Source organism: Sphaeramia orbicularis, chromosome 20 (assembly GCF_902148855.1).
Source record: "Sphaeramia orbicularis chromosome 20, fSphaOr1.1, whole genome shotgun sequence".
NCBI classification, from domain to species: Eukaryota; Metazoa; Chordata; class Actinopteri; order Kurtiformes; family Apogonidae; genus Sphaeramia; species Sphaeramia orbicularis.
In genome coordinates this window covers 3,730,434-4,018,791 of record NC_043976.1, presented here as the reverse complement: position 1 = coordinate 4,018,791, position 288,358 = coordinate 3,730,434, and the positions used below count along the sequence as shown (strand labels likewise).

Genomic DNA, 288,358 nt, shown 5'->3' with positions numbered 1-288,358 from the left:
CAGTGACAAGGAGCTTTTTTACATCAAAAGGAAAACACAACTTATTTTGAAAGTAAAAGCCTAGTTTAAGCTTTAACTTCTTTACTAGGTTTTCCATGTGGGGTCTGAAAGTGAGGGAGTCATCAATCAAGACACCAAGATACTTATACACATGAACCACCTCTATGACATTCCCCTCAAAAGTAGACACTACTGGGATAGTTTCAGGCAACTTCTTAGAGTTTGAGAATAGCATCATCTTAGTCTTTTCAGTATTGAGGACAAGTTTCAACTGGAGTGCTGGACAGCATCAAAAGCTTTCTGCAAGTATTCTATGGCTTGAGTAAGAGTTGATCCACAGCAGTAAATAACTGTGTCATCAGCATAAAAATGCTTATCACCATTAGACACATTGTGCCCCAAGGAATTTATAAACATAATAAAAAGGAGGGGTCCTAATATAGAACCCTGTGGCGCCCCCTTGTGGACCATGACATATTCTGAACACAGTCCACCATATTTAATGCATTGAGTCCTGTCACTGCGGTAATTTGTGAACCAGGCAACTGCATGCCCTGACAATCCTAAACAGAGAAGTCTACTCTTTAAAACTGCATGATTGACAGTGACAGGATAATATGGGGGGTGTCCTGTACTGTGCGTTCCTCACAATGAATACATACAGATCATACGACCGCACAAAGTACTTTACTAATTCATTAGTCTCCCGCTGTTGTGCAACTCATTTTCTTTTTCCCTTCCTTCAGAAACTTTAATTTTAGGGGGCATTGCCATCAACTGGACCCGACTCTGAGTATGATACGCTGTGATGTCACAAGCATTACCATAAAGCAGAGAGGCTCTGTCGAAAAGGTGCTACTGCCAGATGTAAACAGACAGTAGGCTTCCACCTGTTTCCATGGCTGTGGTGTGGGGGGCATGGAGCAGTGTGAACACGAAGTAAAACAAGGTGATTTGCAACACTGTAACACATTGTAATACATTAATCCCTGAATCAGAACAAAATTCACTTTAACCGTTCAGACATTACTAAAGCATAAAGTGTGGTGCCAGTATGAGACGAAAGTTCATGTCAACCAAACTAAACCATAAAGAGTAAAATGTCCCCAGTAATAAAAGTGACTAAAAGAGCAATCAGCAGTGGGAAAGGAAAACTGTATCATGGACCATAACTGTGATAAATACCATATATTTATTTACTGGCATAAAGGCCAACCTTACAAAGTACAATGAGTGTAAGTATAGAGTTTTGTAATTGTTCTAACTCAAGTGCTCAGCAGAGTCCAAACGAACATGACACACAACACAAAATACATCTGAATTCATCCCTCTGAAGTATTGAGATTGAAAAGAAGACATTTCCACTTGTGTGAGAAAGTGTCAGAAGCATCTTGAATCCTTAAGCCATAGGTTGTGAGTTGTCTGTAGATGCAGAGAATGCCAGTGAGCTGTGACGATGTACAATCTTCAGTTTTGCAGTGACACCTTTAAACTTTGATGCAAATGCTCTCATGAGATGACAGAATATTTATTTTAAATGTAGAAAAACCTCTAAAAGGGTTGGATGGTTGCTGTTGGACTTGAACTTCTCTTACCTTACAAGTTTGTGTGCAAACCTTTCTGTACCTGTGCAGATGTATGTATTTGGCTCAGTCTTCTGCACCGATAGATGAGTTGACTGAAGATTGGTGATGGCTCAGTTACCACCTGCTCTAAAACTGCACCTGTCCTGAACTCCTCCCACCTGGATCATTATGTTTGTATTTGTGTGAATGTTTTCTAGTTAAACTTTGCCTGTAAAAAGGTATCATCAGTTCCTAAAGTCAACTGACTGTGATGTCATCCTTGTACCTTTCCTACAATTCTTTTAAATTTATCTGTGAAAATTTTCCAAAGAAAATTTATTCAAGATGAGATTGTGTTAGATTGTGTGCAAAGTACCAAACACATTGTTGTCCACTTTGCTTCTATCTATCTCTTCATCTTTCTTTTAATTTCCTTCTGCATATTACACACTCTCCACTCATTTTATTAATCTTTTTTAAAATCTGCACAGCCCAATCTAGTATAGACCATAGTCAAAGATTTTTATCGTTTACCTAATCTCTGTCACTGTCATTAAAAAAAAAAAAAAAATGGAATAATGCTTGCATCAGAAAGAGGATGCAGACTGTGCAGTCAGGAGACAAATTTGCAGCAGGTCAGACTGTTCTCATCATACCATTTTGTTAATTCTTAATTACATTCTTAAATTAAAATATTCATTCATTCATTCATTATCTGAACCCGCTTTATCCTCACTAGGGTCACGGGGGTCGCTTGGAGCCTATTCCAGCTACTTATGGGCGAAGACATATTAAAAAATAATTGGTTCTGCATTTGCTCATCCCTTATACCCATCAAGTATTGAGAAACAACTCAAACTTGCAAAATGTGTGCAAAAATTATTATTGTATTGAAAATAGTGATAATTTAAGTATCTGCAGTTACAGTTGTGGAGCGCATGCCAAATCCATTTTATCTCTATATTTTAGATATATACAGTATGATAACGTAACAGAACAAGCTGTACCGTCCGTTCCTGTAGAATGTTTCACAATGAAAGCCTTGTTAATAAATGGAGTTCTGTCCATTGACAAGCCGGAGATCCTTTACAATGAAAAGGTTAAACAAGTGGTTCCCAACCCTTTTTGTCTCCTGACCCCATTTTAACATCACAAATTTCTGGCAACCCCAGACATTCAAAACAGACACATTTTTATTGATAAAAATAATTTGTTTTTGATCATGTAATAGTTTGCTATACTATGTTGCAAATAAACATTAATTTTAGATGACATTTAGTCTATATAATGTATATTATTATGGACGGAGGCAGTAAAGCCAGGTGTAGATTACTACACAAAGTGAGAATTTTATTTTCCTTGGTCAGGATCTGTACAGTCATTCCATCTTGGATTTGCGAGGCTGACAATTAATACTGAACAAACATGAACTGAAACTATGAATTATGATATAGCTGCAGCGTCTGAAACCAGCCAAAATGAACATTTGAAAGATAAACAGTACCACAGTGCTTCAGTTTCAGCTTCACAGTTTGTCATGTCTTTCAGGGATTGTGATTGTCTCTCAATTCAACATATATTTTTTTTTATTAGTAAATTGGTTTTTTTTATCAATTACTAGAAACTTCAGGCGACCCCATTTGAATTCCAGGCGACCCCACGTGGGGTCCTGAACCTAAGGTAGAAAAGCACTGGGTTAGAGAATGTGTTTTTACACACAGGTGCAGGAAATCCTATGTGCCAAGTCTCATAAATATATATTTTCTCACATACACAAATTTAAGTGGCAATTAAATAAATGCTGTTTGTCTCACAGCATGATATAAACCAGGATCTAAACTTAAATATTATATTAACCTTTTATATGTTATTATGTTGAAAAGCAATATTGCAGTAAGTTAAATGAATATGACAGTCATTCTTGTTTGAGATGTGCATGCTATATTTCTGACATTTTTGGTCTGAATTAGATTTTAAGACTCGTCACAATCATTTTCCCTTGGCCTGTCGTCTGTGTGTCTGTCACTCTAAACCTTCCAGTGTCATTTAAAGTAGAAGTGACACTAATGGACACACTGATGTCAAGCTTGTATTTCTTTTTTAGTGTTCAATTAAACATGAATCCACTTTTGCATGCACATAGAGTGCACTGTACAAGCCAAAATTTAAAGTGGCCACTAAACGTCTGATTTTATTATATTTTAAACCATTTGGACTAAGTGGTTAAATGGCAAAATTCAGTGCACTGAACCTGACCCAGACCCATGTGTCAGATGCTGTCTAGGCAAATTCCATCGCATTCAGAGATGAATGTCAAGCTGCACCCAAGTTGATTTTAATCTTTGGGGGATGATGCTGCTGGTGCTCATGCTGGACTGGGAATTCCACTATGTGTGCTGACGACATAAGTAAACAACATTCTGCAGCTGAAATAACAAAAACGTATAATCTTGTTTGTGCGGGCGGTCAGCCCTGTTAACTGCCTCCACTCCTTTGCTGCAGGTCCTCTGTCCCCCAGTGCTGTCCTTAAACATGGCTCTGTCCAATCTACTCTTAAATGTGTCTTGACATCTGCACTTTTAACAGTCCTCATGGCCATATTTTTGTTGATGTTTCACACAGATGGATAAAAATAACCCGCAAGATACTCCAGGGGGGGGATACACAGCTGAGAGGGGCGCTTGACTGAACCAAAGGGGTGTGTGTGTTAATATGTGCACTCACAGACATATATTTGACTCTTTGTGTGAGTCCATACCTTGCCACTTAACACTAGCTTTCTATTTTTTTTTTACCTATATACGTGTGTGTGTGGTTGTGTGTGTGTGTGTGTGTGTGTGTGTATGTGTGTATTTATTTATTTTTATATTTATATATATCCCATCTACTTATACAAACACAGTTCCTATGCATGTAAATGCCGCGACTCTCTCCAAAATGTGAACATGCAGCAGAAAATAATAAAGCACAGAGTGTGGTGCCAGTATGAGCAGAAAGTTCACATTAACTTAACTAAAGCATATAAAGAGTAAAATGTCCCCAGTGATAAAAATGACTAAAAGAGCCACCAGCAGTGGGAAAAACTGTATCATTGGACCATAACTCTGATAAATACCATTTATTTATACACTGGCATAAAGGCCAACCATACAAAGAACAATAAATGTGAATATAAAGTTTTATAATTGTTCTAAGTGTTCAGCAGAGTCCAAACAAACATGACACACAACACAAAATACATCTGAATTCATATGGCATGGAGTTATACATGTACACAAGTTATAGTACATAAGACGTCATACTAACATTGGATGCCACTTAATTTACCTTGTGGTCGACTTACTCTTCTTAATTAAAAATATGGACAATTTGAAATGTCTTTTCCAACATGAAGGCTTGGAGAATTACTTCCCTTCATCGGGTTATTATCAGCATCACAGCACTCAACTTCTGAATATGTAATGTAATTTTGAGGGTGAGAAATGTATGAAATTTTTTGTTTTAATAACTGTGACTCGGATGACAGTGACATCGGATACAGCAGGTGCATTGTAACGCTGCTCACATATTTGATGAAGGTCAGACTGATAGAAACATTGTACTTGGATAAAGTTCTTTCTCACTGATTTCAGGTCTAGCCTTTCCCTTGAGGACCTGGTGCTCTGTCAAGTGTGCAAAGACTTTAAAGAATATGTTCAAAGACTGTTTTAACAATTCACCCTTGTGTGGAGCAGATACACCTCAGTATTCCTAAGTGCATCATACTGCAGTAACATGTCGGCAATATTAATTATGGGGCTCATTCTCAATTGCTTCCAAATGTTTCTGTTCATCAGCGTGGATACTGACATTGTTCAAATAGTTAGTTACCATTAGTGTAGATAGCCCTAACTTACTTACTTAGTCTTTGGAGTGCCTCAGACATCAGACGATATCTGTTGATCTAAAATGATTTGGACTAAACACAGCTGATGGGGAAACTCTAGTAGTTTTTCACAGCTGCTAACACCCCTTAGATATTTAGTTACAAAGACCTACTGATGTGCAGAGACCTTAAGAAACTCTTATGAACTACGTAAACACTGATTTAATACTAAATTCAAACAAATGTGGTCAACTCTATAAATATTTGACCTATCCACCAGTCAATTAATTGTAGCTTGACTAAATAATAATTAGGAACTAACAAAACCTCACAATAAATGTGACATATGTTTCTCTGCAGTGGAGTACAGAGTGCATCAAAACAGAACAAAAACAAATGTTGTCAGTTACTTTCTACTATAGAGCTGAAGGGTAGAGAACTAACTTTCCTCAAATTGAGGATTGCCAATTAGCAGATTATTTATATAATTGGCAGCACATATTGTATCTCTGTAAGTACTACAGTGAGTGTATGCACACAGGGACATAAATATTTGAAAATAAAGCTGATGAGGGAGCAGAATCCTGAACAGTTGGCTTAAATATGAAACAGCTGGCTCTGTTAAAGAGAGGGTAAACACTGAAATATTTCTCAGTCATTTTTAATAAATCAAGCAAATTATATCTTGCCAAGTGTCAGTATCTATAGGAACAACTCCCAGAGTTATTTAGGTATATCAGAGCTGTATTCCAGATGTTTTATCGATGGCTAGATATAAAGCTGAATAGCAGAATAGAGAGGGATAGTGAAAGAGGGAGTGAGAGGAGAAATAAGTAGCACAAAAAGGAGTAAGTGAAAGGAACATGAAGTGATGAAATGAGGGAAAAAAGAGGTTAGGGAGTGTAAAAGCATTTATTCAAGCAGGAGTGAGGATGAATGGTAATAAGTCACAGGATGAATGAGAGGTGACCAGGCTGAAAACAGGTGGAATGTCCCCACTGAGGACATAACCATGGAGAACAATATTATTTTAAACTTTTTAACTTATTTATTACAGGTCACTTATTTTATGTGTTTTTAGTAGCATGTGTTCCATTTAATGTCTTGCAGTCCAGCTTGTTTGTGGTCTTGTCTAAGTCAAATTTCTCCAATGGGAGACAATAAAGTGAACCTTGAACCATGAGAACAGACAAAACTGAGAAAATTAGGAGAAGAAGAAAGATTTAGTTGGTCAAGAGGAGGTCAAATAGCAACGGGAAGAAGAAAATTAAGTAGTAATGAAAGCTTAAAGGGGTGATCTAGTAATGACACAGGTGAGAAGAGCTGAAGGAAGAATTGTGGAACATGTGCTATCATTGCATACAGCCCTTAAACCACTCCCCAGTGGATTTGTGTCAGGACTCACTCGGACTGCTGTACTTGTCACTGCCTCCCAGGTTAAAAGCAGGTCCACTCCATCTGCATACTAATGTTTCTACTAGATAATGACCACTGGTACTGAATCTGTGCACCAGCCAAACAGCAAATGTTGGGAAAATTCCACTACAGTAATGCAGAATAAATGCAAGATGATTTGAACACACACACACACAGACCATAGCAGATTCAGATTTTAAATTAATGTGATGAGAAGAAGATGGTCATGTTGGTGCTTCGTCAATAGGACACTGAGATAATGTATTTCAGCAACACCTCGCTCTGGTTTAACAATTATTTCCAAACCTGTAGCAATGACAGTAGTCACCAGCATGCTTTTACAGACTTGTGGCTCTGTGGACCATGCTCATTTTGCATTAATTATGGAGATTTAGAGAAACTAGAGCTCATTTACATCATTTACATCTAATACATCTGGTCCAGTGTGTAAAATTCTTATGACACTTTGCCAAAGATGTCCTTATATTCTATTGCAGATATATCTAACATGTGCTTGCCCTGCTAGGAATAATACATCCATGGTTGATGCTACATTGGATCAGCAGGAGCCACGTTTTACTCTGCTATGATTAGCTATTTCACTATTCAACTGTAATTAGATCAATAGCTGGTAGTAGATCACTAGCTGGTATTACACAGAAATTATTTCACATGTCATTTTACCACAATTTAGACCATGAAAATACATGCAGGCATTTACTCTCTTATGGATTCAATATTGGAAACAACGAGGACACGTTAGTCCAAATCTAAATTCACAAATTACCTCTTTAATTTCATCATGTAGTTGAGACTCATAGTTTCAGGATACTACCAGACAATGATGACAATATATAGACAGTGCGACTAGACACTTTTTTGCCATCCAAGTTATCTAAGTAAACTAAACTTAATCTAGATGTGCTTAAGTTGAAACCAACAACAACTAGCAGGTGAAGTTGGCTTCAGTACCTTATATACCATGTAAGATGAAAAGTGACATGAGACAAAGTAAGAATATTCAAAGATCACTTTGCAAAACAAAATCAGATCTGTATCTGCCTCAGGAGTCAGCACGCTGCTTTAAAATCCAGGTGTTGAACTGAAGAGGCAACATGCATACTTACTGCATCATTATAGCCCTTCAAACTGCATATTGGTTTGTGTTACAATGTGATGATTCAGCTCAAAAGCTACATTTAAATGATATTGTCGTCATTGTTTTCGTCCTAGGAAAACAAGAGACAGCATGACAGCTACAGTATTTGTATGCATTCCCACATCCATTCCCTCTGCTATTTGTTGATGCGTACCTCCACAGGATGCCGTCTATATGGATATAGTAAACATACCTGAAAGTCACTCACAACTCACTTCTGGATTTGCCACTTGCATTCTAATGCTCAGTGTTTTTTCTGCTCTTGCTTTCTGCAGCGGTGCAGAAACTGTTCTGCAGTTCACTGTGTGATTCTATTAGGCAGAGACAGAAGCCGGCTGTGCTAATGCCTCTTTTATACTGATTCATTCCTGCTCTCATCCTGGCCGAGTGCAGTGGAGACACTGGAATACATTATTGCCAGTTAAGCTACTTAGAACTGCACCGTAATATCCAAGATTTCATTCCTGGTGTGTGTTCGTTTTTTAATGCATTTGATTGTGACAGAGGAGGCTGGTTGTGTTTGGAATATGCTTTCAGTACCTTGTTACTTGTCAGTTTTGATGTAAAACTCTTTTGTCAGATCTACTGGTACAAAAAAAAGTCACTGCAGTGACTGTGGTGGAGGAGTGTGTGTACTCAAGCCCACTGTATGAGTTAATCTGTGCATTGTTGTGCATGTACAGCATCTATAATGATTGAGTGAGAGAAAGTCAGTGCCTGGAAGGGTTACCTAAAGGGGGCTTGAGCCTTCAGAACAGCTCTCATCATCTTCAGCAGGCACTGACTATATCGCTGTAATTGCAAAACACTGTTGTTGTAGTTCCTGTGCAAGCACATGTATATTCCATGGAGGTGCAGAGGTACAGAGTAGAGATGAGAGGTTACAAAGTGCAGATTCATCCTTATAATACTTAAAGCTGCGGGAGACTTTTGTCACCAATTTTTCATCCAATCTGTAAAACCCCAGTCATATCCTCAGTATCATGAATTCGTAAGTCTTTCTGTGATGACTCACCTGAATCTCTTCCCTCACAGTGAATAATTTCAAAGTGCCCTCCACCATAAACAAACCATGTGTTTACAAACAGAGCTGGGAGGTAACTCGGGCATGTTCGGAATGTTGTCGCGATGTGCATTGTGGAGAGCGGAGGTTTGCACCGCCGCCTAGCAGTGGCAGTGGCAGCGGCAGCGCAACCGCATGATATTATATGGATGAAACAAGCACGACAAGGAAACAGCTGGAACGCGGAAACGGCTTGAGTGAAGCGGAACAAGCGGATCAAGCGGAGCTCTGCCTGGCAGCGGCAGCTGCAACAAACACAATGTGGAAACGGCTGGAACTCTGCTTCCCACAATGCACCTTACGACAAAATTCCGAAGATGCCCGAGTTACCTCCCAGCTCTGTTTGTAAACACATGGTTTGTTTATGGTGGATGGCACTTCAAAATTGTTCACAGTTAGGGCAGAGATTCAGGTGAGTAATCACAGAAAGACTCACAGATTCATGATACTGAGGACATGACTGGGGTTTCACAGATTCGATGAAAAATTGGTGACGAAAGTCTCCTGCACCTTTAAGGAGAGTTATCAAGTGTATGTACTTGATTATTTTCTGTTATATTTTCTTTTACTTTCTCCATTTTTAGGCCACACTTAGATGGAGCTTTTGTTTAGCATTAGTGTTGGGCTTAAGCATTTTACCTATAAAGACCCAAACATCCACCACTGACCAAAAGTACCTACCAATCTAAACTGTTTAATACCTGTTCATCCATTAATCCTATCAATACATGTAAATAATTGGTGTAAAATGCAGTTTTTCATCTTTTCATGGTCATCAGATATGACCCATTTGGACGTTCAGAGGCTCCATAATGAACTTGGTAACACCATGATCTACAGCATTGATTCACCAGTAAAACCCATGTGGTTTGATAAATGACGTTTGAATTTACTCTGAGTTTTCATGAACATCTACTTGATATATGAATTTTTAAAAAATACATGATTTACACTGAAAATTGGAAAATACAGAGGAGAATATTATAATAAATGGTTTAAATCACTTACGAAAAGTTAAAAGTAGAGAAAATGTCACTTGGATATCGCCATAAAATATCTCTGGGTCTTTATGGGTTAATAGAAGAAGTGTAAGACCAAAATGCATGGACTCAGCTTAATCTGAAAGGGGATGTGTTCTAGTTTCTTTACTTAACATATGGCTAAAACACATCTTGGAGTACACCCTAACCCTCAGACAGGTCACCAAGTATGTCCACAAAAACATCATAAAAGAATGTAAAAATTGTCATTGTCCATTAGTCGATGTACATAACACAATGATTTTATAGTTTTCTCATAATGTTCATATATGATGTGAGGTTCCATTTGGTTTGCCAAGGTAGAAGTGTATTTCTGCTTTTTACTTTGAGCCTGCACATTTTGTCCTGTCTTTTTATACAGCACTTCTAATTGAGTAAACACTGGGTGTACTTATGTGTCCTCAATGTGTGTGTGTGAGTCGCCAGTGTCTATCAGCTCATTTTCCATTGCAGCACTGCTTAATATACACAGTCCCTTCATGGTACACCCTCTTTCTCTCTACAACTCATATCATCACCATTTGCCACCTGTCCTTGTTTCCATCATGTTTAATGGCTCGTCTGTCCCTGTCTTTACCCAGGTGCTGTCTCTGGGTGCAGATGTGTTGCCGGAGTACAAGCTGCAGGCTCCTCGTATCCACAAGTGGACAGTGTTGCACTACAGCCCTTTCAAGGCAGTATGGGACTGGCTCATCCTGCTGCTGGTCATCTACACCGCCATCCTGACGCCCTACTCAGCCGCTTTCCTCCTCAATGACCAGGTGGGTCTTTGAATACTCCTAATGGCTTGTAACTAGAATTAGCTTATTCATCATAAATCCAGAGACATTCAGGTACCTTCCACTCCTTCATTTCTGGCAACTCCTTACATTTTAATTCTGTTAAAATATGGTACAGTTGTGCTAATGGTAGGAGGTAGTAAAGAAATAACCCTTCAAATGACTTTGTAAATACAAGTTGTAGCTGGGCAAAAGCTTGGTCAGCATCATCCTTTCAAAAACTCAGGAAAATTATTGGAAGTCAAAATTAGTTACTGCCAAAACTTTATGATGTTCCAAGCATTCAACAACATCCAAGTCTAACATCACCCAGATATTCTTATTGTTTCTACTTATTTACTATTACCTCTTTATAATCAAACTATTACATCACTATTTCGATGCTGTAGTCTAGAAAATCTCTTGAAAATGTAGTTATTTGTGATAGAAGAGCAATTTTGTGAAACTGGTTAAAGGGGGTTTAAATACAGTAGAGAGACCATGGTTAAATAAACAAGTAATTCCGTTCTGTTTATGGACTAAAATATGTAGTTTGAGTAGTCATAGACAATTATGTTAATTGTGTTAATATTAATGTAGTAGTTAACTTGGAAAAAAATGTAGTTCAACTACTGGTTTAATAACCAATGTCAGGATAGGAGAGTCTTGGGACGCATAAATTTCCGCCCTGAAGTACATGTGGATGGATAGCTCAGTAAGTTATGCCAGGGTCTATGATGTTTGAATCCCAGCAGGAACGCTCACATTTTTTTCAACATTATACATGTTAAAACAGGGGGCGCAGTGCCAAGGACACTGGTAGATAGGGCTGGGTAAAAAAATCGATTTAATCGATCTTAGATCGATCACATTTTAATTTTGCGTAATCGATTAATAGTGGATGAGATTGATTTTTCAGAGCAGGACCGGGAGTACGCAGAACCGTGGGCGGCTCCGTCTTGCAAGCCCCTGGGGGGTTGTCTTGGTCTTGCTCGCGACGGCTGTGTCATGGAAAAGACGCGGAGGAAGGGTGAGGAAAACCCCCTCCACTGGAGGTTCTCCGGCCTCAAACTCGAACCCACAGTGTGAAGGAAGTGGCCACCCAGCGAATCACAGAAGCCGGTCGTCCTTGGGATAATTACTTGGATCCATACTATCACCTATGGCTGAGTATGGAGTTAGAGGAATAGTAAAGAGACAATGTCCGACCGCTACACTACCCCCCCACCCCCACCCCAGCTCCCCAACCAACATTCACATAGCGCGCACCCCCCAGCTCCGCTCCGCTCCGTTCCAACCAACAATCACAGAGCCCCCCCCCCAGTGAGTAGAAGCCACCAGCCATAAAACACAATAAAGATGACGAAGAAGTCCGTTCAGATCCACTGGTGAAACATGGGAATATTTCTGTCCTAATCATTATTTAAGAGCACATTCAGCAATTTACTGCTGAAATGTCATATTTATCTCCTTTCTAATATCAATATTGATACCAGTATTGATGTGTTGCATGACTGCAGTACTCAAATAATCAGGTTACAACTCAAAATTGTACTTTGGTATCACTAAATTACTCTGAATCAATGAATTAATACTGAATCAAATCGATATTGAATCGAATTGAATCGTGATTAATCGATTCAGAACCTTATGAATCGAAATTGAATCGATTATGGAAATTGGCCATGATACCCAGCCCTACTGGTAGATAAATCTGCAATTGATAAAGAATTCTAACTCTAGAAATGTTAGCTTACCTTGTCATTGCTGATCACAGGGATCTTGCTAACTAGCTTCTTGAAAGCAGGGTTAGGGTTAGTAATGAGCATACGTACATGTTACCATTGTACTGTCTTCTGCCATCTTTACCCACTGACTGACCACTAACAGGAAATAGAACTTTCCTGCCACATTTTTGATTCCTTAAGGTCTCATGATCTTGCTGTTTTTTGTTGTTCTTTTTTTTTATCTGAGCAATTAAATTATGGATGAAAAGTGTGTTGTAACGCAAGAGCTACTGAACATTTTTATTTCATTACTGAAAATTGATTAGTAATGCCTTACACTACTGCGTTACAGCAAAAAGTAATCTGTTACTGTGATGCATTACTTTTGTAACACGTTACTTCCAGCCAAGGGAGTAGGTTTGATTTTGACATTGGTGGGGACACAGAAGTGCTCCAAGGCAGCACTCCTGAACATTGATGTGTTTTTGCATTTGCGATCATAATTTCATGTCGTGTAGAGCTGATCAAACAAGCGATGAATGAATTTGGTGAATTTGGTGCCCCCCCCCCCCAAAAAAAAAAAAAAACACACACATGCGCAAACACATACGCACATACATATGGGGGGGTACAAAGAGGAGATACATGAACCATGAGAGGAGATGTACAAAGCAGCCAGCAGTAAACCACATGGAAACATATATCAAACAGCCAACCAACAGTAAACCATATAGAAACATATAGAAACCAAATATAAACATATGTAAACCAGCCAACCAGCAGTGAACCAGATACAAACATACATAAACCACATAGAAACATGTATAACCCACTTCAGCAGCAGTAAACCATACACCTTAGCAGATATCTCATATCTTAATCATCTACCGTTCAATTATTAGCCAACTTTGCTTCATTTCAATTCAGCTAGCTGTTGCTAGTAACATAACACATTTTTTTTAACAGTATAAAAGGTTCCATATTTCTATAATTGGATTACTTTTCTGCCTCCTCTACTCTCCTCTTCTAAACTGTGCAGCTAAGGCCTTGGAAGACCTTTTCATGGTGATAAACTCTCCAACCTTTACCTGGATGCTAGTTCAACACCTGTCTGACTGTCATTCAGCTCCACTCTGTCTCACACACACAGTGAGCAGGGAGAGCTCACCTAAGAAATTACAGGGGGGGGTTGTTGTTTTGGTTTTTTTTTCCCTCTCATTTCTTTATTTTTAAGACAATTGATGAGAAATTATCATGTTATCGGTTACCAGCATATGCCACGAACCAGCCCTGCACGTACGGACATGCATACGCATGCAACATTTCTCTTACATTCAAGACTAAGAGGTTCAAAATCCCCAGAATTCCTGACCTGTTTTTTTTCTTATCTTTAAACTCATTGTATATGTTTGACATGCAATCATTAGGACTCATTAGGATCGTAAGGACTGGCTCACACATGACAAGTGGTCCTTCAGTGCGTACTGAAATGGGAAAGTCCAGTTTTTCTTACCATGCACCTGAAACCTGGAGCACTCGCCAAAACCATCTGAAACTCACTACACTTTTATCATTAGGTCAATTTAAATCCTTAATTACTTCTTATTTTACCTCCGGCTGCTCCTGTTTTTAAGTAGATGTCTTTGTTTTTAGTTCATCTTTATCACTTTTACTTTTTGTTACTTCTGATACAGCATTGTATGTTTCAAATGTTTTGTGTTTTAAATCCATAATTCCATCTTATTTTACCTCCAGCTGCTCCTGTTTTTAAGTAGAGTTCTCTGTTTGTAATTTGTCTTTGTCACTTTTACTTTTCGGTATTTCTGATATGTCCATTGGATGTTTCAAATGTCTTGTTCTGTCTTGGCTATTTTGTAAATGGGGTTGTGTCCTCAATATATCTCCGAGTTTAAATAAATGTTATGATGATGTGATGATGATTAGATTTCTCATAGTGTTTGCTTAGCATTCGAGCTTCTTCTAAGATTTCTTCTGCTTCCTTTTTTGACATTTTTTAATGTCTTATGTACATTTGTATGCAATTTCTTTTTTAATACTAATGTTAATTTCCTCTCCTCTCCTCTCCTCTCCTCTCCTCTCCTCTCCTCTCCTCTCCTCTCCTCTCCTCTCAGGAAGAGGTAGCCATGCAGAGTTGTGGTTACTCATGCTCTCCTCTCAATGTGGTGGACCTCATCGTGGACATAATGTTTATTATTGACATCCTCATCAACTTCAGGTCTGTACTGACACACATGCATAAGTTGAGGGTTTTGTTCTTTAGCAAAAATAGAGTTGGGTCAGTATCTGTGTTTCTGTCACCACTCTCAGGACTACATATGTGAACTCTAATGATGAGGTGGTGAGCCACCCAGTGCGTATCGCCGTCCACTACTTCAAAGGCTGGTTCCTCATCGACATGGTGGCTGCCATCCCCTTTGACCTGCTCATCTACCGCAACGGAGAGGAGGTATGTCCTGAAAAAGGGATGAAGGTAATGAAAGAGGAAAAATTGTACTGAGAGCACATGACAAGTGACCGGGATGTGGAGGTATAAAGACCACAAGAAAGGATTGTTGTTCCTGTGTTGACATTGTATTTAGATTAGATAGAACTTTATTGATCCCTTAGGAAATTAAGGTTCCAGTAACAGCACAACACCAAATGTATACATGCAAGAAATATTTTAAAACAATAGGAAAGAAAATTGTGGTAACAATAAATATGAAAGCAGTAGTGAAAAACAGGCAATCATTAGGAAGTAATTGTAGAAATACACAAGGGAGCAGGTTTGATTCTGACATTGGTGGGGACACAGAAGTGCTCCAAGGCAGCAGTCCTGAAAGTTGATTTTTTTTTTTGCATTTGCAATCATAATTTCACATCATGTAGAGCCGATCAAACAAGCAAACAATCATAGTCAGTTGGTTCAAGCCATTTTGGCACCCTAGGCCAGATATGAATTTGGTGCCCCCCCCACCCCCACCCTTTAAAAAACACACACATGCACACAAACACACACACACACATACATATGGGGGGGCACAAAGAGGAGATGCATGAAGCATGAGAGGAGATGCACAAAGCAGCCAGCAGTAAACCACATAGAAACATAAATAAATCAGATAGAAACATATATAAGCCACATAGAAACATATGTAAACCAGCCAACTCGCAGTAAACCATATAGAACCATAAATAAATCAAATAGAAGCATATATAAACTACAAAGAAACATATATACAACAGCCAACTAGTAGTAAACCATAGAGAAACATAAATAAATCAGATAGGAACATATATAAGCCACATAGAAACATATATCAAACAGCCAACTAGTAGTAAACCATAGAGAAACATAAATAAATCAGATAGAAACATACATAAGCCACATAGAAACATATATCAAACAGCCAACTAGTAGTAAACCATAGAGAAACATAAATAAATCAGATAGAAACATATACTGAGCCACATAGAAACATATATAAACCAGCCAACTAGCAATAAACCATATAGAAACATAAATAAATCAAATAGAAGCATATATAAACTACAAAGAAACATATATCAAACAGCCAAATAGCAGTAAACCAGATAGAAACATATATAAACCACATAGAAACATTTATAAACCACATAGAAACATATATCAAACAGCCAACTAGCAGTAAACCATAATGAAACATAAATAAATCAGATAGAAACATTTATAAACCACATAGAAACATATATAAACCAGCCAACTAGCAGTAAACCAGATAGAAACATATATAAACCACATAGAAATATGTATAACCTAGTTCAGCAGCAGTAAACCATACACCTTAGCAGATATCTCATATCTTAATCATCTACAGTTCCATTATTAGCCAACTTTGCTTCATTTCAGTTCAGCTAGCTGTTGCTAGTCACATCAAACTTTTTTTTAACACTATAAAAGGTTCCATACCTCTATAATTGGATTACTTTTCTGCCTCCTCTTCTCTCCACTTCTAAACTGTGCGGCTAAGGCCTTGGAAGGCCTTTTCATGTTGATAAACTCTCCAACCTTTACCTGGATGCTAGTTCAACACCTGTCTGACTCTGTCATTCAGCTCCACTCTGTCTCTGTCACTCACACACACAGTGAGCAGGGAGAGAAATTACAGGGGGGGGGGGGGGGGGTTGTTGTTTTGTTTTTTCCCCCTCATTTCTTTATTTTTAAGACAACTAATGAGAAATTATCATGCTATCAGTTACCAGCCTATGCCACGAACCAGCTCTGCATGCACGGACGTGCAGGCAAACAGACACATGTACAAATGTACATGTAAATGACACCTCTGATATTCAAATCTGTCTAGCTGACGTGACCCAGGCAGAACAAATGTATACATGTTGACAACTTATGCTAAACGGTTGGAGATACAAACTGCCTCCTGTCCAGTCCAACTTTTTTTTTTCCTGTCCTGTCCAATGAGCGGGTAACTGTAGCTTTTACAAGTAGATGGAGTAACAGCGGGGACAGCCAATCACATGTACGATAGCAAAACCACAGAGCCAATTGGAGACTGGTAATTAGGTGGGACTTCTAGCAGAGACCGACTATTAACCCTTTGTGTGCCATAATAATGGATTGGATTTTATATAGTGCATTTCTAGACACCCAATGAATAATGATCCATTATTCATTCACTTTCACATTCCCCCTCTGGTGGTGGTAAACTACATCTGTAGCCACAGTTGCCCTGGGGCAGACTACAGAAGCGTGGCTGCCAATTTGCGCCTACGGCCCCTCTGACCACCACCAAACATTCATACACCGGTGTGAGTGGCACTGGAGGCAAGGAGGGTGAAGTGTCTTGCCCAAGGACACAACAGCATATGGCCAGAGCGGGATTCAAACTGCCAACCCTTCGGTTATTGGACGACCCGCTCTACCACCTGAGCCATGGCCGCCCTAGCAGTACTAGGGCAGTAAAGTTATCCTGATATAACAATTTTGCAAAAAATATGACTTTGGTAATTATAACAGAACTAATAATAATTATTATAATAAATAGTATTTATTATATATGACAATAGTATTAGTAGTCATAACAACAATTTATAAGTAATGCATCATATGAATTTGTAAGTAATATACATATATAAGTAATCATAGTAATAATAACAATAATAGTAATAATATGACTATTGCTATTATTATTTTGCATCTCTATGAGAATCTTTGAGATAATGGAGGGGAGATCAGAAACATGGAGCTACAAAGAAGAGGAGGAAGGCAGGATGGTGGCAGCATAGGGAATAATGGGATGAAAGAGAGGCAGAGGTGGTTTAGTATTTGTTTCATGTTTTAATTGTCTCCATGGGGAAGCTGGTTTGCAGTCATCCATGGTGGCGCGTCAAAGAAAACATCTCTCCCTTGTATATCACACAACAAATGTGCATAATGACAGTGGTGAAGCCATGAAACTCTTGCGTGATTCACAAAACACTGATATCAGATTTGAAACATTTCTATATCATAATATGTATTGGGTGGTGACAATGCTTGAGTGATCCTCCAGGACAGGGGTCGGCAACCTGCAGCTCCAGAGCCGCATGGGGCTCTTCAGCCTCCTTGCATGGCCTCCTTTACTGTGGTCAAGCCAGCCGCAATTCTCCTCTGCATGGTCAAGCCAGCCGCTAGCATTTTTCTTGTGTGCTACTCATTCAACCATTACAGTAGATGAGCTGCATGGAGTGAATGTGCCTTCCGGACAACAAAAGTAAGGGCTCATTTATGCTCTACGTTAAAGATGCAGACGGATACGGACGGATGGTTCTGTCTGTCCTTTGTATATTACTCACGTAATTCTGTCCGTTTTCTGGGCACTTACAGATGTGAACCCAGACGGAGAATATGGAGCAGTACAAGTGGGAACTGCAGAGGCAGTGTTGAGTTTTGAAGAGAATCATTTCCATAAATAGTGGTACTTTTCATAGAGCAACTGTATGAGTATGAGTACTGTGTACTTTTGGGGTAATCCTACAACAGATTCCCTTCCAAGCTCCAAGTGTTTTTTCGTCTGAAATAGGCTTTAAGATTAAATTCAATGATGAATAAAATTATTTGTTCCAATAAGTACCTCATGAATTTTGTACATTTGGTATTAGTACTTCATATACTATTAGCACAAATACTATGAACTACTTTGACTCTGTACTTTTGGAGTAATCATACTCAAAAATCCCTTCCAAGCTCCAAAAGTTTGTTTTTTCATCTGAAATAGGCTTTAAGACTAAACTCAGTGATGAATAAAATAAATTTTTCCAATAAGTACCTTGTGAATTTGGTATTTTTGGTATTAATACTTCATATACTATTAGCACAAATACTATGAAATACTTTTACAATGTACTTTTAGAGTAATCATACTTCAGAATCCATTCCAAGCTACAAGAGTTTTCCATCTGAAATAGTGTAGGAGACTAAATTCAGTGACAAATAAAATTAATTTTTCCCCATAAGTACATCATGAATTTGGTATTTTTGGTATTAGTACTTAATATACTACTAGCACAAATACTATGAACTACTTTTACAATGTACTTTTGGAGTAATCATACTCAAAAATCCCTTTCAAGCTCCAAAACTTTGTTTTTTTTGTCTGAAATAGGTTTTAAGACTAAATTCAATGATGAATAAAATTATTTTTTCCAGTAAGTACCTCGTGAATTTGGTATTTTTGGTATTAGCCCTTCATATACAGGGTGGGGAAGCAAAATTTACAATGAACATTTAGTTGTTTTTTCTCAGCAGGCACTACGTCAATTGTTTTGAAACCAAACATATATTGATGTCATAATCATACCTAACACTATTATCCATACCTTTTCAGAAACTTTTGCCCATATGAGTAATCAGGAAAGCAAACGTTCAAAGAGTGTGTGATTGCTGAATGCACTCGTCACACAAAGGAGATTTCAAAATAGTTGGAGTGTCCATAAAGACTGTTTATAATGGAAAGAAGAGAATGACTATGAGCAAAACTATTACCAGAAAGTCTGGAAGATACTATTAAAGAAGAATGGGAGAAGTTGTCACCCCAATATTGAGGAACACTTGCGCAAGTTTCAGGAAGCGTGTGAAGGCAGTTATTGAGAAAGAAGGAGGACACATAGAATAAAAACATTTTCTATTATGGACATTTTCTTGTGGCAAATAAATTCTCATGACTTTCAATAAACTAATTGGTCATACACTGTCTTTCAATCCCTGCCTCAAAATATTGTACATTTTGCTTCCCCACCCTGTACTATTAGCACATATACTATAAACTACTTTACTATGTACTTTTGGAATAACCATACTTCAGAATCCCTTCCAAGCTTCCAAAAGTGTTTGTTTCTTCTGAAATGGGCTTTAAGACTAAATTCAATGATGAATAAAATTATGATTTCCTAAAAGTACCTCATGAATTTGGTATATTTGGTATTAGTACTTCATATACCATTAGCACAAATACTATGAAATGCTTTTACGGTGTACTTTTGGAGTAATCATACTCAAAAATCCCGTTCCAAGCTTCAAGAGTGTTTGTTTTTCAATGGCTTTTTCAGGCTTTAAGACTAAATCAATGATGAATAAAATTCTTTTTTCCCATAAATACCTTGTGAATTTGGTATTTTTGGGATTAGTACTTTAGACACTATTAGCTACGAACTACTTTTACAGAGTACTTTTAGAGTAATCATACTCCAGAACGCATTCCACACTGCACCTCTGTTTGTTGTGTTCAGTGGTTGTAACACATAATGTAAAAAAAAAAAAAAAAAAAAAAAAAAAGATTAAACTTTTAAAAGTTTATAAGCTCTGTTACCTTGTTTGCAGCTCCAGATTTTATTTTATTATTTATTTATTTATTTATTATTTATTTATGGCAGAAGAGGGGCAAAATGGCTCTTTTGATAATAAAGGTGGCAGACCCCTGCTCTGGAATATCAGCACAAGTACTGACCTAGACAAGATCAGAAAACCTGTGTAGAACCTCACATTCACAAATTTGAATAAATGAAGTACAGAAACACTATAGCTACATACACAAAAGTAGTTTTTGATTCATATGGAGGTTGAGGACGTGAAGGAGATGAGTTTTCACCACCCAATGAAGCACAGGGTGGATGAATGAAAGCAGAGGTTTAGAATGTGCAGTAATTGGGTTGGACAGAATGAGTCATGAACATTTGGACAAAAGGGGTTCATGACCTGTTTGGGACTTTGACATTTGCCTGAACTACCTCGAACAGTTCACTGATGTCTGGAAGAAATAGTCAAAATTCACTTGATAGAAGGTGGTTTCATTGTAAGTCAAAGATCTTTGGATTAAGCAAGCCATGCGAAGAGGTCAACTTAACAAAAATCACGTTTTCACAACTATCTAAAGGCATTGGTAAAAGCAAATTACTGCTGTTACACTCAATCAATCAATCAGTCAGTCAGTCAATCAATCAATCAGATTTTATTTATATTGCACCACATCACAACAAAATACTCAAACACTGTACATTTAGAGCTGCTCAGACCAGACTTTTAAGCCAATTTACAGACCCCAACAGAATCATCCAGTAGCAAACACTTGGTGACAGAGTTGAGGAAAAACTTCCTTTTAACAGGCATCTGCCTTGACCACTTGGGGTTAAAGAGAGATGGTTAGAGGAAGAGCAAGAGAGAGAGGGAGAGGGAGAGACTGGGGTTGGGGTGGGGTTGGGGGAGGATGGATGTACAGCAAACTGAACTACAAGGGAAGAAGTCAAGACAGGTACATGTATTTGCTGAAAACACACTAAAGATCGATGCTTTACTCCTCACTACAACAGCCACTGTCAAATCCTATTTTATCAGCTATAGTAGTGTCACTGCTGTTGTTTCATGCAATATTTGTGTATATAGCTCTCAAACTCATATTTTAGTTCTTTTTGTCTGTTTCTATCTAATACATCACATCTATTACTGCAGAAATTTGCCACATTTTAAAAAAAAATATCTCTCACTGATATTTTTGAAAATGTCATGCCAGTGGGAAAGTTTGACATTCACAGTAACTCATGAGTGAATCACAGTCATGTTAGCTCTCATGCTCAAAAGTAACACACCATTTCTCCTGTTTTCATCTCAGTCTCACACCACAATCTCACTGACACATTCTCTTAGTTGTCAGATACTGTATTAGGTGTGTCCCTTTACTTGTGATTCACACTACAAAATACCACACTATCATTTTCCAGCATTTTTAAGCAGCTTAAGTCCATTTGGTTAACATTTAATGGTGCAAATGGAAAATAAAAAACAACCTCGAGGTGTCAGTTTTGTTCTCCATCACACTGAAGTAAATGTAGGTGCTGAAGAGTAAAATGATGGAGGTGTTTGTTTTGGAGGGGGGGCGCAGGTGTCCGAGGCAAGAGGTAGATGTGAGAATAGGAGGAGCAGTAAGTGAGTGAGTGGCATTACAGGCTGCAGAGTCCCTCTGAGGATACTTCCCACCTAATGAGGATGAACACCACAAAGGCTGTGGTTGATAGAATCACTCCACACAGCAGCTCAGCACTGGGTAAATCTATTGACAGACTAAGTGAAATGTGTCCGTAAGTAATGGGAAGTATGTAAGCAATAAAGACTAATGTTATTTATTAGAAATTAAGCCACCCACCAAGCCAAAAATGATGAATGTGGAAACTCCCCAACATTCAAATGCTGCCCAGGGAAAAGCTTTTCCAAGATTCATTTCATTGATGCTGTCCGGAAGGGGCTCCTCAGCCAAGAAAATGGAGGTTTTCCTCAGCAGAAAACTATTATTTACAGTGAGGACACACACCCTCACAGAGCAGGACTAGGCTCTCTGCCAGTGCAGTAATCGGCCAGTTATTTATTCGTTGCATGGACATGGAGGGGCAGCTGAATACAAGCAGAAAGGAGAGTTAGTAGACAGCCCACAGTAATGAATGGGATTTACTGCCTCCACAACACTGAATCACATCAGGACAAGGCCCAGGTGTGTGTGTGTGTGTGTGTGTGTGTGTGTGTGTGTGTGTGTGTGTGTGTGTGTGTGTGTGTGTGTGCATGCGTGAGTCAGGATGACAGCAGGTGGGAATGGTGTGAGGAGATATCAGAGCCAGGAGACTTTGTTTCCTGCCATGCTTAACAACACCTTATCTCTACTGTTCTCTCTCTCCCCTGTCCCATTTCCGTCAGACCACCACTTTGATCGGCCTGCTGAAAACTGCTCGCCTCCTGCGACTGGTCCGCGTAGCCAGGAAGCTGGATCGGTATTCGGAGTATGGAGCAGCAGTCCTCTTCCTCCTCATGTGCACCTTCGCCCTCATCGCTCACTGGCTCGCTTGCATCTGGTACAGCGCAATGACACTATCTGATGAATCACATAAGATTTACAGAGCAATGGTGCAAGAATAATCATTTTCCTTCAGCAGATCTGTTTGATTTACTTATGCTGCTGTCTCAAAATGAATCACTTCACATGAGCTTTTGATGCTACTTACAGGACTATGTTTTATGTTGTGAGGAAAATATAATCTTGCTCACTCATATTTCTATGAAATGATATTATTATTTCTTCATACATTTAACACAGTTTGTTTTTTACCTTGTAAAATGAATTTACCAGTGATCTCTTGATGGTTCAATATGTAAGCTTGTATGCTCATAGCCTGTAGACTAATTTTTTGAAGGGGTCTTTGGTTATTTTTTCTGTGAAGAATTTTACGCTCAGAGTTCTTCAGCTCTTCTATTCTGTACGGCTGCAACTGTGTGTAGTACTTGCTACTGTCAAGTTGAAAATTGACTTAACTAATGTCAGCAAACAGCTGGCTTCCAATACAGTCCAGACTCAAGAACAAAGTTAATGTGAACACATAATAAACATCCACAAATCTTACATATTGAACCTTTAATAATGCACATACAAAACTTAGCTCTAATGAAGGATGTCCCTTAACTGGATAAATGTTTAGAGAGCAGGATTTTGCTGCAATGAAAAGAAGACAAGGTAAATGTTACCGGCTGAAGACTATATATTGGCTATACTTGATGCCATGTAAACCTTGCCTTTTCCAAACAAGATGTTATAGGTTACAGATACTGAGGTGCAGACCATTTACCAGTTAGTTTTCACAGTGTGTTATTTACTGTAGTCAAAGTGTACATTTTGAGCCTGTATGGTTATACATAGTGTACACACATTATGTATTAAGTATTTTTTATCAACTTTTTAAGAAATTTACTTCAGCTACTCATCATGTAGTATGCTGCCATGAAAGAGAGCAAATACTTCCTGTCCAGAAAAGCAAGGCTGTGGATAAAATTAGCCTACGTCCATTGATTTACTTTAGAACTAGAAGCACTCAGAGAGCGCAGTCCTCCGCCAAGGCAGATCGGTGGGCCCCCCACCCCCCGATCACCACCAAAATTTAATAATTTGTTCCTTGTGCCAGTATCAACATTTCCTGAAATTTTCATCCAAATCCGTCCATAACTTTTTGAGTTATCTTGCACACAGACAGACAAACAGACAGACAAACCAACGCCGACAAAAACATAACCTCTTTGGCGGAGGTAAAAAACATGAAAATGTGTTTGTTTTGTGTGTGACAACAGCAATGCTATAGGCTTCATTTAAAAATCAATTATTAGCTTTGTCAATCTGTTAGCATTACTAACTAGAAGCACTCGGAGAGCGCAGACGTCCGCCAAGGCAGATCAGTGCTCCGGATTTGGATGAAAATTTCAGGAAGCATTGATACTGGCACAAGGAACAAATGATTAAATTTTGGTGGTGATCGGGGGTTGGGGGGCCATGGGTTTTTCATGGATTTTTCATCCAAATCTGTCCATAACTTTTTGAGTTATCTTGCACACAGACAGACAAACAGACAAACCAACGCCGACAAAAACATAACCTCCTTGGCGGAGGTAATTAAGTACTTTGCAATTAACACAAAGTCTTTTAATTCCCCTAGGTATGCCATTGGAAGTGTGGAGAGGAATGGCTCCATTGGCTGGCTCCATACACTGGGGGACCAGTTAGGAAAACACTACAATGACTCCATCCCAGGTACTGAACAAAATACTGTGGTACTAAAGCTGTTTAGAATTACAGTAGTTAATCACTTGCTTTCACTATATAAAGGTCTATATTTGATGATTTCCTCTAAATTTCTACCCAGGTTCAGGCCCTTCCATCAAAGACAAGTATGTCACAGCTTTGTACTTCACCTTCAGCAGTCTCACCAGTGTGGGATTTGGAAATGTATCTCCAAACACCAACTCTGAGAAGATCTTCTCCATCTGTGTCATGCTCATAGGATGTAAGAAATTATATTTTGGTTACCTATGGACTAGAGCTGCAGGCATTGGTTATTTTTGTAATTAATTAATCTATTGATTTTTTTTCTTTGATTCAATTAAATGATTTTTTTTTTTTTTTTTGTGCAAAAAAATAGTGAAAATGACATGTCTGAAAATGGAAAAACAATTCGTCCTTTATTCCAGAACCAGCTGAAACAACAAACACAAAAACTATAAAAGTAAAAGGATATATAAAAAAAAATATCTATATAGAAATCACGATAACAACAGTATAAAAGTAAATAAATATCTATAGATATAAACAATAACAAAAAAGTCCAATGACATCTGCAAACATTATGTGCACTGCAATCTTCAACACATTTGTATCCAATTTACTAAGTTACAAGAACTTGAGATGGAACTAACATTCAACATAAAAAAATAAAGACAAATATTTTTAATGTTTGTGTTAAAACTTCAAAGTTTAAAGGAGTAAGTGATGGTTCCAATGATGAAAAGTTAACAAATAGACATTTCCTTTTTGTCCTCGTCTCTTCTGAGCTACACTCAGGGTTGTTTGTGTTGATCCTGGCATCATGTGCGTCACAATAAGCATCTGTGTGAAACACAACAGTGGAACCAATGTTTAGCGGCAGCAAAATGAAGGAAACAAAGCTTTGATTCAGGAAAACTGTAATTGATTTGGGTCAATTAATCTATTAATCATTTCAGGCCTACTATGGAAATGGGTGAAGGATATATAAACTAAAGAGAAGCAAAGTGTACCACCCATTTCTTCTTAAAGTATTTGTAAAAAAGATCCTATCAAACAGTTGTAATAACACTAAGATAAGCATGCTGTACCACTTCATAAATTATTACACATTTAAAGTGTAATGTGTTGAGAATTTGGTTGAAAAATGATCTGTCCAAATATACTGTATGTCCCATTGACCATTGTTGTTCTCTCTCGGCCCTAGTTGAAAGCTCACAGAGACTTCAGTCAGCACAGTAGGGATTAATGCACACCATATGATGTCAGTTAGACAATCACTTGTGTTTGTGTCAGTATTTTTCTCATATGCTACACTACCTACAACTGCACCAGCTTGAAGTACTTTAGATCACATTTTTCTGTGCTGAAAGTATATCACCAAGTGACAATTAAATAAAAGCAGGTCAGCAGGTATTATAATATCCCCTCTCTGCTTATCACCACAATTTCTTCTCTACAGAGTAATTACCTCTGCTGTCTGGCTAGGCGTCACTGATCACAATGAAGCATGTTAAAGTAGTCCACAGAAACCAGTCACAACCCTCTTATATTTTTGCATTGGCTACTGCCACAGTACTGTGGCATGAAATATCCATTTGTCTATTGCCACAGAGCCAATCAAATGTTAGCATTTTACTAGAGCCAGTCATGGATTCTGTTACATGAACTCATTAGCCTCTTGTTGCCACAGTACTGTAGTAGCAAAATGCACAAAAGAAAGCATTGAAGTATACACCATATATCACCACAGTACTGTGGCAATTGATGGAAGAAACGACAAATTAGTGATAGTATATAGTATAGAATAGGAATTATTGTTCTGAATACTCTGTTGTTTTTTGGTGTTCTTTGCTCAAAAAAAAAAAAAAAAGCTACATTGAGCAGGAATTAAACCCCAGTCTTCTGCGTTACAGTCTGATATGTTACCAAGTGAGCTAAATCTCCACTGGTTCCAAGCCTGACCTATTTGCTATCTAATTTCCTTGGTACTTTTCAGGATGCAACAAGTTACCAGTTTAGATATAATATAATGAGGGTGCTGATTGGCTCTGTGATAATAGACAAACTGATATTTCGTGCCACAGTATTGTGTCAGTAGCCACTTCGTTATATTTTAGCCCACAGCTATATGTGGAAAAGAAAGCGCAAGGGATGAAACATGGTTCACATAAAGCGTTAGCATGCTAGCTAACAGACCATGCAATGCAAATCCAAAAAATTAAGGATCAGTTGCCCATGTAGCTACAATCTACCCCAAAAAGCCAGATGTTGTTATACAGTACTACTAAACATCATGACATTCCTGTAGCATAATAGTTATTATTCAGAAAGTCAGGGAAAACTTTTTTTTCTGAGTCAGTAAATAAAAGGTCAGAAAGTCTGCCATGGGAGATGAGTGCAGGACCTGTCACTCAAAGCAACTACAGTCTTAATAATTAATAAATTTAAGCATTATTGTTCCCATTAGTGTCCCCATGAGAATTAAATTTAGTTTTTAAGTATTCGCTGTGTCTATGTTGATGTTAATATTTCTTGCCCTACACCTCATGTGTATGCTTTTACCTTGCCTGTATGTTATTTAACTATTTATTTTATTTAATTTTTGGGGGTATTTTAGAAGGTGTCATTTTCTGGAAAATGCTAAAAAAAAAAAAAAAAAAAAAAAAGACTCATTCTGCACTTGGCACATTTATTTATTCTGAATCTAATAAACTGATAATAAAAGCTAAATCATGTTGTTTGAACTATAAACTGAGTTATATAAACTTAGAAGTAATCATAGTAGTAGTAGTAGTAGTATATACAGTATATAACATTACTCTGTAGTAGTATTTAGATGGGCATTTCTCAGTTGGTGCATACATTCAAACTAACCCTTTCAGATCCTCATGGTTCTTCATAAGTGTCTTGTGATTTTCTGTTTCCAAATGTCTGTGAACTAGTCCTGTCTCATATCCAGACACTGTCAGCCTCTTACAATTTTATAGCAGTTTTCAGAATCATGCAGTTGATGGAGTTATACTCAGAATGGAGGTAGTTACAGTTGCAGAGGTCACTAGGTCATCAGGGGTCATTGCTTCACATATGAAGTTGATCAGAGTGGGACCAGTTAGCCTCCCTAGTTTCCTGTTTTACTGAAGACACATAGATATGCAAAAATAAACAGCACTGCTGACAGTTTCTTGAGGACTTAAAAATAGTTTGCTCCCTACATAGAGACTCAAACTGTTTTGTACCATTCTGTAAACATGTTTATTTCTGCTATGAATTTGCCATTTGGATCTAATAGATGGGTCTGTGGGGATGGACGCATTTTTGGATTTGGAGTTTTGGCAGATATACACCTGCTTTGTTTTTCAGCCACTTCCTTGTGACATTCTTTAACTCATTTAAAGATCACTAGAACACCACTATATTTGGTTATGACACTGGTTTTAACACACCGTCTTCAAATAGGTTTATATTTTATTACTTGTGCTGTAAAACAAGGAGGAAGTCAAGGGCATTTGTTTTGACTGCTCTGCTCACCCAGACAGATTCAGGAATTTGTTTGGGCAGAATGTAACCTGAGGCATGCAGAGTTTCTATTATGGATGTACAGTAGTCTGTTGTTTCGATATGTGTGCAAGGAATGACAGTGGCCATTTTAAAACTTGTTCAAATAGAGTCAGAGTTTCAGTGTGTCCTGGTGACACACACATGCACAGTAATACACAGAGACTTCAGTGGACGCTGCAGACAGTGATTGGAGCTGACAGAGGCTGAAAGGTTACCAGGATCCAACATGACAACAGGACGAAAAAACAGAGAGGCTCATGAAGGATACGACACAAAACGTCCTCCAGAGACAAAAATGCTTTCAGATCGGTCACACTCCTGATGGGTGTGACCTGATGTAAAAAGAAAAACAAACTAAATAAAACAACTGAAAAAAATATATTATTATTATTATTATTATTATTATTATTATTATTATTATTAATAATAATAATAATAATAATAATAATAATAATAATAATAATAATAATGAAAATGAGTTTGTTTTGGTCTGGGATCTGGTCATTTGTTGATGTTAACAGACTCCACATTTCTAAGCTAACTGTAGCTTGTGTTGTAAACTGTTTCAGCTTCAACAGGGCAGAAGATAAATCAGTGTTGTTCATAGAAAGCAAGGTACTGAGACTGTTATCCATCTAACCAACAGAATTCTTAGCTCACTAGTAAAGTAATCACTAAACAGCTTCTAGCATAAACTTTATGTAAGTACGCAGGTACACACGGATCTTTAGAAAACAATAGATTATTTTTTTTCAAATGGAAAAAGTAGTGAGCTACACATATCTGAAATCCTAACATCATCATTATTTTTGTGTTAATGTCTATATTATTTCCTTCCTCACTGCGTTTGTGCCTCTGTCTCCCCTCCATCTCCAGCCCTGATGTATGCCAGTATCTTTGGGAATGTATCAGCCATCATCCAGCGTCTGTACTCGGGTACAGCCCGCTACCACACCCAGATGCTGCGAGTCAGGGAGTTCATCCGGTTTCACCAGATCCCCAACCCTCTCAGACAGAGGCTGGAAGAGTATTTCCAACACGCCTGGTCCTACACTAACGGCATCGATATGAACGCTGTGAGTATCAGCCTGCAGCCAAAATCCTGTGTGTGTACACCTAGTCTGTGTGACTGCAATGTTAATGAATGAGTGTTAGGCTTGAATACACACATAAAGGATAAAGGAGTATTTTGAGCCTGCATTGTACGTTAATAGGAAGATTGGAAGTCTCAACATGCATGGTCCAACACCAACAGCGAAAATAGGACTAATGTGAGTATCGTAAGTGATGTGCACACACACACATGCAGACATGCTCAAGCAGACTAGTCAGAGCTTTTGCAACACGCACAGAAATGCATGATGTCCAGTACACTCTGTCTGTGCACACACACACGCTCACACAGTTGAAGCTAGGTGGCATGGAGGTGCAGTGTGGCCTTTCTGTGTGGATTGTGAATGTGTGGCTGTTGGGTTAATCTGTGATCCTATCATCTGTGTACGTCTGACTGAGTGTCAATGTGTAGGTTTTTATTGTCTTTAAAACTTTATGAGCGATATCATGTTTTCTTGTATAAAAACATTGAATCACTGCACATTCGAAAGTCTTACATGTTGATATAGGGAGATCACCTAAAACACACTTTGATCTGGAAAGTTAACTTTTGGCTTGAATGGTATGCAAAAAAGGTCTTAGTGTTTTTATCCTAAAGGATAGGAAGTCTTTGTGGTGATTAAGTACATTTCATAGTCATGAAACATCACAGAGAAGTAGAGATAAGTGACTAAAATATGCTTCTGACAGCCACATTCACAAAGTAGCATTAATTTGATCAATAAAACACCTCAACACCTCCATCTGTCCCAAGTAAGAGAATTTTTGACTACAGCTTGCTGTTCAACATGAAGATGTAGCTTTGATGGTACATACTGGTGTTACAGGATTTGTGAGTGTCTTGAAAAGCACTATACTGTATAAGTAGAAAGTAGAATTAGAATTATTCTCTTTCAATCATTCTCTCTCAATAGACACAGACACATATAGACAAAGAAATTAGAAGGCAGAGTGCTTTTTTAGGACAACTTTCAGTCCAAAATGACTGAAAAGTGGTTCTCTTGCATTTTTATTGCAATGAAGAGAGATTTTAGCCTTCAGTTTTTTACAATATGAATGATTTAGTAAGACACAAACAAATATTTGCTAGTGTAGCACAAAAATGTTTGTCTGTGTTAAAACCATGATTCAAATTTATGTGTTTTATATATAGCAGTGAGCAGACTAAGTAAACAAAAGATTATACACTGAACAAAAATATAAACGCACCACTTTTGTTTTTGCTCCCATTTGTCATGAGCTGAACTCAAAGATCTAAAACTTTTTCTATGTACACAAAAGGCCTATTTCTCTCAAATATTGTTCATAAATTTGTCTAAATCTGTGTTAGTGAGCACTTTTCCTTTGTCCTTTGCTGAGATAATCCATCCACTTCACAGGTGTGTCATATCAAGATGCTGATTAGACAGCAGGATTAGTGCACAGGTGTGACTTAGGCTGGCCACAATAAAAGGCCACTCTAAAATGTGCACTTTTACTGTATTGGGTGGTCCAGGGGGGTCAGAAAACCAGTCAGTATTTGGTGTGACCACCATTTTCCTCACACAGTCTTCTTCATGAATTCTCTGAAACAGCTTTGGAGATGGCTTATGGTAGAGAAATGAACATTCAATTCACAGGCAGAAGCTCTGGTGGAGAATCCTGAAGTCAGCATGCCGATTTCATATTCCCTCAAAACTTGTGACATCTGTGGTATTGTGCTGTGTGATAAAACTGCACATTTTGGAGTGGCCTTTTATTGTGGCCAGCCTAAGGCACACCTGTGCAAAAATCCTGCTGTCTAATCAGCATCTTGATATGCCACACCTGTGAGGTGGATGGATTATCTCAGCAAAGAAGAAGTGTTCACTAACACAAATTTAGACAGATTTGTGAACAATATTTGAGAGAAATAAACCTTGTGTGTACACAGAAAAAGTTTTAGATCTTTGAGTTCAGCTCATGAAAAATGGGAGCAAAAACAAAAGTGGTGCGTTTATATTTTTGTTCAGTGTAGATTATTAGTAGTGAAACGGATGATAGGATTCCCCAGCATTATTTCTCCTAGCACAGCTTAGACTAAACTGTGGGGTTAAGTCTGTTTTAACTAGCCTGACCATAAGCTTTTTTAAAGAGGAACATTTTAAGATAAGATAAGATAAGATAAGATAAGACTGATCCCACCATGGGGAAATTTCACATTTGACAGCAGCAACATATAGCACACCAGTGCAAGAGAAAGATAGGTAGAAAAAAAAAAAAAAAAACACAAGTGAGAGTGAAATATTCAGTCTGATCTTAAAGGTAGAGACTATGTTGGCCTCTTTAATATTAGCTGGAAGCTGATTCCATAAGACAGGAGCTTAGTAGCTAAAGGCTCTAGCTCCTATTGTACTTTTGGAGACCCTGGGAACTACCAGTAGACCTGCATTCTGAGAGTCAGGTGTTCTGTTAGGATGGTGCGGAACTAGAACATCTTTGAGATAAGAAGGGCCTGTACCATTAATGGTCTTGTATGTAAGAAGGAGGATTTTAAACTTGATTCTAAACTTGCCTGGAGAGAACTTTTAGGACACACTGTGAGTAGAATTACAGTAATCTAGTCTAGATGTGACAAACCCATGGATCAATTTTTCAGCATCATTTTTAGACAGAATATTCCTAATTTTGGCTATGTTGCACAGGTGGAAAAAGGCTGTTCTGCAGGCTTGATTAATATGCACTTTAAACGACAGATCTGGATCAAATGAAACTCCTAGATTTTGAAGTGTAGCTCTGGAGGCTACACTCACATTGTCCGGAGTGACCATCTGGTCAGTTAGGGAGCCTCTCACACTTTTAGGGCCTATTATAATGACTTCTGTTTTTCCAGGGTTAAGTAAAGGATAATTAGTGCTCATCCAGGTTTTTATGTCTTGGATGCAGGCACTTAGTTTATCCACTTCCTCAGTCTAATCAGATTTAATCGACAAATACAGTTGTGTGTCATCTGCGTAATAGTGAAAATGAATGCCATGTTTTCTAATTTTGTTACCTAAAGGCAGTATATACAGCATAAACAAAATAGGCCTGAGGACCAACCCTTGCAGTACGCCATGAATAAATCTTGGTAAATAAGATTTAAACTAGCAGAGGGCTGCTCCTCTAATATTTATTTATTTATTTATTGAATCTCAAATTGTACTCACCTGCCTCATCTAAAGTTCTAACACAGTAACTTATTACTAATATTTAGCCTTGGAACCAACAAATCAATTGATCAAATTTATGCAATATTGTGAATGTACCTCTCAAATGTTCTTTTGTGTACTGCTCAATCTCTCACTGATATAGTAGACAATGTTGAGTAGAGTGGCATATCTGAATATATTTGGGTTTTTTGCTTCAATTAATTAATGTAATATCGAAGAATGGCACTTTACAAATACAAATTACTACTTTCATGTTTTGCTGCCATTCTTATGCACTTTAAGTGACTTTATTAGTAAACCATCACTCCAGAGACACTACACTGTGGAATGTAGATGCTAGACTTCCTAGATAGCCATGGAACACGTGTGATTTAAGATCAGAGTTAAGTGTGCCTATCACAAATGGTAAATCCATCAGACACCCACAGGCACGGTGAGTCACACCTGTCAGTGGGCACAAGGTATCATGCATACTCACACACAGGCACAGGTTTCAAGAGCGTTGGTTGTAAACAGTCGCCCTAAGCCTGAACTTTGCAAATCACAGCAGCTTATAGGATGGTACTGCAGCTGGAGTTCCACATACATCTTCTCAGTTCTCTGCACTTGTGGCATGAAGGCTTTGACTCAGATGTGACGCTGGACACACAGATGCATGCACACATCACAAACATGTCAGTCTGTTGAAATCTGCTGATGCAAACGCTTCAGGCTGTAGAAGTCATTTTTTATTTTTATGCCTCTTCAGCAGCCATGGCCAATGTTATTATGTTTTCACATGTTTTCTCCATCTGCCCATGAACTTAATATCTTTGGAAGACCTTGGTGGGATTTTCTTAGAAATTTGTGTACTTGATGTTCACTTGGACTCAAGCAGACACTCATTAAAATCTGGACTCAAATGCCCAAATGTCAAAACATTCTCAAAAACCTGAGTAACTTTACAATTTAAAATGAATTATCATAAAATTTCATACAAATTTGTAATAGGAAAAAAGCATGTTGTGACAAAATTTTATATCCAGAGGGTACAGAAGGTTATGCATAATGTTCTGCACAAACATTTTCCTGGCTGTTATTCACTGAGTAAACTTGTGTGAGTTCAGCCTCATCATTTTCACTCCCAGGATGACAACCAGGACAGAATCCCCCCTGTTGTTGTACCATGACAAAGCTCTTTATCAGTCTAGTCTTCTATATGTTTCTGTAAAAAAAACATTAAGAGAGCATGTTTCTCAGTGGAAACATGATTCAATATAAAAAATAAATAAATAAATAAAAACTACACTTAAAGGTTCAATATCTAAAATTTGTGGGTTCATGTGTGTTTTACGTTTGTGTCAGTGTTGGAACACAAGCACAACACAAATTTCATTTGTTGACACTAACTAACTTCATTTCTCAGCCAACGACTGTTTGCCTACATCCACAATAAAAATCTATACCAGGAGTGGGCAATTAATTTTCTTATGGAGCCACATGAGAAACTTTGACAGTTGTTAAGGGCCAGACCAATCCACCTGCAGCTCTGCTAAATATGTCTGTATAAAAACAGTAAATGAAACACTACTATGACACAATGAAAATGTAGAGCACAGAATACAACTATTTAATGAATATTCACAAAAGCATTTTTCGAAAATGCTCAAAACTAGCTTCACATTAACTTTATATGAGAAACAATAAATGCATCCAGCTTTGTTTGTTTGCATATCTTAGTTCTTTTTCTTAACCTCTGAGTTCAATGAAGAAATACCACATCTTGTTAAAAACTCTGCAAACTGATTTTGGCGTTAGCTGACATCTTCATGGGCTAAAACTGACCAACAAACCAATCAGTGCCTAAACCTTATGCTAGGTATGGAAAGTACATTCATTTAGCAGATCCTTCAAAATAAAAGCAGTGCTCTTGTATTGGTTGCATCTATTACAATGATATATATTTGCATTGACTGGTAATTTGCCGATGACCTCTTGTAGGCCAGTCAGGATCAGCTATTGGCCCGCATGGGGCCCGTGGGCCTTACATTGCCCAGGTCTGGTCTATACACTGATTCCTGTGTAAAGGATTCGGTTTATTGTTTCCTCAAAAATCCTTGTCTTGAGTGTGTTGAGGTCTTCTATGTACTTCTTTGCTCCTCTACCCCTGGGAACAGTGGGCTACATGAGCTTATGTTAACTCAGAAATGGAGTCTACATCCCCAACAGCCTCAACCAGCCTCAACACAAACTTCACACAGATTTTACACATTGAAACTTAAATTCCTTTAAAGTCTGAGAGTAAACTGTAATTTGGTTAGTGGAGACAAACAACAACGACACACTAATTCTACTCATGTATCATGTGTAGAATTTAAGCAGTTTATCACTGCTTTACATGTGTTTTTCATATTCTCAATCCCAAAGTAATGTTTATTATTAACATTTACAGTTTCAATTTTATTTGAGATATTTATTTGAGAATAACAGTGTACATAAGCAACAAATAAATGCAGCCATTTCATTAAACATATATATGATAAAAACACCCAGACATGTCCCTTAAATAAAATTAAATATAGCATAGTCTTGTTGTTTTCAAGGTGAAAGCAGATCTTTGCTCATGAGTGAAGCCTTGCAGCGGCACAAAATAAACCTGTTTGGGGAAAAAATCCCAGCACAAATACAATACTCCATCAGTGAAATCCTTTCTCATTTATGTAATAAGTGAACCACTGAAGTGGAGAGGAGACAAATTTGATGAGCATCCATGGGAACATGTTTTCCAATGTCTGCCTCCTACTCTTCTCTTATCGTGTTGCTTTCTTAAAGGCACAATGAAGTGCAGTGCAGCAGTGAGCAGACTAGAGAATATTTACAGTAATTACCATAATGATAGTGTGGAGTAGACTATTTTGTAATGTCTGTCTCTGCAACTGATTCAATCAGCAGCTGATGATAAAGAGAGTAATGATGCTGCTCTGATGAGGAGCAGAAACATGAGAGGCTGTTGATGACAACAAGAGCAAAGAAAAAGATCATGAAAAAAAGAAATGGTTGATTTAATTTGTGAAACAGAAGCATCTTCACTCTTAGTTCTTTGTAGCTGACCTCTGACCTTTATGTCAGCTTAGTTACACTTTAACAGAAGTTCTGCTATTACAGTTTTCTGTTATTGGCTGTTGTTACATAGTAATAGTCCATACCTGGATTTAACTGACCAAGTAGTTCAGATTAATATGTTTCATCTGTACCATGTTCTGTAATCCTAACTGATATAGCGAGTACTTTGTCATTTTTTTTTAACCAGCCATCAGATTGATAGACATCATAAAGACTGGACAGTGTTTCAGTGGAAAAAGGTCATGTGGTCTGTGTGATCTCCAGAGTTACTATGTATTAACACATGAAGTAGAAAAACAGTCGTTATATGAAAGAATGCAAATAGTGCATGCTATATTTATAATTAGTGGAAACAGAACTCAATTCTGTACATCCTCAGCTCTGTGCTACAGAGCTCCATTGTTCTAGAAAACCCCTTAAGAGTTATCAGACATCCTTTATTTTCACTTGCAGGAAATACAGAACACCAAAAGTCTAATAAATGAACAAATATAGATCTTTGAGTTACTACAGTGTCCAACAGTTGTTGGAAACAAGTTCACCATTTGGAAAATGTATCTGTAAATCATGTTTAATATTTATGAAGTAGTACATTAGGGAATGAGGCACAAAGTGTGATGCAAATGCAAGAGATACAGATCTATTTCAAGTCACAATTTGGGACAGACAATAAACAATAGAAATCAAGTCTTGTGCAGTATTACTCAGGCCATTGGAGGCAGACCAGGTTTAATTCAGATCAGTGATTGAACACTTATAGGCTTGTGTGGGTTGCAGTAGATGTTATTGGATATTTGGGTCAAAGTATATGAAATTATTTAATATTAGAGTATGACATTATGTGGAGTGGACATGGTTAGGGTTTTGTGCATTTCATTTGGGCTTCAGAGTAAAGGAGTAACATAAACTATAGAATTATTAAAAGTCACATAGACTTTACCTTTCTGTAAAGTGCTCAAGCTCTGTTCACTAAACAAGACTATGACTATATATCATGACAGCAAAGACCTACAATAACCATTGTGCTTTGAAAGTCAGTGGTTCAGCATCTGGTAAATGCACTATTAAACTGGAGCCACAAGTGCACCTGATCCAGCTGGTCTATAAAATGTGACTTCAGCTCATGTGGGGTGTTTCCTGGCGGTAATGGGAGCTTATTTATCTTATACCGAGAAGAGAATTTGCTCTCACCTATTATGTAAGATTTCTTCATCATAGGTAATAAATACATAATGCATTATTTAAATTTATATGTTAAATATATGCATAAACAAACAATTTTACAACTATTTTTAAATCTATAAATAGACTAAATCTAAATATCATTGCTGGTATATTATTTTCTCAATGCTAATTGATAACAAAGCAGAGATTTTAATGGATTTATCAATAAATAGCTTCAGCTTCATAGATTAATATACAATGGGTTAAATGACACAAAGCAGAAGATAAGTAAAAACTCTGGAAATTAACTGTTATTGTAATTGAAAATTCAATTCTGAATTAATAATTTTAATCAGTTCTACAGGTGGACCAGATGTTTAAAGTATCTCTGTGTTCCTTTTCCATGCTCATGCTTTTTCTGATATTTACTCATTCACTTAAGATTCCTTTTCATAGAATTCGATTTGCACATAAGTTATTGCACCTTAAAATATATTAATTAATTAATGTTTCCATTCAGTGATTTAGTCTTTGGATGTATGAATGAAAACAATACATTGTAAAATTCTGGTGTCCTGATGGAGACCCTTTGTCTCTGTCCCTCACCATGTGTTTGGTTTAATGTCAAGTAGTTAGCCTCTCAACACTGAGATGAGAACTGAAAAGAGATGTATTCATAATCCTTTCAATTCAGCAACAAATGTCCTTGAAATTGTAGTGAATTGTATTTTCTTTAATTTGATTAATCCCATTTCAACAAAGTTTTGTGTCAGAGTTAACATTCAAATTTTCTTGTTGTTGTCTTGTTGATTTACGGATAACTGGCATGGGTGCAGATATATACAATATGTACATGTAACGATAATATACATGTTATATAGATTAGATTAGATTAGATTTGATTCGATTTGATTCGATTTGATTCGGTTCGATTCGATAGAACTTTGTTGATCCTTTGGGTTAGAACCCTTGGGAAAGTCGGGTTCCAGTAGCAGCACAACACCAAATGTATATGTGTAAAAAAAAAAATTTACAGGAGAAAAGGAAAGAAAATAATAACCATAAAAACAGTAGTGAAAAACAGGCAACTGCACATTAGAAAGTACTAGTAGAAATAATAAAAAATAAAGTAGTTGTAATAATAATGAATAATAATAAACAAGTAATTATGTTGTACTATTACAATATGCTATACAAACTATATAAGTAATAATAGTGATGGCAGTCATAATAATTATATATAAGTAATAAGTAATATAAGTACATAAGTAATAGTAGTAGTAATGATAATAATAATAATAATAATAATAATAATAATAATAATAATAATAATAATAATAATAATGATAATAAGAGGACATGCTGTTATGCTTATCTATGAATTATGTAAGTCAGTCCCTACATAGAATTGACACAAGTTAACTAAAAGTAAAAGAAGCTTTGTCTACTGTCATTTTCCTGACAGTAAGAATATGTGTGTGTGTGTGTGTGTGTGTGTGTGTGTGTGTGTGGTGTGTGTGTGTGTGTGTGGGTGGGTGTGTGTGTGTGTGTGTGTGTGTGTGTGTGTGTGTGTGTGTGTGTGTGTGTGTGTGTGTGTGTGGGTGGGTGGGGTGGGTGGGGGAGCGGTGCAACACAACACCGTGGTAACCAATATAAGAAGAAAAAAAATACAAGAAAAGAGACTAGAGACAACAGAAACAGACATGAGCTGATGGAGAGATGAAGAGGGAGCCCAGTGAAGGCTGAAATGTAAAAGGCTGCTTCAAATGGATGAAAGGGAGAGAAATGAGGAGGGAGAAACACAGTGTGGGTGTTTTCAGGCACAGTTTCTGTTCTGTGCACTCAGAGAGTTACAAGAGAAGCCCATACTGCTGCTGCTTAAAAGAGCTGTGGGTTTCTATGCTCACAGTCAACTCATTAAAATTGCACCGATTCTTCATATTAATTACACTCTATGGACCTGCTGACTGTGTTCCGCAAAGCCCTCTGAAATAGTTTGAAATTATTTTGCACCAAATTGCTAAAAGAAAAAATCAATACTTCCACCCTTTTAAAGCGTGGAGGATCTCAAACTGCTGATGCTTGTCTCCTACTTAGAGGTGAAACCCATAAAAAGTTAAATTGAAACCTTAACTGCTCCTCGTATTCTTATCCCTTGTGATGAATGTATAGGCAATTAGTTTGGTCATGTTCATTTGGGGAATGGTATACCAACAGTAAAAGACTAATGCCGCGTAAGTGTTCATCGATAGGGATGGAGCCAATAAAGACAGTAAAGGCTCCATTTTTTATGATTCCTTTGAAAGCTTCCATAATCTGTGACATTTACTTGACATTAGCTTTATGTTCTAGACTTTATGTGTCAGTCAACTACTGCTAATAGTCCTTATCAATACTGACGTAACCTATCTCTATCAATTCACCCACTCTACGCCTCCCATCTTTTAACTATGTGCCTCTTTATCCTGTCTTCTCTTCCTCACCTATTCTTCCATCTGTTTTCCCCACTCTTTTACCCCTCTGTCCCCCTCCCCTCACTTCGATCTCTGCAGGTGCTGAAAGGTTTCCCAGAGTGTCTGCAGGCAGATATCTGCCTCCATCTGAACCGGACTCTGCTGCAGAACTGTAAAGCTTTTAAAGGCTCGACCAAGGGCTGCCTCAGGGCATTGGCCATGAAGTTTAAGACCACCCACGCACCACCAGGGGACACACTGGTCCACGCCGGGGACGTCCTCACTGCCCTTTACTTCATATCTAGGGGTTCCATAGAGATACTGAGAGGAGATGTAGTGGTAGCAATCCTAGGTAAACAACAACTCATTACTTGTCTGAGCTCATAGTCACTCAGGATGACATCAGCAGGGCAGCAGTGGTGTCTTTTAAGTTTTTAGTCTCTTGTAAGTTTCGGCTTTGGATACTCTGGATGCTTTATGGACAAAACAAGCTGCCTCTCAACAAACATAACTTTCAGTATGATTAGCTAGTGGTGCCATCTACTGGTTATTAGAAACATAAATAGTAGTAAGGACCATCAGATCAACTCACTGACAATATAATATTTTGTGCACACTGACATGTGCACAAAATATTACAGTTGTTGCCCTTGTTCCCAAAGACTACAAATCAACTAATATTACTTTTCACATGAACCTGTACATACCCTCATCAAAAATGTGTTTTTCCAAACTTTTCCACTACTTCACACAACCTTTATTCCAGCACCTTCTTGAAAAAAAACGGTAATCTTCAAATCAGAATGTGCTTAATTTCAAACCTTCCTCATATACTCTTTCATAATGCTTAAACCTATGTGTTTCTGCCTCTGAGCAAACATGACGATTTTTCTACTGAGTATGCATCTTTACTGGAGTGGATCTTTGTCTCTTCTCCAGCTGAATGTAGACACAAGCTGTGTGTCACAACCTCCAACTGAGATCCATATTTGGAATGTACTGAATGTGGATGTCCAGAGAATCCTCGTTAAGGTGGAATAATATCAGCTGCAAGAGGATGCCCCATTCAGAAAAATGCACTAATTAGGAATATCCAAACAAAATATGCAGTTTTGACTCTTGTATAGATCAGAATATCACGTATTCAGTGAAAACTATTTTATTATTATTATTATTAGTAGTAGTAGTAGTAGTAGTAGTAGTAGTAGTAGTAATAATAATAATCCTACTTTTCAGTGTGCACTCTTCATTTTCTGAAATAGACCTGGGGTATGATCTAGATGATCTAGGAATATTTATAGTGGATACTCCTGTATATTATATAGATCGCATGTAAAGCAAAACTAAATGTACCAAAAGTTTGTGCCGTTTGTTAAATTTGAAGTCATTAATGTTTCTGATATAATTTTTAGGTTATAAAGCATAAGCCAACCCATATGTACTGTATGTTATCAAGTCTCATGTCTGATCTATGAAACTAATTGTTCTGTGGAGGATGCTTGTAAAAATCTGGAATATTTTCAGTTCCTGTATTGAACAGACCTTGTTTTTTGTTCATTTCTCACAGGAAAAAATGACATCTTTGGTGAGCCAATCAACCTCTACGCACGATCAGGTAAATCCAACGCTGATGTGAGGGCTCTAACCTACTGTGACCTTCACAAAATCTTAAGAGAAGATGTTTTGGAGGTGCTGGACATGTATCCAGAGTTTGCAGACAACTTCTGGAACAACCTGGAAATAACCTTCAACCTCCGAGATGTAGGTTTCCAACTTCAGCTTCAGTGGGTGTACACCCAGAATACTATGTCTGTACTATGACACAAAGTTAAGTATTCTGTCCAAGTTTTGAAGCATTTGTCCTTTCCTGTTTTAGACTAACATGATCCCAGGCTCTCCTAGTAGTGATGAGTCCAAGTGTGGGGGTTTCAACAAATTACGCAGACGCAAGTTATCGTTCCGAAGACGTACAGAAAAAGGTAACCCATTTCCAGCCCTCATCTTTTACTTCGGCCCAGTTCTTATGGTCTCATAAATACAGATACTGCCTGATTTTTATTCAAGTATAATCTAAGTGACTTTAATTTAGTAATAAAATGTCCATTCTTAAAACTATGCTTTTATGTGATACTCTTAATCCGGCTGGACTAACTCATTCCCCTTTGTAAATCTTCTCCTGTCCACATTTGTACAGATGATGCTGATGCTGGGGAGATTAAAAAATCCCATAAAACGGTCCGACGAAGACACAGGGAAGCAGCCAACAACCAAAAACAAGAGGAAACACCTAAGAGGCAGTGGGAGGCTCATCGCAGCTCAGTGTCTTCTCATTCCAGTGGCGATGAGGTATCATTTTTCATCATGACTACTCAATCTGTCCTTTTTTTCTTCACAATAAACATTAGCTTGGTGCTTTGACTGGCTGACTGTAGTCTATAAAAGAATTTGACATCACCCATTGTTTTGTGGAAACTGTTTTGAAGCCTTGTGATTCAGATGTTTCCATCTTGAGAGTGAGCAGGGGAAGAGCAATAATTGAAACTTGCCAAAGTAATATTACCACTGACTTACTCATTAATGCACAACATGACATTAGATAATCTTGCTTCTGCTATGCTAACAGATTGGGTATTCTAGTTTAGTAGGGATAAACTTCATGAAATATTTGCTTCCTAAAATCCTTTGACAGTCTCATTAGTGGAACTTCTTAACCATCTCTACAGGTGAGCTGTCTGTCAGGAAAAAAAATCTGTTAATATACATTATATTGCCAAAAGTATTGTCTCCCCCATCCAAATAATCAGATGCAGGTGTTCCAATCACTTCCATGGCCACAGGTGTAGAAAATCAAGCACCTAGGCATGCAGACTGCTTTTACAAACATTTGTGACAGAATGGGTCGCTCTCAGGAGCTCAGTGAATTCCTGCGTGGAACCACCTGTGCAACTAATCCAGTGATGAAATTTCCTGGCTCCTAAATATTCCACAGTCAGCTGTCAGCTGGATTATAAGAAAGTGGAAGTGTTTGGGAACGACGGCGACTCAGCCACAAAGTGGTAGGCCACGTAAACTGATGGAGCAGGGTCAGCGGATGCTGAGGCGCATAGTGTGAAGAGGTCGCCAACTTTCTGCAGAGTCAATCGCTACAGACCTCCAAACTTCATGTGGCCTTCAGATTAGCTCCAGAACAGTGTGCAGAGAGCTTCATGGAATGGGTTTCCGTGGCCGAGCAGCTGCATCCAAGCCATACATCACCAAGTGCAATGCAAAGTGCCGGATGCAGTGGTGTAAAGCACGCCGCCACTGGACTAGACTGCTCTAGAGCAGTGGAGGCGCCTTCTCTGGAGTGACCAATCGTGCTTCTCCATCTGGAAATCTGACGGACGGGTCTGGGTTTGGCGGTCGCCAGGAGAACGATACTTGCGGGACCACATTGTGCCAAGTGTAAAGTTTGGTGGAGGAGGGAATATGGTGTGGGGTTGTTTTTTAGGAGCTGGGCTTGGCCCCTTAGTTCCAGTGAAAGGAACTGGGAATGCTTCAGGAGACCAAGACATTTTGGACAATTCCACGCTCCCAACTTTGTGGGAACAGTTTGGAGCCGGCCCCTTCCTCTTCCAACATGACTGTGCACCAGTGCACAAAGCAAGGTCCATTTGGACATGGAGGACAGAGTCTGGTGTGGATGAACTGGACTGGCCTGCACACAGTCCTGACCTCAACCCCATAGAACACCTTTGGATGAATTAGAGCGCAGACTGAGAGCCAGGCCTTCTGTCCAACATCAGTGTGGGACCTCACAAATGCGCTTCTGGAAGAATGGTCCAAAATTCCCATGAACACACTCCTAAACCTTGTGGACAGCCTTCCCAGAAGAGTTGAAGCTGTTATAGCTGCAAAGGGTGGACTCATGTCAGATTGAACCCCATAGACTAGGGATGGGATGGACCTGAAATTCATGTGTGAGTCAAGGCAGGTGAGCAAATACTTTTGGCAATATAGTGTAAGTTTGAGCTGTCAGGTACACCTAGTGGCCACCTGTGACAGCACCCACCCACCTGTCTCTCCAAGCAGCCACAGTCACATAGGTTTATATCATATGTCATATTTACTCATGATTGTGTGCTCTTATATACTGTTGCGGTGGGAGGCAGTTGTTTGCTGATGTTAGCTAACTCCGGGTGTAAACCTTCATTCATGTTGAAATTTTCCATAACAATCTTCATTGGTACCTCTCCTCTGCTCCTCTAAAGCAACAAAAATGTGCAACCCTGCAGCTACACTTGACTTATTAGTCAAGTCCAGATATGAAACATCTAATTATTTGTATCTTTAAACTGTAAGACAATTTAAATAGAGGAGTCATATAAACATTTACCCTCAGTTTTTATTAGGTCACTGGCCAATAGGCCATGAGCTATTGTGATGGCGCTGTGTCCGTCACCATCTTCGTCTTTGCCTTTGTCTTTGTCAGTAGTTTCTTCAAACATCTTCTCTAGCAAAACTACCTGTTGTTTTCATTTAGAAAATTTTATGTAGCTTCCTTGGGACAATGTCTTGACTTTACTTATAACAGGCCATGGAAATGATTACAGATATCAATATAGTTACTCTTGAGCACTGCTAGGAAGTCATATATGGACTTTGATTTAATGAGTTGAGTTCTCCTCCAGTGAAAGTACCACCCACTTCTATTGGGAGATTGATCTCCTGCATCAAGACCACAGGACTCTAACATCGCTTAAGAACCTGACAACCTCGCAAATTCAACTTGTTACTGATTCTTGATAGAACATGAGCTACAGGGCAGTAGTCCTATTTGAATGAATTTGTTCTAGAGACCAAACCCATTTTTGTACCTGGCTGTAAATAGGTGGTGGTCTGTATGGATTTTTGGTATTCAGTGCTCTCCCAGAAGCCTCCATTTGAACTTCTGTCATTCTTGTTAACCAGTTTTCATGCTAACTTCCTTTCAACTGCAGAGTTGAAAATGGATTTTATTGACTCGAATCCGCTCCTCTCACAGGGAGAGGAGTCAGTTGTGACCAGCCTAGCTCCTCCACCTGCAATGCTGGAGAATCCACATGCTCAGGCCAAGCCCATGAATTTCAAAGAGAACACTGAGGGTGATGGAAACCCTAAGACAGGGAACACCTGCAATGCCCTATCAGGTAAACTAGATTCCAACACATCAGTAACCACTCGCCGTTGGACAAAGTAAAAACCCAGCCTCTCTTCCCAACCTGTACTGCCTTCACACAGGAGCGTTCTCAGGGGTGTCCAACATTTTTAGTTTCTGGGGGGAGAGTCGGGGAGGTGGTCAGTACCAGGAGGTTCCCAGTTGCAGCCTAGTGTCCCCTCCTCCTCTCAACACTCCACTGCACAGCCTGAGCCGTCAGCAACGTAACCAGCTGGACACACGCCTGGACCTGCTGCAGAAACAGCTCAACAGGTATGTCCCACTGGACCTCTGACCAGGTGTCTGCTGTGGCTGTTGCTGCTGTTTTAGGTACAACCTATGATGTATCCAGAGGCTGCTCATCTTCTAGTCAGAGGACACTGACTTGTGAATTTTTCCATGTGTCTAAAACATTGACAATATATTTTGTTTGGCAAGTATTTCTATTTTTCCTGTGTGTTCCTCACCTTGAATTTGATTATCATTGATGGATGACTCATGGACAAGAGTGACTCATCACCAATTCATTTTTTTAAAGATTCAGGCATGCATACAAATTATTGGAATCACTATCAAAGTGTGGCAGCACAAATCATGAGCTTTAATGGTATTATTTATAATATTTATATGATAAAATGCTGAAAAATTTGCTTAAAATAATCATCCACCTTGTAAGAAATAATGTCTCTGACATTATGTCAAAATGTCAGCATATTGTATTACAGCTTTTTGTATGCTAACCAACCAGTCCTGCTTTGTCCCCTCTTACTAAACTACTTGAAACGGTGCAGTGAGTATGTGTAACATCCAGTCAATCATCAGTCCAATATGATATCCATTATGGTGTTTTTGCAGGGCTGTAATGAGTTAGGGTTACGGTTAAGGTTAGGGTCAAACAAAAAATAGGTGCACAGTATTAAAAAGCTAACAGCTTTTGCTTGTAAATTCAGTATTTAGTGTGATCTCCGTTCACATATTTCTACATGTTTCCTGCATATTTTATGAAAAAAAGACGCATATCAATTACAACTCTGCAAAAACAACAAAGCTAAAGGCTGTCTGTGACTTTTGCACAGTACCTTATTTTCTGGTACTGCTAGCACTTTAATATTCTAATTTCAATTAGCACATCACTTTACACATTATATCTTGATGAAGCGTTACAAAAATACACATGGAGGCATTTACTTTTTTCAGGATACGACATGCCAGTTGTAACTTATAATATATATTTTTTAATCATAATCTTCCAAACTGCACCTTTATATCAGTGATCAGAAAAATCTGACTCTTGATACCAAATGTGATACAACAAAACAGTCAAAGATTAAACTCTTGAAAATGACAGCAGTACCTTCGTGTCACCTGTTTTCTTACTCTTGTTATTCACATTTTACTGCTCAGATTAATGATAAATAAAAGCTAGATTAAGTGATTATTAAGCATTGTTTCTGATCATCTTTTCAGAAATGGACATTAAAGGTCAGATATTGGCCAGAAATGGCAGATATAGAATTTATAAAGGATGTAATATGCCTTCTCGGTTTTGTAATACATAACACATTTTTCCTGTTGATATTTCCTATCAGAACTTTAGCAGCTACTTTTCATCTGTTTCTCTTTTAGTAAATAATTAAAGGGTGAATCATGTTCTTTTTAAATGCACTATCTGTCCTCACTAGCAACAAAAAAGTGTAAACCTGAACTCCCCTGAAAGCAAAGAGATCATTCACATACAGCGTCAGCTATTTAAGAAAAGACAGTGTAAAGGTCCAAGCGAACAAGTTGAATGTCTTTGAGTCTTGACAGCCTCAGATCATTTCTTTCACATGGCTGCGTCTCTCTTCACAGTAGTGGAACAAAGATGTTTTTCCATCCCTGTAGCCTTTTGCTGGACCAGGCTCCTTTGTCAGGTCTCGTTGAGATCACAGGCCGTGTATCTTCGTGCTGGTTGTAGCTATGAGGCCGGCTGTTCTCCCTGCTGAATGCTTGAATTTTAACGCATGATTGCCTGGGTACTTCTGCAGAACAGGATGTGTCAGCAGGCTGTAGGTGTGCATAGGGAAGTTGAACGGGGACTCACTGTGTATGTAAAGGAGTGAATGTTTCCCCAAAGTGCTCAAAATATCTGCACATATGGTGAATTCTCTGTTGTAAGTAAGTTTAACAGAGCATAAGACACAGTATCAGCAGAATGAGTCCTAATTAGCTGTATGTGAGAGTTGCAGATAGGACCCAGCAGGCCTCATGTGAAATTAAACTTGGTGTGTTTTGAAGTGTGCATGCAGCCTGATGCTCATAACAAACATTTATCTATTTCCATTGACTGAGACTCTGCTTTAGTAATAACATAAATAAACTTAAGTTGACTCCTGTGGGAAACATGAATTTTTATGGCAGTATAACAAAACAATAACAGAATGGGAATAGAAATGTAAGATAAGCAAAACTAAGTTTAACAAAAATAATTTAAATCTAAAGTTTATAGTAGAAATGGAGCAGCAGTATTTGTGCATTAAGTGTATTATGACTGCACAGACTGCCTCATAATCAGGACTTGCCGCTGACGTCACTGGTCATGTGATTGTTGTTTACGCCGCCATATTGGTAGGCACGCTAATCTGGATCCAGAAAATCAGAACTGTTGCTTTATATGGTGTTTTTCTTTGGACTCGTGTTTGCGTGTTTTGTTATTTGTGAGTACATCTGCTTGTGATAAAGGCACCATAGATGAGTTTCAGTGTTGACTAACAACAGTGATGCGCATGCAACTCGGAGGCAAAAACACAAGTACCAGCTACCAGCTGGCTCACATCAGCCACGTACACCTCCAGGCTCTCACCCGGAACTCATGAACAAGCCGATACGTTAGCTCTAAAATGATCCATTAACTGTCTCTGTCCAAAAGCCGATCCCATCTTCTCTTTCACGGCTGCATAATTTGCCTTGACCGCATCAGGAAGGCTGTCCCATAGTACAAAAGCAGACTGTCACAGACAGGTGGGGAGTACTCTCACCAGCTCCCCGCTGAACTCACCGGTGTCGCCCTCCGTAGCTCCGACTGCCACTTCCAGCTGCCTCACCCAGCTGAGGAAACTCTGGCTGCCATTGTCGGCAAAGGGAGCAGGCAGATCCACAATCACTCTCTCTCTATAGGGTGATAGTCCAGGGGAAGCCCTCCTGGTAGGTTTAAAGGGGTCTTCATCACCATACCACATGATGACAATTCTTTTTTTCCACGCCGCTAAGCACAACAGGCACGCAGGCTAACTATACTGAGGAACTATGCTAACCACGGTAATAACTATAAACAGCGGTCGGCAGAACAGAACCACCGCTGACACCAATAGAACCGAGCGGTCTTTCTGCCTAACTTATACTTGGTGAAAGCTAAGTTATAAATGGCACACAGGAGTTTTGCAGGTCCATCGTTTAACACGCTACGAACTCAGCGTGACTTCTGCCTCCAAGACTTAATGTATGCATACGTCATATGAAACTCATCTATTGCAACCAACCGCAACACATGTGGTTACCATGATCACACTGCTTAAAGCTTTATGTTATTGTAGATCTACACAGGAGAAAGATAAATATCACCAACAATAGGCAATTGTACGATCCAAGGAAAGCTTGCCTACCAATATGGCGTCGTAAACAGAAAACCACATGATCATGTAATGTATGTGCAAAAATAGAACAAAAATAGAACTTTGATCATGTTTTTGTAGATGTGTTGACATTTTGCAAAACAACCAACTTTAACAACTTTATTTTATACTCCTGCAGAGTAAAAGATCCAAGTTTTTATTTATTTTTTTGTTCACTTACAGGCAGATGTCACACTTACCACATGCATGTGATTACACATAATGAAGCACTCTGTGTGGGGAAAAAAGAAATAAGCACAGCTTGATATTTAGACTATGATGGAAATAATGTAATACCCATCATAGCATAGTTGTAATTGACCCACTATTCAACAACAACAATAAAAAAAAATGATGTATCAAACATTTCTCTGTAAATACTAAATCTTTTTTTTTTTTCTGTTTTTCCATAAATCACTCTGGTCACAGCCAGCTTATTTGGACTCTCTGTTAAGTGTACTGGTTGTTCTTTTGTAAATGATCACTCTGTTAATTTTACATTTTAGCTTGAATATCTTCCATGTGGCCGCTGTGACGGACAGTTTGTCTGCTGCTTAGACTTTTTAAGCCTCTGTAAAAATGTGATTCTCTTACTGTATGAGACAGGTCTACTGTAGTTGTCGTTGAAAACTAACTGTCAAACAATTTTGTGAATGGTTGTTAATTATTACTTAAAAATACATTGTACCAAGACACAGCTTGGTGTTAATATTTGCCAAGTAGCTAAAAGTATTTGGCAGTGTGAACATAACATTCAGTGTGATGGTCAGTGTTTTCCATAGCATTAATCTGAGTTTGAGGAGATTCGTCCTTCTCTCACCTCTGTTTCAAACAAAAAAGATTGTGACAACTAAAACGTCAAACTCAGAAATGACTGGCAATTATCAGTATATAATGAATAATTTTCTGACTGCTTGTATTCTGTATGCTGTTAAACTCAATTTTTCTGTGCTCTTAGATCTAAGTAAATTATACTATAAATCATCATATAGCTCATTATATAGATAGAACCCTGTCCTATGCAATATTAACAGACTCACTCAGATTACACTATATTGAGAACTACACATTGAAGATAACATGTACAGAAGAAAAGGAATGATCGAATGGATAAGCTCTAAATGTTTTTATTTAGTAATAAACAGATAATCATTCTCATTTACTACCTGTAGGTTGGAGACCCGCATGTCAACAGACATTGGAGCGATCATGCAGCTGCTTCAGAGACAGATGGCTCTGGTTCCTCCTGCCTACAGTGCAGTCTCATCACCACCTCAGGTAAGAACATGTCCACACACAAACTATATGTATGTATGACCTTTGCGGTCACAGGGTTTTGAAGTCTTTCACACATCAGCACATGTTTTCAGAGCAACACTGAGCAGTTCTCCTGTCTCCTGCAGGCTTCCCCTTACCCTGGTCCAGGTCCAGGACCAGGTCTAGGAGAGAGACTGGTTCAGCCTGTTACACCTCTGGAGACAGATACTTTGGCCTCACTATCACAGGTATCACTATTACCTTTTTTTCTAGCAATGGCAATGACCACAGTCAGTTTAACACACACATACACTGCATGGCTGAAATAGAAGTAGCCACCTGGATTTAACTATGCAAATAGGGATGAGCCTCCTGTTGGATAATGACTACATAGGCCATGATCTTTCAGCTGGCAACAGGTTATTTAACCCCAGCTGACGCAATGAGTAGCTTCTCATTTCTTAAACAACCATGTCAAAAGACACATCCTGTGGTCATGGAAAAGATGTTAGTCTGTTTGTGAAGAAGGGTCAAATCAAGAATAAAGGGGAATCATTGTCTTCAAGGAAGAAATGTGATCGAAAAAAAATCCTGATTTTCATCAGCGATCACTTAAACATTTGGTGAAATCAGATCAAAGACAAACAAAAGTGGAACTCAGGGCTATGTTTAATAGTGAAAGTAAGAGCATTTCCACAAGCACAATGCGAAGGGAACTCAAGGGATTGGGACTGAACAGCTGTGAAGCCTTAAGAAAACCACAAATCACTGAGGCTAACCAGAAAAAAAAGGCTTTAATTTGCTAAGGAGCTTAAAGATTGGACTGTGGAGCAATGGAAGAAGGTCATGTGGTCTGATGAGTCCAGATTGACCCTGTTCCAGAGTGATGGGTGCATCAGGGTAAGAAGAGAGGTAGATGACGTGATGCACCCATCATGCCTAGTGCCTACTGTACAAGCCTGTGGGGGCAGTGCTATGATCTGGGGTTGCTGCATGTGGTCAGGTCTAGGTTCAACAACATTATGTGCCCAAAGAATGAGGTCAGCTGACTACCTAAATATACTGAATGACCAGGTTATTCCATTAATGGATTTTCTTCTTCCCTGATGGCTCGGGCATATTCCAAGATGACAATGCCAGGATTCATCAGGCTCAAATTGTGAAAGAGTGGTTCAGGGAACATGAGACATCATTTTCACACATGGATTGGCCACCACAGAGTCCAGACCTTAACCCCATTGAGAATCTTTGGGATGTGCTGGAGAAAACTTTGTGCAGCAGTCAGACTCTCCCATCATCAATACAAGTTTTTGGTGAAAAATTAATTCAACACTGGAGGGAAATAAATCTTGTGACATTGCAGAAGCTTATTGAAGCAATGCCACCGTGAATGTGTGCCATAATCAAAGCTAAAGGCAGTCTAACAAAATATTAGAATGTATGACCTTTTTTTTTTGGTGGAGACTTTTGTTTTGGCAAGGCAGTGTATGTAGACACACCATATCAAGGTTCAAGGTTCAAGGTAACTTTTTATTGATACCCATAGGTAGATTTGTTCTGCAGTCTGGAGAGGGCATCTCAAATGTTATACACAAAAAACATTAAACCCAAGGACGCATACAGGGGACAGATTAAAAACAGCACAGACAAAAGACATGGACAGGTACTCCCAGGAGCTCCCTGATCATGGTTAAGACAGACTAAAAATTATACATACATATATACATATTTATGCTATAAAAGAGTATAAATAATATTTATGGCTATCATTTGATTAATCATTGATGCTGAATTTAATCACCTTGTTTTCTTTGTAAATGCCTAGTGTGTAAGATTCAAAGGGATTTAGAATGATCTGTTTGCAGAGATGAACTATAACATTCATAATTATGATTTCTTTAGTTGAGTGTGTATCATTAGAATGACATGGGGAGTGTGTGGCTTCCATGGAGTCCACTATGTTGCACTGTCATGTTTCTACAATGGTAGAGTTAAGACACATTTCCATTACCCACTATGTTTGACTGTGGACCAGTGGCGATTTCTCATAGACTGCAAGGGAAGCCCGGCTTCCCCTAAAATTATGAAAATTAAATGGTTAAATATGTACGGTTGTGTTGACATTTCATTGACTACAAATGTGTTAGAACACGTTCATCTCACAGACAAGTTCGTTCAGAATCAGCTTTATCACAAACCAAAAGACTCGATGTTGTTCACTTCTCCTCCATTCCCGTTGCGCTGTTTTCTCATTCGATCTCTGCTCAGTGCATTTGTCCGTAGACGCCGGGCGTCTCTGGGCTTCAATGGGACTGAGTGGAACAGTTTTTTTCATTGCCTCAAAACTGGACGGTAATTGGATAAATGCCACGATGTTGTCCCGCCCCCAGACGCCCGGCGTCTCTTGGGGTGAATGGAGCTGTGGGCGGAGCTCGGCCGGGCTGGACGCCAGAATCCCACGTGCTGATTGGATGATCAGTCAAAAAGCTGAATCCCGTTTGATTGACAGCTGTTTTCAGATCTACTCCTTCACTGACACAGTTCAGTTTAATACCACCGCGCATTCTGCTGTGAAATTGAGAGAGAAACCACTACAAAATTACTCGTTCATTTCTTGCACTGTAAATAAAACACACTCATTGGACTTCCTTGTTTCAATTTAACATAATTTCAGCGTTTTCTTGTTTCAGTTCCATAATTTAATCATTTCTTGTTCGAGTTTAATATCATTTTGTAGATAGTTAAATCAATCAAACTGTCGGCTAGGTCAGAGTGAAAGGAGCATCTCTTGTTTAAAAAGGCTGAAGTCTTACACCCACAACACAATGGGCCAAAGTCGTCTAAGCAGCTCAGCTCTGCTGGACATTGAGAGGACACTGGTCCAGTCCCTGGAAAAGACGCCTACTTGGTACGATAAGGTCACTGACCATTTTCTTAAAAAGGAACAGAGGACCGAATTTATATTTAAATAACTTGACAATTTTTTTTTATGTAAGCCGACAATGAGCTTCCCCTGTCTGAAAGACGAGCAGCTGCCACTGCTGTGGACCAGAGTTAATTTCCCCTTAACTGAAAAGCCCAAAACAAACAATACAAACCCTGACTCCAACAAGGACCTGACATGTTTTTTGCTGCCTGGAAGAGGACAGTGGGCTGCTGTGTTCAGTTGGTTACAATCTGCAACTTCACCCCTAGATATCACCAAATACACAATGTGCCCTAACACTAAAGTTGAAATAATGTTTATTTAAATGTAAAATTGAGGAATAAATGCTGTATCAGCATGTGTTTTAAATGCAGATATTATTTTAATAGCATCTTAGGAACACAGATTCTCATGTTTCATTTTGTTCTTCTCTCGTCTCGGTGTCTTTGCCTGCAGATCTTGAGCTCCCAGGACTTTGAAGAGTTTCCAGCCAAGCCTCTGGACTCCCTGCAGCCCCAGGACTGCCCACTGATCAGCACCAGCCAGGGCCACCTCACCCCCTCTGGACTGGACAGCCTGGGGCAGCATCTGGAGCTGGAGATGGGACTGGAAAGTGGTGCCGCCATTGGGGTCATTTCAGGGCCGACAGCTACAGGTTCAGGTTTAGGGCTAGAATTAGGGGGCGGGGTAGCTGTGGGGTCCAGCTTAGGGGCAGGGTTAGACTTCAGTTCGGGGGTGTGTATGGGAGCCGGGGCCGGAGGATCTCCTCTGGATCAGGAAACCCAAAGGAGGCTGTCCCTCCAGGAACCACAGTCACCTCTGGACTCACGGACACCACAGAAACACAGCTCTGACCCAGGGGGGAGCTAAGGCAGAGGGGAAGGGGGGAGGAGAGTGGAAGGGAGGGATAAAATGAAGAGAGGGAGATGTTTTATGCTGCAGCCCCCTCTGTTTCCGCGACTCCTTGTGGCCCTTTCGACATCAGGAGGCACCTACTGTATCTACACCTGCACCCTTTAGGGCACCCTGTTATCTTCACTGCTCAGATTTAACCTCAAGTAACAAACCCAATCCTCTGAAAGAGGAAAACCAGACGAGGTGGGGTAAAGGAAAAAGGTTCTCTCTCTTCCCCCATCTCCGTAGGAGCCGTTTGAACTCCACAATCTTTAACCAAAACCGCAAACCAAGCAGAGAGGAGCTCTGCAAATTACTGTATGAAGACAGTCCAGGTCAAGCCAGACCTATGTGGTCAGGAGTTCTCAGAAGGTGACACCCCTTCAAACACACACAGAATACAACTGCTGTCTTGTAGAAGAATCCCTTTACTGCTGTATCCAGTGTTTGGATGACTGATAAGATTAAGCAAAGACAACAACGGACAGAATAACGATGAAACAAGTAGCCATTTATGTCTTGCACTGAAATCCTATTGATATACTATTGATTATTCTATTCTCTATCTCCGTGGCGCTTCCGACAAACTCAAACTGGTTGGTGAAGTGTAGTGTTAGCTGGCCTAACAGGAAAACCTGCTGTCCCCTTCTATCATTGGTTCCTTCCCCATGAAGTCCTGCCCCAAGAGGTGGAGCTAATATACCACCACCCCCCTCTCTCTTCCCAAGAGCACACTGGATTGGCTGGTTTGCACCTCAGGGGTGGGAACTGGAGGGTTAAAAGCCATGAATTTTTGTCAACGAACATATCAGCTGCCCTATTATCATTAACATTGTACAGACTTTCTGGTGAGTGAAGACTACACGGCATGCTTAGGCAGTGTCACTGACAGGTAAACTGGCAAACTTCACCAAAAACACAGCAAAAGGAATATTTAAGCAAGCAGGAAATCCCAGCTTTTCAATTTTGGAGCTACACATATGACCTTTAAGAGATGAAGTGATGAAGTGATACTTGCCTGCTTTGTTTTTTCTAGAAAATAATCAAAGCACGTATTAAAGAAAAAAAGAAAAAAAGATTAAGTTCCTCTAGTTTATCTTAGTTAAATTTGCTACCTCAGATTTCATTGCTCCTTACTTTTTTCACCTGCGCAAGCAACCTGAATGCTTTCACCATGTACATATGACTTTGTCACGTATTGTGAAAATATACAAGTTTGCCAGTTTACAACGACCAGCCGAATGCACCATTATTCTATCCACAGTACAATATGCAAACACTGGCAAGAAGAAGTGAGTGTGCTTAGATCTTTATTATTAATTCTGTGTGTGATAGGTTCAGGTCCAAAGTTTTTCTCTGTGTGTTTATCCTCATCTCTGTCTTTGAGTCTGCAGAACATGTGTTGTATGTTTGCTTCCACACAATGTGGAGGGTCACTGGATTCACACGGTCACCACTAAACTGATCCAGATGGCTCTATAAGGAGGCAGGTGACAAAAGACACACACCCTTTAAAATGTAGGAGCTAAATGTTCCAGCTTTAATGAGAAAGAAAGATGTAGAATCACCACATTAGCTGAAACTGAATCTGTTACCTCCTGTCCTATGAACACAATAATAATGAAGTGTAAAATACTTGTCAATGTTGACCCAAAGGAAATCCTCATTACTATATTATAACTACAGAAATACATAAAGTATCTTTAGAAAGTTTGAAGTTGTACCAAACAATTAGTGTTCTGACTTTGCGGTTATTTTTTTAGTAATTGAATTTAGTGTGAATTTTTTTCTTCCTGGAATGTTCAAGTTTTATTCAGTTTGTCAAGTTCATAAAATATGACAGAAACAGCCATTAAATCTGAAAGCAAACATTCTGAGCAAACTGTTACCCAGACTTCAAGAAAGTAACAGATCACATGGTCAGTAAATCCTCTCACTAATGTGTAATGGTGTATTAGAACTGAAAAAAAAAAAATAAAAAAATAATAATAATAATAAGTCTAGACAGATGGGTAATATTTGAAGGAAAACTCAGAATTTACAAATTTCACATTGTGACTATTCAGATACATGGAGGCAGTGTGGTTCAGTTTAGGAAAAGATCACAGTTTAAGTTAAAACGGACCCTTGGGTCCATCAGGTTTATGACTTGCATGATTTGCATTTGTGAATTTTTTCTTGTAAATGCACATCTTTAACCTTCGGGAATATTCATTTCATTTCCGTAAATATATGACTTAGTAATCTCAGAAAATAGTTGAGTTTCTCACTTGTAAATTTGCTATATAATCTCAAATTATATTAGTTTTTGCTCAGATTTACAGTTTTGACCTCAAAAAATATTCAAGTTTCACTCTTGTAAATTTACAATGGTAATCTCAGAGTATGTCTACAATTTTTGTGTTAAATGTGTGACTTTATGATCTCAGATTCCAGTTTTTCTCTTGCATATTTCTTAATCTAATCTCTGAGAATATTTAAATCATTCTCCCAGAAGTTTACAATTTAAATCTCAGAGAATTTCTAAATATGTGATTGCAAATATATGACTTTTTAGGCCCAGAAAACATACAAGGTTTTCTCTTGTAAAGTTACAACTTTAATCTCACACTATATTTATGTTATTGTCTCATAATTGTATAACTTAATCCTCAGAGATTACTTAAATTTTCTGTCATTAATTTACTACGTTAATCTCAGAAATTATGTCTTTTTCAATTAAGTACACTGTAGTGTTTTTGTCTTTGAAATTTATGATTATATATTGTAAATTCTTTTTTTCTCAAAATATTACCCATATTACCCACTGTTGTATTTTTCCTGAACCTTACCTGGCCCTAATACACCGTCACACCATCATAAACTGTAGGAAAAGGAAAATGAATAATGTTACTTGAGCTTTTCCCAAGGATCGGTGAAAAGACACTGCTGCAGGTGAACATGAACACGAAATGGTTATGCTCAGACAGTCTGCAATTCCTTTGGACAGGTGAAGCTTTAAGACAATAATTCCCTGAGCTGGTGCAGTGATTCCTTTATTGAATGGTTAAAACATGGACCATTTCACCCAAACCAATTTTTTTAGATTTTGAGTTGTCAAGATGAAGGACAATTGAACCTATGACATCTTCAAATTGTCTTCCCTCATCCATAATTCTTGGTGTCTGTGAAAACAGACCGTTTCCTGCCACAGAGTGACGGAGTCGAAGCAAATGAAGGAGAGTCCAAATCCAAGTGCAATAGTCCTTCAAAGACTTGTAGCAGCTTAACCACATCTGTTCATTCTCAGCACTTTATTCTCTAATAGTCTCTAATAGTTTGATACGACTCAGGAATGTGTCACTGATGTCATAGAGTTCATTTTTCCCCGTCTCATAACTCAAAAACAACTACAGTAAAATAAAACCAGAAAGCTGACAATATTTGTAGAGTGAACCTTACTTTTGGTGAAATTCCCCTTTAATGCAGACTTGTGAAGATTGTATTTTGCTGCTTGCTGGTCTAAGCTATTTAATTTATTTATTTGGTTTGTAGCAATATAATATTTTTGTCTGTGAATATGATTTTTCTCTTTGTCTTGTGTTTTTGAACACTGAATGATTTGTTTCCCTCATGTTCTATATTTTTTATTTATGCTGATGCATTGATACACACTATGTATAGGTTTATTTTGATGAATAATAGACAGAAATCGGTCAGTTCCCAGATCCATGAATAGAGCACACACTGGTCTATTGTGGTCAGTTTTGGGGGTTGTGTCGCTGTGTGTCCCTATTCAGCTTTTGCACTTTAGTATCAAACCAAAGCAATGACCACTGTAACAAATATCACTGGTGACATTAGAAGCTCACACCTAATTCAACTCAATTAATACGTTGAGAAAGGAATGTTTAGTGTGACTTAATGAGAAGTTCAGCTGGAGTATCTGTGATTTTAGAGTTTAACCAGGGATATTTTTACAGCAACATGGAAAAAAGTGGTTTTTAAACCTGCAGGGTTTTTGCAAAAGTGGAGATGGTGTGCACACTGAAAAAAAGAATTCTAGCTACTTTCAGCTGAGTGGCATGACATATCTAATACCTAACAAAAACCTGAACCTGATTTCAGCTTTTGACCCCAAACTGAACCACTGATCTACATTAGAAAACCTTATTTCATAAAGCCTTTGCCTGACATTTGTATCTGCAGCTCTAAATATCAGGTGGTTGGTCTTTAATTACTGTTTTCACCTAATGTTTCATTTATTTAATGATTCTGTTGCTATTGTAATGATTTACAATTACTTTTAGTTAGAGAATTTTAGAGAATTTTTTACTTTTATTTAGAGAATTTATGTATTTTGCAATTTTCTGTTTTCAGCGTTTCCACTCAGGGGTTTTTATAAACAAATTAATAATGCAACTAAAACCAGGTGGATGGAAGCACACTTATTATGTCCAATTACAGATAGTGCCACAGCTGTTTCTGTTCTGTAGCTGGAATCCCTTTTTCAGTGTTGCATTAAGTGGTAAATGAGTGCATCGTGGATGTCCACAGCTGACCAAATCTACTGAGTCCTTCTTACTATTGATCCCTCCTGCTTAACCTTTTGTTTGGTTCATTTTGTGATCACATTCTTCGCTATCATCAGTTACCTTTTTCCTGAGCACCTGCAACTCCTCAAAGCAAGGAGTTTTCCATAACAGCTTACTGCTTGACAACAAGTGACTCCAAACATTCAACTATCCAGTGAACACAAAGTGAGTGTTGGCGGTGCAGTGCTGTCTGAAATGGTGACCTCTGGATTGGTGAATATCAGATGTGGGCTCTCGGCGCTGTCTTGTGTACTTGTAGCGAGTGTTTTGTTAGTGTCCAACAAGTCACCTAGTGGCCTGAACTGTATAGTTATATTCAGAACTATGACCTCAAATCTAGAATGTGGTTACTGTTGACTCTGATTTGACCATGTATGTGTCGGTAGACCTTAGTGGAATATTCACTGCTAGAGTACATTTATGTAATGCATACTGCATATTATACCAGTAAAGGGTACACTTTGACTATAAAAAACAAGTGGATTTGCATCCATGGGGGGTTCTGGGTAAGGAGTGGGTGTGTTTGTGGGCACAGGGGTTTGAGTGTTTTACCCCCTTTGCATTTGAACACACACAACGATAAACTCAGCTGCACGCTTACAGTCTCACACACACACAGACACACAGCTCCCATAATGGCTCTTCCATACTGCTGAGCTTTTTTCAGCTCTGTACAAGTTTCTATGAGTTCTGACAGACTCGGGTCCTGTATTTGTAGATATTTTGAGCACTTGGGGAGGGGGGGTTTGGTACCGTTTACACAACACTGGAACTGCTCTGTCACTCCTTGCCTGTACATACCAACTTCTACAACTTGTAAAGGAATCAAACTCTTTGGCACTCGTATAGCCAGCACTATGCAGAAACTGAAAATTTTCTTTCGCATGCTTTGAAATGCAGAATACTATAGAGGAAAATATACTAAATAAATAAAGTCTGCTCTAATTTCTTATGAAAATAATCACCTTATTGAAAAAAAAGTTGATGAAGCTGTCCATGGTGAAAATGGATATGCGGAGGTGGATGATTACAATGAGGATGATGAAACTAAAGACTTTTAAAATTGTGCACATTTTTACTTGCATGCTGCACCGAAAATCATCCAGCAATGAGACGGTTTCACGTGCAAAGCAGCTGATTTTTGCTGTATGCTTGCAAACTGTGTGTAGAGTGAAACACTGAATTCTTCCAGGTTATGGGAGAGTCCTATTTATATATACATTATATATATATATAATATATACATACTACTTCCAGCTCATGGAAGAGAGGGATACTGAATAGCTGCAAATATAGTGATTCTAGATGATACAATATTCTATTGTATATTTGTATCTTTGGTTGCTGTAACAACAGCTGTAACGAAATGGTGCATGTGTGGCAGTCCTTGGCAAAACTGTTAACTGTTTCCCAAAGGAAGTGTTTGATTTATTTCTCTGAGCTTTGGCATGGGAAGTTAAATCAAGTGCATCAGAAATGTTACAAATTCTGTGTCTCCCAGCTTGGACAAGCTACACTGATCATTACTGTTATCAACAACACATCTGAGTGTAGTTTTAGTTTTAGACCACATCTTACTTCTTTTTCAGGGTGAGCTGTTAATGTCTGCTGATAAGAGCATATATTTGATCAATTTTGTTGAAAATTGCTAAGTTGTGTAGAAAAAAAACTCAACAAAACTTTTGAAAATGGTTAATGATGTTTATTCTGTGGCCATCCCAACATGGAGGAACATCAGAATTTGTAATATTTACTCAGAATACTGGGCTTGCCAGTGGAGTGCTTCTGGAGACTCATTATACTATATTCATATCAGACACTGAGGACGGTCGTAGGAGGAAAAGGGGAAGTTCCTGGTTCTGATTGTGTGATAGCATTATCAATGGTTGGACTTTATAAAATTTCAAAATACTTCTTTCAATAAACCTCTTTGAAAGTAAAAGCATGACTGGACTGATTCTTGAGGAGCAAATATTTTGCTCAATGAACCTGCTGTTTCTGGTGTGGCCAGTGGTAGAGTGTAACTCTACATTTACTTTTCATTTCTACACTTTACTACAGTTTTCCTTAAATATTTTGATTTTCTATGCTTCTTCACCACATATCAGAGGAAAATACTACTCTATTCATCTGACACCATTAGCTTCTTTTAAAATCCAGTTTATCATCTTCAAAAGTTTGTGATAAACTGAAAGACTGAGTGTTTTGTTTTTGGGGTTTTTTTGACAAATGACCGACATGCATGGGAGAAACCAAACAGTGTGAACTGAGTGTCTCTCTATAAAACATGTGCAGTCTGTCCAGCTCTTGATGAAAGTGGTCCCACTAGTAAGTATCTGTTGTGAAACCTGGGACCAAACCTGAGCTGTAGTGTCATTTACAGGAATAAAACAAGAGGTCACTTCTATATTTGACATACTATTGTGTTTAATTTATTTGGAAATGGCTGTATTCAGGTGGTTCAAGCTCGATACTGAAAAGCTGACAAGCATATCTTACAGCTGTGTCAAACTGTGAGAACAGAGCCGTGGAGTGGCTTCTTCAGATTCAGTCAAATTATCAGACTGTATTTTGACCACAACATGTCAGTTCACAGGGCTGAACATATAGAGACAAACAATCACTCTCACATTCACACCTATGGGCAATTCAATTCAATTCAATTCAATTCAATTTAGATTAACCAATTAACCTATCAGTGCATGTCTGTGGATGGTGGGAGGAAGCCGGAGTACCCGGACAGAACCCACGCAGACACGGGGAGAACATGCAAACTCCACACAGAAGGGTCCCACCCCCGTCGACTGGTTTTGGAATCGAACCCAGGACCTTCTTGCTGTGAGGCACTACAGAACTGCGATGAACTGGCGACTTGTCCAGGATGTACCCCTCCTTCACCCCTATGTAGCTGGGATAGGCTCCAAGTGACCCCCATGACCCTAGTGAGGATAAAGCGGGTTCAGAAAATGAATGAATGAATGAATGAATGTCAGTTCACTGACCTTGAAGTGAAAGCACTGGGTGAAGGAGCAGCAGAAACAAAAGAAGGCAGAGGAATTCTTTTACATCTTATCTTTTGCATTTGAAGAGACATTATCTGATATGTACATACATTTTTATTTAAAGTGGAACTGTGTAGCATTTTTACTTTATTTAAACAGCTTCAAAGTAATTATGATGGTTAAATGGCTTGTTAGGGGGAGAATGAAAGCCCTCCCCCTTCCTACTTGGGTCTCTAGGCCCACTTGCAACTTCTCTGTACCATCCCGGTGGCTTAGATCTCCTCTCTCACAAGAAAAGTCACGGCTGATAGAGTGACAGGCAGAGCACAGCCAACTTCCAGAACAAGACCCAGTAGTCCCAGCAGACATCCAAACAAGAGTGCCCAAAATGAAAAGCTGGACAGCACCAGGGCCCGACATGATTCACGGCTACTGGCTTAAGAAGCTGGCTGCACTCCATGAACGCCTAGCAACACAGATGAACCAGCTGCTAATGTTGGGAAACCACCCAGAGTGGCTAAACCAAGACTGGACAGTCTTCATAATTAAGGACCCCCAGAGGGGAAAAATACCGGCCTATAACCTGCCTCAGCACAACATGGAAGCTCCTATCAGGCATCATAGCAGTTAAAGTGTGTAGGCACATGGAGCAATACATCAGCAGAACACAGAAAGGAATAGGTAACAACACCGGAGGACCCAAGCATCAGCTACTGGTTGACAGGGCAATTGCCTGAGACTGTAAGACCACAAACACCAACCTGTGCACTACCTGGTTTGGCAACAAGAAAGCTTATGACTCAATGCCACACACATGGATACTGTAGTGCCTAAAGCTGTATAACATCAACAGGACATTAAGAGAGTTCATCCAGAACTCAGTGAGGCTATGGTACATGAGTCTGGAGGCCAACTCAGAGCCAATTGCACAGGTGAGCATCAAATGCAGTATATACAAAGGGGATGCTCTGTCCCCCTTACTGTTCTGCATAAGCCTAAACTCCTTCAGCCAGATCATCACAAAGAGTTGCTTTGGGTACCGGTTCCGAAGTGGAACAACCATCAGCCACCTCCTCTACATGTTGACATCAAGCTGTATGCCAAGAATGAGCATGACATTGACTCCCTGATTCACCTCACTCGGATCTACAGCCGAGACATCAGGATATCATTCGGACGAGATAAATGTGGGCGGATGGTATCTAGAAGAGGAAAGGTGATCACAACTGAAGGGGTTGAACTACCTGGAGGAAACATTGTAGATGTGCAGGACACTCACAAATGCCTGGGAATCCTGCAGACAAATGGCAATCATGAGGAGGTAGCTCGGAGGTCAGCCACAGCCAAATACCTACAGAGGGTAAGGCAGGTCCTGAAAAGTCAGCTGAATGGCAGGAATAAAATCCAGGCCACTAACACCTATGCCCTGCTGGCATAATATTCTGGCCACTGGAAGATATACAAGCCTAAGTCACCCTAAGTCCAGCATCCTGATGCTACACACAAAGCGAAAGGAGGGAGGCAGAGGACTAGTAAGTGTCAGAGGTACTGTTCAGGAGGAAACAACATGCCTCCAGGAATAACCAACTGCTGAGTGAATGCCTCAGGCAACAAAAGCCCAGTAAGGAGGGGGAGCCAGAGGGGCTATCATGGAAGGACAAGCCTCTGCATGGCATGTACCACCGGCAAAACTGAGGGAGTGGCTGATATCGAGAAAAGATACCAGTGGCTGGAAAAGGCTGGACTGAAAGACAGCACAGAGGCACTCCTCATGGCTGCACAAGAACAGACCCTGAACACCAGAGCAATAGAGGCTGGGGTCTACCACACCAGACAAGACCCCAGGTGTAGGCTGTGTAGAGAAGCACCTGAGACAGTCCAGCACATCACAGCAGGGTGTAAGATGCTGGCAGGCAAGGCATACATGGAGCGGCATAACCAGGTAGCGGGCATAGTGTACAGGAACATCTGCACCGAGTATGGACAGGAGATCCCAGGGTCAAGATGGGAGACACCCCCAAAGGTGATGGAGAACAAACACACCAAGATCCTGTGGGACTTCCAGGTCCAGACCGACAAGATGGTGATGGCCAATCAGCCTGACATAGTGGTGGTCAATAAACATCAGAAGACAGAGGTAGTGATAGATGTAGCAATCCCAAGTGACAGCAATATCAAAGAGAAAGAACACAAGAAGCTCGAGAAATGCCAAGGGCTGAAAGAGGAGATGTGAAGGAGACGAGAAAATGTGGGGTGTGAAGGCAACAGTGGTGCCAGTAGTGATCAGGTCACAAAGAGCAGTAACCCCCCAAGCTGAGTGGATGGCTCCAGCAGATACCAGGGAGAGCATCAGAGCATAGTCCTAGGAACAGCTAAGATCCTGTGCAGAACCCTCAGGCTCCCAGGCCTCTGGTAGAGGACCTGAGCCTGAAGGAGACACTGCCCAGATGGATGAGAATGCAGTTTATACACACACACACACACACACACACACACACACACACACACACACACACACACACACACACACACACACACACAAATGCACAATAAGCACTCCCTCTTACTAACCTCTTTGCTGTTTTTGTTTGCATATCTTTCTGCCCTACTTGTAGTAATTATTAACATCTCAACAAGCCTTTATTTGTATTTGTTTCTTTTATCAATCAAATTTATTTATATGGCGTTACACCATAAGAAATGTTATCTCATGACACTTTACATTTAGAGCTGGTCTGAACCAGACTCTTAAGCCAATTTACAGAAACCCAACAGAATCCTCCAGGAGCAAAGACTTGGTGACAGTGGTGAGGAAAATGTCCTTTAAACAGGCAGAAACCTCGAGCAGACCCTAGCTGTTGGAGGGTGGTCATCTCCCTTGAGCAGTTTGAGTTAAAGAGAGAGGGTAAAAGGAAGAGAAAGAGAAAGCAAGAGAGAGAGAGAGAGAGAGGGTGAGAGACTGGGGGAGGGGGGGTGGGATAGGAGGAGACACATGGATGTACAGCAAACTGAATGTGATTTGTTTGTGTGTCAATGTGCGCAGAATAGTTTTTAAATCAACATCTGAATCATTAGTGTCAACATTTATTGTGCAAACTGTAAAAACTTTGAAAGCTTCAACAACAAAACAGACACAACTGAACATATGAAATACAGTATGAACGAATTAGAAACAGAAAAATACAAGCTTTGAATATGTGATAGATGTGCAGCAGATACATGGATTGACAGGGTGTGTGTTTTTCTTTCTTTGTTGGTGGTTGACCCCTAGGCGTCCTCTTGTCATCTTCTTCATTTGCTTTGATGTCTTTCAGTGTTTTGATTCTGTTCACTGTGGTTCCTTCTGGAACCAGATGATGATTTTATAGCAGTTTTTTGTGCATGTACATTTTTGTTCACGAGGGTGTCCAGAGCGTGCAAAATATATCATGGGAAAATAAAACACATCTATGAGTAAAAGTTGCTGGATTTAAAAAAAAAAAAAAGTAACTACAACATAAGGGAAGGATGGAGCGTGAGATTGACAGACGGATCGGTGCAGCGTCCGCAGTGATGCAGTCACTGTATTGGTCAGTTGTGGTAAAGAAGGAGCTGAACCGAGAGGCGAAGCTCTCAATTTACCGGTCAATCTACGTTCCTACCCTCACCTATAGTCATGAGCTTTAGGTCATGACTGAAAGGACAAGATCCCGGATACAAGCGGTCGAAATGAGTTTCCTCCATCGGGTGGCTGGGCGCACCCTTAGGAATAGGGTGAGGAGCTCAGTCACCAGGGAGGAGCTCGGAGTAGAGACACTGCTCCTCCACATCGAGAGGGGCCAGCTGTGGTGGCTCGGGCATCTGTTTTGGATGCCTCCTGGACGCCTCCCTGGGGAGGTGTTCCGGGCATGTTCCGCCGGGAGGAGGCCTCGGGGAAGACCCAGGACACGTTGGAGAGACTATGTCTCTCAGCTGGCCTGGGAACGCCTCGGGGTCCCCCCGGAAGAGCTGGAGGAGGAGTCTGGGGAGAGGGAAGTCTGGGCATCCCTGTTAAGGCTGTTGCCCCCACGACCCGGCCCCGGATAAGCGGTGGATAATGGATGGATGGAACTGCAACATTTCTGCCAAATTTCATGCCAAAAGCTGCAACACAGCCAAAATGATCAACAAATAAAAAAAAAAAAAAAAAAAAAAAGAGAACAATGTACAAAAATAACAAACTCTTCAAACTGAGATGGACTCAAATTGATTGAGTTGGGGAAAGAATCTGCTGTGTAATTCAGATGCGGGATTAAATTTAGCACTGTTGGGATTTTATCCTTAAATTTAGATACAGCATGATCTGATAAATGTCTGGTATAAACATTTTTGGCAGGAAGGGAATCATCAAATAACAAAAATTCAAAAGTTATTCGGCAGTGGTCAAGTAATGACATAAATGCATAAATGAATACATGAATATTGAAGTCACCTACAATAACTACTTTATCTGTTTTAAGGACTAGAGTGGATTAAAACTCAGCGAACTCTGAAAAAAAATTATGTGTATGACCAGGACAATACACTACAACAAACAGTATTGGCTGGAGTGTTTTATGGGTTGGGTAGGAAAGGCTAAGAGTTAGACTTTCAAATAAATTAAAATTTGGCTTAGTTTTAGGATTCAATTGTAGAAGTAAATTAATAAAAATAGCTGTGACTCTGGGGTCCTGAGTTTGGAGGAATATGCTAATTAAGGTGACTAGGAGGAGTAGCTTCATTTAACACACATTTAACACAAACTCCTCCTCCCCACAAAGACAGGTTTCTGTTAAACAGAATAAATCTATGTGATAATCTGATATAATATCATTAATTAAAACAGCTTTAGAAGATAGAGATCTAAAGTACAAGAGGTCACATCTTATTTTCTTGTGTTTTTGAACAGTTGGAGTAGTGGTGGTGATTTTTATTAGGGTTTAATGTACAGCTGTTTTTCTCTGTACTTCAAATATATTAACTTGAGATGGTCAGGGGACAGTCACAGTCTCTATAGGGTTCACAGTAGGTCTGGAAGCACAGAGAAGTTGGTAAGACTGCAAATCTGCATCCTGGTCTCAACTCTGGGTCATGGTTTTGGGTCACCTGTCTGGCTGTCAAAACTTACCATAACATAAAAATTGAGAACTGAAATTTACAGAATTGTATGTAACTTTAGATATGTATTTTATGGTCAAAAACATGTTTTTATTATTATAAAAAAAAATAAAAAAAAACACTACGTATTTCACTACCTAAGATCAACAAAGCAAGTCGTGTGACTAAATCCAGTTTTTTTTTATCAGCTGGAAATTTTTCTCATGATTTCACACAAAGCTTTCAGTTGAACTTACTGATATGACAATACTATGTCCATATATTTGGTTATCTTACATAGTTTTGACCAAGGAAAAAAATCTCCTAGTCAATTTTTTGTGCTCCCAAAGAGCACAGATTTGTCAACATACATCACCTGTATGTTGACAAGACATGGTATTCTGCTTTCAATTTTTCCATTTTTTCCACAAGATGTCGCTGTAACCCAATAGTAGGAGATGAAGGTATTGAAGTCTCTGCTTTTGACGTTTTCTGCTTGTCCAGCCCTTTCGTGGTAAAATAACTCTTTTCAGGAAAGTGGAAGAAAAACTGTGGGGATTTAGTTCACTCCAGTAGACCCACCATGGCGTACCTAGCATTAGCTGCTGGTTATACTCCTAGTTTCCGGCTCTCTTGCTGTAATAAACCGAATTCCTGTCATCCCAGTTACATTCCACTTGTCTGTCTGGGCGGTATGAGGGCGTCTTCCTGGGCCGCGGCCGTACCCGGAGTCCGTTCCCTCCGGCGATTGGATCGGTACCGTCCCGAAAAAGGAGTCAAACTTCTCCATTGAATGAACCAGATGTCTGTCAAAAGGGCATTCGATGACGACAAAGGGCGTCTAAAATTTAGAGGCTGTGATTGGCTAAGAACTTATTCATTCAGCTCTCATTGGTTTGTTTATTGGTTTAATTAACAGTCAGTCACCAATCACGGGCTGTGATTGGAGCAGAGCTTCTCCTGGGGATGGGCATGTTAGTCTGCGGCCAGCCGAGTGCACTGTTCGGGTGGGCGGATCGTAGCGGTGACGGCGACGTTTGGAGACTCCCGACAAACTGTCAAAAAACACACAACTAACGGTGAGTCGAGTTGAAATACGACTTTCTTGCTTTTGTCCAAGTTGTTTGCCAGTGCAGGGTGTTTGCAGTGAGCATGGAGTTAGTGGGCGGACAGGTCGGGTGTGTAGCAGTGAAATGACGGTGATTTTGGATGAGTGATCTCAACACGCATCACAGCGACGGTGTACTGTGGGATAATGCTGCGTTCAGGTGCTTCTCGTAAACTTTAGGGAAGAAGTGGGCTGAATGCGCAGCAATAATACTTTTAGCTTTTGTCTGACTTCCACTACAAGCTACTGTTTTCTTCTTGAACATGTAATTTCGATAGCTAACTCTTAGCTTTCACTTTTCATACTGTGATATTTTAACCCGAAAGCTCCCAACTGCTCCTGAAGCAGCATGGGTACACACGGAGTTGCACTGTCACAGGCAAAGTTATGCAAGCGTGTTTCTAAGGGACATGTCCATTCATTTCCACTCTGAGGAGTCAAAGACAAGCGTGTACTGTCTGCGCAGAAGTATCTTAACTAAACTATAAAGTCATTCCACAGCCCGTATTTTTCTTACTGGATGTGGAAGTTGTTTGTCAGTCCTGAAGGATTAAGGGACACACCTGAAAGCTACAGACCAGTGACAAATTAAAGGAAAAGATCTGATGGGAGTGGTCTCTTCCATGAGGACAAGGCCCTGTTCCATCGCACTGTTGGAAGCCTTAGTTTAAAATATATTTCACCACAGATTACAGGATAATAGCAGGTCCTTAAATGCAATCTCTTCCACAAGGTTACCCAGAGTAACATTTTGAGTACCTGACATGCCTTGCCTATTGTCTTGCATTGTTATCACATATAACAGACTGAACGGATGAGACATCCACACAGTACTATTGTTTAAAGTAAACTGAGCCCAGGTGTCACTCTAAGTGCATAGCTTTTGAATTGATCAGTGACAAAGTAATTAAAAGTCAATACTTGTCATAAATGTGACTGGTAGATTTTGAGCTTTTGAGCCCACATGCCGACCATCTCCATCATGAAAATGTCAAATAAGAGACTAGGCTACATTTTGTCCCATTAGAACTGTATTCTTCCTTCCAGTAGAGTTCAGGGAGCACTGAAGCTAGTCTAGAGGCAAGTGGTTAATCAACACCTTATAGACACTTTTTGTTGGGTTTTCCTTTATTTTTTTTACCTGTGTGTATCTCTGTTATAGCTCTTATCAGACCCTGACAATCACAGCTTGTAGTGATACAGACGCAGTGATATCAACCTCACCAGTGCATTTTTTTTTTCTTTCCTTCCTCTGCCTACACACACATTATTTTGACAAAAGATAGTTTGATTAATAAGTTTGGTTGAATTATCTTTGCAGACCTTGGGCCTCACCGTGACCGTTGTCTAATATATTAAATTGCTCCCATCTAGATGTTAGACATAATATGGAGTACTGTATTGATAGTTACCTTGAGTTTGATGTTCAGTGCAGATCTGTGTATTTAATTTTTTATTCAGGGGATGGGGATGGTATTGGTTGATTCTCTTGTCATCAGCTTTTTCCTGCTTTTCTCTTGCTCCTGCAAGAGTTACTACTAGTCAACTATAAAATTAGATCATATAATTAAGTAGTTGTCCATCATGAACTTAGTCAAAAACTACTCTACTATTCAAATCAGAGGTAATTTTTAGGAGTCTGGTTCCATATTTTATTCTCTTAAATAGGAATATTTTCCTGTTTTCTTTATTCCCCTTTGATAGTAGAATGTTTGGGGTTGTGGACCAAACAAGACACTATAAGACAGGGGTCACCAATCCTGGTCCTTGAGGGCTGGTATCCTGCATGTTTTAAATGTTACCTCTTCTAGCACACCTGATGGTCATTATCAGGCTTCTGCAGAGCTTGATGATAGGCTTATCATTTGAATCAAGTGTGTTGGAAGAAGGAAGGGGAGGAAGAGGCAATAGTTGTTTGTCTACTAAAAATTTGGAAGATTGTGGCCCCCTCACAGGTTTTTCCACAGGTTTGTACAAGAGATGCGACATGTGTTTACAGTTGGGATAGTTTAGACTGAACAGTATTGTTGTGCGGAACTTGAGACCAAAGTGTCCCCTCACTGCCACATTGTATTTTTTGCCTTGAAAAAGCATGACAGGAGATAACGAGAGGAGCGGCAGTAGAGAGGATTGTCTCTGTGCTCTGCCTCTTTCCTTCTATCCAGATTACTCTCACAATCCTCCACAGCCAGATTACTGAGCAGGAACCAAGAGGCGGGACTGATCTAAGGCCTGAATTCATTATGGACTTGATCCAATCACTTCCCTAAAATGTCCCGTTGCTAGGATCAGGTATTAGTACCGACAGTTTGACATTTTTCACACAGGTCAGGCTCACTATATGGACTTGTCGAACATAAGGAGAGGACCTCTCTTCGCTGTTTTGTGGGAATAGGAGGGACATTTTTCCGTTGATGAAAAATTTCTCAAATAGAGAAACATCTGTTTTCTTCTCTACTTTTAGAAATGCCATATAGAGGACCAGTTCTGGAGGTTCTGCTGCCACTGTGTCAGTGTGCTAAGCCTTCACCAGACCTGATTTATTGCTCAGCAGCTCCTTGCCAAAATGAAATACCACTCTGGGTAGTTTTAGACTCGTTCCAGGGTGAAGGTGAAACCAACCTTATCAATAAACTTAATTTATTCTAATGAGGGGAAATGTATGTAATGAAACAAAACAAAAAACAAGACCAGGAAAAAAAAAAAGAAAAAAAATTATATATATATATATATATATATATATATATATATATATATATATATATATATATATATATATATATATATATGGCTGCATAATAGTGCAAACACATTGTTAACTTTAATAGAATAGTTCATATCAGAGTTTAATAGTAAGAGAGATCTAATTTTTATCTAAACCTTGGAGTATGAAAACTTTAACTAAATATGAGACATGTTGAAATTGTAGAGCACATGAGGTGGATCCACAGTGTTTTTCCCATCAGTCTGAGAAATGTTCTGTTGTTCTCTTGACTGGAGGGGATGCACCATACTATACACACTAGCTGGGACCTGAGGGTTACTGTCTGAGTAGATACTATACATTGATCAATTCAGTGAAGGAATGTATTGAGCCACTTTGCAAAGTTTCAGTCTATAGCCCTAGGCCTAGGTCAGGGGTCACCAACCCTGGTCCTCGAGAGCTACTATCCTGCATGTTTTAGATGTGTCCCTCTTCCAGCATACCTGATGGTCGTTATCAGCCTTCTGCAGAGCTTGATGATAGGCTTATCATTTGAATCAAGTGTGTTGGAAGAGGGATACATCTAAAACATGCAGGGTAGTAGCTCTCAAGGAGCAGGGTAGGTGACCTCTAGCTGAGGTACTTGTTTAAGCCAACTTGTCTAAAAGTGTCACTATAACGCTGGGATCTAACTCTAAAGCAATACCGTGAATAATTCAAATGAGAGATCAACCGATATGGGTTTTTCAGGGCCGATACCGATTATTAGTAGTTAGAGGAGGCCGATAACCGATATTTGGAGCCGATATTCATTTGCAGTAAAAGTGTAAAAATTGGCGTGAAGATTTTTGAATAATGCAAACACTGAACTTCGTTTAAATGACTAAAGCATGTTTATTTAATCACACAAATAGAAAATAATAGCTCCAGAAGTGCATGGATTTCCTAGACTCAGAAGCATCTCTTATAAAGTTGAATAAAAGCTGAAATGAATAGGTCCTTTAAATTTTTCCACAGTAAATAAAGTAAAATTTAAATATAACTATAATGACTTCTCTTTGTTTTAAGTTCAAACACAACAAAAATACAGGGAGACTCTTGTAAACTCTTGGGCCACATGCTGACATCTGCTCAACTCATCATGCTTAATTTATTACAGCATTTGGGACGCCTTAAGTTGATTTCATTATTAAATTTTATATTTTACCATTCGATAGCAGGGACCCTGTCATTCACAACTATGTTGCTACATTATTAATGATTAATATGACAAAAGCTACATAAAAAAGTCTAATAGTGTCTATGAGTGCAGGTAAACTCCTGACAGAACACAAACAGCCTTTAGGGCTTTAATGAGCACACACAGGATTTAAAATGTTCCACCATGTTCAGATAAATCACTTCTGAATTTTACTCTCTCTCTCATCTTCACTTTAATTTTCAGATCATAGGACTAGAAAGCTCACAGCAACATTAGTAGTTGTGAGTTGTAGAGTTCTTCATGTGACTTTAACGCAAACACACACTATTATATTACATACCAACACAGTCTCATCCCAAATAGTCAGAAATTGACGCATGTGGTCAGAGCCCCACAGCGGCACTATTTGACGCAGGGGGGTACTCCTTCTGCGTCGAACGCGGAAGGGGTACACACCGCGAAGAGGCAAAGTTTTCTGGTGTGAGAAGCTCCGGAGAGAAAACACGTGTCAAAGGTAAACGCAGAAAACTCTTCTGAAACTGAAATAAACATCCCTGTGCTCTACATCTGATAACTACTACTAATGTTTCAGAAGAACCTCAGAGCAGAGTAAACATTAGCGGCAGCTCTGCTAACACATATTACCTCCTGACATGTCTGTGAATTAGTTAAAAGAAGACTGCTGATAATATGGAGGTGGAAACAGTCTGTGATAGAAAAGCATGTGTGTGGGATTAAGAGAGAGCGCGTAAAAAACTCAGTTCACTTGTTTTAGGGAAGCACGCTAAGGTGGAGTCTGATGAGCTTTTACCAGAAGATTAGTTCATCTATCCGGCTCTAAACGCTCTGCACACTATGTATTAGTAATGGAGAAAATGTATGTAGAACACAGTCTCATCCCAAGTCAGTCCCAGTCTGTGTGTGTGAGGACAGCTTCCACGTCAACCAATCAGAGGGAGAGAGAGAGAGAGAGAGAGAGAGAGAGAGGCAGGGGGGCGGCACGGCTGAATCTGAGCCGAAATAACCCAGTTTTAAATTGATTTCTTAATATCGGCCCGTTGGATTTAAAAAAAGGCTGATACCGATATACTTCAAATTTCCAAATATCAGCGCTGATAATCGATCGACCTCTAATTCAATTCAAATCAAATGAAATTTTATTTATACAGCGCCAAATCATAACAAAAGTTATCTCATGACACTTTACATATAGAGTTGGTCAGAGCCAGACTTTAACCAGTTTACAGAAACCCTTCCAGGAGCAAACACTTTTGACTGGTGACAGTGGCGAGGAAAAACTTCCCTTTAACAGGCAGAAACCTCGAGCAGACCCAGACTCCTGGAGGATGGCTCTCTGCCTTGACCAGTTGGGGTTAAAGAGAGAGAGTAAAGGAGGAGAAAAAGAGAGAGCGATAGAGAGAGATTGGGGGAGAAGGGGGGAAGTAGGGGGAAACACATGGATGCAGTAATTAGAAACGTCTACACAATAGAGAAACACTGAAACAACATTAAGAGGTTAGAATTTTAGATTTTTATGAATAACTACAAAATATGACAAAATGGCCAAAGTAGTGACTTTTTGAGTGTTGAGAACAGCAATGGTTGTCGGAAACATTAACAACAGTTAAGCTGTGTTAAATGAATTCATATTATTCTTGAGCTCTGCTTGATTTTCATCTTAGTTAATTGTGCAGTGTTGTGAAGAATGACAGTACTGACTGAGCCTGTGATGTATGAATCCTCAGGCCTGATAGCTCTGTGGGGGATTAATTTATAAGGTTTGACTGCTTGACAACAGGCTTACAAACAACTATTTACTGAAAGTCTTGTTTAATGCTAATTTCTTCACACTAGAGAGCAAGCCGCAAAGGGAAGTAACACTTTTTGTACTAACAGTAGGGGCTGTCCAAGGGAAGGTTAACTAATTTATCTAGATCAAAAAATAAATTTAAAATCACCTTTTGAAGACTTATATATTTTGGAAGTATATTATTTTTAGTGTCCAGCACAAGTTTTATTTTTTGGAAAAATGTTTTAGAAAAAATACTTGGATAGCTTTATATTTAGCATAAATTCATGTTTGCATTCTTTGTCCATCAGTGCAATTCAAAGCAAAACTTGGATTCTCTTCTATTGGACCTATATTATACCTATGATCTGTTGTAAGGTCAATTTAAAAACCTTTTGCTACTTATTTCACAGTGGTTATGAATATCAAATAAACTGAGACAAATATATGTCAAAATGTAGCTACTAAATTAGTTTATTAGGGTATTTGATTTTGTAGATATTATAAATGTAATGTTATAAATATGCTGAATAAACAGTTGATACTTGTAATTATTCTCCCTTGTCCATCCATAATGGCTGTGTCCATCCGTAACCAAAACACTTATCAAAACTCTAGCTATTTTATGCCCTTATATATAGAAAAAATACAAAGTGTTTACTCTTTTCAGGATTCTCACTAGGATTTTTTCACAGCGTAGGGGCACCATGTACACCGCACAAGTTTTGTAGGGGCGTCCGGGGGCATCCTCCCCTAGAAAATTTTGAAATTTAAAGCTCTCTGAAACACTATTTCCTGCATTTTGAGGGGCAAATTTTGAGGAATGAAGCCAAAAACAATGCGATATTACCCTTGTGTTTGGCGTTGCTCCCACACTTCGGTGCAGACATGATTGTAGAAAAATATTACTTGCACGAAATTAGAGATAATCAGAGTGGCACTCACACGCACAGGCTAAATTTTAAATATAATTTTCCATGGTTTAAATAAGATAAATTGATTAAAGTCTCATTGTCAGTCAGTGAGCATAAGGCAAGTGATGTTGCCGGGCAGGTGTCAGACAATACCAAGGCACACAAAGGGGTGTTGATTATATTGTTCTCATTTCCTGTCTGCAGTGCTTTGTGCCAAGACAAAGGAATATATTTTTTCAAATTCAAATCTCGTTATCATTACGCTGGATGATCTCTCACACACACACACACACACACTGTGATGTTCTGTTGTTCAAAGCAAGCAAAGGGGGCCCTCTGGTGGTCGGAATAAGTTGCACTGGTGTGTGTTTTGTACTTTCGGTGTTACCGTAGCCAGTTCAGACATGGGAAGGAAGTAGCAGACACGTTTCTCTCATTCTGTTTGTATGGCCAGAAAGAACGTTTGCCTGTGAGTACTTTATGTTCAGTTGTTGTGATAATGAATAGTAAAACCTGTCTCTGATGTAAACTTTTGTTGTTAGATTAAAAGACATTGTAAATCTTAAATCGATCTGAAGATGCTAATCGTTAGCATGTCTATGGATTTTCCCATTTATGTTAGCATTGAGCTAGCGGTCTTCTCTCATGCATTTGAATGTATAATGCTATGTTAATGTGCTGTAACGAAGAACATAACTGAGACATATTTTGTATGTATGTTGCAGTTTTACAGTGAAGTCTTGAGTAAAAGCTTTGGAGAGAAGTTTTCAGCATCCGGCTTTTCTTGAGAAACCTGGTATCTGCCGAGCTAGCCGCAATACACACAAGCAGGGGCAGAATACACAAAAAAACACCACCACGCTGGTTGAATGACAGCGTCGCTGGTCAAATCTCAGCGTCGGGGCTCCCTAGGGACAGTGTCGGGGGCCCCGACGTTCAATGACGCTAGCAAGAACCCTGCTTTTGCAAAATAGACACCCTAGAGGATCAGCTGTAAAGATTTTCCAGTTTTATGATAATTGGAACCGCACTTTAAGGCAGGTTTTATAAAGTTGTCGAAAACAGATGTTAATTTTTTTGTCCATCTGTTACTGAGGTTTTTTTTTTTTTTTTTTTTACTATTTTTCTACTATTTTTCTATTTCTTACACCAGTGTCAAAAGCCCAGATCAGATCAACGATTTGTGATTGTGATTTGAGAGAAAACTCTTGCTGCAGAGAACAGAACCATCTCAGCTCAGCTCAAGGCTGCTGATGGTGTCACTGGGTTTACTCTTGGCTCTCTATGTGTGTGTCATGGGCTGCAGCTCAACTGTTACTGTGAAGTGCAGGGTTGTGATCAGCTGTTTCCCTGGTAAATCGTGTCGCTGCTTATAAGAGGTGACACCGGCTCCTCTGAACAGCAGAACTGCTCCGGGAATAAATGGTTCATTTATACTAGATATGCAGCAGTATATTACTCACTTTCACTGTATTCATTCATACTTTAAGATGCCGTGAAGTGTATCTAGCTACAAAACACATGAAAAGCTGCAGTTAGAACAGAAGTACTAACTCCAAGTTTTGGATATTAAGGTGAAATTGAGACACTGCCTCATCACGGTGTGTCCCATTGATCTAAACTGGCAAGATTTCAGAATGCTGTGGACCGAAGCTTTGTAAGTAGTTGCAAGTTGCAACTCGACTGATTGTGAATCCAGGGTTAGGTAGTGGTCTGTGATTGTTGGAGTGGCACAAACTGAAGACACTTTACTATTCCTGTAACTAATTGGACCCACTCCACTGCTGTATGGGCCCCCTGGGAATGCTGTGTCCCATGAATTTAACCTCCTTCATGGCAGCCCAGGCTGCAGGCGCCACTGTTAATACTGATATTTTGGGACTGCATGAGTAAATATGATATTCCTGTTTTCCCATCATGCAGCATGGTACTGCCCTTCCATGATTGTAATTTCCCATCATTCGCTTATCTACAAAAGTATTGGTCCTATCAACATGCTGAGATCTTTAATATGGAAATGGGACTATTCCTCAACTGTACCAAATTGGCCAAGCAAAAACGTCTTAATTTGTCAGAATTGTAAATGTAGCGTTCTTGTTTTTAACTTCATTTCCCGTCATGTGCCTGTGAAGAAGGCAACATGTCGCTGACCATACCTTACTGACAGAGCAGTGACATAGTACTTGCGCATACTTGACTACCGGCTATGACGCAAGTTACCTGACAGAACTGCTAGTATTATACATGATCTTTTGAAATAGTTAGAGCCATGACAATTTACCACAGGTACCCTTTAAGTACCTCAAGGTGAAGGGGGCGCAGTGCAACAATGTCATTGCAAGAGCATCAATTAGCAGTCAAACAGTGGAAAGTGATGTGGAAATAATGATAAAATTATGTCATTTCTATTTCATGAAGCTGTTTTTATCCAGCTAAATGGAGACTATTTCCATTATCACGCAATGCAACTATATTAATTATGTAGTAATTTGTTTCATACTGCTTAATTTATGCAACATAGTGAACTGGTTGGTGTGGTGGTGTATGGGTTCGCACTTTTACCTCACAGCTAGAAGGTTCTGGGTTTGATTTTCCATTGTCCGTGTTGAGTTTACCTGCTCTTGCTGCTGTGAGTTTTTCCTCCAGGTTCTGCAGTTTCCCCACCATTAAAAACAGGTACATATAGATTCTCCTGCCAGTGCCCCTGACCACAATGCTAATGAAGATCTGGAGTTGGTTCCATTGGCAGCTCACTACTCCTAGCATGTGCTATGAGCAAATGCTAATGCTGGTGCTAATGCTAGGTACTGTGTATATATTATGTTGAGTAAAATGCAGAGACCAAATTTCCCTACAGGGATAATAAAGTGAATTAACCTTTAGCAACTGTGATAGGCCTTGTCTGTAATATAAAATACTACTTAGGTACCAGAAGCCATTCCTCAATCCTGAATTAATTTGAGGTACTCGTCTGAGTATGTGCAACTAAATTTCCAGACATCAACATTTTATTACTTATATAATCCCTTATATGGAGAAGGAATGATTGGTTTGTTATTATTACTGTACTGATCGCAGTCTCGTCTCCTGGTCTTTCATGGTTAGTTTTAGGACATAGCAGCTATTTATGTCCTGGTTTTAACCTCTTTAGATTTATGAAGCCGTTTTATATACATTATGTACATCTAGGAAGTTTGTGACATTCATCAAAAAGAAGTTAAACGCATATGAAGGAAGGAGGGAGCAATAAAGGAAGGAAGGGGAGAGCCAGGGATAATAATAGAAGTAGAGAGGAACCACAGAGGAAGGAAGGGAGGAAGTATTTGAGGGAACACACAGGTTCTCAGTTGTACAAATTCTGAATTCCTCCTAGTTTGTGGATTGTCAATTGACTGGAAGTCTTTGTCTCCCAGTTGTCCTCTTGCTTTCCACAGACTCTTCAGAGACACTGTCTCCCACACAGCTGTAATTTCCTTCTTGTCTCCTCAGATCCACAGACAGATTGTGTTGAGAACCAACCACAGAAAAGTCTCCTTATATACAGTGGATATAAAAAGTCTTCACACCCTTGTTCAAATGCCAGGTTTTTGTGTTGTAAAATAATGACACCAAGATAAATCATTTCAAAACTTTTTTCACTATTAATGAGACCTATAATTTGTACAAGTCAATTGAAAAACAAACTGAAATATTTTAAGGGGAAAAATAAAAAATAAAAAACTTACAACATCCTGGTTGTAGCCTAATGGTGTACAGTGTGATTCACCTGCTGTACTGCAGAGGACAGGAAGGGCCTGCAGTGGGTGGTAAGAGCAGCAGAATGGGTGACTGGACCAAACTACCCCCCTCAGTGACACCTACACTGGCAGACTCCAGCGGAAAGCCAGCAAAATGATCAGAGACCCTTCACACCCTGGACATTCCTTCTTCTCCCCTCTCTCCTCCCAGAACACTAAAAACAAAAACGAACAGACTCAAATAGAGTTTCTACCCACAACCAATTAAATGGCCCCCCCCCCCCCCACTGACTGAATAACATCACCCTCAATTTAATAATCATCGTAATACTCACCCAACCTCAGTACAATAATCATGAATCATGCATCTTGTTTTCAATTTCTATTCTATTCTATTCTATTCTTTTCTATTCTATTCTATTCTATTCTATTCTATTCTATTCTATTCTATTCTATTCTATTCTGTTATGTTCTCATTAATGTCTCCAAGGCTCAGTAGTATTAGAGCCTGATCAATATTGAACACAGAGGTAAATGGCTGCAGTGCTACCAGTAATTGAACCTGTAGTGGGTCTGTGAACTATTTCATGCTGTTGACTGTGAAATCAATGTGGCTATAAAACTGGTGATTCATGCATAATGGCCCTAGTTTTTCTTTGGCACTGTCTGACTGTGATTCAGCTGTTTTTAACCAAAGCTAATTTGTAGGACCTTTTGTCTCATTTCCATGTTGTCGTGTAGGAGTGTGGGAGCTCATTCATACAGACTTATTTATGTTCGCTGAGTCTCCGGCCAAGGCTGCTGGCAGACGAGCTTGTAATTCAGCAGATGGTCAGAACAGGGATATCCAAAACCCAAATTGTTCCTGTCAAGTTGGAGTTTGTGCTCACTCTATCAAATGACCTTATAATATTCCCTGGGCTATTTCAGTGAATTATTTATCTCTGGTATCTGATATATTGATTATATGGTAGCCATTACAGTACCCTAATTGCTCAGATGATGCAAAGAGGGTGTATGTATTGATTATTTTTCAATTAAATTAAATTAATGGTTTAGTTTGTGATTTCCCAGAGCCCAAGATGACATGTTAATACATAGATGTGTTCAGTGAGCAGTCCAGAACCAATTTACAGAGATAGAAAACAGCAAGTCATGATATTTAATAGAAACTGAAAATGCATTTTTGTTTTTTATTTCTATAGTTGTGCGATAAATTATTATTGTATGCTGTGCATACTTAGGTGTGTTAGGTGTTTTCAGGTTATTGTATTATATACAGTACTTGTATTGTACATATATATATAGATATATATAGATATATATATATCTTCTATTCTGTTTATTATTTATTTGTTCCATTGATGACTGTTTGTGGGATGTTCATGCGATGGGTCAGAGTGTTTTTCTTCTTGTACTGCTGCTGTTGTAACAAAGCAATTTCCTGCAAAGGATCAATAAAGTATCTATCTATCTATCTATCTATCTATCTATCTATCTATCTATCTATCTATCTATCTATCTATCTATCTATCTGTCTATCTGTCTATCTGTCTATCTGTCTATCCGTCTGTCTGTCTGTCTGTCTGTCTAGTTCATCATCATCATCAGGATTGTCACCATCAGATTATAGCAAAGTGTACCTGAACTCATGCCCATATGGTAGGACAGGAGCTGAAAATGTTGTTGTAAAGGTGAAATGTGGAACAATCTCTCATTTGAAATGAATCATTGTGGTGCTGTAGAGATGCCTATGAGTCATATTCTGCAGATAAAAGACAAAATGCAAAGATGACCATTCTCACAAAATTACAATGACTGCCAAAGTAATTTTATTATGATACATTTCTTTTATCAGCAGTGCTTGGCAGTGGCATTTTTTCAAACCACATCTGGTTTTACAGGGGTTTAGGTGCAGTGGGTCAAAGATTGAGTGGCGTTACTGGACCAAAAACCTGGAATAAATTGTTTTGGAAAATTTTCATTTTTCAATTAAAAAAAAAAAAAACCCATAACACCATAACATTTTAGATCATTATTATTATTGCCACATGTGTACAAAACCTTTGAAAACCTAGAATAAAATTTAAATTCCACCATTCAATCTTGGAAAAGTCATTTTAGATATAGAAGCTTTCCACACTGATTTGAGATTAATGTGGCTTAGGTGGTGTCCAGAATGCCTTGGATGCTGTGCCTTACCCTAACCCTTATAATGGTAGGGTAAATCCGGTATTAAAGTCTCACAGGTCCGCACCACACAGATGATCCATGTGTGTATTTGCCTATGTGAATCTGTACATATGAATGCAATGTGTGTTTTGCGTCTGGAGGGGTGGAGACTTAGATTGCGTGACAGCGCCGGATTGAATGAATGAAATGATGGAGGGATGGAGAGTGGAGAGGAAGAATGGGAGTGTACAGAATGAACCGGCCGGCCGGCCCTCTGTAATCCCCCCTCACAACAGCAGCAGCTGGAGCAGTGTGTCGGAGACCCGGCTTTACCGCTGCCAATCAGCCCTGCTGGAATTACACAGCTCGCTTATGACCAGGATGCACACAGATGGATGCAAAGGTGGGTAGTGGAGGGGTGTGGCTGGTCTGGTCTGTGGCTTCTACTGGGGAGGGAATGTCAGGAAAATCCACGTTTTTCCTTTTTTTTTCCTTTGAGTTTTGTCTGAGTCAGACAGGAAAACTGAGAAATTGCACGCGTGTGTTTCAGTGGGTATCCGCGCGTGTGCGTTGGTTTCCATCCTACTTAAATTACGATGGGGGTATGGGACGGTGCAGTCTGTGCCCCCCGCAGAACTGAAAGTGAAACTTTATACTCATTTATCTTTTCCCTTCCTCCTGAAGCTTCGCAAACTTTCATTTGAGGGTGCAGGAGCTTTGTCCTGGCGTATTATATTTTATACATACTGTATGTATAATAAGTCTATGCGACTGTGACAATTTTTTTGTTTGAAATATTTGGTGTGGTGGCATGGATTTTGCTGTGGCGCAGCTCCATGGCAAAACCTTATCAGTGGAAACACTGTCCAATGTTCCTATACTGCTCCAAACTGAGGGGAAATGCTAAGTTTATTTTTGTATAGCATGTCATTTAAGCTTTTATTATTTTAGCCTTAACAGTCATCTTTTCTTAGCCCTAATGAAGTTTTTTGGTATCTAAACTGAACCAAATCTCAGCCATGACAGCCTAAAAGCAGCAGTTGTTGTGTAGTATTTTTAGCCTGTTTTTACCACATTTAGGGCTTTGTGATTAATCGATTTGAAATTGAAAGCAGATTTTTTAATTAGGATGATTTTTAAAAAGGGAAATTGTCAAATCGATTTCATCTCTCTCATGTCTCCGGGCCATGCGCCTCAGGGCTACCATAGACTCCTCGTCTTAACTGTGAGAGCGGTCTTTCACAGTAGTCCATGTAATGACCACAAACCTTAAATCTGTGATGAGCCAGCAGTAGTGATACCAATGTAAGCTGTGGTCCACACACAGATCCCTGAAAAGAGGTGATGACACACACATCCAGTCACTGAAAGGTATGCAGGATCCCAAAAAAACAGTAGATGAAACAATCAGATAATCTCCACACAACCTGTGGTGAATAAAATTCTTTGGTGGCTCATAGGTTGTGTGGACCTTATCTGATTCTTTCATCCACGCACGGTTTCCCCAGTTCAAATATAACCGCATGGGGATCACTCACCTTACGTTGTCCATTCACGGATCTGTACTGTCATCTTCCGATCTTGGTCTGGGTTGTGGGTTCAGCAGCCTCAGCAGAGTAGCCTAGACAGCCCTCTTCCCAGCCACATACACCAGCTCCAGGGGAATCCCGAGGTGTTCCCAGGCCAGCCCAGAGATATAATTCCTCCAGCGTGTCCTGGGTCAGTCTCCTCCATTCACGGATCCCCCAATTTAAATATAACCGCATGGGGATCACTCATATTACGTGGTCCATACACAAATGCATGCAGACATGACTGATGCGTGTCGCTGACATTGGTATAACTTCTGTGGGCCCATCACGGAATTTTCAGGGATTCCATGATACCGTCACAGATTTGAGGTAGGGAGCAGCGCTTTGCATTGCAGGCTGCTCATGTAAACGACATGCCGACTTCTGTTGTCTTTTGTAGTTTTTTCCCCAAAATCTAAATCGAAAATCGAGTTTTTAGAAGAAAACATCAGGATTTTATTTGGGGCCAAAATTGTGCAGCCCTAACCACATTATCTTGTATTCTGTTATTTATTTATTTTTTATGTTACCTTTGTTTAACCAGGAAGTCCCATTGAGATTAGGAATCTCTCGTATAATGGAGACCTGGCCAAGGTAGCAGCCATACAAAGTCCAAAAAACATAAAACACATACATGATACACAACAAGCAATAAAACACAATAACAACTATTCAACCACAATGGCATCAAGAAAAGCAGCAACATTTCTCATTCACTGCATTCTCCATGATACGTTTAAAATCATTAATAGAAATGAATGTGTGTAGTTTTACAGTTTTTTGAAGATTATTCCACGACCATGGTGCATGGTAGGAAAATGCTGTTTTTTCCAAAGTGTCAGAACTCGGGGAACAGTCAGAAGCAACCACTTGGAGGAACATAAATGATAACTACTAGCGCTAATAGAAAGAAGATTACTGAGGCAAAGCTTTATAGATTAACATAAATCAGTGTTTTTGTCTATGGATGGTTAATGATGTCCAGCCCACTAAGTCACAGAGAATGCAGTGGTGAGTGAGAGATTTTGCATTAGAAATAAAATGTAAATAAGCATGATATACTGAATTTTTGCAAATTACATGTACATACTCTTGTTATTTTGGCTGTGATGATTGAAAATTGACCTATTCTGATGTTTGGTATGAGGACACATTAAAACTATACTGTACAGTGTGGCATTTTTACACTTTTCTTTTGTAATGTTAAAATGCTCCCAATAAGCATGTGGTAAACTAAAATGTAAAGGAAATCCACCGGGATTCTAATAAAAATCTGACCAATCATTTTATTCGGTCTGGATAAAATAATTGGCAGAGCATGGCTGAGCGTCCTGTCAGTCATCTGTTGCTGCAGTCCCGCATCAGATACAGGTGTCTCTGAATCGAATGTTTTACTGGCGCTGCTCCTCCTATCTAGGGGTGTGAATGGATAGGACTGAAAGGGAATCACGATTTCTTAACAGAAGCAACAACGAAGGGGAACAAACAGAAAAACCTGACTGCAGCAGTTAGACTCTGGTGAATGAAGGATGATGATAAACAGAGCCGTCGGGATGACGTAGGCAAGGTAGGCAGCTGCCTAGGGCCCCCTTGCTGAAGAGGGCCCCCCACGGCCGCATGGTCATTTATCTGTACAACCTATTAAAAACTATCCATTGTAAACAAACCACCACAGTGAGGCAGCGCTAACCCTCTCCTGTACTGTTATGTGACTGGGGCCCCCTAAACTAGAGGGATTCCCCCTATGCAATGACAAACGCAATGAGGGTAGTGTAGAAGTGACATCCACCCTCGCACACCCCCCATCACACCCCCCACTTGCTGTCAGTGGAGGAACAAACCGTCTGTCCACACTGAGCACGGCGGCGTGAGCATTTAAAAAGAACAACAATGATGAAGCGCTCCTACCCTTCAGGCTTTGCAAAAAGACAAAAAAGAAAGAAGAAGAGGGAAAACGCCAACGACACAGCAGTAAGTATTAAGTAAACCATTGTTTTCTCCAAATAGGCTACAACTGTGTGATATGTTTGAAACTGTGCGAACAAAAGCCCTCACATCATTGACCAAACACACAGATAGATGTTAGCATGAGAGGGAGAGGATTCAGTTCAAGAACTAATCATATACACACAACACAACTGTGTTCTGTGTGAAGAATTTAAGGAGAGAATAAACACAACTTCTCCATCGCCCTTTTCTACTGTTGTACAGCGTTCCAAAACTTCTTCTGAGCTAAATAATTTGGATGTGGAGGACCAAAGTATGACAGCATTAAACGTATTTGGTCATGAAAAGCCAAAAGCTAAGCCTACTGAAGTGTTTTCACTTACTCTGGATGGTTGTCTGCCCCCTGCTGCAGTCACCGACACAACTTTATTCCAAACAAAATCGTCTGGTCGTATGAATCCCATCCAGTTTGGCCAAATAATCCATCCAGTTCAATGTACATTTTCGGTAAGCTAGCAATTTCCGTTGGTGATCTCTCCATCCCATTAGGAGAAAAATGCCCCTTTTCCATTGCATTTGTCCATCTCATCATTTGTCCTTGTGTGTCAGCTGGTTTAGGCACAGAAGAGGACGAGAGTAGGCTTACAGCACAAGTTTTTATTTTCAAGCCAACATTTGTTAAAGTCCCTCACATCAGCTCTGTGCCCTCACTGTGGAACTGAGTTCTGTTCACGTTCAAGGCAGCACATGTAAACAATACATGAGGCGTTCAGGAACAATTAGAATAATTAGGAAATTACAACACTTTTCAAAATCGTCAAATATTCAGAATATTCAAATACAACACCAAAAAAAAATGTGGCAGTGTCGGTGAACCATGTCTGTGAACCGTGTAATCACAATCCTACATTTTAAACTCTGTAATTATCTATATTTCCCACACTTGCCCATCAACACATCACAACACTTTGCACCATGTGCTCAGGTAGTTTTGCCGATGAGGTCTGACGTTACATTTTGGTGCATTATGGGAAGTGAAGTTCTTCTCCTGCAAAGTTACTATCAAATCCTCAGCATTTTAATCATATACTTCTAGAATAAGGACAAAAGTAAGCGTACTCACCAAATGCCTTTTTTTTTTTTTTTTTTGCTTTTTTAGGTGCTTTGCTTAAATCTCTGTCAGCGCCAGTTGATAGTGACAATGCCACCTCCTCACAAGCTGAAGGTATTTATCAGGCTACATGGAATTAGTTACATCACAGTCTAGGAAAAAAAATCTTATCATTATTAAATCTATCATGATCAGTACTAATTGCATATTATTATATAATAAATAGGCCTAATAATAATAATAATAATTTTTCTTCTTCAGTGATTTGACCACCACATTTTCGCGTATTAGGGGCCTCACCTTACTTTCTTGCCTAGGGCCCCCAGATATCTTGAAACGGCCCTGGTGATAAAGTCCAGGAGTCGGGCGTACTCTACTCTGCAGACACATCCACCCAAAGCTCAATTTTCGTGACCACGGGACACCATGTACATGTACATGGTGTCACAAAATGTAGGATTATGTAGGATGATAAATGTCTCGACTATGAAACCTCAAAGGTCTACGGACAGTGCACAGAGTCCGCACAAGAGCCAATTGGAACCTTTATTGTAGGTGATGAGGTGCAGTGAAGACAATGATCTAGTGCTGCACAGACCAGACCCTTAAATGCAGGGTCTCCTAATGACATAGGAGCCGCTGCTGTGCAGCAGGTGGATGATGTTCTGTCTGATTGCTGAGGGAGGGGTCCACGGCCACACCAGAGTGGACCACACCTCCACCTCTGCCTCTGCTTCCCGCCGCGTGTGTAAGGTGAGGAGGGGAGCATCAGAGCTACGGCAGGGGGAAGCGGGCGGGGCTTTGGAGGTAGGCGGGTTGTTAATGTTCAGATTTTTGCTGCTGCTGTGCAACATGCCAGATCAGTAAGTATAGCTTTAATCCTGTTGAAAGTGCAATCAGAAAATTGTCTTGTCTTTGTGTACAATAGTAGGGGTGTAATGGTGTACTAGTTTGTACCGAACACTTCGGGGCCTTCGATACAATACGGAGGTGTACCAAACGATTACATGTATCCTCTGTGAAGAACGCAAACACTCGGGAAGCAGGGTGGCCACAAGCAGAACCCATGTGCAGGGTTTCCTCTATATACATTCATCAGCGGCAAATTCTCAGTGCAGTACAAAAAAACCCAAAACATGACAACAGAAAGTATAACAGGCACAGTAATGCAAAGAGGAGCACTGAAACTAGAAAGACAGATACTCAGCAGACCAGAGGAAGAAGTATGTGAGGGGGAGTTGTATAATGGAGCTGTCAGGGCTGCGGTGTGTTTCATGGGAAGTCACTGTAGGTGTAATAGAAGCTGTAACAGGTTTAATAGTTAATGTGTGCATGACACAGCTTGCATGGCCTTTCCACCTGCCTCATCAATTTAGTTAAATAACAGTTGTGTGGATGTGTTCATGTTGACGGCTCACTGCCACTCACACATGGAAAGAATTCAGGGCTGAAACTGATTATGTTTGATCATCACTATCTGTCGGTGAGCTCTGTAAAGTTGTCATTTAGTTAGTCCAGCTGTTGACAGAATCACTGGGAAAGAGACACCCTATTGTTTCACCTTCTGCAGCACATCCCACATGGCTCAGGGGCTTATCCCAGCAACCTGGGGCCAATTCCCAACCCAGGTTCTCTACTTTATGACATTCTCCTATTTCTCCTGTCTCTCTATACCAAACATATGGCCTACGGGGCAAAATCGGCCTGCCAAAGGGTCTGCTCTGACCTGTGGGATGAACTTGTGAAGTGCAAAAATTATACTGAAGACATTAACAGTCAGGGGTTCGGGAGCCACATCAAGCCTAGTTTGATCTTAAGTGAGTCAGATAAGTAAAATAATAATATAAAAACCCATAAATAATGACAATTCCAAATTCCGAACTCCAAAATTTTAATTATATTCTGCCTCTTACTAAATGTTTTGTGTATTTTTAGATCCACTGTGATCAGTAAATTGTAACATACCTGTGTAAATAATAAAGTGAGACATAATATTGATAAAATTGCACTTATTAGAAATTTGTGGTTGTGAAGGTTATTCACATTTTTTGTGAAAGAATAGTTTGCAATGTAAATATTTTCATAATTTACCTTTTGTTTTTCAGTAAAACAAAGAAAAATTTGTAGTTGGCATTATTTATTGGTCATTATGTTACTTTATTGGTCCGGCCCACTTGAGATCACATTGGTCTGTATGTAGCCCCTGAACTAAATTGAGTTGAACACCCTTGCTGTATACTGTCACTAATACAGGCATCCAGCCCAAAACTATCTTTAAAAGACAGTGAGAAATGTGTAGTGTGTAGCACCTACAGCAGGAGTTGATTGAACAGAGGTGCAGCAGCCTGAAACACTGGACAAGGAAAGAGCTGAATATAACTGAACTTTATTACCTGTGGCATTTGTAGGTTTATCCTCTGCATTATGTTTACCCTGCCCCCTAAAAACAGCCCTCTGTTGGAAACCCAATGCACGTTACTTTTATATTAATCCAGAATGTTGCGACCAATCAATGAGTCCTGGACTAGGTCACATACATGAGCCACTGGGAGCTGTTCCTGCTGCTGTTGAACCAGGCATGACAAAAACAATGTGAAATAGCCTATATTTAAGAGACATTACTATAGTCACATGAAGTAATTTCTTTTTTTAATTAAATAATCATTATTCAATTATTTAGAAATTTTGACCCATCCTTCAGAATATTTCAACCCTGCCCAAATATTCAGTTCAGTGTCAGATGAGGAAAATCAGAATGAATGTTCCATGATGTTTATTTAATAACAATACCTGGTCTGTTAGCATAACACAGCTACATTAGTTAATTGTCATTTGGTCTGTCTAAATAGTGTGTTTATACATTACATTTAATTAACAATTATTAACATGTCTGTATGTGTTAGGCTAACAGTTAGAAAGTAACTTGGATCATTTGGTGGTTTCCTAGTTCGCAGTGTGATTGTGATGTCAGTAAGATAGCAAAATTAACAAATAAACAATTATGTGTTTTTTTATTTAATATTTTCAAATCTGTTATTTAAAAACAGTACATTTGGTAATTTGATAATGATAACGATGTTTTCAGCAGCTCATGCTGCGTTGCAAAACAAATATTGAGGAAATGGACACAAATACATGCATTTGACTTTACAATCACCTGAGACAACATGTTATCCTTATTTGATGAATAAGCACCATATTTGTAATGCAGTTGTTAGCTTTACATGGTCTGTTAGCTAGCCTGCTAATCAGATGTTTATACATTATGTGACATTTAGATGTACTTCAAATTACCAAATGGAAAATCTTAGTGAGCATATTCACTCAGTTAGCGGTAGTGGTACCCATCTTTCCTCCAGAAATTATCATCTGGGGCCCAACATTGCAAACCTGAGGCATCCAAATAGCGATGGACAATGGCCAGTGGGTGATGTTGGGAAGGTTACATCACATTCTTCTATGCAGACTATGGTCATTTCCCATTGCTCTCTCCTCTCCCTGTTTACCGTCAGCACTCAGATAAAAGCCTCTTGTGAATGAGTATCAAGAAACTTTGTTCAAGCTGTTTATGCTTTTATTAAATTCTTCTGAATTCATAGCAACACATTTGTGGACATTTAGTAATTGAAAGAAAAACATAAACTCCCCATAAGATGACCCACATATTAATGAAGAATAGTGTCCTGATACTTCTGACTCTGTGCCTGTAGAGTCTCATGAGTATACTGTCACAGTACATTATCTAATACTGCTTATCAGTGTGAGAAATAGGAAAAATAGCATCAGTGTGTGATTAGAGACTCAGCCATCGACATGTTTGAACATTTAAAAAGCATTATAACTGCAACCAATCGTTAAGCTCATTAATGTACACTTGGCACCAATGAAAACTTTACAGTTGATTTTTTTTTTTTGTTATGGGAGCTTAATCATTTTATTTTTTCAAATTAACTCTGCTTTCATTTATTGGCTGTACAGTTCTAAACATGAAAGTTACTGAATGCTGTGTAGGCCAATAAATTAGTTGAAAAGAAAACAATACAAAACTGACAATCACAGCAGTCAATATCTGTTATGACCACCATTTTCCTTGACACAGGTGGTACAGCACCTTATCATCGAGTATACCAGATGTCTTATATTGTCCTGGGTGATGTTCTACCACTCCTTCCACAAGGCTGTGACCAGTTTCTGGAGATTTGTTAGACTAGGAATGCGTCTGGGTACACATTGTCTCAACTAATCCCAGAGATGCTCAATGGGAGACATCAGGAGAAAAGGCTGGCCATAGCAGAACAATAATGTTGTTTTGCTCCAGGAAGGCTGTAGAGACCTGAGCAGTGTGGAGATGTGCATTACCCTGGTGCAGGATCCAGATTTCTGGGTGGTCATTGTGGACCCAAGACATGGTGACGTTGATACTCAGATAATCTTGGCACGGCATCGTTCTTGAAGTCTGGTTATTCTTCACTTTTGGGGACATTTTATACACAGTATCAGTTCCAGGATTGTAAGTACAGGATTGGCACTGACCACAGAGGAAAACCTCCTCACCTTATCCATTTTTCAACCAATCACACAGCAGCATACCGAGGAGGTCAGAAATGGTCCTAATCAACATGTGCTCATCAGCATTCCTTCAACTGTTACATTTGACTCAGCCAGAAATCATTGCTCAAGGGGGGGACATAAATCATTGCTCAAATATGTATTAATAATATATGAGTGTAAAGTTTTCATTGATGCACAGTATATTTATTTGTTATGAACCAATTCATAGCAGTATATTTTTTTTAAAGGTGCCAGTAGGGCTGTGCAATTAATCGAAATTCAATTACGATTTCGATTATTACACGCAACGATTACAAAAATTATGTAATCAAGAAAAAACGATTATTAATTTTGAGTTGTTTAATTCACGTGCACGCAAGCTACCATGAGCTGCTCAGCCCCGCCCCCCTCTAAGCTACAGCTGCCAGCTAGCCGACAGGTCCACCCCAAGAGGAAAGTTGTACCTAGCGGTCTGGAAAAATGGCAGGAGAATCGCAGCAGAAGTGCTTGGTAAACAAAAAAGGCAAGTCAAATTCAATTGTATGGAATCACTTTGGGTTTGATGAAGAGCAAAAACCCATTACGTGCAAAAAGTGTTTCGTAGTTGTGTCCGCACCGACCGGTAACACAGCAAACCTTTTTAACCATCTAAAGTTTAACCACCGCGACCTTTATCATAATCTTATGAAAAACTAAAACACATTAAAAAAAAAACTCTGTCTACAACTTCGTCCCCAATGCAATCTTCAGTCTCCAAATCTCTTTACGCTGCAACTCCCGTATTAACCTAACTGAAACCTCACGGCACGTCACTGAATTTACTATGTTTCATACTACATTGAACATACTTGAATTTATAATTTGCACTTTACGTGAGTTTTTTTTTTTTATTGCTCCAGTTCTATGGCAAGTCTAGAGCAGTTTAATTCCAGTGCACTATTTGTTTACAAAAGGAAACATACTTGAATTTACAGTACACTTATTTGCATTCAAAGATTTTTTTGTCTTGTACAAAGGTGAACATACTTTGTTTTAATGGTTAAAAGCTTTATTTATATTTAAAGAGTATATCTTACATTGTTTTGCAAGAAAAAAATAAACAACTTTAAGGTTAACAAATAATTGTTTTTAATAATCGTGATTTCAATTATTGCTAAAATAATCGTGATTATTTTTTTTTCTATAATCGAGCAGCCCTAGGTGCCAATGACATTACATTTTTAGTTTAAAAAAGGTGACATTTCAGAATCTTAAAAAAAAAAAAAATCTCCATTTAAAATTGTGTGTAAAATGTGTAAAACATGATATCGATGACACTTTTAGTATTCCCAGAAACACAGGCATTCACCAGAGCTGTTATCAATGGATTCCTTGGTTCAGCACATTCATTAGCAACACTCTAACACCTGTCTTTAACAGGGGTCATGCAGTAGGTTCCAGGTCATTTCATATTCAGACTGTTTAACTGAAATGACCTCAGTTTGGAGGTGAGATTTTGTGTCTTGTGTTGTGTTGCACTAAATGGAATGTCTACCCGTGTTGATATTTCAGGAGAGTTCATTCATCATCAGATAATGAGCAGTGAAATATAACAAGGAGCTGTGACTGGAAAGGATAGAGCTGTTAGTGAGCAACGCAGCAGTCCATGATTCTGTCATATATAAGTCATTGTCGAGTTGATCCCCACACTGTGACTTGTCCTTGTTCTGGGTGTGTGTGTCCACTCTGTTTGTTTTTGGATTACAGTTTGACCTCTGTGTGTCTGTCTGACGACAGGCATGTTGATGTCTATGTGAGTTTGTGTCCACGCTGCTTTGCATTCCATTGCAATGTGTTAAGCCTTGCTCCACAACAATAGGGCATAGATCCCTAAGAAATTGTGTGTGTGTGTGTGTGTGTGTGTGTGTGTGTGTGTGTGTGTATTGCATGAGTGCAAAGGCAGACACAGTGAGTTCATTCAGTGCTGCTGGTGTGTTCTCTTTTCAAAGAGAGGGGAGGAAAAGAGGGTGTGGACATCACTACCTGTCTGTCTTTCTGTCTGTCTGTCCTCTGCACTAATGTGCCACAGTGAGCACTGAATTACATGGACATTTCCTGAGAGTCCTGTGTAATTCTATTAGAACAAGAAGACTGGCCTGTCACACACACACACACACACACACACACACACACACACACACGGCTAAACACTAGCTCTTTCACTCAGCCCTAAAACTGGTCCACTGTGAGCTCCATCAATGCATACACAGGGCATGCATAACCTAAGTAGAGCCGTGGGAATGGAGCCAAACATCAAAGACAGCCCGACTCCTGGCAGTGAATCACAACCACACTTAGTGCTACACAACACACACGTCAAGCCAGTTTATTACTACTGCTGTTTGTGCACATTGACATGAGATGTATAGATCCATGGAGAGAGAGTAGTGGTGTATTAAACCAAAGTTATTATAGTGAAACTCAGACTCCATTTTTCTTTACCACTTACCCGTGGTATTACTGCAATGTAACCATTAAACTGTGTGTATGAATTAGGGTTGCAACAAGTAGTTGACAAGTAGTCGACAGAAAAATTGATGACTGATTTAGTTATCGACAGGTCATTTGTGACGTCATGTACTTTTTGTTCTAGGAAAAAATGTTTATTTTATTGCCAAATACAACTATTGAGTATTTAGTTGTGGGTTTAACAAACTTTGATAAGCACTGTAAGTGTTATTAGTGCTACCACTAACAACAAATTTTGCAACAATTAATCTTTCGACTAAGTTTTCGATTAGTCAACTAATCTAAATGACTAATTAAAAAAAAAAAAATCAAGTGTTTATTTGAATACAAAGCATAAAATGTCACCTGTACCATGAAAAATGCAAAAAATATAAATAACTTAAATACAGGGTGTCCCCAAAAAAATTTACTTCATTTGAGATGTCCATATTGGAGTGACTACATGGTTAGGAGAAATGATACTTAATAGGATTTATTTTGGACATAAAATGATTTATTCTACAAATTTCAAACAAAAAATTCTGGGGGATGGTAATTTTACAATGTTCCAAAGTTATTAGAAATGTTCAATGTGTGCGAGAATAAGAGGAGAATCGCTGAGGCTCTGGAGAATGTTACACACGACATGCTGCAGCGAGTGTGGCAGGAACTCCACCACCGACTTGATGTATGCCGTGTCACAAGCAGCACACATGTTGAACATTTGTGATAACTTTGGGACAATATAAAATTACCAACCCATTACCATACCATGTTATTGCTGCTGCAGTGTTTGTTGAATATTGAAATGAATGTTTAACAGACTTTGTTATGCATTGTTATTGTGCACAAAATTATCTTTTCAAATTAATATGAAGAGCCTTTTTTTTGCAGTTCATAATCTGACTAGTCGATGAGTTTTGTTCTTACAGTAGTCGATGACCAGTCATTATCTATTGAAACAGACATTACTTACAGCCCTACTATGAGTATGAACCTAAATTCCAAGATTTTCTCCATACATCTGATTTGTTTTCAGTCGGTCCATAGAAGCTGCTTGTAGTTGCATCTGTGTCTGTGCACCCTGCAGCCAATCTGATAGATTTTTTTCTAGATTTTTTTCTTGGTATGGATGGAGTGATTGGAGTTTCCCAGTACCAACAACTGTGTTGATACGAAGTATGGATTTAATTCACAAGCTGTAGCCTGTTCGTTGTGTCAAAGACACTCAGCTCATCTTTTAATGTGTCAAGTTATGATTAAACATTGCTGTACAGTATTAGGTCAGTATCTGATATAAGGATTGGATAAGTGTATAATAAGACTACGTAATTACTGTGGACAATAGTGCAAATTTATGATATGACCTTTAAATGATATGATCAAGTGACTTCTGTTTTGCTTTTTTTTACATTTTGGACTAGATAATCATGTGACCATACACTGCACAAGCTTCACCAGCCAAAAAGAGACTGTTAATATCTTTATTATAGGTGTAGATATGAAGGGGCAGACTTTATATAAACATTGTGATTGTCGAGTGGTATAGACCTTGACTCCAAAATGATGCGTCTGTGCAAGTATCTTAAGGATGTAATACCGCTGACAACCACTGGGGTTGGCTCTAAAAGCCCTGGCTCCCACTAACTTGAGCTGAACTTCCCTCCAAAAATACAGTCAATATTTTTTTTGTCCAGGACTCATTGTAGTGTCATTCTTTTTATTGGTGTTCTCTAAACTGGTGATCCATCAGTAATTTCCCGTCTGTTAATCAGACCACTGGTCAGACAATGGTGTGATGTCTGCTGTGTTAGAGTTTGGTTGACAGGTCTGTCTGGCAGCTCCCTTGCCTGTTTTTCACAGATTTTTTGTTATTTAATAAAACATTTTTCTTCTTGACAGACAGCCCAACTGTTGTTTCAGATCACAGGTCCCACTAATAAAATTGTAAAGTGACTTTGTTATTCATTGCTTGATGAGTTTAATGTTTATCTTGAAACCCATCATTTTCTTGTAACTCCTCCCTTTTTGTCCAAATATGGGTTCTTCTGGCTTCAAAAGTCAGCATGGATAGATTGCAAACTACTGGCTTCAAAACCACAGTTCAGAAACCATTCGGTGGAATCACGGTTCCTCTGTCTGATAATTACATACAGTCTTGTGATCACCCAGTAATGAAACATACTAAACTCTATTTTCACAATGAGATTCTCCTCAATCTTACACCATGGACCTTTAAATTTCAGCCTTTTGCGATTATGAAATTGTACAGGCTAACACTGTGGCTGAATCGCAATTCACCCCTTGGCCCTCCCCCTTACCCCTACCCCTCTATTTTGTGCGTACATGTGAAGGGGTAGTGTTGTCCCGATTCTCAGTTAGACGGAGAAAAAAGGCTAAGGCAGAGGCCTGTATAGCCCTCAAAACGGACATTTTTCAGGACCACACTATGAATGGAGGGATAGCAGAAATTTCCCATAATTCTGTTTGAATCCTTGGCAAGATGGAGGTAAACACAGCCAAGAAGTGCAGCAGTGTGATGAAGGAAACACACAAATGTACGTATTTTCTTCGTAAACAACTTAATTATTTGATTGTCCGTTTAATGTCATTTCAGTGTGTTTTAGATCGCATTTCTGCGATTTATAGTTGATAGCCGCAAAAAGATGACCAAAGCCCATGCAACAGATGGTTACAGCTACTGATGGCATGGTGAATACTTTCAGAAACAAAGCTGTCGTATCTGTTTATAGCAGTATCGATGACTGCTGATGACGTAATAGTTCGTGAAGGGTTGTCCCATTTCGTAGGGGAATGTTTCAACCCCTAACCCTTGCAGCTCCGTTTCAAGGGGTAGTGCCAAGTGCAAGGGCCAAGGGGTAGGGGTTAGGGGTGAATTGGGATTGGGCCTGTGATTTAATTATTTGTGCAGCTCTAGTACATTCCTATATTTAATCTTCAACAGTGTTTTGTTAACTTGCACAGACACTTCTTTACTCCTCATACTGACTCATATTGGACTTCAGTTTCAGTTTTGTATCTGCTCTTTTTTGTATAAAGTCATATTGTTGAAATAACAAAATAGGGATTTAATGATTACCGGTATAACAATAAACTGCAGTAAAATTTCCAACGGTTAGTATTACCGTTTAATTCCAATTATCATGATAATCGTGTTCGATTACCGCACTGTGAAAATCACGATAATGCTGCTCATTTCCTGGAAAAGCAGCAGCACTCCAGGCGTGCATGCTTAGTTTGCAATGTTTGGCCTTTGAAAATATGGCTGAAGGCACCTGCACAGACAGTGCTCCAGAGATTTGGGGATAGCTGGCTCTGCACGGACCCTGTTCGTCCAAGTGCACGCACCCGGTCCGGTCCGTCCGAGCGCGCAGACCCGGTTCAAGTGCTCGGAGAGAGAGAGAGAGTGCACAGACCCGCTGCTTCAGATCCTCACCCGACAGAGAAACCGTCTCAATATAGATGCTCAGGAGAAACTCGTGCCAGTTCAAAGGGGGCCCAAACGAGTAAGCTTCAACTTTACAAAGACACGCAATATGTGTTAAAACCAAAGGAGAGGAGGCTTTATGAACTGAAGGAAATTCAACAATAAATCTTGTGACTGACTTCCAGAGTAACGTGACCATATTCCACAGTTGGGATTTGTCTGTTACTCACCTGGAGTGAACCACTGACCAGTAGGGCTGGGTTAAAAAATCGATTTAATCGATCTTAGATCGATCTCATTTTAATTTTGCGTAATCGATTAATAGTGGATGAGATCGATTTTTCAGAGCAGGACCGGGAGTACGCAGAACCGCGGGCGGCTCCGTCTTGCGAACCCCTGGGGAAGACTTGGTCTCGCTCGCGAAAAAGACGCGGTGAGGAACACCCCTCTGCTGGAGGTCCTCAGGCCTCAAACTCAAAAAGTGGCCGCCTGGCGAGTTGCGGAAGCCGGTTGTTCTTGGAATAGTAACTTGGATCCATACTATCACCTATGGCTGAGTATGGAGTTAGAGGAAGAGTAAAGCGACAATGTCCGACCGCTACGCTACCCCCGACCAACATTCACAGAGCGCATGCACCCCCCAGCCCCACTCCGGTCAACAATCACGGAACGCCCCCCAACCCCTCCCCACCCCCAGTGAGTAGTAGCCTCCAGCCATAAAACCGAATAAAGATGACGATGAAGTCCATTCTGAGCCACTGTAAAAACATGGGAATGTTTCTGTCCCGTTGATTATTTCAGAGCACATTCAGCAATTTACTGCTGAAATGTCATATTTATTTCCTTTCTAATATCAATATTGATACCAGTATTGATGTGTTGCATGACTGCGATACTTAAATAATCAGGTAACAGCTCAGAATTGTAGTTTGGTATCACTAAATTACTCTGAATCAATCAATTAATACTGAATCAAATCATTATTGAATCGAATCAAATCGTGATTAATCGATTCAGATTCAGAACCTTATGAATCGAAATCGAATCAATTATGGAAATTGGCCATGATACCCAGCCCGACTGACCAGTCTGGATCAGATCACTCTAACATGTTTTGAAATCCTCATTCTTTCAGAATATTTACATTTGTTTATTAAACAATTCAGGAAAATATGATTGTGTTTCACTTTCTGTTTGTCTCTGTACAATGATGTATACTGTGACATTGTAAATGATTTGAAATGGAAAATGGTCAAAGAAATTCCACTGTGATCTGTCCAACTACTTTTTTTTCCCACTCAAAAAAACACTCTGGAATCAATAGGAGAATTGATAAGGAATTAGATGGGTAAGCAGAGTCGACAATGGCATTAATGTTGATAAAATCCTATCAATTCTAACCCCTAGTGCATATATTTCTTATGGCCATAAGATGCCATCTTTGATGTACATTTGTATGTTTGATGTTTACATGTTATTATTTTAATGTTTCTGCCAACAGAAAGTACATAGTGCATGTTATTTTATTATAATTTTTTTTTTTCCAAAACATAACTTGGTTAAATTATTTCAATGTGTGTATAAGTAGTTTTTGAACATTTTGAGCACATTTCAACAATACAGCAATAATAATAATAACCGTGATAGTTTTGGTCACAATATCCATGATATAAAATTTTCATATCGTTACATCCCTATAACAAAACAAACATCAACACTTTAAAATTAGTCACTGTGTTTTAAAGAGCCGTGTCTCCATCACAGTTAGCGTTATTGCTACAGGGGTTGGACAAAATAATGGAAACACCTTCACCTCAAGATGATAATGCCCCAATCCATAAAGCTAGAATTCTTAAAGAATGGCATGAGGAACATTCTAATGAAGTTGAGCATCTCGTATGGCCGGCACAGTCCCCAGACCTCAACATTATTGAGCATTTATGGTCAGTTTTAGAGATTCAAGTAAGACGTCGATTTCCACCGCCATCGTCTCTAAAAGAGTTGGAGGGTATTCTAACTGAAGAATGGCTTAAAACTCCTTTGGAAACAATTCACAAGTTGTATGAATCAATACCTCGGAGAACTGAGGCTGTAATTGCTGCAAAAGGCGGACCTACACCATATTAAATTACATTTTGTTGATTTTTTATTAAGGTGTTTCCATTATTTTGTCCAACCCCTGTATATTACAGTTGAGAGATGTCACGTGTTTTTATATGTTAAGTATCTGTCTGCTGATGTGGCATATTTTATTTTTCAACATCCAGCGTCTCTATGGGAATCTTACATAATCAGCATGTTCTATTTTTGGACCTAGCTAAACTGGAGCCAATGTTGCTATTTTGTTAAACTGATGAGCTTTGCATTTCCTATCTCTTTCATTGCTTTTACCATCCTACCACTCTTGAATCCTGTACCGTCCTTGTGTCCTTTCCTTCCTTTTTTTTTTTTTTTTTTGATAAATTTTTATTGCGTATCTTCGAAAGTTCAATACAAGAATTCACATTTTACAATACAATATTTTGTGACACACAAAGTACAAACCCCCCAAAAGCCTGTAGTTACCCCCATACCAACCCAACCCAGATCACAACTAATAAACATATATACATGTGTATAGGTGAATGTGAATGTAATGTACAAGCACATACAGACAAGTGATCAGGACAGTCATAGACAATTATGCTGCACTCTTTCTTTAACCATAGTGTGAGCTGCATCCCATTCCGTAAGGGTTTTCTGATTGGCTGCATGCATCAGGGACACTGATCTCTCCATCATGACTACATCTAAAAAAAGAGTTGGCCCATTGTTGCTTTGACAAAGTATGAGGTGGCTGCCATCTCAGTGCCACCATTTTCGTAGCAGCAGTAAGGCCTGCCCATAATAAGTGCGTCTGCTGAAGACAAATTTGTAGAGTGGAGTCATCATTAAGCAGGAATAAAGATGTTGACAATGGGATATTGTCCTCAAGCGTGTCGCTCAAAGTGACAGAGATTTGTCTCCAAAACACATACACACTAGGGCATTCCCACTAAATGTGTGATCCTACAGTATTGAGAATACATGAGTCACAATTAGGAAATGGAGGTGACATTTCCTGGGAGTTAGATACATTCTGTGTATAAATTTAAAGCGTATTAACTGATGATCTGGATTTTTGGATGTGCGATGCAAATTCTCCCATACTGTTTCCCGACAATTTTTTTTCCTCTCCTGCAGAGGGAATGTCCCTATCCCACATACTTTCCACAGGCAGCTCAACACAAGGGTTTTCCTTTCCTTCTTTGTTTACTTTTCTTGTTTCCTTTCCATTAATTTTATTTCCTCTTCTTGTTTCCTCTGTTCTCCTTGTGTCCTTTCTTCTCCTCTCCTCATTTTCTATACCTGTTTTTGTTTCCTTCCCCTTCCTCTCTGCTGTAGTTGGCAGGTTGCTTTGAGGGTGCTCTGCTTCATCACATATTAGTAAAGTAGTTTGCTGTGTACTTTTTGCACACGCTGACTGTGCTTTTCTCTGTTACATGGGAAAACGCTTATAGACTGCCTCTGCCTTCTATTCATTATGCACTACATATGGGAGACGATGCATAAACTATTACATAATGTTGACTCCATATGGGAGGCACACACGTTTAGATTTTTTTCAAAAAACCTAAAACTGCATGCTCGAAGAATCTAGTTGTACATCCAGGGCCAGATTAACACTTCATTGTACCCTGGGCAACAATATTCAAGGGCCCCATCATCACAACCCCAGGATCCCCTATAATCTGGCAAAATACAGAATAAGTTCCAGGAATATATGTAAATATACCCCATACTTCAATATCTAACTATCATCAAATGCATTTTGATGTACAAATGTGTAAATGCTTGTAGAACTACAAGTGCACCACTATAGCCTCTTGTCAAGGCCACTCACTTGCATATGATGATATGAAAACAAAACACATTAGCATCAGTATAATCTAAAATTGATCCACTACATTAGAAAGAGAGGGAAGTGTCCTCCATTTTCACAACAAATAAATAAGAAACCATTTCCAAAGTATCCAGTATTTATTTAAGAACACTTTTTGCCAACACAAATGTATTGAATTGTCAGAAAAAGCCCACAGACAAAACACAAACATAATCTGATAGAATCAGATATGAATTTTAAACAGAAATGCCCTTGTCACCTCATAATTCAACAAGAGAGTTAAAGTAAGTGCAGTGTAAACATCTTGAAATCTGCTTTCTCTCAACAATAAACATATCTCAACATTTCCATGGAGCCACCACAAGGAAAAAATAAATATAATGCAGTATAATCTGCTAAAATAAACATTTTGGTCCCAGTTTAACTTTTAAACAGAAAACACATCACAATTCAAGGCATGTCAAGGCAAGGGTTAAACATTTTAATACTAAATACTATATATACTAAATACTATAAACATCTGGAAAACCGTCAATTTCTCTCAAAGAAATACTTATCTGACCAATACAAAATTTGTTCCTGATTTTATTTGGCACATCTTACACTGGCATTTTTCTCCTTTTTTAATTTTCGTTTGGCGCTCCCACTTAGCTGCTTCTCCATGTTTACAATGTTTTGATTCGCGTATGTCACGTAGTTCTTGACGTCTCACATCCCACTCAGTGCACGCACATTGATTTGCGTCACCGCTGATTTGCTTTTTGGACTGACCAATGAGGAGAGGGTCTCAGCTCATGGTCACAGACAGCAGGAGCAGGGTTTCTGTGCAGTGCAATGGCTCTGGGCAGCAGACAGTTTCATTTATAAGCAAAAGATAACCAGATATTTCCGTTATGCCCGAGCTACCCAGGGCCCTTCAGAGGTCGCGGGCCCCTGGGCAATTGCCCAGTTGCCCATATGGTTAATCCGGGCTTGTGTACATCATACTGTGTGTATGCGTAACTTAACTTTACATATAAACAGTGTAGAGATATGCACAGTTCCAGGGCTGTGTACACTCCTTTTAGTGTCTCATGGTACTATATTGGTTTGAGTCTCATCAATGTCATTTGATGGCGTTGCATCCAGAGCAGAGGATGGATGGCAGGGTGGAAATAATGTGTTGCTATTAGAGCCAGATTAACCAATTATAGTGTATCACCAATTAATCAACATCGGTCAATATGTAACCGATGTATTAATTTTTTTGCTGTGAAGAGATTCTGTCAGTCGCTGCTTCTGTGTGTCTGTGCTGCTCAGAAAGTTAGAGGAATAATAGTGTATCAGTTTCACTTTCACTTCTGCTCTGACAATCACACAACCCCCCCACCAACTATTCACCCCCCTACCCCGTCCATGTGCTTCCTGTGTATCTCACAATTTCATTCTGCAGGCATGCCTACATTTTAAAGAATGATTTACCAAACAATTTTTATGTCACTACTTATAAAATATAGACTCGCATCTTTTCCCAAAAGTCTACTCTCTCCAGTATAAAAACTACCACATTTAAAGCCCCTAGTTCCCCACAAGTCACATACTAGTGTAATATAAGTAGGGTTGTGTATTGGCAAGAATCTGGTGATACGATGCAAATCACAATACTAGGATCATGATATGTTATATCACGATATATCATGATACTGTGAAAAAGGTAATTTTTTTTTTCTTTTTTAAAATGATTGTTTAATTGAAGAATTGAATTACACCAGAAATATGCACAAATACTAAACACATTTTTATTTGATCCCAACAGGATCTAAAGCTATATCACAAAATGTTCCTGTGTTCAAACTGAAATTCTGTTTTACAGACATTACAGTTTAAGATCCTGTTCAAATGTTCAGATTCTATTAGTTCCGAACTAACATCAGAACAGTATTTTAGTGCAATCCCAACAAAGGAACTAACATAATTTAATAAAAGAGTGTTAAATAATGATAAATAAAATATAAACAAAAAAGAATAACAAAAAATGAACCTCCACAATATCTGCATTTGAATAAATACCTAAAAATATCGATACAGTACCTTTTAATATCGATACAGCATTGTGAAATGAAATATTGCAATATATTGCAGAAACAATATTTTCTTACAGCCCTAAATATAAGACTATTATACAGCTTTTTAAAGTTGTGTAAATGATCTTTGTGAGATAAACAAAGATGCAACTGTTAATCCACACGTCCACCATTTTCTACTATAAGACTATAATATCCCATTTATATCAATGTTCTTATTTTATATATCAGCCGATATATCAGTTATCAGCCAATATATCAGATATCAGCTTTTTCTTTGCCCCCAGTAACTATATCAGCATCGACCCCCAAAATTTCATATTGGTCAGGCTCTAGTCGCTATATGCACCTGCCCTATAACAGGCCCTTCAGCATTACAAGTAATTGATTACTCTACCAAAAAACACACTCTTTGATTGAGTCAATGATTCATCCTCCAATAATTCTTTTCATTAATTGCCAATAAAACATCCCTAACCTTTCAGCACAAAATTAAATGTCCTTTACTCCAGGTGGCATCATCAAGTGTCTTTTGTTTTCTGGCCAAGAGTCAAATGCCAAGAATATAACCACATTACTAAGAGCATTTGGTAATGGAGATTGACCACTGTCTGCATTGTTTCTGGTTGAATATGTAGATAGAAAAGACAAATTCAAAGGTAATGAAAACACAGATATGCTCAATTTTGTAAATTACACTCTTCTTCTTTTCCATTCAGCTGTTCCCTTCAGGGGTCACCACAGTGAATCATCTTCATCCATTTAACTCTTTCAGTGCCATGGGCCGATTAAATCGGCTCTACGAAAACAACCTGTAAAGTGCCACGGGCCGATCAGATCGGCTTTGGAGAACACGCCATATTTGTGTACAAACAAACCATCCACCTCCATTTCTTTCTCACATTTCGATGACGTTCTTTCTGTGTCCCCCTTTTGAGACCAAGCAGACAGGAATTTGAGGTCACGCGACCGAATAATATTTTTATATCTTTTTAATGTTTCTTATTCTCCGGTGTTTCATCAGAGGGAGCCCTCCATGCCGGGGGGCGGCTGTGGACTCCGGGGGCTGTGGCGGCGCCTTCTCTCACTGGGGTCCGCTCCTTTCTGGTGGGTGGGGGTCCCAGTTGGCCCTCTCCCACTAGTTGGGATGCGGGGCTGTGTTGCTGGTGCCTGGTCGCCGGGGTCGGCGGCTGCCTCCTGGTGCGGATGGCTCCCTGAGACAGCGCCTCCTAAACTGATGTTTTACTTTTACTTGTACATTTTTGTTCTGGTCTACCCGTGCTCAGTCAGTCTTCTTAAGTATGTGTGAGCTTGTGGGTTTGCATGTATATGTGTGTGTGTGTGTGTGTGTGTGTGTGTGCGGGTGAGTGGGTGGGTGTGGGTGGGGGGCGGTACTGATTTTTAAACTGATATGTAAAGCACTTTGTGCTACAGTTTTTAATGTATGAAAAGTGCTATATAAATAAAGATTATTATTATTATTATTATTATTATTATTATAAATTATGCAAATTACGATCAATAATGAATCGGCTGCGTCCGGTGCGTTTTGGATCTAATCAGCAATCGGTCGGATGTTACCGAGCGGTTTCCTGCAGGATTCTTCAAATATTATGAAAACGACGCGAAATACTGAAAAACGGCCAAATTCTGTGGCACTTTTAAGACTTATTATCCCCTTAACTGTCTGGCACTTAAAGAGTTAACCCTATCCTCTGCATCCTCTTCTCTCACACCAACTACCTTCATGTCCTCTTCCACTACATCCATAAAATCTGGTCTTGAGTTTTCCTCTGGACCAGTGTGTCTCAACGGGGGCGGCACCACCCCCCAGGGGGTACTGGGACACCGTCCGGGGGCATTTGCAATGAGAAAGCTAAGAGCAGGGCACTGAGACCGAAATGGGGGGCATTAGTCTGTACAAGTATCAGTATCGAGCAGCATGTTATGCCAACGGCGAATTCTCACACAGTATGTCTACCTCCTCCTCTGCATCCTGTCAACCACCCCTCTAGCTTTTCCTGTCATAGTCCCAACATTCAAAGTCCCTACTTGCAGTCCTAGCATCTTGCTTTGCACCCTCTCCCTCTGTCTATGGACACGCCTTCCTCTTCCCCTTCTTCGACCAACAGTCATCTAATTTCCATCGGTACCCTGTAGGTCAACAGCACTGATAGCAGTCATTGTTAGTGCGGGCTTCAACTGATCCGGTATGAGGTTTTTTGTTGTGATTCAGATGGTTGTTTTGACAAAAGTTTTATGTCGGATACCCTTCCTGACATTACCCTCTGCACTTATGTGGGCTTGGGACTGGCTTAATGATTACATTGGCTTGTGCCACCTTTGAGGCTGCATTTTTGTGCATTACACACTGATGATAAATATTTATAAATATTATATTCCATATTTAGCAAATGGATCTTCCCACATTCCCCTAAATCTTACACATGAACCTTAATTTTTTATTTTTATTTTTTTTAAAAGGAGGGAAAAAGTTTCCTCATAAATGAAGCAGTAATATTTTTTTCTTCATCAGTTCTCAGACTTCAACACAAATATCACATAAGCACTAGGGGTGTAAGAAAATGTCGGTTCTGCAATATATCACAATATTTCATTTCACAATACTGTATTGATATTAAAAAGTACTGTATCAATATTTTAGGTATTTATTCAAATGCAGATATTGTGGAGGTTATTTTTGTTTTTCTTTTTTTGATTATTATTTAACACTCTTTTATTCAATAATGTTCATTCCTTTGTTGGGATTGCACAAAAATAATGTTATGATGTTAGTTCTGAACTAATAGAATATGAACATTTGAACAGGATCTTAAACTGTAATGTCTGTAAAATATAATTTAAGTTTTAACACAGGAAAATTTTGTGATATAGCATTAGATCCTGTTGGGATCAAATAAAAATGTGTTTAGTATTTGTGCATATTTCTGGTGTAACTCAATTCTTCAAGGAAATAATCATTTAACAAAAAAGAAACTAACAAAAAAATTGCCTTTTTAACAGTCTCGTGATATATCGTGATATATCATATTGTGATCCGAGTATTGTGATTTATATCGTATCGCCAAATTCTTTCCAATACACACCCTTAATAAGCACAGTCAGATCTTTTATATTGAACCTAAGAGTAAACAATGAAAGTGTACTTTGTGATTTAAGAAGATTCATTCTGGCTGCAGAGTGACCTGTGTATGTGTGAATCAGGTCATCACTCCCAAACTAGGGACAGTAACTCTTCCAGTCACACAAAGTATATGTGTTTGTGTCTTCAGGCCATCACAGATGCATTGTGCTGTGCAGAAGGTGAGAAGCTGTAGACTGTCACCTAGGGCTGCACGATTAATCGATTTTAAATCGAAATCGGATTTTTTAATTACGACAATTTTTAAAAAAGGGAAATCGTAAAATCGATTTCATCTCTCTCATGCCTCCGGGCCGCGCGCCTCCGCGTGCCCGCGGGCTACCGTAGGCTCTTCCTGTGACAGCGGTCTGTCACAGAAGTCTGTGTAATGACCGGACGTTAAATCTGTTCATGAACCCGCAGTACTTATACCAATATAAGCCGTGGCTTCACGCACGGATCCCGCAATTGAAATATAACTGCAAGCGGATCACTCATCTTCTGTTGTCCCGGATCCGTACCGTACTGTCTTCTTCCAAACCGGGTCCGGGTCTCGGGGTCCTCAGCCTCAGCAGAGGAGCCCACACAGCCCTGTGCCCACACACATCCAACAGCTCCACACATAGAATCCCTCCAGTGTGTCCTGGGTCGGTCTATTCCACGCACGGATCCCCCAGTTTAAATAGAACCACATGTGGATCACTCATATTAACCTGGTCCACACACACACGACTGATGCCTGTCACTGACTGACACTGGTATCACTGCTGTGGACCAGATACCCAGAAAAGAAAGAAAAAAAAAACTTTTTTTTTTTTTTTTAATAATTAATTTAGTCCTCTTACTTGCTAAATTTTTCATTCACAAATGTAAGTTCTGTAACACAAAACCAAGTATTATTTATGTTTTGTAAGATGATGAAATTTATTTAAAGCTGTTAGATAAATGTGGAAACAAAAAGGCTGTAACAACTATCAGTATTTGCTCTGATTTGGACATTTTCTTATAGTGTATTCCCCCTGACAAACTTATGTTATTTTCTTGTTGTATACATTGTTTGTATACTCTACTTCATTTCAAAGATTTAATGAAGAGAAAAAACAAAACAAAACTGTAGGTTCATCACGTGATCCCATCACAGCTTTGAGGTCAGAGCAGTGGCTTGCATTGTGGGCTGCTCACGAAAACGATATCTTGACTGCTGTTGCCTTTTCTAGTTATACCCAAAAATCGAAATCGAAAAATGAGTTTTTAGAGGAAAAAATCGGGATTTTTTTTTTTTGCCAAAATCGTGCAGCCCTACTGTCACCTGAATGAAACCTATCTGCTCTAAACTCTGTCACAGACTATATTAGTACAGACATGGATGCACTGACATCACATTTTGACTCATAGACCATTTCTTCTACCAAGAAGAGACATGTTTGATCTCTATCAAACTTCTAGTTCAATTATCCCTGAGAGCATCATCCAGCTTTTCTTTTCTGACTCTTTAAAAATCACCTGTGTAGTCAGACTGTCATCATTTTTTTTATGTAACAGGCTTCCAGAAATGAATGTTCTCTCTTCTCTGACCTCGCAGTGCACTATGAATACTTAATCGGTGTATGTGTTTGCTCCAGTAAATTTAGGACCTCTAAGAGGAAAATCTGCAGGGTGACAGTTTTTATTTGAATTTTTTAAACTGTGACTTTGAAGTTTGTCTGTAAACTGACATGAACTTTTCTTTAGTCACCAAAGTTTTCATTTCATAAACAACTTTAACTACTTTTTGAAAGAACTGGAAGGCAGTCTCATCCCCTAAAATACCCCCAAGTAATAAAATCCAAAGCTACTATTATGAGTCTGAAATGCCGGGCATTTTGTAGAACAGTGATCTATATTCTGTCAGAGGTCTTTTTTGTCCATTTCAGATTAAATTACTGAAGGTTCTAGGCAGCAGGAGCAGACTCAGACCAGCTCCTGTTGACTCCTGCTGACTTTATAGTTTTGAAACAAGGGCAAATGTTTCATTTCACTTTTGGAGGAGACAGTTAACAGAAAAAAGATAAGGATATACAAAGGACATCAATGAAATATTCCATCAAAGTAGTAAATTCAAATAAACTATTGTAGTGCTTGTTCTCCGTTAAGATCACATCTGATGAGGAATGGAGCGCAACAAGATGGTATTATTAGAAGAGCACCAGTCAAACAGAGGAAAGCAGCATCGAAATCATGATAAAATAGTTTTACCCATGTATTTTTGCATTGGTGAATAGAGTTGAATATGGGCTGGAATGAGTATTTTATTAGTTTTTGATGTCAAACAATGAAGCTGATTCAAGTGGATTAATTGTGATGTCATTGTTAATGTGTACCCTCCAAAAAAAACCCTGAATAACCAAGAATCAACCTCAACCATTTAGATTGTTCAGCCTTTATAGGGCCTACGTAGCGCCCAGAACAGTGTCTTAATCATTAGTACCATGTCTCACTGCAAATATGCGTACTGTTTGGACCAATCAGGTAATCAGTTTTTTGGTACATCCCAAGGGATAATGTAATAAATTATGACAGACCGACTGTTACCATCGAGATGGAATGCATTTTGGTGTAAAAATCTCCATTTTAATTTAACTAAGCTTGAAATAGGTAGAAAACTGAGTTATGAGCGTAATTGTTGCTGTAGTTATTGGTTAAATTTTTTGCTGTATCTGAGGAGACTAGGCTAAAAATGCTACTGTGGTCAGACACTATTTTAGTTGGTTAAGGTCCTTCTGTGGAAAAAAAAGACACTATTACTGAGAAAATGTCCCACTTGGCAGCCTTATGCCCTGGCCACATTAACCCATATTTCAACACAGTATCAGCAAACAAACCAATCACAACAGAGTACAAGGTCCCTTCAGCCACTTCTAATCTTACACCAAACTTTTTTATAAACTCTTACCTCCATGGATGTATTAGGCCAACACCAATATGGTTGCCACATTGATATAGAATATTAATCTGCTAGTTAATGGAGGGGGGGGAAACGGGAAAAGAAACATGCCTGACACATTCTTTTTAAAAATTTAACTTATATAGTATTGCCGTACTCAGCCTCAGGCACCACTGTCACACTTCCCCATGATCTATAATTAGCATTCAGTCCACATTATTGTATTATCTAGATCAATATAATTGTGTTTATTTTTTGGTAATGGAAAGAGGAGCCTGAGTTTCACTGTGGATGATATAGGATTAAGCCTGATGACTTTCATTCTCATAATAAATTCCTTTGTTCCTAATACAGTTCCTCGAAGGTCAGTGGTTTCTGTGGTTGATGTTGTGATTTAACACACACATGCACATATTTAACATTAACCAGGGCAGTATGAATCCATATTACACACCCACGCATATAAAACACAGAAATAAGTGATAGACAGCCAGTGAACTGCACCTGCATGCCTCCTGACACCAATTACAACACTCTCACTGCGTCTTTAACACACACATACACACACACACACACACACACACACACACACACATACCTCACTCCGCGGGGTTGGAAGCCACTCCCTGTTTTTGCTAACAGATGTCTACATACTGCCAGCTGTGTGTGTGTGACACACTCAGAGATGGACTGGTCTGTAACACCAGTTCGTCCACTACTTATGTACTTCAGCTGTCGGCACATGTGAAATGAGGGATATGTGAGTTAGCTTGTTTGTTTTAGAGTTGGTGTGTGTGTGTGTGTGTGTGTGTGTGTGTGTGTGCGTGCGTGCGTGTTTATTTGGGTGTGCCAGAGAATGCGCACACTGATGTGCTCTTGCATTTTTGTATCAGGAAGCAGTCCATAATTAAAGGTGTTGCCTCATTTTGTTAAATTATAGTGATCTCTGCCTAGAAATGCTACAGGACCCTTTCACTCTTAGAGAAGTTTATTAGATGACCTTATGGCAACAACTGCTCACATTTTTGTTTAAAATAGGGATGCAAATTATCGATTAATTAATTAATCATTAGTTGGTTGACATTATCGATTGATTAACTGATAAGCGGCGATTTTCCTGAGAACCTGAATTTCTCTTTCAATACGGTCTATAAGAATAAAAGTGAAATATTGTTGATGTACTTCATGATAAAAGCATGTCATATTCCTTAATGATTGATTTATTGAACCATTGGATACAGTCAGTGTTTCCTGTGGAATTCATCTGTTGGTGTGGTGGTGTGTAATGGGGGGTTGCACGTGCACGCATTTCATCGGTGGGGGGGGTTACTCGGCTGCACGCGCACTGGGGGATGTGTGCACGATGGTTGGTAACCAAGTGCGTGCATGCATGACTTTCCGTCCTACTTATAATACTATTGGGGTACAGGGCGGTGCAGTCCGTGCCCCCGCAGAAGTGAAAGTGAAACTTTTCGCTTATTTATCTTTTCTCTACCTCCTGAAGCTTCGCAAACTTTAATTTGCCACCCCGCTTTTTCCCATGGCCACTGGGGTGACTGCACGACATAATGCGGGACATACCTGTGGCCTGAATCAGGAGCCTGGAGGATGTTTTCAACTTCTGTCTCACTGAGCAGATAGTCCAGATGACCGTGGACTAGACCAACCTCCAGGGAAAATGCTCCGATCTGATACCCACCCTGCATTTGTGCATGTATTTAGGCGGGGGTGCACCGCTCCCACAAACAGATGGGCCGGTCTGTGTTTCACTCCACCATGTCCATAAAGCCATTCTAACTCATCAACGCCATGATCCGGTTCGATGACCGGCTGTCCCAGCCGCGGTGTCACAGCGCGGACAAAACAACAGCCTTCGGACAGGTGTGGACAGGTCTGGACAGGTGGACAACTGCAATTAACCAACAATTAATAAGAGCAAATTCTTATCGACAATTAATTGATAGTCGATTAATTGTTTACATCCCTAGTTTAAAACATTGAAATTATATGCATATTGGAGAAACATTATTTAAATTAATTCAAAATATGTTTAAACCTAGTAAGTGATTCAAAATATGGCCATGCATGTAGAAATTTTGCAGTACTTCCTTGACCTAGCACCCTTTTCACCTGCAGGTTTAACAACTCTCTGAAATGTGATCCAACACAGTGTTTAATATGAAAAGACTATTCCAAAAAATTTGTACTGCACAACATACTTCAACATATGAAGGCAGTGACATAGCACACTTATGTTAATTTTTGGAAGTAGGGCTGAATGATGTGCAAAAATAGATGTTATAATGGAACTAAGAGTCACAGTTTTAGCTGGAATGTTATTTTTCTCCCCATTTAATTTTCACACACAAAAAAAAAACAAACAAACATAAAAATGATGATGTGATTTTTTGCTTTTAACCTCCTGGCATCCGGGTGAGTATAGTATGCACACTTTGCACTTCATGTTGTAATAGGTCATATTATTTTTCACAAATTGTATTAGCACCTATGGTCATGAGCTGTGGGTCATGACCGAAAGGACAAGATCCCGGATACAAGCGGTTGAAATGAGTTTCCTCCGTCGGGTGGCTGGGCACACACTTAGGGATAGGGGGAGGAGCTCAGTCACCAGGGAGGAGCTCGGAGTAGAACTGCTGCTCCTCCACATCGAGAGGGGCCAGCTGAGGTGGCTCGGGCATCTGTTTCAGATGCCTCCTGGACACCTCCCTGGGGAGGTGTTCCGGGCATGTCCCACCGGGAGGAGACCTCGGGGAAGACCCAGGACACGTTGGAGAGACTATGTCTCTCGGCTGACCTGGGAACGCCTCGGGGTCCCCCTGGAAGAGCTGGAGGAAGTGTCTGGGGAGAGGGAAGTCTGGGCATCCCTGCTTAGACTGTTACCCCCGTGACCCAGCCCCGGAAGAAGCGGAAGATAATGGATGGATGGAAGGATGGATGGATTAGTTCAGAATTCAAAAGTTGTTCATTTTTTAGGATTTTTAGTCTTCTGATCCAGCCACTACAGTCACACATTGTAAATAATGAAAAATTACTACACCAGCACCCTTATCTAAAGTGAGTAAAACATGCACATTGACACATTTTAGCATTTAACATTTGACCTAGCACAAAAAATGAAAATGCATATTAACCAATGTTGCTGTTAATCATTGGCATATGCCAGGCGGCAAAGAAGTAACTCAATTTTTACGTAGTATATTGGGGGGAAAAAAGTTTTTGGCATCAAAAAATATGGTTTGTTTACATTACAAACATGACATTTTAAGGGTTAAAAAATATGACAGTTATTAAGTATTTGGTATTTTTTTATGGCTCCAGTTGATGAAATACAAAAAAAATGTAAAAAAGGTAAAAATAAACTATGAAAAATATTTTGACATTACTATGGCACAAATGCACAGATTATGCATTTGTGGTGGTCAGAAGGACCTCTGTGGGCGGGACAGAAGACATGCTAGCATGCACACTTCAATATTTATGCCCAATATTTAGAGTGTCATATATTCACTGTACATCTCAGATTTCACTCATGGATCAAGTCTTTTAGCCCCATCTGAGAAATCCCTAAATCTACATCTCTACTAACAAAGTTTGTAACCTCCCATGATGACTTTACTTGTTCATAAAATCAGTGGCTTGTGCTTTTAAGCTAACTACCTTCTGACCTCTCAGCCCCTATGCATACAGAAACCAACTACAATCATGGCCGGTTGAGGTTAATATCTTCTTTTCAGAAATGCATGGGAGTGTGTGCATTGTGTTTTCTGTGTGTATGCATCAGAGGGTATTGACAAAGTGCTGTGATTGTGAGGCTTGGTGACATAGCCTCAATGGCCTGCTAGGAATGCCAGTGATAGTATCTCTCTCAGATTAGTGTAATGGCAGCTGACAGGGGACATTTCCAATCATAGTACACACATGCTTAGCAGTAGAAAAGTAATTAGAAGACAGATTTGACCATATTGACTGCTGTGACATTGATGTTATATATCTAGACAACAAAACAAGGATTTTTCTTTGGTCCTCAGGTGTTTAGGTGGTGTTGAGGTACTGTTGGGGTTAGTAGTTGGAAAGCGTCATAGTTTGAGACGTAAGTTTTTGTCATATATTTTCAAATTGATCCATGTCACATTGGTTGAAGAAAGCTAGAAACCCTTGCTGTATTTATTCTTAAAAGTGGATTCATTTCACCACCAGTAACAATAACTGAAAATTTAATGAACAGATATGGAGGTTATTTTTGTATCCCAAATAGTCCAACATGTTCAGTTATAGTTGGTGTAAAACCTAATGGGTTCTACATACACAGTAATTCAGCAATGGTGACTAAACTGAAGTTCGTCTCAAAATTGTATATATTCAGCCATTTACACCTGTGCTATTTAGGCCTGTCACACAATCATGACAATCATCTTGATTCAACTGTATAAAAACAGTTGGGAAATGAACAGAAATAGCAACATTCATTCATTCATTTATTCATTCATTATCCACCGCTTATCTGGGGCCGGGTCGCGGGGGTAACAGTCTAAGCAGGGATGCCCAGACTTCCCTCTCCCTAGACACCTCTTCCAGCTCTTCCGGGGGGACCCCGAGGCGTTCCCAGGCCAACCCAGAGACATAGTCTCTCTAACGTGTCCTGGGTCTTCCCCGAGGTCTCCTCCCGGTGGGACATGCCCGAAACACCTCCCCAGGGAGGCGTCCAGGGGCATCCGAAACAGATGCCCGAGCCACCTCAGCTGGCCCCTCTCGACGCGGAGGAGCAGCGGCTCTACTCCGAGCTCCTCCCTGGTGACTGAGCTCCTCACCCTATCCCTAAGAGTGCGCCCAGCCACCCTGCGGAGGAAACTCATTTCGACCGCTTGTATCCGGGATCTTGTCCTTTCGGTCATGACCCAAAGCTCATGACCATAGGTGAGGGTAGGAACGTAGATTGACCGGTAAATCGAGAGCTTTGCCTCTCGGCTCAGCTCCTTCTTCACCACAACCAACCGGTACAGTGACTGCATCACTGCAGACGCTGCACCGATCCGCCTGTCAGAAATAGCAACATATTTTATAATTATTATTTCAATGTTTTCTACAGTTTGACCGGTGCTCAAACTGTATAATTTAAACTGTATAAAAGTATAAAAGTATAATTTTAATCTCAATTATTAATTTAATGCCACTACATCAATGCTGAAGTCCACATCATGATGCCTCTGGGAAATCAAGAAATTTTCACACCTCTGTTAAACAGTTAGCATAAGAGATTCTGTCGAGTTTTCTGCCATTGTGGCAGGAGGGAGGATTTCCCCGTGGGGGTAGTTGCCGTTGTGATTTACAGGGTGTGAACAGGTATCACATAACAGTCTCTGCCTCCTCTTTCTGCTTTCATGTAAACTCATAGAGGAGGGGTTATACTGCGTATCTGTGTTAGTAATGTTATTTCCCTAGAGGCGTCTCTGCAGCTTTTTGTGTCTGTGTCCATCACAGAAACACAGTGGGTCTTTGAAGTGGATCGCCTCAGGTCTGTGTACCAATTACCGTAAATTCCAGACTATAGACCGCACCCGAATATAAGACGCAGACCCTAATTTTAGAAAGAAAATCAATTTTGTACATGTATAAGCCGCGCCGGTTTCTAAGCCGCGGGTGTCCACCAGTGGTGATTTCTCATAGACTGCAAGAGAAGCCCGGCTTCCCCTATCATTACGAAAATTAAATGGTTAAATATGTTTGGTTGTGTTGACATTTCATTGACTACACGTGTGTTAAAACACGTTCATCTCACAGACGAGTTTGTTCAGAATCAGTTTTATCACAAATCATCAGACTTGATGTTGTTCACTTCTCATACATTCCCGTTGCGCTGTTTCCTCATACGATCTATGCTCAGTGCATTTCCCCGTTGAAGCCTGGCTTCTATGGGAGTCTATGGGACCGAGTGGAACCTTTTTTTTCATTGCGTCAAAACTGGATGGTAATTGGATAAAGGTTTTCTTTGGGTTCAAATGAAATTCTTCCCTGTATGTAAATGGTCTGATATGTGTGAGCTTGCTGTCATATCTATAGGTTGATTCGTTGTTAATATGATGATTAAAAAACAAAAGACAAAAAACGAGGCAATAAAAGGAAAGTAATAAAAGCACATTTTTTCTTTCTTTTTTTTTTGTCGGTGGACTTATCGGGTTTCCTTTGGATTCGTGCCGATACGGGATTGACTTGCTTTTGCGCCGGCTGTGGATTCACGGACTTAAAATGACTTGAAAGACACTTGAAAGTGAACAAATTTTGGTTTTTCGTTAGAGTAGAACTTTTAATTTATTTTTAAAATGTAAAGATTAAAAACAAGTAATTATGTCTGTTGTAATATCATTTTCATTTAACATTACGCACGACGTGCGCATTAATTCTGAGATGCTTTAAATTTATGACGGTCTCTGGAGAGCTTTATTGGGTGTTTTCATTCAGAGTTTTGTTTTGTATATTTGTGAAACAATATTAACATTTGAAGGTTTTCTATTTTTCTTTAAAAGTTCCCCTTTTGTGTGTGTTAATATTAACTTTATAAAGGTTAAGTTGTTAATGTTATCCATTCCTGCATACTTGGTAACAATAGACAGATTCTCCCCTGGGTGTGGCAGGCAATAAGGTAAAATCGCCATATAAGCCGCGTCGGAGTATAAGCCGAAGTGTTTAAAGCGTGGGAAAAAAGTAGCGGCTTATAGTCAAGAATTTACGGTAATTAGACAGGGTTTACAGTAGCAAAGAAGCAGCTCAGGAATTTTCGGTTGAACAGATGAGTTAGATACCTTTTTAAGTACTTTGTGTGCTTTATACCGAGTGGCTATGAATGACCATGTCTATTTAAAAACATAGTGGGCAGTGGTCATGTGGGGAGGGTTAAGGGGATGCCAGGAAGGGGCCAGGACTTCATTTGGCTCCTTACACTTAGAGGAGGAGAGCAGGCGGTAGCAGCAGGAGCAGGAGTTAATGGCAGCTGTTAAGTCACATACACTCTGCTAAATGGAGCTTACAGACGTAACTGTAATACTTGTTTCGTGTGGCACTGACAGCGTTGGCTCACAGTAACCTGAAGTTAAAATTCTACCAATGCTCAAGAAGTTGTTACAGATTTAGAGAGACAACAGTTTAGAATAAAATTCTATATACTTTGAGGGGTGTGTCACACATACTGTGGGCACATACTTCATTGTTTGTAAGTAAGGCTGGGCAATAAAACAATAACGATATATATCATGATATAACTTTTCCTATGAGATATGCTCCATACAATTTCAATAGAATTCATTCGTCCATGTTTTGACAGACACAAGAACAGTCAATCATAATTAAGTCCCGCCACACGAAACCAATCACACTAGAGCCATGTCAAGTTAGGCTGACACCCACAGCACAGGTGTAGGAGCCAGCCGTAGCACACATACTAATGTTTGGGCTGCAGTGGGAGATAATGACTGTTCCCTCAGGAGAAAATCTGACCAAGAACTCGGGCGACCGCGTTGCTGAAAAGTAGGGTGCCACATAGAAGCTGGGAGTCAGCTGTTTAATGCATGTTAAGTTAGATTTTCGGTTTACGCCAGTTATGGCAGTTACAGAACGCACCCCCATGTATATACCCCCAGCACTGTTTGGTGAAGATGGTCTGTTTTGTTTGTGTTTTCTTTCAAAACTTGAAAGCTTTTGCCTGCTGGTCGGACTTTTAGTTTAGTTTTAAATATATGGACCTCTTTTATTTATCTGTACCAGTTGTATAATGTTCCTCAGCACATCTGTCATGTTCACCCTCTGACAGAAAATAAATCATATTTAAATCAAAGTAACTTTCTGATGTCTTTACAACTAACTTATGTGTAAGGGAAAATTTAAGCTTGACAAAAATAGTGATTTCATTTATACCATGATACATATCGATTGTGACATGATTTTTTTCCATATCGCCCAGCCCTATTTGTAAGTAGTTATTTGTGCACTTTGCCGTGACTGATTCTAAAATGAGAAGATTGTCTTCTTTAGGTTATTAAACCCTTTTTTAATTGGACTTAAAGGTACGGGAGACTTTCGTGACCAATTTTTCATCAGATCTGTAAAGCCTCAGTCATAGCCTAAGTATCACAAATCTGTAAGTCTTTCAATGATTACTCACCTGAATCTCTTGCACTACGGTGAAGAATTTCGAAGTGCCATCCACCATAAACAAACCATGTGTTTTACAAACAGAGCTGGGAGGGAACTCGGGCATCTTCAGAGTTTTGTCGTGATGTGCATTGTAGGAAGCGAAGGCTTGCACAGCTACCTGACAGCGGCAGCTGGAACAGACACGATTGGAAACAGCAGGAGCTCCCTTCCCTCTATGCATATTCCTCCAGCCATTTCCGCGTCTCCATATCATGTTTGTTTTATCCATATAATACCATATAGTTCCACTGCCGCTGTCAGGTGGCTGGGCGAACCTCCGTTTCCCACAGTGCACGCTGCGACAAAATTCCAAAGATGCCCGAGTGACCTCCTGGCTCGGTATGTAAACACAGTTTGTTTGTGGTGGATGGTACTTCGAAATTGTTCACCGTAATGCAAGAGATTCAGGTGAGTAATCACAGAAAGTCTTACAGATTTGTGATACTTAGGCTATGACTGAGGTTTTACAGATTTGATGAAAAATTGGTCACGAAAGTCTCCCGCACCTTTAATGGCACTAATATTGTGCTTCTAGACCTAATCTGACTAAATACGAGTAGTGATATGTTGAGCCAGGAACTGAAACCCAACCTGTGTCTTTTAGATATAGCTCTTATGCACCATTATCCACTTCTGCAGCTCCTCCATCTAAAATGAGCACTACATATGCAGGTTGATTGAAATATTGATTGAAACGGAAACGGAAAATTGAAATTGTTGTGCACCAAATGTTCTTGTCAGAGGAAAGTAAATGTATTTTATTACTGCAATAAATGTAAATAAGTTTTTATTTTAAAAAAATTATATACAGGGTGGGGAAGCAAGATTTACAATATTTTGAGGCAGGGATTGAAAGACAGTGTATGACCAAGTAGTTTTTTGAAAGTCATGAGAATTTATTTGCCACAAGAAAATTTACATAATAGAAAATGTTTTTATTCTATGTGTCCTCCTTCTTTCTCAATAACTGCCTTCACACGCTTCCTGAAACTTGCGCAAGTGTTCCTCAAATATTGGGGTGACAACTTCTCCCATTCTTCTTTAATAGTATCTTCCAGACTTTCTGGTAATAGTTTTGCTCATAGTCATTCTCTTCTTTCCATTCTAAACAGTCTTTATGGACACTCCAACTATTTTGAAATCTCCTTTGGTGTGACGAGTGCATTCAGCAAATCACACACTCTTTGACGTTTGCTTTCCTGATTACTCATATGGGCAAAAGTTTCTGAAAAGGTATGGATAATAGTGTTAGGTATGATTATGACATCAGTATATGTTTGGTTTCAAAACAATTGACGTAGTGCCTGCTGAGAAAAAACAACTAAATGTTCATTGTAAGTTTTGCTTCCCCACCCTGTATATATTTTGTAATTCATAATTTGACTTGATCGTGGGGTCTTGTTCACGAGTGAGGGAAGGATGGAGCGTGAGATTGACAGACGGATCGGTGCAGCGTCTACAGTGATGCAGTCGTTGTACCGGTCGGTTGTGGTGAAGAAGGAGCTGAGCCGAAAGGCGAAGCTCTCGATTTACCGGTCAATCTACGTTCCTACCGCCACCTATGGTCATGAGCTTTGGGTCATGACCGAAAGGACAAGATCCTGGATACAAGCGGTCGAAATGAGTTTCCTCCGCAGGGTGGCTGGGCGCACCCTTAGGGATAGGGTGAGGAGCTCAGTCACCAGGGAGGAGCTCGGAGTAGAGCCGCTGTTCCTCCGCGTCGAGAGGGGCCAGCTGAGGTGGCTCGGGCATCTGTTTCAGATGCCTCCTGGACGCCTCCCTGGGGAGGTGTTCAGCTGGAGGAGGAGTCTGGGGAGAGGGAAGTCTGGGCATCCCTGCTTAGACTGTTGCCCCCGCGACCCGGCCCCGGATAAGCAGAAGAAAATGGATGGATGGATAATTTGACTTGGCGACTAGTCATTACAGTAGTTGATGACTTGTCGACTGTTGAAATGGCCAGTAGTTGCAGCTCTACTGTGAACAAAATCAGTTGTAAGTTAATAAATTATTTCATGCCTTTCTTGAAATTGCATATCGGATTAAAGGCATTAATTTTTATCTCTCACTCTTGATTGCTGGAATCTGTGATTTTCTTGGCTAGAAATTAACCATATATTGACCATTTTGTTTTGACATTACTGTAAAATAAAAGCAAATTTTCTCAGTCAGTTTAGTAATATGATACAGTGTACTTAATTCTACCGGTTGTTTCCTTTTAATATTTGCTGTAGAACACTTTTGTGTGAAGGCCAAATAAAAGAGAACAGAGTCCAGTGTAAATACTCTTAATGAGGTTAGACTCCAGCGGGCTGCTTAACAGTGGAAAAACTCCAATTTGTAATTGAATCCATCAGGTTGAGTATGAGCAGGTCCTGTGTGTGTCTGTGTGTGTTAGAGAGAGGGAGGGAGAGAAAAGGAGTGAGAGCTAAAAGTTCCTCGTCAGCTGTCTCTGTATATCAGCTGGAACAAAAACAGAAGTGTGACTGCCGAACAAAAAGGGGAACCACATACACACTGGGCCACAGAGAAAAACAAAGTTAGACACAAAGAGAACTGAAATATGTTTACAGTAGGCATTAGGCCTAAATCACAAGGGTCATGATACAGGATAAAACTTGTGGAGATATGGCTGGAAACTGTAATAATACAAACATAGTTCAGTGTCTCATGAAGCATTAGAAAGAGTCAGACTGAAAACAAGTAGTCCGAAAACCACTTACTGTGCCACTTTGACCATTCCACAAAACTGCAGAAGACCACGTTTTGGTTGATGTTTTGTCAGTAATATCAGAATGACCCTTAGATGACCTTAAATATAGTCAAGTAATATACAACAAGCATTATAGTATAGCATAGTATAGTGTAGTATAGTATAGTCAAGGAAAGTATAGTATAGTATAGTATAGTATAGTATAAATCAATCATCCATCCATCCATCCATTATCTTCCGCTTCTTCCGGGGCCGGGTGGTGGGGGTAACAGTCTAAGCAGGGATGCCCAGACTTCCCTCTCCCCAGACTCCTCCTCCAGCTCTTCCGGGGGACCCCGAGGCATTCCCAGGCCAGCTGAGAGACATAGTCTCTCCAGCGTGTCCTGGGTCTTCCCCGAGGTCTCCTCCCGGTGGGACATGCCCGAAACACATCCCCAGGGAGGCGTCCAGGAGGCATCCGAAACAGATGCCCGAGCCACCTCAACTGGCCCCTCTCAATGTGGAGGAGCAGCGGCTCTACTCCGAGCTCCTCCCTGATGACTGAGCTCCTCCCCCTATCCCTAAGGGTGCGCCCAGCCACCCTGCGGAGGAAACTCATTTCGACCGCTTGTATCTGAGATCTTGTCCTTTCGGTCATGACCCAAAGCTCATGACCATAGGTGAGGGTAGGAACGTAGACTGACCAGTAAATCGAGAGCTTTGCCTCTTGGGTCAGCTCCTTCTTCACCACAAGCGACCGATATAACAACTGCATCACTGCAGATGCTGCACCGATTCGTCTGTCAATCTCACGCTCCATCCTTCCCTCACTCGTGAACAAGACCCCGAGATACTTGAACTCCTCCACTTGGGGCAAAGACTCCCCACCGACCCGGAGAGGGCAAACCACTTTTTTCCAGTCGAGAACCATGGCCTCAGATTTGGAGGTGCTGATCCTCATTCCGCTCGCTTCACACTCGGCTGCAAACCGCCCCAGGGCACGCTGAAGGTCCAGGTTCCATGAGGCCAACAGGACAACGTAATCTGCAAAAAGCAGAGACGAAATCCTATGGTCCCCAAACCGGACCCCCTCCGGACCCTGGCTGTGCCTAGAAATTCTGTCCATAAAAATTATGAACGGAACTGGTGACAAAGGGCAGCCCTGCCGGAGTCCAACATGCACCTGGAACAGGTCTGACTTACTGCCGGCAATGCAAACCAGGCTCCTGCTTCGGTCATACAAGGACCAGACTGCCCTTAGCAAAGGGCCCCGGGCCCCGGGCCCCGGACCCCATACTCCCGAAGCACCCCCCACAGGATACCATGAGGGACACGGTCGAACGCCTTCTCCAGATCCACAAAACACATGTGGACTGGTTGGAAGAACTCCCATGAACCCTCGAGCACCTGATGGAGAGTATAGAGCTGGTCCAGTGTTCCGCGACCGGGACGAAAACTGCATTGTTCGTCCTGGATCCGAGGTTCGACTATCGGTCGGATCCTCCTCTCTAGTACCCTGGAATAGACTTCTCCCGGGAGGCTGAGGAGTGTGATCCCCCTATAGTTGGAGCACATCCTCCGGTCCCCCTTCTTAAAAAGGGGGACCACCACCCCGGTCTGCCAATCCAGAGGTACTGTCCCCGACTGCCACGCGATGTTACAGAGACGTGTCAACCAAGACAGTCCCTGCACATCCAGAGACTTAAAGTACTCAGGGCGAATCTCATCCACCCCCGGTGCCCTGCCACCGAGGAGCTTGCCAACCACCTCAGTGACTTCAGCTTGGGTGATGGACGAGTCCACCTCTGAGACCTCAGCCTCTGCTTCCTCCATGGAAGATGTGACAGTGGGATTGAGGAGATCCTCAAAGTATTCCTTCCACCGTCTGACAACATCCCCCCAGTCAAGGTCAGCAGCTCCCCACTTCCACTGTAAACAGTGTTGGTGGCGCACTGCTTTCCCCTCCTGAGGTGCTGGATGGTTTGCCAGAATTTCCTCGAGGCCGACCTATAGTCCTCCTCCACGGTCTCCCCAAACTCCACCCAGACCCGAGTTTTTGCCTCTACAACCGCTCGGGATGCTGCACGCCTGGCCTGCCGGTACCCATCAGCTGCCTTGGGAGTCCCACGGGCCAACAAGACCTGATAAAACTCCTTCTTCAGGTTGACGGCATCCCTTATTTCCAGGGTCCACCACCAGGTTCAGGGATTGCCACCACAACAGGCACCAGAGACCCTGCGACCACAGCTCCGAGCAGCTGCTTCGACAATGGAGGTGGAGAACATGGTCCACTCGGACTCAATGTCCCCAGCCTCCCCCGGGATCTGGGAGAAGCTCTCCCGGAGGTGGGAGTTGAAGACCGCACTGACATCGGGCTCTGCCAGACGCTACCAGCAGACCCTCACAACACGTTTGGGCCTGCCAAGTTGGTCCGGTTTCCTCCTTCACCAGCGGCTCCAACTCACTACCAGGTAGTGATCGGTTGACAGCTCCGCCCCTCTCTTCACCCGAGTGTCCAAAACACGCGGCCTGAGGTCTGATGATACGACAACAAAGTCGATCATCGACCTCCGACCTAGGGTGTCCTGGTACCAAGTGCACTTATGGACATCCCTGTGTTTGAACATGGTGTTTGTTATCGGCAAACTGTGACTAGCATAGAAGTCCAATAACAAAACACCACTCTGTTTCAGATCGGGGAGGCCATTCCTCCCCATCACCCCCCTGCAGGTCTCAATGTCATTGCCCACGTGGGCATTGAAGTCACCCAGGAGAACAATGGAGTCCCCAGTTGGAGCACCATCCAGCACCCCTCCCAGGGACTCCAAGAAGGTTGGATACTCTGCACTGCTGTTTGGCTCGTAAGCCGTAACAACAGTGAGGCACCTGTCCCCGACCTGAAGGTGCAGGGACGCGACCCTCTCGTTCACCAGGGTGAACTCCAACACATGGCGGCTGAGCTGAGGGGCTATGAGCAAGCCCACATTAGCCAGCTGCCTCTCGTCTTTAGTTCATGAAGATCGCTGTGCGGACATAAATTAATAGTTCATTTACCTTCTACTGAACTGGACAGAACAGATGAAGGACTGATAAACAAAATATGAAGTATGACTATGTGGAAACACCTCATAAAAGCTGTATTTTATATCAAGTAAATGTATGAAGATTTGGGATGCAAATTATTGATTAATTCATTAATCATTAGTTAGGGCTGGGCAAGTTAACACGTTATTACCACGTTAACGCATTCATTAAATCACACCGACAATTTTTTTATCTCCCGTTAATGCCGTTCTGCCTTTCAAGCAAGTCCTAGTTCATTTATACATACGGACTCTTATTTTGAAACTCATGCTTTTATTTTGGCACTCCACACGCACTTCAAAACTAAACACTGTGCTGTTGTAGCTGAGAGGAGAAAACAGGCAAACTTTACAAGTAATGCTGAATCAAACTTTGTGTAACTCCTGCAGAAGCATCGCCTGTATGTATCAATCATTCTGTTGTTTGCTAAATAATTTCACATGCAAACGTGCCGTTAGAAACATGTTCATGATGTTATTTTGGATGTGTTTATTACAATGTGTTATTAACATGTTTAAGCTAATTTGTTTATGCTAGCAGTCGGAGATGGGTTGCTAATTCTTTATGCAGGCTCATGTTAAGTTTATGTAAATTCATTGGTTGTGTTTAGGTCTAATATGCCAGCCTTTGAACTACCCTTTACTTATTTACGATGTGATTAGCTCAATGCTAACTTGAATGGGAAAATCCATAGACATGGCAACAATTAGCATTTACAGATTAATTTAAGATTTACAATGTCTTTTTATCCAGCAACAAAGGTTCACACCAGAGATATTTGATACTATTCATTCTTACAACATCTGAACATAAAATACTCAAAGGCAAACGTTTTTGGGGCCATACAAACAGAGTGAAAGAAACGTGTCTTCTTATGTCCAAACTAACTACGGTAACACTGAAAGGACAAAACATATGTTAGTGCATTTTATTCCGACCACTAGAGGGCCCTCTTTGCTTGCTTTGAACAACTGAACATCACATATTATTGGGCTTATTAGTATTAGTACTTATTAGTGGGCTTAAGACTCCTGTCAATCACTCACAAGCGGAAATAAACTGGTGGGGACATAAACGTGGAGAAAAGTACCAGTCTTTTACATGGACATCATTTTAAATGTCTTCAGATGGTGGGGTTGAGAAGGCCAAAGTTGTTTGTAAGCACTGCAATGTGGAATTATTTTTTATCACCGGAGTACTTCAAGTCTGAAATATCACTGAAAGGAAATACACACTGTTGATGCTGGCAACCCCCCCCCCCAGTATAACTATGCGATTAATTTCGATTAATCACAGAAATTTTAATTGCTGCCCAGCACTATCATTAGTTAGTTGACCTTGTCCATTGATTAATGATTATTTGATAAGCGGGGATTTTCCTATGAACCTGAAATTTTTTCTCTTTCAATAAGGTTTATAAGAATAAAAGCTAAATATTGTTTATATACTTCATGAAAAGGCATGTCATATTCCTTAATGATTGATTTATTATGCCATTAGGGATACAGCACAGGCAATGACATTTATGGAGTATAACAAAATAAATTCTGCAGAGAAATTAAATAAAATAAATGGATCTGAAGAGTGGCAGTTTAGAAGAAATGGGCATTTCTGACTTTGCATCACCACCTGACATGATGGAGCAAGATTTCAGCACAGAGGAGGTTTACGTGGGGGACAGATCTCAAGGATCAGGGATGTACTGCTCCCACAAATAGGCAACCTGCAGCAGGTGGGGCAAACAGACGGGCTTGTCTGTGTTTTGCTCCACCATGTCCCTAAAGCGATTCTAACTCATCAACACCATGATCTGGTTCAATGACCGGCTATCCCGACTGCGGTGTCACAGTGCGGACAAGCTGGCAGCCCTCGGACAGGTGTTGACAGGGTGACTGCCCCCGATATTCAACCTCAGCGATGAAGCCTAGTTTAGGCAGTGGTGCCCTCTACTGTTGACACCACAAATACCAACGTGGAAAAGGGCAATCAACCAGCAAACTCTTATTCACAATTAATTGATAGTCAATTAATTAATTGTTTCCATTCTAGGGATGCACTGATACCATTTTTTTGCAGACTAAGTACAAGTACTAACATTTGAGTACTTGCTGATACCAAGTACCGATATGAGTAATGAATAATACCATTACAGTTGCTAGTTCCTTTTGTAAATATGCTTTATTGTCATTGTCATTAGTCTGACTGTAACAAAGTGCTGCTACTGATATTTAATGCATTGGAATGAGTGTTTCTCAATCAATCCACCAGGGGCGCCGCTCTGAATTAACCATACTGGCCAAATACCACGAAGAAAAGTAAAGTTTTTTGAGAAGAAGAAAGTCAGTAATAATAAACATGGAGACGACAGAGGTAAGCCTAATGTGAATACTAAAGTTGATATTTATGAGGGTAGTTGTCATAAATATGTCAGTAGTTTTTAGCTTCAGCTGACAGGCTGTAAGCTTTTGTTGTCGTGTGGCATCATCGTCTGTCATCGTCTGTCATTGTCGTCTGTTACAAAAATTTCAATCGTCGTCTTCTCCGAAACTACAATTTCGATTGACTTCAAACTTGGTATACCGCTTCTTTATGATGATGTCAATGAAAGTTAGTGAAATTATTTGGATCCAGATCTGATTCTGGATTTGGTGCGACTTTGAAAAATTTCCCCATTATAAGAGATAGGAAGTGGATCGATGCAATAACTCGGTAAATATAAATGATATCAAGTTGAAATTTCTACAGTCCAGCCCTGATGGGGAGATGACCAAAAACATGATGTCCACATGCTGATCAGGATCTTCTTCTGGATCCGGGAACTTACGGAAAATTTAACATGGGCTCTTATGGGGAAAAAAATTCAATCGTCTTCTTCTCCGAAACTATAGTTCTGATTGACTTGAAACTTGGTATACAGCTTCTTTATGATGATGTCAACACAAGGTATTGAAATTGTTTCCATCTGGATCTGATTCTGGATTTGGTGCGACTTTGACAAATTTTCCCATTATAACAGATAGAAAGTGGATTGATCCAATAAATCAGTAAGTATCAATGATATCAAGGTGGAAGTTTGAATTTTTTACAGATTTGATTAGAATATGACCAAAACATGGGCTATTTCTGTAATATAATAAGTACACATAACCGGGTGATAATAAATGGCATCTGGATACATTTCCCAAAGCTTTTAATTTGGCCGGTAAGCTACAGGGCCATTGGTCCTATTTTTTAAATTAATCACCACATTTTTGTATGCACCACTGTAACTGATGAGATGTGGGTCCATCGCAGAGTTGGTCTCTAGGTATGTTCTGTTCTATGATCTAAAACAGTTACTTTTCCATGTGTTATATTATCATAATTCAAATTAATAATAGCTGTGTAATAGCTGGTTAGAAGCCAAGTATTCAAAATCCAGAAGTAGCCACTGTATTTTTTTTGTAAGGTGTCTTGTGTAGGCAATGACATGTAACAGGGACATTTCAGAGCTTTTCAAATTTTGTAGGAGTAATGGCTGTAAAAATTGTGTCAGTTCTTTGTTAACTCTGACCTCAGAAGAAATAGAAGCTGTGTGTGATTTACTACAGTCCTGGAAAATTCAGAGATTCTTTATGGCAAAAAACTGCCAGGTGCAACAAATGTACCTGTCTGTCTAGTTTCATGTAATGTCATGTCTTGTATGTAAATTTGGATTTAGGGTGTTAACAGAATTTCTCTGTATCTCAAAAATGAATGCATACTACACCTTCCCCTATGGAAAGCTGGGATGAAGTAACAGTGAGTACATCCTAGCCCTCAAAAGACTTCCACGGCTCACTAAAACCACCAAAAGCGTAATGGTCCAACTGAGTTTTAATGTGTAAAAACTCAAAGGAGTAGTATTTTTTTTGGAGTTGTGTTGATTGTTTCCTGTGTCATACTTATTTGACAGATAATTTATTTCCTCTAACACATCCTGAATTTTCCCATGTCAAACTTTTTCAGTACAGAAGCAAATCTGTTTGTTTTTCTGTGGGTTCAGGATGATAAACAACAGGTTTTTCATTTCCCCTGCAGAAATAACGTGCCTTTCTTTCACTCTACCACTAAAGCAGTCACACTGTGCGTGTTAGAGCATTTATTTATATTTTGAGAGTGATCTGGCTGATAAGCTTAATGGTAAACTGCTCAGGGCATCGTCGTCTGATGAGTCCAGATTGACCCTGTTCCAAAGTGGTGGGTGCACAAGGGTGACGAGAGGTGGATGAAGTGATTACCCAGTGCCTAGTGCCAACAGTACAGGCCTGTGGGGGCAGTGGTATGATCTGAGGTTGGTTCAGGTGGTCAGGTCTAGGTTCAGCAATGTTATGTGAGTTCAGCTGATTACCTGAAAATGATAAATGACCAGAATTCATCCGGATCAAATTGTAAAAGATTGGTTCGGGGAACATGATTGGCCACCATAGAGTCCAGACCCGAACCAGACTGCGAATCTTTGGGATGTGATTTAGAAGACTTTACGTGGCGGTTCATCTGAAATAGGAGAAAACTGGCAATATCTGAAAATACACTCCTTCCTTCTGCAGTTCTCATCCAGATCAAATGACTGAATATCAATATAGTTGAACCTGATGCCATTCCACAGCCTATTTATTAATTAATTAATTTATTTATTTATTTAAACCAGGTAAGTTAGTTGAGAACTGGTTCTCATTTTCAGTAACAACCTGGCAGCAACCTATGCTCAGTCAAATCATACCCAAGTCATTTGTCTAAAATGACACCTGAAATGTTTTACTATCCTCTACTGCTACTATGGTGCTTTTTCAAAAAGTTTTAAAGTAACAGATATATGAGTTTTTATTTATTTTAATGAGTTCCTTTCTAGTCTGTCCACATATATAGCAGAACTTTTTCCATTTTCTTTTCAAAAGTCACTGGCTAAATGGATCCTGTCTCTGACATCCCATTCCTCTCCAGACACCATGAGGCCAGCAGTTGCCTCTGTCTCTGTACTTTGACCATGTGACCTCTCATAATCATAGGTTCTCTTCGTGGTAATGTAGAGATATTAAAGTGCCCTACGGTTGTTTTATAGCTGCAGGACTTGGACACTGAATAGTCACATGCGCTGCCTGGTGCAGTTAATTTAACTTAAGGAGGCATGTTTTGTGTTGTGCTGTCAGGTTTTGTTAATATCTTTCAACACCACAGTGATCTGCACAGCTCCCTCAGCAGCACTGGGATCAATTTGGGTGCAAAGTTGACTACGCACCCTGTCATGGAAGTGATCTTGCACTATGCATGATGGAGGCTAAACCTCTCCCTTCCCTGTTACTTTATTAGCTGAGTTACACCAGGGAAGAGGCATTTGTCTTGAGCATATATGAGATAATTATAGGAGCAGTATTGAATGCAGTAGTGCCTTGCTCCACGGCACTGGATACACCAGCAGCTGACCTGTATCTGGTTTCAGACCTGCAGCTGGAAAGCATGAGTATGTGCAGGCAACAAACCAGCAAACACACAGTGTTTCTATTCAGATTATGATATGAGCTGAGAAATGATCAAAGATTAACAAACAGTAAACATCTTATCATTAACCTGCAGTAACCTAGATTTTCAATGTTTTTCAATGTTTAACCAAGGAAGTTGAGATGAGATCCAGGTCATACAGAGTTCTTCTAAAAAAAAATCTTCAAAAATGTCTTTGAAGAAGAGGCACACTCTTAGCTGGCTTTTCAGAAGGGTTTGAGCTAGATCCTGAAGGGGCAGCAAATACTTCCCTTTGACCTTCTCAGGGATTAATCAGACATTACATTGTGCTGTCATATATTAAAGGAGCTGACACAAGCTGCTGTTATTTTTGAGATTAGCTTTCATGTGTTATGTCATGTTTCACCCTGACAACCTCTATATGAACTGTGCTGCTTATATTAATCTTTTAGAAAACCCAAGCAGCATTTGGTTTTCTTCTGTTATTGAATTCTCTTACTGATTTACTCATCTGCTGCTATAGACATATTCCATCCTCTCAGCACTGCACCTGGAGGATTTTATACTTTTAGTACATTTGCCTTGTTTGTATTTAGGTTTTTTTTCACAGGGTAATTTTTTTCAGTAAGATTTATTTATATGGGTATTTTTTTAACCAAATGTCTATGTTCACATAAAGTCAAAAGTCATCATCTGTCATGCTGCAAACATAAACACATTATAGTTAACAGTAAAGCACTGTATTTTAGCATTGTATTACTTAGATTTTTCACGTTGTGAAGATCCTGGTCCTCCTGGAGTCTGAAATATAGTTTTACATTATCTTGTCTCATACAAAGTGGACTCTGGATCTGATGTCATGACAGGTCAAGACCACAACTGCAAGGATATGATTAATTTGCCTGAGTGTTTTCTGATTTATTTGTTAACATCGTTACTGTGGTTTGATATAAAACGTATCCTTTAGACTAAACCAGTAACTTGTGTCATTTCTAATTTGAACTTTCTGGGACTGGAGGAGATATCTGCTAAATCTTTTGAAATAAGATTTGGCAACATGAGCCCTGAAGTTTATCTATAACAACAAGACCAGAAGAAAACACAGTTGGAGCACATACTGCAATTGCAATGCTAATTTCTTCTCTACAAAATCTCTTTAGAAATCAATTCACCCCTCACACAAAGAAATTCAGGGAATACTAGCTCAACAAGTTAGCCACCCATGTACTGTATACACTGCATTTTTCAGGAATTTAGCCATTGCAAGCATTTTGCTCCTACCTAAGTGCCCGAGCCAGTTTATCTAATTTAGTTAGCACACATTTAGGGATGTAGCTAATTCAGTGTTAGCTTTGTGAGAGACTGAGTGGACAGGACATGTGGAAACAAGTTGGTGTTTGGCCTCCTGTAGAAAGTACAATTTTACAAAAAACACCACCATCGAACTTTTGCTCACGGGGTCCCCCTAAAGTCAAGAAACAGTATTGTCTATAACAACTGTCATAAATCTCTATCACGGTAATACTCATGCATTTATTGACAAGCCACTGATGCCGGCAAACTTCCTGAGGCAAGACAGGAGATGTACTGATAGATATTTGCTAAGGTCTTCCTCAGTGAGATATGATTGATATGAAATCAACCAATATATAGTTCGGATCCTCCAGTGAGATAGTCTGCTATCTCTGTACAACATAAAATACAGTGCGGGAGGCAGAATCAGCATTTCCCTTTGCAAAGTGAAACTTAAAACTCATTACTAATTCCTCTTAGTGTCCCACTGTTGTGAAGCTCATTTACCTTTTTCCTACCTTCTGAGACTTCACAAACTTTAATTTGAGGGGGCAGGGCTTTTTTTTTTTTTTCTTTCCCAGCCCTGGAGGGAACTCCCAGGGCAGATCTAACAGGCGCAACAACACTGACAAAAGCTCAGTGTCTGCTGTACAGATTTGTTCTCTGACAATAACAGAGTTGCAGTATTGTTCATTAATATACAGACATACCCCACTTCCCTGTTTTACCCATTGCTTTAGTATTGCGGTTCAGTCAGAAGGGGGTCTCGAAGCCATCAATGGGGAGATTGGAGTTGTGGTCCTGTTTGGTGAGCCATGTCTTGGCAAAAGCCATGACACAACAGTCCTTAATATCCTCTTGGAAGCGAACGTTCCCCTGGAGCTTGTCTCCTTTATTCCTTAAAAACCAACATATGAGCTCAAAAGCCAGGATGCCAGACTCCTTACTGTCGGTCACTGTGTGCGCATGCACCCATCAGTTACATGACACTTGGGTACTTTTCTTCACAAGTTAAGGATTTCATCTTGCTACCCTACCCCATAGCCCAGACATGTGAGATTGTTGTTCAAGGAATTGTTGCATCTCCTTCAATGTTGCTGTCATCCTCTTGACAGCCTCCCTGGCCAGTTTTCTTCTCGTCTTTTCATCACTTTTGGAGGGATGCCCAGTTCTCAGTAATGCCATTGATGTGCCGTATTTTCTCTACTTGATGATGACTGTCTTCACTGTGTTCCATGGTATATTTAATGCCTTGGAAATTCTTTTTTACCCTTCTCCTGACTGATACCTTTGAACAGTGAGATCCCAGTGATGCTTTGGAAGCTCTCTGCAGACCATGTCTTGTACTATAAGATATGACTACAAAAATGTCAGGAAAAGTCTGTAGAACAGTCCAACTTTATCTGGGGTTAATCAGAGGGTCTTTAAATGGTGTCAGGTGTGTGCTGACTACTATTTAACATGAGTTTAAATGCGATTGGTTAATTCCAAGCACAGCCACATCCCCAGTTGTAAGAGGGTGTGCACACTTATGCAGCCACATTATTTTAGTTGTTTATCCCCCCCCCAAAAAAAAAATAAATAAAAAATCAGTTTTTCAATTGAGTTGTGGATGTTATAAGTTACATTAATGGTGGAAAAAGTTTTGAAATGATTTGTCTTGGTCAAATTTTTTTTTACATCACAAAAACCTAGCATTTTAACAAGGGTGTGTAGACCCTTTATATCCACTTATATAACTAGCACATTGACCTGTGGGAATCCATGAGTTCTAGAAGTGGGCTAGTAGAATTGATTAAATGGGGAGCTGAGCTAAGATTACTGGTGTAATACACAGATTAGAAAAAAATATAATGGGCCTCATTTTGTTTTGTATTCAAATCAAAAGTAACAGAAAATAATTCATTCATAGTTACCTTATATATTTGTTTGAAAGGGCTTTACATTATTACTGTATGGCTTCATCACATTCACATTACTCAATTACTTGACTAAGCTTACACACCGATTAGGAAGAAATATAATGGCCCTCACGATGTGGACCAGAGACTTTTACACAGGACTGAACTTGACGGTTTATTGTGACTCAGTGGTGTCCTGTATCCAGATCCGCTCAATTGCGGTCCATGTGGTCTGAGTCTGTGCAGAATGGTCTGCCAAGGCAGCACTTTTAAGCAGGACTGAACATGACGTTTTGTGAATTTTACTATTCCCGGTAGCATGTGAATGCAGCATAAGACTTTTACACAGGACTGAACATGACAGTTTATTGCAACCCACTGCCATTCTGTGTCCGGATCCAGTGAACTCCGGTCCGTCGGATTGGAGTCTGCAAAGAACGGTCTGTCATTGCGCTATGGGGGGTGGGTCCAGAGGGGGACATTTACAGCCCGGGTCTGACCGGGGGCCGACAGAGTGGAACTGGGTCACAGTAAGAACCAGACCGACCTTGTTAGTGTGTGATCACAGCTGGACCTCTCATTGTGTCCCGGTGTTTCCCTTCATCCAAATCCCCCCACCAACCCACCCTTGTTTGCAGCTGTGAATGGACTTGTCTGCAGGCCGCCTGTAAGCCCATTGTAATTTTAAAAACAACTAATAACTCAAAAAGTATTGGTTGTATCAGTAAACTGTTTTTGCCTGTCTGATCCTTGACCCAACAAACATAAGTACACCAAAAGGCAAAGGCTAGCTCTCTCCAGTTTTTCAATTAGAAAGCAGACACACAGACACGCACAAACACACACAGAGGCCACTTGGCTTTTATAATATATATATTAATGCCAGTTTTTACAACAGGTGCTTATAAAACTTGTCAGGAACAAAATACAGAGAATGAAATATAGAGATTCATCTAATATATTTAACACATTTCAGTCTGGGTGCATGATGCCTTTTTGCTGTTTTGTCATCCTCATGTCTGTCATGCTTCATTACTGTTTACATACAATAGCAGTGGAAGTAGATTGAAAAGAGGCTTAACCTTCACCTCTGTGTTTTTGGCAGTCAGAGGACACACACCCATGAAACCACAGCCTCCCACACACACAAATCTACATGACAGATCCACACATACACACACCAGAACATTTGTTAGCAGACGACACAATAGAAATGCCTTTTCTGTGGATTTCCTTCCTCTGTTGAATCCAGATTATTTCCGAATGAGCAGGGCGTGGAAAAGAGAAGCACGGCTCAGCTATGGCACCTCTCTGGGGTCAAAAAAATGAACTGGAATATACATGGTTCTCATTGCATTGGATCCAGATCCATCCCACTGTAGGCTAATGAAAAGGCTCTGCTCCTGTGGTCATGTGGGGACCTGCTGTAGAAATAGCAGCTGGAGATGAAGACAACAGACTAGTGCTGTTTAGCGTTTAGAAAACTATGATGGATCGCATGCTGTGTTAAATCAATAAGTTGACATGGATCTAACTTTACAGCTCGCACAGATGACATACTGTATGCTAAACAGTCTTACAGATGATGCGGGGTTAAATATGGAAAGTGGGTCAGTGTTTCTGACCAACATGACCTTGTGGTGGAGGCAGTTGGCAGCAGTCTTCCTGCAACACACCCTGGTCTCAGCACTGTAGGCTCATTTACTGCTGCTGATACACTGGCAGTCAGGCATGTAGTAAGAGCGCCTGCAGATGGTTTATTTATCCTGGCCTCAGCAGCATCTCTTTGTTCACTACATGGTCACTTTGTAAGCATTCATTATACATTTTATGTTTTGCTGACAGATTCACTGACTCCATTTCCAGCTGTGTCATCATGGAATCAACATGGAGGAAATATTTAATGGGAGAATAGAATTATTAATCAGAATCTTCCTAATGCTGAGTTTCCACTTGACTCAACTGCAATGTGTCTGGTTGTCTTTGTGACACTACATGAACAAACTGTGGCTATCCTCAACATAACTGCCGCTATCAGCAACACAACAATGAAATTTCAAACTTAAACTGATGGTTTTCTAAATTATTCTAAATTATTATTTTTTGGGTGAGGGTATAGTTGTTTAGACTCAAGATTCATCAAGATACAACCAGCTTTAAAAATTTGCTCTCAAGTTTTCAAAGTTTTCCCCACCTGTCCCATGTTGTGATGTTTCTTGATGAAGTAGTCTGCGTTGTATGATTTCACATCAGGTGGAAAAGAGGTGTAAGTGTAATTTTACTGTCGTGGGAGTTCTCTGAAGTAGACGCAAATTCTCCTGAGATCTAGAGGGAACAAGAACTGATGTTGAAATCATTCAAGTAACACTAGATTTTGTGGTGGGGGTTTTGCCTTAGATCAAGCAACAACATGTTAAAACATATTTCTTGAATGTCCACTTGCAGCTGCCTGTAGAAACAAGCCAAACTACATAGACCACCAAGTTAAAATATCCAACTTTACAGCAGAAATAAATATGTTTACAGACTGATATGAATAGTGAAAATTGGCTATAGAGACCAAAATCACTTTTTCCACATGTTTTTTCATCATGGATTTTTATATAACCTACCTATGTAAATTACATTAAGGCTTTTGAATAATTATGGTCACTTTGAGTGCCAGTTTAGTGAGTGGTGTCTGTATCTGTCTGAAAAGGTGTTTGACTTTCAGAGCTACTAACAAGGCTGTAGACACAAATATTTCATGAAGTTTTTGTACTTTTATTACAATATATATTGATTCATAATTAATGAATAATGAAAATAATCCTTGACTGCAATTATACAACAAATTGTTTTCCTTCTCAAGCCCTTCCTCTGGATAGGAGAACCATGAATTCAGTGAACATGGTTGGTGAATTTGGGCAATAATGCTTCCTAATAAGTATGTGTTGCACACAGTGATACAGGGGTTGGACAAAATAATGGAAACACCTTAAAACATCAACAAAATATAATTTAATATGGTGTAGGTCCACCTTTTGCGGCAATTACAGCCTCAATTCTCCGAGGTATTGATTCATACAACTTGTGAATTGTTTCCAAAGGAATTTTAAGCCATTCTTCAGTTAGAATACCCTCCAACTCTTTTAGAGACGATGGCGGTGGAAATCGACATCTTACTTGAATCTCTAAAACTGACCATAAATGCTCAATAATGTTGAGGTCTGGGGACTGTGCCGGCCATACGAGATGCTCAACTTCATTCGAATGTTCCTCATGCCATTCTTTAACAATTCTAACTTTATGGATTGGGGCATTATCATCTTGAGGTGAAGGTGTTTCCATTATTTTATCCAACCCCTGTATGTAGGGATGGGAAATGAGAACCGGTTCCCAGTAGCGATTCCTTGGAATCGCTTGTGTGCCTGCTTAACGATTCTGCTTATCGATTCCGCCTTCATTGTACATGCGCGTTGACATCACACGTACGCTGCATTGTTTTGGTCAGAACGTAGCCAACATGGCGTTGAGGCTGAAACGGTCTGAACAGATGACACCAGGTCCACTTACTTGGAACACTTGCAAAGCTTCCATTTCTTCAAAAGGGTGGAATCCCTCCAATATCCTCAAACATTTGTCCACAGCATGTGAATCATTTACAGGAATGTCACATATTTGATACTCAGTGGCGCTTGTGAATGTAGCGGCAGAGTGAACGCCGGGCTGGTTCCGGTGTGGGCAACAAACGTCGTAACTCCTCAATTGCAAGTTTCAGAAGGTAAGAAGGGAAAGGAAATGAGGTGCACAACAACGGGACACGAGCCGAGCCGAGTCGAACCGGTTCCACGTAGTAGAAATGCAGTAATAGAGGAATTAGTGAAGTGTGTTTAGTTTCACCTTCACTCAACCCCCCCCCCCCCCCCCCCCCGAACCAGGCTGGCGTCATCTGTTATTATTATTTGTACATACTGTATATGTTATATTTTCTGTGCAGAGATGGAAATATAAAAGACAGTTAATGCAAACACACCTGTTTGTACTCTTTTATTCCCTCACCCAATGAGAATTGATAAGAGAATCGATAAGGAATCGGATCAATAAGCAATATCGATAATGGAATCGGAATCGTTAAATTCTTTACGATTCCCATCCCTAGTGATATGGTAGTACACTGGTACTTTGTCTCATTGGTGTAATGGAGTATTTTATCCAGCAGATGGGGCTGTGGCATTGTAGCTAGTTGTGTCATTGCCTCAGTCTAAAAAAATACAAAACCCAGACTGTACTCAAAGCTCAGTGAATTTTAACTGCAATACACCGAGGACCAGACATTTTATTTTAATGACATTCACTCCTTGTACTGTTCTATGGCAAGACCTTACATCCTGTCTGCTCTTTGTCTGTGTGTTTGAAAGAAAAAGTGTAAGTGAAAAATGATTTATGCATTAATTGAAGGTGAACTGTAAAGATTTGAGATGTTAGACAAATAAACAAGAGTGACTGAGCTGAAGCAGAGAAAAGCTGGCTGCTGGCACTCAAGATAATCTGGCTTTATAGTTAGAAGATGACACAACATGACTCGGCAGATTCTCCTGATGGCTATTGGTCAGCTGAACTCCCAGATGAGCTGATGACTACATGGACTATGTGTGTTTGTGCATGGGTCCATGTTTAGGTACAGATTGTTCCTCTGTGTTGATCCAAGTCTGTCCTGCTGTTCTCGGCTGCTGGTCATTTTCAACTGGAAGTGCACCACCTCCCTGTGGTTAAAAGTGACATTACATTTTGGTTTGTTATTTTAAAAAGAGGTTATTTATGACTTGTGCAAGACTGTTTATTCTGATTTATTCTGGATGTGCTTCAGAGAGGTCAGAGGTCAGACCCTGGAGCACCTTCCTTAGGTGCACCTCAGTAGGGTGAATGCTTGATCTGAGTTTAATCTGGTTTCTCATAAGAAATGTGTTTGTGCAGTGGCTACTCCGATACAAACCTGCAGCCCAGGGGCCTCATGTATAAAGACTTGCGTGGATTTCATACTGAAACCTGGCGTACACTCAAATCCAGAAAAGTCTGTACGCACAAAAAAATCCAGATGTATAAAATTGTGCATATGCCCGAATCCAAGTACACTTCCTTTACACATCCCAATCAGCGAGGAATTGAGCGCATATGTTGGAGTACCTGACTCCTCCCTCTCCACGCCTATATTTAAATATGCAAATCAGCATAAACGGGGTCTGCAGGTGGGATTCCCTCTGGGATTCCCCTGTCTGCGTGATCAGACGATGACGTCAAGGTGGACGCGAAGCGGTGGTCAAAACAGGCGGAAGGAGAAAAGAGACGAACTGAGACTGTTTGAGGAAAGAGTCCCCGATATTGTGACACTTTTCTTACAGGGCTGATGTGGATCACCCCCAGGATAAATATATATTTAGTATTTGTGTATCTCACACATTAGTTCATTCTACGGGTCATACAACAGCCTGATCACAGCCAAACTAGATAAAGGTTCATGTGTGATCATGTCAGGAAATCAAAGAGGAAATCAAAGACTTTGACTCATGTTTAATCACTCAAATTATTATTTTCCAACAATGAGACAGAAGACGGTGAGTCGCAGTATCATCCTCCTGTCACAGAGGCTTCTGTTGACTCCCCAGCGTTAGCTGGTCCTCCGGTCCTACAGCCAGCTGCTGATGCCCGTCTGACCGACATGGGTCTGTACTGACCCGAGTCACAAGAGGACATTGTGAGGACAATCGGCGGAGTCAATGAGCGACTGGACCGACTACTAAATGTTCTCACAGATATGAACACTATATTTATCAACCAATGAATTTTGTGTCCTTGTCTCTTTATATGGTTGTTGCTTAATGTCCTCCTGGGCAGGATTGGCATTGATGGGTCTAGGGTTTGTCTGGTTCTGGTTCTGGTTCTGGTTCTGGTGGTGGATGTGCTGCTCTGACAGTAGGATGACGTGTCGGTGTTTTCACTGTTCTTCTGTGTATCTCCGATGTGCCCATCAATCGGAGGAATGACCTTTTTCACATTATTAACAGTTTCCCAGTGTCACCTCTAAGTGTCGCCAATGGTTCCAAAACACTAGAAACGTGCGTACGCCAGCTATGGAGTTGGCGTGAAGGAGCGCACATTTCCACGGTCATTTCACTCTTTATACATCTGAACGTGAGCGTGGAAAAGGGCGTACGCCAGGTTTTTGTGCGTACGCACGCTTTATACATGAGGCCCCAGGTCTTTTTCTCAGCTTGATTTTTCCACATATCTATTAAAGTAAACTGATGCTGTCACTCTGTTTGACTCATCAGTTTCAAGACTTTGTGGTCCCAGTGATGCAAGAGGCTGTAATTTACTTTTGGTGTTGTTGTTGAGTGGAGCTAGTAACTTTGTTGCCACATTCTTCAACCACCTCTCCAGTGCATTTCCATCGATTTCCTTCCCTTCTGTCAGTCAGTCTGCAGATATTATGAAATGCTGCTGTTCCAAATCCAAATATGAGTTAGTATGTCTTAGCTGTAGAGTATGTCGTAGCTGTAAACTTGACTGACTGTTTTCATACAATACTTCAATCTTAATCGGCATTAGAATATTTTATTTATTTAAGGGGAAATTATTGTGTGTTACAGTTGCTTTGTGCAAGTATAATAAGTCTACAGGAAAGAAATGATCAATGCTCCACATATATATATATATATATAGACACATACAAGGGGCTGCACAGTTTTGGCCAAGAATAAAATCCTGATCGATTTGAAGATTTCCCTTTTTAAAAAATCCAATTTTGGTTCAATTAATTAATCACGCAGCCCTACATAAAGTATATATACACACGTACACATAAAGCTCTAAACAGGTTAGGTATTGTTGCCACAAGTCATTAGTGTTTATTTTCTTGACGTTTCATTCACATCCTATGTGTCTGGATATTGTATGTCGTCCATCAAATGTTTATGTGTATCCTGATGGCTGTTCTTGTACCTCTTTGTGCCTTTGCAGCCATGGCGGAGTTAGACCTGAGTCTGAGCGATGCGCTGACGGACAGCGTTCCTCAGTCAGGCCCAGAGAGCCTTGTTGAGCGGGACTTTGTGGCACAGCTGGAGGCGGAGACTTTCGAGGATCAGGTTGGGGAGACGGTGGGGAAAACAGACTACATCCCACTTCTGGACAACGATGACACCAGAGCAGGTTAGTGGGATCTAACAAAGTCAGTAAGTACCTGGAAATGAGAGATGATACAGTGTCGACATGCTGCTTTCATGACCTAAGCCTGTAAGAATAGGAGAAAGGAGTGGAGACACGGTAAAGTAAAACCACTCTGATTTGGCCTTGTCTCTGTTGTGTTGGGTCTTAAAAGTGGCAAGATGAAAACAGGATGGCAGATGCACTGTCATGGAATTACTAATAAGAAAGAAGAACTAGGATGAAAAGTAAGGACTAGCATTGAAGGAGAATTGTCTTATTTTTATAACCCAATCTGCTGGTTTCACTATAATGCAATGCACTACAATGCAGAACCTACTTATTCCTTGTTTTTTTTTTTCATATATCTTATTACATATTTCTGGAGTCTTCAGTATTAATCTATTTCAGAAGTAACAGAACAAAGGAAAGCCATGGAATAAGGAGATAGTTCTTCAGTCTTGGTACTGTACGTTGAGTAGACACAGCAACATTGACTTTCATTTGGAGTCTTCTCTTTCTGCATCTTGTGAATGTAACTATAGTCGCTTTTCCATTGGACGTCTGTGTAAAACTTTACCGACATTTCCTAAATATCGAAGAAACAGAAGTGTGTAATGTTTTTTCCATTAACTCACAAATGCGATGATTTGTTCATTCATTATCGCGAGATGACACGAGAAGTCATTCCACAAACATGGTGATGAACGTAAATATGGTGTTGATTTACAGATATATTCATTATTATTGTATATTACCCCTCTATTTCATACTAAATTAAAAAAATGATTGGGTTTCCTGGTGTGTCCACACATACCGCGACATGTTTCTTCTTCTTCACTTGTTGTATCGTGCGTCAACATCCGGTTTTTTAATTCACCTGGCTCTAGTTGCGAGAAAAGGTCTTTCCTTTTGCAGTTTTGCGCGATATACCATTTGTGCTATGCCCAAAAAAACCACCTCTTGCCAGCGCAAAAACTTTTAATCGAAAAATGAGACTTGGCAAAATTGTCATTTTTCTATTAGGTAGATTTTTATGCACAAGTTATATTTGCTCAATTTGAGGGTCAATGAAAAAGTGACTAATGGTAATGTTAATGTATTATATTTATATTGTGTTTTTCAAAGTATTCAGATGTGCTTGACAAAGGGTAAAATAAACAGATAAAAGCAGACGGTAAATCTGTGTAATCGCTAAAAACTGAAATACTGTCCAGAACACGGTTCTTCAGTCTATGTGTTTGTCCTGAAAATGCTGCTGGACAGGTGGTGCGTCATGGGTTTATCAGGGCTATAATACACCAAACATCTGCCTGCAATGAGTGAAAACCATGAGCTGATTTAATGGGTTGACTTATTCATAACAGCAGGAAGATTGTTTGTTTGCATTCCTTCTTGACATAATGATTTTTTATGCATTTCAAAAGATAAATTTGCAGTATCTGTAGTTTTAAACAGTAAAAACATGACAGACAACAGTCTTTAATGTCCTTTATTGAGATATCTATTGAAGTCATCATGCTAACTCATAAACCCTGGTCAGGTCTTTCTTGTAATACCACTTTGACCGGCCTCCAACTTGAGTAGAAGAAGGGGTAAGAGAAAAGAGCTTAATTCTGAACACATATCTTCCATCCAATGTGGAAAGTTACTACTGAGGTGGTGGCTCACATGGTAGAGCATTTATCACATAGATGGTTTGATTCCAACTGGAGGCCATGTGCTCCATGTCACTTCCTTTCTTTTCCCATCACTCTCTGCTTCCTTTGTCCAATGAACCCATCTATACTGGCTATGCTTGAACAGTTTGTTTACAGGTAATGCAAAACACAAACTGTTCCAGAAACATTTGAAATAATGTTGATTTCGGGTTTTGCTGTTGCTGTTTATTTTTATTATAATAGAAAATGAGACTCATGGAGCATTATGTAGCGTCATGATCTTTTGGAGCAGAGTGAATCCAATATCGCTGCTCAGCATGAACCTTCTGAACCTCATGACCCTTGTGAATAAATACTGGTGATGATGTTCACAACATTAAAGGCAACAAAACTCATGGGAGACCTATTTTTGAGCATGTATTATCAAAGACAGTTGCATATGGGGTCATACAAGTTCTGTACTTGCATTTGCTGACTGAAGCTGCCACCCCCAACCCCTACTCTGGTATTGTTTGGTCCAGCAGGGACTCTGTCCTCTACACATGAACCTGTTTCAGGACACCTGCATTTTTACAGGTGTAGCTCTAGTGTGAACCACTGACACCAGAGAGTGAATATACTCAGGCCTCCCTGTGTCATTGGGTCAGTTAAACAGTCATTCTTTTAGAGTTCAGTAAAAGTAATCCCAATTTTAATTTTGTTTGGTTCTGACAGCCTACTACCCAACCGTATCTAGTTGGACAGCCAAACATGGTCATCTTGAAAATGTATCATTCCCACTCCCTTCGTAGTCTTGCAAAAAACTGAGCTACTTTTTTTTGTAAAATGCTCCCCCTTTCTCTAGATTGAGTTGAACTATTATTATTGAATTTGAAACTTACACATTCTTCCTTTACCAAACACTGTCTAGTCTGAGAAGTGTAGGGATCACTGTTATGTAACTTGAACTGCAACTGCCCCTAAACAGCTGATAGTGTCAGGCACCACTGGACACTGGCTAGTGTTTACGATCTGCTATGGTGTCACTCAGCTGCAGGGAAAGCAGTAGCCTGAAGATTGGTACAGTATCTGTCACTACTTTGACCCTCCAAACCGACTGGTGAAATGTAGAAGCTGTGTAGGATGCTGTCCTGGTTTTAATTCTAGATATGATACTACTGCTGCTGTTCTTGTGGCCACAGCTCATCACATTAATAAGAATGTTTCACTGGTCAACAGGTTTTGTTGTTTTTTTATTCATGTGGCGCCCAAGAAGGTCCTGAGTTCCATTCCAACACCAGGAACCTTTCTGTGCAGAGTTTGCATGTCCTTCCTGTGTTTGCGTGGGTTCTCTCCAGGTAATCCGGCTTCCTCCCACCATCCACAGACTTGCACTAGTAGGTTAATCTAAATTTCCCATAGGTGTGAACGTTAGAGTAATTGATTGTCTCTATGTGTCCAGGTCGTTCTTGAAAATGAGAATCAGTTCTCAACTAACTTACCTGGTTAAACAAAATGTGCATTGGATGTCAGCTTGGAGGCAGATGCAATACAAGGGGTGTCACATCCTCATTTATTTTTGGAAGCAGCATTAATGTAATGGTCTCAGTATGGAAACTGAACCCAATTGCAAGACCTGGAGACAGATGTAAAAGTTCAGTGTTTATTAAACACAATAATAACTGATAAATCACTGACAATATAAATAAGCAGATCCTTGAAGGCACCAAGTCCCGGACTCTTCACAGGATCCAGAGACAGGACCGGAGATTGGACTTCACAGCCTGGACCGGTCACACACGTCGGTAACCCGACTAGGGGAAAGCAGAGAATAGTCAGTATCCAAACCTGGTCATACACAGGGAAGCAAACGGAAAGGCAACAGGACATTAGGAACAGGCAGGCTCACGTACCAGAAATACAGGCGAAAAGGTCGAACACACGTGGAATCAGCTGGAGGCAGAGGCACAGACAAGGGTAGGCAAAAGGCAGGAGGCAAAAAGGCAATCCAGGTCAAAAAACAGGCAAACAGGATCCAAAAACACTGGTCAGTATCACACAGAGGAGAATACAAACTAGCACAGGACAAAGGGAAACACAGGGCTTAAATACACAAGAGGGAGGGGAGAAAACGAGACACAGGTGTGGCAAATCAGGGCGGGGAAAGGTAATCACACAGGTGGGAGTAATGGGGAACGGGAAGCAAAGACACCAGACATAACACATGAGGAGGACTTAACAAAATAAAACAGGAAATGACAGACAAAACAGACAAGACAGACAAAACCAGACTAACGTCTGGAGGCTGATGTGACAATTAAACCTGTATTGGTGGATTGTTGACCTACCACTGCATGCAGAAACAAAAACATGCCCATTCATACATAGTTATGAGGCTTTTACTTCAACTGAGTGAAAAAACAGCTGTCACATAAATAGTGTTTCCTGTGGAATATTTAAGAGGCATGGCACTATTTTGTGGTCAGGCTGTCAGCAAAATGTTCACTTGATTTCATAAAGATAAGCACAGCTGACAATCAGGCAAACAAAAACGGGGAAAAACAAAAGTAGAGCAACATTTGTTAACTCTAATTCTAGTAATTTTTACAGTATTAAATATAGTCTTACGTACACCAACAGCCATAACGTTTTGGCCACTGACAGGAGTGGTAATAATATTGATTATTTCATTACAATGGTACCTTTCACTGGGTTGGATATATTAGGCAGGAAGTAAACATTTAGTTCTCGAAGCTGGTGTGTTGGAAACTAAAATGAGCAACATAAGGAACTGAGTGACTTTGACAAGGGTCATGTATAATTATGGCTGGTAATAGTGATGACTGGCTCAGAGCATCTCCACAACTGCAAGTCTAGATGGGTGTTCCTAGTCTTTCAGTGGCTAGTACCAACCAAAAATGGGCTAAGGAAGGACATCCTAATCTCAGGACCTTTGGACATCTGTGGGAGGTGTTGGACAAATGAATCTGACCCATGGAGGTCCATTTCTCTACTTCCAGGGAAACCTGGCCAGAATAGAAAATGTTCTTTTGCATAATTTCATTCTCTGTGTATTTTCAGTTTATGACTTTTTCTTTCATCTTCCATGTCATTTTTGTCTGAATCGCTTTTGCAATGGTTCATGTTGTTACTTCTTTGACCTCATTTTTGTTGTGTTATGTCTATTGAAATTTTGTTCAAGTCTTTGTCATATTTGTCTCATAACAAGCCTATTATGACAATACCAGGAGTTCAGAATACAGATAGTTATGTTAAAACATATAGGAAGCAAAAGTTAAAATTTGTCAAAAACCTATGTGAAGTACAAACACCTGAAAACTACTTAATAATGAAGTACTTTGTTATTCCCCACCTTTGGGTTTCATATTTCTCAGCTAACTGTAGTTTTGAAGCACTAATAGTAATTTACATGTGTGACAGGTCAGAAAATTCATAAAGATTGTAACTCCTGAGAATGTACAATGTTCTGATATAGAAGTTCATACACACTGTAAGGGTAAACTATGTAGTGCTTGTTGGTGATATATTGGCAAAGTAGCACTTTTTTTCAATATGGTAGCATGATTTATTAAGCTAGTATATTCGTGTGTTTATAGAAATTAAAAACTGATTGGGCACATGGGTAGACCAAATCAGACAGACAGTTAGATCAAATTCGCAGCTGAGTGAATAACCAGTTGAAACAAAGTGACAGATAACCGAGGATGACTCAGCTGCCGGGGCTGTTTTGGTTCGCAGACACTTTGGTCGGACAGTCAGACTCTGTGTGGGTACTCGTCAGTGACAGCCGGCTGCAGGATGGGCCGTGGGTGGTGTTGCCAGTGATCAACTGTGGCACGCCGCATGCATTTGGACAAACGCAGACATGCTGACACGCCGAGTGCCAAACAGCAGGGCGAGGCAGTCTGCGAGTTATTGTCCTCTGTCAGCAGACACGCCAGACTTAGAAGAACAGTTTGTGGTTTTTCTTCTACAGTTTTTTGTGCTCTGATGCACATGTATTGCGTGGTCTCTGTGTCTGTAGTAATGACTGATGTGTGTTTGAAGAGTGCGCTCTTGCTTTTGATCATTGTTATTGTTTATGTTGTACTGGACACAAAGGAATTATGCATTGTGACAGTACTTTCTGGAATATATCCATGGTTTGGATTTGTGCATGCCTGCTTATATGCGTATCTATATAGTAATGTGTAGAGGTATTGGAGACTAATCTCATTTAATTGCGTTGTATGTCACGCCACTTCTTATGGCATTTGCCGTGATATATGTACGCATTTTCAAGCTTTCACATGTTATTGAATGCCATTTGATCGTGTGTCAATTTACGCCAAGATCTCCAGTATACATGACTCTAACCCCTAACCATAACCCTAACCCTAAGTGTGTGGAATTTGATGCGACATGAACATACATATCTGTACACTTATAATGTGTACAGGTAACACGCCAATTAAAGTGGTACGTATATTTATGCGAGTCATGATATCATGTCGGGTATTGAATGCAGGGACCTAGGGGTTAAATGTTGTGGCTACATGTGCTTTGCATGTTTGTTGAAGAGAAATGTAAAGTGCAGACCTCCTTTTCACTATGTTAATTGTATAAATGCATTTTGCAATTAAATGTTTACATAGTGAAGAAAAAATGACTATTCCACTCAAAATCCAATTTAAATATAGCTGATGCCATTTTTAGAATAATAATTTGACCCATAACAGGCTGTCTACAGTCAGAGGCAAATATTTTCCACCCAATTTGATGTGCATATTTTGAATGCACTGTGAAGATTGCTAAAGCCTGAATAGTATCTACACGTGGAAAATATGAAAAGGAAAATATCAATGACAATATCTAAACAGAATACGCTATGTGCAAGATGTGTCATGTTTAGAATACTGTCATATTTAGAATAAGAGTGGAATATTGGTGTGCATGTAAATATGTCTTTCTGTGCTTGTCTGAGCTGTATATGTACTTGTGTGTCCATGCAGTTCCCTCTTGGAGCAAAGCTATGTGTTAATATGAGTGTCCATCAGATAACGGTGAATCAGCTGTCACAGCATCACCTCCATCAGCATCCTGTACTGACTCCAGCCAGTTTGTGCAGCCCTCTGCCTGACCCATCCTGACTGTAACGGGCCTGTTGTGACCCAGACAACTGCACATTTTAAAAGCCTGAGGCTCACTTTCAGATTTTTGCCATATGAACAGATCTGCTGTTTGATTTCTGTCTCGCCATTAGCTGTTAGCGCTCAGACACTCAGACAGTAATGTGTTTACTTGTTTTGTGTGTGTGATGTGTGTGTGCAGAAGCGGGTACTGCGTTGGAGAACGGCGAGCAAGAGGCTCAGGGGGTGCAAAAGCCTGGTAAGATGTATCCCACAATTCCCTTTTGCTGCTGGTCATTGTCATCCACCAATCATGTCCTTTTAATCTTTTCTTGCCTTTCAACTTCTTTACTTCTCCTTCCTCATGTTAGTTTAACTGTGCGTGTGTGTGTGCATGCGTGTGTGTGTGTGTGTGTGTGTGTGCGTTAGTGAGTGAGAGAAAGTGTTATACAAAGACTTTCACATCCTTTCTGGTTCTCTGAATTCCCAAGCTATTGCTCTTGTGTTTCTGCCATCCAATTAAGATGCGAAGCAGAACTCTGGAAAACACTGTAAACCTAAGTTTAGGAGTATCCACGTAAAGCCACTAAGGGGAAAAAAAAAGAAAATCGTCTTTACTGCTCCCTAGTGGTAGTGTAAAGAAGACACTGACCTGACCCAGGTATTATACTACCAGAGTAATAGGAAATAGATTGTGACATGAGTAATGTAACTATGTAAACTTAATAAAAATAATGAGACTATTATGTTCGATTATTATACCTCCGCCCACCGATACCAGATATTCCATCCGTCCGTCCTTCCGTCTGTCCATCCATCTGAGATTTATGTCCAACCTATTTCTCGGACACTATTCACCCAGTTCTTTTCAAATTTCACACACATGTTCTTTACATCTGCCTTTCTCTCATTTTTTTGCTTTTTTTTTCAGACATTTTTTGAAAAGTTTTTAAAAAGATGGAAAGCAGAAGGGGCAAAGTGTTGTGCGACCGGGTGGGGGTATTAGTAAGCTCTGCTTACTTTTTCACTTGATTAATTTTCTTACAAATGTTTTAAACTGGGTGAAGAAGTGGAAAAAATTAAGAAGACTTCCATTAAAACCGGACAGTGTAAATCATAGAACAATCTTACATCTTAAAGCACAACCCCAAAAACAAGTCACAAGTATTTAGAGCAGAAACAACACTCTGACTGCAGGAAAGACATAACCACAACCTAAATCAGATCTACTGTATTCAGCAGACACACAACGAACTGTTCAAAACATTTTGACACTAAATCCTGAATGAAACTTTTTGTCTTTTTCAATGTCAGAAAATTTGAAGTTCATACACTAATCCAGTTTGCTTTGAGGGATGCAAAGTTGAATGGTAGAAGAGAGATAGTACAAAACAGGAGTACCAATGAAAACCTTGCTCAAAATGAAAGAATGCAGCCCATCTCAAGACAGATGGCAATTCCTTGTAAGCCATCCTCCCCTTGATGGTGTCACATGTCAAATTGTCATGGATTTTTTTTGTTTTGTTTTGTTTTGCAATTACAGTTATATTCAATATGTAATTTAAATAGACATACATAGCATTCTGGGATATTGATGAGAATCCACCTAGTCATTCTGTCTTTTTAGCAGGATGGTTTTAGACTTTTTGCAGTACTGATGTTTTTCTTCTCCTCATTTTTTATTTGTTTTTTAGCAGTAACCCTTCTCATTTTTTGGAGTCCTGAAAGTGCAACAAAAATAAGACTGAGTGTAAATATAAATTACCCTGAAGTCATTTCATGCTGTTGTGAAAAAGTGAAGTTGCTACCACAAGAGACACATGGTAGAGCAGAAGAATTACATCCAAGGTGCGCCTCATAGTGTCTGATCAGCTATTTGTAATTACAACTGTCAATCACATATTCAACCTTCTTACCTGTCTGGAAATTAGACCAAAACCTGGATCACAGTATATTTTCTACAGTCTGAAAACACAGGCAACTAGTAGATAGTAGAAGTCTCATGTCCTCTCTGACCACCTGAATTACATTATGCTCAAAGGAAAAATTATGGAACTTGTCCCTAATGGTGCTCAAAACTATTACCCCTAACGAACTAAAACTGACACTGTGCTTTAATGTTAGCTGTCATCAGTCTGGTCATCTGAGTGTGTCAAGTGATACTGTTCAGTATTTGAAAAAGTGCATCATATTTTGAGATGTTGAAAATCAATCAATCAAATTTTATGTATATAATGCAAAATCATAACAAAAGTTATCAAAACCAGACTCTCAAATGAACTGAGAAACTAACAATTAAGAAACACAGCAGCATCTCTACTCCAGTTTTCCTCTAAGTTAAAACAAACTAAAGTTTATACCTTATTTACCATGCAATTTGCCTGTTTCAGAGTCAGAACATCACATTCTGAGCCACACCTCAGCTCAGGAACTGACTTGAATCATTTAAGAGTTTATATTTAATCAGTGGTTCCTTATAAGTTAAGATATTTGCATAATCATTGCATGTATCTGTATCCTAAATGACAAGGAGAGATTATCAGGTGTCACTCTGATGGTATCAGTCATACTCCTTTCAATAACATGAGTCACTTCAAGTGCTCGGTTGCAGTGATCCTTTGTACTCTGCAGTGTTTTTGTTGCTTATCGTGTTCCCAAGTTATCTCATTTAGGAGGTAATTAGCTGCAGAGAATAGAGATGTGGCCCTAATGAACAGCCCCTCTGTCTTGCCTTCTGGCTGTCTGCTCAGACTGAAATAGACTCAGACAGGGGAAGAGTTTCTGCCGTGTGTGGGTGTGTGTATTTTTATGTCGATCCATTTTGGAAATTGCCTCATTAGATATTACTTTCTTTTTCCCCCCTGAGCTTCTGTTTCTTCTATTGCTCTGTTCACTTTTCATCTTGGTCCATTTATAAACTGCAGAACTGCTCTGCATGTGACATGATTGATGATTTTTGCATGATAAAGGAAGTGGTATGTGTTTTCTCCTCCCACTGACAAAACATTAATCTAATATTCCTGTGTACCAAACTACACTACCCACAAGTCAGCTGCAGAGTGTGTATGTGCCTGAGAACATGACAGGAAAATTCGCTTCATCCCAAAATCTGCTGACCTCTAAATCTGAGGTGTTTCTCCACTCTGTCAATCTAAAGATTTCAGGAGGACATTGAAGACAACTTTTTTTTTTTCCCGTTTATACGTCAGTGCAGTCCGTTGTTCATAGTGTGAAAGCAAATCATAATAATTTGAACTGTATCAGGAACTAAACTAAATGCAACATATCATTACTAAATGAATCTTGTTGGAATATGCAATAGGCACAATGAACATATTTTAAAATAATCATCACTTAATATTAGATTGAGTTTAATATGGTGTCTCCCTCCAAAACATAAATCAGCAGTGTGTTTGCATCAGCTTTTCAATCTATCGAAAAAAACCTTTAATGGAAACACCAAATTAAAAAAAACCAACAAAAAACCCCAAAACATTGGTATCGATAAAAGCTACAAGTAAATAGGAGTAAACATTCAAAACCAATTTAATTAATTAGGAATTATATGTGTACATGAGTGGCCTAATAACAGACAATAATGATTTAATCGAAGACATGGACATATATGACATATTAAATGGAAACAACAATGAAACACCATGTATGAAGAGATGTTCGAGCAAATTCTAGATGTGGACAGACTGCAGAGGGATGTGAAGCATTATAAGATTCAGACACCAGTGGTTTAGTTCAGGAGCAAAAGCTAAAACCAGCTTCAGGTTTTTGCCATAATCCCTCTTTAAGTCTGTTAGCTCCTTAATCACCTGTCAAAGTAGTAAACATGAAACATTTCAAGAATAAAACATAATAATGAAAAACCAAGTCTTAATATTCACAGTATATGATGTGATGTGTTTAGATGTAAACTCACCTTATGACATTGTTTTAAAGGGGGGTGGGGGGTTAAAAATGTACATCTTCACAGTGGAAATTGAAACATTAGGAATCTATAAATCTATAATTGTTCAAACTGCATTTGCACTGCACTAGATTCTTCCTGCTTCAGTCCATCTTCAGTCTGCTTCGGACTGGCTTCAGGTTTCCACATCACAGTCAGACGCTGAATCAAAATTGTGTCCAAAAAGTTGTGGCTGGAAATTTCACTGAATTCACATACCCTACCTATAAGTCCACCCCTGAAAGTCTGTTGTTTGGTCAGGACAGATACATTTAGGCAGTAGTAACCTCAAGTATCATTTACTCCAAAGTGTTAAACTTTGCAAAGACATCAGACTAACTAGTGATCGATTAAAATAAAATAAAAGTGAATATACGTCGGCCTTGCAAGGTCATCAAGGCCCTGAACTTTTCTATGTGGAGCTTTCATCTTCTGCTCCATGCAGGTGCTGCTTTCCTCCACTGGTTTTTCTTTTTTCCATCATCCAAATTTAACAGGTTATCTGGTGACTCTAGATTGCATGTTGGTGTAAATGACACTGTGTTTGGATGTCTATCTCTATGTATCAGCCCTGTGATGAGCTAATGAACTCTCCAGTGTCAGCTAGAATCAAAGTCTGTACCTGGTAAAAGGCTAAGTGATGATACACATGAGGTAATTTTACTCAGGATTCTCTAATAATTAGGCTTTAATACACACTCCTGAACAAGAAACTGTCACTTTTTTTCATCATATTTTTTTCAATTACTCTTTGTTTTGTTGGATGGAAGAAAAAAAAAGACAATTAGTTACAAGAACACATGATAGGGGACATAAAACAATGAAGTTGCAAAAAGATGAAAAGATTATTCAAGGAAGACACAAAAATGCATTGCCTGATTCACCAATCAGTTTTGGGGTTTTTTTCCATTTATTTTTAAAATAAAATTGAAATTTTATGTTATAAAAGCTAGCAAACACTAAATCTAAGTATCATGATATGAAAAATATCACAATAAGAATAATTAGTATTTATTTGTTACCGAGTCTTTTGTCTAATTGGACTAAAGTGAATCAGATCTGTCTCTGCCTATCACAAGAAGACTCAGAAAATTAACACAAGAATTAATAAATAGAAATGAATGGATTTTCTTTATTTTATATCCTGTTATTATGGCATTTATTTCCTTAGTCTCCTATGGTGTCAGCTGTTACAAGTGCATTATGGGAAGGATACAACTGTCAGACCCATTTCATGTGCATTAGTAACTCAAAGCCTCTGTGTGGATTGATACTGTTGACAGTGGGAGGAGTGTTCAGCATGTAAATCAGACATTTGCTTTGGCATGTTTGCTACTTAGCTGTCTTGCTATTTGCATAGCATGAGATTGTGTCGCCATGGTAACAGAATGAATTTGTGTGCATGGATGTGTGTGCTTATTACTGGGAGAATACAAAGAAAAATACACATTTTACTTTCACTTTGCTCTTTTTCTGTTCACAGATGCTCTGTTTAAGCTTAGGCAGTGTCACATTTCCCACACTGCATCAGTATGAAATCAGCAGTAATGGAAAAATAGAGCTTAATGTGTGTTATAGTTTTTCTTTTCCTGTAGCAGGGCCTACTTTAGGAGACAAAGCATCTGGCCTTGTCTAGGTGTTTTGGATCCATTCATCACTGTTCTTGGGGCAGACCCTAGGGATAGGATGCACACAGTATAAGTAGTAACTGGGCCACAGAATTGAGGCCATAAGCTGAGCACTGACGGAGCAAATGCAGATGTATACGTGTGTGTCGAGATGTTGCATGTCACCGCTTCTGCATGGCACACTAAGAACCAGTATGGAATAACTTGACGAATATTTGACCAATCTAACGTGTTGCTCTTAACTACATTTCACAGTGCAATATTGTGCTTTTTACTCCACAATTACTTGACGATTACTAGGATCAATATGTATTATTCACATGTGCTCATGTACTTACGTGACATTTTGGAGTCTGCTTTGTGCTGCTAGCCAGTCATTCGTTGATAACTACTTAGTGAGTAACTCTCCTTCCTATATCTTGAGACCAGCCTGTAAACAGATTTTTATGTAGAGGTTTAAGGTAACCTTTTCAGCAAAATCCTTTTGCTGGATCCTGAGTTATGCTTCCCCATACAGCAGTAACATCTGTAGTTTGAGAGTGGAGCCTACACTCAAGTATCTCTAAGTGTAATACCCCTGACAGCCACTAGATGTTGCTCCAAAAAGCCTTGGCTCCCATAAACATCTGTTAAACTTCTGTCTACAAATACTAGGGCAGTCATGTTTTTTTCCAGGAGTCATTTTACTCTCAATTGTTTTATTTAGAAGTCTGCTGGTAAGCCATCTTTAAGTTATTTCTCTGTTAGAAAGACTCTCAGGTGAATAAAAAGCTTTGATGTCTGTTGTATCAGGCCATGAATGACAAGTCTGAATGAAAAGTTAGACTATTAGTTAGACTATTATTGACAGACAATTCCATTTTAGTTACACTAACACCAGCGCGATCACCAAATAACACTGCTGAGTAAATTTTGGAAGTTTATTGGCTATTGTTTATTACTTTTTGACTGTGTCCATAAGCTAGTTTTTAGCATTAGCTCACCCATTTACCCTGCTTCCCCATTTTTGCTCTTTTGTCAAATTATAGACAAGAAGACCAACACGGCAATACCAACAAGTGCAATCAATATGCTTTATCATGCTAGTGATATCCACAACTAGCTCCCAGCACAGCACGAACTCCAACTTGAACTTGACATGAGCACACAAGCATTGATGTTTTTGCATATTGAACCTTTAATTTAAGGTCTCAGTGCGTCTTCCATTATGGTAAAGATGAGTGAAACAAGGTGCTCCTCATGTTGGTCAAGTGTTTGGCAGTTGTTAGATAAGTTGCAGTTAAGTTTCTGACAGCTTTACTAACTTGATTTTTTTCCTTTTCCCTCTTATTTTCTTTTATCTCTACTGTTTATTTCTTTCATCTCCCTGCTCTTATTTCTTTCGACGATTTGTTAAGTCATTTTTCATCCCCTCTCTAAATACACCCTCTTCTGTTGATATACTGATTTGATTTTTCCACCTCTTTATTTTCCAAACTGCTGCCATCTTCTTTTCCTCTTCTTGCTTTTTCCCTCTGTTATTTTCTTTCTCTCCTCCTCTCCCAATCCCAATGCTTCAGAGGACTAGAACCTGCCTCCGTCGCCATGCCAACTGTCAATCAGCTGTGCTTCCAGTTCTGTGCACTTCCTCTCCTCTCCTCCCTCCCCAAACACACACACATATGAGCTCTATCCATGATTCCTTGATCCACTGTGAAGGAGAAAGCCTTGAGTTTGCAGAGCAGACATCCCTTTCGGCATCTCACACACATAATGTATGCACATTCACACACAGCCACGCGGTTCTGACTTCAGCACACACTGTTCTTCCAAATAATTTGTAGACACACTGTCATTCACTTGGCTGAGCAAAGCGGCTGCCTCGAACACACCACTGGTTTTGGATTCATACACAGTCACATTTGAAATTCAATTTGTTAATTTTTTGGTTTGCTCCTTTTTTGTCTTGTTACTGAATTACAATCTGTCCACTGCGTACTATGAAATGTTGTCTCCATGTCCACCCCAATCTGATCACTCCAAAAGAAGAGAAAAATGTATGTGAAAACCAAATAATACCATGACAAAATGCAGATCAGTGCAGGCAACTTTACATGTATGCACCAATGTAACCCAAAGTAATGCACATGTGTGGCCCATTTGATTTGTGCCCCTCTCTCTTACAACCACTGTGAAGCAGACAGTAGGTTGAAAAGTTTTATCTCCTAACACAAATCCACTCGCAGGCACTGACACCATGCAGCAGCCAGCCCTCGTCTGTGTGTCTGACACCTTTCAGACTGAGTCTGCATTGCTTTCAGCCTGATCCAGCAACACCCAACATCCAGCACGCACACGCGCGCGCTCACACATACACACACACATACACACATACACTCACACACACACACAAACATACATCATATTAATCCACCAAAGAACTATTCATGCTCTGTCCAGACTCTTCTTCCTCATAATGAGATGAAAAGCAACGGCTGTGTTCTTGCACAGTTCAGACAGATAGAGAGACCCGGTGCCAGGATGAGGACAGGACAATGGGATTGTCAGGATGAGGGACACACACACACACACACACACACACACACACACACACACACACATACACACATACACTCACACACACACACAAACATACATCATATTAATCCACCAAAGAACTATTTATGCTCTGTCCAGACTCTTCTTCCTCATAATGAGATGCTTTTAGTCTAATCATCTGTAATGGTCACCTTTCCACAGGATGTTTTCTTGTGCTTTCTTTCACTATTAAAATGAATGACCTAGAAAGGTACTTGAAAGAGCTCATACCTCCATGAAGGCCCCAGGTCCTGTACTTCAATCAAATGCACTATTAAATGCATTATATCCTATATATTATAATAGGGTAATTGTTCCATAATTCAGCTATGAAATGGTTTGATAAAAACAAAATGGGTTTCATAACACTTGCTAATTTTCTTCTTTTGATATGGAAATCCATACACAACAAAAACAACTGCATTACATGAGGCGACAGTAAATGGTTACAGTAAAACTTTCTAAAACTTTTTCTTGGACTAGTCAAAATAAAATACCCTTCAACTTCAATACAAGTGACACTAACATTTTGTAGTGTTACTCTTACTCACATATGCTTAGCGGTCCTGTTTTTTCCATATTACTTTACCATGTAAGTGGCTGAATTTACAGCTAAAAGTGTTACGATGAAAATCATTTATCAGTCAATATTATTAATTACCACATCTTTATGATCAGAACATGATGAAAAGGGGGACATTTCACAGATAAAGGAGAACATTCACTTAGAACAAAAAAGTTCAATAACACAATCTTGAAACATTGTATAAGTGTTTTATTTGACAATGTGAGCACAATAATACCCAAATAACATAAAGTTTTAAGTTATTTCGCAATATAAATATATCCACCATAATAATTTTTTTATGTTCCTTTCAATGAGAATCTGGGATAGAAATGGTATTTACCAAACCTTCACCGTTTGACACGTCTGCTACGACAGTAGACATACTGTGACTGTATCAGCCAGTCCAAATGGATTTACTTCCAAATGTAATCATCTCATCCTTGGGCCAAGCTTTATCCCTCTACCAGTTTACATGAAAATCAACACAGTAGTTCTTGTTTAATCCTGGAGACAGACAGACAGATAGAGACGGACAGACAGACAAATAGAAAAAATAGCCAATAGACAATTACATTATACCTCCAAGAAAAACATAAAATCAGACCTTCACAATCAGTAAGGGACAATCAGCAATGAAAAGGAATGTCTTTTTTCCAGATTACTAAAGTGTGTTGTTTGCTTCATTGATGTTATTCACTTGATCTCTGTGTTTCAGCAGCTATTTATTGTATGTGATTTACTCAGTTCTCTCTTATGAATCCATGTGTTTGTTGTAGTTTGATATTGCTTTCGTTCTCTGAGCCTCATTGTCAAAATGTAGCAACAATCAGAAGGTTTTCTTTACATACATCACTGCTGTGGCACTTATGAGAAAGTATTTGTGAAGTTTTTTTAGGGGTACTTGTTACCAATGACATTTACATCTGTTCAGATTTTGGTTTGTGAAAGCAATAAGAATGCTGTTGTGTTATTCAAACAAATTCACTTAATAATATTGACATGTACGCAACATTCAACGGAAAAATCGAAATGTCACAGATCACAGTTCATCCATCCCATATTTGAACACGTGTTAATTTCCCTTCTAATGTGTTTATTGTAATGCGATAAGGACCTCTGAATGCCTGTTGGTTAAAGGTCAGAGGTCATGTAAGCTACAGACACAGTAGCGCTTGAGTCAGATTTGCTCAGTGTGTGTGAACATGACAAATGTTTGACCCTGCACCTTTTTGTGGAAATGTATTGCTACGAGGCCAGGAAAAAGAAATCAGAGTAGCATCATGTTCAGATGAAGGCCTTGTTCCATTGTGTTTTTTCTCATTATAACACGATTTTGTCATGTTATGTTAAAACATTTTTATCTTATAACAGGATATTTTCACATTTAACCAGATATTTTCATTTTATAACATTATAATGAGACGTTGTTGTTTCTAATCGGATATTTTCACATTTCAACAAGATATTTTGAAGTTACAATACAAATATTTTTGTTTTAAGATATTTTTCCAGTTGAATCTGATTATTTACATATTAAAAGAAGAAATTTACATTTATAATAGTACTGCAAAATTGTTATATTGTTAGAGCCCAAAAACACTTCTCATTCAACTAGGAACTTTTGTAACAACACAAAATATAGCATGAACTGCTATCAATCATCTGTTGCATAATCTGAAATGTTAATGTTATAACAAGATAAGTAGTGTATTATTATAGTAAGAAAAAATTCTGGATGTTGTTACACTGTGAAAATTTCTTGTGATAACATAAAAATATTGTGTTATAATGAGAAAATATCTATTATAATGTGCTGTTGATGTAATGTAAAAAAAAAATCTCATGAATAATTGTATTTTAATATCAAAATACCCTGTTATAATAACATATTTACTTTATATAGTGATACTAATCTGTTTTTCTTTTTCTGGTTTAACAGTAGTGTGCTTCCACTACTTTTGTATATTGTTATTTTATGATTTTATTTTAATACAGACACATGAAGAGATCCTATCAAAATGTGTGTCACTAATCCGGCCTGTTCGAAGTGTTTGTTCCAAATGCTGTCTGTCTTAATCTCCTTTTCTAGATGTGCCTCTCTTTGCTGTCTGCTGCACCTTGTGCTAATAAACCAATATGTAACACACACTCACCTGCTTCTGGGTTTGTCTTTCTTCTTCTGACCAACTCTTTTACTAAAGCTCTTATCTAATGTCTAACTGCTGCTTTTCTTTTCCACTCTTTCTCTTTCCTTCCCTGCAGCCTTTCATAATACATGTTGCATTATTAGTTCTTATATTTTAGGCACTTAGTCATCATGGCTTTGAAGGTGGTTGTTTTTCTTACAGTGTAAAGCCTGGAGATTAGTGGGTGTTGCAGCAAAATGATACTGTGTTCTTCTGCCTCTTTGTTATAAATTCTTTTCTTTATTACTCTTTCCATTTTGGAAAGATGGCAGAGAAAAAAGCAGTCTTTTTTTTTTATTTTTTTTTTTATGGAGTCTTCATATGGCTTAAAAACACATAATAAAGGCATTAAAAGGGAATTATGGGTGGTTTGCCAAACTTTCAGGGCTATTATATTTCTCATGCACTTTTCATTACAACCAGATTCTGAGAAATATTAAAGGACAAAACATTGTCATCACAAGGTCAATTGGTAGTTGTAGAGTTTTTGATCATATTCCATGACATCCTGTTGTAGTGAATGAACTCCATCAAATGATGATGACACCATGAAGTGATAAGCTGTAAAATCACTACTTGTAGATCGATCTTGCGATTTTGTGATATATTTTTTGGTTGAAGAATGCGCTGAAGGCAGTGATGGGCAAGCTACTTGGAAAATGTAGTGAGCTAAGCTACCAGTTACTCTGCTGTAAATGAAGCTTCACTACACAGAAGCTACCACCCAGTCAAATGTAGCAAGCTAAGTTACACAAACACCGCAGAAGTAGCTCACTACATGTGAAGCTACTTTAAGTTGCACCAACTTACATGGCGATAAACACAAGAAACTACATGTTTAAATTACCAAATACATGCAAAGTCAATTCCATTGGGTTATCAATATGCCAGAGTAACTATAATTAAAGACCAACAATTACTGGCCAGTTACTGACATCTGCAGACCAGGATGTAATTAGCAATGCTCAATATGGTCCAGTTGGAGTTTAAAGTCACGTGGAAGTGGAAGGCAGTAAACAGAATGCTTTGGATGGCTATGCAGGCAGGGGACTCACTAAAAACCAGGCGTTTCACCCAGGGGTGGGGCTCTACGTCCACACACCGTGGACAGTGCACTTTTGAGTTTATCTGATTGGGTTTGAAGTGTGGAAGAGAATAATTTATTTAAGGTGAAATATGAACAAGGAGGCATCGTCAGCTTCAGATTTAAAGGTCCCATATTATGCTATTTTTCAGTCACGTCATATAGGTCTCAGAAGCCCAAAACATAGTATTAAGTTTGTTCGCCCCAAAATCATCCTTGTTCGGAGTTTCAGCGGTCGAAAAAGTCCCTCTCACAAGCCCTCCTCAGAACAGGCTGTTTTCTGGGCCTGCTTCCGGGTATGCAAATGAACGCATCTGTCCACCCCACTGCCCCTCCCCTCCTCTGGGAGAGGACGCGCTTACGCTAGCGTTCGCTGTTCGGAATACACAAGTCACCTGTCTGAAATGCCCCTCTCTCATCTACAATACACATGTCCTCAGACAGACGTCTTTCCAAACACTGGCTTTCTTGCCTTGAGCGTGATTGAGCCCCGACGGAAAACGGCAGTGTTTGTGTCGGGTTCGTGGACCTACACGGAAAGACGCCTGCCGCCACTAATGCAGGCAGCTACTAACAAGCTTGATGCTAACTGTACTGATGCCAACCACAAAAGGCCCGTGTTCAAAGTAGTTCTGTTGAATGTCTCTTGATATTATCAGCTCTTGCATGTTAACGGGGACACAAACGTTAGCAGCAGTAACCGAGCTATGTTAGCTGCCATGCTAACGTTAGACGTACACATCAACAACCACCAGCTTATCCGTAATGTAGGGTTATGCAGTAAAGATACAAAAAAATGATAAGAACTTACATCTCCCACACTTGTACTTGGGTCACGAAGCGTTGGTACTGCGTCCTTCTTGATTCGGAGTCTTTGTGCTAAGCCGGAGCTGTATGGGCCCATGTTCGAAAAACATTCGTCCGTGAAATGCCGGGCACACACATACAAGCGTTTTGGAATGTTGTTTGGTACATGACCATCAAAGATAGAATCCAGCCACTTTTTTCGGAGAGGCTCGGAAGTGGGGAGCAAAAATAAACTTTGGTGTTGGTGTGTGCAGCCAACAACACCACAACTTGCGTGTCTCGCCTTCGCCATGTTTGTTGTCCACGAGGTACTTTGCCAGGGTGGGGCTCGCTTTGCCAGGGTGGGGCTTACCTTTTCATGCAGGGTGGGGGCACAGTCAGGGGGAGGAGTTAAATCCGCTTATGTCGTCATAAGCGGACCCAACTCAAACTGGGCCGTTTGAGCAGGCATTTTCACAAAATGTGGTGTAGCAAGGCAGGGCGGAAACAGACAGTTTTCAAATTCGAACCTCATAATGAGGCTACTGCAACACACACTACTGTAAGAAAACTTTCACAAAGTGAGATTTGCATAATATGGGACCTTTAAGAATTTTATTTAAACAAATGTTCAAAAATAACTGTAACCCTATGTTTGCCTCATGTTGAATACATTTACATTCATGCAGCTGCTTGTGTGACCAGTAAAACCTACAAACTGCTGATTAATTCAGGATCATTTTATAATAGTGAGGAAATACCACAAATGGATTTTTGGGTAAACTAAATAGAGAAGTCTGACATGTCACTATTTCTAAAACATGTGTTTGAAAAAGAAAGAAAGCAAAAATTGAGAGTATACCCACTTTTCCAGGGACCACTACACCACTGACAAACTGGTTCCTTTAGTGCAGTGTTTTTCAAACTGGAGGGGAGGGGGGGGGAGTGAAGTCTTTCAGGGGGGTCATGGATCACTCCTGGGTGTTTTTTTGTTCTTCAGGTTAGAACATGTATCAGGTGGAACTAATGTTTAGCATTGGAGCACCCTGGACTCATTTTAGGGACGTCCACCAAACCAATCTACTGCCATGGTGATCTGTCACTAGACTTAGACAAAGAGTTTAGGTTTGGACAATGGACAAGGCCTGGACTGGAAAAGACACATGGGACATGTTTGTGTTTTGGACCAGTTTGGACTTTAATGTTCTCAGATGTGCAATGGAAACGGGCTCACTGACCCACTGATGTTGGTCACATGTTCATCTGTGGAACCAACATGTGTTTGTTGGTCTAAAAAAAATAACTTTATTGTCATAGTTGTAGATAATTGCGCATTTCCTATTTTTATTTGGAAAAAATATTGTCTCAGTGAGCAGTCTGGTTGAGTTTATTTATGAGTTTATTTATGTAGTGCTCCAGGTGAGACCAGGTGCGCGGTGTGGATCTCATCTCCAACTCCGCCATGAAAATGATGCTCCTGGTCCACTCCATACCCTATCTGCTGTCTGCTCACTGGTACCGCCAGCAATGACGCGGGAGGATGTCGGAGAACAGGAAGTGGGGAAAAGCTCCATCACTGCCCAGAGTTTGCGCTGTGGTTTACAAGCGCGGGACGGTGCTTCCAAGAACGTGCACGACGACGTTCCAGTAAGACACGCCCACTCCGGGCGAAACGCCTGGTTCATAGTGAGTCCTGTGCAGACAGTGTGTGTGCCCCGTTCCGAATGATCTAGAGTGCTTGTGTTGTGGATAATATAATTACATTATCTAGTCTGCAAACTGCTTTTCCACTGTGTTAAGCCATATAAAAATAGCGTCTGTAGTCGTTACCATGCTACTTGATCAAAAAAAGAGTTAAGCTACTGAGACGTTACTTGATTCAGGAAATAGTGACGTTACCGCCAAGCTACTGAAAATTGTAGTAAGTTACTAGCGTCGCTACTTGTAGCGATGCTACTGCCCAACACTGGCTGAAGGTAAATGTCATTTGTCTTTTTTGCAGACTTTGTAGAATCTTGTTGTATCATCCCCAGATAAACTAAATGTGGACAAAATTCAGACTAAAGAGGGAAGATTCCAATTGCATTTCTGATACATAAAATGCGTAAACATAGGGCACATGTATCACTGTGTGTCATTGGTATCAGCTCTAACACCATCTAATATGTAGGACTGATATCTCATGGTTGAGTGGAGCAGATATAAGCAATATGCTTATTGAATTTGTCTACTTTGAACTCTGATTGTAGAAAGAATAAAAGATAGATACACATTTCAGTGTCTTCAGCCCCGTGGTACACTGTGGAACTGGCATAAATGAACCCACCTTTTGCAGCACCTAAAATGTGTACATCTAAAAAACTGTCATTGTTGTCATTCCCATGAGATCTTACCAGGCGGTGCCATAATGTCTTCGCTTTAACATAGACTGTCATGAAACCAACTGTTTGTTCAGAGAACTGGGCCACTTCTCTTATTGGACTCCATTCAAACAGAACAGACTCTGGTCTACTTTCCAAGACCCCAAGGACAAGACCTGTTTACACCTGGAGTTTGGAATCATCTGGCTTTAGTTAGATCATGTTGACCTTTGATGTGTAGTGTCATCAGAAGGTGGAAGTAACGGATGAATGTATTGTGTATGACTGAGAGAAAGACAAGAGCATGTCTTTACTATTTTCTAGGGGTGTAACAGTACAGAAAAAATTTGGTTTGGTACGTTTTCAGTACAGGGGTCTTCAGACCAGTGGGGGGTGGGGATAGTGCGCTCCGTAACTACCTGTGGGACACAGGACATTTCTGCAAAATATTTTTCAGTCATTGTTGCAAGAACAGGCACCCCACGTTATGTATTTTTGAATGTTCAGTGTTCGTTTATGGCGAACACTGTAATTTACGGAGTGTTTTTGAATACCTGACAGTATTCCCTGAGGTGCTGTGAACGTGACCTCACAGTAAAGGCTGGTTTATGCTTGCTGCACGAATGCGACGTGCGGAAAATAGACTCAGGGAGTCGGCAGGAGAGCACACACGGTGCTTTTATACTCCGGGCGGCTCCGTGTGGCATCTATTCCCAAACTGCAGGGGGCAGTGTGCCACAAACGCACATCTATCACATTAAAAAAACTACAGAAGAAGAAATTGCCATAACAAACCAAACATGACGACTCATTTCATCAGTTCATTTTCTGTTTTTACATAGTTATCAATAAACTCACCTCCTCCGGGGGGAAATTTGTGTCTGTTTCCCTGTGTTTAATAAAATTCGAAAGCCAGGTCAACTGTCAGAATCCGTGGGACGTTTGGGCTCCCCCCTGGGTCTCCACTTGGGTCACCACACGGCTGTTGCAGTGGTCCCGGTGTGATGAATCATACACGTGCCTGTACTTCTGTACTTCTACCACCAGGAGCTCCTGAATGTTGGCCATGTTGGCCATGTTGTCCGCGTGTTTTTTTTACAAATTTTCTGAGGTGCGCAAAGCGGAAAGTTTCCGCTTAAGATGAGCCACGCGAAGGGGCGCGGGTGTAAAAATGACATCAATTGGCTGCGTGAAGCCGTGCGGAGCTCACTGATGCGGTAAGCATAAAACAGCCTTAACACAGCAGCAGAGGTGCAGTGAAGGAAAAGAGATGTAGGTTCACTTGATTTTGCCAACTTGAGTTAAAAAATAAAAAACTTTTTTGCTATAAAGGAACCTGTGGACTCTTTTGTGCCACAAAGCTGCAACAAACTGAAAACTGAAAGTGAAACTTAACATGCTTCGAACGTCTGACTCGGCTTCTGTGCCTCTGTTATGTTCTCTGTTGTCTTGTTTTGTTTTTTTTGTTTTTTTTTGCTGTGGCGCTGAGACTTCTCCGCTGCTGAACATATCTAGAGAAAACCGTGCACATGGGTTCTGCTTGCAGCCACCCTGCTTCCCAAGTGTTTACCTTCTTCATATAGGCTACATGTGTTCGTTCGGTACACCTCCGTATTGTATCAAAGGCCCTGAACTGAAACGGTTCGGAACAAATGAGTCCACCATTATATCCCTACTATTTTCCATCTAAAAATTAGCCACTGCAATTTTTCATGAATGGAAGAATAGCCAGGCCAGTCCAGGCCAGTCAGGCATGTCCAAACAGACGCAGTCAGACTCAGTAATAACTGTCATGTCAATGATTAACGGCAACATTGGTTAATACGCATTTTTTGTGCTAGGTCAAAATATCTAGGTAGCATTGAGGTTAAGAGCATTGTAAGGAAAGAAAACCAAAACAAATTAGTAGGCCTGTAACGGTACACGTACCGAACCGAACCGTTTCGGTACACACCTGTTCGGTTCGGCACACAGCTGTACCAAAACGGCACAGTATGTTGACAAAAAGGAACGAAAGATGTCGTTTAATGCGGAACTTTAAATCCGCGCAAGTTTCACACGGACATATTAAAGGACACGCACATTGACCCAAAATACCAAATAGCAGCTGATATAAGGTAAAAAAAACAAAACAAAACAAAAAAACAAATATGATGAGAACCTGGAAGGAAGAAACTGAAGACCCTCCACCATCAGTACAGTCCAGTTTGGATCACTTCAGGTCCCGGTGAAAGACAACAACGAGGAAAGAAATGGAGATAAGACGGACGTTGTTTGGCCCCTAGGAACTACGGTAGTTCTAAAACACACTAGCTCTCTCTCTCTCTCTCCTCTCTCTCTCTCTCTCTCTCTCTCTCTCTCTCTCATCTCTCTCTCTCTCTCTCTCTCTCTCTCTCTCTCTCATGCACGCTGTATAACAGAGGAATAAAACTCGGAGTTGGCCACTGACAGTATATAAAAATAAAGTTTCACTTTCGTTTCACGCCAGCGTTAGTTACGTTAGTTATGGACCGGACCACACCCCCCCCCCCCCCGGCTCCGACCAAAAAAAAACAAAACAAAAAAACAACAAACAAACCATCCCCCAGACAAATCGTACGTTCCATGCGCGCGCACACTCAAACACACACACACACACACACACATACACACAAGTACACACAGTGTCCTAAACAATTTATTCTCTGTCCTAAAATAAATAATTTGGTTCAGTTTGTTGTCAATGTTGCTCTTCAGTTTGTTTAAACAGAATACCAGTTTACCCTCCTGTTGATGTTGAACTTCATGCAGAATTTTTTTGCTGATATTTTTCTGCAGATTGTGAACTGACAGAACTGTGATTAGATTTTTCTTGTTTGTTCAAAACTACCTGTCAGAGAAAAGTGCAATACTAATGTTTAAAATACATTTAGTCATATTAATAATTTATTTTATTTTCTATTTGATTTATAGCAGCAGAATTATATTATTCCTGTTTTTCTATATTCTATTGTGTCCAAAAATTGGGGGAAAAATGTTAAAAAATTCATAAATGTATTAAAGACATTTTGAGGGGTTTTCTTTCTTCCCGTACCGAACCGAAAAAAACCGAACCGTGGCTTTGAAAACCGAAAACGTACCGAACCGAAAATTTTGTGTACCGTTACAGGCCTACAAATTAGTATCAGAGTTTCACTGTATCATTTTAAATATCCATATTGGTGCATCCCTATATATAGACAACAAAATGACAACAAAAATGTAGAAAACATTATATTATTGCTATTGTCTTTCAGTATGTGTTTCAGTCACATTTATGCAGAGACTGGACAGACATTGCTTTAGTATTGTTAAATTTATTGGTGGGATTGTCCAGGAGATTGAAAGAAACTGTCTGCCTCAAATAAATTGCAGAAAAACTCATTTTTGCTGTGCAGTGGGTCTAATTTAAGGCTATGATTAGAGAATTTCTGGTAATAAATCATAGAAGCAGTTGTTAGCTGCAGCCCCACTTAAATTTCCCTCTTTTTTTTTGACTTTCCCATCCCAGTTCTACTGCTCCCACTTTACCATCCACTATACTCTAACCCCCAGAGATCAGAAGCGCAATCGCTTCTGACAGCAATGTGTGTGTTTGCATCAGAGCATCTATATGGGGCAGCCTGGCCTACTTAGAGCTGTGGTGTAGGGAGATGAATGGAATGAGTCCTCTGTGGAAGCAGATGTGCTTTGCAGAGGAGGGATTGTCCTGTACATTTTACCTTACCTTTCACACACACACACCTACATACACAAACATCCAACTCTACTGAGAGCTTCAGCCCAAACAGCTGTCCCCCTGCATTTCCCTTAAAAGACAAGATTTAAAGGTCAGAAGAGAGAGGGGACTATACATAATGCACATAATGTATAGGTAGACCTCCACTCTAGCACAGTACATGCCGTTCCTCCACCCACACACTGACAACATACTGGCTGCACTTCATACATTATTAATCTACACTGTTGTACATGCAGTAACATAAATGTGTGAGATCACTCAGAATGTAGGAGTATTTTAGCCATAACCTTCTTCATGTTCATGTTTTCTCCAACATCAAAATGCTATGAAAGCTGTTAAAATGCTTGATATCTGTGACATATGGTATATAAGTCTGTCAGCAGCTATGCAATTCATTATATATTAATGCTAACACACTGCTTATTATAATGAAGTGGAGATAAACTTAATGACAAAATCCCCTGATGACTTATTAGTGTAACTCTTCAAATACAACTATGGCAGCACTCCCTGTCAGGGTGAAAAATGAGTTTTATTCCAAAATAAATCCATAAACAAGAGCTCATGAGCAAATGCTAGCCATCAATGCAAATCAAGACACAGTCAGACTTACCTGTCAATCACAGTGTGTTAAGACTGGTAGTACGAGATCTGAACCCAAATGCAAGAACCTCAGACAGAAATACAATGTAAGTGTGTTTATTAAACACAGTAAATACAGTTCACACAAAAAGATAATAGGTGAGTCTTCAGTGAAGCTGCGTCACAGATTCCGAATCCGAATGAAAAGCCTCACAGCCCGGGTCGGGAGCACACGAGGGGAACCCGACTACGAGGAAGCAAACAAGAGTCAGGGGACAGACCAGTTCATACACGGGAGGACAAGCAGACAAGCAACAGGACATTGGGGAAAGGCAAACTCACGTACCGTAAATCCAGGCTTAAGGTCGAACACAGGAGAAGAATCAGAGGCTGAGGAACAGACAGGGGTCAGGCGAAGCTCAGGAGTCAATAAGGAACAATCCGGGTCAAAAACAGACAGGCAGACGAACAGGATCCAAAAAGCGCTGGTAAGTAATCACACTAGGAGAATACGAACTGGCAACGGACAGACAAAGACACAGGGCTTATATACACAAGAGGGAGTGGAGACAATTGGACACAGGTGCAACACATCAGGGCGTGGGCAGGTAATCAGACACAAGTGGAACTATCAAGGAGGGGAAGTAAAAACACCAGACATGACACACGAGGGAAACTTAAAATAAAACAGGAAATGACAGACAAAACAGAAAAGACAGACAAGACAGACAAAATCCAGACACTGTCTGGGAGCCGACATGGCACAGTGGTCCCTCCCTAAAACATGCATGATTTTTTTGGCTTTGGATAATCAAATATCTGACTTGTATATTTATCACCAAGGGAGAAAATGAAAATTGTTGTTTTTGTGCCAGGCTCTAAACGTGTTTATTTCTGCTATAAAGTTGGTAATTGTGACATGGAGGTCTTTGGGGATTAATTCACTTTTTCAACCAGCCCCTACTGGACATACAAGGTACTGCAGATTTTCGCATAAATGTATTGGCTTCACTTTTCAGCTGTAGAGGTTTGCTGCTTGGGTTTTTAAGGTTTCAGGCCTGAATGATATTAATGGATGTATATTTACTTATAAAATAAAGTTGTCCAGACAAAACATTAAATATGTTGTGTTCACACTGTCTATAATTAGAAAAAAAAAAAACAAGTCCAATTACGTAGACAAGAAATTTCTTTTTGTGTATGTTTTTCTGTATATTGACCCAGCTTTTTGTGATTTGGTGCTGTTAACTAGAATGACAGCAAATTATGTTGCATCCTCTCCTCTGTTTTATAATCATTTTAACCATGGTTCCCTTTAAAAAAAAAAGCTGTATGTAAGAATCATGTTTCAGATAATCATAAAATGGCCCTGAATGTCACCAAACATTAAGTAATCATGTTAATTTCAAATACTGATATCACTGACAGTAGTAGTTCACCCAGAATATTCACATTTGAAGAGCCAAGTGCCAGTCCACAAGTAATGTTTATGTTGTCATTTTGGGCTGATGCTCCACCCATCACCTATCTCCCAGTCCCCAAGTCAGTAGCATTTCAGCATCCAAGTTGCCAGTTCCCACTGAGCTGTAGCTTGGAACATTTCTGATCACAAATGTGTGAAGTTACTAAACCTTAAGGGCCTCTTATTATCCTGTTATTATTCCGAAATATGTCATGACAAAGTGAGAAACAAAACAAGGATATGTATAGGAGATGCTTTTGAAGAGAGGTGATCGGCATGCACATCCAAAAAATGAGAGGTGTGCAGGATCCCCAAAAATTATGAAAAAATAAAAGAAGGTCCGCACAACCTGGGAGCTCCTAGAAAGTTTATTGGACAAAGTGGTGACGTTTTGGGCCAAACGTCCGAAACGTCACCACTTTGTCCAATAAACTTTCTGGGAGCTCCCAGGTTGTGCGGACCTTCTTTTATTTTTTAGGAGATGCTTTTGAAACATGGAGATGGCTGAAAGTGAAGAATAATTGGAAGTCCAACACCGGCTCTCCTGTGGTCACCCGTGGTCTCCCGTGGTCTCCCGTGGTCTCCCGTGGTCTCCCGTGGCCCGGGGCCCTGATCTCACTACCCGGTAAGAGCCACTGAGAGCCAGGACCGGGCCCACGGTCTCAACGGGACTGGGCCGCAGTCTCTTCACCCAGACTGCAGTCTCTTTTCCCGGGACGCGGTCTCTTCTCCTGGCCTGGCCTCGGGTGAAGAGATGGGATGTAGGACTCGTCATTTGCCATGGTAGCTCCTTGTAGTAGACTCTCATGCTGGATCTGCAACCCCTAGTCTGGGGGTGGGGTGGGGTGGGGTGTACCACGCTCTACAGTATTGAATGTGATTGCAGTACCAGTTTCGGCCACAATCCTACATATGACTCCTTTAAAGTTCTGTTAGTAAAGAATTCCAGAAGGGGTAATTAAACCTAAAATCACATAGACAGGGCATTTTGTACCAGCAGTCAGACTGAATACCTCCTGTAGTTCAGCCACAACAAAAATGTTCAATACATCAACATATGATGGTAAATGCATTATGTCAAAGAATCCCATTGTTGGGATGCTGTGGCACAGAAAGTCACCCGCACATCTGTTCACATGCTGACTACTTAGTGCTACTAAATCATATATTCACATATTAATTTTCAAAATAACCATTTCAGTCAGGCTCACTGATAGCTAAAGTATCGTACAGTTCTTCTTTAGTTTGTTTGACTGGAAAAACCATAACTTAACTTTCCGTTGAGCACATCACCTTTTTTGTATCATTTGATAAATCCCCTGTCTTCCTGTTTCACTTGAAAAAGTGATTTGGTTGAACTGCTGGATAAATCTCCTTTAAATATTCATATTCCAGCTTTAATCCCAGAACTGGAGAAAAAAAAACCTAATTCCTCCTTCACTGATGTCGTCTTTGGAGACATGAATTGAAGGCTTTTCAACAGTTTGAATGTTCTTTACATGTGAAGGTGTGCATGTGTATGTGTGTTTACTGAATGACGGTATGTCTGTTGTGTCAGAATACACTGTGTTTATGGATCTTAAGGCCTCAGACTTGCCTTTCAGCTGCACATGTGAAATGCTGTGGATGGGGAAGCATCAATGCCGTACATGAGCAAGTCGCTTTGACGTGTTGCACTTCATCTGTTGATTTGACAGGTAGTGACTGCACAATCCCTACTGGTGGGAGCTAAATGCAGCCCCCTTCTGCACTTGGCTTAGTGGAATGAATGAATCCATGACAGTGTGGATTGCTGGAAAGCACTGCAGCAAGAAATGATGGAACAAAATGCAGTGGGTAGTCAGAATGCCTTTTCAGTAGTCCAAATCCTTAATCCCACTAACAAAAACTAACAATCACTGATACAAAAAAGGTCAGGAAAGTTACAAGAGGATTTAAATAGCCACGGTGGGTTTACCTCAATGTGTTCCAGACAGACAAGCAGTGTTGTTTTCAGGCTATGAGAAGAAGGTGTGGAAGAAACTGTGACATAAGAACCTTGTACTCAAAGAAAGGAGGTGAGGATGGAGTGAAAAGAGGTGTTTCACAGGCAGCTGTGTGTTTGGTAAAGATACCTGCAGGTCCTTTCAGCCACCCACTTCTTTCCAACACACACACTAAAGTGACCATGTCACATCTAATGCACCTTGCTTCTCTACTGCCTGTCAATTCATATCACTCTCTCAAATGCTGTGTTAGTACTGTCACTGCATTAGCCTCTTGACTTCACCTTCATTGCCTGCTCTGTGACAAAGTATACAAACATGCTGCATTAGAACCTGAAGAGCACATGTGGAATTCAGGTAGAAAACCTTTACTGAAAGGTAAGATATTAAAAGTGCAGGTTACATTGGCCAAATGGCATAATATTACGTCGGTTTTAATTAAGTCCAGTTTTGATTTGCTATGCAGTTGCAAATGGATTATAATATGTTTAAGTACATGCCAATACTACTAACATATCCTACTAATGAGTTATCACTTCTCACCAGCCATATGATGAGATAGAAATTTGTTGATCCTTTGGGCAGAGCCCTCAGGACATTGAGGTAATGTGATGTTGATGAAGTAGTACATCATACACATAGTTATATGTACAGTCGTCCTCAAAATTATTCATACCCCTGCCATTTTTTGTAACTTTTTGTTTTTGTGATGAAATGAATGAGTTTTGTCAAGTTTGTTTGTGACTTATATGTGATACACAAGTGAGGAAATAAGAACAAATGATACTTGGAGAAATACTTTATTTCAGGAGTATTTTATTAGAGGATTTCTAAAAAATGCCATGTTCAAAATTATTCATACCCTAGGTTTACTAAGTCCAAAGTCTTTTCTTAATAGTCAATAGAGTAGCCTTTGTTCTTGATAATGGTTCCTGTAAGTGTCCACAGGTTCTCTTCTGTCTCCTGTGGGGTTTTGGTCCACTCTTCCAGGACCAAAGCCTCCAGCTGGGTCCGGTTGGATGGTCTCCTACCCATCACTCTGGTCTTTAGCTCCCTCCACAGATCCTCTATATGATTTAGGTTAGGACTTTGACTGGGTCATGTCCTTGAACCACTACTGCACTACCTTGGTGGTATGCTTGGGGTCAGTGTCCTGCTGGGACATCCAATCAGGACCAGTCTAGAGTTTCTCAGCACTTTCACGCTGTCATCCAGGACGTTGATATAATTATGTTAAATTCATGATGCCTTGTAACTTCATGAGGTTTCCAGTGCCACTAGCAGAGAAGCATCCTAGCATTATAAGTTATAACCATAGCATTATGTTGCCACCAAAATAACCGAGGTATGAAGGTATCACAGACAACCATCCAGCCAGTATTGCACAAAGGAGTTCTCCATGGATGCAGACACAGGAAGATGGCATGACTCAGGCTGAAACATCAGGAGGCTCATCTGGCATTCCTAGAGCTCTTCTTAACCAAGATCCAAGCTTTTGGTCATCAATCCAGTGATTTGATGAAACAAAGATGGAGTTGTTTGGCCACATGGATGTTGACTGCATCTGAAGGAAGCAAGGAGAAGAACGCAAGCTGAACACAGCCCCAACCATCAAGCATGGTGGTGGCAACATAATGCTATGGGGTTGCTTTTCTGCTAGTGGCACTGAGAACCTCATCAAGATACAGAGCATCATGAAAAAGGAGGATTATATCAACATCCTGGATGACAATGTGGAAGTGTCTGCTGAGAAAGTCTAGACTGGTCCTGACTGGACGTCCCAGCAGGACACTGACCCCAAGCATACCATCAAGGTAGTGCAGTAGTGGTTCAAGGACATGACCCAGTCAAAGCTCTGACCTAAATCATATAGAGAATCTGTGGAGGGAGCCAAAGACTAGCATGATGGGTAGGAAACCATCCAACCAGACCCAGCTAGAGGCTTTGGTCCAGGAAGAGTGGACCAAAACTCCACAGGAGACAGAAGAGAACCTGTGGACACTTACAGGAACCATTATCAAGAACAAAGGCTATTCTACTGACTATTAAGAAAAGACATTGGACTTAGTAAACCTAGGGTATGAATAATTTTGAACGTGGCATTTTTTGGAAATCCTCTAATAAAATACTCCTGAAATAAGTATTTCTCCAAGTATCATTTGTTCTTATTTCCTCACTTGTGTATCACATATAAGTCACAAACAAACTTGACAAAACTCATTCATTTCATCACAAAAACATAAAGTTACAAAAAAATGGCAGGGGTATGAATAATTTTGAGGACGACTGTATGTTAAGTGGGAATAATCGTCATTTGATGTCCATACAGTATAAATATAGAGATCAGACTGCTTTGCTGCTGACAAGTGAATCTTTTTTTTCATAAATGACTCCATCCATTATCAAAATAGTTCCTGTCCTGTCCTGTGGTTATATGCAATGCCAGATTGCACATAGGCACGGGAATTCTAACAACACAGACACAATTTATTGCATTTTAATAATTATTATTATAATAATGATAATGATGATAATAATAATAATAATAATAATAATAATAATAATAATAATAATAATAAAGGATTAGACTTTTATAGCGCTTTTCTATTTTGCATACTCAAAGCGCTTACATTGGATCCATAATTCATTCACTCGACATCCACACACTGGTGGTAGTAAACTACATCTGTAGCCACAACTGCCGTGGGGCAGACTGACGGAAGTGTGGCTGCCAATCCTCCGACCACCAAACATCTATATGCTTTCATATACCAGTGTGAGTAGCACACAAGCTGGGTGAAGTGTCTTGCACAAGGACACAACAGCACATGACTAGGATGGAGTAGGAGCCAACCCTTTGGTTACTGGATGACCCACTCAACCTCCTGAGCCACAGCTGGCCAACAGTGAACAATGCAGTGTCCAGTGCTTAAAATACACCTCATTTCCAAAAATGTCATCTATGGAAGACTTAAATTAAAGCCAATTGGATTTTTTTTGGCAGCATTCTGCTAGAAAATGCTCAAATTAGGAATGTTTGGTGTAAAGATATGAAGATAATTGTGTGTCTTTATTATGCAAGCAAAGGGGAAAAGGAATACAAAAAATATAATTTTGAAACAAAAAAAAATCAAGATTTGAAAACAAAAATGAAGGTTTCAAAATTTTGAAGCTTAACATAATAGATTGTGTTCTCATTTTCTTTCATTTCAAATCTGAAACTTCTGCTTGTAGGCCAAAATGTTTTGTCATTTTTAAATTTTTGTTTGCCAGTCCAAAGGTTTTCCACCTCTAAATCTTTTGCAAATCAAAAAGATTTACTTGCAAGTTCAAGTGGTACTTGCGGCTCAAAATTGTTTGCAAGTAGAAAAGTTTTGTGTGTCAAAATCTTTTGTGAAGCAAAAACTTGCTCGCAAGTTCAACTGAAAATGATTATATCTTCATATAGACATTACAGTTGTATCAGACCTCTGAAACATTTTAAGCCACTTGCAAACATCTACTGTTACCTCAAGTCTGGTTCTAGTTTAGCAAGATGTAAAAATGCATTAAATAACACCCCTCTTGAAATTAACTCTTGCTTTTAAAACCTCCCAAAACCCAGTTTTATTCTACCAGATGTCTGTGTTTCCAGGTTGTTATGGAAATTTGGCCCAATTTTGTTAAAAAAAAAAAAAAAAAAAAAAAAAAAAAAAAAAAACTGTCATGAAAAGACATAAATTAAATTGATTTGTTCTTAACACTTATTTTCTAAAGATAATCAGAGGCATAAGTCCATAAAGTATGCATAGTTATATAGTTATTTCAAAGGTAACTTTTTTTTTAGACTAATGGATTGTGCCTCTTTCTTTGTAGCTTGAAGTTTGCAGAGGACAGGTAAAGGTAGACTGAAACAAAATACTTGCTGATTCAACCTGCTTCAAAGTATATGATTAATGCTGTGATGTGGCTGAATCAACGGGACACTCAGATGTTTGTCCTCATCATAGAATAGCACTCTGTCCTTTCAGTGAACCATCATTGTGCGCCCGTGGTCTTATGGGGGCCCTGACCCTACCTCTAAAGAGAGGAGCTGGAGGAGCCGAGGGAGAGGCTGGGGTCAGCTGGAGGACAGCTACAGGAGTTCAGCCTATCCTGCTGCCAGCTCATCCCAGATTAGACAGTTTTGGTAAAGCAACATGCAACGCTGAATCTGGGATAGGAACAGACTGAAAAGCAGCTAGGTTTGTTTAAACTCATATGGCAGTAAACTCCTATGATAATCAAACTGACAGACTGGACAGCAATGTGTGTGATCAGAGGTTGTTTGATTCATTAATTACACAGTATGATTAATAATGCTCATCTTAAAGCTGTTCTATACATGCAGTGTCATATGGATGGCCCTATTTTTATAGAGCAGTGAAAGATCTAATGGAGTTGAGGAAGTTTGAGGAATCACTGCTCTTGGCATTTACTTCTATCTGTTGCAGTCAAAACAGCTGTGTTTAACTCTGTGGTATCCTGCCCAGATAGGCACGTCCTAATCTCTGAAAGCACATAGTCTGAGCAGTGCTGTAGTAATGTTAGTTTTTGTTTTTTTTTTTTCATACAGTTAATTTTTTTTTAACTTTTTAAAGTTTGGGGGGGATTTCATCAACTTGAGCCGTAGACAAAAATATCAAATAGTCATTAATTGTCATATTTTTTTAACCACTTAAAGGTGGGGTAGGAGATCTTAGAAAAACTGTTCGAACAAGCCACATTTTGAAAATACACAATTCAAAAGTACAAACCCCTTTCTTCAGACATCCCCCCCAAAGCCACACCTCCAGAGTACTGGCACACGCAATGCTTGTTCCTGAGGGTTCACGAACACTACACAGCATCAGTTTGCCCAGCTCCAGCCTCGGCACCGATCCATGCATACCTCATTCAGTCTCCTCCAACACGTCCACTCTTACAGAACAGGCCCAATTCATACCTATCTGGTTAATGTTACATTTAATAGTGATTTATGTTAGTGAACTTTCCATCCTAATACAGCTAATATAGCCAAGCTCTGCCTCTGGCTCGTTTCCTGCACAAGTGCTCCAAGCCTCTGAGAACGCACAGTTCATGCACAAAGAGGGGTATGCACAGAGAGGGGAGGGACAAATGGCAGTTGAGTTTGATAGATAATCACTGTTCAATCATTTCGATGGGGCGATTAAATGATTTGATGTTTTTTTTTTTTTTTTCAGACCTGTCCGTTCCACATTTTTTTATTTTTGTGTTAGAGTGTTTAATTAATTGGTTGTAATCAGGGTGTAACGGGGATTTTAAGCAACATAATAAAAAATGCTCCAGGAAAACATGTCCCGCCCCACCTTTAAATGCCATGTTTGCAATGTAAACAAAGCAGATTTTTTGATGCAAAAAACACTTTTCAATATACCACATAAAAATTGGATTAGTTATTTTTTTTATTTTTGCAGCCTGGCATAGGGTGAGGATTAATGGCACCATTTGTTAATATCCATTATTATTCTTTGTACCAGGTCAAATGATCTGAAATGTGTCAAACTCACATTGGAGAAGGCTGCCAGTGTTGTCATTTCTATTGTCTACAATATGCTGATTTTAGTTTGCTCGGTCAGAATTTTAGAAATCATGCAAGTGAACAACTTTTGAATGGTAACCTAATGCAAATTATGAAAAATAATATGCTCTTTTATTACCTCAATTGCAAAGTGTGCATAATATGCTCATCCAGATACCAGAAGGTCAGTGAGCTTAATGAAACACTAGGTTTGCCACTTAACCACCAATGCACCCCCCCTTTAAAAAACATTTTTTTGCTCTTGGTCCTGTGACAGCCCCGACCCACCCAGTATGGTTCAACTCTCCCATCTAGGAAAGATGAGAAGAAGCTGGGTCAATTGGAGAATAGAGACTGTAGCCTGCAGGCTGTGAGAGAACATAGAGTAAAGATGGGCTGGACGCTGGACGATGCGAGGCTGCAGGGCTATTGGAGAGCATGACAAAACTTCTGTACAGCTCAGTAATAAATTCATTACCAATTATATTGCAGGCAATTCTGTCCGTCAAAAGCTTTGTCTAAAATTTTTATTAAATAGCCAAGAATATACCACGGCCCAATTTGAAGTTTTTTCTACCAGTCCTCTTCTCAGTTTCTCATCTACAGACATCATACTTGCAAAATTATCAAACCCATTCACATGATGGCAAAAACAGAACAGTACTTTCTCTACATAAACCTACTAATTCTAGGTTCCCAAAATGTTTCAGTTTCAAACCCAAAAGAGAAATATGATATCTCCCCAAAGTCCAAAGCCTCATTAAAAAACATCATTAATCATCTATAGTTTTCATTAACTCTTCCACTGTTCATATATGGACTGTGCCACCTAATGTAAATTAGTGAAAGGTAATGTTAGCTAGACATGTTAGGAATAAAATTCTTGATCTTTAAATCATCTTTGTTATCATTTGTTTTGAAGTTCAATGGTCGGTACTTATATAGCGCTTTTCCACACTTTTATGGTGCCTAGTTCAAACACTTAAGGGTTCAGTGTCAAGTGCCAAGGACACTTCGACATGTGGACAGTTAGAGGCAGGATTCAAACCGCCAACCCTTCAGTCACTGGATGACCCGCTCTACCTACTGAGCCACAGCCACCTCAAAAAGTTATTCATCAGTGTCAGTCCCGGTCCTGTTGTTGGGTGGAGTAGGTACAGGTCTGGTATGAAAACAGAATAAATGAGTAATGCTGTACAAAGCTGAGGGGAGGAACATCCAGCAAATATGGAAGATTTAGAAGTGAACTTAAAATATGCTCTGACATCTGGATTTTTTTTATATATATACATATATATATATATATATATATATATATATATATATATATATATATATGTATGTATGTATGTATATATATATATATATATATATATATATAGATAGATAGATAGATAGATATAGATATATGCGCACTTATCCATTTTATTGCCTTTTCACGTGAATCTTGAAGCAGAACGCACACAATATTTACCCGTTTTATTTATCTGTAACAGTTGTATAATGTTCTTCAGCACATCTGTCATATTCAACCTCTGACAGAAAGTCAATCATATTTAAATCGAAATAACCTCCTGATGTCTTCATAATTAACTTATAAGTAACAGAGAATTTAAGCTTGTCAAAAATAGTGATTTGATTTATATCGTGATACATATCAGTATCGTCTGATATGAAAAAAAACCCCATCATGATATGATTTTTTTCCATATCGCCCAGCCCTAACTGGAAGCATCCTGCAAACTGATTTCTTCCTGACACTTTGTGACTCGTAATGCTTTTGTGCACTATATGTGTGCGCTCTTTGGATGAACCACAATGAAATTAATTCATGAGCAGATGAGGAGGAGAATGGTGAATGTGATTGCACTAATCTATTAAAGTGCACAATAGTAGCCTGCTTTTTTACCCTCTCCAGATGCTTCACTATTGTGTGTGTGTGTGTGTGTGTGTGTGTGTGTGTGTGTGTGTCCCTCATCCTGACAATCCCATTGTCCTGTCCTCATCCTGGCACCGGGTCTCTCTATCTGTCTGAACTGTGCAAGAACACAGCCGTTGCTTTTCACACAGTGTCAGTGTTTAGCCTTTCATGTTGCTCCAGTAACAGCTTTGGGGGAAGCTGGCGTAATATCTCTACTTCTTCCACCTGCAGATTATCAGGATTAATTATTAAAAGCTTTATTTTTATGTGCCATGATGTCTTAAGTATGAACATTAGATTAGAAGAAGTAAAGGAAATTAACATTAGAGAGGAAAAAGTGGCTGCAGCTAAAGTGAAAATTGGGTAAAATCTGTGCACAGGGATGGGTACATCTAGGAATGGCCTGATGAAATGAGAACATTATGTCTGTCAAGTTTAAGAGCTGATGTTTGGTCCTCAGTGAAAGTTGAAGAAACCAGATAGTTTTTGTGGGTTGAAACATCCAATATGATGAAGTGCATTCTGCCTGGGTCATCAGTACCAGCATTTTCACAATTAGATGTCACTTAATACTGAACATCACACCTTTAAACTATCCTTGTGGAGTAAGTGGATTAAAACATTCAAAACAATTATTAAAAATAAATACATTAATTAATAAATAAATAAAATCATTTCTCACCATTAAAATATGCATGAGTAAAATTAAGTAAAACAAAAAAACATTGAAACATTTGGCAAGTGTTTTAGCTGAGTGTAAATAATTTCTAAAAATGTCTTTAGATTTTCCCTGGTAAAAAGATGTTTGACAGTCGGTGTAACTGTAGCTTGACTCATATTTCAAATGGGAGGAGGGTGTTTGATTGGCAAAGTTCCTCCACTAACCCGTCTACCACCCCCTCTTCCCCAGCTGATCCAGAATCTGCTGCATGTCCTCACAGTCCTCCACTGCCACTTCTACAATGTCTCCATGCATGAGTAGTATTAGGCACAGCTTGAATTCTGTCAGGTCAGCCAAGAGTCCACCCAGCCAGGGCTCTGACTTTTGGCTGTCTGTCTGCACTCATGTATGAGTGTGTACTCGCAGTGTGTTTGTGTGTTGTTGCGTGGATGTGTTCACATTTGTTTGTCCACATTAGTTCTTGTACAGCAGAGCAGCTGTGTGTGCATGTCCTCAGATGCCTCTCAGAATGTAGAGTTGATCTCTCAAAGTGATCGTTACTCCAGTGTGTCTCGCCATATTCAGTCCTCAGACTGAGGTCAGCTGCCCCCCCAGCAGATCTTACATAATTCAGACAGACTTGTTGTTCACAGTAAAACACAGGATTAGATGTTAGCTCTTTGTGGCAGGAGCCACACATTGGTGATGCTGAATTTTAGAGGTCATGGTCACATCTCTGTTTCCTACTAAAATAGGGTTAGTAATAGTTGCGTCAGGGCACCGCAACCAGAGAAAATTAGCATACTCAGTAAACATGTGGTAGGGCTATGGGAAATGTCCTATACTTATTTTTCAATTGTTGATTTTTTCTTTAAAATATTTTTTTATAAATGATGATGATGGTGGCTTTGCACTGTTGCCTTGTAGGTAAATAGTTCAGATTCCTGCTCAGAACAGGGTTTTTCTGTGTGGAGTTCACGTGTTCACGTCATGGAGTTTGTACCCAGGTGTCTTTATTGGCCACCTCCTGCTCAGAGTGTACTGGGATGCAATCAAAAGCAGAGCTTGAATATCCCTTTGGGGACAATAACGTGAACAAAAATAAATAGTCACATTTGTAAACCTTTTGACTTTCACCAACATGAAATCAGCCTGATCCTGTAGGGTACATACACATATATAGTATTTGGTGAGGTCACGACTTGTAGCTACTGGGCATGACGGTCTGTCGTTAAAGACTCTGCAGTACACAACTGTAAACATGGTAAAGAGGAATAATGATATGGTTGTTGGTATATCATTAGCACTAGCATTAGCATATTGGCTGCCCCAGTCTGTAATGTCCGATAATGGGGCCACATCCAGAAGTGGGTAGAGTTGCCATAAATTATAGTCAAGTAAAAGTAGTGTTACTTTAGAAAGATATTGCACAAGTACAAGTAAAAAGTAGCCATCCAAATAGTTACTCAAGTAAAAGTAAAAAAAAAAAAAAAAAAAAGTACTTAATAAAAAAATACTCAAATACTGAGTTCTTCCTGTGTAACATCAGATTTATTGTTCTTTTAAATTCAACATTAATAAATGAAATGTTAATAAATCATTGAAAACAGAAATAAAGGTATCTACCACATTAAATAAAATGCTCTTTTTTCAAAACATTATCTTCTGCTTGGCTGTCATGGTCTTTAACAACAAAACTTTTGAGACCAGAGCCTAGTAAAGAACACATGAGCACTGTGTTTGAACTATTCAAACATTACTTGAATGTCAGGTTTCAGAACAAGCAAACAAAAAATCAGGAATGCATTAACATAATCAAAATAATAATAATAATAGTAATAATAATAATAATAATAATAATAATAATAATAATAATAATAATAATAATGGTGAAACAGTTAATTTAGTTATTAGGGAATGAGTCTGAAAGGCGAGGCCCTCGCACTCACTGAGTGAGAGGACTTGCCTGGAAGGCAAGGCCCTATTGTATTTTGTTCTTTTTTTTTTTGTGCCACTTTCAACGGGAATTTGACCCCCTCAACATGCTCATAACCTCAACAAATTTGACATGCGTTCCCATCTGGCAAAAAATGTGATGAAATGTAAAAATTAACTCCTTAGGTGCCAAAATGTGCTCTCTAGTGACACCCAGGTAGACAAAAACAGCCCTAGCAGCCAGTAGGAATGTCGTACAAACATGAAAGGAAAGCCACATTTTTTGTCTCATCGACCCCGACAAATCATATGTAACACCCATGAACTCACTCCAATAGCAACTTGGCAATTTGCCTTTCAAAGTAAAACAGGTGCCCAAAAACTCCCATTCTTCAAAAAATGTCTCTTCCAAGGGCGGTTGTCGTGCACCAAAAAGTAAATGTAACAGAGTAAATGTAATGCATTGCTACCCACCTCTGGCTACACTACTGATTATTTAAAAAAGATCATTGTCAGATCCAATATTGTACTGAAATAAGATATCAAATAAAGTAAATGATTTTGATGTTCCACTTTGACTCTGATCTTGAGCAATGCCCACACCACTATCTGACTGCTCACGTCATGATAATAGGCTCACAACAAAGAAATAGAAAAGAGCATTTATTATTTATTCGTGCTTATTACTTATTTGTTCAGTATGAAACTTATATACCAAGATTGTTTTTAACTGAAATTCTAATTGTTCAAAATAGTGGTTACAGGTCTCGTCGATAAGCTGTATCAGTATTGTTATTCAGAAGAAAACGTATCAATCAGATTGTGCCGTGGAGACTTGTTAGATACATCTAGCTTTTATTGCTGTCTAAAAACATTTGTCAAAGGAAAAATGAATGAGCTGACTCTTTGTTGCAGTTCCCATTTATTGTTTGCATATTTGTTAGTGTTAATATTTGAGTAAAACACAAAATCAGAGATGATGACTCATTTCCTCCCACTAATGGATTTGTTTTTTATCTGGATGTGCTAATAGTATCTGATCTGAGTATTTGTATTGACATATGTTAAGTCTTGAGTCTGTCTGCATCATGATCAGATGGTAATATGTCCGTTTTGCAGTTGGAGCTGGACTGAAATAGCCATGTCCCTCACTTTCTACAGTTACGGTACTGAAGGTGCAAAGAAGCACAGATGTAATTTACACTAGGTTTGTATACAGTTGCTGTGTGGGCTTACATGAGGGCCCATATGACTCACATTAAATTGAGTTTTTATTGATCCTTGTACCTCCATAAAAATAGATAACAGACATGAGCAGATCCTAGGTATTCTGGCTCTTAATTCAACACCAAACAGGATAGTGTTGTCTTTTTCTCACCACAATACATGAACTATAAATAACAGATGTATGGCACAGAAGTAGCAGTAGTAGTAGTATTTGCCTCAAAGTCAAACTGTTTTGATAAAGTTGAGTGTTTCTCCAGAAGCCTAGTGGTGATTTTTATATTTTCTGGTCTGTAAGGAGACAATTGTTAAAGGTCAAGCAGCCATGATGAGCGAGGACACTGTAATGAGCCTCCTGCCGGCCACTGACTCACCTACTAGGAACAATCCACGGGACATGTTCCAAATAAAAACACAAGCGCACACACACACACACACACACAAAACCCACATGCGGTGCATCACAGTTGGCCATCCTCCTTCTTTCAAGCTGTGCAGTTCACCCACTGGTACATTAAACACTGTGCAAAGGGGGGGTAAGTCCAGCGTGAAATTTTCGCCTGTGGACAAAACTGAACCCCAAAAAAGGAGTTTTTGCAAGGCTTGTGCCTTAGTGTAGCTAGAAAGGCACAGTATTATTGAAAATTAGTCTGGCTTTGTGATTATTTTATCATTTGGCGCTAGTTGGGTTGGTTTACAATCTAATCATGTCACTGCCTCTTGCTGTATCAGACATTGTTTTACCAAAGTCACCACATTCCCAGATCCTAGCATTCAATCTGGTCAGAATGTGATTATGGACACAAGTGGAAACAAAAATATTCCAAAGATCTATGATATAATAATCTGAACTAACCTCTGTGAAGAAGTGGGTGATATATAACGCCTACAATAATACTGTAAATGTTGATATAACGATGTGCAATTTTACATTATTGAGTATTCATACTGTCTCAAAAAGAAAACAAAATGGACGGTGCATATACGGTAAAGGAGAGGTGCATGAAAATCCTCATTAACTAAATGCGTGCCTCAGAAGCCAATCAGTGGACAGGATTCAGACTCATGGTAACTTGGTGGCACCCAAAGCACAACATCGTCTCACATGGAGAAAATATGCAGGAGTCTCCCGTCTCAGCGGATGATTTCATAGCAAGATGTGGGTCCACATCACTGGCCTGGAAATAGTTCAGTTTTGACAAGACTGATGTTGGTCAAAATAATGTTATGTGCAAGCTGGGGCACCATAAAGGGGATGTGAACGTGACAAATTCATGGGACCCAGCATTTGTGGGGGGCCCATAGAGCAGTGGAGGGGGTCCAGTGGATACAGGTGAGAAGTTGTGAAAATTTCATGTAAGATCCACTGTATAATAGAGACATAGAAGCAAGGAGTCGGACGTTGAAAGCATGTTAGGTTTCACTTTCGTGAAACCCCCCACATGTTTTGCAGAAGATATATGAAGTACTTTAAAAACAAACTAGGGCTGTTTGTATCCATAGATGTCCTGGTAAGCAAGTAGAGTTTTACAGCATTTTTTGTCAAAAAAAAGAAAAAGAGAAAGAAATCCACATTTTAAAGGATATCATCAGATTATCGTTATCAAGAGATTAAAAAAAAAAAAAAAATCGAGATTTTTTTGTTTTTGCCCATATCACCCACCCCGAGTTTGTAAAGTGCATCTGTGCTGACCAGGTGTTTTTGCTAATGCAGCTGCTAATTGTGCCTAAGAGATGTTTTCTGTGAGTGATGAGGACCTACCAGACAGCTACCAGCTTTGAGCATATTAATTTAACCTCCCTCCCCATGATACAATGTACAACCCCTGGCTGTAGCGTAAAATGAGGATGTGGCCTCAGTCAACCCATGGTACAGTTGATTGTAAGTAGAGTTGTTCCCATCACAGTTTCTGACTGGCCTCTCAAAGCTGCTCTGCCTGATTTCAGCACCATGGACAGCAGTCCAGTATTAATACTTCATTACTGTAGTTAAGTACTTTTCATGATTATTTTTCTTGCAGATTTTGCTTTTACCCCTTGTATTTTAACACAGACGTGTATTTTCTACATCTTACATTTCCAAAAGACTTCTGTTACTTTAACTTTGATGTATTTATGGGCAATTAATGATTATTTTAATTTAGCATCACTGTGCACCTCACCTCAACATCAAAACCATTGATGGTGTGGTGTATTCATGACTGACTGTCACACACAACAAAGTTTAGAATATTAAAACTGAAGCAGATGATGTTACAAGAAAACAACAATAGAAAAAGACAAAAGTGACACAATAGACACAAGAAAAAAGCAATATTCATTAGAAGAAAATGTATGTAAAAGAGATAACATGGCATAAATGATGTAAAAAGACGAAGTGAAATATCAACAACAAGTAACAAACAGGACATCAAGGCCATAACAACACAATAACAAACTCGTACTCGCTTGTGCTTATTTTCCTAATTTTTTTATGCTGATTTAATGATATGAAAGTCAGCATACCCTTTAAATCACAATAAACACTTGTGTTTTCATAATGAGGACATGCACTTATTCACTCCGTGTTATTGAATCAATGGGTGACCCTGCCGACGGAGTGTTTTCTGTGTCTTTTTATGACAGACAATGCACCCACCCCGCTGCTGCACCCTGTGTGGGTCTGATATATGAAAGCATTTGTGACTTTGGGTGGCATCCTGTCTGTTCAGCTCACTGTCACCCAGTGAGGATGCTGCCGCTGCTGGGAGACGGTCGCCATTGGTTCCCTCCTCCCCCTCCATCTCTTCATCCTTCCCCCTCTCCTGTCCCTCAGTTCCTTCCTGTTTGTTCCTTCATCATCTTCTGCATTCACCGGTACTCTAATACCACCTTTATGAAAGATTTTGTAAACCTCATAACCAAATTATAAATCTCATGAAGAAACAGTTACATAGAAGCTTAACAGTTTTTGCACATTGGCTTAGATTTATTATTTGTCAAGATTAGGTTACTGCTGCACCTTGAAGGAACAATTTAGTTTAACTAGTTTTTTTAGTTAACTAGTTTCTTTCCTTCTTTTCTGCTACAAAAACATTAAAAAGCACATGGGCTCGCATGATGTTTTTCTTTGAGTCTGTGTTGTGCTGTGAATGTCTCAGATTTGTTTATTTGTTGACTGCATTCTAAGCTTATGTTAATCTTGCATATCACTGTTCCCGTACAGGAGACATTGAAGAATGATATGGATGGACAACAGAGACTATTTTTACCTTAGTCAAGGAGTTACTAACATCAACAAATGACCATTTCCCATCACAAATACAGACACTAACAGACAAGCACTTTAATTTGTAGACCTTACCAGCTGCTTTACTTAATTAATCTTGTTCCTTTATCAGCCACAGATAAAACTTAACCTAATTACAATAATACACCTCACAAATTATTGCGTCACAGTAAAATGAGTTAGAGGGACTTAAAAGTTCATTATTTTGTGTAATGTTGGAGTAAGTGTTATGCAGGCTGTTGGGTATATGTTGACATTAGCTAACTGCATGTAGCTGCTGTGGAGAGACACTGAGGAACACAGGAGTCTAAGCATTTTTGGAGAAAAAAGCTACTTGAGTCCTCTACATAGAAATTACAGGACAGAGTCTAGGGCTACGTTCACACAGCAGGTCTTGATGCGCAATGCAGATTTTTTGGTAAAATACGAATTTTCTGTGTGCTCGTTCATGTTACACATTAAATGTGGCTTCTATCAGTTTTGAGTATGAACTGAATGCGACCCTGAAATGATCCGGATGCACTAAAGAGGTCCTGACATAATACGTGACCACGCAGGCACACTCTGTGTTTAAAGAAGTAAATCTGTTTTCCCCACCACTCCATCTCCTGGGATGCCGAATGGGATGATGTTTGTCGCATTTCAGTGATGTAAAGGTTGGATAAATTTGACCTGGCCGTTCAGACTGAAGTTGCATTGCAAAATATCACATATGTATTGGATTTAGGACCACATATGAAAGTGGCCTGGGTCAGATTTGAAAAAAAATCGGATTTATGCTGTTCAAACCATCTTTAACAGATTGGATACATGTCACATATGGGCAAAAAAAATTGTATTTTGGCCACATTTTCCTGCCGTCTGAACATAGCCTATCAGTCTATTGAACTTTTGAAAGAGTCAAAATAACTTCAAGTCAAGTTAAATATTAATCAAGTCATGTCAGTTTTATTTTTTTTACCCAGTATCATATATATAGAAATTTGCCAGAAGGGGCTTTACAGCCTGTGCAACATTCAGAATCCCACTGTCCACTAACTTAGTTCAGGTAAAAAAAAAAACCTCAACTGTCCTCTCATAGGAAAAACTGGCAGGCTGGTATGTACACTGGTGATGAAGAAAACAAAGAGTGCTGAATAGTCAGTGGTACCTGAGGCTTGATAGTAATGGTAAAACATCTTATTAATGGCTTATAAAGTTACAGCAATGCCATTAATAACCCGATTATAAACCACATCTAAATCCAGCCACAAGATTTTCTCCTCTTCTCTTTTCCCACCTCTGTCAACTTCTCACCTGTTTTCTTTCCACTGTTTATCCTCCAGAACCAAACAGCCATATTTCATCAGTCTCATCAGGGGTCCAGTGTGGACTTCTGGTAGGAGACTGGCACAGGAGCTTAAGGGTGACTGCAGGAGCAGAGAGGGAGGGAGTGAGCAGGGGACTGTGGGAAATCTGGGAGGCAAGGGGGAGGTGCTAGCTGCCAGGGCCCAGGACCTGAACCAGACAGACAGTGAGACGTCACACCAAACCCAGACTCCCAGACTGTGATCACATTCTTGTATTGTGTGTGTGTGTGTGTGTGTGTGTGTATGTGTGTGACCGGGGGTTCACAGTGGTGGTAGCTTAGAGCCAGCTGAGGCTGCAGTGGAGACAGACAGAGACAGAGACAGAAGCACTGAGCAGCACATGGCAAACACTGAATGTTGACTTGTAAGGCACTGGGATATCCACTTTTAGGAGGACATTTGGAAGGTGAGAGTGTTGATTGCCAATGTGTACTCTTTGTATAACATCTAACCTACTGCTAGCTGTTTAACTTCAATCAGTTCCTCGGGTAATAGTCCCGCCATGAACAAAATTACATAACAATATGGAATCTGATTTTTGTTGCTTTGTGTTCAGTGAGCTGTGATTTCAGTAGCCTTGTATCATTAGATTGTAGTTGTAGAGTAAAGCATCAACTGCGAACGAGGAGCTGATGTTGGCTAATCCATGTTGTCACCACTGCAGGTTGTAAGCTGACCGCGGGGGGACAGACATCAGCGTCGCGCCCAGAGCCGCAGGGAGAGGTGCGGCCACACTCACTTGACCAGCAGCAGGCCTTCGCAACAGACTTCTTATCAGGTATAAAAGTCACTTTTAAGAAATAAAAACTAATTTCAACAAGTATTACTTGTTGGAGCCCCACTTTTCCATATTGTTCTTTTCAGGGGTTTTGTTAAGGCAACATAACATTTTAAGACTGAAGACAAAAGAAAAAAGAAAAACATTTGTGCTTGTTTAATCACTAGTTGATAGTTGGAAGTTACAGATTTTAGCTGCAAATTTCTTAGTGATGTTCCTATCGAAGGTGATATTTAACTTTCTGAAACCAGACATGCTTATATTGTTGGGTAAATTACTTTAAAAAAGTAATTAGTTATAATTACTAGTTACTTTCGCAAAAAAGTAACTAAAGTAATTAGTTACCGGGGAAAGTAATTATTGTGTTACTTTTTTGAAAAACCTTCAAATATGTAAAAGAATTCAGATTTTTGAGCTAATTTCATGGGGCCAGTTGCATAGAGTAGAACAGCATAGACAGGTACTTCCTTTAACTTCGTATTTATTGGACCTCAAACCACAACTAGTAGACATATTATAGGCCCTAATATATATATACAGTGGATATAAAAAGTCCACACACCCCTGTTCAAATGCCAGGTGTTTGTGATGTCACATAATGAGACCAAGATAAATTTAAAAACTTTTTCCACCATTAATTAGACCTACAACCTGTACACGTCAATTGAAAAACAAAGTTTGACGTTCAAAGCACATTAAGTTTGATTTTCAGTTTATGCCAGTTCCTCTACTTGTTGCACAGGGTTGTTGCCAGTCAGTCAAGCAGATTAGCATGTTGAATATTCATGAGAACTGGTGTAAATTGAGCTGAATCTTCCAGCAGGCTTTCTATACCACATTAGAATGGCTGGAAACTTGGTAACCAAGGCATTTTTCCACTGAAAATGTTACAGAGTCCATGGTAGAACTTCAGACATTACCACAAAAGCAATGAAATATGTGTGGCAGGGCACCTTTATGGAAGACAAATGATCTAACTTTTGCTGTCTTGAGGTGACTTCTCTCTGATAATATTAGTCTTGTCTTAGAGAATACTCTTTCAGATGGAACTGATGTTGCCACTAAACAGAGCTTCTATACCATGACTTTGGTCAGGCTGGGGTACACGACATACCACATAAGGGGCTCTTCATTTTTATGAAGAAGATGCTCCTCCAGTTAATCCCGCATCTCAATTTTTTTCAGTTGTTAATATCTCCTCCCTAATACAGCGGTAAACGTGGCTCCAGTTCAGTCAGTCGGATACAGGCGGCGCTCACTGATAACTCCTCCCCTAAGTTAGCTGCATATACTGCGTTCAAGTGAATGGGGTGTGCTGCAGACAGCTCATACACTATATTGCCAAAAGTATTGGCTCACCCATCCAAATAATCAGAATCAGGTGTTCCAATCACTTCCATGTCCACAGGTGTATTAAATCCAGCCCTAGGCATGCAGACTGCTTTTACAAACATTTGTGACAGAATGGGTCGCTCTCAGGAGCTCAGTGAATTCCAGCGTGGAACTGTGATAGGATGCCACCTGTGCGACAAATCCAGTTGTGAAATTTCCTGGCTCCTAAATATTCCACAGTCAGCTGTCAGCTGGATTATAAGAAAGTGGAAGTGTTTGGGAACGACAGCAACTCAGCCACGCAGTGGTAGGCCACGTAAACTGATGGAGCGGGGTCAGCAGATGCTAAGGCGCAGAGTGCGAAGAGGTCGCCAACTTTCTGCAGAGTCAATGGTTGTAACGGGTACAACCGGAACCCAGAAGCAGACCGACACGAAGGTATGAGTTTGTAAACCTTTACTGAAGCTATGTAGTAGCAACAGGAGTTCAATACAACAGTACAGTTTTTAACACAGTCACAAACTCAGAGTAATCCGACAGGGGTAAGGCAAGGGGGGGCGTCGGGGACAGGCAGATAGTCCAGTAACCGGGGGTCCGTAGAGTCCAGTGGGGCTGAGACAGAAGGCAGGGTCTGAGGCGGAAACAGGTCGGTACCAGGCGGCAGGCGGAGAGACGTGGTCAGGGACAAAGGGCAGGTCGAGCACCAGGGAAACAGACAAAAAGGCAGAACCAGGCAGACGGGTCAGACGGGGATCAGACGACGGGCAGCAGAGCAGGTCAGGGACGAACAAGATCAGACACAAGGAATCAGGTAGGTACAACGCTGGAAAGTTTCTCACAGGTAGAAGACAATCTGGCAGAGAACAAAGAGAGAGAGGTGAATATAAACCCTCTACCTAATGAGCCAGGTGTGCTCACAGGTGAGGGGAATGAACTGATGAGGAGGTGTGACAGAAAGAGCAATGAGGAGGTGTGGCTGAGAGTGAGACCGAGGAAAAAAAAAGAGAAAGAAAGAGAAACAGCAGACAAAAAGACAGAGATGTTACAGAACCCCCCCCTCAAGGGACGGCCCCTGACGTCCCAAAACAAAGCTGAGTGGGTGGAGGAGTGTGGCGGAGAGTCAATACTCTTCAGAAAGGACCTCCTCTTCTGACCTCGACCCCTCCTCCTCCGAAGAGCTCCCCTCCGCCGCCGGCGACTCAGGAGCGTGGGAAGGAGGGGAAACCACACCATTGTCAGCGGCGTGGTGTCGGTTACTAGATGGCTGATCAGGGTGCAGACGATGAAAATCACTGATGAGCTGACCATCTAGGATCTGACGAGCTGGAACCCAAGACCTTTCTTCAGGGCCGTAACCCTCCCAGTCAACCAGGTACTGGAGCCCCCTGCCCCGGCGATGAGAGCGCAACAATCTGCGCACAGTAAAGGCTGGAGCACCATCAATCATCCGGGGGGGAGGGGGGGGCTGAGAGGCGGGCATCAGGGGACTCTCATGAACAGGTTTCACCTTGGAAACATGGAAAGTGGGGTGAATGCGCATAGTGCGAGGAAGCTTCAGTCTGACGGCCACTGGATTGACCACCCTCTCGATGGGGAAAGGACCTATGAATTTCGGGGCCAATTTTTTAGATTCAGTTCTTAGGCCAATTTTTTAGATTCAGTTCTTAGGGGTAGGTCCCGGGTGGACAGCCAGACCTTCTGTCCTTCCTGATACTGGGGGGCCCGTGAGCGACGGCGATTGGCAATGGTTGAATACCTATCAGCAGCTCGCTTCAGTGCAGCTCTGGCTTGGGCCCATGTCTGACGGCAGCGGCGGATAAAAGCCTCTGCTGACGGACAGGATGATTCCACCTCCTCTGCAGGAAAAAAACGGAGGCTGAAAACCGTGAACACACTGGAACGGGGTGAGTCCTGTGGCAGAGCTGGAGAGGGTATTGTGGGCATACTCCACCCACAGCAGCTGTTTGACCCAGGTAGCAGGATGTTTAGATGCCATACAGCGGAGAGTAGTCTCCATCTCCTGGTTCATCCTCTCCGTCTGACCATTGGACTGTGGGTGAAACCCTGATGACAAACTGGACGAGGCACCGAGTAGCCGGCAGAATTCCTGCCAGAAGACAGAGGTAAACTGGGGGCCCCGATCTGACACAACATCCACTGGGATGCCGTGAAAACGGAACACATTAAAGAGAACCGCCTCAGCGGTCTCCTTGGCTGAGGGGAGCTTGGGCAGGGGAATAAAATGTGCCATTTTACTAAAACGGTCAATTACTGTCAATATGACTGTATTCCCCTCAGAAGGAGGTAACCCAGTGACGAAGTCTAAGGAAATATGTGACCAGGGTCGGTGGGGTATAGGCAGTGGCTGAAGGAGACCGGCTGGGGAGCGACGAGGAGTCTTGTGTTGATTGCAGACCGGACATGCGTTGACAAACCCTGAAGTGTCCTCCACTAGGGACGGCCACCAGAACCGCCGCTGCAATACCTCCAGGGTGCGCTGAATACCAGGGTGACAGGTGAGTTTTGAACCATGAATCCATTGCAACACCTCTGACCTTAACTCCTGAGGGACGAACAGGCGGTTCTGGGGGCAGGTGCTGGGACCCGGCTGATCCTCCAGGGCGGCTCTTACTCGTTCCTCCACATCCCAGGTGAGGACTGCCATGCGGGAGGAGACTGGGAGGATGGGGTCTGGCTGATCATCGCTTCCCTCCCCGACCATAAATTGCCGTGACAGGGCATCCGGTTTGATGTTACGGGAGCCTGGCCGATAAGAGAGGGAGAAATTAAAGCGGGTGAAAAACAAGGACCAACGTGCTTGACGGGAGTTGAGCCTTTTAGCTGTACGGATGTATTCAAGATTCTTGTGATCAGTCCAAACCAGAAATGGCTCCTTGGTCCCCTCCAGCCAATGCCGCCACTCCTCCAGCGCCAGTTTCACCGCCAACAGTTCACGATTGCCAATATCATAATTTCTCTCTGCTGGGGACAGCCGCCTGGAAAAAAAAGCACAGGGATGCATTTTCAGGTCATCTGCAGTTCTTTGAGAGAGAACTGCTCCCACCCCCACATCAGAGGCATCCACCTCCACTACAAACTGTCTCTCTGGATCTGGAACACGCAAAATGGGTGCTGAACTGAAGCGGTCCTTCAGATGTCTGAAGGCCTCATCAGCCTCTGTAGTCCATCTGAAAGGAACCTTGGAGGAGGTGAGGGCAGTGAGAGGGGCAGTCACGGTACTGTAACCACGTATAAACCTCCTATAGAACTTGGCGAACCCCAGGAACCTCTGCAGCTGCTTATGGGACTCAGGCACTGGCCAGGAGGTGACAGCCGAAACCTTCGCTGGATCCATCTCCATCCGGTCCCGTCCCACGATGTAACCCAGGAAGGACACTGAGGAGGCGTGAAAATCACACTTTTCCGCTTTCACATACAGGGAATTCTCCAGGAGGCGCTGCAGAACCTCCTGGACATGATGTACGTGCTCCTGCTCAGAATGAGAAAAAATCAGAATATCATCAAGATACACGAACATGAACTTATTCAGCATGTCTCTCAGAACATCATTGATTAGTGCCTGAAACACAGCTGGAGCATTGGTGAGACCAAAAGGCATCACAAGATACTCGTAATGGCCAGTGGGGGTGTTAAATGCCGTCTTCCACTCATCTCCCTCACGGATCCGTACCAGATGGTAGGCGTTCCGGAGGTCCAATTTAGTAAAGATGGTGGCCCCCTGCAACAGCTCAAATGCAGAGGAAATGAGAGGGAGAGGGTAACGGTTCTTAACAGTGATGTCATTTAAGCCCCGGTAATCTATACAGGGGCGGAGAGTCTTGTCCTTCTTATCCACAAAGAAGAATCCAGCTCCAGCGGGGGATGATGATGGCCGGATAATACCAGCGGCCAAAGCCTCATTAATATAAGTCTCCATGGCCTCTCTCTCAGGAGCGGACAGGGAATAGAGACGGCCCTTAGGGGGAGTAGTGCCTGGCAAAAGGTCTATGGCACAGTCGTAAGGACGGTGCAGCGGCAGAGACATGGCCCGGGATTTACTGAACACCTCCCTAAAATCATGATAAACAGACGGAACATGGGACAGGTCTATGGCAGAACAGGAACTAACTGGGGGTTTTGGACCATGGATCTGTTGGAGGCAGATGGACTTACATGCAGGGCTCCATTCCAAAATGGACCCCGTGGACCAGTCAATGTGTGGGTTATGACGCCGAAGCCAAGGAAAACCAAGGATTAATGGTAGGTCAGGTGATTTCAGTATGTGGAACTGGATGGTCTCAAGGTGATTTCCAGCTATTAACATTGTGATAGCCTTTGTCTGATGAGTAACCGTACCTAGAAGGTGTCCGTCTAAAGCACTGGCTGGAACTGGACGGGGAAGTGCTTCTAGCTCCAACTCCAGCTGTTCGACCAGACCCTCGTCCATCAGATTAGTATCCGCTCCAGAGTCAATGAAAGCAGCGAGGGTGAACGGTTCTGAAGCCATCTGGAGCTGCACATGGAACAACGGCCTGGTGGTTGGGGCGGATGTCTTAAACCGGCTCAACAGGATGCCCCTTTTCCCTGCTGAGCCCTCCCTTTTACTGGACACTTAGAAACAAAGTGTCCAGCTTGACCACAGTACAAACACAGATTCTCACGGCGCCGTCGTTCCTTCTCCTCCACTGTCAAACTGGTCCGTCCCACCTGCATCGGCTCCGCCCCTCCCTCAGCAAGAGTCTCAGTCTGTGGATCGGGAGGAGGCGGGAACCCCGGAGCTCGAAGTGAAGTTTGGTGTCCTCCACCCCGACGTGACTCCTGCCTCCACAGCTGTATGCGTCGATCCAATAGTGTTGTTAATTCAATTAAACCATCCAGAGATGAGGGAAGATCGAAAGAAATCAGCTGATGCTTGATGTAAGGGGCTAATCCGCTCAGATAAGCATCACACTGTGCACCTGAGTTCCATGTACTGAGTCTAGCTCGGGTGCGGAAGTCTATGGCGTAATCAGACACAGACCGATTACCTTGATTGACGCTCATTAGTCCACCTGTGGCATCAGGACCCGAAGTCACCGGTCCGAAAACTTTTCGCAGCTCCTCAGCGAAAGCCTGGAATGAAGAGCAGGCGGGGGTACTCTTCTCCCATTCAGCCGTTCCCCACAGCCGAGCTCTGCCGGTGAGATGGTTTATGGCGAAGGCAACCTTGGCTGCCTCAGTCGCAAACGTGCGTGGCTGCAGAGCGAACAGGATGGAGCAGTTCGTGAGGAACGGATTACAGCCTTCTGGATCCCCGGCGTAACGTTCTGGTTCCCCTACCCGGGGCTCCGGCGTGGAATCTGATGAGGAACCCAGAAACGGAGCCAGAGGAGCTGGATCGGGTGCGGAAGAAGTCTGCTGTGTGATGAGGGCCGCCAGCTGCTGGACCTGCGCAGCGATAGCCGCTACTCCCTGCTCCACACGGTCCAAGCGAGCCCCCTCCGAGGTTCGGTCCGCTGGGTCCATTTCTGGCCAGATTGTACTGTAACGGGTACAACCGGAACCCAGAAGCAGACCGACACGAAGGTATGAGTTTGTAAACCTTTACTGAAGCTATGTAGTAGCAACAGGAGTTCAATACAACAGTACAGTTTTTAACACAGTCACAAACTCAGAGTAATCCGACAGGGGTAAGGCAAGGGGGGGCGTCGGGGACAGGCAGATAGTCCAGTAACCGGGGGTCCGTAGAGTCCAGTGGGGCTGAGACAGAAGGCAGGGTCTGAGGCGGAAACAGGTCGGTACCAGGCGGCAGGCGGAGAGACGTGGTCAGGGATAAAGGGCAGGTCGAGCACCAGGGAAACGGACAAAAAGGCAGAACCAGGCAGACGGGTCAGACGGGGATCAGACGACGGGCAGCAGAGCAGGTCAGGGACGAACAAGATCAGACACAAGGAATCAGGTAGGTACAACGCTGGAAAGTTTCTCACGAGTAGAAGACAATCTGGCAGAGAACAAAGAGAGAGAGGTGAATATAAACCCTCTACCTAATGAGCCAGGTGTGCTCACAGGTGAGGGGAATGAACTGATGAGGAGGTGTGACAGAAAGAGCAATGAGGAGGTGTGGCTGAGAGTGAGACCGAGGAAAAAAAAAGAGAAAGAAAGAGAAACAGCAGACAAAAAGACAGAGATGTTACAATGGTACAGACCTCCAAACTTCATGTGGCCTTCAGATTAGCTCCAGAACAGTGTGCAGAGAGCTTCATGGAATGGGTTTCCGTGGCCGAGCAGCTGCCTCCAAGCCATACATCACCAAGTGCAATGCAAAGTGCCGGATGCAGTGGTGTAAAGCACGCCGCCACTGGACTCTAGAGCAGTGGAGGAGCCTTCTCTGGAGTGACCAATCGTGCTTCTCCATCTGGCAATCTGATGGACGGGTCTGGGTTTGGCGGTCGCCAGGAGAACGATACTTGTCGGACCGCATTGTGCCGAAGTGTAAAGTTTGGTGGAGGGGGGATTATGGTGTGGGGTTGTTTTTCAGGAGCTGGGCTTGGCCCCTTAGTTCCAGTGAAAGGAACTGGGAATGCTTCAGCAGACCAAGACATTTTGGACAATTCCACGCTCCCAACTTTGTGGGAGCAGTTTGGAGCTGGCCCCTTCCTCTTCCAGCATGACTGTGCACCAGTGCACAAAGCAAGGTCCATAAAGACATGGAGGACAGAGTCTGGTGTGGATGAACTGGACTGGCCTGCACACAGTCCTGACCTCAACCCCATAGAACACCTTTGGATGAATTAGAGCGCAGACTGAGAGCCAGGCCTTCTGTCCAACATCAGTGTGTGACCTCACAAATGTGCTTCTGGAAGAATGGTCCAAAATTCCCATGAACACACTCCTAAACCTTGTGGACAGCCTTCCCAGAAGAGCTGAAGCTGTTATAGCTGCAAAGGGTGGACCCACGTCAGATTGAACCCCATAGACTAGGAATGGGATGGACCTGAAATTCATATGCGAGTCAAGACAGGTGAGCAAATACTTTTGGCAATATAGTGTACTTGGAGATGTCATTAGTCATTCATGTGAAGGCAGAATGGACAGTTCACATTCAGAGGGCACACAGGTGACACATGAAGGCAGCGTGGGCAATTTGAATATAAGAACAGTCCCCAAACAAACGTCTTGCAACTGTGAATCAGTTCTTATTCTCTTAAAAGAGCCGTTCAAAAGACTCGAGTCATTCGTGAACATCACACCTCTAGTGCCTGGCTGAGCAAGCCAGGTCGGATAACAGCTGTTGGATATCAGTGCATAATGCCGCGCCACATTTCACTGTCAATAACAGTAACAGCGTTGTAACATTTCACGTAGTAATTAATTAGATTACTGGAAACAATAACGTCATTATTTTTAACGCCGTTATTCCCAACACCGCACAAGACACATGACTTGTCACATGACTTTTGTTGACTTAACAATTTACACTGTAACATCTTTAGAGTTGATATCCTCCAAAGTTTCAAGATTAAAACACATTGCCTTTTTGAAACAACAAAACACAAGCCATAGAAGGTACAGATATGGACATGCAACTAAGCAATGACAACAAAATGAAAAATAATAATAAACATAACATACATTTACAGATAGTGGATAAAATCTTGCAACATCAGCTATGTTTTGGTTTGATGTAGCAGAAGTGCATAGACAGCAGATATGAATGTATATACACAATATCTGACTGTATTCAGATCCAAATGTGCTGTTACATTTTTGGAATTTATTTCATGCACTGATAAACTGTTAAAAGTCAACTGCCAAACATTGTTTCCTACAAGCGGAAAACATGGAGACTGTCAGCAGTGTAGTACAGAATGGTGGAGTTATACTGTTGAATGTTTTTCAGCAGTTTTGTGTTTGGAATTTGCAGGCCTGAAATGGTGGCTAAATGACACTGGAACCACAATTAGCATGACCCAGTACTGTAGCCTTACACCTAGAATACATTGATATCAATGGTTCCCACACTTGAGTATGGTTACATCATGCTTGTCAGAAGCTTAGTTTGCAAGCTTCCAAACTAAGCTTGCATCCCGTTTACCTCACAGAATACCTGAATTTCTGGTCACCACTACCTCAGTCAGTTTGTGCTAATCTGTGTTATTGTTGAACTTTCATGATTCAGCACCTTAGTTCACACATTTTGTTGGTATCAAACTAATCAGAAACTCAAAGAAGGGCAAAAAAATATCTTTTTACATAACTGATTTTGTTGGTGACTTTGGAGCAGCTTCAGTTTTGTTATCTGACTGAAAGGTGAAAGATAGCGAAGGTGAATTGTTATTTTTATTTTTTTCCCTTAGGTGTGTCTAAATATAATATAAATAATTAGTGTAAAGCGCTTTGGGTGCCTTGAAAAGCGCTATAGAAATCTAATCCATTCTTCTTATTATTATTATTTGTAGCTGCTGCCCATCCATGCATGCTTATTCGTGACTTTGAAATCTGTTATATAATTTTTTTTTTAAATTTTCTTGTTTGGATGGCTAATAACCAATTTTTTGTGTCTCGACAAACTTAGAACACATACTACAGCTTGACACAGACTTACATAAACACATTATATTCAGAGCAGTATATTATCCATGTAAAACAGTGGAACCTAGAGGAGAAAGTATTTCATTTCAATGCATTTCTTGTATTTGTGTCCCTCCTTGTCATCTTCTGCTTTGCCCATTATAGATTATTAATACACTCATGCCCACACACAACATCACAACACATTTTTTTTCTTCTCCTGTTCTTCCTTTTATCTATTTTGTTGAAGTTTATTCTATTTTGACAGGGTCAGTACATATTAATAAAAACAATATGTGCCCATATGCAAGATTATAGCTAAGGCTATATCCCTCTCACATTCCTCTCTCTCCTCTCACTACTTATTCCCTTATTTCTTTCATTTATCTCTCCTCCTCTTAAACCTTCACACTTCATTCTTCTCCTTTCCTTTTCTCTGTCATTGTTTCATGACTTTCTCTGTTATTCTCCTCTTTTCCTTTTACAGCTTCCATGGCAAGTTATTCAGATCCACTGGGCTCCCACACCAGCCCTGCCCAAATGATGGATACTGGTTTAATGGGAGCTTTTTCAGGTACATTTGCAATACTTGTGTCAAATTTATTGTCCTGTTGGTACTGTATTTGTGGTGACACAAATACAGCCGGTACTATAGAGGGAGTTTCGAAGCTTATGACTATATCATTTGCCTAAGTACATACCACAATATTTTTTATGTAGAGGCTTCACATTGCTTTTACATAGAAAACCTTTACAGAGTTCTGTAAGGAGGCAGTGATGTATCTGAGTTCTTCATTTCCTTCCCTCTGCTCCTCTACAGCAGCAGCACTAGCTAACGTTAGCTAACAACAAACAACTCTCAGTACAACACACTTTCCAACACCAACTTCATGCAGGCACACAGATATGCGTGAAACATATGTATTGAAGCTTTAAATGTTTTGCAACAGAAAATAATCAGAAGAAGACAGAAAAAAGGTTGCATTTGTCCTAAATCACCCTAAATAGGAAAAGGAAAATGTGATTGCTTCGTTCTCCCATTGCCATTTAGCAACTGTTGATTTGGTTCACACACATTCCCATTTGCAAAGACCACCTGTCAATATTAAATATATTTTACAACCACACAAGGACCAGTCCACATTGTGACTGGATCCAGAATAAAGCCACTTCTTACAAACAGTGTTGGTGTAATTATGATAAATACACCAGAACAAACACATTATTCAATCTTTGCATGAAATTATGTTTTTGTAAGTAGGGTTTTTATTTTACAAACTATATGAAACATTGTGGACATATAATGCAGATGTCAGAATCTTGTGACTGAACATGAATGGCATTTCAGTAAATGTCCCCACTTGTTACAGTTACTTTCTCATTAAAAATGTCACTTCACTGCAACTCACCTTGATTCTATTTGATAAATGGTTCATTGTGAGGCAAAGCTTGTAAGCTGCAAGCAAATCTGTCGCTGTCAGTCGACTCGGTGCAAATGCTACGCAAATACTACACTCAGTGACACACACATAGAGGAGTATGAGACTGAACTATGCCTTTCACAATGCCAGCTCTGCACACCCAGCTCTCAGTGCTGCTTTAATGAGACCTGTCGTCACTGGGCTACTGAATTACCACGTGAGCACTCACACACAGCTGACAGTCTCATCCATAAAAAAGCACATTATTAGTCTGTAGCCCAATTTTTACTCATACTCATACTTTTGTGTTCATTCACATAACCTACATTCAGACAACAAACACATATGAGACACACTGATCCTTTCTGTCACATATACTGTACATTAGGGCGGCATGATTCTGGCAAAAATGTGAATTACGATTCTTTTGCTTAGAATTGAGATCAAGATTCTCTGGCACGATTTTTTTCACAAAATGTTTAGGAAAATGGGTTCTTTTACCTCCAATTCATGTCTTTCATATCACTCTGCAAGTGGTCCGGTCATTGGATTGCACATGTGCGGTTCAGTGGGGGGTGCACACGCGTGCGTTCTATGTATGTGTACAGTGTACATATACATAGTGCATATACTAGTCACATGCACTCAGATTATCCTCAGGCTCCACAATAAGCAACAGTATTCAGATATTATGTGGAGTTTTGTCTGAGTCATTTCTGCTCCTTTGTCCCATTTATGTAAACCAGACTGATTCACCCAGTGCCTTTGTTTTTTCTTCATCTGCTCCTTGGCTTTTTCTACATTTTTATCCTGTCCTTTGTGTCTTTCTTGTCTCTTGTCTCTTTTCTGTGCTCTCTCATTGTCAGTGTTAGTGCACTATAATTGGTCAATGACGTGATACTAATATTATTGTATCCTTATGGTTTAGTTAAATAAAATAGGTATACTATTGGAAAAAAGTACTCATAAATTGCTTGTACATACATGTTTTAATGAACTTAAGGTCTGTATGTACTGGGGATTGGGACCGATACTAGGGCAAAAATACTCATTCATGAGTGTTTCCAGTCAATCTATTGATACTGTCAGTGATGCAAGTTTGGGACAATTGCCAATCTTGTTCGATGAAAGACTCAAATACAGTTGCACCAGTCTGTGTGACAGAAATATTGATGGATTTATCTTCACCTTGAGACTCATCTGCAGGTGTCTTCTGTTCTCTGGGTCTATGTCCAGTGTTATGTTTATAATTTGTGTGTTTCACAGAAAACAGTTTGGCTAGAAACCAACAAGCCTATCATTGCTGTTCCACAAATGTTTGATTAATGTCTTCATGGTCAGTGTATATTTTGGTAATTGGATTTTCTTTTCAGAAATAGAAGAAAAACTAGTGGTTAATTGATTTTCATTTTAAAATAGAAGAATTAAAATTGAATTTCAAGGCGTTTTTCTTTTTCAGTTTCAAAAAAGATAAAACAAATTTTGAATACTGATTGGTTTTTTTTTTGTCTTTCTAATAACAAAAAAGAAAGTTACTACCCGACAAATGGAAACACGGACCAAAAATGCCTGTTTTTTTTTTTTTGTTTTTTTTGTTTTGTTTTTTTTTCCGTTTTCTGAGACCGAATGTTGTCATTTTCAAGGACAGATCTCTAATGCCTAGGTCACGAAGATTCTTATGAACGATGGGAATGTCTGTGAACTTGTACAAATCTTCCAGGAGTTCATAGACATTCGTGGAGGGAGCATATCTACGATGTCCAGATTTCTCACAAACTAGAAGATTCGTAAAAACCTATCGTTTGTAAGAATCTTTGTGGCCTAGGCATTAGAGCTCTTTTCTTGAAACTGACAACATCTGGTCTTCGAAAATGAAAAATACAGGTGTTTTTGGCTCATTTTTCCATTTCTATCAGGTGGTAGCTTTCTTTTTTGTTATTAGAAAGAGAAAACGAAAATCAGCCTGTTTTTTTTATTTGATTTATCTGTTTTGACACTGAAAACAAAAAATGCCTTGAAATTCAATTTGAATTTTTCTATTTTAAAATGAAAATCAGTTAACCACTAGTTTTTCTTTTGTTTCTGAAAACAAAATCCAATTACCAAAAGATACACTGACCCTCTATTCACCCTGTAAATGTTTTCTTGGTCCAGAAAAAAAATGCTGCTTTTTCACTGCATAATATTTTAGTTCTGTGTGAAAGTGGTCAGGGCATGAAAAGTGGTTTGAAAAATGTAATGATGTGCAAAGTAACTGTATAAAAACACCCCAGTGTATAAATACCTAGTGTATAAAATATCTGGTTTTGATATATGTTGAGAGAATATTTGGGGAATGACGGCAAAAGATTTTATATTCCAAATTCAGACTTCAGGTGTTTCCAGGCCAGGTTCTGTCCACTCTTTTCTCTGTCCGGTTCATCTGCCTTGTCTGACACATTAGTTAATACAGCCCTCTCTCTAAATCTACCTCACAGAAGGCTCATCTCAGTCCTTTACAGGTTAGTGTCCAATCTAAGGGGTGGTCTGATTGTTAAACTTAGAGCAGCATGGGAGAAAGATGTCAATGTGTCTTTGTCAGATAACACCTGGAACTTCATACTTAAGCTTGTTAACTCTACCTCTCCATGTGCCTTTCACTGTTTGGCTGGTTGTGCATCAGGTGCATATACCCAAAAATAAACTATCGTGTATTTATCTTAAGGTGAGTCCTTACTGTGAAAAATGTACAGCTGAAATGATTCATCAACTTGAATCAAAAATGTTTACTTTTTTCCCAATTACTTAATTGCAATTTTCCTTAATCAAAGTTTAGTTTTCTTCATTCTTCTCTGGGTGCTGAACATTGGTTCCACTGTTGTGTTTCACATGGACACTTACTGAGACACACATCACGCCAGGATCAACACCAACAACATGGAGTGTAGACAGAAGAGGACAAAAAGGCAGAAAATGTCTACTTGCTCACTTTTCTTCATTGGAACCATCACTTTCTCCTTTAAACTTTTAAGCTTTCACACAAATACTGCAAATATTTGACTTTGTTTTTTTAAGCTGAATGTCAGTTCCATCCTAAGTTGTTATGATGTTAGTGAAAAATGTGTTGAAGACTGCAGCGATGTCATTTGACTTGTTTATATATTGATATTTTGATATCAACGTTGTATAGTAAGAAAGTAATAATACTTAACTACTGTACTCAAGTATGTTTTGGGAGAAATTGTACTTTACTGAGCGTTTTTTAATCTGTTTACTTTCACCTTTACTTCACTACATTTCTTAGCTCAGTTGTATACTTTTACTCTGATACATTTTGTAATGCACAGTTTCATTACTCTTTCATCCATTCATTCATTCATTCATTTTCTGAACCTGCTTTATCCTCTAGGGTCATGGGGGGTGCTGGAGCCTATCCCAGCTACCTATGGTCAAAGAGTGTTGTTACTTGTTACAAGAAATAAATTGAAGGATATTTGGTGTTTTCACCACTGAGATTACTGGTTGACTGCAACAAAGTCAGGAAGATGATTTGTCATTGGGCCTAATCATGTTAATGTGCAAGTGCAAACAGCGGTCCACACTCAACCTGTAGCAATCTGTTGATGCGAGCAGTAGCATAATATTCCAAATTCTAACTGCTTTTGGTTGTTACTAACATTTGCTTGTGTTTTGCTTTCATTACTTGAATACATATAATGTTAGATTACTTGATATACTTAAGTATAGTAAATACTAAATACTTAAAGGCTTTATCTTGAGTAGCATTTCATATGGTGACTTGAACTTCTACCAAAGCAATTTTTTGGTAGAGTACCTTGTGCTTTTACTCAAGTGTGACTTTCCAGTACTTTATACAACACTGTTTGATATTTACTTTTATACTGTTATTGTGGTTATTTCTATATAGTTATTTTTATGTATCCTTTTACTCATACTTTTTATGGTTGTTTCAGCTGGCTCTGGAATAAAGGATAAGTTCTTTGTCATTTCATCAGACATGTCTTTTTCATATTTTTACTATTTTTTTCACCTATTCTTTAGAATAGAATAAAGGCTATTCTATTCTATTCTATTCTATTCTATTCTATTCTATTCTATTCTATTCTATTCTATTCTATTCTATTCAAATAATTACTTAATCCAATTAAGTTGAAGAAAATAATCAATGGATTATTCATTTACAAAAATAATCGGTAGCTGCAAGCTCTAGAAAAATGTAAGATTTTCAAACCCACCCCCGTTCATTTGTACAGGTCCTGTCCCAGCCTTTTTTCAGTTCTCTGGCTCTGATTCGGGTGCATCTGATGTTGGTTTGGCTCATTAGCAATGACTGGGAGGGTTTTGTGCCTTGTGTTCATGTGCATATATGGCTTGTTCTTGTTAAAAATTTGTAATATATACATTCTAATAAAAAAATAATGAAACCTGCCTTAAAAGGTAAATCCTCATTGAATTCTCAAAATGCGGTTTGTCATGGTCTTACATGAGAGCTTTGGAATTGTAAATAAAAGTAAGGCAAACCAATATCAAAGTGGTGGAATATTAATGCATCATTTTAAATTGTTGGATGCCTTTAGATGCCTAATACAGTTTGTACATTCTGCTGGAACTTAAAATCCACTTATATCCTCAGGAGGGTTAGGGTTAGGGTCAGAGTTGGGAGTTAGGGTCAGAGTTAGGGGTTAGGGTTAATCCAAACACTCAGTCGATCAGATAAAGTCATACATAGAAGCCTCAACCCAATTCTCTACCTCATTTGGTAGGAGGAGGAAGCTGCCACTCTGTATGGCAGGATATTAAAACCACTACTTCCTAAGGGTACCTAAAGTCCATGAAATCATATCACAGAATAAATCATATAGGTATTCTTGTGAGGAATTTTTTAAGAGAACTGGATAAAAAAAAATTCTATATGATTCACTTGGACTAAAATTTCTGTTGGACATGCGCCCAATGTTTTTGTTCCATATACTTAATAAATTCTAAAAAGGGAATACATTTTTACTAATTCTAACACACCCTGTTCCTCATCAATACATAACTTGACGTTGATTCATATTTGTGTACACTTGGTAAGCTTAAATGTTTTGGAACCATGTGTTCAGGATGGTTTGGTACAATATTCAGTGCAAGTAAGATAGTCGTTGGTAACGGGTCAAAGAAAAAGACATGCAAAGTTCACATAGTTATCCAAAATGTATGCTAAAGTTTGTGTAAGGTTCCTTAAAGTAGGTGTAATCATCTTTACTTCCTGTAATTTGTATTATCCACTTCCAAATAAAACCATTAAAAAATTTAAAAAAAAAACCAAACACTAATTTCATGGTAACGGATACAATGCCTAAAATCTCCAGGCCCCAAACTTTACATGCAATAAAAATTACTTTTTGGAAAAGGTAGTATAAAAATCTCAACACAGTATGTTGGATACACATAATAAAAAGTAAAATATGGAAAAAAGAACTTCATATATGACATTTTTCAAATTTTTACAATCTTTCAAAACAAAACAAAAAAAAGAGGAATTGCAATTTCGAGATGTGCTTTTTGGGAATTTTTCTAAACCAAAAATAGATCCAAAAACTAGACAAAATTGGCTTTAAAAAATTAGCTATAATAGGGTATTGGGGGAATTTTTTTATTATTATTTTTTTTTAACCATACATGTATACCTCCCCTTGACAAGGCCCATTTGTGTTTAACATTAGGTATGACTTTTTAAAGCCAGATGCATAATAATCAATGCTCAACATGAAGCCTTCGACATTTTATTTGAACTGAAAAGAGCTGTTATAGAAATGTCCTTATATTTCTTTCTTCTAGTCTGCCTACTAGTCAAAATTGCCATTACCACAATGTTCATCACTAGGTGCACCAGTAAAGGATAGGTCATCAGGACTCTGTCACTGTCTATAGAGTGAATGAATGAATGTGTTTTTATTGTCAGTAGGAACTTTACAGTAACAATCAGTGGTCCTCTGTGTCTGTTCCTTTACATGTTCAGGTTTCTCCCAGCCTGGAGGGATCGGTCTGAACGTTGAGGTGGGAGCTGCACCCTTCTCAGCAGAGAAGCCCGCGAGTATAGCAGAACCTCAGCAGGTCTCGCCCAAGTCGGCTTCAGATGTCCCAAAAGACCACAGCCCCATGCTGCCTGAACCACAGGCTCCTCGCAGCCCTCTGGATCTGTCAGCAGGTAAGACACATGGAGGTCAGCTCACATGCTGCTCACATACATGTGTATACCATGGTTACAGTTTCACAGCAAAGGGCTGGCATTTTCCTTCACATACAAATGCATTTACTGTGTATTTTTTCCTCATGCTTTTTAGATTTCAATGTTTAATATCTGTAATTAAATTAGTTCATTTCCAGTTTAGTCATATTAATCATGATGAACGCTGCTTTGTTAACTCTGAGAATGTTTTTGTTTTTCTCATAAATTTCTTAGTGTTTTTCTTGTGAATTTATCACTTTAATATCCGAGATTGTCTGAGTTTTTCCTCTTCTATAATCATGACTTTGATTGAAAAAATTCTGAGATTTTTCTTGGATTGTTAGTCAAATAATACTAATTGATTTTGAAAAGAGTTTACTGTAAGCGTCCTCTTAACTTAAACAGGAATGGCGTAAACATGTTTACCATATGTACACAGGTCATATAGATGTCTGTGGCCCACCCTGCACTGTCCGATTTGTTCCACAGTGGGGTGCAGTGAACAGATTAGCTGTCTGTCTTTTCTATAGTGTCCTCGGTGCACACACTCTCTGTCGTGACTTCGCCAGCTCAAGGTCAATGTGCATCTGATGTTGATATGTATAGGAGGTGTCATCACATGTGTTCATGTGTGTGTATATTTATCCTCTGGAGAGAGGCTGTCTGACTCTCTCCCTGTCCACTCTGTATCCTGACCAAGCCATCCCCGATAATGCACATCTGATAAACTGACAGACTGTATTTATCTTAAAGGTTCAGTGTGTTCCCATTAGTTTTGTGATGTAGTGAGCTACTGAAGAAACATGGAGAAGATCAGGGGTGACATTTTTGCTTAGGAAGATTCCTGAGTGAAATTACCCAGAGGTAATAAGAGGTTTTCTGAATTCTCTAAATGCAAAGGAAAGGAGCATCAGTGTTTACTTTAGTGTCTCCTTAAGCAGATGATACACTGAACCACTCCTACGAAAGGAGAGGAGAGAATATTGTCCCACAATTCCCTGCAGTGGACACAATGGCTGACCTAATTAATCTACATGTGTCTAATATGATATTTGTACTTAAAACAGTTGTTGGTGTAATGTATGAAGTTAGTGCAGCAGAACCTGTGCTTAGTTTGCATGAGTTTGAATTTCATTTTCAGTGTCATTGTATTGCAGCCTTTAGGAATATCATCCTTTAATTATCAGCTCCGTCAGTCACAGATGTCTTAATAAAACTAAACTGAAAACAGTGAACTGGAGCTTCAGCAGGAAGAGAAATGCAGTCCAATCATGGTGAGACAAAGTGGAACTGTGGTAATAGTGTTATCATAATTGTAGAAAAATTATGTTTGAGTACCAAGTAAACTTCAGAATGAGCACAGGTAGTCTAGTAGAGTTATAGACATAATTTATAGCTTTGTGATCATAAATATGAGCTGACAGAAGGATGAGTGTGACTGACTGGTTGTAGAGCTATACCCTTTATTTTAGTCTATATTTGTTCCATCTACTTTGGTCATGAAGTCATATTTATTTTTTTTTTAATCTGTTTATATCCTGCATTAAACAACACAGTAAGAAAACACCAGGGGAAGAACAGTGTAGTTTCACCATCGGAAAACTACTCAGTAGACATTTTGAGGATTTTTCAGATGGATACCTGGTTCCTCAAATATAACATAATTAAGACTATATGGTATTATGCCGTATGCTGTACAAATGAACATTAATAAACTGATAACTTACTAATAAAATCATAATTATGAATAGTTTCTCTCATTTTTTAAATTAGATCCCTAAATTAGAGTTCACTAAATCTTACAAACAGAACCTTTAAACAAATTGCTCTTTAAAAGAATGAAAACTAAACAAAAACAACCACAAACCCACAGAATTGAGTAGAATTTGTTTCCTGTCAGACCACTTGAATTGTAATACTGAAAGGTAAGTAGAGAATTTCACCTGAAAGAAAGAAAGAAAGAAAGAAAGAAAGAAAGAAAGAAAGAAAGAAAGAAAGAAAGAAAGAAAGAAAGAAAGAAAGAAAGAAAGAAAGAAAGATAGATAGATAGATAGATAGATAGATAGATAGATAGATAGATAGATAGATAGATAGATAGATAGATAGATAGATAGATAGATAGATAGATAGATAGATAGATAGATAGATAGATAGATAGATAGATAGATACTTTATTAATTCGGAGGGAAATTCAAGTATTCAGCAGCTTTACATACAGCACAAGAAGCCGACAGACACCAAAACACAACACAGCAGTGGGTTAGTAGGCAGGTTGACATTAAGTTTAGCATATGTACTCTAAAAGACACGTGCTAAATAACTAAAGAACTACCTCTAAAAGAGCTCCCTGTACAGTACTGTAAATAAAGACTTCTAGTTGTATTTACACATTTCAGGGCAGTGATATAAAGTGTAGCAGTGATCTGAAGTGAATCAGTGAGTCAAGAAATCAGTGATAAAAGCAATTGAGTGTAGCAGCTTTAATAAATACAGGCAGACTAAAGAAACAATGAGTGGAAATTATTTGTGATTGCTGTTCAGATGTCAGTGAAAGTCAGCATGTTTTGTGGATTTTCCTCATTACATTCATTAATTCATTCATTAATGTAGAGAAGTGATTGTGACATGACTTTCATTGCCATGTCCTGGTGTGTTGTTAGTACATTGTATAGTGGTCTTACACACAAAGGGGATAGCTTGTAGTTTTTGGGTATAATCCCTGCAGCTCAAATATAAACTGCCACAGTGAAAGAATAATAAAGTTGTATCGTAACAAATAAGTTGTGCAGCAACAGGCAGGATCACTCTGCAGCGAACTGAGATGATTCATCCTCAGACTTTTCAGTCAGTAACAGGCAATAAAGGCAGAGAAAGTGGAGACGACTGCTGTGGATTAACCCCTGACTGACACCACAAAATTGATTAGTTTGTGTGTTTGTATTTGTACTTTGTGAGTGTGTGTCTTTACAAGTGTGTATATGTGTGTGTAAACCACAAGGTAACACACGGTGACTCACCAATGCGGCAATCACCAACCCCCACTACAAGATGCAGAGTGCAGATCTTGGTAACCGTGAAGGGATCCTGCCGAGACTCATGTGGATCAGAACAAGAACCCAGGAGTACCTGTTTGATTACATATATACTATTGTCTCTTAAATATTAGATAGAGCAAACCAGAAATGACAACAATATACATTGAAGGTAATATGCTAATTGACTTTACATACAAGAAAGTATGTGGTATTCAGAATTTTCTCAGCCTCAAATGAAATACAATTACTTAAACACAGCACAGCAACACATAACTTAAGAATTATTAAGTCATCTTTATTTACTAACTACTGTGTGCTAATCTGACTAATGCACATCATTGTCCGTATTCATCTCTTGACTGGCTGTATTTCTCCTTTTGATATTCCAGAGTTATTGTTACAAATAGTTGTTTTTTATTTCCTTGGAATATCTTTCAACATTACTGTTTTAAAACTTATAAAATTACCTAATGGACGCAAAAGGCCTACAAATAGTAACCAAGAAGAGTTTGGGTGTTTAAGCAGTAATGTAGCCAACAGTCATACAGAATGTCAGTAATAATAGTATTATTTAGACAATAAATGTAAAGATATGTCACACACAATAAAAAAAAAAAAAAAAAAAATACTGTTATATTTATGTTATTTAAGGCAATTGTGACAGTATTTGTTATTGCTTAAATGTATTACTAAATACCCTAGTTCACATTCTAAATATTAATTTGTCAGATAACCTACTCACAAGGAGAAAGACCCAAGAAAATCAGTATTGAAGATACTTCTCGGTTCTTGGACTTACACACTTACACAGACTAAGATATGATATGTTGAGATATTAAATGCCTCTGTTGCTGTAAGTGGAGTCAGCAGGATTAAATCTAACAGATCAATAACTAGACAAATTCCTGCAGTTGTGGGGATGTAGATCCTTGAACAGTCTCGTGTATCTGCACTGTATGTTTGACAGTCGTATGTTGTTGCTGCAGGTCAGGGGAGTTCACCATTTGAGATGAATGATTGATTAATTGACTGCGGAAGGTGGCCCATGCCTAGAACAGCTGGACCTTAGCAGCATGAATGTAGAGTGTGATTTATGTCAGGGATCCTACCCATCACCTCACAGGTGTGTGTTCATTACCAGTCAAAAAAGCCTTCTATTTATGTCGTGGGATAAACCTGGGCAGTGGAAAACCCATTTCAAAGATGACATTGAGATAAAATACATTTTCAAGTAATCACCATCAGAAACAGTATTCCAAAATTATGTAATTATGTGACATTACATATTTTTAATTGAATAAATAAAAAAAAAAAATGTTTTGCTGGAGTCAAATGAAATCCGGTTCTTTGGGAGGACTCATCAGTTCATACAATCATGAGACCCCCTCCCCCCATCACAACTGCAGCGCCTAGGGAACACAAACACAGGAAAAATACTAAAATGAGTACAGTTCTATATTCTATACTAGTTTGTGTTCAGTTACCTTTAAGTCTCTGACAATGGAATGACCACCTTTAAAAAATGGAATTCGTATATGGTCATTGCAGTATTTTTGTTTAAACTTGAAAGATTTATTTTGTTGCCAAAATGTCATTGTCTAACAATATGTTGTATTTTCACCATAATAACAGTCTCCGTCACTTGCATTGGCACATCTTTGCACCCCATGTTGAGTATTCATCAGCTAACAATGCAAATTAAACCTCTGGAATCAACTCCAGACTTTTTATTTGCTTCATTTATCATAGAATAACTAGGGAACAGGACTCTGGACATGAAGCTGCTTGTCACTCATCCAGTTACTTTTGAGCCTCTGAAAATAGATTACGTTTAAAATTATTTTGATTCTTAAATGATTTATGCAATATTTTAGTTTAACCCTGGAAATAAAGCTGAAAATCCAGAAACAATGCAGTCAAGTCTGCATTGTTGCATTTCAGTTCCACTGTGGTTCACTGTCCACTATCCAAATACTTATGGACCTGACTGTGTGTTCCTTTATATTTCTGTTAATATTGTTAATTTGTTAGACCATGCTATAATTTATTTACTTTTTTTTTTTTTTGTTTTTTTTTTACTATATCTGCCCTGGTTCATATCAGTTGTTGGTGTTTTGCGGTGCATAATGGCAAAATGTAAGAAACTACATAATAACTATATGTTTGTAAAATGTGGTGCTCTTCTAGCATAATCAGTCAGTTTAAATGTCTTCTTCTGAATCTTTGAGTTGCTGCACAGTGTTCACTACACTATCTGAATCAGAATTCTGTCATGGGTTTGTTAACATGAAACATGGTCCTCCAGAGAGCCACAGTACTGTATGGGCCCTGACAGCTGCTCCACTTTAGCTCCCCTGCATTTGTATATATTGGAAAACTAGAAAGAAACTAGGCCAAAGTAGAGGAGCTTGTTACTTCATGTCTTACTCATATTAGTCTTCATTACTTTCCCCGTGACCACACAAAGGTAATTTCACTTTTTAGCCAGAGCTAAGCATTGTTAAGTAAATTACCGTGTGTGTGTGTGTGTGTGTGTGTGTGTGTGTGTGTGTGTGTGTATATGTGTATGTGTATGCGCGCACGCGCATGCACTGGATGTGTTTCTATGTGTGTTTCTGTATACACACATACTCACAGAGTTCCTTACACTGTTCTTAGACCAAGATCCTACAGATGCAGTGAATCAGCCACTCAGAAGAACACAAATAAATAAATTATGTTCACCATATTGTTTTACTCAATATTTGCTGTCATCATTGTGTATGGTATGATGTCTCACTTTGGATTTAAAAAAAAGATTTACATATTTGATTCTATATTTAAGGAATATCAATGAAATCAGGCTTTTGCTTGTTTTGATGAAGGGTAAAAGATTAACAAAAAACAAAACAACACAAGGGGTGTCATGATTAAGGCTTTGCTTTCTGAAATAACACACACTCCTTTTGGCCATGGAGGAATTCCTCAAGATACTTAATTACTCTGTTTAATCAATTTTCTCTGTATTCCAGCTGTCTAAACAGTAGCCTCCTTTAATCAAACAAAAAAAAAAAAAAAAAAAAAGAAAAAAAAAAGAAACGTGCAGAAAATGCTGCCCAATCTGTCACGTGCACTTTGTTTTTAGACTGATAATGTTTTCGTCTTTTTCCATTTGATACTTACAGAAATGTTTCAGTTTTTGGTTTGATTTTGTTTGACATATACTGAGGGAATGAAGAGGCTCTCAGTGAATGAATGCTGAATATGTGATTGACTGAGAGATTAATGTGCTAATATCCATGTCCTCCAACTGAAAACTCTTCCCTCTCCACCCATAACAAGGTACATTAGGCGACTGCTGGCAAGACAAGGCCAGCTGCCTATCGTCAGACCTTCCTTTCACTCCCAGTGTTTCCACTGTGATCAGTCGTCATGCTGGCCACCTCGGAACAAGTCCTGAAGACCATCCTGACAGCTGGCCGAGCCGAGAGAGTGCTGCATATGCTGGGGGTGATGAGAGGGAGGGAGACGGATCAGACAGAAAGCAGAAGAAGAAGAAGAAAAGACGACAGAAAGATGAGGGATCTTATGAACATATTGAGAGCAGGGGTCAACCTGAGGCACAAGTCCAGGGTGAAAACACTCCCCCAGCAGAGGAGTTTTACCACAGGATTGGCCCAAGGCGGGAAAGAGGAGAAGGTGGCTGGGAGGAGCAGCTTGGCAAGAGTGGAGGTCGGGGAAAAAAGGGGAAGAGCAGGAAGAAGCTTCCAGAAGAGTGGAGTGTGATTGCAGAACCATTTATTCCCTCACCTGCAGTAACTTCCCAAATCCCCCCAGAGGTACTGATGGATCTTGGGAGTTCGGCTCAGGCAAACCCAGAGGCCTCCTTTGCAGACATCAACAAGAGCCCCTGGAAACATGAAACCTATCCAGAAGAAGGCCTGGCCCCATCTCCCTTGTCGGAGGACTTGTTCTCTCCAACAATTGCCCCCATTAGCCCCATGGTCCTGAACAGTGAGCTGAAGGCCACAGCCGCTCCGTTCACTATGCCCTCCACCATCAACACTTCAGGGCTTGGCTCCTTTTCCTTGGCCCAACAACCTGATGATCCATTTGACCTCCTGATGGATACTGAAAATGCCAACCTGGGCAACAATGTCCAGGCATTATCTCCACCTTTCTCTCCAGGGAATGATGAAAGAAGTAGTGACATGGTTGACAGTGGGATGTTTGACAACACCGCTTCTCTCCAAGACTCTTCTGTACAAGGTATGCTTGAGGGAGACACCTCAGCTTTCAGCCCTGCTTCACAGCCCAGCATTTCCCCAAAAGGCGAGGTGTTAGCCTCAGCCCCACCTCTTTCACCTTCTGATGCTTCATGGCTTCTGAATGACTCCAACATTAGCAGCAATAGTGAGCTATTTGAATTCAGTAACATGAGCACTTCAGGTCCCCCCTTACCCTTAGGTTTAGCTTTCGACACCCCAAGCCCAGCCCCTCTTCGCTCCCCAAAAACCACAGCACAGGAATTTCAAACCAGAGAGCAAAAAGATGCCAAATCAGCCCAGAAACAATCCAAGAAGTCGCATTCTTCCTCCTCCTCCTCCTCTGTTAAGAGCCCCACCTCCCCAGGAACTAAGAAATTCCCTTCCGAGGCATCCCCGGTCCTCAGCCCCTCCACCCCTCCAACGTTCACACCTCTTGGAGTTCCAGGATCTGGTCTTAACCCTGCAGCAAAGCCTTTCTTTCCCAGCTTTGCTGATCCAGTAGAGGAGCCAGCTGTGGTTTCTCCAGCTGTTCCCACCATTGAAGGTTGGTTGCAGTCAGCCCTGGACAAAATAGGAGTTAGAGAAGATGAGTAGTGTTGTTACATGCATGATGTTTCCATCCAACTGTTGATTCATTAGTTCACATATTAGAAACTGTGTTTAAATATGCTTATTGGGACAGATCTGATTGCTTGAGTGTGTTTCACTCATTAGCCTTTAGATCATTAAAACCACTTGTAGGATCCTTTGCATGGACATACGTATAACCTTGGCTGAGGCTTTTTGGCTTGTACATTTTGGAGTGTTCGTGAGTAACTAATGCATGGGTTCAAGTCTTGATCGACTGGGGTTATGAATTGTCTTGTCTTAAATCTGTAAGTATCTTCAGTCCCCATGATGCACTGCTGATGTTCTCTTAATTAACAATGTTGCTGTTGATGGGTGTTTAATTACTAATCAGTCTTTCCCTTTAGCAACAGCATTTTCGATGTCACCTTCAAGTCAAAACTCTTCTTCATCTTCTGTCCTGGTGTATGTGTTAACACTCTGTGTTCTCTTTCCTTTACATCCAGGGTTGATGTATCACTCTCTTTTTTCTTCTGTCCTATTAACATAGATTTTTCATGAGCAGCCTGTTCTTAACAAACGCTCCAACGTTTGTGTCCCATTAACTCACAAGGTGTTGCATTTACAGCATATTTTTTTACTCATATTTATAGAAAAATATCAAATGGTAATTGTTTTTTGTCCATTTTTCTTTCCATGTACTTATGTTTGCTGCCTGGGCTGCTGCTCTACAACAGGTGAGTCATGTTTTTATTTTTCTTGTACCATGTATTCATTCTTTGAATAGTTTAGTTTCTGAGAAATACAGAATTTACAGGCAATGGTTAGTTTTCTTAATCACCTAGAGATGAATTTGTGGTCTGCACATGACTGCACAGCTGAGGTCTGAGGACAGGCACTTTTTTTGGCATTGACTTCTCTGCTCTTTGGAGATGATTTCTATTTGTCTTCATCAGGAATGTGTTGAGTCATTTCATTCCAATTAGGGTGGGTTTGACATTTGATAAAGATGCCTCTAAAACCAGTGTATAACAGCATACCCACACTGAGTGTTGGAGATGTTACATATCCCAAGTGATTCATGGGTAGGTGATGAATGAAACTTTGAACTACTTTCAATGTTCTAGTCTACAGCCGTCTAAAAGCCTGCCAGTTTATGCTAGTGTTAAGTGACTTCAGACTATGGCAATTATTCTCTTCATAGTTCTTGTAACTACCAGCTTTGGCAGATTGTTTTGTACCTGGATCTACCTGGATCTTAAACCATGAATGAGGACAATGAGTTACTTGCTCTATTTAACAAGGGAGGATGAAATAGTAAAACACAAAAAAGAGAGGGTTGAGAATTGATCCAATTTTTTCCCAGAACAGTTCCATTATTTAGAGTTGACATCATCCCTAAGTGAACTATGGAACAGGGATACTGAGAAAATACGATACTATATAACACCATGTTCTAATACCAGTCTCTGCAAACTGGCTGAGTCACAGGTGACGTCATCAGTTTGCTTGAGTCAAGCTGGCTTGTGCCAGATCACACCACTACAACCTTGAAGTTTCATCATATTGCATATCTTTGGTCTGAACTAGTGTTTAAAGATCTATGTAAAGAACAGTGACAAAGAACAAAATTGTAGTTATGATTATAGTATAAAAATAACTCATTGTTTGACCATAACATTTTGACATAGTGCAGCTTGTGGCTAGTCTGTGGTTCACGCTGGATGTTCTGCTGCAATCATGACTTCTCCTGAAGTTTGAAAGTTCCTTAGAAAGATCTTGAGGATGCAGCTTTATGACGAGTATGTCTGACCTACATTGCTTGGATGTAGATATATGGAGTAGACTGGAAAGTGATGTGAAATTCAACTAAGACTTAAATGAAAGTCTCTTCATGAGCTCTCATTTTGAATGAAAATGGATTGCAGTGTGAGCCATTATGAAGAGCGTTCAGCAGATTGGTTACTAATAATACTGGAATAGTACGACTTATTAAATGATGTTAAAATGTAGCTTGTTGTAACGCAGAACATATTTTAATGTCAAACAAATGAGTGTAATTCTGGAGCACAATTTTGAGCAGACTATGAAATGGTAATGTTTACAGCAGCCAGAGATGGAAAGCTAAAAATAGACAAGGTTGGCACGTCAGCCTTTTGTGTAGCCTGTTTCTTGTGCTTGTTGATGTTTTCTTGTGGTTTTCCAAGTTTCTATCTAAATGTATCTTGGCATTTATAAATGTGTGTGTCTGTGTTTGCATGTATGTGTGTCTGCAAGAGTGTGTGTATCCTTTACCTTGGAGCTTAAGAGCTCATTTTGTACTATTGTGATTCATCAGAATGCAGAGTTCCACAGGATCCTTTTCCTTGTCTTTCCCTTCCACACTTCCTAATGAGGACTGAGCAAAAGCCTTGAGCTCTCCACAGGAACTGCCGAGTATTGAACCTTGCTATTAAGGTGCTTTGATTAATGCTCCATTCCCTTTTACCAAATCACAAAGACTTTCATTGTTATTTCTGCTGCTGCCACTTAAGTAAGCATTAAGCACAGTTTTGTCAGATGGATTGAATGATTGTCATGACAATCACTCAGACAGTTTCTATGTGTGTAAATGAAAATTTATTTTTCTATTCGTAAATTTAATCAAATGGTAACACTCGCAGTTTGGGTAATGCTGAGGATCATAATGTGTAAAACCACCAATGGTGTAGATTCAGGCTCCGAAACTTCCTGCCTCTAATTTATTCCCATTCGAGAAATAGCAGCTTGTCTAAAATTGTCTACTTAAAGGGGTCATATTTTGCTAAACCCACTTTCATTAGTCTTTGGTACCTTTATTTGTGTATTTGGACCCTAACAGTTCATGAAGTTTGAATTTGAACCCTGCAGGCACTGCAAAGTTATCTTTATATTCATTCTGGCAAAAATTGAGTGGATATCTACAACCCGTTTCAATGTCTGCTTAATTTGTTGCATTTTATAACAAGTTACATGACAACATTTGCACATATAAGGTCAAGACTTCAGATTGACATTTCTCCGAATACACCATAATTGTTTATCAGCAGCAGTGGTTGTAGTCCATACTGAAAATATGTCCAAACTTCGAGCCAATTACCTAAAATAATAATAATAATAATAATAATAATAATGATAATACATCACACTTATATAGTGCTTTTTTGGACACTCAAAGACACTTCACAAACAAACAAAACAAAAAGAACAGAGAAAAAAAAGAGGCTCAAGAAAATGCAAGTTTGAACAGGTGAGTTTTGAGTAGTTATTTGAAGATTTGTATTGAGTCCGAGTTCCTGATGTTTTGTGGGGGTGAGTTCCTTAGGGTGGGGGTGGGGGTAACTGCAGCGAAGGCTTGGTCCCCCAAGGTCCAGTGCTTTGTCCTAGTTGTGGGAGTGAGGTGGGTGAGGCAGCTGCGGGTTGTATTAACAAAGACAAGTGGCTGAACGGAACAGAAAGCACGGTCAACAACCTGGAGAGGGTGAGCCGTGGCCCTAAAACATGCTTGTATATTTTTTCCTGACAGACAGCTCTACTGTAGTTGCAGTTATGAAGGTACAATAACAAGACTGTGAAAGGATTTTGTCATGCAAATGTAATGTGCACAAAATGTTAACTAATGTTAGAAAAAAATTTAGTGCCACATTAGACTTTATGTGGGCTGTCAACAAGCCTTCCATTTAGTAAGTTTATACTTCGTATTGTTTTCATCTAACAGTTTTGCTGTGTTACCATTTTACAAGTATCTCGGGGGTGTTCAACATAACATTTGGTAATTATCAGTGTTGTAGGTGTATCAGTGTTTGTAGTTAAATTTTGCATTAGTATTAGATTGATGTGTTTCAACTATTGTCCATTGTGCTTCATCCTTTTGTCCAGATATGGTCACTTCAGGCTCCAATATAAGCTAACCAAAACATGTTATCATGTTGGCTATGTACATTTTCATACTTTGTATCATCCCAATACATGTGTGGTTTTGCTGTCATTGAATGTTTTGTACATATTTGAACAAACATGGACACATTATCATGCATTTTACTGAGTGCTTTTGGTGCATCTTAGTATGCATGTTTGTGTGCTTGTCTAAGTATGTTAATTTAAATGAGAAAGAAGAAGAGAAAGAGCTAAACACAGCTGGCTTTGTCATCCTTCTGTGTAATAAGACCTTTTGTCAGTGTCCAGGGGTGGGTCTATGTCACCAGAAGTGCTATTTAAGTCTTGTACAAAAAATAAGAAGGCATGTGGAGCACAATAAAGAGGAAGAGAAGAGGCTTTGAAAGAGATTCACAGATGGGTGTTAGTAGAAGACAGGATGCTATAAGGAAAGAGGGAGGTAGACTATCAAAAAGTAAAAAGGCTGTGTAATACTTATGAGGGAAATGGAGGGTTACACTAGAGGTGCAAGCATAGAAAAATAACGTTTATTTACCGCAGGAGACAGAAGTATAAAGTAAGAGGAGGCTATGCTGTGTAAGACTAGAAGGCCTGATGAAGCAATGATACTAAGAAGCAACAGAGAAGCAAAAACAGCTTGTAGAGCTGTCTTGGGGTTTGACAGACAGAAACATAGACATAAAGTCAAGAGTGAAAAGGCTGCATTAAGAACCAAGAGTATAAAGCATATCCAACTGACTGTAAAAGTACTTACACAGAAATGTGCATATACATACATTCAAAACAACCATAGCCTTACTCAGTTTGCTTTTGTTTCCACTGTACTCTGCTACGGAGCCCCTCAACCTTATTAGGCACTAATAAATCAAAGGTCCAGAAACTCTTGGAATAATGAAAGAGCGAACATTGGAAGGAAAGTTCTGATTCAGAATTGTTGTCATGTATAAATTCTTGCTTTAGGTGGAACAGAAAAAATAGAAGCAAATGAAACAATTATCTGTTTAAATTACATGCATGACTCGAGTCTTACAACTTACCATAGAATTAGTGATTTCCGTAATGGTTGATGATGAATGATGACTAATGATGGTTATTGACTTGATTTCAATGCTAGACAAGACAGAACTTAAAGGTAAAGATATTCATTGAAATAAATATGTGAAGAAAATTCCCACTGTACAACAGACAGATGTTTCCATGCATACAGTGATTGTTTGGCATTTTAGTTTTCATTATTATAGAATAGCCCACAGTTGTCATCATCTTTGTCTTTGGCTTAAATCTCTTTCATGTTCTTCATCTTCATTTTTTGTCTTCTTCCTCTTCATCTTCTTCTTTTACTACGACGACTACTACTACTATTACTACTACTACTACTACTACTTACCGTAAATTCCAGACTATAAGCCGCTACTTTTTTCCCACGCTTTAAACACTGCGGCTTATACGACGATTTTAGCAGTACCATGGTGGTGCCTCGGCTCGAGGTGCCGGTGGTGCCGCGGCACCGCGGTGGTGCCACGGCACCGGTGGCACCCAGCTGTGGCACTGCGGTGCCATGGCACCTGACACCGAGCTGTGGCACTGCGGTGCCATGGCACCCAGCACCGAGCCCTGGTTCCGCGGTGCAACGGCACCTAGTGTTGGCCCCGAGGTGCCGCGGCACCTTGGTCGTGCCATGGCACCTGGCACCGAGCCATGGTGCTCGGGTGTCACAGCTCGATGCCAGGTGCCACGGCGCCGTGGGACCATGGCTCGGTACCACAGCTCAGCTCAGCTCGGTACCACGGCTTGGTACCAGGTACCACAGCACGGTGCCAAGTACCGTGGCATCTCATCCCTACTGCAAGTCGTGCATAATCTTAAATGAAAATGATATTACAACAGACGTAATTACTTTTTTTTAATCTTTATATTTTAAAAATAAATTAAAAGTCCTACTCTAACGAAAAACAAAAATTTGTTCACTTTCAAGTGTCTTTCAAGTCATTTTAAGTCCGTGAATCCACAGCCGGCGCAAAAGCAAGTCAATCCCGTATCGGCACAAATCCAAAGGAAATCCCAATAAGTCCACCGACAAAAAAAAAAGAAAGCGAAAATGTGCTTTTATTACTATCCTTTTATTGCCTCATTTTTTGTCTTTTGTTTTTTAATCATCATATTAACAACAAATCAACCTATAGATATGACAGCAAGCTCACACATATCAGACCCATTTACATACAGGGAAGAATTTCATTTGAACCCAAAGAAAACCTTTATCCAATTACCATCCAGTTTTGACGCAATGAAACAAAAGGTTCCACTCGGTCCCATAGACTCCCATAGAAGCCAGGCTTCAACGGGGAAATGCACTGACCACAGATCGTATGAGGAAACAGCGCAACGGGAATGTATGAAAAGTGAACAACATCGAGTCTGATGATTTGTGATAAAACTGATTCTGAACAAACTCGTCTGTGAGATGAACGTGTTTTAACATGTGTAGTCAATGAAATGTCAACACAACCAAACAGATTTAATCATTTAATTTTCATAATGATAGGGGAAGCCGGGCTTCTCTTGCAGTCTATGAGAAATCACCACTGGTGGACATCCGCGGCTTATAAACCGGCGCAGCTTATACGTGTACAAAATTGATTTTCTTTCTAAAATTAGGGTCTGCGGCTTATATTCAGGTGTGGTCTATAGTCCGGAATTTACGGTACTTATTGTTCTTCAATAGTTTCTTCTTTTTTCACTGTGGTAGTGGGTGGTATCCAACTTGTGTTCTCCATGTTTTTAGTGACCACGGTAAGGAAGGAGGAGGTTAGGAGTATTCAGTTGTTTGGAATGTGCACCATTAGATTCCACTAAAGATTATACACTAGTCATTTAACCTTCCCATAAAAGCTCTACACCTGTTCATTCTTCTCTTGAGTGCTTGTTCATAACTTTGTTACCTTCCCCCCCCCCCCCCCCCCCCGCCGAAAGGGGAGGCAAGGGTATTGTTTTTTTGTTTGTTTAGCACTCTAGCAGCAAAACCGTTGGTTGAATTCATACCAAATTGGGTTTATAGACTGCCAGTGACCCAAAATAGATCTGATTACATTTTGGGAAAAGTAGGTCAAAGTTAAAATTTTTTATGATTTTTTAAAGATCTTTTTTCTTCTCCCATTTACTTATAATGGACGAAAAACGTCAGTTTTGTTTCAATTTACCACATGCATAGATTTGATGACATCAGGTGGATTGATGCAAAAATAAGCTACAATACATGCGAGAGGCGGAGTTTGTTGTGCCTAGCACCCCTTGTTTGTTTCTTTGTTTGTTTGTTAACACTCTAGCAGCAAAACTGTTGGTTCAATTCATACCAAATTGGCTTTATAGATGGCCAGTGACCCAGAATAGATGTCATTACATTTTGGGGAAGGTAGGTCAAATTTCTGATTGTTTATGATTTTTAAAATCTTCCCATTTACTTATAATGGGGAAAATACATGCAGGGGCAGGGTTTGTTGTGCCTGGCACCACTTGTTCAGAACCTAGGACCATAAAGATTCTAGCAAGTTCTGCCTGTGAGGAACTCTAAAATGTATTTATTTACATATGATGTACCAGACCAGGTGGAAAATTTAGGACAGAATGCAAAACCGGCAGTGCTTCTTTTTCTCTAAGCTAAATCACAGGTCTCTGCCAGTATAACAGCCATAAAATACCACCACTGTGATCCTGTCTCTTTGCACACACACAAATGCACATACAGCACATGACTGACTCATCAAACTATATGCGGACAAATACAAATCCTCAAAAGGCAGGCAGGCATGAATGTACTGTGTCAGCAGACTATTTTTTTTACCACGTAGTGCTTGTCAATGTTGTTGAAGCTCCTTTCACTGGGGTGCAGGCCGTGAGATGGTGGCCTAGAAGGGACATTTGTACAGTATGGCTCCGTTCCTGAGCTGGGGGTGAGCAAATGCCTTTTGACGGCTTTGGAGAAGGTGTTGAGACTTAGCCTCATTGGCTGTAGAGCCAACAGCAATCTGTTGGACAAGAACACAAGTCACTCTGGGTTATACTTTGAATGTTGTGGCTTTAGATTCTCAGCCCACAGATGGAGGGCTTCAGGCCAGCTGTATGGGCCATGCACAAGATGTAATAAATGTTGATACTGACATTCAAGTAAAGTTGTATGAGCTCAGTTAGTGTGAACCTTGGTGAGTTAGGGATTTTTCAACTCAAAACAACAGCTGAAATACACAGCATTCTTCTCTAGAGGATTAGACCAGGAAGGTAGTTAGTTCAGCAATTCTACACACACTCCTCAACAGTTCAGCACTAGATTGACTATTTTAGCACACTAGAATGACCTTGAATTTATAAAATATATGATTTTTGCAGGTTGTGACGAAATTTACTGTAAACATTTAATAAGTTTCATGCTTATGGCATTGTCATAATATACAGTACATAAGAATATATGCTTTTCACAGAAACATATTGGAGACACTATAGGTTTGAAAATGCACTTCTGATCTTATCCTTTTTCCATACCATACCATTTCCTTTCCTTTCCTTTATTTGTCTTACATCTTCCTAGGGCACATTTGTTTAGTAACAGGGTTAAAAGGCTGTCTTTTACTTTCATTTTACTAGCTATCTACAGTTGGATAGTATATTTTAATGGCCAAAGAACCAACTCTTAGCCCTGAAACTGGCACCAACACTCTGCTGGTCTACCAAGAAACACCTGGGTGAATGACGAGAACTTTGTGACCAACATGTTTTAAAAAATAAAATAAAATAGACCTAGAGTAGTCTCTAATCTGCCTCATCTAAGAAGAAATATCCAAGCCTCAGCATGGATATAAAATGTTAACAAAAGTATGTCTCTGTTCTGAAATTTAGAAAGGTCTTGTCATGAAAAGGCTGCACTTAATAGTCTCAGAGGTATGGCTGGTGTATAACTGGCCACAAGCTCTGAACATCTCTGAAACTTTCTGAGCAAAATGTCAGTTTGGCTCTTGAACAATAAACCCACAGATGTGAAGTCTAAACAAGTACATTCTCCCATGTAAAAAATTTCAACTGCAGATTATCTGATGCACTAATAACAAGTGCATTTCAGAAACTGTGACTTATAGAGATACAGTTACAGAATTTTATTGATCCCCAGGGGGAAATTCACTTTCTTAATCAGCTCAATAAAAACATATGTAAAAGAAGATGATAGAAGAAAGACAGAATGAGTCATTGTACTGAGGTGTTGTGGAGTCTGATGGCAGTGAGCATGCAGAACCTCTCCAGCATTTTAATGGGGTTAGACACCACTGCAGCTATTTATGTCTGCGTACATAAACCATGATGTGGCTGCTACGAAAGCAAACCAGTTTTTAGAAGGTCCACAAATTGAACCAGTGTTGAACATCAAGAACTACCACCAGGTTTATTGTAGTGCTAAAGAGTTAACAGTGGTAGTTGAAGAGTTACTGTGTAGCAGCAGGCTGGTCTCTGTCCATGGTGCTGAAACATGGATCATATAGACGTACCATATGACAACACATATAGAGATACCTTCTGTTATTTCATCTGACTCTCTTCATAAAACACCTCTTCTTGTAATTATCACAAACATGTATATAATGTAACTTTAAAATGTTTAGTTCATGACTTGTACTTTGGTACCAGAACTTTTTCTCTGTGAAGAGATGTTGACCCAGTTTATGTTTTTTAACAAGAACATCTTTATGTTCTGGCTTTGCTTAGGCAGCAGGTGAGCAGAAAAGTAGGACAATACAGCATTATGTTATTTAGTGCCAGCATTTTAGAAAATCGGACACATTTTTTTAAAACGTGTGCTTGATTGCCATTTAAGATAATATTAACTTCATATAGATCCAACACAGTAAGTCATTGTTGTGTCAGTATGGGTGGATTAAGATGAATACATTGTAAATGCAACTTGTATTAAACAGATGTAAATATAAACAGATACCTATAGGAATGTATCTGGATATTTTATAGATCCCCAGACAGATGGTCCTCAGTGAGAGAAAACGCAGCAAGTCAGTAAAATTTATTTAAATAGCACTTTTCACAGAAAAAAACCTCCCAAAGTGCTTTACAGATTAAAGGACATAAGACAACAACACACAAAAAATAAAAAAGGCAAAAATGGGAAATTCTGAGATACCAGATAAAATCATGGAATACCCATAAACGCGATAGAATAAAAGTGCGTTTTGAGATACCTCTAAAAAATGTCCATGGAGGCTGCTGCTCATAGATCAGGAGGAAGGGCATTCTGCTGTCTGTCCCCTTTGGTTTTGCGCCTGGTACGGCGAATGAGCAGCAGACCCTGATCAGATGACCTCAATGGCCACGTGGGACCATACTGATGTAACAATTCAATCAGATAAAGCAGAGCCTGTCCGTGAAGAGCTCTGTAGATGATGACCGGAACCTTGAGTTGCACCCTGAAACTGACAGGCAGCCAGTGCAAAGACACTAAGACCAGGGTGATATGACAAAATCTTCTGGAGTTGATCATCAGCCTGGCTGCAGCATTCTGCTCTAACTGGAGTTGGTCCATGGATGATTTTCTGAGTCAAGTAAAGAGGGAATTGCAGTAGTCTAAACGTGATGGGTATTGGTATGGGTAATCATTCCCTGCTCAGAATGTGATATTATGGATCAGAGTTTAACCATGTTCCTTAGATGAAAATAGCATGATCGAGTCTGGTTTTTTACATGCTTGTCAAGGTGCATAGCTTGGTTGAAAATGACACTTCTAAGTTTCTGATTTTACATTAGAACCAAGAGATCCAATGCTGCTGGTCACCTTTGACACACTGTAATCAGAAGCAACAATGAGAACCTCAGTTTTGGCATAATTTAACTACTACAGGAAGTTAGAGGCCATCCAATCCTTTGTTTGAGTCAGACACTCATGCAGTTCATTTACCGCAGCTGTTATCTCAGGGTTAAAAGAAAAATATAATTGAAGATCATCAGCATACATATGATAGGAGACACTCTTAAAATGGCTAATAATCTTACCCAAAGGGAGTATATAAAGGGAAAATTAAATTGGCCCCAAAACCGAACCCTGGGGCTCCCCACACAAGAAAGCGACAGACTCTGACATGTAAGTGCCGACAGCAGCAGAGGAGCTTCTGTCAGACAAATAGAAGGTAAACCAGTCAGGAGCACTCCCAGAGATCCCTACCTAGTCCCTTAACCCGTCTAGCAAGATGCTGTGGTCCACAGTATCAAAAGCAGCACTGAGATCAAGCAGCACGAGGATGGTGCATTCACCAGTGTCAGAGACCATCAAAATGTCTTTGGAGACTCTAAGAAGAGCAGTCTCTGTAGAGTGCCACTGACAATAACCAGACTGAAATTTATCTCAAATGCTGTGCCTATTCAGAGCAACTAGCTACTTAGCAACAACTTTTATATAAAATCTTGGATATAAAAGGCAGCTTAGAAGTAGGCTGATAAGTATTAAAAGTAGAGGAATCCAGACTAGGCTTTTTCAGAAGAGGCTGCACAGCAGTCTGCCTAAAATAACAAGGGACACAACCAGAGACCAATGAGCAGTTTATAATGGAGTGTAAAAATGGATCAATAGTGCTGAAACCTTTTTTCAACAGGGTTATGGGCAGGATATCTAATGGGCTGAAGGAGATCTTAATGCTACTCTCAAGCTATGTTAAATCTTGCAAGGAGATGGGCAAGAAACGCTCAAAGATTGGTTGCCATTTAGGTGCGACAGGAAGGGGAAATTCACAAAGACTGACATGAAAAAGAGAGATCTGAGACAGAATGTCCAGACAAATATGAGACAGAAGAAGACTTGGAATAAGACTGACAGTTGAGTGTAAACAAGGAGACAGAAAGATATAGATTTATTCAGAAACAAGCAGAAAGGCATAAATCAGATTACAACAGAAAGGACATCAACCTAAGAAAAGCTCATGAAGATGAAGACGGATAAAGGAAAAAGGGAAAAATTGTGGGAGGCATGTACATTGATGAATGCATAGTCCATATAAGCAGTCATCTGTTCCCACCGATCAACGTGTAGAATCCACATAGCATCAATCCATAAGCAGAAGTATAAATAAATAGAGCAGTGGTATTGTCTTCATGGTTTGGTACATGTATCTGCTAGACTGTCTAGATGCATACATCTAAAGACACTTGAACCGCCCGAGGCAAGCAACACTTGAAAGGAAAGATCTGAATAATAGAGACATAATGTCAGTATAGATGCTTCCAATACAAAGTACAGTTCCTCACTGAGAGGAGCTGTGTGACATGAGCAAAATCTGATCTCCTCTTATGAGTAATTTGAGCTCCATCTTATAAGCAATTCAAGCTGACAAATAAATGTAGCCAAGTATAAACTGCAATATTACCATCAGACATGTACGGAAGTTGAAGTATAAGTATACAAAATGGAAATAGTCATGTAAAGCACAAGTTGTACATAAATGTAATGTTACATTTTCTATAAACTCAAAGGTATGAGTACATGAGTAAATAGATGCTGCATAGGAAAGTGTTTCTTGACATGTTTGGTGCTACAGTATCACAATAAAAGTACTTTGCAAGTAAAATGTATTTAATGATATTTAGTTCTTTTTCAACTTTCCTTGAGTGGTTGTTACTTGTAGACTTTCATCACCAGACTCTACATACTTTACTCTAAGAGTTGAGTGTTGTTTGCAACTGTCTGTGTCAACCTTGTCAGACTCATAGACACCTCAGCCAACTACACTGCTTTCTAATAGCTCACTGGCTGACAAGTGCTGTGTATCGTCACTGTTGTTGTCTGTGTTAGCAATTTCTTCATCTTCTCTGAGGAAACTACTGGTCAGATTCATTTCAAACTTTATATGTAGCTTCTTTGGGACAATGTATACAAAGTTTGTTCACAGTTTGGAGAAATTTACATATTGAATTTTTGACGAATATTTGAAATTTAAAAAATTTGCATTACTATTAGTTACTATTGAGCACTGATAGGAAGTCATATATGAGCTTTTATGGACATTCAATTTGTTGAGTTATCCTCAAGTTAAGGCACCATCCACTTCTTTTGGGAGACTGATCTTCTGCATCAAGACCTCAAACAACCTCGCAAAATCAACTTGGTATTGATTCTTGATAGAACATGCTAGTGAGTTACAGTATTGGTCCTATTTTTATGACATGTTACATGGCAAAAATGACAGAAATGACTGGTTTAATTTGGGTTTAGCAATTTCTTGTACAGTGCTGCAAATGTCTTAGGCTAGTATGAGTTTTTTCTTTGTCTAGCAAGTCATAGTGAGCATACATATGTGTTTCTCAGTCTTTATGCTAGTGTACAACCATAACATACAGAAAAAAGGTATTAAACATGTTTAAATACCCAGCCTTTACGAAGTATAAGGCATTTGGTGTGACCTTTCTTCTTTCCTGTCTTGGATTTTTTTTGTGCAGATAGCATGAGATTTACTGAACCATTCTCCAAGGGTTTTACACCAGGTTTTATTTAATACATGTTAAATGTTTCATTTTGTTCAGAGGTCACAGTGAAGACTAAGATTAAGATTTTTACACATTACCATATTTTAAAAGGTTGTTATATTATCCACTGTGTAAAAGCTTCATCTCAAAAGTAACTAAATCTGTCACACAAATACATGGAATGGAAAGTTAATGTGGTAAATAGTACAATATTCACAACTGAAATGTATTTGCGTGGAAGTACAAAGCTGCATAAAAAAGTACAACAAAGGCTAAGTCTCTTAAAATGGCAGCAGCAGTTTCTGGGTTGGAGATTTTATTGATATGGTAAATGAATCAGCAGAAAATAAACAGCAACAGTATGACTGCAATGAGTTGATGGCTGTAGCACTGGATCTCAGTAGATAAGTACTAAAGAGTAAACCATGTGTCAACTCCTACATTACATGCCATTTTTAGAAAGAGGATGTAGAGGATGTAACATAAACGTTGCACCAGCTGCTTATAATGCTTTTAAGTGGCTCTAGATGGAGATCAGCAGGTAGCTCTGAGTACAGCTTGTCCTTTATGCTTCACGAGTTAGAAGCAGGACCGCTTAGCACCTTGGCTTGATAGAATTGTGCCAGATGCTCAAAAAATACACAACTTAATACAAACTTTAGCTGGTTGAGGAATGTCAATAGTATTCCTTTTGTTAATGAAACTTTTAGCATCCTGGTTTGTGACTTTGCAACTCAAACTCTTTTCTTTACTTTCTATGGGGGTTTGTTTATCTTGAACTGGTTTACAGAGCCTGTAGTCTGATGAAAAGTTGAGAAAGGTCATTGTTATTTTGAAGTTTCCAGTGGTAGATAGGTAGATACACAAAGTGTCTATGGGAAGGGACAGCAAGGAGGAAGCGGAGTTGCCATAGTGACTAAGGATCAGTTAATTTTGCTGTTGGAACAGCAACAGATGGGGGAGCTAATGAAACACTACACTGCTGACACAGCTGCTCATGGTACACTTTCTCCTTGTTATAGAAACCAAACTAGAAAATGAGTATAGAATAGATGCAAATATTGAGTCATATAAATATATGCATGACTTGATTTCAATAATTTTAATTAATGTCAAGTAATTTACTTTTAACTGTAAATGCTGAGGTTTAGTTGCCAGAAACTGAGGTGAATCCACTTGAGCTGGTGATTTTCCCCATCTGGGGGGCAGCAAGAGGGGGTAATGCCCCCTTAAACAAAAATCTTGCCCTGTCAAATTAAAGTAAATTTTCCGAAGGTAGGGAAAAGGAAAATGAGCTGCATAACAGCAGGAGACTGGAATTAGTAAAGTATCTAAGTTTCACTTCCACTTTGTACAGAGTCTGGCTCTTGGGACATGGAATGTCACTTCGCTTGGGGGGAAGGAGCCAGAGCTTGTGAGGGAGGTTGAGAGATACCGTCTAGATATAGTCGGACTCACCTCCACAAACAACTTGGGCTCTGGAACCGAGGGGCTGGACTCTCCACTTCTCTGGCGTTGCCTGCGGTGAGAGGCGGCGGGCTGGTGTGGGCTTGTTCATAGCCCCTCAGCTTAGCTGCCATGTGTTTGAGTTCACCCCAGTGAGCGAGGGGGTCGGGTCCCTGTGCCTTCGGGTCGGGGAAAGATGCCTCACTGTTGTTTCGGCCTACGGGCTGAACAGCAGTGCAGAGTACCTGGCCTTCTTGGAGTCCCCGGGAGGGGTGCTGGATGGTGCTCCGACTAGGGACTTCATTGTTCTCCTGGGTGACTTCAACGCTCACGTGGGCAACGACAGTGAGACCTGGAGGGGGTGATGGGGAGGAACGGCCTCCCCAATCTGAACCCAAGTGGTGTTTTGTTATTAGACTTCTGTGTTAGTCACAGTTTGTCCATAACAAACACCATGTTCAAACACAGGGATGTCAATAAGTGCACTTGGCACCAGGACACCCTGGGCCAGAGGTCAATGATCAACTTCATTGTCATGTCATCAGACCTCCAGCCGCATGTTTTAGACACTCAAGTGAAGAGAGGGGCAGAGCTGTCAACCGATCACCACCTGGTGGTGAGGTGGTCCGCTGGTGAAGGAGGAAACCGGACAGACTCGTCAGGCCCAAACGTGTTTTGAGGGTCTGTTGAGAACGTCTGGCAGAGCCCAGTGTCAGCACAGTCTTCAACTCCCACCTCCAGGAGAGCTTCTCCCAGATCCCGGGGGAGGCTGTGGACATCGAGTCCAAGTGGACATCGAGTCCAAGTGGACCATGTTCTCCACCTCCATTGTCAAAGCGGCTGCTCGCAGCTGTGGTCTCCGGGTCTCCGGTGCCTGTCGGGGCAGCAATCCCCAAACCCGGTGGTGGACCCCGGAAGTAAGGGATGCTGTCAAGCTGAAGAAGGAGTCTTATCGAGCCTTGTTGGCTCGTGGGACTCCCGAGGCAGCTGATGTATACCAGCAGGCCAGGCATGCTGCAGCCCAAGCAGTTGTGGAGGCAAAAACTTGGGTCTGGGTGGAATTCGGGGAGGCCATGGAAGAAGATTATTGGTCGGCCTTGAGGAAATTCTGGCAAACCATCCAGCACCTCAGGAGGGGAAAGCAGTGTGCCATCAACACTGTTTACAGTGGAAGTGGGGAGCTGCTGACCTCGACTGGGGATGTTGTCGGATGGTGGAAGGAATACTTCGAGGATCTCCTCAATCCCACTGCCACGTCTTCCATGGAGGAAGCAGAGGCTGAGGTCTCAGAGGTGGACTCATCCATCACCCAAGCTGAAGTCACCGAGGTGGTTGGCAAGCTCCTCGGTGGCAGGGCACCGGGGGTGGATGGATTCACCCTGAGTACCTTAAGTCTCTGGATGTGCAGGGACTGTCTTGGTTGACGTGTCTCTGTACCATTGCATGGCAGTCAGGGACAGTACCTCTGGATTGGCAGACCAGGATGGTGGTCCCCCTTTTTAATGAGGGGGACCGGAGGATGTACTCCAACTATAGGGGGATCACACTCCTCAGCCTCTCGGGGAAAGTCTATTCCAGGGTACTAGAGAGAAGGATCTGACCGATAGTCAAACTTCGGATCCAGGAGGAACAATGCGGTTTTCGTCCCGGTCATGGAACACTGGACCAGCTCTACACTCTCCATTGGGTGCCCGAGGGTTCATGGAAGTTCTCCCAACCAGTCCACATGTGTTTTGCGGATTTGTAGAAGGCGTTTGACCGTGTCCCTCGTGGTATCCTGTGGGGAGTACTTCGGGAGTATGGGGTCCAGGGCCCTCTGCTAAGGGCAGTCCGGTCCTTGTATGACTGAAGCAGGAGCCTGGTTCGCATTGCCAGCAGTAAGTCAGACCTGTTCCAGGTGCATGTTGGACTCCGGCAGGGCTGCCCTTTGTCACCAGTTCTGTTCATAATTTTTGTGGACAGAATTTCTAGGCGCAGCTAGGGGCCGGAGGGGGTCCGGTTTGGGGACCACAGGATTTCATCTCTGCTTTTTGCAGATGACGTCCTGTTGGCCTCCTCGAACTTGGACCTTCAGCGTGCACTGGGGCGGTTTGCAGCCAAGTGTGAAGCGAGTGGGATGAGGATCAGCACCTCCAAATCTGAGGCCATGGTTCTCGACTGGAAAAAGGTGGTTTGCGGGTCAGTGGGGAGTCCTTGCCCCAAGTGGAAGAGTTCAAGTATCCTGGAGTCTTCTTCACGAGTGAGGGAAGGATGGGTGCGTGAGATTGACAGACAGATCGGTTCAGTGTCTGCAGTGATGCAGTCACTTTATTGGTCAGTTGTGGTGAAGAAGGAGCTGAACCAAAAGGCGAAGCTCTCAATTTACCGGTCAAGCTATGTTCCTACTCTCACCTATGATCATGAGCTTTGGGTCATGATGGAAAGGACAAGATCCCAGATACATGCAGTCGAAATGAGTTTCTTCCGTAGGGTGGCTGGGCGCACCCTTAGGGATAGGGTGAGGAGCTCAATCATCAGGGAGGAGCTTGGAGTAGAGCCGTTGCTCCTCCACATTGAGAGGGGCCAGCTGAGGTGGCTCAGGCATCTGTTTCAGATGCCTCCTGGACGCCTCCCTTTTTTTTTTTTTTTTTGGCGGTATAATTTTGCACCTAATCTAAGGCAGGTTTTAAAGACAATGGGAAAGTTGAAGGAAAAGGGTGAAACTTTATGTGAAATGTGACTAAAGCTGTCAAACAAATTTTCAAAATTTAGTACTTAATACTTGAAGTAAACACACTTACTGTGAATTGTCTCCATTTTTAGAATTAACCCCCCCTGCTTTTTCCTGCACTATACAATATTCCAAAGGCTTTTTTCTTTACAAGAGTTTATCAGTGCTTTCAACCCAAAATGCAGTTCTTTTTTACCTCTTCCTTAGCACTAAGGAGCACTTTAAATCTACCCTTGTGTTAAAAGTGCAGTCTAATGGAAGATGAGTTCAGTAAAGCTGTTGGTAACTGTTAGCATTATCCTTGAGCAACAGGTGTTTTATGTTGTGATTAAAGTGGAAGGAAATCCTGCTGGTGAAGGAAACAAACTGAAACACAAAGGTTGTCTTGGCCCCTTGAAATATACCATCAATGACTGAGTTCAGAAACAGCAATAACCATGATACTGTCAAGTTTTATGGTAGAAGTTGGGGTAAGAGGTTGCAGAGGGAGGCAGTTACAAAAGTACAGTTCCCACTGTGTGCATCGTGGTTATGGAAAACAAACAAGAGGCAATGGTGTGTTTCTGTACCATCTGTAGGATGGAGAGATCCTAAACCAGGAACGGACAGAAGGGAGAAAAAGGTTAAACAATTAGGATTCAGAGCCATAAAAACAGACCAGATATGTTACACTGAGCTACGCAAAACTCACAAAAAATTCAGATAGGTTTACTGAAATACAGCAACATCCTTTTCCATTTGCAGTCTGCAACAGAAAAATAAAGGTAGATTTGCAATTAAGGTGTTATGAGTAGAATGTAGGAGGATTGAGTGGGGAAAGACGAAACTGTCACTGCTATGAAAATAATCAAGCGTTTGCTTCGTTGACGAAATGTGACTGCCTGATGAGTGTCTGGTTGTGACACAGGCCAACTATTAGACTGGAAATGGAATTGAAATGCCACCTGAGGTTTAATGTAGTGTTGTTTCATTTGTAAGCAACCAGCAACACCAAACAACATGAACTACAGGCAAACTTTAAACTCTCAGACATATTTAAGCCATTTTAGATGTTCCTATTTTCAAATTGACCAGAAATGCACCATACCTTTGAAAATATATAGACTATAATTCTTTTATGCCACTAGTATTAGTATCACTGGTTAGATTAAGGTTTTTCTTTATGTTCACAAGTATTTAATGTTACATCTGTAGTGGCTTGGTCATGTAAAAATAAGTCAACAACCTATGATGACAAATGATGATGACATACAGGGTGGGGAAGCAAAATGTACAATATTTTGAGGCAGGGATTGAAAGACAGTGTATGACCAATTAGTTTATAGAAAGTCATGAGAATTTATTTGCCACAAGAAAATGTACATAATCGAAAATGTTTTTATTCTATGTGTCCTCCTTCTTTCTCAATAACTGCCTTCACACGCTTCCTGAAACTTGTGCAAGTGTTCCTCAAATATTGGGGTGACAACTTCTCCCATTCTTCTTTAATAGTATCTTCCAGACTTTCTGGTAATAGTTTTGCTCATAGTCATTCTCTTCTTTCCATTATAAACAGTCTTTATGGACACTCCAACTACTTTTGAAATCTCCTTTGGTGTGACGAGTGCATTCAGCAAATCACACACTCTTTGATGTTTGCTTTCCTGATTACTCATATGGGCAAGTTTCTGAAAAGATATGGATAATAGTGTTAGGTATGATTATGACATCAGTATATGTTTGGTTTCGAAACAACTGACGTAGTGCCTGCTGAGAAAAAACAACTAAATGTTCATTGTAAATTTTGCTTCCCCACCCTGTACATAGTCCATATATGTCTGTAAGGAACTATTTAAACCCAGTTTAGCTGTGGATGCACCTATAGGAGCTTGGCACAAATACTAAATGGAAAAATGCTCAAAAATCAGCCCCAAGACATCCTCTGGAAAAAATGTTTTATTGGAAAGACTGACGTCCAAAAATTAGGAGGACACCAAATTTGTTGGATATATGTAGGTAGATCTACTAATACTAGTTCAGCTCATAACATCATATCTTTCTTTCATTTAATATGTGTAGAGGTACACACACATACACACAAAAAAAAAAAAAAAAAAAAAAAAATATATATATATATATATATATATATATAGACACACACACACACACACACACACACAGTGTTGTGCCTCCCTCAGGCTCAGGAGGCCTGGGAGCCTGAGGATTCTGTGCAGGATCTTAGTTGTTCCTATGACTGCGCTCTTTTGGACAGAAATCTTAGATGTTTCTGTTATCTGCTGTAGCCATTCACTCAGCTTGGGAGTTACTGCCCCCAGTGCCCCCATCCCTACTGGCATCACCGTTGCCTTCATACCCCACATTTTCTCTACCTCCTCTTTCAGCTTTTGGTATTTCTCCAGCATCTCGTGCTCTTTCTTCCTGATGTTGCTATAATTTGGGATTGCTACATCTATCACTACCACTGTCTTCCATTCATAAACATTTTTTTTTTAATCATTTATTTATTTGATTATTATTTTATATACTTAAAGTTCCCAAGTATTAGTCCAGTAGCAGGAGCCATGTAACATTATATACCGAATATATTTTTTCAAGTTTACAAGATATGAAATTGGCAGCCTGAATGAATGTAGCACAGATTTACAGACTGACACTTTATGTCATGGAACCAGATATTACTGTCACATATTCATTTTCCTTGTCATTCTGTATTCTGTAGACTAATTTCATATTACTTGCATGGATCCTCATCCATCAGATTCTTTATTTTGGAGCTGAGTTGCTGTCTGTCTCTGCTGTCTTTACTGACTCTCTGCCATCAACCTTAAGACAGTAGTCATTTCCTTGACTTCCTCTAGGTTAGATGAGTGTGTATATATGTTAATCCAGAGTGTGATTCTTCTGGATAAATCTGGAAATCTGTCTTTTCCGACCTGAAAATGAGGCTTTTATAAGTCATGCAAATCCTTTATTTTTATTTTATTTTTTTTTTTTTTTTTGGGGGGGGGGGTCAGGTATTGGTAAACATAATGACCACTCACCGGTGCCTCTGATTCATGTCTTCATGTCACTCCGCAAGTAGTCCATTCATTTGATGAAAGCAGAGCTCCACCAAAGAGTCTGCAATCGTTGCAGAAGGTTATCGGATGTGTTCTAAGAATTTTGGACATGTGGTAGGGAAGCAGCAGTACCCGAAACTGAACCGAAACCGTGGCCCAAAAACCGCAGTACAGACCATACTGTGGGCTACCTGTACCGTTGCACCCCTAGTAGGTGCGCTGCCCTTTGCCAATCACACCTGTGGTAAATATTTACTTGCGTTTTGGCATATTTTGGCCTGATAATAATAATAATAATAATAATAATAATAATAATAATAATAATAATAATGCATTGGATTTCTACAGCACTTTCCTAGACACCCAAAGTGCTTTACATTATTGACTCATTATTCATCTCCACAGAAGTGTCTTTTTATTTAAATTAGAAGCTTTATTGTCATTTGTACAGGACTTTGTTATTGTGTTTTATAGATAAACGGGACTTGATTTGCTTTTTGCTGAAGATGGTTTTATAAGGAAACATTACAGGATCTAGGCATTTGTTATTGGCTGGGGAAGTAAATGCATACAGACTCTTATGTATTTTGCAGCAGAGACATACAAACATCTCAGGCTGGAGTATGAATGGCTAAATTATCAGAAGGCGCCAGGTTCATTCATTATGAATGATCAACTTGCATCAGGCAGCTGCAGCTGCTTCTTGGAGAGTAGTAAAGCCACTGGCTATTATGTCATTGATTAATTAATTAGAATGAATAAGACACTTGCTTCTCTCAGTAGGCGGTTTTGCAGTGTGATTTTCTATTGCCAGGCTAAGTAGGAAAATGGGATGTTTTTAGAAACGGTATACCCATATTGCAGACAGACCAACATAAAAAGCCGAAAATAACATTCTCACATGAATGATGCCGCAAAATGCACAAAATACTACTTGTATGCCAAATACCTGATTGAAAAACTCAGCATAACTAGAAATTACAAAAGGAGCTTTGCTGAATGAACAGCCAAAATAAATGACAAATGTCTAATATTATTTTTACACCAAAATTAAAGAGTTGTATCTGGTTTTTTCACACTAATAAACATCCACACATCTCTGTAAGAGGTTTTATCTGCCAGACATGTGATGGTGTCTATTTAAAAGGCAGTATTTCAGGAATGTTGGACTTAAAATTGGTGCAGCGGTTCTCTTGGTCTCAGAGATGAACTGATGAGGTTTTGATGGGTAAAGGTCAAGACCACATTGAACTCATAAACACAGAAGAACTGCTTGAATATTTTATGATGTGAGCATAGTGGCTGCATCTGCTCAGACTCATGATTTTGTTTTCAGTCTGCCATGGTCAATGCTGTACAATCACTGGAAAACAGGGAACCATAGGCAAAAGAAGGTGACAAAGCATAATCATTAATACAAAAGGTATAAACTACCTTTGCATGTCATTCCTAATGGTAATAACCAAACATGGCATAGCATTGCTCCAGAAAACAACTGAGAAATAGCAGCTACACTTAGGTGTTTTAATGGAAACTTGACACCTGGGTATATCCTGATCAGACCGGAGCCAATATATACCCATGACTTATGCAGAGTCATTCAGCCCAGGGCAGATTGCCAGTTGTTGTTGATTGTGCACATTCACAATAAAGACAACAGCCAAATGTTAGGTTTTTTGACCAGCAAGGAAGTGGTGTTTGTGCCGTATACCTTAACCTATACTCTGTACAATTGTCTTTGTTTAATATAAATTTAGTTTATTGTAAATCACCCTGCAGAGTAACAGCTACACTGAATGCTGCTCTTGCAATGGCAGAACAAACTAATTAATACCGCTGGGAAGTCTCCACTTCCAGAATGTGTAGTCAGTTGATTTGTCTTGAATATATGTAGCATTCTTTTCATCATTACCGAGAGCTCATGACCAAAAGAATGAGATCGCAAGTACAAGCGGCCAAAATGAGTTTCCTTCACAGGGTGGCGGGGCTCAGCCTTAGCGATAAGGTGAGGAGCTCAGACATCCGGGAGAGACTCAGAGTAGAACCACTGCTCTTCCATGTCGAGAGGAACCAGTTGAGGTCATTCTGGCATCTAGTGACGATGCCTCCTGGACGCCTCCCTGGGGAGGTGTTTTTGGTATGTCCGTCCAAGAGGAGACCTCGGGGCTGACCCACGCTGGAGGGATTATATCTCTCAGGTGGCCTGGAAACACCTCGGGATTCCCCCGGAAGAGGTGGTGGAAGTGGCTGGGGAGAGGGCTGTCTGGGCTTCTTTGCTGAGGCTGCCGCCCCCGCGACCTGAACCCAGATAAGTGGATGAAGACGGTACGGTACAGTATATGTAGCATTCTCTGTAACTGTACTTGTCCCTTCAAAGAGTACCATTACCTCTGCTGATATAACTGGGGGTTTCGCTGTTTCAGTGTATTTTTTGCACACGCAGAGAAATGTCATGCATCTTCCCTGTGAGACAGTAGTTTGAACAGCTTGCCACTTGATGAGTTATTCATATAAAGATATCAGAAACTGGGGTAAAGTCCTTGACAAAAGCCAATTAATGGGGTGGAATGTCTTCCTGGGAATATAAATGCATTTATAAGCATCCTCCTCCTCACACACAAATACTGTAAACTGCAATCATCCAGTCCTGCTTTATCACCACCTGATTCTTCAGACGATACCATGCCTGCTTCCACCCTCACCACCAAAGATCCCACCAACCCCTCACGTGGCTTGAGCTAGCAAATTGATGAGGAAGAAGTTACCATAGCAACAAGAGGCAGTTGCTTTGGAGACTGACGGAAAGGGGGCCTACCAAGAAAACAATAGATGTTTAAAGTGGGGATGTGGGTGTTGTGACTGGGCTTTGGAAGGAGATGCAGTTGAGCTAAAAATAGACACCACTAAAGACTGTATGTCTGTCTGTCTCACTGTCTTCTTTCTATCCACTTCTCCCTGCTGAGATTTCCCTCCCCTTTTCTACACCTGTGATCATCATTCCTTTTCTCTGTTTTCGCCTTTCAGTGGGGGATTAGTGTACAGAAGAAAGTACTGTCTGTGCTTGGAGTGCAAAGGAATTTCTCATATTTTTGATGAGTTTTAATCCTGCAATGCCACACACCACAGTTCATGAATAACCTGAATAGAATTGTATAGTACATTGTCATTACACTTCCTGCTGCCTGGAAAATGTCCTTAGTTAATAGCTTTCCTATCTCTTGTCCCTGACTTAATGAGATCATACAAAAGTGGGATAGAGTATATTTTTTGGACACAGGTTTGTCTCATTCGTCTGACCTTCTTGTAGTTTACAGGTCATTTGATGCATTGCTTTCAGCACTATTTTGCATCATAAAATGCTCTTACTGTTCTGTGAATAGCTAGCAGTGACTATATCCTGGGACAAAATTACTCAGTTTTTCTAGAGAGTATTCCACTTTTTGAAGCCAAGAGTTTTTCAGAGCCAACATCTAGTGACTGTCAGTGGTGGTACATTTTTTGGATACTTCTCCATTGGCCTCAGTTCAATGTCTGATTGTTGCCCCTTGTGTAACACTTTATTCAGCAAGTGCATGTGTAGCTGTTTGTCTTTGCCATCCAATCAGTCAGTCAGGGTGAGGTCATCCCTTTAGCAGGGCTGTGTGTCTGCCTCTGTTCTGTCCTCATGGGACACTGGTATCAGTTTTGTGCTTTAAGAGGCAAACAGACAGGGGTAAGTTGGAAAAATCTGCACTCGCTGTGACATACAGATGGAGTGACAGTACACTGGCCTCAAGTGTGTCTACTCACCTGCCAGCACCCACCTGTCCATCCATGCTTGTCTGTCTGTCTACCTGTGTGATGTATGTAGAAGTGACAGAAAGTGAGACTGAGGTGTAGTGATGGTGTAATTGGGGCTTCACAGGTTGGGGGCTGTTGTGAAGGTACAGTGATTGAGGTGATTGGCATTTTGGTACAGACTTGCTTTCCTAAAGTGGTGACAGGCTGTTGTTAAATATTGTCCAAATAGGTAGGTGTCATTAGAAACAGTTGCATGGTTGTTTACTGAAGGCAGGAAGGTGATCACTGCACGTCTCAGTTCATCTTATTGGCTAATTGAATTATTCAGGCATGGTTTTACATTTAGAGAGGTTAGATGAGTGTATGGATTGCAGTTGATGTTGCTTGAAAAATAGGGATGTGAATTTTTTTTCCATGAAACAAGTCAGTTTTCCAAACCCATTTCTGCAAACACACACACACACGTGTGTGTGTATATATATATATATATATATATATATATATATGTGTATATATGTATGTATATGTGTGTGTGTGTGTGTGTGTGTGCGTGTGTATGTATGTATGTATATATATATATATATATATATACACACACACACACACACACACACACACACACACACACACACAGGGTGTCCCAAAACAATTGCCATTATTTGAGATGTCCATATCAAAGTGATTACTTGGTCAGGAGAAATTATACTTAATAGGATTTATTTTGGACATAAAATGTTTTATTCTACAAATATCAAATGAAAAATTCTGGGTGATGGTAATTTTATAATGTTCCAAAGTTATTACAAATGTTCAATGTGTGCGCCGCTTGTAACGTAGCACACATCAAGTCAGTACTGGAGTTCCTGCCACACTCAGGATCTAGACCAGTTCTTTCATGTAGCGCCACAGAAAGAAATCCCATGGTGTGAGGTCAGGTGAGTGTGGGGGCCATTTCAATAGCACGTTGTCTCCATCCAAATTATTAGGTGATGAAATAATGTCAATTTTTTTTGGGACACCCTGTATATAAAAGGGATGTAATTGACAATCAATTAATTGTCAATAAGAATTTGCTCGATTAAATTACAATAATATTGTTGGTAATTGTGGTGTCGACAGTAGGGGGCGCCACTGTCTAAACTAGGCACAGCATCTCCCCGATCCTTGAGATCCATCCCCCCCACGTGAACGTCCTCCGCTGACATCTCGCTCCATCATGTCAGGTAGTGATGCAAACACTCAGAGACGCGCATTTCTACTAAACTACCCCTCTTCAGATCCATTTATTTTATTTTATTTCTTTGCAGAATTTATTTTGTTTTATTACATAAATGTCATTAACTCTGTTGTATCCCCAATGGTACAATAAGTCAATCATTAAGGAATATGACATGTTTTTTTCATGAAGTATATAACCAATATAGCTTTTATTCTTATAGACCCTATTGAAATAAAAATTCAGGTTCACAGGAAAATCATCACTTATCAATTAATCGTTCAACAATCGTTCAATCAATTAACAAGGTCAACCAACTAATGATCAATGAATTAATCAATAATTTGCACCCCTTATATATATGTATATATATGTATATATATATATATAAATATATATAAATATATATACAGGGTGGGGAAGCAAAATGTACAATATTTTGAGGCAGGGATTGAAAGACAGTGTATGACCAATTAGTTTATTGAAAGTCATGAGAATTTATTTGCCACAAGAAAATGTACATAATCGAAAATGTTTTTATTCTATGTGTCCTCCTTCTTTCTCAATAACTGCCTTCACACGCTTCCTGAAACTTGTGCAAGTGTTCCTCAAATATTGGGGTGACAACTTCTCCCATTCTTCTTTAATAGTATCTTCCAGACTTTCTGGTAATAGTTTTGCTCATAGTCATTCTCTTCTTTCCATTATAAACAGTCTTTATGGACACTCCAACTATTTTTGAAATCTCCTTTGGTGTGACGAGTGCATTCAGCAAATCACACACTCTTTGACGTTTGCTTTCCTGATTACTCATATGGGCAAAAGTTTCTGAAAAGGTATGGATAATAGTGTTAGGTATGATTATGACATCAGTATATGTTTGGTTTCAAAACAACTGATGTAGTGCCTGCTGAGAAAAAACAACTAAATGTTCATTGTAAATTTTGCTTCCCCACCCTGTATATATATATATATATATATATATATATATATATATATATATATATAGTTTTTTTGTTTTGTTTTTGTTTTTTTTCACACCAAACCTGTTTCAGTCTAATATTTTTAGGTATGTTTATCAGCATTATACAGTTTTGACTGCCCGCTTATGAGAGAACTTAATCAGTCCAGCACAAGCCAAGTAAAGGTTTAAAATGCCCTTTGTCTTGTTTCTTAAGTGTGAAGAAGTCTGGCATGTTCACCTAAAAAAACACATATTAGAATCTACAGTAACGTGACCAAAATAACACCAGTGCAAACTTTTGATGATGACCCGTTCATACAAGTGTTATTTGGTAACCCCCAAAATTAGACCCAAACACAACTGTGCTTTACACAATTGTAAACCCTTGTGGAAAACTACACTCTGTAACCTGATTGTTACTGACACACCCCTTGCTGTGCATCTCCTCACACTTCCTTGGAGTTAAACTCATGGTGGGTCACTAAAATACCAAACTAGTGTGTGCCCAACGAAAATGACACTTCCCTAGAGCAAAGCCCCCCAAATCATACCATGCTGTCATGACAACAGTAATATGTTTTGTTTTGTTTTTTTTAAACATGGTACATTAAATGTTAGTTAAAAGTTATCCAAAGTGGCTGAAAGGTATTTCTTAGGAAGGTGTAACTGACACATTTAGTGTAAATATGAGAGGATTGGAGGAGTTTGCGTGGTCTCTTGGTAGCTACATATAACCATGTTCACAATGAAAGATCCAAATGTGGCAAAATATCACCTGGGGCTGTACTGGTCAAAGACAGTAAAAAACAGTTTTTTGTCTTCCTTTGCAATGAGCACATGATAAAAGGTGACAAACTCTACCTTTAAAAAAAAAAGCACCAGAAATCTGTGCCTGAATGTGTTGGATGTGCCAGTTGATTGACCTTATTGTTCGACATTGCTCCAAAGTTCAGTTTCAGTTTTTCTGCTATATGTCTGATGTTTTCCAAATAAAAATCGAGACCAGTTGTTGATGACAGTAGGTTGGGAGGATAAACTTCCTACAGGCTGACTTCATAGAAGGAGCAGGACATAAGAAATAAGTTATTTGTTGTTTACTTTCAGTAACTGTCCGATGCTGCTTTTCTACGGATAATAGCAGCTCAACTAGACTTGGCTCAGCACAGCCTTTTGTCCGCTTTTATTATGTGATATCATGTATATAGTACTAATGGGTGTTATTTTCAGTATCACCTTCTCCAAAGGTACCATGCAAGGTGGTGAGATATTAAAATGTGATGTGACACCTTTGCAGGAATTTTGGCTTTATTCAAAAGTAAAAGATAAATCACAAAGTAGGAAAGTTTGAATCCTCACTTTGCGAAATAAATATTTGTCTCCAGATTTTCTTCGTACCGTTACGCTACCAAATATCTTGACCAGTAATTTCTGTATTAATTGAACCCAGTTATTTATCCGCTAACAAAACCTTGAAATGGTGTTGTAAAATTATTAACATTATGCAGATCCATTGGTGCTTGTATAACCACGAGTTACAAGGTGCAAGAGCCTTTGTGTGATATTTTACTTACTTAAGACATTTATTCATTTTACACTGTTGCACTAATACATTGGTGAGAAGTTTTGCCTTTCCACTGTTCCTACTTCCCTCTTTTGTGTGCTATTAAAATGTTTACTTTTACTTAGTTTACAAGTGGCTTACTACCTTTCCTTATCCGATGCCAGTTTGGCACAACTGTTTTTTTTTTCCAGTGGGAAAACAAAGCGCTTGTTCATTTAATTTTTTATGAAGCAGTACTTCCTCTGGGTGTTGACAACCATCTGCAGTTTTGCTTGTTGTTTAGCAGTCATTAGGACTGCTCTGTTTTAAGAGGCCCTTCTATTGTTGTAACAGCTACTTGAAGTTGTGGAGTAGCAGAGCTAAGGCTAGAGATTACTGGAAGGGTGGCCCTTCAAAGACATGTGCATGTGTGCATTGGGATACCATTCAGTTTCCTTAATTGAGATTCAGTGCACTGTCATCCTCACAAATGAGGCAGAAAAAAGGACTTTTTGAGCCTTTTGTTCATCAAACCAAAGATATAAGATCTATAAAAAGAGAAAAATAAGGACTGACAGATGCATCATCCCCCTTAGCCTCGTGTCCTGTCCTGTTCTGTTCTGTCAGGTGATGTTGTCAGGAGGTGGCATGTTTACCTAAACCAAATGCCCTTACTTCCTGTGCCCTTTGTTATTTTTCTCACTTTCCTCCTTTCGACCTCGCTCCCTTTCTCTCCTCCACCACATTGACCTTACTTTCTGCCCTCCCTTTCATTCGTCTTCTCCTTCTCTTTCTTCTCGATCTCAGTCTTCTTCCTCTCCTTCTCCTTCTTACCTTGCTTTTGTCCCCTCCCTCATCTTGTTGCTTTGGAAATTTCCTCCTTTTCCCTTTTCACATTCTTTCTGTCCATCCATCCTTTTTTTTTGCCTGTGCTCCCTCCCTCTGTCTCCCCTCTATCTCATTCGCTATGTGTCATCCCTCTCTCTGTCCTCACTTGACTGTCGTCCTGTTATAAATCATTGTTTTCTGCCAACATTCAGCCTTAAGTCCAAACCGACAGCCAGAGGAACACCAGTAACTGAGGGCTGTTGTGACTGGAACTGGACACACACACAGAAATACAAAGCTCATCCCAGGACAACAAGCCCGTCAGTCTCCCACCCATGGTCCCCCATCACATGTTGACCTTTGCCTGAAATGCACGTTGGGTAGCCTCAGATAGTCTCTTAGTTAAAAACCTTAATTTTTGTAGTTTCTTTAACAGGTATATGAGGTGTACAACTGTCAGATCATTAATTACATATATTCTATTTAATCAATTTAATTTTCATTAATTCAGACATCTTCAACTTTGTGTTTTTTAGAGATATCGAACCTTAAATGTTTCACATTAAGATCTTTAATGGGGGGGTCCCACAAACCTAGCAAAGCACCTGTGAAACAGGTACCCAGATCTCTTTATAGAATTCAAGGTGAGTTCCGTTATTCAGCATTAAACATTTGACATGTGATATCATCAGGGGTCAACATTGGCACCGGTCCAACAGCCTGATGCAATTTTTTCAGCCGAGCCCATTCAGGCCACCGCCGATACAAAATGTTGACAACAAGAAACTATACCAGCGGCCACTAACAGGCAGTCTGGGTCTGGAGCTGGACCTGCACCTGGTGGTGGAGTGCCTCAGTTTTAACCGGCACAGCTTACGGTTGAGTAGAGTAGATGAGGAAACGCACAGACCAACTGCATGCCTGTAGAGCACATCCCATGCGATACCACCCAGCCAATCACATCTGTGCATTCAAAGCAGTAAACAGTGGGACTGACAGTATAGACAGATGCGAGAGGTAGAGGCAATGGCAATATTCATTTATACGCAAATACTTAAAGTATTTCATCTTTTTTTTTTTTTTTACCATGGTATCGAGAATCGTGCGATTTTAGTGGTATCGGTATCGACTACTGAATTTTTGGTATCGTGACATTCCTACTCTGTCGTCAGCCTCAGTGTCACCACCCCTACCAAAACCTTTCCTCTTACTATGACTGCATTTAGTTCATGATTATAATAGATAATCTTCCCACAGCCAACAGACTACACAACAGTTGACAGTAATCTCCCTGTATCACATCAACATCATGTATAACTATATGCACAGATATAAATAATATGTATGTATTTATAAAAGGGGTAATACAAATAGCACATTCTCTTTTACATTTCCTATTCACTCTTGAATGTTTCTTCCTGTATGTTTCTTTTTTTCTGCTGTTAACACTGCAATATCCCCATGAAGGGATCAATAAAGTCATGTCTTATCTTATTTTATCTTACAACAAGGCTGTGAAGTACTAGTTTATGAAGTTTATGACTCTCCTGTGTAGGATTCTTATGGACCTTCAGCTATCTACAAATTCATTATACTTGTCCACTATTTTTTTTTTCTCATGGATTATTTCTGTTTCTTTGAAGTTATATGATGTAATGAAAATGTAAAATTAACAGCTGTAATTAAAAATCACTGTGAAGACTCTGTTAGACACACAGAAGAATATGAATAATATTGTCATATCTCCATTATTCATGGAGTGGCCATGACCGAGGGGGTCGTCCAATAACCGAAGGGTTGGCAGTTCAAATCCCGCTCTGTCCTAGTCATGTGCCGTTGTGTCCTTGGGCAAGACACTTCACCCACCTTGCCTCCAGTGTCCCTCACACTGGTGCATGAATGCGTATGAATGTTCAGTGGTGGTCTGAGGGGCTGTTTGGCGTGAATTGGCAGCCATGCTTGCGTCAGCCTGCCCCAGGGCAGCTGTGGCTACAAACGTAGTTGTCAGAGTGTGAATGTGAGAGCAAATGAATAATGGATCAATAATGTAAACCACTTTGGGTGCCTTGAAAAGTGCTATACAAATGTAATCCATTATTATTATTATCAGACAGCAATACAGAAGTAACAGGAAGCTGTTTATTCCCTTTATCCATGGCATCAGAGAAGGACTTTTGATTAACTAAAATACGTACGTCTGTCCCTTCCCCCATCATACAGAGCGCTTCCCCTAGAAATGATGATGCACTGCTTCAGACACTATGTAGGCCTTTCAGCTAAAACACATACACACATTTACACTTAATCATTCACGCTAATAGCTCTTTGGTTTCACAGCTCCTGCTTTTATATGGCTCATCCAGTCTAAGCCTCTTCTTTTCTCACTATCTCACATCCACACATGGTGAAACAGCAGGGTCTGCAGCTTCATAATAAGGGCCACATATTTGTTTGTATCAAGGAGGTTTTACGAAGCATTCTAGTATTCAAGTTTTGTTTTGTTTTTATTTTGTTTTGTTTTTTTCAAATATTTAGAGTAAGCACAAAGGTTAGACTAAAGGCAGCCGTCTGTTAAATGTAGAGAACTAAGGTGTGTGTTAAGACTTTTATTAGGTCAGAAATCCATGCCATTGCTCTAGTTGGCTGATTGTGCATGTATTTGGAGTGTGTATGATCTGGAAGGTTCCTGAGTTCAAACCCCGTCTCCCTCAAAGCTGCCTTGCTCAGTCCTCCTCAGGGTATGGAGCTGTGTAACAGTGTGTGCAGTCTGGATATTTCTTATGTTATAGGGATGTAAATCTGTTTTTGCTGTCACTTGTGGAGACTTGACTCTCATATGGACACAAAATGTAGGTTTCAACAAAATGTGAATCATTAAATGTGAGTGTTGTTTTAGGGTCAGGCATAGGATGAAGCATGGAAAATGAGTGTAAGTCAATGCAATGTCCCCCAAACACATGGAAACCCATCTTATGTGTGAGTGTGTGTGTGTGTGTGTGTGTGTGCGTACATGTGCATGTGTGTGTGCATATGCGTGTGTGTGTGTGTGTGCGTGTGCTTGGTGCTTTCCGCCATCAGATGGAAAAAGAAAGAGGGTCGAGGGGATAGAAACGTGGAGTGAAAGAGAAAACTATAGGGGAGGGGGCTTACTCACTCCACCACAAGGGGTGGGACTTGGGAACTGGCACTGGCCAATTGGCAGTCACAACTGGGTCACATGACAACTGCAATAATCAGTGAGAGAGAGATGGAGAAAGAGCGAGGGAGAGGGAGAGGGAGGGAGGGAACAAGGGAGCGCTGCACATCCAGTTGAGTTTCAGTGTGTGTTTGAGTTCAGAGCAGACACAGCTCCACAAACTCTACACACACCAAGAGCGCACCTGAGTGACTGAACAAAAAGGACCAACAACACGAGGCAACAAAGGAAGGAGTGAAGGGAGACAAGGGGTGAAGATTACCTTTAGACACCTGAGACTGAGACAAAGATAGACTGCAAAACAAAGAAAAGGGGAGAATAGAAAAGAGAGACAGAATGTCTTCTCTCTCCGATCAGCAACCCAGCTCTCCTTTCTCAGAGTACAGTGAACTGTGTAAGGTGCCATCTCTGTCACCTTCGCTGCCAGCTCAGAGCTGGGATTGGCAGCACTCCTCAGGCATGGACATGAACACCCCAAGGGGCTTGGTGGTAGGTGGGGGGTCTCTGGCAGCAGCTGGACTCACAGATGAAGACAAGCTGTGCTTTTTTGAGCAGCCTGGAAGGGCCAGCATGGAAGCAGAATTGAAGGTGCCAGGTGGCAGAGTTGGGGGCATATCTGGAAGCACCTCGCTGGGTAATGCCTCACTGGGAAGTGCAGGAGAGAGTCCAGACAGCCCCCTGTCCTCCTCTCCATCCCCATCCCCAGCTTCTCCAGGAAAACTACCCTCTGTCATGGGATGTGGTGGCATCACCAGGAGCTCACTACCACCAGTTCCTGGTTCCCCTGCTAGACATGCAGAGGTTTCATCACACACCACTGCAATGGGAACACATGCAGTAGGAGCCTCACTGATTGAAGCACCTCTAACTGATGCACTCTCTCCATCTGAACCATGGGAGACTTCTAGTTTTGCTGAATCTAGCCCAAAGGTCGCTATGCCTCAGGTGGCCCCTAACTACTGCATCATAGGAGTTGCCAATGACAACCATTTGGAGAGGGACAGCAAGGTCATAGCTGGAGCAGAGGCCGCCCTTGGGGCCCGGCAACTGTCAGAGGACTCGTCAGGAGATAACAGCGAGGAGGAAGACGTTGAGGGGGAGGAAGAGTTGGAGCCCTGTTTAATGGGCCGAGCTCAGCAGCAGAGGAAGGCCATGCGGCGTGCAATGTCTGAGTGTTCCCACCTGTCAGTACCAACCAGTCTAGATCTGCCTGATAAATATCCAGGTGGAGATGGGGCAGGGCTGGACCAGCTGGTGTCACCAATGGGTGGTCCACGGCGCTCTCCACACTCCATGAAGCGATCACTTACAGTTGCTGAAGATCAGCCGCCGACCCCTCCACCCACACTCTCAGCAGCAGGTGCCACACACAATGACCTACGGCAGTCTCCACCTGAACTCCGCCTCTGCCTCTCCCCATTCCCACCATTGAGGGACAGCAGTGCCGGCTTTCCTCTCTCACCAGCTGAACCTATGATGAAGGGCTTTAGGGTGGAGAAAGAGCCAGTTGGCATTGTGCTGCCAGTGCCCCCCAGCCCAAAAGCCTTTGGCAGCATGGACACCGGCTCTGACATTAAAGGGGACAAAACCAGAATGACTAAAGATGAGGCACAAGACGATGTGGAGGAAATTAAACTCAACACTGGAGTAGGTGTCAACTTTGGAACTGGTATCCAATCAGCAGTTGCAGGGGACATCAGTAGTGACCTTGCCACTGGCGGCTATAAAAGCCTCTGCTTGAACTCCAGCACTAACCCCTTTATCACAGTGGATGGTAGGTGAAAGCCATGTTCACAGTCCAACCTTTTAACTGTGTCTATGTGGCAGCTCTCAGTTGACTTTAAGACATGCCGAGGTTAATAATACTTGGGTTAATCTTTAAGTACACAGTGTTCTTTCTGCAGGTGCTATGGAAAATATTGAGAGTGTTATATTATTAAAATTTTAATTGTTTGTTACTTTGCTGTGGTTATTTTCAAAAGAAAACACATTTCCCCTTTTTACTGTTTGGCATATGCCCTTATCATCCACATTAGATTTAGGATGACAACCTGCAAAATGTGTATGGCTGTGTCAATCAAATGTTATAATCTGTTTTGTAGTGGCTGTACTGGCTGTGAGATAGGAAGTTAGCAACACTAGGGATTATAAATCATTATGCAAGCTGAGTGTCAATGCTCACCTTATCACGTGTTTTTACTATAAAGGTTTCTGTGTGTGTGTGTGTGTGTGTGTGTGTGTGTGTGTGTGTGTAGTGATTGTTTGAATGCATTATGTCTCCAGTCAGTTTTGAGATAGATTTGTTTTTGTGGTGTAAGCTTGTCAATGTCTCTGGGTTAGATAGCAGCAGAGACAGAATTAAAGCAGCACTGTTTGACAACAAGAGAGACAAAATGAAAGAGAAAGAATGAAAGACAAGTCAACAGTAACAGAGCTGACCCCCGCAGGCTACTAAACATTCTTAGTCTTGTTGAATGTGACTGCCAGTTTTAGATACAAATCTTCTGCAAACTGTATGCAGAGTTTGTGAATAGGAATTCAATATTACAGGAATAACACTGGGCAGGTTGTCTTTGTATGTTAGCACACAGGTGGCTTTCTTTGCGTGTGAATGTGTGATTCAGCACAATATGCTTGCAGCATGAAGTTGCGTGGGAGCTGACTTTTCAGCTGACATTTGGATGTAGGGTCATGAAAATACACCTCATTATAGGAGATGGAGACTCATTTTGTGTCTGACACCCTCCTCTTGTCATTTTCTGCCATTGCTGCCTTTCCTTCGTCTTCTTCTTTTCCCTGAATCCCTCATTAGGTTCTTTGTGAAGACAAGCAGAGCCAAGATGGCTGAAACCAGGTCAAAGTCACATTGTATATGATTGCCTCGCAGCCAAAATGGGGTCACTAACTGGGAAGTGCAGACCAGTATGGTGGTCCTCTTTGCAAATATTATTTCTGCTTTGCGTTGTCTCTGCCTCATATGTTCTTCGTCTTCCCTCTTTGTCTGCTTCTTTGCCCCTTCTCTCCCTCTCCACTTATACAACATTGTGGTTTTCACCACACAAAGCTGAGCATGGCAGAGACTGCCAGCTTCACCATAGGAGTGTTAAAGCGGCAGTGATCTTAATTTTTTTGCCCCCAGTAGTCTAAGCACGATAGTCAGCGAGCCTCAGGTTGTATGTGTTGCATTTATACATGTTTGCATGGTCAATGTAATCATTCTTTATGAAAACCTTTAGTTATAACATTGGATAACATAGGATTTTTTTTCTAGCAGATGAACTATTCCAAAATATATCTACCCTTTGCCTTCTACATGTATACTTTGTCCGTCTGTCCACCTGTTCATCCTATTAAGGACTTAAAAAGACGGTTTCAGTTCATTCACTTTTTAACAGACAATGCATATCTCGCGTTTAACTTTCACTCCAAGTTTCTATGTTACTCACTGTCATGTTGAATTATTTTTGTTTAGAAAATATTCCAGTTTCAGGGGGACTTTCATCTGACTTTACTTTCAGAATCAAGCAGATAATTATCCAGTAACATTGTTTCAGGCTCAACATTATTATTTTTGAATATTTTCTATAGTGGAGTGAATGTCTTTGGGACATGGATATTAGTTTTATTTACTGATGGTTGTCAAAGTGCTGAAATGCAGCACTGTCTGTATATTTTTTTTTGCATGTTTGTCTCTGAGTATATCATCTACTAGTATCAGCACAACTTTTTCAGAATTGACAATTATGTGATGAAAGTCAAATCTAATGGAAGAGATCACCAATAGTATCATGAATGAAAAGAGACAGGAGAAGGGAATGTAATACCACAAGTGACTGTGTTTATGTGTTTAGCATGATTACATGGAAAATTCAGGAGGTTGCCCTTAATACTGAACCTTTGTAGCTAAATCCCAAAATATCTTATGGTTGTTGAGATAGTTCACTTAAAAACCACAAGTGTGGAAGTAACAGGTAATGTCAGAAGACCATGCAGTATTGTAATACACTATCTAGGATTCATAAATGTTCATACAAATAATTCGTATTGAGTTTGTAGTAATGGGAAAAACTTTGACTGATGCTGTAGCTTGAGGAAAATTTGATGGTTCACGACGAATATTGATATTCACCCTCTGGGGAGCATGATGGTCTGTACTAAATTCTGTAGCTGTCCAACAAATAGTACTACATTTAACTAAAAAACAAAAATGACAACAGTGAGTGGAACACCAATGTCAGTAGAATTTATCCCCCTGAGAGAAGAAAGCTGTGGAGCAAAGAGTGACACAGATTTAATGAGACAGCGTCTGTAAGAGCCGATTTACATAATCCACTTGAGCAGGAAAAGGACAGCCTTAGAAATGAGTTCTCAATAGTTAATTAATGATGGAAGTATCAAGTGATCAGGACGTCATTTTAACCTCTGCATATTTATTTTGGAACATATATGCAAAGTAAAGCTTGATGCTATGAATATTAGTTGTTTTGATAGTAGAACCAATACTTTAATTTATCTATCAGTATCATTTTAACAATTTCTAGGGACAGGACAAAACTGATGTACAACAAGCACTAATTATAGTTGGTCATTTGACACATATACATGTGATACAAAGGGTCACAAGTATCTTTCACTCCACTTTTGTCCTCCAGCAAATGAGCACAAAGGATCACAAAATGTTTACAGTGTATAGCATGTTGTGCAAATGAATTAATCCTGATTACCACACTGCAACTTCCAGACAGAGGGTCAATAACCTACACATATAAGATGGCTTTAAGAGCTATTTTAATAGGAAGCTCTGCATAATTTACCATATTGATAAGACTAGAAAGAAGTGCTCTGTGAGTTGCTCTTCAGGAGAATCCAGGCTTAACTGGCCTAAATGAGCTGTAAGTGTTATCATTATGCTAATGAAAACTTCAAATGAAGCAGCTCACTGCACCCAGATGCCGACAAGAATCAGGCAACCCCAGGGCACCCCTGTGGATCAGCAGCTCTCACAATGCAGCAGGTTAAGATCCTGCTTCCAGAAATGGATTCTTCTATAATTTTGGCACGACTCCCAAGTTATTACTGACATTATGCCTTATATTTACCACTATTCTCCCTGTAAATACCTGCACTTATATTGACCCTTACTAATGCTTAATGTTTCCAATCACAAATCCTAGAGGGAGTGTTCTGCCAAAAACTTGATGTCTGAGAATAGTGTGGTTGAGGCACTATCATATTCAGATGAAGTGAGAACTTTAGAGAATTCTTTCCCTTACTGACCATGGACACACACAAAGAAAAAGTATGTTGTTATAATCTAATTTGCTGGTTTCAGATAATTTTACATTATTTTATGACTTTATGGCAACAACTAAATAATCAAGGAGTCAAATACCAGAGAGAAGTAGACAGAAAGAACTCCAATATACTTTCACACGTATTGCATTAGTTTGATTAATACAGATACAGATGAACGTTATTGTTCCCCAGGGGAAAATCAACTTTCTTAATCAGATTAGTAAAATAATAAGAAAGAAACAAAAGAATCAGTAGCCTAAGGTGTTAGAATAAAAAAAGTGTTTAAAAAAGTTTTAAAAATAAAATTGGAAGAACAAATGAATTATTTAAACGTTGCTCCAGGGTAAGATGCTAGCTAGCATAAGCTAGCTCAGCACTCAGTTATTTAGAAACAAAGAACATATCTTTTCTGAAACAGTTATTTGTGTTTCTGTCTTTTACATCAACTTAACTGATACTTCACTCCAGAAATTTGGTGTTAAACTCTTTTGTTTGGACTATCTCCCTACTACTACTGTCTCTGAAAATGCCATTGAGAAACCCTGTGGTTATGAAACCTTGACAGGTGTAGTGTCAGTAGCCTTGGGGGGATGGGTTGTAGGGAAGGGTCAATTCATATCCCTCTCCCGGGAATTGATTCATTCTGTCTTCTTTTGTTGCTGGGTAATCCAACCCCAGATAGGTCACATATTGAGCTGGTGAAGACAAGTGGTATTGACATAGTTTTGTTTTAAAATGATGAGTGAGATGACGATGTGGAAATGTAGAAATGAGCAGTGAAAATAAGGTAAGAGTTCGGTTTAGAGCAGCTCTAAATGTAAAGTGTCATGAGATAACTTTTGTTATAATGCGACCCTATGTAAATCAAATTTGATTGATTGATTGATTGAAAGATAACACTGAGAAAAAGAGTCACACAGGAGAGAGTGGGTGTCACCTCCTGATTGTTTAAATAAAGTCATTTTCGGTGGGCTTTTGACAGCTCTATCACATTCCCGCCCTAATTAGAGGATCAACATGATCTCTTAAGTCTCTTATTGTCTACTGTGAAAAAAATGAATGCCTTGTTTGTTCATTTTTTTCTCTCTCCCATTCCTCCTCTCCTGTTCCCTATCTTTTGTCTTGTCAAACCATTGTCAGTGTTGTATTCAGGTCAGAATTTTTTTTTACTCGTCATTATGTTTTAGTTTTTGTGTACACGCTGTTTGTGTTCCCAGTACTCCTTTTTATCAGAAGAATCTCAGTCCTCGATTTCACTCTTCCTAATTCAGAATGACGTGTACATACTATATTAGCGGTGGGAGTCGATAAAAAATAATAATCTAATTAATTAGTGACCTTGTAATTAATTAATTGTAATGAATCGTATTTTAATGGAATATCAGTATTTGACACCAGAAGCAACATTTTCCAATTCATAAATCAATAACTAGACACACACATAAGTTTAAACAACCACATCCTATGTATTGCTTTATATAATCTACTAAATGTTTGTTTTGTAAATAAACAGTACTATCAAGTACATTTCAAGAGTAGTAAAGTGATAAATAAATATCCTTGGCCAAAAATAAACAGACCAAGAGTTAAAGTGCCATAAAACATTAAATTCCATACCATCTAAAATGATAAAGAAAAAGCAACAAAAAAACAAAAATGGTCCCTTAACTGACCTCAGTCCCTCTTTCCCTTTCACTTGCTTTTCAGTGTCATAAAGCTGCTGGATTTTGTGTAAAATTGTCTTTCATAGTAGTTAATGAGTGTGGTCAGATAACACTATCTGTAGCATCTTTTCTAACCTCTGATCTTCTAAAGTGGTCTACAGTCTACTGTAATCCATGTCACCACTGAGTTTGTTCATTTATCAGACATAGACTCACTCATCTTAGCTCTCAAACCCATTATCTGGTGGTGTGTCGTTTGTTGACTCTGCTTGGTGGTAATAGGAGCATTAGTATTCATACTAATTGCTATGTGTTTGGCATTTAGGTGGTACTGGAGGCTTGAATAACTGCAGTGGTATTCAAACTCTTTGTGGCGTAGTTTCAACACAACAGTGCTCTTATCTAGGCTTCCCTCCATCCATTTTTTAAATACAGATCTCCTGTCCACTGGGTCAAGCAATGTGGTCTCATCCTTGCCGTCCTTGTCCTCTTCTGTTATTTTTTGGCCTAACATTGCTGCTTCCACTTGTTCAGTGCATCGGTATGCTACAAACCTGTGCTCTGAGAAACGTTTCGTGTTATCTGTAGTGTAAAAATAAAATGTGTAAAAAAAAAAAAAAAAAAAAAGCGATTAAATTCGTTTTTTTTTTTTTAATGCAGTTTTTTTTTCCTGCAATTAAATAATCAATCGAAATTAACGCATTAAAGTCCCAGCTCTAATATATATTACTGAAATACTGACACTTTCCCTTCAAATTATTCTTTTTTTTCCCTGCTACCTCCCTTTTTCTAAATCTGCTGATCAATATTTGCCACACTGATTCTCAAGTGCTGGTATCAAAGGCTGTTTTTCTGTCTTGGTCTTTCTTTAATTGCCATTTTCCTGATTCACAGTAAACTGAACATTTCATGAAAACATTTTTGTACGGCATCACAGGTGAGGGACTTGATGTGTTGAAGAGACGCATGCTACCTGGTGTCTGTTCTCTTTTTATTTCCCCTCTGTTCTGTTTAGGGAGTCAATGATTAGGCCTTAGAGAACAATGAAAAGATGAATGGACCAGTAATAGACCAGCTAAGCATCACCATACAGAATGCTTTGCAAAAGCTTTGTTTCAGTTTCATTCCTGCCAGTAATAAAATAGCACGTAAATTACTAAGAACAGGAAATGTGGCAGCAATAAATGTTCTAATTTTCTATGAAGTGATGTAGATAATCTGGAATAACTACTCATATGTTCACAACTTGCATTTCTTGTCTTATTACACCTCATTGTGTCATTGTCAATAATAATGAGGACAGTGAATAAAATTCATTTATAGAAGTAGTAAATTACTAATAATTTATAAATTGTAATAAGCTTTGAATAGTTAAATATTCAATTTCTTGGATGTATATCATAAAGACACCTCTCTACTTTCCACTATAAAACAAAAGCACAAAAATACCCCAATGCAGTAAAAAATATATATATATATATATCCACAGCAGATATGAAGGTCTTAAGTGAAAACAGTCATCTTCTAATTCCAAATAGACCACAAAGGCATTCTGTATTTCTAAACTTGCCAAGCTGACAAAATTCATGTAATGTATTACAAGCACAACAACAGTACCAGCTGTCATATATCTGCAGCCACAAAGCGCACACTGGTTCCGTTCTGCAGTATTCATTTCCTAATGTGGCATGTGGAGCTCAGCCGGAGTCAGCAGCTCTGCCCGCCTTCAGCCCCCCCCCCCCCCCCCCCCAACCCCCACCTGTTGGATCAGCATCACCTGGGGTCAGATGAGTGAATCGACTTCTTTTGGCTTGTTTACGGTGTATGATGTTTTGGTTCATCAGGCCTGAAACGTCCTCTTGACTCATAGTGTTCTAACAATATTCACTTACGTGGACCAGTTCTGACATTTTCTTGCTCTATTACAGCCCTGGCATCAGTATTCATCAGTATACGTGCTGTTTCCTCACAGTGTTGATCCAGTTGTATTTTTGGTCAGATCCCTCCAAGCAAAAACCACAGTGACTATTGATTTTTGTCAAACTTTTAGAAAACCAGAGGCAACATATCAAATTAAAATTTTGTGGTTTTTAAATTTGCATAATCAGTATCTGAATTCTGTTTTGTTATATTTGCAGATAAGAGTCAAATGTTACCTAAGTTGAGAACCTAAGGTGAACATGTGCTCTTCTAAAATAATGAGCTACAGCTACTTGTTTACATATTTTGTAGCAGTGGAAATTGTAAAGAAAAAAAGGTTATTTATGTTTATTTAATTTTTTGTTTCTTTTAAACTGAAATTCACTTTTCAAAAACAGATTTAGGTTGAATAACACAAATCAGTATATAAATTTTTATGCCTCTGGAGTCGGTATCAATGGATTTCTCAGTGTTTTGATGTAGTGTACACAGATTTGGCTCAAAACTTGACGTGGTCTCAGTGATGATTTGGTCACCTCAAGTCTGTCATAACATCTCAGGAACACAAGCTATGTCCTCAGAGTTGACATAAATGTTGAAGTAGAATCAGGGATGACTATTTGTTGGCAAAGACGAACTGTGTTTATACATTTGAAAGCCCTCTTGAAGACAGCTTGTTTATCATTGTACTTTTTTCACTGGCACATGTCAATATAAAAAGAACTTATAATTAACCGTTTAACAGTTTTGTCACAAAATACAGTATTTGTACCTTAATACAATAAATTCGTTGAAAGTCTTCATGACATGCACACAGTCTGGCCCAAAAACAGTGCCATACATGTCTCCTTATATCACCTGTTGCATTGACTACAGGACACATTCACTGTGACATTGGTTTGGCCACACAGTGTTTCACAATAAATATAAAAACATTTATACTGGTCTGCATTTGATTTTTGGCCCATATTTTGTGTTATTGATAGAGGGTTGGGCCACTGTGTAAAGTGTTCTCCATCTCATCCTAAAGATTCTCAGTGGGGTTCAGGTCTGGACTTTCCATGTGTGTAACTGTCTCTCTGAACCACTCTTTTACAAGTTTGATGAACCTGATGAATCCTGGTATTGTCTTCTTCATGCTCTGTAGCAGTAAGTGGTGATTGTTACAGAAATGAGAACTTATGAACTGCATCAGTTAGGGTTAAAGAACTTGCTGCAGCTGACATATTTTAATAGCTGCAATAATTATCCAATGGAAGACTACTTATTTGCTTAAACAAATCCAGGTGATGTTTAGTCATCAATTTGACTTGGTTGGTAGAGGCATATGATCACAGCATAGTAATTCTATTTATCCCAAGTATTTGCAGTGACTCGTTCATTTGCACTTGGATTTATGTTGAGCATATTTTTACCGTTATGTGTGTCAAGTGTTTAAGATGTTAAGATTTTCTTTAGGAGTGATGGACAGGATTATAATCGAGTGCATCAGAGGAACAGCTCAGGCTGGATATTTTAGGGACAAAGTGAGAGGCCAAATTAAGATGGTTGGGACATATGCAGAGGAGAGATAGTGAATACATCAGTAGGAGGAGGATGAAGATGGAGCTACCAGGCAGGAGGCAAAGAGGATATTAACAGATGTGGTGAAGGGGGACATGCAGGTAGAAAATGCAGAGGACAGGGTCAGATGGAAGCAGATGATTGGCTGTGGCGAGCCCTAAAGGGAGTGTTAATGTCTGCCTTGAAGCGTTGTAAACAGTCCACAGTTCAGACAGTGAATGGCTTCAATAACCCATGAAGGAGCCCTGGAAAGAGCACCACAGAATGTTTTCTGTTGCTTTTCTATTGTGACCCTTATGTTGGTGATGAGCTCCTTGCTGCTGGATGCATTGAGCTGGAAATTGTCACAGTGACATGTTTCTGGTACTTGTGATCAGATGACAGACCTGTTCCAGTGGTGTCATCAGGGAACCAAAGGAGGGCAATCCATGATAATTTTTTTCAGTTTTTTCAGACTCTAACTCTGCTGTATCACAATTTGAAAACACTTCTTTTCCTGTGAAATAAAGCCTCACCCTCTTTTCTTTGTTTTTCAGTGAAATCAGACAAGGTGGAGAAGGATGAGAAGAAGGAGGAGAAGGTAGAGGACACAGCAAAGAAGGTGGACATGCCAAGTACTATAGATAAAGCTGAGCAGAAGAGTGTGAAGGTTGAATTCACAAGCAGCGAGACTGTCACCAAGGTGGAGAAAGAGGTGGTGAATGAAAAGCAGAATGAGATTGAGAAAGAAAAAGAGAAGGAGGTAGAGAAAGTGAAAGATCAAGAGCAGGAGAAACAAAAAGTGAAAGAGGAGAAAGAGGCAGAAATAGTCAAAGAGAAAGAGCCTGAAAAGCTGAAAGAAAAAGAGACGGAGGCAGTAGAGTTAACGCTGAAAGCAGAAAAAGAGAATAAAACAAACAAGAATGAAGAACCACTAGAAAAACTGGAGAAGATGGACAAAGCTGACAAGACAGAGAAGGTGGAAGATGTTAAGCTGCCAGGCAAAGTAGAGAACGAAGTTGAGAAAGTAGAGAATGTGGAAAAGATGGGAAAAAATGAAAAGCCCAAAGAGGAAGAAAAAGTAGAGAGCAAAACCCTGGAGAAGACGGAGCAAACGGAGGGAAAATATGACAAAGAGCAGCATGTCGACAGTGTGGAAAAGATCCCAGAGCATCAACCAACACCCATCAAGCAGGATACCAGTCATGACCAACCAGAGAAGAAGGATAATGTGGAGACAAAGGTGACAGTGGTAGAAGAACCTAAGAAAGAAGAGGCTCATACAGACAAAGCCAAGGAGACAGAGAAAGACAAAAATGTAGAGAAATCGCCTGAGAAGCCAGCGTTAAAGGAAGAGAAGCAGAGCAAAGCACCAGCTGAGAAGAAGACTGTGGAGAAAAAGGATGAAAAGAAGGAGAAAACTACAAAAGCAGATGTAGGAGAGAAAGCCAAAAAAGCAAAACCTGCAATTAACGGAAGCAGTGCTACACCCAGCAAAGATGTGTCAAGTGTGGACAAGAAGACCAAGGTAGGATTAGTTGTAAGGTAAAATAAAACTTATCCCGTTACAGCATTCATGGGGTGTATTTTGCCCATACTGCATTTCATCACATCATTAACCCTCCAGTATCCCGCCTAAAGAGGTCCTTCCTGATCTCTGAAAGTAGGTAATCTGCGCAGTGCCTTAGTAATATCGAAACATTTCAGACTGTTTTTAACTTTAATTTTTTATATTATTATTTCATCAAATTGAGCCATAAGCAAAAATACCAAATACTCAATAACTGTCATATTTTTAACCCTTTAAATGCCATGCTTGTAATGTAAACAAACCATATTTTTTTAAATAAAAAAAAACACCTATCTTTTTCCAATATACTTCATAAAAATTGGATTACTTATTTTTGGATTCTTGCAGCCTGGCATATGTCAGTGATTAACAGCGACATGGGTTAATATGCATTATTATTTTTTGTGCTAGGTCAAATGATCTAAAATGTGTCCATGTGCATTTTTTACTCACCATGGAGAAGGATGCTAGTGTAGTAAGTGTCCATTGTTTACAATGTGTTGATTTTAGTGGTTGGATCAGAATTTTAAAAAATTATGCAAAAATGAACAATTTTTGAATTGTAACCTAATACAAATTGTGAAAAATAATATGACCTTTTATAACATGAATTACAAAGTGTGCATAACATGCTCACCCAGATACCGGAGGGTTAGGGCAGATGGAGTTTTAACTTCTGACTCAACACACACATACAACAGTATCTTCAACAGTCTGTCATAATCATCAGTACACAGCTGTTCTTCCCGGATATCGTGCTTTAATAAGCAAAATTGCTTTGAGTTCTGAATCTGAGGTGGTTCCCAGTTTGTATTGTACATTTTATTCACAGTCAATAGTAACATTACTTTACCAGAGAAATAGAAATCTGTGTAGCAAGTAATGTAACAACTCATTATGTAAGATTCACAGACGCTCACGTTCATTTAAGTTTGTGTTGGGAGTCTGTTTTATGCTCGGAGCTGGTTGTTGTTGACATGATAGAATGACTATATAGTTTTGCTTATATCCATGGTAATGACGTTTCTACAAAAATCCTGATGCTGACCTCTGGTGTCGTCAGTGCTGCTTGTCTGGTCTTTGACACCAGTGTACAACCCTATCTACTGTTATCTTAGAATTTGTATTAGCCAATGTCATTACATGACCAGCTAACAGCACAACACAGGAAAACTTCATGTAAGCACAAGAGGATGAATATTTAGCGATTAAAAAACTCAATTACATCTTGAGAAGAGAATTGACAACAGCTGTTTCACTCTAGCCACTTCATAGGATTTGTGACAATTGGTTTTACTCAGACTAAAGGGAATGTATAAATGCAGGCTTAACAACATATGAATAAAATAGTGTTTTTTTTTATCTGTGTGAATTAACATTTTTCTGTAAATTCACTTGAGTGGACTTAAAAGAGTAACCACAGATATTACATAATCAGGGCAAGATGACTAAAGAAAAAAAAGTGCAAGTTAAATTTTTCATTTTAATTATAGAAAATACATAATGTTTTCATATTAGCTGTGAATGCTTTTGCTGCTGCTTTGTTTATGCTGCCTATACAAATGATAAAAACATAATTCTCAAAGACTTTAAGTCACCCAGTTGAAACAAAGCAAAGGCTAATTCTTATTTGCAGCTTATGTATAATTTTACTATTATTTCTACTTGAATTGCTGCTTGTGTTGCTTTACCCTGCTATTATCCTACGTTGCCTTTATTTTTATTTTTCTCCCTTTGCTTTCTGTTTTCTATTTTGCCCTTCATCCATCCTCGATGTTTTGGTCACAGCCTGTTGCTGCACCAACAAAACCAAGTGTCACTGCCAAAACGCGGCCAAACACCGCAGTGGCCAGTGGTGGTTCAGCTGCAGCCTCAGCTAAACGCCCCACACCATCCTCCACCATCACCTCCACCACAGACAAAAAAACACCCACAGCCAAGGCACCATCCACATCAACAGCTGGGTCTAAGCGGCCCTTGACAACTTCTACCAGCCGCCCTTCATCCTCGACCACCGCTGCAAGAGATGTCAAGGCCAAGGTAAGTCAGAGGCAGCAGAAAACAAAGTGGATTGACAAAGGACATTTACTGAACAGATGCTCTCAGGTAGGAATAGAGTAAATAATTGCAATATACTGAAAAGCAGAAATAGTGAGTTTAGAAGTATTTGTTTTATACAGATATTTTTAAAAATGTGTTTGGGAAGGAAAGGTCTACGGACATCATTTATTACAGTATTATTTAGCTTTGATTTTCCTTTTGAACCTGAAATATGTGAAGTAGATTTTCAATGAATTAGCCTACATTACCTCAGGTAGTGGACTTGGCTAGATACTTCATTACACGTGGTAATCACTGCTCACTTTCAGCTCATTGATGTAAGTATAGATGACAACCTAAAAGGCAGATTTAATGTGTGTTATATCAAGAGACATTTGCATTAAGGGTTCAATTTATATAATGTGGGCACAGTCATGCTCCTATCCATATGGTTGAGGTTGTAAATATTCATGGAATTGGTCATTTACTGAGATTTTCTTTCTCCATTTTAATGCTAACATCACGGCCACCTTAACCTAATGTTAGGCCCCAGGGTTTAGAGGTTTTGTAAACCCTGTCCCATCCTCCAAATTTACCAAGTCTCATTATAAAAATAATATCTAGGTAATCTACATCAGCGAGTTTTCCCTCTTTGATCCAGAAAACATAATCATATTTTTATACATAACATATCAATAAACCCACTTGAACATACAGTGGGGCAAAAAAGTATTTAGTCAGCCACTGATTTTGCAAGTTCTTCTACTTAGAAAGATGAGAAAGGTCTGTAATTTTCATCAGAGGTACACTTCAACTATGAGACACAAAATGAGAAAAAAAAAATCCAGGAAATCACGTTGTAGGATTTTTAAAGAATTTATTTGTAAATTATGGTGGAAAATAAGTATCTGGTCAATAACAAAAGTTCAACTCAATACTTTGTAACATAACCTTTGTTGGCAATGACAGAGGTCAAACGTTCCTGTAAGTCTTCACCAGGGGCCTCATGTATAAAGCGTGCGTACGCACAAAAACCTGGCCTACGCCCTTTTCCACGCTCACGTTCAGATGTATAAAGACTGAAATGATCGTGGAAATGTGCGGTCCTTCACGCCAAGTCCATAGCTGGTGTACGCGCGTTTCTAGTGCTTTGGAACCATTGGCGACACTTAGAGGTGACACTGGGAAACTGTTAATAATGTGAAAAAGATCATTCCTCCGATTGATGGACACATCGGAGATACACAGATGAACAATGAACACACCGACACGTCATCCTATTGTCAGAGCAGCACATCCACCACCAGAACCAGAACCAATTAGACCCTGTATCCATCAGTGCCAATCCTGCCTGGGAGGACATTAAGCAACAACCATATAAAGAGACAAGGACACAGAATTCATTGGTTGATAAATGCATTTAATGTAGTCTTCACGTCTGTGAGAACATTTATTAGTCGGTCCAGTCGCTCATTGACTCCACCGATTGTCCTCACGATGTCCTCTTGTGACTCGGGTCAGCACGGACCCATGCCAGTATTCTGGACACCGGTCAGACGGGCATCAGCAGCGGGCTGTGGCGGATCGGAGGACCGGCTAACGCCGGGGAGTCAACAGGAAGCCTCTGTGACAGGAGGATGATACTGCATCTGACCGTCTTCTGCCTCATTGTTGGAAATTAATAATTTGAGTGATTAAACATGAGTCAAAGTCTTTGATTTCCTCTTTGATATCCTGACCTGACTACGCATGAACCTTTTTCTTGTTTGGCTGTGATCAGACGATTGTATGACCCGTACAATGAACTAATATGTGACTTACACTAATATTAAATATATATTTCCCTTGGGGGTGATCCATGTCAGCCCTGTAAGAAAAGTGTCACCCACAGTATCGTCAACTTTCTGCTCAAACAGTCTGAGTTCGTCTCTTTTCTCCTTCCGCCTGTTTCGGCCTCCGCTTCGCGTCCACCTTGACGTCATCGTCTGATCATGCAGACAGGGGAATCCCAGAGGGAATCCCACCTGCAGACCCCGTTCACACTGATTGGGATGAATAAAGGAAGTGTACTTGGATTCGGGCGTACGCTCAGTTTCATACATCTGGATTTTTTTGTGCGTTCGGACTTTTCTGGATTTGGGCGTACACCAGGTTTCAGTATGAATCCACGCAAGTCTTTATACATGAGGCCCCAGGTCTGCACACACTCTAGCTGGTATTTTGGCCCATTCCTCCTGCAGATCTCCTCTAGAGCAGTGATGTTTTGGGGCTGTCGCTGGGCAACACGGACTTTCAATTCCCTCCACAAATTTTCTGTGGGGTTGAGGTCTGGAGACTGGCTAGGCCACTCCAGGACCTTGAAATGCTTTTTATGGAGCCACTCCTTCGTTGCCCGAGCGGTGTGTTGGGATCATTGTCATGCTGGAAGACCCAGCCACGTTCCATCTTAACACTTTCAGTGCCATGGGCCGATTAAATCGGCTTTACGAAAACAACCTGTGAAGTGCCACGGGCCGATCAGATCGGCTTTGGAGAACACGCCATATTTGTGTACAAACAAACCATCCACCCCCATTTCTTTCTCACATTTCGATGACGTTCTTTCTGTGTCCCCCTTTTGAGACCAAGCAGACGGGAATCTGAGGTCACGTGACCGAATAATATTTTTATATCTTTTTAATGTTTCTTATTCTCCGGTGTTTCATCAGAGGGAGCCCTCCATGCCGGGGGGCGGCTGTGGACTCCGGGGGCTGTGGCGCCTTCTCTCACTGGGTCCGCTCCTTTCTGGTGGGTGGGGTCCCAGTTGGCCCTCTCCCACTAGTTGGGATGCGGGCTGTGTTGCTGGTGCCTGGTCACCGGGGTCGGCGGCTGCCTCCTGGTGCGGATGGCTCCCTGAACAGCGCCTCCTAAACTGATGTTTACTTTTACTTGTACATTTTTGTTCTGGTCTACCCGTGCTCAGTCAGTCTTCTTAAGTATGTGTGAGCTTGTGGGTTTGCATGTATGTGTGTGTGTGTGTGTGCGGGTGAGTGGGTGGGTGTGGGTGAGTGGGTGGGTGTGGGTGGGGGGCGGTACTGATTTTTAAACTGATATGTAAAGCACTTTGTGCTACAGTTTTTAATGTATGAAAAGTGCTATATAAATAAAGATTATTATTATTATTATTATTATTATTATTATTATTATTATAAATTATGCAAATTACGATCAATAATGAATCGGCTTCGTCCGGTGCATTTTGGATCTAATCAGCAATCGGTCGGATGTTACCGAGCGGTTTCCTGTAGGATTCTTCAAATATTATAAAAACGACACGAAATACTGAAAAACGACCAAATTCTGTGGCACTTTTAAGGCTTATTAGCCCCTTAACTGTCTGGCACTTAAAGAGTTAAATGCTCTCACTGATGGATGGAGGTTTTGGCTTAAAATCTCACCATACATGGCCCCGTTCATTCTTCCCTTAACACGGATCAGTGGTCCTATCCCCTTTGCAGAAAAACAGCCCCAAAGCATGAGGTTCCCACCCCCATGCTTCACAGTAGGTATGTGGTTCTTGGGATGCACTCTGCATTCTTCTTCCTCCATACTTGACGAGTTGAGTTTTTACCAAAAGTTCTATTTGGTTTCATCTGACCACATGATATTCTCCCACTCCTCTTCTGGATCATCCATATGCTCTCTGGCAAACTTCAGACGGGCCTGGACATGTACTGGCTTAAGCAGGGGGATACGCCTGGTGCTGCAGGATTTGAGTCCCTCTCGGCCTGGTGTGTTACTGATGGTAGCCTTTGTTACTTTGGTCCCAGCTCTCTGCAGGTCATTCATCAGGTCCCTCCATGTAGTTCTGGGATTTTTGCTCACCGTTCTCATAATCATTTTGACCCCACTGGATGAGATCTTGCGTGGGGCCCCAGATTGAAGCAGATTATCAATGGTCTTGTATGTCTTCTATTTTCTTACAGTTGCTTCCACAGTTGATTTCTTCACACCAACCTGCTTGCCTATTGTAGATTCACTCTTCCCGGCCTGGTGCAGGTCTACAATTTTCTTCCTGGTGTCCTTCGACAGCTCTTTGGTCTTGGCCATGGTTGAGTTTGGAGTCTGACTGTTTGCGGTTGTGGACAGGTGTCTTTTATACAGATAACGAGTTCAAACAGGTGCCATTAATACAGGTAATAAGTGGAGGACAGAAGAGCTTCTTGAAGAAGAAGTTACAGGTCTGTGAGAGCCAGAAATCTAGCTTGTTTGTGGGTGACCAAATACTTATTTTCCACCATAATTTACAAATAAATTTTTTAAAAATCCTACAGTGTGATTTCCTGGATTTTTTTTCTCATTTTGTCTCTCATAGTTGAAGTGTACCTCTGATGAAAATTACAGACCTCTCTCATCTTTCTAAGTAGCAGAATTTGCAAAATCAGTGGCTGACTAAATACTTTTTTGCCCCACTGTAAACACAAAAGGTACTTTTCATAATAACAACATAACTCATGGTGATAATATAACCAAGATGGGTGAAAGTTTGACTTCACATTGTATTATAAAAAAACATCACCAACCATCAACTGTCTACAATATACAGCAATAGCCACAACAGATCAAACTATAAGCCCTGTGAACCCATGCTCCTGCGCACAGACACAAACTCACTCAGTAAACCAAACTGCACTGCCACAGATGCCACGTTATGTCGCGACACAGGAACAAAGCCAAGTTCCATTCCCTGCATAACCGCAAAATCACCCGTCTCAGAGTCAGACGAAAAAGACAACACTGACTGAACAATGAATGAATGTTTAGCGCCAGTGCAATACCTTGATGTCCACGCTCACCCTGTCAGCCAAAGTCACGCACGCCTCTGTAATGAACGGCTCAAAGCCTGAGCTGTCACTGGGCTCAACGCGCACTGCCATATACTGATGCACTGTAGCACACAGCATTGCTGGAGTTAGAGGAGCCACACCGGTCTCACTCCTTTGCATTGGACACTGGTCTTTCTTCATGTCCCAAAAATGATAGGCCCTGAACTTGGTGGGCCCCTGGGCTTCAGCCCAGGTAACCCCATGCATTAAGGCAGCTGTGGCTAACACAAATTGAAGTATTACAAGTTAAATATCCTTAAATTTTAATGACAGCAAACCAAAAAGAATTACACCTATTTCCACTTTTATTTGAATACAGATGTTTATGTAAATACAATAATTCTGTTCGTCAACACATTTTAACGCATTATTTCCCTATGGAAATATGGAGGTCGGACATGTTACGTCAGTTTTATGATTTTAGATGTATTATTTATTTTAAATGCTCTTAAGGTCAAAGTTATTCAAACTTTAAATCAGAATTTAATTAAAAGTTATCATTGTTATTTTCCCGCTTTGCAGTTTTTATTATTGAATGTCATATTTTGTTACTCTAATCTTTTCTAAACATGTTCTTTTTATTTTTTTTTTTAAATCAGTGTCACTCACTGAATGTTATAGTGGCTTTAGAAATTGTATGCTACAAGGACATATGTCAAGAACTGGATGTTCCATTATTTCTGAGATTGACCTCTGACCCTTGAACCATCTAGCAGCCATCTCATGCCCTCTTTTGGTGGTCTCATTAACTGCAACTAGTGTGACTACAACTGATAAAAATACGGTCATTATTTAATATCTTAGCGCCCAGGGGTGCAGAGTGACTCACTTGGCCTGCTTGTTGGTTTACGGCTGAGCTGTATGTGGAGCGTGGCATCATCACAAGGACTGAGGGGGAAAATGTGCAGCTGAATGAAATGTGCAATGGTCAAGTACTGACATGGATTCATGTCTTATACATATTAGGGTCAAAAAATCTATGAAGTCACTGAACAGAAGCAATGCATTAAGGAAGTTAGAATATGACATGTTTTCTTCTGTTTTTGTTTGTTTTTTTTGTAGACAACTGCAGAGAAGCGCCCCCCTGTGCCAAAGGCCACCTCCGATCAAACTGGCACTACTGCTGCCACCAAAAATTCAACTGCAGCCGGAACAGCCACCAGAACCACTACGACTACACGCACAGCAGCATCTACTCGCACTGCAACCACTGCTGCAGCCAAAAAACCCCTGGGTATAAAGGATCAGACATGTTAACACAGATGCATGCACATATTCACACATATGGAGGGGCAGGAAAAACTGTAAAGAAAATGCTTTAAATGCACATAGTACATTGTAATATTTGTATTAAACTTCACTTTTTTGTTTGCATTTGGGTTTCAGCCTCAAAGATGGACAGCAAACCAGGAGAGGAGAAGAAGCCTAGCACTCTGAAGACCTCTACAGGTATTAAACAGCACCATCCTCATTTGTTAAGATGTAAAGAAACAGAATGGTTGTCACCTCTAGTTACTCATACATTACTGAGGAAGTCAGATGTGAAATATGTGTTCAGTCGTCCAGAAACATTAAAATTTAACCCCAAAAATGTTGTGTGTGTAGTTACATAATGGCTAAAATGACCCAGTTATAGTCTCCCTTGGGTCACTTGCTATTTTTACTACAACTCGCGTACTTTTATTAGAGCAAAGCTGATTTATTCCATGGTGCACTGACTATATGTGGCAGTGGCCAGCCAGTGTTTGTTGTATAAAAAGTCATCCTTTTGGCAGAATGACAGATATGACATCTGACTGGCGTTATATTCCATTCAGTTTACAGCAGCTAAGCTTCTGCTTCGTCCAGTTCATAGACTGTATATGAAGATGGGTGCCACATCCTTCTGCTGTGTAGAAATGAGGTCAAATCTCAGGTCACAGTTTGTATTCATGCAGTTTTGTTGGGATCATATAAACTGGGTGAGACCCTGATGTAGTTTTAGGCCTGGACTCTGGAGTTCAATATATTGTGTTTTTTCCGCAGTGTAAAGTTCCTCATTGTCATTGGTTTTAGTTGTATTTTTGTGTTGTGCATATTGTTGCATATGGGGACTAAGACTGCTGTGATCACAGACTATTATTTCATCCACTGATGCTACCTACACCTTCCCACTTGGACCAGTAGGCACTCAGACTGTGTGCCACTGGGATGTTGCAGTTTTCAGACTTAATAAATTACAGAGTAATTTCCAATTTTTTTTTAAGTAAATGTCCTGTCATCAGTTTTACTGACTTTTTTTAATCATCGGTCTCTTTGAGGAAATGGGTTTTGGGCCACATGGGATTTTTCAATTGCAGTACTATAATTCAAGACTAGGGACCCCTTAACTGTTCTGCGTGGTAGCGCCATATACAGTTATTTTAATGCATTCATGTAACAAATGTTTGAATGAGGCATCCATCAGCACATCTAACAAATTTTGGAAAATATGAAAAAATGTTTCAGCACTTTTTAGACAAAGTAATTTGGCTGTTTCACAGTAAAAGCCAGCCTTCACATAAAAATGTATTTATTTGGAAGGATAAAAAAGAAATAGTGGCTAGATAGCAATAGATTTAACTTCTTCATTGACTGATCAATGGATGGCTGTATTGAATTCAACTGCTATCAGACACACTAAAATGTATGACAGATGTACATTAAAAGCAGGATTTAAAGTGGATCAGTGAAGTCTTGCAGATCCCAGATCTGTCAGTTGGAGTAAGGCAGAAAAACAGACTTTTCTGACATTACTATTATATTAATCAATCAATCATTTTTTATATAGTGTCACATCATAACAAAGTTATCTGATGACACTTTACATTTAGAGCTGGTCTAAACCAGAGTCTTAAGTCAGTTTTCAGAAACCCAACAGAATCCTCCAGGAGCAAACACTTGGCAACAGTAGTGAGGAAAAACTTCCTTTTAACAGGCAGAGACCTGGAGTAGACCCTGACTCTTTGAGGATTGTTGTCTGCCTTGACCAGTTGAGGTTAAAGAGAGAGGGTTAAAGGAAGAGAAAGAGAGAGAGATTGGGGGAAGGGGGAGAAGGGGAAATAGAGACACATAGATGCACAGCAAACTGAACTACAACAGTTAAAAACTAAACAGATGGTGTGTATAATTACCAATAGCTAGAACAAATGTCCATAACTGTTAATACTATTACTCTAAATACAAGTATTAACAGTGAATATACTACTACTGCAGCTGTTAGTACCAATAGTAGAAACCTCTACTGTCTATAAACACTATCACAACTATACGTGATGACGATGAAGGCAGGAGAGAAGAAAGACCACAGCAGCAGGTCCAGAGATGATCCAAGGAAAACCTGTCATTACTCATCACTACACAGCTTTCAGGGATACTGTATCATGCAGAAGAGAAAATCCATCATTATATACATAATTAGTACCCAGTTTCCTGTCAGTCCTGCTGAGAAAATCCATACAAATGTGAGAGAATTTTTTCGAGCTGCTATCTGACCCAGCAGTTCTCTTCATTCTCTATGTTTTGTGTTATGCATATATTTCTGCTAACTTTCTTTTTTCGTAACTTCAGCATTAATATCCTCAGTTTTGGCTCCCCTCTGTCTTCTCATACAGTTACAACTTTTCTTGTTGACAGATTATTTTACATTTTGGCAACAGAAGAGCTGTCAGCAGGAGTGTGACACTGCATCACATACTGCCCAACCATGACAGTGCTGGATAGGCTTGGAGAAAGAGAGGCTTTATTGCTAAAAGGCTCTGGAGAGTTAAAAACCTTCACCACAGCAGTCTGTGGATTACTGTTCCCTTGCTGTTGACAGGAGTTTGTAGCTCCTGCTGATACAGCCTCGGGTTGTTTAATCTGCCAGGGTTCATACGGCAAGTCAAATGACTCTTTAGAAACATGGAAGCAGGGTGGAGGATTTCCTCAATTAAACATGTCTTAACAGGGGCCGGAGATATACGAAATCTGTCAGGAAGGATTGACAACAGGACACATGGTTCAGCAAGCCTTGGCCCTCTGAAGAGCTGACAAATCACACAGTTTATGTGAATGGTGACAGATTTTATGGCGGAAATGTTGCACAGCCTTTTTACAATACATCGTAATATTCTGAACAAAAGGAGCCTGAAAATGAGCTACTTCAGGTGAATGTCACATTTGATGTTAGTTGGTGTCCAGGGATACAAACTTTACTCAAAATCCAGATTACAGTTCGTAATGGTCAAGCTTGTGATCACAAAGTTCATATACGTGTTCTTGTCTGCTGTATGTTAGCTGGTGCCAAGAAATGTATGTACAGTCGTCCTCAAAATTATTCATACCCCTGCCATTTTTTGTAACTTTTTGTTTTTGTGATGAAATGAATGAGTTTTGTCAAGTTTGTTTGTGACTTATATGTGATACACAAGTGAGGAAATAAGAACAAATGATACTTGGAGAAATACTTTATTTCAGGAGTATTTTATTAGAGGATTTCTAAAAAACGCCATGTTCAAAATTATTCATACCCTAGGTTTATTAAGTCCAAAGTCTTTTCTTAATAGTCAGTAGAATAGCCTTTGTTCTTGATAATGGTTCCTGTAAGTGTCCACAGGTTCTCTTCTGTCTCCTGTGGGGTTTTGGTCCACTCTTCCAGGACCAAAGCCTCCAGCTGGGTCCGGTTGGATGGTCTCCTACCCATCACTCTGGTCTTTAGCTCCCTCCACAGGTCCTCTAAATGATTTAGGTTAGGACTTTGACTGGGTCATGTCCTTGAACCACTACTGCACGACCTTGGTGGTATGCTTGGGGTCAGTGTCCTGCTGGGACGTCCAGTCAGGACCAGTCTAGAGTTTCTCAGCACTTTCACGCTGTCATCCAGGACGTTGATATAATTATGTTAAATTCATGATGCCTTGTAACTTCATGAGGTTTCCAGTGCCACTAGCAGAGAAGCATCCTAGCATTATAGGTTATAACCATAGCATTATGTTGCCACCAAAATAACCGAGGTATGAAGGTATCACAGACAACCATCCAGCCAGTATTGCACAAAGGAGTTCTCCATGGATGCAGACACAGGAAGATGGCATGACTCAGGCTGAAACATCAGGAGGCTCATCTGGCATTTCCTAGAGCTCTTCTTAAACAAGATCCAAGCTTTTGGTCATCAATCCAGTGATTTGATGAAACAAAGATGGAGTTGTTTGGCCACATGGATGTTGACTGCATCTGAAGGAAGCAAGGAGAAGAACGCAAGCTGAACACAGCCCCAACCATCAAGCATGGTGGTGGCAACATAATGCTATGGGGTTGCTTTCTGCTAGTGGCACCGAGAACCTCATCAAGATACAGGGCATCATGAAAAAGGAGGATTATATCAACATCCTGGATGACAATGTGGAAGTGTCTGCTGAGAAACTCTAGACTGGTCCTGACTGGACGTCCCAGCAGGACACTGACCCCAAGCATACCATCAAGGTAGTGCAGTAGTGGTTCAAGGACATGACCCAGTCAAAGCTCTGACCTAAATCATATAGAGAATCTGTGGAGGGAGCCAAAGACTAGCGTGATGGGTAGGAAACCATCCAACCAGACCCAGCTAGAGGCTTTGGTCCAGGAAGAGTGGACCAAAACCCCACAGGAGACAGAAGAGAACCTGTGGACACTTACAGGAACCATTATCAAGAACAAAGGCTATTCTACTGACTATTAAGAAAAGACTTTGGACTTAATAAACCTAGGGTATGAATAATTTTGAACATGGCGTTTTTTGGAAATCCTCTAATAAAATACTCCTGAAATAAAGTATTTCTCCAAGTATCATTTGTTCTTATTTCCTCACTTGTGTATCACATATGAGTCACAAACAAACTTGACAAAACTCATTCATTTCATCACAAAAACAAAAAGTTACAAAAAAATGGCAGGGGTATGAATAATTTTGAGGACGACTGTATGTCATGAGTAGAGTACCACTTTTACAGTACAGTCTTTTCAAAATTTTATATACATATATATATATTTAAAATGATTACAGCATTTTAGGCTACTTTATATTTTGCGAGGTGTGTCTTTATTTATTTATTTTATTTATAAACTGAAACTGTGGTGAGCAAAGCACCAATATTTCATTTAATAAAGTACTGATGGTGCATTTATTGAATGACAATAAAGCAAGTCTGAAGTCTTTTATCTGTAATTGGCAGCCAAATTTGGTCGATTTGGTTTTTGGTTAAACTGCTAAATACTTTGTGTATTGTGTTGCAAACTCTATCAGTCTGTCATACAGCTTGTATGCTAGGTCCATCAGCATATTATCCATTTGCTCTTTAGGAAGCTTAGGTTGTACCTGGGACATGCTGTGTTGACTGCTGTCTTTTAGTATTATTTCATAAACTATAAGTATATATCATATAAATATAACATAATTTACAGGCATGATTTGTAAAACAAGCAGCCAAATTTCACATAAGTATGTTTGCCAGAAACAAACTGGTTTTAGCATTAGCACTGATTTATGCTAGCTTCTCAATTTAGTTGATAAATTACAGAATTGAAATAGATACGTACCCCTACTTTTACTCTATACGTTTTAGTAGTAAGAGTTGTATGTTAGCTTATAAGTAACAAGTTATGTGTACACCGACCCATTAAAATGTCATACTTCCCTCACTGGTAATTTTTTAATACCCACATTTGTTTTGTTTGGTTTTTTGTTGTGTTCATTATGTTTCATTGTGATGTGTATTGTTATATCGGGGCTGTGGTGCACTTTGGTGCATTAGGACGCTAAGTTTTTATGGGACATATGTGGCTTTAGCTGCAGACCTTATGTATTATTTTAGTAGTATACTGTATATTAGTTCATATTTCAAATATTTAGCATATATTGAAATGTATGTAAAACGTCCTTTCAGAGGCAATTCATTTAAGGAAATTAGCAACCAAAATGTAAAACTCAGCTTTGTTGCCAGTTTTTAACAAAATTTTGTCATCATGCTTTGAATAAATGACAGGACTTTCTTGGTGGAAATAAAAACTAAGTGATTAAATGATAAAAGATCAAAATATTTAAAAAGATAAAATAAATAAATCAATAATAATAATAATAATAATAATAATAATAATAATAATAATAATAATAATAATAATAATAAAGAGATGGGAAGAAACTTTCCCAGACTCATAGTGTGAGATTGTTGAGAGGGTGGATTTGCAGTAGACATTCTATATAAATTTTTAACATTCTTCACCCTCCAGCTGATTCTACCAAGCCCAAGACCACCACCACCACCCGGGTCACAGCTTCTACCACTGCTGCTTCCCGCACTCGAACCACAGCAACCAAACCAACCACACCATCGTCTGCCTCTGGTACAGTACCTGAGAAGAAGCCCTCGGTGCCTCGCACCTCCAGACCCAATCCTCAACCACCACTACCACCCAACCGCCTCCAGGACCACAGCTCGCACTGGCATAGCTGGAGCCCCCGACATCCGTAACGCCCGCTCCAAAATTGGCTCCACAGACAATATAAAACACCAGCCTGGAGGTGGAAAGGTGCGTCGTCCTATACTGGTATTGGCATCAGCAGCTTTCTGACCAATTTAACATGACTGGTTTGCAGTTCTTCTGCTTGTCTTTATACTTAAATCTTCTCATCAGCTCTTACTAAAACAACCAAACCATTTTCTAAATATTGCAGCGTTATCTGGCAGTCAGGTTTTTAGCATAAAACACACAGCTGACAGTGCTTTAACCTCAGCAGCTGCATCTTCAGCTTCATGTTTCTGCCTCTGTTCATTTCCTTCCCCTTTTTTCTGGATCATTCATCACCATTTCACCTGTCAAATTCTAAACTTCATGTTCCTCTTTTTTTGTTCTAACTCTGCAAAGGATGATTCTAATTCATTACAACTTGGATCATACTTGTGTTGTCAGCTTTTAGTTTTGATTACTTTGATAAAAAAGAATTGATTTTTAGTCTTGAATAAATAAATACAAGTACCCTAAGTTCAATGATGCATCCACTGTCTTCACAACAGCTGCATCTCAATTTTAAGAGCCCACCTACTCAGTATCAAATCTGACATAAATTAGCAGAGAAAACTGATTCTTAACCTAATAAGTTCTGACCCACAAACTTACTTATATGGATGTGTGGATGGATCCAAAAAATATCTCACTTCTTTATATTTTATTAATCATTGGGTTTTGCCCAGGATGTAATGACAATGTCTTTACAACTTTGCAATTTACTTTGGTAGAAAAATTCTTTACAAATGGTTTTAGCAAATGGTTAAACCTCTGCAAAACAAAGAACCAAGCAGGTGGGGATTACTGTCCTTTTAGCCCTGCAAAGTCTGACCATTAAATCATTGACAGAATATTCCAGTTCTTTGAAATTGGATCCTTTATTGGTCCTTCTGAACAACCCAAAGTTTTTTTTTTTCAAATATCAGTTTCCATGTATGAGTTTAAATTTGTGTCATATTTGATACATCGGGTGTCAATGCTCAAATATTATTATTTTTGAACAAACAATAACATAATCTAACACAAACATGTCTAACAAATTGTAATTCTTTTCAAACTTGCCAAAGTTCTGCCTTCTTCCTCATTAATGACAGTCTTGTAGTGTCACTGGAAAGGCCTCTGGTGAGCAAATTCCTCCCCCCTGGTGGCCTTATGCTTGTATTGCATGTTTGCATGTATCTAATTGTATACATCAGGTTTTTCAAGAAAAAAAAAATCACACTGATCATGTAGAGGGCTTCAAAACTCATGTATCAAATATGATATGTTTGGCGTTATAGGGTTAAAAAAAATGAAATAGCAGAATGCCAAAAGAAATGGTCTGCCAAAATATGGTAAGTCCACTGTGAGTCTGGGAAGTTGGCTGTTATTACCAAGTACTCACAAAAAATGTAATTTCTAGACCCAAGTTGTACTCAGTAGAGATAATTCTGTAAGTTCTGCCCCTCCTCTGTTTGTGCATCCCTCATTTTCCTTTCGCTAGTACTCATCCCTCTTTTTTCTTCCTGTATGGTTTTGCATCCCAACCTAAATCCCAGTTTTCCTCTCTCTCACAATTCACTGCACTTTGACTTCATAATCCTCATCTTCCGGTGTATTTTGTTTGGAGTTATTGTTGTTGACGCAGGGTGGGCTTGTCTCCCCAGGTGTCATCTGCCTCTCAGAGCAGGGGCGTCGCCTCCAAAGAAACAAGCCAGGGCAAAGTGAGTCCCCTCTCCCCCCACCATTGCAACACCCTCAACCTCATCTCACTGTCCTTTCTGTTCATACATATTTAGTTTTGTTGAATATGATTTCATATTATTATTATTATTATTATTATCATTATTTTGATATAATACATTGAGCTGCTGAGGGCTCAAAGCCAAGCCAGGCAAAAACTTTCATTTATATAGTACTTACAGTAATGTGTCCCATTTTTAAGCACACACACCACACTGTCAAACCCATCAGCTGCTCATCTTTTATTACAGGTTGTCCCTCTTAACACTGATTCAGACATAAATATAGATATGCCCTGAGGATTTTACACACCAATTTTTAACATGTGCAATAAATGGTAATTTTTTTACTGTAGGTGATGGGTTAGTTTGCTTTCAACAGCTACAATTCTGTGGTGTTTTAAGCAGAATATTTTGTGCTGTTCACTCAAAGAAGCTGACAAGTCTACTATAAGGCAATACATCATGCAAAAGTAGCATAACAGCATTATATTATAAATAGGTCTTTTTGTTATTGATCAAAATAAAGGTCACAAACAGTCCTCCACACCTTAAACACTAAGCTGGTTTACACACTGCCTATACAGTTTAATGGGGTTATCATAACGCTGCGGTGTACTCTTGACAAATACTTGGTAATATGAGTATTGCGTATCACGATGTGTTGGTGTTACATTGTCAAACACAACAGCTGTGAAAAGCAGTCTGGATAAAATAGGTTATCTGTGTTCTGGCTTTGTCATAAACATACTAACGTTTTATGTGTGAACTGTGATCCTGTGTTTATTGACCAAGGATAAGCCTGGGACCTTTTTGTTAATTGTCCATTTACAACAGGTATTATCAGTGGGTGCACAACTAAATACCTCGGCATGTATTTGGATAAATCTGCAACCCACTGGTCGACACTGGTAATCCGAGTTTAAATGAGCATCCTACCACAAGTATGGAAAACACATGTTTCTTACCAATGGGACTCAATTGCAAAGCCCCATTATCAGATCAACAGTTGGCCAAGACTGTTCTAGGCTGAGCAGAAACGTGTCTGAATGGGAGCACAGTCAGGTGGACCTGCCACAAAAACTGAAACAAGCTCTCAGCAAAGTGCCTCCGGTTCCCAGGCTATAGGGTCAATGTGCTAATAAACATGGGCTATATATATATATAACCTCAGGAACAGTCCACTATGTGTGTCCACTTGCATGTGTGTGCTCTATAAAACAAACCTTGTGTGGCTTTCATTAGATGCTGCTTTCCTTCCCTTCAGTTTTGGTTCGGGCAGTATTAAGAAAACCAGACAAGAAAGACATTTCAGCCAATGTCAAGCATGTCTGAAGTAGCACAGATATTTGAAGCCATATTTGCTCTGGCTCAGGGTCGTACCATGCTCCAACCCTTCATCCTTTCCTTTCTAACCCGACCTGTGATGGTGATTCTCTTCTCTTCTCTTCTCTTCTCTTCTCTTCTCTTCTCTTCTCTTCTCTTCTCTTCTCTTCTCTTCTCTTCCTCTTCTCTTCTTCCTCTTCTCTTCTCTTCCTCTTCTCTCTCTTCTCTTCTCTTCTCTTCTCTTCTCTTCCTCTCTTTTCTTATCTTCTCGTCTCTTCTCCTTTCTTCTCCTCTCTTGTCTCTCTTCTCTTCTTCTCCTCTCTTCTCATCTCTTTGCTCTTTTCTTATCTCTTCTCTCGTCTTCTCCTCTTTCTTTTCTCTTCTCTGACATCATCCCTTCCCTGCCTTCCTCTGCTGTCCTCTCCCCTCTTGCTGCTATGCTGTGTCCATATAGGTTCAGATAGTCTCCAAAAAGGTGGACTTCAGCCACGTCACCTCACGCTTGGGCTCCAAGGAGAATATGAAGCATGTTCCTGGTGGAGGGAATGTAAGTACGGTCTGGCCTACAACTGGAGCTTACATGCACAGGCCAGTTTGTCAAAAAAAATTTACCTTAATGAAATGGCTAGAGTAAACAAACGTTAAGGATGAAATGTTCTATTTTCATCTCTTCTTCACTCCTATAGGGGGAAACTAAATAATAAACAGAGTCCTTTGTAGTGGCTGTTGTACCTGATATGGGAGCTTGAAAGAGATTATAGGCAGTCTCTGTAAGGCCAAATTGATGGCCACCAACATGTAACATGCTGATCTGGGTTTGTTCCAAAGACGGCAACAGATACCATGTTATTGGGCAGCATGCTAGCAAGCCAAATGCACCAGCCTTTCCCCAAAACCCACTTCACAAGCCCTTGCTTCCCTCAGCTCTTTCTGTGTCATCCTTGTCACTAACCTACTAAACACTGGTCCAGTCAAACACCTCTGGCCTCTGATTGGCCACGTGTAGAATAAGGTATTCCGGTTGGATGCCACCACAGAAAAAGTGTTTTTCATTTCTGGGTTCTTGATGATACTGTTCTTTCTTGAACTTTTCTCCTTGGTGCCTGTTTTTTTAAACTTCTTCCTAGCACACCTACAAATTTAATTTTGTACTCAAGACATTTGTAGTTTTATACATGTAAAAAAGTATGTAAGGTAATTGCAACAATATGTAGGGGTTTTTTTAGCAGGAAAACTGTGTATCCTTATAATGACTGATTTTTCAGTTAAAGAAGCATGTTGTAAGTTCAGCTACTACTTTTTAAAGTTTGTGTAGCACACTCAGAGATGTCTTTCCAAGCTTTGTAAACGTATAGATTAGAAACTAATTCCTGAAAACAGGCAACACTGTAGAACTTAGCATAAGAGTAGACTGTTTAAATGTTTTTATCATTTTTGCTTTCAGTACAGAAATCTTCAATTTCCTGATACCAAACCTTGTAGATAATGATTGCTTAACGCTTCAATTTCTATATTTAAAACAAACACATTTAAAGCAAAAGATTGTTTTGCTTTCATGGAGATGCTAAATTAAATGGACGTAAAATAACACATAAAATAGAGAGAAATGTGGGTATGATGCAAATTTGTAACAACAGGCATAATTGTCATTATTAATGAAAAGGTGATAAAAAAACAGATTTTCCTGTCTCAGGAGATTGAGGTGGTTTTACTGATGGTATTGCTGATTTTTTTTAATGATAATAGTGGCATTTTGAATATGCCCAACCTGACATGGGGGGAATACATATGCTATCTTGGCTGATTCTGTAATAGAAATGGTTTAATGCAGATTTGTGACAGTTGACGCTAAAGAGATAAGTCAAAAATAACTATATTCATGTGAGAGAGTGGAAGAGTCGTAGTTCATTTGATCCGGTGCAGTCTGTCAATAAACATATTCAGTTTTATAATGAAAATGTTTCAGGAATCCACATCATCTGAAAAGAACTCTCACTTAGATGGTTTTTGGCTTTTTTCAAAAAAGAAAAAAAAGACGAAGCTGCAGGAGGTGAAATCAGGAGAAAACATACCAGAACACCACATGTAATGTAATGGTTACCCTACACAGCCTAGTGTATTCTAACTGACTTTTCTCTGTGACAGTTGGAAAGTTAGCTCTAAATTAAGCTGATATTTAATGGAAAGACAGCTTGTAATTACACAGACAGAACTTCTGATGAAGACTGACATAATGCATGATACATGGTGCTAATTATTGATAGACTTCATTTTCTTACAGCAGTCAGTAATATAGCACTACTGGTAACTTGCATAAAGAAGAAGAAACTGCTAATTATCACAGACTGAGAATAACTAGAGCGATTCATCCTTTAAGTCTTTTTGCGCGATTTTGAAGCTTAATTTTATCAAGTTTTTCTTGTCATTTTCTGGGGCCTTATGAACTGTGTGTATATGTATACATACATATTACTGCTTTACACAGACTTTATAAAGAACAGGAAGTGAAAACTAAGTCTGCTGTGTTCTTCTGATGAGACTGACAAGAGGAACTGTGATGTCTGACAGGTGCAGATACTCAACAAGAAGGTGGATTTGAGTAAAGTGACGTCAAAGTGCGGCTCCAAAGACAACATCAAGCACAAGCCTGGTGAGCTCAGACATGTTTTTGTTCCTGCTGGATCCAGTATTTTATTTTTACATGCTCTAATTTCACTCACTTGCAGCTTTAATACACACTGCAAGATAAAGACATGCAGTTAATATATGAGCAATATACACCGTTATGTGGTTTTTATAAACACAGCAGCGCATGATCATAAGTCTGACTACATGTGTGTGCTGCAGGCGGGCGGTGATGTGAAGATCGAGTCCCACAAAGTGAGTTTTAGGGATAAGGCTCAGTCTAAAGTGGGCTCCATGGACAATGTGGGCCATTCACCTGGTGGAGGAAACATCAAGGTGAGAACAACACATGAAGACATTAACCCTGACTCTGTGTGCACTGTAATAACCACCTCCATTAAAACCGATTAAGAAACACTGATAGATATCTTTATGAGCTGGCAAGTGAAAACAAACAGTGCAGATGTTACAGAACATTAAAAATTCATTAAGCCATCTGGATGTGTTGAGATGTCTGTGTTTGACATTTATGACCGATTACGCTTTGCATGGTGTGATGCCTTTTATTATAGAATCAAATAGTTTGAGGTCAACGTTGAATAAGTTTTTAAACACTTTGTGTAATTTTTATCTCTAAAAATAGTTTTGTTATAGTTTACTTTTATGTAAATCTTTCTTAGTTTCATTTTGATTTTGTTATGTAGTATGGACCAAGATTGGAAAAAGTTGGAAGAAGTATTGCATAACATTAAAAGCAATCATAAATGTACACTTTATGCCAACTTCATGGATGAATTGTGAACTCAGACATGTGATATGTTGCCATTTCCTGGTGTAAACCTGGCACAGTTTTAAAAAAAAAAAAAGAAAAAAGAAAAAGGAAGATATCAGCCAAAATACAAGGCTTATGTATCACATGAATGTAGAAAGGTGAAAAACAAAACAAACATTTTCTGTATAATTGTAGTATGCTTTTTAAACACTGAGTACAGTTTCAGTAAGTCATGTTTTTAGGCAATCATCCCATTATTTTTATTTCAGTTAAAAGTGCATCATGGAACATGTGCACATGCTGTGAGGTTATGAGGTTTCAGGTCTGTTTGTCGACATCAGTTAAGTCTGTTACTAATCCAGTCATCCACATTCATGTTAACAGCCACAATACACTGATTTCCTCATCCAAGTTTCCGGGTTAATTTTCAGGAAAAGAATTTGTAACGTTTGCTCTTGGGAAATTTGTTTCATCCCTTCTGTTCCTCAAGCTACAGACTTAATTTATTAATGTAGTCAGTTATTGTCAACTTGGATCCCAACTCAAATTTCATGGAAAAGCCCAAATACCTGCAGACACATGGAGAGCATTAACAGCTTTTTTTTTTTTTTACACTTTTTGTAATTAATAATCACATCAGTGGAAAAAACTTAATGTGCATTAGGCTCATTTCATACAGTTATCAAATTATAGCTTGTATATAGTAATTTTATATAGTATTTCTAGTTGCTACTGTAAATGCTACAGGGTATTTGTAACCCTATGGCCTATTAATTACCCTACCCTATTACTCTATTAATTTTTACAACTGAGAGAGGATAAAATTGTAGTTTAAAACATTCTTTTCCTCTACTAGTTTAATTTGCTGCCAAGTGATCTACAAATGTTATAGAAATGCACTGCACGTCTGTCTACATCTCTCAGGTATGACAAGTTTGGTTAGAAGTAGAAGTTTAATTTTAGAGGCTAAGAGTATACTATCTTTTCAAATTTTTTTGCAGAATTCTGACTGCTTAGATTTTAAACGGTTCATTTTATGCTGGGTTAGGGTTAACCCAACCTAACCTAACCCTAGCCCTTGAATTCAGGACATTAACTTGTGATGTAGTGTTTCTCTACTATCTTTTTTGTACTGTTACAAAGGTGGAAAATACTTCTTCCACCTCTGTCTATCACTATGTCCTCTCTTCCTTCAGTCTAGAAAATCAAATATGCCAAACTTTTGTACAGGAAATAAACACAGAAACAGAGGTTCTAAAATTGGATTTTCAGAGATCTAAAAATATCTGTGATAATTTTTTTCTTATTTGTGGAACTTTTCTAAAATGTCTGTCAGAAGATCAAGGTGTAAAGAACCCACTGCTGACTCTGCCACTTCCTGTGTGTCTGTATGTTTTTTCTATAACAATGTGTAAGAGATCAGATGTTGTACACACTGGAAATGTTAAGAGTACAAGGGGAGGAATAGTTGCAGTTTTTCATTCTTGTCTCGTTTTCACCACTGCGTCCATAATGACATTCAAAAGACGCTGTGTGGCTTCGATCCACAGTCCCTGATGACGACAGCCTGTCATAAATCATCTGCAGCAACGTCAAGTGTCTCCAGCCCAAGCCCAGCACATCTGCAATCAGCTCCCTTATACTGACATGTTGACTTTTGACCTTTGGACGCTCCCTTGCAGGGTCGAGCTCAGTTCGGTCCTGTGCAACATGTTTAGAGAGAAAACAGGGGGAAGGGAGGCATCGTCCTCCATATTTGACCCATATATGAGGGCTGTTCAATAAGTCATGGCCTCACCCAGAACAGAACAACACAGACTGATAATTTATATTTTATTTTTCAACATAATCTCCATTTACAGCAATGCACTTGGTCCATCGATGTCCAAGCATCACTATCCCATCACGAAAGAATGTAACATCCTGGTTGATTTTTGCTCAGTATTTCTGGGTGAGGCCATGAACTTATTGAACAGCCCTCGTATGTGAAACAGGCTTGCAATTAAATACAGATAAGACAGGAAAGTGCTATGATGTGATGTCACCTGTCCCCTCAGCCTATCACAGCTCATCTTTGTTTCATGATCACTGCATGAACACATCCATCACACATCCTCATCTTCACACACTGTTTTGCAAGTCATCATCTGTATTTTCTAACTAGTGAAGACACATAATAATGAGAGCATCTAAGAATAGCACTGCTATAATAATCACTAGGGTCTCAGAGGGTTTTTTTCAGATACTGAACAGCAAGTTATTCTGCTGTTTTGAAAATAGGTTGTTGTTTAAGGTGTGGCATGTACTATCATCCTGCATTTTAGCATGTTTTACGTTATGTACAGGGTGGGGAAGCAAAATTTACACTGAACATTTAGTTGTTTTTTCTCAGCAGACACTACGTCAGTTGTTTTGAACCCAAACATATATTGATGTCATAATCATACCTAACACTATTATCCATACCTTTTCAGAAACTTTTGCCCATATGAGTAATCAGGAAAGCAAACGTCAAAGAGTGTGTGATTTGCTGAATGCACTCGTCACACCAAAGGAGATTTCAAAAATAGTTGGAGTGTCCATAAGACTGTTTAGAATGGAAAGAAGAGAATGACTATGAGCAAAACTATTACCAGAAAGTCTGGAAGATACTATTAAAGAAGAATGGGAGAAGTTGTCACCCCAATATTTGAGGAACACTTGTGCAAGTTTCAGGAAGCGTGTGAAGGCAGTTATTGAGAAAGAAGGAGGACACATAGAATAAAAACATTTTCTATTATGGACATTTTCTTGTGGCAAATAAATTCTCATGACTTTCATAAACTAATTGGGTCATACACTGTCTTTCAATCCCTGCCTCAAAATATTGTAAATTTTGCTTCCCCACCCTGTATATACACATATAGGACTTTGAGGCTAAAAGAAAGATAATTTCTGTCTTTATGAAATCAGAAAAAGGCTCTAGCATCACTGTGCAATATAATAATGAATAATAATGGAGAAGATTTATGTAGTGCTTTTCTATTAAGGCGTACTCAAAGCGCATGCAATGGATCCATTCATTCACTCTCATATTCACACTCTGGTGGTGGTAAACTACAGCTGCCATGAGGTGGGCTGACAGACCCCTCCAACCACCACCAAGCATTCACACACATGCATACACCAGCGTGAGTAACAGCACTGGAGGCAAGGTGAAGTGTCTTACCCAAGGGACACAACGCAAGGGCACATGACTAGTACAGACTGGGATTTGACCGCCAGCCCTTTGGTTATTTGATGACTCCCTCTACCCCCTGAGCCACGGCCACAAGGTCTCAATATATGTGTTTAGTTGGTTTTTATGGCCTGCTTTAAAGGTTCAGTATACGAGGTTCCCTTTATACTTAACTTGTGCATTCGACTGCTCCATTTCTGCCCAACCAGTGCCTGCACCTATGATAATAACAGTCCTAACAGACGTCTATGTAGAGGATCTGTCTCAGTTTTCCTTATTCATGCTGCTGAGTTCTTCAGGCCTTTCAACCATTATTCTGCAACAGTGTGCAACACTATCCCTTTTTCTCAGAATTGGAGTTAAATAATGCCAGCGAACAAACACAGCCTGAACCCAACACATAAACCCATCTCATAAACTTAATCTTATATATTGAACCTTTAAAATACAATAAGCCACATTATTTTGACGGAGTAATTAAAATCAATGTCAGTGGTCCTCTGCACTAATTCTACAAGTCTGCGAGGTCTACCAGAGGGATGAACACTGCTCTGACTGAGAATATTCCCTCATTAGGTTGTTTTTATGACGGAGGTGGAGAGTTCTTTCCAGATCAGTTGTAAAATCCTCAGTTTGGTTGAGATCCGATGTCTGTCAAGGCCATGATAGAACATCATTTTCATACTCATCGAACCATTCAGGGAGCCTTCGTGCCCTACAGATGGATACCACTCCCGTCAGCCTTTCCTTTCATTTGTCACTCATCTGGATGTTTTTCCTCCATCATTGTTAAAACAAAAAACACGTAAGTGAGACAAACTGTTGTACCGGATGACGTGTTTCTTTACAGTGAATATAAACCGCTATAGTTTATTGTGATTCAGTCCCACACACATTTACATATAATCACGTGTTTGAGTTCAGCTGCAATTCACCTTCTGATTTACTTGTTCTGTGATTGTTTGTTAAGCATAGAGACACTTAGGCCGATGATTTCACGTTAACTCTGTTTTGTTTTTTGGACCTCTTTGACATTTCACTCTAACAGATGAACATAAGCAGTCATTCAACATACTATTCTTTCAAGATTGCACATTGTATTTTGCAGATAATATGGAATAACAGATAGAAGGGGCTTTGATTCATTTCTTCATGTTTTGCACTCTGCATGTGCTTTTTTCTGATTACATGCTTGGTTATTTTCTGTCATTGCTCCATTAGACATGTTTGAATTGTTTGTGTACACATGGAGTATATTTTAGTTACATTTTATTAGTCCATCTTTTTCCACTTGAGTCTGGCTCCAGATCTTTAAAGGCTCTGTGAAAGACACTTCCATTGCCAAATAGTTTTACTCACAAACTGTAAATAATCTCTGTAATCTTGACAAAATTCCAAAAGACAACACATGGACTTCTGTTTCTCAGCCAAAGTAACACAGATTTGGAGCCAGCTTGTCTCATCTCCATCTCCACCGATTGATACACCCTGCTATTTGTTTCTAGGCTGAGGGCGACCAGAGACAACAGAGGGGACTGGGAACCCCTGAGTGGCCACCCTGGCCCAGCCCCAGGCCTCCGAGCCAGGGCAGGCTGGGAGCTCTGCTGCCCAGGAAAATGGGTTGAAGGAGGGGGCCCCCTGTGATAGCGAGGGCCTCCGGGAGCCCCAGGCCTCTGGACTCGCTCATCCCAGAGACAAGTAAGTTTGTGTATATGTTAGGGGTGCAACGGTACAGGTAGCCCACGGTTTCGGTCTGTACCTCAGTTTTTGGGCCATGGTTTTGGTTCAGTTTTTGTTACGTGTATGTGCGTAACAGAACAGTTTTTTTTTTTCTCCCAAAATTAAATTTTCTAGTTTTTATTTTGCTGTCAGCAAAGCTGAATTTCACAGTAGGAACAAATTCTATTACTGTACTAAATAAAAAAACACTTTCTGTACATAACAATAGAACCCTTTCTTATTCCTTGACTACTTGGATACAGTAGTATAAGCAGTCATGTGCACACAATTGGGCCCAAGGTTTTGTTTTTTTAAATAAATACCTGTTCGGATGTAAAACAAACAGCGGTATAAAAATGCCACGGTTATCTGCCGTAGCATTTCCTTGTTCACGCATGTCACGGTATTGGTATGTGTGTCAGAGTCCTGGCACCAGGTTGGGAACCACGGGAACTTAAAAGTGCGTTACTGTGTAGACAATGTGTTGAATCATGGGTTGGGTCGCGGGCGTAATGCACGTTGGTACGGGCAGATACCAGCTTTGGAAAAGTGGTGAACCTGTGCAGGACTCTGATGTGTGTTGAGTCTAAAGCCACTTCTCTGTCCACTGTCTCTCACAGAGGGGTGGGGCTTCCCCACGCTGCATGCTCACATGCATGTCAATCAAGTGAGAGAGAGAAATCAATCGAACCGAAATCCCGCTGTCCTTAAGGGTGGATTGTCCTGTGCAGGGCGGACCGAACAGTACACAGTTTTCCCGAGTACCATTGCATCCCTAGTATATGTAGGAAACCATCACAGGAGGTGGTGTAGAGCACAGCCAAAGACACCCATGTGTCCAGGAAAAATGTATAACAAGTGTTCAGAAAAATCTCTCCCTGTGTCTCATTTCATGTTCTTCTGTGCGTGTACTTTCTACTCTGAGTGTATTAGTGTGTTGACAATGACAGTTACGGCAACATGAAGTGCACTGTGAGCGCCCAGATGGTGTACTCGTAACAGTCAGAAAGCTGAATGTGGAACATTGGTTACTTCCCACCCTCAACAGTCACCATCTGGGCTAAGTACTGGAAGGGGTGTGCCCAGGGCCAGATTAACACTTCATTGTACCCTGGGCAACAATATTCAAGGGCCCCATCATCACAACCCCAGGATCCCCTATAATCTGGCAAAATACAGAATAAGTTCCAGGAATATATGTAAATATACCCCATACTTCAATATCTAACTATCATCAAATGCATTTTGATGTACAAATGTGTAAATGCTTGTAGAACTACAAGTGCACCACTATAGCCTCTTGTCAAGGCCACTCACTTGCATATGATGATATGAAAACAAAACACATTAGCATCAGTATAATCTAAAATTGATCCACTACATTTGAAAGAGAGGGAAGTGTCCTCCATTTTCACAACAAATAAATAAGAAACCATTTCCAAAGTATCCAGTATTTATTTAAGAACACTTTTGGCCAACACAAATGTATTGAATTGTCAGAAAAAGCCCACAGACAAAACACAAACATAATCTGATAGAATCAGATATGAATTTTAAACAGAAATGCCCTTGTCACCTCAGAATTCAACAAGAGAGTTAAAGTAAGTGCAATGTAAACATCTTGAAATCTGCTTTCTCTCAACAATAAACATATCTCAACATTTCCATGGAGCCACCACAAGGAAAAAATAAATATAATGCAGTATAATCTGCTAAAATAAACATTTTGGTCCCAGTTTAAGTTTTAAACAGAAAACACATCACAATTCAAGGCATGTCAAGGCAAGGGTTAAACATTTTAATACTAAATACTATATATACTAAATACTATAAACATCTGGAAAACCGTCAATTTCTCTCAAAGAAATACTTATCTGACCAATACAAAATTTGTATTCTAAATGATGGGGAAGTACATGTTTAAATTTCACGTTCCTGATTTTATTTGGCACATCTTACACTGGCATTTTTCTCCTTTTTTAATTTTTGTTTGGCGCTCCCACTTAGCTGCTTCTCCATGTTTACAATGTTTTGATTCGCGTATGTCGCGTAGTTCTTGACGTCTCACATCCCACTCAGTGCACGCACACTGATTTGCGTCACCGCTGATTCGCTTTTTGGACTGACCAATGAGGAGAGGGTCTCAGCTCATGGTCACAGACAGCAGGAGCAGGGTTTCTGTGCAGTGCAATGGCTCTGGGCAGCGGACAGTTTCATTTATAAGCAAAAGATAACCAGATATTTTCGTTATGCCCGAGCTACCCAAGGCCCTTCAGAGGTCGCGGGCCCCTGGGCAATTGCCCAGTTGCCCATATGGTTAATCCGGGCTTGGGTGTGCCCACTAAATTTAGGAAAACAGCAGCACATCCACACCACTCAAAATGATGCTTTTCACCACATACACTACGGCCTGATCACAGTCAAGGGTACCAGAAAGGGTGCACATATAGGTAAAAAATAATAATGCTCTATCAAAAAATCAGACAGGCCATTTTATTTGTCTTGATATTTCACTTTTAAAGTCCAAAATATTTTTTGTATTATGGTGTCTACTAAAAATTTTGCAGGCTTGTACGCAACCCCTGTCAAATCAGAAATTCTTGGATGTACAGACACTCCAGCCTAATAGTCTCCATATTTAATGCCTACAAAGATATACAAATGTTTCAGTACTCAGGAGAATCATGTATTGTTTATTTTAATAGATGTCGTGTCTTTAGCACGCATGCTGTAAAAGTCCATATATTGACAGAAACAATAAAATTAGACCCACATATTTTGAATATGGTGTACAGACACTGTATGGACTCTACAAGATTGGAATGGAAATCTGTCTGACCACATGGTTGCATCTCTGTTAGATCTTTAACTAAGTCTTCCTGGTACAGGAGTAAATAAACATTTGTGAACAAGTTAGAACAATATATCTATCAGGCATATACGCGATATTATTGATGGAAGTATATTGGTGTATGGACACTTCATGAATTTGGGTGAACAGCGCACAATTGAAAACATGCGGTTCGACGTAAACATCCGTTTGACACATTGTTCCCAAATGTTCTGCAGCATACCAGGGAGCAGAGCCACATCTGTCTAGTTGTGAATATTTAGTCATAATAATACTTAAATAACAGGTTCCCATTGTATTATTCCAATTAAAGGGCTGTAAAAGAAGGGTTTTCTCAACAAAATGGTGGGTTGTCTTAATACTGAAAATAAGAATTGATAATCAAACAGCTGTTCAACAAAAATGATCAATAAATAAAAAGCAATGTGATGTGTGTATTTTGTAATAAAAAAAGACACAGGAGTTGAGTAGTAATTATTTATTGTGTTACAAAACATTATATACAATAATTTTGCTCTCTTATAACAATAAAATTGTGCACGTTTTCACACTCATTGGGTCACCATTTTATCAGTTTTTATCTGATTTTCTTCAAATTTGGAGGATTGCAAGATCTAGTAATAAGATGGCCAAAGAAACATTTTGGGAATGGTTTTGGGGGGGATCTGTTTGCAATACTGATTAATAACTGATGCGAATATACTTGTACACCTTGATTGTGATCAGGCCGACCACAGTCTGTTTCAGAAACACCACAGCTATGGTTCTCTGTTTCACTAAACATATACACATTATCTACAGTATTTTGGACAAAAGTTACAGTGAAGATGCAGAGATCAGGCAGGGTAGACGTCAGACTCATGGAAGGCATAGAACCTGTCAGTTTTCAGAATAAAACATGATCACAAGTCTACTCTTCCAGTCAAGACCAAGTCACTTAACCTATGTTGCACCAGTTGTCATCGTGGAGTAATGGGTAAAAACGAAATGAAACTTCGTTTTTTGTTCTTGGCTCTGGACACAATTACATAGACCTACAACCAAAAAAAAGACATGAACCATGGGACAGTAATGTCAATAGGTTAATTAAGCTTAAAATTAAACCTAGTAAATGTTGTCAAACATAGAGCATTCTTATAATCCATAATTTGATACTGACTGTATTTAAAATTGACCAGTGTCAGCCATGTGGAAATCAGGTTGAACAGGATCATGAAACATTCCCTCCAAAGCAGATCCATGTTGTTCCCAGGCCATAGATGTAGTACATGACAGTGTACTAACAGATGTATGTGAAATAAGTGTGGCTGCATCTCCTGTGTGTGTGTGTGTGTGTGTGTATATATGTATGTATATATATATATATATATATACTGTATTCATTGTCTTGTTGCAGTCCAAAGCACCTGATCACACCATCGCTTGTCAACTGTTCTTATTTTGCAGGCATCTAATTCTTCTGTCCGTCTGCCCTCCTCATTTCCAACCCCCCTCCCTTGTTATCCCCTCCTCCTGCCCCCCACCTGCACTGGTCTTATGGGTTTTTTCCCTCTCTCCCTTCTGCCTCCTCCTCTCTCCTCTCACTCCCTTTACCTTTCTAACCTTTTTGCTGCAGATTGAGTTTTACAAGCTCAACTTCCGCGAGAATGCTCGCTCTCGCACGGACCATGGCGCTGACATCATCACCTGGCCAGCCCCCCAGGATGACAAAACAACAACAGCAACAGACCCCAGCTATATATGTCCTCCTTCCCTCGTCACCTCCAGCTCCATCCACTCCTTGTAGCAATCTCCTCAACGAGTCATTGGTTTGTGCCGGCTGCGGTCAGCCCCCCCCTCTGCCACCTCCTTCGTGGAAGAGGTCTGGGGAAGCAATCGTAGCTCCTTAAAGGGATCCTGATCTTTTTTTTTCAGCTCTGAATCCCTGTTTACCTTCAATCTCTTACAAATTTCATCTAAAACATCTGCCACACTAGTATCATGTTGTCATACCACCTCTTTCATGTGTGAGCTCATCACCACCTTTTCACTCTCCCGACGCCCTTGTGTTGGAGTAGAGACTAAGCCTTGATGAGAAGGGAAATGCCAGGATTTGCAAAGTTTTCTCACGTCGTAGCATCTTCGTTGATCCCTGTTCAAAATGATTCAGCTTGGTCTTGGGACTAGACTTTTTACCTGCTCAGTTCCTGTGTCACATATCTCCTCCGTATCCCAAACGCACACACAATCATTCATTTACCGACCCGAACAACATCCAAACCCTACTGGACTCACCCATAGCTTCTGTCATACACATCTTTAAGACTTGGGGCTGTTTTTTCCCAGTAACCATTGACTCTCTGCTTCTATAATATTCTCATCATCTCCACAGTCCATCTTAGATTCACTCACCGCACATAAAATCTAGACGAGTAGGCTGTTTAACTCTTCTTAGTGTTTGTGATGATGTGTTTGAGTGACAAAATTGTGTAAAAATGAGCTTCAGTGTTTCTGTTCTTGATCTTCCTTTCTGTCTTTCTATCTCAAGTTTATTTTTTCTCCAAGTTTTTGATTTCAAAAGGAAAATGTATTTCTGTTTGTATGATATGTATCTTCTGTATGGCAATGCAGCAGGCAAGTCTTGTTTCCGATAGCACTCAGAAAATCTTGGAAACACGCACAGGGTTTTTTGTACACCAAGGCACACAGTGGGAGGAGAGTTCAGAGGGAGGAAGCTGTGACAGGTGAAAAAGAAAAGGATTGCGAGTTGAGATTTATAACAAAAAATGAAAGATATTGTTGCAATGTGGATTGTTAGGGTTATGGGTTAGAAGCCTGCTAAATTAGAAAGAGCTGTTAAGGTGAACGTGGAAGATGAGGAAGACATCTAAATGCTGCCAGATGGAAAACGTCTGTAAAATGATGGGTGATGGTTACTGTGTGGTCTCGTATGTGCCTCCCAGTGTTCTTCTTAAGCCTGAAAACTACAGTACACGGCCTAGCAGTAACAATGCTCAGGCTCTTCTCATGGATAAAAGCAAAGATAGAAAGTTGAAGATCTTAGTTCAGCAACATAGAAACACAAATTCTAGGACCGGACTTATCGAGTCGTAGAAAACTTTGTAAATCCAGCTGTGTTGGTGGTAGTGGTAGTGCGTCGCTGTGTGTGGTCACAGTTGTCGTCCATTTCAGGTGTTATTCTATGAGAGTTCTGTTGTTTAGGCAGTTGACAACAGCTTCAGCTAAAAACAAAAAAAGTATGCGTTGAGCACTTTATTTTTGTTGGGAGTAATGGCCAGTGCAACATTAGTGGCTTATCCTCTTCTCTTGTAGCAATGTATTCAAACTGTGGCCTCCAATTGCCTTTTATAGCATGGCCACATTAGATAGTCGCTTGCACAGTGACTCCCAGGTGTGGTGTGGTTTGGTACTGAGGCGAGTATGCGGCAATCCTACCAGCTGATATTCTGGCTCTTAAATCGTGTTTTAAACTGCATCCGAAGTGGGGTGTATCATTTCTGTGGTTTCAGTTTTTGTTCTGCTTTTATTATTCCTATCAGGTTTGGTGTACAATGACTCCATGGATCGAGTTGTCAGGGATGGACTACATGTGGGTGGTATTTGTGTTCTCTGGACAAGTTGTTTAAAATAAGGGTTGGTATGTTGAAGTATTATGCCAATATGACGCTAAAGTTGTAATACATAATCTAACCATACTTCTTTTGATACATTACATGAAATGAAGCTAAATCACTAATAGAACAAATTTACACCAAAAAACAAGTGTTTCATAAATTTGGCAAACGTACAAAATAGACAGAAATGGGTACATTGAGGTTGTTTTTTTTGTTTGTAATGACGCGAAACCTGCTATAACAAGACATTTCCACCAAAAAAGTAGCTTAAAAAATATGTGTATCAAATTTATGAAAAAACAAATCTGTTGATAGAAACAGATACAATCTGTATTGAAAAATATAGATTCATTTGAGGAAAACGTTAACATGTGTTGAAATGACACATGGGTCATTTTTTTTCTGCAGAGTATTGACTCTCCCGAAAACCATAAGTTAATATTCCACCATTCTAGCATTTACCTATTTATTCATACAAAGTAATAATTTGAGGAGTAAAACCAGTCCTGAAAGTAATTTAACACCAAAAAGGTTACATGGATATTGGCTTTGTATTTAAAGGGACACTAGTTGACTTTTTTCACCATATGGATCATTTATTCTGTAGCATATTGACCACAATATTAGCAAATATATTTAGAAGAAATGTTAACCGTCTGAATTAGACAGGAAATCTGTAACAAAAATTTGCACAAAGAGTTTCACAAATTTGCTGAGAAGATAGTTGTAGAATGTAGATTTGTTTTTTTTCTAAGATACATGGGTAACATTTGCTGTAGTGTCACATGGGCCGTTCTCTCTGCTGAATATTGCTAAACAGTGTTCATCCAAGAAATGAGAACAAAAACAGAATATCCCAGAAGTCCCTGAAAAACAAGTAGGGTCATTTATTGGAATTAAATACCACAGCGTTATTGACTGCGCCTCGAAATCATCGACTATGAAAACCAGTTGTCAACTTTATTAACCTTTGACTTTAAATTGCACCTTAATATTCTAGTTTATCAAAGAGAGTTCAGCGCTGGTTTTTATTCAGAGCCCTCCACAAACAGCTGATCCCACATGACTCTAATATGAATAAGCTTTTGCATGTTGACATGAACAGAGCAATAAAATAAAAATAAAGAACTGTGCCCCAAAATTCAGTTGGACATTAGTAACCCCTTACATTAACAACTTGGACTAGTACCTTTTAAAAGTGGGATTGGTTTTTTTTTTTTTTTTTCAGATGCTTCCATTGGGACCGTGTTTCTTCTCATCCAGTCAGTAGTTGAATTGCCTTGTTTGTGCCACAGTGGTCACTTAGTAGCTAGATTTTATGCCTGAGAATATTTGAGATATTACTATTGTTAAAACCCAAACAAAGACAGTATAGCAGCAGTGGAGGGTTGGGTGGTGGGGAGTGGTGTGTGCAGCTTTTTAGTCATTGTACCTTTAATGGTTTTTAAGGGGAGGAAGTATTTTATCATGGCTATTATGACTATTATTCTAATTCTTAGTATGACAAAATTACTGTTGAAAAAGTTTGCCTTTTTCATTTGAAAGGGGCACTGAAGTGAAAGAATGTTTTTTGAGATATATTGTACTAAAGACGCAACACTTTTGTATATGTATTTATCGTTGTGTTCCTGTAGCCTAACAGTAGTCATGCTCTGACGGTTTGGAAGGGGTGGGAGTTTTCTCCTCAGATTTGGTGTGTGTCAAAGATTTGCACCATTGGAAGGTTAGCTTGAAAATGTCATTATTAAAAAAAATACATTATTAGTTATTATTATTATTATTTAAAGCCCTGTTAGTTGATTTAGAAACTGGCAATATAGCATACCTGGAAAGCCCAGTCCTTAAGAGATGAAAATAATTTTGGGATCAGCTTCACTTTGAGCATCCAGTGACATCTGCAGGTTTATACAACATAAGAACAAAGCAGAATGGGCCTGAGTCTAATGCACCTGAATCACATGACTGTATATCACACCAGGGAACTGTATGAGGTCAGCCGATGTAGGGGCCTGGGACGTGGGAGTACTTAAGCCCTGCATCAGTGTGTAATCAACCACTACATTTGGCCCAGTTTAGTAGGGCGACCCAGGAGAGACCCTAACACATCCTCATTTAAGAAAGCTAACTGTCGCTGTCAGGTTTGGCTTGTGTGATAATAACCGCTCCACATTAATCTATCCAAGGGGCTTCGTAGAGCTTCGGCTACTGCTGCTGCACTCATTACAGACATGCACGTTGTAACACTAGCTAATAATAAACACACTACTGTACCTGCAGAGCATGCCCCAAAAACAACGGGATGTGTTAGGTAGACTTACTATGTCATTTGCAAAAACCTCCTCATTGTTTTTTTTGTGTTTTTTCCTCTTTTTTCATTAATTTGAATTTTTTTTTTTTTGGGTTTGGACAAAAAGTGTTTATTGTGATTACTTTTATTAGTGATTGATTATTAAACATGAAATAAAACAAAACTAAAACGCTGTCTTGTCACTTTCTTCTATTCACAGATTTCAGATCCTGTGCATCACAAGACATTTTAGTCTGTAGCTGGATAGAGACCATTTAGTGCTGCTTTTTTCCCAAACCTATGGTCATATCTTTTTTAATTATAATAATAATTATGGATTAGATTTCTAGGTAATTATGCAAAACGTAAATTAATACTCTTAATTCCAGTTGTGAAATGTAACCTACTGCATTTACTCAAGTTGGTAAATCTCCAATAACCCATAGTTTTTCCAATAAAGTTGAACATTTGATTCATATTCCATAATTACATTCAATTAATCGAATTTGAATGGAATTTTATTTATATAACACCAAATCATAACAAGTTATCTCATGACACATTACATATAGAGCTGTTGGAAACTAGACTCCAGAGAAAGGTGAAACTTCCACTATTGTGTTGATTTATTAAGTTCTCCAAAGCTGCTGTTTCAAGCTTCATTCCCCCCCCCCCCCCCCCCCCCCCCCAAAAAAAAAAAAAAATTATATTGAGCGTTCCTCAAAACATCTTGTTCTGGTTTGCTTATGTGTCTTAGTGACTGAAATAGGGGTATCAGTTTTGTACCTAAAGGTACGTGAATAATTAATGTACCCTGTAAGGCATGGAAATTACCCTTCAAGTGGTAAAAGGGGACCTTTGATTAACTTTAAAGGTACGTAAGTGTGCCTTTAATACGCATTGGGTGCAGCCAGTCAGTGATCAGGGGTTGAGGGCTCAGTGTGGTGAAAGTAGATGGAGTAGGCGTGTGTCAGTGCACATGCCTTGATGAGACCTTCATAACAACCTTCAGTATGTGTTTTGCTTTCAGCACTGCATACCCACTGCACCTGAAAAAACCCACTGACCCTCCTTCAGAGGTGTATTGTCACTATTGAGGAAGAGGGAGACAAGCCCCTGCCAGTGACTTTACTATAAGCGATAAACCTTCGGTGTTAGGTCGTTATCCCTCAACTGCACCGATGCCTAAAGTGCACTAAAGGACATCTACTCTGGTGACGTTAATTCAACATGTTGATCTTCTTCATACACATGAGCCAACTTTTAGGATCACCTGTGGTGTAAGTGACTGTCAGTCAACTTTGTCGATTTCATTCTTATGGAAAACATGTCTATAGAAAGAACAGAGGCTCTGTAGTCAGGTCCACTGACTGTCCTGGAGAGGATTCTGCAGCACAGCACCACAGACTGTCCTGTCCTG

The 288,358-nt window shown here is 39.8% G+C and overlaps 2 protein-coding genes across 3 annotated transcripts in view; both read left to right on the top strand.

Moving 5' to 3' along the window:
- kcnh2b (potassium voltage-gated channel, subfamily H (eag-related), member 2b) overlaps nt 1–59,673 on the top strand; it is a 463,037-nt gene extending 403,364 nt beyond the window's left edge. For both annotated transcript variants that reach the window (XM_030122825.1, XM_030122826.1), the window contains 16 exons: nt 10,690–10,869; nt 14,726–14,829; nt 14,922–15,060; nt 22,807–22,961; nt 24,588–24,682; nt 24,795–24,935; nt 29,129–29,328; nt 39,354–39,606; nt 40,822–41,015; nt 41,131–41,233; nt 41,449–41,600; nt 44,278–44,422; nt 44,514–44,703; nt 49,253–49,358; nt 49,484–49,585; nt 52,720–59,673. In XM_030122825.1, coding sequence (XP_029978685.1) covers nt 10,690–10,869; nt 14,726–14,829; nt 14,922–15,060; nt 22,807–22,961; nt 24,588–24,682; nt 24,795–24,935; nt 29,129–29,328; nt 39,354–39,606; nt 40,822–41,015; nt 41,131–41,233; nt 41,449–41,600; nt 44,278–44,422; nt 44,514–44,703; nt 49,253–49,358; nt 49,484–49,585; nt 52,720–53,133 — 2,673 coding nt within the window. In that variant the 3' untranslated portion in view covers nt 53,134–59,673. The remainder of the gene's footprint in view (nt 1–10,689; nt 10,870–14,725; nt 14,830–14,921; nt 15,061–22,806; nt 22,962–24,587; nt 24,683–24,794; nt 24,936–29,128; nt 29,329–39,353; nt 39,607–40,821; nt 41,016–41,130; nt 41,234–41,448; nt 41,601–44,277; nt 44,423–44,513; nt 44,704–49,252; nt 49,359–49,483; nt 49,586–52,719) is intronic.
- A 7,144-nt stretch (nt 59,674–66,817) lies between these two features.
- Nucleotides 66,818–278,742, top strand: LOC115411692 (microtubule-associated protein 4). The gene is given in 22 exon segments (XM_030123907.1): nt 66,818–66,906; nt 136,267–136,455; nt 143,421–143,477; nt 182,737–182,850; nt 193,220–193,306; nt 200,158–200,346; nt 206,724–208,193; nt 251,350–252,320; nt 254,151–254,402; nt 260,330–260,501; nt 260,654–260,716; nt 266,531–266,712; nt 266,714–266,830; nt 268,453–268,509; nt 270,308–270,400; nt 272,422–272,505; nt 272,704–272,814; nt 277,973–278,005; nt 278,007–278,045; nt 278,047–278,139; nt 278,141–278,165; nt 278,609–278,742. Coding segments are annotated over 21 exon segments (4,530 nt in total). The 5' UTR covers nt 66,818–66,906; nt 136,267–136,268.
- The last annotated feature ends 9,616 nt before the right edge of the window (nt 278,743–288,358 follow it).